At 37.8% G+C, this 239987-nt stretch overlaps 9 protein-coding genes and 1 long non-coding RNA gene across 29 annotated transcripts; 5 read left to right on the forward strand and 5 right to left on the reverse strand.

The window, feature by feature from the left end:
• Positions 1-45900: 45900 nt before the first annotated feature.
• plcl1 (phospholipase C like 1) lies at positions 45901-121377 on the reverse strand. Of its 3 annotated transcripts, XM_058786813.1 has the most exons (9): positions 120553-120659; positions 99110-99158; positions 64350-64973; positions 61524-63221; positions 56079-56441; positions 52701-52904; positions 51400-51475; positions 49711-49820; positions 45901-48773 (listed from the first exon to the last, which is right to left on the reverse strand). In XM_058786813.1, exons 2-9 carry the CDS (start codon positions 99110-99112, stop codon positions 48606-48608), a joined length of 3246 nt encoding a protein of 1081 aa, XP_058642796.1. In that variant the 5' UTR covers positions 99113-99158; positions 120553-120659; the 3' UTR covers positions 45901-48605. The 3 variants fall into 3 exon arrangements, with proteins under 3 accessions (XP_058642796.1, XP_058642794.1, XP_058642795.1); XM_058786811.1 differs by lacking the exon at positions 99110-99158 and having other exon boundaries at positions 120553-121377; XM_058786812.1 differs by lacking the exons at positions 99110-99158; positions 120553-120659 and adding an exon at positions 99058-99093.
• Positions 121378-128897: 7520 nt separating this feature from the next.
• On the forward strand, positions 128898-143173 carry rftn2 (raftlin family member 2). The gene is made up of 9 exons (XM_058787273.1): positions 128898-129367; positions 135562-135742; positions 136654-136762; positions 137897-138074; positions 138710-138928; positions 140407-140513; positions 140620-140723; positions 140812-140890; positions 141710-143173. Exons 1-9 carry the CDS (start codon positions 129229-129231, stop codon positions 141905-141907), a joined length of 1314 nt encoding a protein of 437 aa, XP_058643256.1. The 5' UTR covers positions 128898-129228; the 3' UTR covers positions 141908-143173.
• Positions 143174-143307: 134 nt separating this feature from the next.
• LOC131547033 (MOB-like protein phocein) lies at positions 143308-151592 on the reverse strand. Of its 4 annotated transcripts, XM_058787278.1 has the most exons (9): positions 151434-151592; positions 149795-149953; positions 146019-146081; positions 145775-145875; positions 145336-145378; positions 145166-145252; positions 144884-144963; positions 144319-144430; positions 143308-143835 (listed from the first exon to the last, which is right to left on the reverse strand). In XM_058787278.1, the coding sequence occupies exons 1-9, from the start codon at positions 151434-151436 to the stop codon at positions 143704-143706; spliced, it is 780 nt and encodes a 259-aa protein (XP_058643261.1). In that variant the 5' UTR covers positions 151437-151592; the 3' UTR covers positions 143308-143703. The 4 variants fall into 4 exon arrangements, with proteins under 4 accessions (XP_058643261.1, XP_058643258.1, XP_058643259.1 ...); XM_058787275.1 differs by lacking the exons at positions 149795-149953; positions 151434-151592 and adding an exon at positions 146770-146902; XM_058787276.1 differs by lacking the exons at positions 143308-143835; positions 144319-144430; positions 144884-144963; ... (2 more) ...; positions 145775-145875; positions 146019-146081 and adding exons at positions 148649-149153; positions 149591-149680.
• Positions 151593-152116: 524 nt separating this feature from the next.
• Positions 152117-158645, forward strand: hspd1 (heat shock 60 protein 1). The gene is made up of 11 exons (XM_058787272.1): positions 152117-152274; positions 154022-154197; positions 154716-155051; positions 155148-155243; positions 155327-155420; positions 155770-155938; positions 156199-156298; positions 156481-156726; positions 156809-156983; positions 157087-157265; positions 157922-158645. The coding sequence occupies exons 2-11, from the start codon at positions 154024-154026 to the stop codon at positions 158087-158089; spliced, it is 1737 nt and encodes a 578-aa protein (XP_058643255.1). The 5' UTR covers positions 152117-152274; positions 154022-154023; the 3' UTR covers positions 158090-158645.
• Positions 158646-159272: 627 nt separating this feature from the next.
• coq10b (coenzyme Q10B) lies at positions 159273-168021 on the reverse strand. The gene is made up of 5 exons (XM_058787274.1): positions 167863-168021; positions 165049-165201; positions 162884-163076; positions 162655-162756; positions 159273-161894 (listed from the first exon to the last, which is right to left on the reverse strand). The coding sequence occupies exons 1-5, from the start codon at positions 167961-167963 to the stop codon at positions 161727-161729; spliced, it is 717 nt and encodes a 238-aa protein (XP_058643257.1). The 5' UTR covers positions 167964-168021; the 3' UTR covers positions 159273-161726.
• An 858-nt stretch (positions 168022-168879) lies between these two features.
• Positions 168880-180057, forward strand: sf3b1 (splicing factor 3b, subunit 1). Of its 2 annotated transcripts, XM_058787269.1 has the most exons (25): positions 168880-169035; positions 169787-169959; positions 171053-171154; positions 171275-171389; positions 173354-173433; positions 173551-173739; positions 173872-174109; positions 174201-174413; positions 174514-174635; positions 174737-174934; positions 175613-175714; positions 175794-175973; positions 176074-176160; positions 176259-176529; positions 176637-176782; positions 176924-177070; positions 177174-177299; positions 177383-177604; positions 177687-177869; positions 177961-178072; positions 178335-178455; positions 178548-178679; positions 178764-179036; positions 179145-179361; positions 179479-180057. In XM_058787269.1, the coding sequence occupies exons 1-25, from the start codon at positions 169008-169010 to the stop codon at positions 179635-179637; spliced, it is 3936 nt and encodes a 1311-aa protein (XP_058643252.1). In that variant the 5' UTR covers positions 168880-169007; the 3' UTR covers positions 179638-180057. The 2 variants fall into 2 exon arrangements, with proteins under 2 accessions (XP_058643252.1, XP_058643253.1); XM_058787270.1 differs by lacking the exons at positions 168880-169035; positions 169787-169959; positions 171053-171154; positions 171275-171389 and adding an exon at positions 171510-173051.
• Positions 180058-181916: 1859 nt separating this feature from the next.
• Positions 181917-210491, forward strand: ankrd44 (ankyrin repeat domain 44). 3 transcript variants are annotated; one of them, XM_058787055.1, is made up of 28 exons: positions 181917-182401; positions 189187-189270; positions 190854-190932; positions 191226-191296; positions 191517-191717; positions 192569-192656; positions 193694-193836; positions 193931-194143; positions 194229-194307; positions 194400-194514; positions 194591-194673; positions 195958-196075; positions 196744-196812; positions 197289-197429; positions 199072-199137; positions 202826-202937; positions 203248-203319; positions 203942-204143; positions 204223-204310; positions 204843-204960; positions 205056-205275; positions 205363-205450; positions 205541-205624; positions 206084-206229; positions 206336-206418; positions 206975-207054; positions 207285-207376; positions 207691-210491. In XM_058787055.1, the coding sequence occupies exons 1-28, from the start codon at positions 182375-182377 to the stop codon at positions 207933-207935; spliced, it is 3207 nt and encodes a 1068-aa protein (XP_058643038.1). In that variant the 5' UTR covers positions 181917-182374; the 3' UTR covers positions 207936-210491. The 3 variants fall into 3 exon arrangements, with proteins under 3 accessions (XP_058643038.1, XP_058643040.1, XP_058643039.1); XM_058787057.1 differs by having other exon boundaries at positions 207788-210491; XM_058787056.1 differs by having other exon boundaries at positions 196012-196075.
• Positions 210492-211745: 1254 nt separating this feature from the next.
• On the reverse strand, positions 211746-231667 carry pikfyve (phosphoinositide kinase, FYVE finger containing). 11 transcript variants are annotated; one of them, XM_058787255.1, is made up of 44 exons: positions 231530-231667; positions 230036-230226; positions 228529-228576; positions 228179-228337; positions 227545-227556; positions 226679-226788; positions 226346-226496; positions 225569-225776; positions 224313-224339; positions 224052-224135; positions 223829-223967; positions 223591-223748; positions 223356-223467; positions 222529-222676; positions 222223-222441; positions 221128-221190; positions 220360-220489; positions 219917-220097; positions 219766-219840; positions 219581-219688; positions 219321-219461; positions 219059-219185; positions 217513-218726; positions 216922-217022; positions 216712-216783; positions 216345-216516; positions 216067-216245; positions 215837-215950; positions 215640-215748; positions 215400-215554; positions 215221-215317; positions 215043-215103; positions 214820-214960; positions 214601-214721; positions 214410-214505; positions 214012-214095; positions 213823-213917; positions 213659-213718; positions 213245-213421; positions 213019-213122; positions 212794-212922; positions 212434-212695; positions 212278-212352; positions 211746-212172 (listed from the first exon to the last, which is right to left on the reverse strand). In XM_058787255.1, the coding sequence occupies exons 2-44, from the start codon at positions 230214-230216 to the stop codon at positions 212057-212059; spliced, it is 6315 nt and encodes a 2104-aa protein (XP_058643238.1). In that variant the 5' UTR covers positions 230217-230226; positions 231530-231667; the 3' UTR covers positions 211746-212056. The 11 variants fall into 11 exon arrangements, with proteins under 11 accessions (XP_058643238.1, XP_058643240.1, XP_058643236.1 ...); XM_058787257.1 differs by having other exon boundaries at positions 222274-222441; positions 226325-226496; XM_058787253.1 differs by having other exon boundaries at positions 226325-226496.
• LOC131547026 (uncharacterized) lies at positions 230744-239722 on the forward strand. Its single transcript, XR_009272828.1, has 4 exons — positions 230744-230799; positions 234090-234163; positions 238521-238656; positions 239143-239722. It is a non-coding gene; the product is annotated as an uncharacterized LOC131547026 (long non-coding RNA).
• On the reverse strand, positions 231897-233566 carry cfap97d2 (CFAP97 domain containing 2). 2 transcript variants are annotated; one of them, XM_058787265.1, is made up of 5 exons: positions 233442-233566; positions 233151-233231; positions 232909-233027; positions 232645-232825; positions 231897-232443 (listed from the first exon to the last, which is right to left on the reverse strand). In XM_058787265.1, exons 1-5 carry the CDS (start codon positions 233535-233537, stop codon positions 232276-232278), a joined length of 645 nt encoding a protein of 214 aa, XP_058643248.1. In that variant the 5' UTR covers positions 233538-233566; the 3' UTR covers positions 231897-232275. The 2 variants fall into 2 exon arrangements, with proteins under 2 accessions (XP_058643248.1, XP_058643249.1); XM_058787266.1 differs by having other exon boundaries at positions 232307-232443; positions 232579-232825.
• Positions 239723-239987: the final 265 nt, after the last annotated feature.

The raw sequence follows: 239987 nt of genomic DNA on the forward strand, positions 1-239987 counted from the left end.
TGGCTATTAAGATGAACAAAAAGATCTCTGAAGCTGGAATAAGTGTCAGAGAAGCTCAGTGGAGTTCCTGCTCATCATTTGAGTGAGAGATTGAGGATGGGAGGAAATGTGAGCTGTCATGATGACGTCCCGAGGGAGATCGGGCTAAAGCAGGGCATCTGTCACTGGCCCGTATCAGAGTGTCATACGACGACACTAATGCACCAAACAACAACATTCACATGAGCACAACCCAATCAGCTCTCATGAACAAACATTCAATTACCTCAACCGAGCATGAAAATCAAAACTGTCTCTGTTTGATTGGTGCCCCTAATTAGCTTGGCAGCAAAAATAGAAATGGCTTCTGACAAACACAAGAATACTTTTATTCTGTGTTTCGCAAAGTTAGATATTGAAACTGACCTTAAAAGCAGGGATCTGATGGAATAGCTTGTTTACTAAGTAGGATATTAAGATTTGGTGGGTTTATGGAGTCCGCACAGAGGATCAGGTATACCTGTGGCAAAAAAAGCTATTTGTGTGAAAAAAAAAAAAAATAACAACAAGGGTTGCAGTGGGTTTGATTTGTCTGATTTAATCAGTATCCCCGTCAAGCACAATATTCAATATAAGAGGCCAAACAGCTGCTGCAATTAAAAATGTATAATGCGCCACATTTCTCTAAATCCCAGAATAACTAATCTCCTCTGTAACATGAAAAAAACATGAGAGGAAATGTAATGATTTCATCCATCAAAAACCTGAACAAACACACCAACTCACACATTAGACGGTCACATACTATCTGTGAGTTATCCTGCGCTGCCCACTTTCCACTCAGTTTTACAGGTGATGGGGTCTTTTAACTTTTCAGAATATGCAGTTTTCCTGTAATTCAAAAAGATACAGTATTAAAAATCATTCAATCAGTAAAAAAAAAAAAAAATGCAATATTTTGATTAGTTTATAAAGTCAACATATTAAATGGGGGTGACTTAAATCAAATCTTTAAAAAAAGACAACTTAATAGCAATGTTAGTCAGTTAAAAGCATCGTAAAACAAGGCTTTATGATTTTAGATTTAGCAAAACAAGTTGCTATTAAAACTACAGAATTAAATAAAAATTAACCACTTTTAAAATGCATAACATCAGTGAAAATACAATAAATTGACCCTTTATTAGTCACATTTATGACAAATGTATGCTCGGTGTAATCGTAAAGATGCAAAGAGATGATTGATTGATTGATTGATTGATTGATTGATAAAATATTTTAAAATACTTTTCCAATAGTGTACAAAAAGTGGATTTACCCAAAGGGATGTTTTGTTAAACTGACCTAAATTCTGGAGTTATTTTTATAATAACTATAACCCCTATCTATACAGTTACTAAGTAAACTATTCCAGAGTACAGAGCAGAAGAAGAAGAAGAAGAAGAAAAAAAAAAAGAGGACAGTATGTCTGGCTAGATCTTAGATATTAGCAAACTGGTTACTGATTAGATAGTTCAGACAGCAGACAGTGTTCGGAAAACTGTTTGGAAAAACTATTTTTACAACTCTGTTTGGTGCCATCAGTGGCATAGAATTTAAGCCAACATTTTTCAGCTTTAAGAAAAATCTGAAAATTAAATGCCTACCCACATAAAACATATAACCCCTTTGTTAACCATTCATGTCTTTTTTTATCAGATTAGTTTATGAACCTGTCCCAAGTTAAAATCAATAGGAATACTGTATATGTGAATGGCACTGATAAAGGAATGCATTTCACAGGATTCTTCTAAGATGCCATCACAGCAGCCTCTCATGCCCAAAGGCGGCCAGGGCATGATGGCAGGTGTGCGGAGCAGGCCTGCCCGAGGGGGTCCCGGAGTGAAGTGCCTCCGCCCCATCTATAGCTGATGCATTCTGACAGTCTTATGGAGACAGAGCTGCAAAATTTATCACAGTTCAAAACATAGTACTTTGTCGCCATTTTGTTTTGACATTTGTGTTATTGACAAAAAAATAAACATCGAAATGTCAAAAATATCAAATTCCTAAAACAAAAATTAGAATGAAAAAAAAAGATTAAATATTGTATCTAAATATTATTAAAAACTATAAAAGTATCTTAATGATACTAAAATTAATACTGTTCAGTTTGAGAAAACATGAAAGATCAACATACTTCCCGCAAACAAGCAAAGCTACAATATGTACATAGTATCAAAACAATGGGCTGTCCATTAACATGTAATTCTCTCAATGGATTTCCATACGCCCCTTCTAATATCCTCCTTATGCAGTGACACATCATCCATGAATGATTGACCCACTCAGACGTGACATTGGCAAGTGCTGGACTCACTTCAGATATTAACCACAGTACCAGACGTGACTGCACAGCCCATCTCCCCGTCACTGATTGTCCCTTTACTGTTTACCTTATTAAAGCATGACTGATGGCTGTCATTCTTTTATCTATCAGAGTGTTTCTTCCACAGGCTGATATTAAACTTAATATGTTCAAAGTAAGCAGAAACTTGTAAAGATTTACTATGCAAAAATAACTGTACCAAGAAATAAAGTGTGACACCTTGCATGAACACAAATTAGGGCAGCACTGGGGTTACTTGAAATCTGTTAATGGTTACTATTAACACATTTGTGGCAAAGGAATATGATGAGGGACAAAATAGAACTTGCCAAACACCAAATCAGAGTAAAAGATAATAATTCATTTTGATCAGTGAAATAATAGCGTTCCTGGTGCAAGTGTGATATTGCTTAATTTAACATCTCATTAAACAAGAAGTTAACATTAAGTAACGTACATTTTACACATAATATTGGCAATTACTTTGTCTTTTTATGCTCCGTGTTTTAGAATGAAACACTTGAATGAATGATTCACTCTGAAAAAATTCCTCTGTTTTATTACTGATTGAATTAGTGTTTCAGAAACAATCGGTTGAGTAAAAGATTCAATGAGTCACTCATAAAATTATTTGTTTTGTTCCTAAATGAATCAGAGTTTTTGAACCGCTGAGTAAAAATCAATGGTTGAGTAAAAATAATGAAATGATTTTCTTAAGACAGTCACTTGATTTGTTTCTGAATGAGTTTGTGTTTTTGAACAAATCTGTTGAGTGAATGATAATGATTCACTCATAATTGCAGTAACTTGTTTCATTCCTGAATGCATCAGTGTTCTGTAGAAATTGGTTGAGTGAATAATTCAATGACTCACTCATAAAGACTCATAAAAGTCACTCATAAAGTCACTTGTTGCCACCTACTAGCAATGTAACTTGCAGAAAAAGTCATAAAATCACTCAAAAAGTCACTTGTTGCTACGTACTGTCGTGGCAATGTAACTTGCTGAAAGAGCCATATTTGCATATAATGTTGTTTGTTAAGCATTTGAATAGTCTAAGATTCTAGCCATCAAGCACCAGGCCATGTGGTCAACTTGTCTTTACACTACATGCACAGATCCACACACAATATTTGAACCCTCTTTTGTATATGTGTGCTGCACATGCTTGTCACATTACCACACAATCCCACGCTAATGTAACTTTGCACACATTATTCAATATTCATCAGCAAGCTGTCACATAATACACTTCTTCCGCCAACTCAATCACCCTACGCTGGTTAACATCTGACAGAGCAGACCAACCCCAAGAGCCCGCCATGTCTCCGATCTCCCCCTCCCGCTAACCCAGCCTCTGTGGAATGGAGGTTTTTTGGAGGGGCTCTATGTATAGCTGTCTCAAACATCGCCCGTGAGGCCACATTCTGTGGACACTTGTGGCGGATGGTGCCGTTTACAATCTGTGGGCTCCAGTGATTGTTGGTCAGGAACATCTGTGTAAAAAATAGGAAATAATGATGGGCTTGGTGCTTATTGTGCCTGTTCATGGTATTAAAGGTCAGCACTGAATGCCGAGCAAAAGACACAGAGCTCGTAAACAGGGCTCAGAATAGCCCGAGTCCAGTAAGCGGAGAGAAGGGCGGCCCTCCCTGATACAAAGCTCTGTTAAAAAAAAAGAGGGATGAAAAATGAAGGTTTTGCATGGATGCTGCTTAAGTCACTTTCACTGAATTATTTTAAGTTACTGTTTTAAAATTTAAAGTTTCACCATCATATAACAATAACCAACTGAAACATTAAATTATATCAGATTAAAAGAGTATGTGTGTACATACTTTTCAAGTGTTTGATATAATGAACTTTATATTTCTTTGAGTGATGTGCGAAGAACCTGTTTTCTAAAAATCATCACATCACATTAACACAAAACAACTTGAGATGCCACACAGAACTCAACATTTTGTTTGTGAAACATGACAAAGGTTGAGTAAACTCAGTTATAGGTAAACAAATATTATTCAGACAAAGAAACCACATAAATGGCCGATGCCCCAGTGCATGCTGGGAAGAGGGTGAATGAGACTGAACCACAAAATATGCCACAGTATATGCCTATTTGGGGAAGATAAAATCCAGTAGTGATTAATGAGTTCCCAGGCTGGTATGTATGAGCTGATTTCTGACCCCTCAGTAGTTAATGGCTAAATGTCAGTCATTAAGACAGTCAGTGCAGTTGGTATTGACTTTCCACTCTCTGTATAGGTTACATAAAGATGCCCAAAGGAATCACGAAGATCTTCCATCATGGAAAAAAAGAGAATGATAACCACAGAAGACGGCTAGAAGATACGGACCTTACTCACACTCTATTCATTTATTCATATTCACGCTATGATTCAGTGTGAGATATTTTGAATTGTACACTATTTTAAGTCTTGAGTACATGCCATGTGTGTGTGTGCAATCGTGCGTGTGGGCATTGTCTTTGCATTACCCTGTGTGGGCGGCTGTATTAGCTCACCTGTGCAGCACAATGCCTCATGTCTCCGCGGTCACACTCAATTAGCCGCCACTGAGCGCGTGCAGGGCTGCCTCTCTTGTTTGCTGCCATTGGCTGATGGCCCCGGTGATAGCATTGAGCTGCTGTCTCCTCTCCAGCCCCAGCATGCAGCGTTCTGTCTGCAGATGGCTGCGATGATAGCATTCACAGCTGCACCAGGACACTTTCATCTGCTGCACATCTCCTGGCCTGATGCCAGGCACAAGCAAGTAAGGGCACGAACTGTATCCGGCCACCCACTGCCTTACAATGGCCTGTCCAAAGCAGAGGTCACACAGGTTAGGGTTGCATGAAATAGTCACAATAGGGGAAAGACAAACTTTGGTCACAATGTAAACAGTGCTAACTAGGGCTAATCAACAGAAGAGTGACAGGGAAGAATCCTCTTCTAATCCACTGTAAAGTCCCAGGATCATGATTTGCTTCCAGTACTTATGGATGCCTCGTCCAAAGTTGGAAGGGTATCACTTATCCACTGTGAAATTTAAATTGTTTTGTATGTTGCTTTTTGGATATTTTAAGTCTGACCATAACTAAACTTTACCATATTTTTAACTTGATACTTAATCAGACCAGACAATTTAACTGGTATAAGGTATCTTAAGAATACATTGCTAAGAGAAAAGGCTGAAAAGAGTGTTTTTTCCCCAAATAAAAACTTCATGCTTTTAAATGCAAATGCTTCCTCTCATATGTTATTCATTTATTGTGTCTTAACGGCTTATAATGTGAAATGCAATGTATTATTAAATGTTCTATATGAATATTGTTGGCACTGAAACCTAGTCAGTGCATTAGTGTTTAGATACAGTACATTGAGCCGTAATGCTCATTTTGGAGACACAGGTTTAAATTCAGGATGTGATTTTTCTTGCCTTTTCTGGTATAGTGAATAAAAATAGTTTGGGATTTACATTGAATCAATTTAAATAAAACGTTTCTATTAAATATCATACATAATCAGAAAGAAACAGCATGTTGTTACATTGTATCAAACATGAAATTTTGAAGTAGACACACTGAAATAGTAAAACATACTCCACTGATCTTTGCTTTATTTACAACTTACACAAAACATTTTACAGTGTAGTAAATAGGCCAGAAAAGTAACTTGCATTATCAACAGTTCAAGGTAATGATCCTTCTCACTTACAGCTCATGTGTGTGTGTGTGCTATTGATGAATCTGACTCCACACTTGAGTGGCACTGGATGGCTTTTAAGAGCAACGACCTTCTCCCTAATAGATGACCACTCAAACAGTCATCACTCACCCAACACACATCATTATCTGTGAATGAATCATTGGTTTATTCATTAAGGACACTTTCACCAGGGAAGAGGTGACAAATTCAGCCAAAGGTCACCGCTGTCTCTCATGATTGACTTCTGTTCTGCATCATCTGGTCAAGTTGACACCTTACGCTTGCATCTTTAATTGTTAGGTGGTGTGGCACAGTAGACAAAGCTTAAGGCTGGTAACTGGAAGGTTGCTGGTTTAGACAATGCAAAAAAAAAAAAAAGCTATATGAGCTACTTTGACCAACAAGACATTTAACTACAAGAAAATTGTAGGAGTGCTTACTAGTGGGACTAAATAATTGTAAATAGCATATATATGTTTAATAAATTGAATTGTTCATCTCTATTTTATGGCAACATATAGTACATATGTTCAAGCAAAGTTTATATTTGTGTTGTACCTTTTTTTCCCTTTTACCATCAATCTGCTCACTAGTTTTCTCTAAACCTGTTTTAGAATGACATTTACTGTGAAAAAGTTCTGTTACAAACTGAAAACATTTCTCTTATATTCTAATACTGGGTAGAAACAAGATACAGTGTGAACTTCACACAAAGCAAATATTTTCCAGATAATATTTCAATCATTTATTTTGGATTTAGTACAATGACAAATAGAAGTTAATCATTTAATTTTGCAAACATGGTGTCTTTACAATAACACTATTTTCCCCACACTGTATACATGAAAATATGTTGCATATTTAGTTGTTCTATGACTTAAAAATTAGTATATGTGTATTTTTATATAGTGCTTTATACAATACAGATTGTGTCAACAGTGTTAAACAGTTAAATAGTGTTGTTGTTTTTTTCAAAATCCACTTGACTCAAAATCAGAGCACACTTAAGGTCTCAGAGCCAGTCCTTCAGAACGTTTCAGTTCTGTCATTCGACTCTTTCGCCTGTTCAAGCAGCTGATAAATTCTTATCAGCACTTTACTGGAGGTGCTTATCTGGATGGCTCTTTTAGTCCCATGGGTCTGTGATGCCCACCCTCCAGGGCCACATCCTCACTCCACTGCCTCCCCAGAGCCCCTCTTGCGTTGTCCAAATCTGTAATTGTGGTCTAATGGCCGTGTTTGAAGCCGATCTAGCACATAAACAGGCGAAGGAAGTCTTTAGAGCCTTAATCACTCAGTCCCTCCCTCTCTCGCTCTCTCTCTCTCTCTTTCGTCTCCCCTCCTCCTCCTTCTTCTCTCTCTCTCTTTCTCTCCTTCCTCAGCTCCCCTTCTCTGGTTCAGCCGATCAGGCCCCTGCTTCCCAGACAACTGCAAACAATTAGGCAAATTAGTGGCTCCGCCATCACCATCAAGAGGCCTGCTTGTTTATATCTTAATTGAAGCGAATGTCAAAACAGTCAAGGTTTGAAAGAAACAAGATGCGTCCATGAGATGAAATTCAAACTGCCAGCCAGCCCAAATATTAAGAGTGTTTGTTTAATAGCGTGCGACCAACTGGGAAAAAGAAGGATATAAGAGAAAAAAGAGAGGCAGAGAGAGAGAGAGGGTCGGTATAAAGAATACATATGGGGAAAATACATGCAGACATTTTCCACATCTGTATATAAGATTTCTTTTATCTGTTTAACCCCTCTGCCCTCTCTTTTCTGTATATGTGTGCATTCGTTCTCTGTCTGAGGACATGGGGAATTTCAGACCTTGGATCTGTACGGATGCACACAGTCATTGTAAAAGCTTTTTGCTAAATAGAGAGAAAAAGTATGCACTATTCATCGGGCTCGTCCCCTCCCCCTCCTCCTGTACAATACATAAATAAACAGGAATGACCTGATTGAGATGTAAAAGGCAGGGACTCGGCTCTGGGAGCCATTCGTTAGAATGATGCATTAACCATAGTGCATAGTGTTCTCAGCAGGGCCAATGGCATTATGCACACTAAACAGGGATCGCTTAAACTAATAGGCCTTTCCCATTACTACATATTCATTCTGGGGGAACGAAAGCGCTTGTGCTGGTTCTTGTTTACTTGTGGATTGTTGTGCTGATAAGTGACTTTGCCACCTACTAGTGATGTGCCATAAGCAGCACCTTTGCAGCTACACTCGGCCTCCTCAACTGCAGAACTTCTCTGTGAGTAACTCAATACAGCAGTTTCCTCGTATACATGAAACACATGCAATGGCACAATTCAGAGTCACTATAAACATAACCAAAAATCTAAAAAATTATAAGCAGATGTGATGGCAAAAGCAAGTACCTTCAACGTTGAGCTTCTTAAAAAAATAAGACTGACATGTTGTAGCAATGCTGATAGAATAATATTATAATAACAGCATCTATCTGTTTTTACAGCAGTGTATACAATACACAATAAAGTAGGAATCTAAAACTCAAATGCCAAACTCATAAACTGTACATAAAAAATAAATGTATTACCTCAATTATGTACAAGAGGCTTGTTATATTATATATAAAAGTATAAAAACAATATATATTATAAAAATTGTGTATACACTTTTGTTCAAAAGTTTGGGCTCATTAAGATGTTTAGGAGCATTTATTTGATAAAAAAATACAAAAAAAAAATGTATGTGCCATTTTTGTGAAAAATTATTAATGTGAAAATTCATTCAAATATTAGAAAATATAAGAAATATATATTTTAAAATGCAATTTATTCTGGTGAGCAATTACTCCAGTCTTTAGTGTCACATGATCCCTCAGAAATCCTTCCAATATACTGATTTTATGCTCAAGAAACATTTCTTATTATTATCAATAATATGTATTATCAAGTTTTTTTTAGAAACATTTTCCAGATTCTTTGATGAAAAGAAAGTTTAAAAGAACAGCCTTTATGTGAAATGTATTTGTTGTTTTTCTTTTGTTGTTTTTTTATCTGCAACAATATAAAGGTACTGTCAGCTATTAATTTATTTTTTATATCATATATCATTGTTTAAAATTTGTTATTTGTTATTACTTTTTTATAATTATTTCAATAATATAAAATTGTTTTGTGGGCCAGATTTAAGAATAAATTATTATCACTTGAAAGGTCTGATATTTTCACAGGGATTTTTAAAGTGGTAATAATTTATTCTCAGAATTTGGCCTGCTAGCTAGTAAAGCGACATTCTAATCAAAATAACAAGAACAAGCTAACAAACAAAAACAAAAAAACGCTTAATTTTTATGTTTGCCTTTCATAAAAAACAGCCTTGGAGGGAATATAGTCCAGATACAACTGGCGATGCTGATTGTTGTGTTCAGTAGGTAGATGGATGTTTATGGAGCAGGTGAGCTCAGAAGTTTGGCTCCAGCATTAGGGGCCCAGACAGACATATAGACTCTACCTATCAGGCACCGGTCTGCACAGAACCCACGAGTATCAGCGCTCTAATTGGATCAGTGGCACGAATGTGATTACCGCTGGCGTATTTATTTACATAATAATTATTATTGCCAGCCCTGTGGTGCCAGAGGATGTGGAGGGGGGAGGGCCAGAAATACGGCTGATCTCTGTGTGTGTGTGTGCGCGAGAGGTCGTCGTACGTGCCTCCCCCTTCAGAGCAGAGCTGATATGATGGCATTATTCTATTAGTGCTCCAGTGTGAAGTTTGAAATGAGCTCTGATTGGATTAGTTAACGGCGAGGACTAGATAGTGCGGAATGAGGTTAGCGGCTGCACACGCTCCGGCGGCCGTAATTAGGAGTCTGTCCAGGGAGAACGTTTGGAAGTGTGCCAACATGCATCAATGACTCCTCCTACCGCAAATACAAATATTAGATTATAGTCGAATGTATTTAAAGTGTGTTATTTACTATTGTTATTTATTGCTTATCTGTTCCAGTCAGTACATACCAACATATCTATCCATTCATTCACTTTCCTAGCCAGCTGTCTGTATACCAGTCGATTGATCCATCCATCCATCCATTCCTCGTTGTGTCTTGAAGCGTCATTGTTTGCTAACTCAGTTCTGTTGAGTGTAGTTAAAGAGTTTAGTAAGCGTGTAATGGTGTTTAATCACAGTGTTCCTCAAACAGCCCATTACAGCAGTGTTGAGTGGCAGCATTACATGGCGCCTGCGGGGTCTGAACAAACCACCTTTTGTTAATAAGGCTCCATTAATCAGAGCCATTACAGAAGCCACTGGACCACAAGGCCATGCCGTGCATGATAAATATCCTCTAAACAGAAACAATTTACCCACCCCGTCTAAACAAACCTCTATTGTGTGTGTGTGTGTGTGTGTGTGTGCAACAATACATGTGGCAATTGTTCCCGTGTTGTCCCATGATTTGTTCCTATGAATATACTAAATACATTCCCCTAAAAACACACCGACTGTCCGTTTATGTGCCTGTGAGGCAGAACAATGCTTCGCTGGCATGTGTGTGTTTGTGTATGTGTGAACAGTGATCGGCACAGGGCGGAACAGGAACTACGCACTCTGGCTAAAGTGACCCTAAGGAGCAGTTGAGGTTGAATGTTGGAGGGCTGCCTGTGGGCCGACGTGTCTGCAGACGCGGCCGTGTCTCATTCAGAGCCGAGCGTGTGCTGTTCCCTGTCATTACCGCAACTCCTCCAGGACCAAACACTGTCCACCCAAACCAGGACTAATAGATTATGTGAAAAATGCAACCTGCCCTTAATGGTTTGGTCCCTGTATTCATGTAAATCTGAATTTTTGACAAATAGATTAATTGATTTACAATGCAGATTTCATAATGTAGAACAAAATGGTAACTTTTTACACTAAGGTTCAATTTGTTAACCTCATGTAGGTTAATGATCATTTAAATATACGAACATACATTTGTATTATTTTAAATCGTAAAATAAATTTTAGTTAATTTATCATACACAAACATGAGTTAACAATGAACAATAGACAACGTAGATTAATAAATGCTATAATTATTCCTTAATAACTAATGCATTAACTAAAGTTAACAACTAACCCTAACCTTATTGTTATGTGTTACCAACAAATTTGAATTATTTGTAAAATAATAATAAAAATAATACTATAGAAAACTATAAAGACTTTTTCAACTTGACCTAAAGCGGTACTTTTCAATTCTTAACATTGATATAGACTAGTAAAACAGTAGCTCTGATTTGAAGAACCATCTACTGTATATATTACTCTGTGATGATATATAATATAATATGATATATGAAATTCTATATTCAAATGATTGAAGTTTCAGAACAGCACAAAGTCATTTATTTCACCTCCAAAAGATTTCCATTGAAAGATCAACTGCTGAATAATCATGCAACCTTGTCGTTCAGTGAAACTAACAGATACTTTTCTAAACCAAATAAAATAATTTTGGAGCTATTCAAAGCCCATACACATTTTTAAGCTGTTCCATAATTAATGGTCAATGTGGTCTGGAATGTACAAAAATATACAGGGAAATTTCTGGAGCATCTAAAAGATGTGAGAGGGTGGTTGAGTTTTTGACCATTGTGTTAACATACATAATGCATATATAAGTTTCAAATATGATCTAAAACATTTCTCCTCTGCTCAAGATGGCTTTGTCCTCCTGCTCGTCCCCATTGCCTTGTTTTTGTCCTTCTTGCTATGATGGAGAATCATTTGTTGTGTCAACTCCACTTTTCCTCTATTCCTTTTCCTCATTAGTGACATTCTGTTCATTTTGGTATCCCACATTCTCGACCACCATCCCTTCTCCTCCTTCCCCTGCCTTTTCTCCCTCTCTCTTTCTGCAGAGTGTCTAATTCCAGAGCTGGGATCTTCACAACAGATAACAGCGCTAATTTCATTAATTATAAACCAATATGTTACTGGAAGCCTCCGGAGACTCCTGGCCAACACTGGCATCTGGTCCGCAGTGCGGGGGGGAACTGAAGAGGTTAGACAAGAGAGTAGACAAGGAGTGAGAAAAGAAAGAGAAAGATAGAGGGATTAGAAAGCACTGTCCTTGTCATTGGTGGATGAGAGAGGCCGACTATGAGATCACGTCCCGTTTTTTGTCTAGAGTGGCGTAAAAACCAACTCAGAACAGCTCATTGTCTGAGAGTATCCTCAGACTAAAGATCAGGATTCAAACCAAAAAACGGTTGCTAAGTTTCTAAAATGTTGAAGGCACTTATTCTTAAAACCCATTAACCATGGTTAAACTGCACTGTCTAGACAAATGGATGGATGGATGGATGGATGGGTGGATGGATAGATAGATAGATAGATAGATAGATAGATAGATAGATAGATAGATAGATAGATAGATAGATAGATAGATAGATAGATAGATAGATAGATAGATAGATAGATAGATAGATAGATAGATAGATAGATACAGGAATGGACGTGAAGTAGCTCTTGATGAGATGTGTACACTAACAGGTGTGTCCCTCACGGTTTGCTGCCTCCTGCTGCACACAACAGCACCCAATCAGTCGCGCTTCACGTCCACACAACAGCATTGTGGGAGATAAATAAATAAAGCAGCCCCTCGAGTCTTGGACATTAATAGCAATTGTGTGTGTGTAAACTGCTTCACATCGTCCTCTCCACTCACAGCTGCCCCGTAATCACTGTTGGGCCATGCAGCTGATGAGATGTGTGTGAAACAGAGTGAGAGAGAGAAAGACAGCATATGGGACGGAGCCATGTCAGTTGGTGAAGTTTGAATAACGCTGAGAAAAATTATTTCAAATCTGACAACATCTTGGGAGCAGCACATCTGGCCCACTCACCGTCAAATGATTTTCCCACCTGCTTTCAGTTAGGCAAATTATGATACAGCACAATGAGGGTGCGAGGAAAGCAGGCAAGATGGATACTGGAGAGAGAGAGAGAGAGAGAGAGAGAGAGGAGGGAACATCAGAGGGGGAAAAATGTGGCCATTGATGGTGAGAACTGAGACGCTGTGACCTTGGAGGTTGAAGATGATGACATGACATGATGACACCAAGCCACTAACAAGCAGTCTGTACAGAGCAAGCGCCAGAGTGACTATAATCTGTAGTTTCAACATTCATTAACTACCTCTCAATCTACCACCATCTTGCCAGGAGCAGGGATAATTGTAACACTCAATAAATGTAACATTGGTATTAACTTAATTAACAATGCACTCACAGTGACACAGTTTTAAGGTCATAATTTTACTTACAGTAGATCAAGTCATAGATCTTTTTAAACAGCGCATTTACAAATACAAATGTGCATTATTTTTGTCAGTATGAATGTATGAATAAATGTCTCAAGCAACTATGACAACACCATCATGTGAATTAAGTGTTAATATTAAAGTATGGACGAGAAACTACAGTTGTATTTCACTGAAGATTGTTGGGCATTTAAGAGATGGTTTACATTTTATGTAAAAAAATAAAATAAAATAAATAAAAGGTCAAATTTTAAAGCTTTAAGCTAATATTAAATTAGTTAATATATTAAATATATTAATCTTTTTTAAAAAGTTTGGGATCAGTAAGATTCTTTAATGCTTTTGAAAAAAGTCTCTTGGTCATAAGGCTGCATTTATTTGATTAAAAATACAGAAAAAAAACAGTAATATTGTGAAATATTATTAAACTGTTTTCTAAATTTAACAATGTAATTTATTCCTGTGATAAGCAGATATGAAGTATGAATAAGATTTTACAAAGGGACAAGATCCATGGGAACCATCAGAGTTTCATCACAGGTGTTCAATGCTTGTTGGTTCTAATTAAAGGGATACTCCACCCCAAAATGAAAATTTTGTTATTAATCACTTACCCCCATGTCGTTCCAAACCTGTAAAAGCTTAGTTCGGCCTCGGAACACAATTTAAAATATTTTGGATGAAAACTTGGTTACGACTGTCCCATTGACTGCCAAGTAAATTACACTGTCAAGGCACAGAAAAGTATAAAAAACATAGTAAAAATAATCCATCTGCCATCAGTGGTTCAATCTGAATTTTATGAAGCGACGAGAATACTTTTTGTACGCAAAGAAAATAAAAATAACGACATTTATTCAACAATTCGTCTCCTCTCTGTCTCTCTGTGTCACCATAGCACCATTTTGGAGAGCATCCGATGGACGCAAAGTGTGTACGCTATTCTCTGTCATCAGTAACGCATGGATACGTATTGTATGTTTATTTACGCTTTGATTTGAATGGAAACAGCGTATCCATGCGTTACCAGTGTTGGGCAAAGTTACTTTTAAAAGTAATGCATTACAATATTGCGTTACTCCCTAAAAAAGTAACTAATTATGTTACTTAGTTACTTTTTATGGAAAGTAATGTGTTAAGTTACTTTTGCGTTACTCATGAGCAGGGCTTGATTGTTTTTAATATAAGAAGTTCTGTTTATAGCAAATGTAAAAGCCCTTTCACACCAAAAAGTGTAATGAATAAACCTCAGGCTGAAGGAAAAGTAAATTCACGTCTGTACAGTAGAACGCAGGAGAAGAAGTTTAACACTCTTCAGCAATTTAAAAAACAAAACAATGAAGCACAATTGTTAGTTTATCTAAAGTAATTTTTGCTTATTAGTATGGTTGAACTGGATCATCAAAGGTCAGCAGCAAAGACATAGGTTAATAAAATGGGATTAGATATAGTTGTGTTGTTTAACATATTTAATTATTGCAGGTTTGCATCATATTCTGATTTTGGATTTCACTGTTTTAATTCATTTTGATGAATACTAAATCTGTTTTTTTTTTTTTTTTTCTTTTGTGAGTGGGATAAATTAATGTACATTCACATTTAGTCTAGAACTACAGTAACATCATGTTCACACAGCACACGCAACTCCTCTGCACTTCCGATTTCTCCCAACATGGGGACAGGAGACTTGTCAGTCAATAAAAGGGAAAACAAAGTAACTGGCGTTACTTTTTTGAAAAAGTAACTCAGATATTTTCTTGTAAATTAAAAAGTAATGCGTTACTTTACTAGTTACTTGAAAAAAGTAATCTGATTATGTAACTCGCGTTACTTGTAACACTGTGCGTTACTGATGACAGAGAATAGCGTACGCACTTTGCATCCATCGGATGCTCTTCAAAATGGCGCTATGCTGACGCAGAGAGAGACACAAAGGAGACGAATTGTTGAATAAATGTCGTTATTTTTATTTTCTTTGTGTACAAAAAGTATTCTTGTCGCTTCATAAAATTCAGATTGAACCACTGATGGCAGATGGACTATTTTGACAATTTTTAAACTTTTCTGTGCCTTGACAGTGTAATTTACTTGGCAGTCAATGGGACAGTCACAAGCCTTCCGGTTTTCATCCAAAATATCTTAAATTGTGTTCCGAAGACGAACGAAGCTTTTACGGGTTTGGAACGACACGGGGGTAAGTGATTAATGACAAAATTTTCATTTTGGAGTGGAGTATCCCTTTAAGAGCAAAATGACTCCTTTGTAATGTTTACAAAAATCATACTATTATTTATATCAATTTTCATCCACTAAGCCTTATTTTATTAGACTGAAACAAACAATAAGTCTCTTAATTTTGTTCATACCATAATGCCAAATTCTGTCAGGACCATTTCATTTACAAAATATTAAAGAGATTTACAAGCATAAAAGCAAAGAGAGCATTAAAAATTATGAGTTGAGGGAATGTCACCCAATGAACACAAAGCCTCTAATGGTAATAAAACAGACATGGCAGTTGTGTGTGTACTGCCCCTAGAGTTTATGAGGAAAATTGCAGAAGAACCCTTTTTAAATCCAAAACAGAACCTTTCTGGTTTCATGTCATAATAATTGTGCTGGTTGTTTCATGATTGACAGTTTTGCTTTAGTTGCTAAAACACTACATATGTCTTTACATCAAATGAGATAAAAGTTTTGTATTTGCATCGTTCTTTCAAATTAATATTGTTTATATTGTGAATTACTTGATGCATGTGCCAGTTCCATTTATGACCATTTCAGCTAAGATTAAAACAAGTAGGGCCTTACATATTTACATTCACGCATTACCTGCGTCACTATAGATTTGAGTGAGTGTATAATGCCCTGTCTCAATGATAGTAAATTATCTTCTGCAATCATAGAGACAGGACACTATTGCACATCATTTTTCATGCTTTACTTTTTTTTTTATTCCACTGAGAAAACACACATGTATATTTCTGATGATCGTAAAGGTATGCTATATTACTGCTATAGAAACAGACCTACTAAACAACTATTGAGTGTTGTTCTAACTGACGACCCCTGCTGATCATCTTATGAAAGGTTTTAGTTTGGCTTTGCAGGGTGATGAACCAGTGAGGATGAAACTCAATGACAGCACTCATGCGCCCTTTGGACTGCTGGATAATCCCTCGTCATAAACATCTCCATCTAACCCACACCCACCGACACACATGCATACACACACACACACACAGATAGATTGCAAGATAGATAACATTTTTAAAGGGATCAATAAACAGCAGCTTATCACACCTTAACTGATAAAAAAATACTGATTGCTGAATAAATGCAACCTAAGCTTCATATTTGAATAAATACAAGATATTTTAGGACAATCACATGCAAACCACACAAAAACAAGGGGATATCATAATTTATTGACAGATATTCACCCATGAGCTTGCTGTTTGCGGTAATGAGTCAAAGGGAGTTGCATAGAGCGGGTCTGACGTGCCGGTATAGTGTTTCATGGGACACCAGGGTTCTCTGAATATGTTTGTGTGTGCCACGCTCTGTTTGTCAGAAGGTACCGCATGTTATTTGGTTGTTGTGAAGGGTGTGTGTTTGTGTGTAATAGTTACCCCTAGATTGACTCCGTAACCTAAACATCTAAAATTTTTGATGACAACATTATGTTTTTCATCTCATGCACATAGTTCTATTCCAACATTCAAATGCGCATACAGAAATATCCACTCACATAAGTAGTACACTACTGTCTAAAATTTGAGGTCAGTAAAAAATTTTTAATGCTTTTAAAAGAAGTCTCTTATAGTCAAAAAACTGCATTTTTAAAATCAAAAATACAAAAACAAAAAACAGTCATAAAATATTAAATTACTGTTTTCTATATTTTTAAATGTAATTAATTCATGTGATGGCAAAGCTCGGTTTTCAGCAGCAGTCTTCACTGCCACATGATCCTTTTCAAATCTGTTGGTCTTCAAGAAACATTTTATAATTATGCTAATAATGCTTGTGCTGCTTAATGTTTTTGTTCAGACCATTGATACATTTTTTTCAGGATTTTTTGATGAAAATCCAAAAGAACAGCATTTATTTGAAATAGAAATCTTTTGTAATGTTATAAATATCATTGCTGTCACTTATGATCAACTTAATGCATTATTGCTGAATAAAAGCATTAATTTCTTTCAAAAAGAAAGAAACTGAACATTTTCATTTTTCAAAGTTTTTCATTTTTATTCCATTTTTTTAATTTAAAGAAATATGGGGAAAACTGATTTTACACAGATTTATTTAGGCTAATTCCTAGGTTATTATTGCTAATAAAAACTATTTTAAAGACTAAAATATTATTTTTGTTAACTAAAAACTACCTGCTTAACTAACTGAAAATGTGCAGGGGGGAAAAAAACACTTTACCTAAACAAAAACTATACAAACAAAAACTAAATAAAATTAAAATGAAAATAACTTTTTTTTTTCAAATTTTTCATTTTCAGTCAATTCTGATTGATCTGATTAAATAAGTCTACCGAGCCCGACTTCTGATTATCAGTGTATCCTGTCCGAGTAGACCTCTAACATAAGGTGGGCCAGACAGTTGAGGTTGTGGGAGGTTTGGTGGTTTCCAGGGTGGGCCAAGTTCATGATTAGGTGGGCCAGGCCCTGTGGAGCCAGACCTAGTGTAGCGTGTGTCAACGTGGGCAGATGGAACAAATTGTGATGTGATGCAATGTTGAAATCTAATACTATAAAACTAAATAATAACCAAATTTAGTCATTTCAACAAAAAAGTAAACAAAATAAAAACTAAGCACTTTTAAAACAAACTAATACTAAAGTAAAATTGAAACTCAAAATTCTAAAAATAAAAATAATAACCTTCACACACACCCAACCCAATGATGGTTGATCATGTCCGTCTTTTTCGCTCTCTCCTATATTTTGTGTTTATGCTTTGTTTGTGTGTCTCAGTGCAGAAATATTTCCCTGGAATCGACAGTGTTTATAATGTAGGGCAGCAACACCCAATTATTACCCCAAGAGGAGCCTTCTATTTAGGTTTATTCTATGGCTGCTAAATTTATCCAGGCATGCCTTGATGCCGGCCGAGCCAAAAGCCTGACTTTACAGTTCAAAGATCCTGCACCCTTACACATTCCTCTCTGCCCATAATGGAGGACTCGAGCTTGCCAAAAGATGCACTGACTCCAACAATCAGCGCGGCGCAGATGACTGTACGAACTGAGCTAAAACAACTGATTTGTATCACAACAATACTGTTTGATCAGCTGCTGCTCATTTTAAATGGTTGCAGCTGAAATTTAAATAAATATTGCAGATGAAAGGTATTCTGACTACAACTTGGGTCGTGGCAGAATGTCCGTCACTGTAAAGAACACCAGTGTGACCCAAACCAAGTTTGCTCTTTATTGTTAAATGCTTGAGAGGAAACATACTTGCTGTCAAAGCGCTTGACAAAGCAGAACCAAATAAACCCTTGTTTAGTGTTGTTGGCGGTCGCCATATCCTAAATAATGCAAAACACCTTGATGAGTGAGGCGTTATCGCTGGAAATAGAGGACAGGACATTAGCACACACACGGAAAGAAGCGGAGAGGGATGAGTCAAGAAATTTATCATTTGGGCTTAAAATGCACTCATTCCTGGCTCATGAATAATTTGGCAACACAACACTAATTTTGCATTAGACGACCGATTCACAGCTCAGAAACACTCTCGCCAACTCTCCAGGGCTGTTTACCCATGTGTCGGTATTTTTCCCGCCTTTTTCCCAGTTAGTAATGCGTTTTCCACTGGATGCACCTCAAAGTGACCTATATATTCACTTCGAGGACCGTTTGGTGTAAAAGCATTACTAACTGAAAAAAGGCCAAAAATACCTACGCACAGCTAAACAGCTCAGCGGCAGGGAATGGCGACGATGCTCTGCGGGTCTCCGAGCGACCGTACGGGGAGTCCCGGTTGCATCGGTTGGCGCGCAGACAGTACGGCTTCTTGCTGTGCCACTATTAGTGCAGCCTCCACCGGTTTAATATTTAATTGCGCTGATGGACTGCATCTGTGCTGCTCTGTGATGCAAACATTATTATACATACTAAGTGGCTTAATTGTAATTACAGCTGAAAATTTAATTAAAGCCAACAATAAAAGGGACCGTAGCTAGTGTTTCATTCGCTTTTCCCCACTCAGTCCCTAATGGCTTGATTTAGTTAACTCTTACCCCATCTCCGTAGGGAATCTATATTTCTCTTTTATACGACATGCAGTAATTTTTTATTTGCCACGTCTTTAACATGTAAGAAACTGTTTTAAAACATGCTAGCTGATTTAGTTTGAGCATGAATGGCAATGCTGAATGTATTTTAGCTCTGTGCAGGTGCTGATTATTATGGACCACTGGTGCAGTAATGTGCATTAGGAATATGACACTTAGTCAGTGACAAACATGTTTGAAGACTCTTAACAAAGAAACAGTGAAAGATATTAAGCAAAGAAAAAATAGCTGTCAATTAATTTATACTTTAAATAAATAATAATTTAAATAATTTTTAAAAGTAGCCTAACTACTTGAATTTTTCCAATTGAATTGTTTTTTTAAAACAATCATATTGCACTACATTGTTTCTTAAACACTATCATGGCAATTCATAATGTTTAAATGCTAAAAAAAAAAAAGAGAAAAAAAAAGTGATAATGACAGGTACAATCTTTATCGTTTTCCAGTGTTGTATTTATTTATTCATTCATTTATTTCAGATCACAATCATGGTAAGGTTTAGGGTTTGGCCTTTATGGTAGTATTTAGGTTAATAAACTAAGTATTTTTCTTAAGATATGCTATGACTCAAGAAACCTTTTTATTTATTTTTCATAAAAACAGACATTTATTTATATTACCGCACAGGCATACTCTTTTAGTTGTATCATTACAAACAAACAAATAAACAAATAAATAAATACCATTTAATAAATCAATACATTTTACACTCATTACATACATTATTATTTTTCCTTAAAAATGAACAGAGAAAAAATGATGAGTTTAATCACAATATTTTTTTCTGTTTCACAGGTTTAACAAAGCAAAGTCTTTCCAAGTACACCAGAGTGAATCATTGTGTTAGAAGATGTTCTTAGTTTCCAGTAGAGCAGGATCTTACTCACTGACCAGGCAACATATTTGCTTATTTAGTCATAAATTCAAAATGACAGCCATGCACGTGAACACTATTAGGGTTGCATTTTGCATCTTCGCAAATAAATAGACACTCTTCTCTACCAAACCCATTCCTACTTCTTTATTTACTCACAAACACTGGTGGCCTCCCCCTCCCGTCTGTTGCGCTGTATTATTTATTAGATGTTCGGCGTGTTAGCAGGGCTGCTGGTGGGCCGGGCAGTAAACAGCACGGTGTTAGGCAACATGATTTTGCACTCTGCTTGCAGACCCTGAGAGACTGATCAGGGCCAAGCAAGGCGACAAGCTGCCAAACGTCAAGTCTGTCCCTCGTAGCTGGCCTGACAGCCACAAATAAAGGCTGTTCCATTAAAAAGTGGCTGCCAAATGAGACTCAACAGCACAGATCTCTTAAGGTTAGATAAAAATGTGTCAAAGGCTCTTGCGGTATTTGGATCGGTATCAATGAGCGGTTACTTCAATCTACCCATGGGCTTTTGTGAAAGGATACATGTGTATGTATGTGCCTCTTGCCTGCCATATGTTTGTTTGTCTCTCTGTAAGTCTGTGTCTCATCAATCAGGAAGCCTTCAGTCACTCAACACGAGAATCAAAGTTACACATTTCAGCCCTACTAGGATAAACATGCAGCATTACACTGTGGATACAAAGGACACACGCATGTCATCGATTATCTGTGAGACTACACTCCATTTCTTGCTGTATAAAAAAGGATTAGGCTACAGTACATTTTTTCTGACTAAATAAGAGAAAATCAGAGGCAAACAATGTATTTATATGGGGAGAACAAAAACACGTTCCAGATTTTCCGTTGTCCAGTTGGTTACAGGTCATCAGCACTGCACAGATACAGTACTATATTCACTTGCTTTATTCTTTACAAGCAGTGAAGCTTCAAACTATATATCCAAAAACACTTTGAGGTTTTTAATATAATGTAAAATAAAAAATTTTTTTTTACACTCACGGAAGCACCTACTACTTTTTTTTTCCAAATGGAACTTAAAGGGATAGTTCACCCAAAAATGAAAATTTTGTCATTAATTACTCACCCTCATGTCGTTCCAAACCTGTAAGACCTTCGTTCATCTTCAGAACACAAATTAAGATATTTTTGATGAAATCCGAGAGCTCTCTGATCCTCTGTAGACAGCAACACAACTGCAATGTTCCCAGACCCAGAAAAGTAGCAAAGACATCAGTAAAATATTCCATGTGACATCAGGGTTCAACTGTAATTTTACGAAGCTACAAGAACACTTTTTGTGCGCAAAGAAAACAAAAATAACGACTTTATTCAACAATTCTTCTCATCTGCGCCTTCATTGTGGAAATGATGCATGCTTGTATTCTCGTAGCTTCGTAAAATTAAGGTTGAACCCCTGATGTCACATGGACTGTTTTACTGATGTCCTTGCTACGATACTGGACCTGGGAACATTGCAGTTTTGTTGCTGTCTATGGAGGGTCTGAGGCTTCGAATTCATCAAAAATATCTTAATTTGTGTTCTGAAGATCGACATGAGGGTGAGTAATTAATGACAACATTTTCATTTTTGGGTGAACTATCCCTTTAAAAGGTGTGCAGCTTTCTCAAACACACCCTGAACCTTGTTCAGACAACCCGGTAGCCTCGCCCCCAAAGTCACCTCATTGGTTGAGGCAGAAGTTGACATGTCAAGTCATTTAAACAAACTGGGCAATTTTCGGAAAGTGCTATAGACTTTACGCTCTTTGGGAAGTAAACCTACAAATGTTTAGACTTGTTTATGCATATTATCCTAAGACTGAAGAAAGTATTTTAACTGAGAAAATTACAGACATCAGATTTAACTCTATCAGCCTACTATTGTGTAGTATTTCAAAAAGTACTGTTGTACTGTTACTGTGTTTGAGTGACTCGGGCAGCCCTGCTCTAGTCTGCCCATACATTGTTTTAATAGTTTTATGCCCATCATAAAACATATTATTATTGCCACATGATAGTATCTCAAATTGTGTTTAAGGTCAAATAGCCAAACCCATATTTGTGTGTATTGGATACCGAAGGCCTGCACACAGGTCAATGCAACAGAGATCCAGCAATTCAGGAAGCCGTTTCAAAATATAAATTGATGAGTTTCCCAAAGACTTCTCCAATCTGCCATTGCTCACCAACAAGTAGCCTAATCCTACCCAAAATTGGTTGAGACTATGTCGCTATATGTGAGATTTTACTACCTTATTTTCTGAAAGACTCAAACAGAGAGCTTAATAGGAAACAAGCACAGAGGTTGTGTCCAAAATAACAGATAAAGCTGGATCATTTGGTTTGAATGTGCCATGAGTTAGGAATGGTGGGAGAGGCACTTATGACTGGCACAGGGCATCAGGGCACAGGGTAGCACATCTGTTTGCAAGCTGTGGCATCATGAACCGCTCCTGACTGTGTTTGCACCGCATTAACCTGGACCAAGAGAGAACAACAAGGTAATAGAAACTCAAAGAGGTTAGTTCACCTCAACTATTCAAAGAGATCCATCATTGAAGCCCTCATCATCTCTCCCTTCCTCCATCCTCAAAACATATATTTCCTCTGCTTTGTATTTTCCTATGGTGAACCAGAGTTCCACAGAGGTTTGCAGTTTAGATACAAGGGACGGGATTGTTCCTGTCTCTACCATAAATGTGCATTCAACCCGTCATCCCAGTCACCATCCTCCCCACCATTATAAACCATCAGCAGATAGAAGAACAGACTTACACACACAGAAACTTAAAGTTGTGTGGGGTCTGGCCCACAGACAGTTTGAGAAGGCGGTAGGATGCGGTTGGGTGTCACCAGGTTGTCATTAGTTCAGCATCTGTTCCCATCACACATTCCACCACGTGACTCAATGGTGTGGGGGCGCCACATTTACTGGGCTCTTAAATAAAACCGTGCAGGCAATCAGCATGGACACCCCCCACCACCGGGACCCTAGGGGCCGCACCTAACGCACCTAAGGTGATGACCGTGTCGTTATATCTGCTTATGGCTTCTTAATTGTTCCCATTTCCTCTTGCTTGGTTGACTTTTGATACTAGTTTAAAGCTCATTCAATTAGCAATGGTACGTGCACTTGCTAAACAACTGCATGAGTATGTACACAGCAGATGAGAATTAGGGCTCAAATTCCCAGAAGACCCTTTTTTCCCTTTGGGAAAAGTGCCTTTTGTATAAAGTAGGGCTGAATTATCTTGATTTATCTATGGACATAATATATTCCAGGTTTAAACGACATAAAACCAGGATCAATTGAGGTTAATCTTCATTTTACATCTTTAAGTTGATGAAGGTCTTGTGTGGGGCAACTAGCATGCACTTTTGAGTAGCAAGGCTATTTTCTACACATTTGGTGCGGCTTTATGTTTAATATTCTCTGATTTACTGTGATATTTGCTGGATCAAACATACCATAGGCATGGTTTGCCACAGAGCAAAGTTAAAATAGCATGCTTTAAATGTGATTTCCCATCATGCAAAAGGGTGTGATTGGTTTTGTTAATTTTAATATATTTGGACTCATAGTCTCTGTGGTTTTAATGTTGTTTTTTATTGTACTCCATGTGGAAAGCCTACTGATTGTACCCCATTAATTTAGAGTGCCTGTAATGAGTAGCTGTATTGTAGCTGGTCGCTCTTGCTGTGGTCACTAATTACCAAACATTTTAATGAGGGTGTGCTGTTTCAGAGTGGTGTCAATTATATATTTAGGATTTTAGATACACTATATGGAAGCATGCAACAGATGTCGATACGTTTAAAATTAGACACGTCAAAAGCACTAATCTTGTCAGTTGGTCAGAAAGACAGTTTAATGTAATGCCTTCAGAATCTTGTCTGAACATAACCTTGTGTGCAGATGACCACAATACTGGCAGGGCAATATAGTGATTTGTTATGTATTTTTGTGTGTGCATGTCTGCCTATACTTAAATACCAGCTACTTATGAAGGGTGAACTCAGTCATTGTGTGCTTTTTTGTCTAAAACAAACCTCCAAACCACACAAGGGTTCCATAAAGGGATATTTATCTTACTGGTCACACTGGGTTCAACCCACTACACAAGAGTACAAAATGTTTTGAAGATATAGTATATTAAATGACCTCTAATGCCTTTGAGATCTGCCCTCCTTGGTCACTGCTGACAAGCCATACAAAAAGTTTAATAGGAATGAGTTTAAATAGGAACTGTGACTTTTTAATCCCAAAAACGTAATTATTTATTTATTTTGCAATTATGAGAAGAAAGACATTTTTAATTTTTAATTTTGTGGCAGAAAAAAAAACTAAAATAAATTGAATTGCAATGATGAGATGATGATGAGATGATGATGATGAGATAGAAAGTCTCAAATACCTTTTTATTTTATTTTTTGATACCATGGTGGAAACAAACTTCCATAGAAACATTTATCACAGTAAACTGAAAAGCAAAAGGCACAATGAGAATATTACAAATGATAACATTAAGAGATCAGTGAGTGACAGTAACATGATCTGAATCAATATGTAAATGATAAGTTAGTCACTTTAAAATTACACTGGAACAAATATAAATCTTTTATATAGAATAAGGATGACAGTTTAATCTATAGCATGCACTTCTCAACATTTATATAAAGATCTGGAATGTGGAAAAGTAGTACTTGTATCCTCTCAAACAATGTTAGATCAAAAATTGTCTGTAAAATTGTGTTTAAAACCATTCAAACACACAGATCAGCTTTGAAATATAAAACACCTTTCAGAAAATTTCGGACGACAACAGTGATGGAGGTGGGATTGGTCAGTAACGGTTTAAGGATTTAAGTGGTCACTAAACTAAGAATTTCTTGTCATTGATTGGATGTTGCCATAGTAACACAGTTCAGCTGGCAAAGGTTGAATGAAAACATCCATTGGCTTTCCACTTTGGGTGAATGAGGGAAGCCAGAGACACCCAGTACCACATGCCACTGGGATACATGTACAGTTTAGCCACAGTCCTCACCACTGGTGGAAATGGTTTTCCCATCAGTAATATAGTGAGCAATAATATAGTGCCTGAACACCCTGTGGTTTGACTGCGAACCTGTTGCACCATATAACCACAGAAACATTCAATTAGAATTGATTCAGAAGGGCAAAAGCAGTGCCATTCGTCTAAATAATAAATGCAGCAGCTATGTATTAATTTAACTCGATCTACTATGCAAAAAATCAATTAATGGGATTCAAACCGCATAATACACAGAAATGCATAATGTCAGTTTATTTTAATGGGACTGTGATGGACAATGTCTTAACTGTCCCGAAGTGCAATCAAAGGTCAGCCTGTTAAAAGGTGCACTAACAGTCCCACCTAGCTTAAGTTAATGAGAACAAAGTATGACTTTGGAAAAGGATTTTTATTAGACATACTGGGTGTAAAATCGTGTTTAAAAAATGCTGATAGCATTTGTAGCTCCTCAATGTTTATTGGGTGTTCAAAGTTTACCTGTATGTAATAAGTGGCCGGTTAGTGCATGTTTGGTTTTATTACCGTATGGAACAACGTAATGAAGTACGTCTCACTTAATAAACATCCTGTTTTATTGGCAGTGTCGGTGACTGGCATTTTGACCTCTGTCATTCAACGATAACAGCATCAAGACGATTCCAGCAAATACTTTATGATGTCATCATCCATTAAAATGATTTTGTCAAATGCCTGATGATCTTCAATCAATAAACAAATACACTTTGTCAAATCGATATAACAAATATACTGTTCTCATCGATGTTTTTTAGGTGCCCGGCTGCCTAGATTTAATGCACCATCATTAAATCACTTCCTTGTGCACGTAGACAACATAAAAAATGTATTTTATGTATTTTTACAACACTGATTCCACATCTTGTGTGTACTTCATATGTCTACTGCAAACATTTGTCGAGTCTCCATTACAGTGTGGGATCATGGAATGCTATGATTGATAAATGATTACTGGGATATCGTATTTTTAGGGCCTGCAATTTCATAAAGTGTAAATTATTATGGTCAGGCCGTAAAAACCGTCTTTTGGATGTCCGTCTTCATCAGGTGCAACCATAATGATCAAGTTGAGGTCAGGCGCTGTGTCTTTGGAATAGGCAAATCAATATACAAGTCTACTTCCGCAAACGTCTTTCGCATTAAATTAAACATGTTTCTACGTAATGTAACTGCTCCAGTCCCCATATAGAAGCGGGGCAATGAGGTATCATAATCGTTAAGCACATTATTAAGACAAACCGCATCACCTGTTATTATACAAGTCATGTGTAATTGAATAAACAATGACCAGACCTCCCTCATAGTCTTCAATTAGCCATTTGTTTTAGCATGGAAGTCAATGAGGAAACGAGGCAATGAAAATCGATGGCTTCGCAGTGCGGTGCCTGTTGGCCTGTTGCGCTACCTGCCTGTTGTTTAATTCTCTATTAAAGCTGTAATGTGTAGGAGAGCATCATGTACGTTATCCGCCCCATCTATTGATGACAGTCATACGTCTCATCACAATAAAACAATGCTCTCATTAAGACGGAGAGCCAGCCCAGTCTTTTACCGCTGCTTTTTTACGGCGACTGTAAACCTAACGAGCGCTTTACGGCATTATTGTTTTTAAACAGACCCTGAAAAGAGGTAATGCTAAAGGTGAACTGAATATTTTATGGATGTCATTTTTGAGATGATGGGGTAAGAAAGCTCATTCTCACGCTAGGGCTGTCAAAAAGTGCTGATGAGTTGTGCTTTTAATGATTTTAACGACCTCTTAAAGCGATCAAGGACATGCTATGCTGCCTGATGAGGAACAGCGTTTAATCCACCCCCACCGTATACAGGGCTTAACAAACATTAACGCCCAACCTCTGTCCTCACCTGCCATGGCCTTGGGTCTGATGGTCATAAAACAGTGGGACTGATGACAGAGCTCAAACGGGGACATCACAAATAAAGTTACTGCGATATGTGGCCGAAATAACCTTCACGATTAATGCCTCTCAAATAAACCCACTATCAAATGCCATTTTGCAACTGACCTGATCTTCAAAGCGAGGATGGAAATTAAATATCAATTAAGGACTGGATTTATTGGCCTGCGGGTCTGTCTTGAAGACACAGAATTATTTATCAATGTTTACTGTCAAATATGATAACTGCATTTATTAATTGGTCACTTACGTCCACGATTTAGTGATTGATTGGTCTCATACTCAAGAGGAATAAATTAGCTAACGCGAATAGCCACATAAATAAATCACCAGCATCAGTGATCAAAAGCTGAATTCATAAGGAATGTATTAATTGCTATTAAGTTATTCATAACCATTTCAATTATAAAAAGGCAAATTAAAAGCAACCAATATTCATGCGAGAATGAGTGGAACAACAGCCAAAGACAGGCGAGCAGGTGAGCCGATGAATGGATGAGCAGAGAGATAAAGTGAAATAGCGAGCAGATAGGAGAGATAGAGGTTGGTCATCAGACCGCATAAAACCAGAAGCATTCATCCATTTAACAGCTGCTCACAGCTTTACACATTTGCTGTTTTCTTAGAGACCTAGTGCAAAGGCCATCATTAATGGCTGTGGTTATCTTCATCGCTCTGTTCCTCATCATCCTCCTACAATAGCTTATCTGCAAGGATCAGAACAAGTATTTATGACATCATAAAACTCCCATAAGACCTCCCCCTCTTCACCAGCATTTTACACGCACACACACTTTCCATTTGTTGAGTTTACTTGAATTGTTTATGGAAACCACTTTACCTTGGCTCGTTCAAGTCGCAAGAGTTAATTTATTTTTGCCTTGTTTACTCGAAACACAAGGCCCATAGTATAAGATACACAACTAAATTAAGTTAAGCATCGAGTCGAGGCAATCATTTTTCATAAACTTTTGCAGCGCATGAGATTTTCCTGTACCACACATGCATTTTCCTCTCTTTCTCTCTTAGACACAACAACGAGCTTGCTCAAGCTTACAAACATTGATCTCAAAACTTCTCTAATGCAAAATTTACATTCAAGTTTCTTCTTGTGGCACTAGGGTGGAGTCGTCGTAACCATGAAAACATGCCGGATCACCTGATTCGCTCACCTTTTACACTATGATTGTACAGACAGGTGCCTTAGACGGTCTTGAAAAAAGTGGCACATTTGGATTATAACACAATACATGCATCCTCTCTCAAACACGAATTTTGCAGCTGGGAGTGAACTGTGACTGCTTAAAAAGATTTAGAGCCACACAAGCATCTCTGTCACGCTTGCATTAATTAAGGAATGATATAGTGCTGTCGCTCTCGCCCTCCACCAAACTCAGCACTCACACTTCACTATGAAACAGTACATTTAGACTTAAACTACAGTTTACCCAAAAATTTTAATTCTGTCATCATTTACTCATCCGTAGGTCATTCCAAACCTGTATGGTTTTTAATGTTTTTTTTTCCTTTTTTAATAATGAAAGTCAGTGAGGTCCAAAACAACATGGGACTAAATTTCATTGTATGGACATTGAGACATTTTTCTAAATGAGTAAACTATTTGAGAATTTTTGGAATTGTGAATCTCTTTAAAATATGGTGTCCAGCAAAATACATCTCAAAAATGCTAAAATATACATATACACTACCAATTGGATTTAAAAAAAAAAAAAAAAAATAAGTGTTATGCTGTTAATACTATTTTCTATTTTAATATATTTCAAAATCTAATTCTTCTTGTGATGGCAGAGCTGGATTTCATATGATCCTTAAGAAATCATTCTTATATACTGATTTGTTGCTCAAGGAACATTTCTCATTATTATCAATGTTGAAAAACTGCTGAAATATATTTTGCTGTTTAATAATTTTGTGGAAACAAACAAAAAAAGATTCAAAAAAATAATAACAACAATACTTTTATTCAAAATCAAAGTCAACAGTAAAGGCATTTATAATGTTGCAAATAATTTTTGCACTTCCAAAAAATACTGTACATTGAACTTTTTATTCATCAAAGAATCTTAAAAAATGTAAAGCACCAATGTTAAGCAGCAAAAACTGTTTTCAACATTGATCATAGTATTTATAATAATTATTATTAGTAATATAATGATAATACATTATTAATAACTGAACATCAATTGAGCATTTTAGAATGATTTACAAAGGGTCATGTGCCACTGAAAACTGGAGTAATGTTAGCTAAAAATTCAGCTTTGTGATCACAGGAATAAAGTTTTATATTATTTATATTATATTATTTTACACTATTATATTTTATACAATTTATTCAAATATATATTCATTTCCCAATATTACTGTTTTTACTGTATTTTTAATCAAATAAATGCAGCCCTGGTGAGCATAGAAGACTTCTTTCAAAAATATTATTATTAATATACTGACTATCAATAAGCCACATATGAAGTTTTTCCAAACATGATAAGCAAACGCGAGCGTCCGTGGGAATGTGTTTTCCCTGTGGGCACCGAGCGAATCGTGCCTACTCTTTATGTGGTCAGAAAGATCCATTCTGTGTCTTGTGTCCTTCGTGAGCCCTGCTCTGTCCACTGTTTATGACCTCTGCTGGCCCAGAGAGCAGGCGCCTGTGTGGGGCCAGCGTGAACTCGGCGTGGTCACTATGGCCCACAGCGCCTGCCCTGCCCCTCTGAGACCAGACAATCAGGGGCCACTGGTCATTGTCACCAGGGCGTGTAGACCGCACAGGCCAGGGAGGCACATGCCTGAGGAAAAACAGCTCACCGCCATCATTTCTTCACAACTTCTCTTGATCCCAACCTATTTCTAGTCGAACAAAAGGTAATGATTTTTTGTCAAAGTTGCGTGAAATGGTCGGCCTGCCCAATTATGTGCGGCCACTGATTTGATTTTTTTCACTGTCTTCTCTTCCCTTCTCCTCAACCCTGCTGTAATCATGGGGATTGTGTTGTTTATATGGAGGCAGAAGCTCTTGGATGAGCGTTCGGGATGTTCGCTCAACTCTGTAATGGAGTGGAACTGGAAAAGCTAGGCTGGATTTTGAGAGGCTGGAGGTTTTTTTAGAGGAAGTGCATCATTACGGCGACTGCACACTCCCTGCGCCTAACCGCAGACTCCAGATCAGCTCTCTGTGCGACATTTTCGTTCATGGTTGTTGTAACCAGGGTGACCAAACTGGCCTAGGGTCAGCGTAACAGGTTTGGGTTTGCTTTAGTGTGGAGCATCCGTGGTTTTTGTGGCGTTCTGATTATGGTCGCAAAGTGTCACCTTCAATGCCTTTCCCACTTTCTCTCACGAGCCACACATGCAGACCGACCCAAACACACACACACTGCTGAAACACTTTCACAACACATTTGTGTACTCATAAAAATGCATTCCAAAAGGTTCCCCTATACTTAAGATGGCAATTACTGCTGCTATTTTACATGGATACAGAGTGTATTTTGATTAGTCTATAATTTGACGGGTTGCTGTTCTTGCGTGGCTGTGACAGGGCTGAGAGATAGTAGAAAACAACAGGACCCACACTGAGTTTCTCTCATTGTAACTTTACTTAAATATGAACCCCTCTGTAGAAAATTGCATTTATCGAAACGTGTGATTTCCTGTTCATCACACTGAAATAAAACTAACAAATTCACACCAATGAAGGCTACCATTCAAAAGCTTTTATCTGTAATATTTTGTAATAGCACTTTTGAATGATGAAGTCAGCAGAAACAAGCTTTTATCTTCCATTTTTAAGAAAGCAGCAGACACTCAAAGCAGGTGGCAGAGAGTAATTTCAGACTCAGTTTCACCTCTTTTCTTTCTCTGTATTAAACACACACACATATGCAGCTCCGTCAGTGGTGTGTGTCTGTCAAGGCTGGTTTCCTGAGCGGTGCTCGGCACTGCTGATGGATCCTTCACAGTACAACACCTCACACTCTGCCAGTAAAAATAGCCGCAGACTCATACACACGAACACACACACACAGTCTGTAACCCACACAAATTTGCATGCACCTCTACATCTTCATGTCCATGTTGGGTCAGTGTCCAAACCAGGGACAAATTCATAAACACTCAACTCAAACCCAAGCTGCTTGAATATATACAGTGGGGAACAAAATGCTAGACCACTGTCTTTGTTTTCCTTTCACAAATTATATGATCAACATATGAGAATAATCCAAATGTAAAATGTACATAAAACATAAAAATTGTACATTAGTAAAAAAAAAAACTATATATATTGATAATTAATAATTATAATAAAATTCAATCTTATATAAAAATCACTTATTAATAATTAAATATACATTCTACTGTATACACACTCATACAAACAGAGTCATTTGAAAATGTATATAAAAAGTGATCTAATTTACCCAAACATTTCATATAGCAACTATTTTATAACCCAATTTAAACGAGTATATTTTAATCTATAAATTGGTGCCTCTTAGTTTTAAATACTCCACCACGCAGTACTGGAGTTTTTAATAATTGTGTTAAGGACCCTTTGGGTAAGTCTCTAGCTCCCTCTAGAGGTTATAAACAAAACAGCCATAATACAGAGCACTGACTGATCCAGACCACATAACTTATACCTCTAAGACTTGGATGTGAGGCTTTGATAAACCAAACGAGATCTCATCTGTTTGCTGTTTATGCTGTTGTGTACTCAGTTTGCTAAGATTACAGCGCTCCCCATCCACCCACCAACGGCCCAATACAAACACACAATTCACTTCACACATATAATTACTATTGTCTTTCTTGGTTAAGATAAACTAGAGCCTTGAACTTGTAAACAGGCGAGCCTTCTCTGAAGTGTGCAGCGCATAAATGAAAGACTTCCAACAGGGTGGCAAAGACGAGGATCAAAAGAAGACAGGATCTAGTGGTGATATTAATCACTTCAAGACATTCTGCTATACAAAGGTAATAGCAAAGTGCTGTTATACAAATATTTGAGTGTGTAGTCATACATAAGCAGAGAACATGGTGTAGCCATGCATTCAACAAAAAAACAGGAGGTCCTCGTACAGAGCTTTGTGGAATCCCATGATGGCTTAAGCAATAAGCACTAACAACGGAACATACACAGTAACCAAACTGTATACACATAAACACACTATTTGTGTTTGTATTATGACAGATCTCGACAGTGCCTGATGCAGGTTTTTTTTTTTTTTTTTTTTTGGTCTTGCTGTCCACTCCCTTTCTCCAATGTCAGTCTGATTCCAATCAAGAAAAGCTTTATTAGCATGACGGCACTGCCAGCCCAGTGAGGTCACTCTAAATAGCTCCAAATAATGGTCAAAGGCAGAACAAACATAAGCTGCTCTCAGTCAGCCACTCACATAGCCTTTTCATTAGAGGCCTGTGTCAGTCTTTCGGAGAAGCACTCTGAGGCTGAGCGGACAGTAAGGGTTAATGCGCTTCCTAACTGAGAATCTGTGAGGATCAGATCTAAGAAAGATGCCTTGCAATCAGAAGGTGGTTGAATTATGTCCCTTTATTGCAGCTCCCAGTACATCATTGTAGTCTAAATTCAGGCCTGGAAAATTCTGCTGTGGCACACAAAGGGTTAACTCGGAACGCTTGATTAAGGCACATGGGATTGGGTAGCTCTGAGTAGGTTAATGCAGTCTTTCTGAATGAGACACTGGTGTGAGCAGTGTGGCGTGCAGCGCTACACAAACATATGAACATGAACTGCTTCCTTATCTGCGTCTCTATCTGTGTGATCAGGGAATGGGGAGAGAGAGGGATGGAACGAATGACACATCCATAGGCCTTCACCCCTCTAACACAGGGTTCTGTTACCAATGAGAGGAGGCACAGCAAAGCAGACTGAGTGGTAACGGGTATGTGTGTGCGTCTGTTTAAAAGCATACATGAATACAGCAATACAAGTGCATTAAAGGCAATGTGAGTTAGCCTATGCTTGTTTGTGATCTATGTATTCTCTCCCCAGTGGTGACATTTTCTCCATGTCTACCTTGATTGCAGTGCAACTGGGTCAAAGTATGGGTAAAGTATACAGTATATGCTTATGTGACAAGAAAGGAAGACAAGGTTTAATACAATTTAAGCTAAGTCGACAGTATATAAAGTACGTTTAGTACAAAAATGAATTTAGACTCTTCCCTCATTTCCATTTTTATTTTTTTTTTTAAAGCAAAACTGAAGGTTGCTAAGAAGAATTAACGATGAAAGTGAACGGGGCAAATTGCTCGGATTTAAAATCAGAAATGTAAAGCTTTTTAATAAAAAGCACTCACATTAATTATTCTGTTAAAACATGTTTAATTTAGTTTAATTTAGACATAAAGCTGTATAAATAATTTTACAGTTAATTTAGTGTTTATGGCTTTGTGTTGTCAAAGCAAAAAACTGGATATAACTTTACCGAGAAAAGGTTATTAATCAAAGGTAAGAAAGAAAGAAAGACATAATTTGTATTTATTTAAAAAAATATATATATACTTCTATTCAGCAATAAATTGATCAAAAGTGACAGTAAAAGACATTTAAAATTTAATAAAATATTCAATTGAAAATAAATACCATACAAATAAATTTGATCTTTCTGTTTACTCAAAGAATCCCAAAAGAAAATGTGTCATGGTTTCCAAAAAAACATTAAGCACAACAATGTTTCGTCAGCAAATCTGCATATTAGAATGATTTCTGTAGGATCATGTAACACCGAATCCTAGAGTAATGACTTCAGAAAATTCAGCTTTGCCATTACAGGAATAAATTACTGTAAAACATTACTGCATTTTTAATGAATTATAATGCTGCCTTGGTGAGTATAAAAGACATTCAAATCTTACCGACCCCAAACTTTTGAACAGTAGTGTAATTTTTACCGTTATGCCACAAATGCTGTTGATTAATCTTCACTTACTGAACCCAAAATATTCCTTTAAGATTCAGAATTTTGTTGGCCTTGTGTAAAACATAATGACTCACAAACTGTCCTCTAACCGCAATTCAAATCAAAAAAGGATACAAGAATTTAAAAGATGACCACTGAATAAATAGAATCATTGTTAGAAGAGAAAGAACAAAAAAAAAAAAAAAATGGAGCACAAAAGCTTGGGGTAGATGAAGAGGACAAAATATGGGGAAGGTTGAGACAAATAATATAAGAAAACATTGGTAAAGGGAGAAAGATAGAGAGAGAGAGGAAGAGACACATGTGTTATTTATTTCCCGGGTAAACAGAATTCAAGGCAGACATAATCAATAGGAAACTCCAGATTGTAAATAGGCAGCTCTAATAGCCTAAACACTGGGTGCTATGGTTACACAGGCACATCAGCAGCGGTTAACATCGGGAGAGACCAGCCGGGCAGCCTACCCTTATTTACCAATAAAGAGCTCTGATGATAAGATAAACATATAGGAGACAGAAGCGAGGGAGGAGAGGGAGGGGGCAAAGGAGAAAGGGCAGAGCTTTCATCCTCTATTTGGGGCTGCAGAAGGGAGCTATAGGAGCGAGGAGGCCCGTGTCAGAAGCCATCAGGGTGATGGTGTGCGATGACCCGGCGACCCCACAAGCAGTGGCTCACATCTGGATACATGCAGTGCACACACGCTGCTCGTAGACCCCTGTATGGCTGCTGACTGGCTTTGCATTAAGACCAGAGCCCAGCACTGTTGGTGGTCAAACTGTTGTCAGGAATCTGCTAGGAAAGGTGTCTGTCTCAGCCAAACAACACACATGGTGATTAAATGGAAAATCTAAACAGATAAACAACATGATTTATAATCAAAACAGCCTGGACTGGGAATCCATGCACTATTATGCCATATTTCAGGTTAAATACATGTTGAGTGCTATCGACGGCTATGCATTTACAATGGAAGCCTATGTTGCAAACATTGGTTGACTTTCTTGCATTTTATTCGCATTTCATGCATCATTCCTGCTATGCAGAACCTTCAGAACTTGTAAACAATGAATATACATGTGTTGTATTTTAATTAAGTATTCATAATTTAAATTGGACATTTTTATGTATTAATTATAAGTGGATTATTTAGACAACAGGACATAACAATTAATAGTTAATAAAGAGTTAAAGGTTGTTCATGTTTGGTGAGGGATGGAGAGATGGCTTACATATTTGTCAATTTAAAGTTCATGTGATGTTTTTTATTTATTCTGTAATTTCAATTTTATTTTATTCTATTAATTTGACTTATTTTAGAGGATGGAATGTTTTAGAGTGAGTCAAACCAGTTAATAGCTCAAAACCAAAATTCATCAAATTAATTGATGAATTTATACAATTAATGCTTACTGAGGAGTATGCTGTTGATAGATAGATTAATAAAATTCATACAAATCAATTGCATGATCACTTAGTCTTCTACCACAATATGCCAGTTAACTGTAATTTTTTAATTACTTTAATAGTTTATTCAATATATTTGAAAAGATGAATATGAAAATATTCTGCACAGTAGGAAAGGAATGTGTTTTTTTTTCAAAGCTGAAAATTATTTTTTGTGGCAATCCACACTGTATTTAACCCGGACTATTCCTTTTAAGAGACAAGAATGAGTAAATTAATGGATTCCGACTGAAAGACGAGAAAACACTAGATGTTGGGAGCAGGTCAAAGGGACACTGACTGGGTCTGGCCCAGTCATTTGTCTCTGTACAGACTGTTGACTGCAACCATTAATTGCTGGTGTTGTGTTTGTTCAACCCGCCACTTATTTTGCCCTTCGTGCCATGGAATGCAGGGCCGTGCTGCAGTGAGAGAGATGGAGAATGCAGCCACGTCTGAGGGGATGAAGATGGAGAGAGGAACGGTGGTGGAGAGGTAATGACAGGGCCATGAAAAGCCAGTGTTTAGCAGGCTAACCACACGAGGCAGTGCTCCTTAACACCAGACACTCCGTCTGCTTGCAACCCAAACCAGTCGGTCCGAGGTTACACTCGCACCTGAGTGTGTATGTTTGTCTGTGTTCCGACAACAAGTTGCATTACTAATAACCTTACAGCTGCTTTCAAAACGAATGCGATTTTTGAGTTCCTAGTTCATTTAAGGCAAATGAGAGAATTATTAACACACATTAAGAACCATAAAATTATTCTGGAATATTCAATGACTAATATTTCTTCTGTAACTCTTGAGGAGACATATGTAAAGTGTGCTAAGTAGGATACTTAAGACTCAATTTGTTCTTACTTTAATATAATTTCTGTCTGAGAGAAACAGTCGAGGAAAACAATTCTTTCCTATGCGAGTCCTTGGAAATGATTTACAGACAATTTGTAATGAATATGTAGTTGCCAATTTAAAGATTGCGAAACATGCCGAGAGGAAAACAGCTGAGAAGTGTGCAGCTTTCCAATTTTTTTTAAAGCACTAGTTTGTCCTCCCATTTTTCAAATCACTTTCATTTTACCTTAAGAACACATAAGCGGGCCTATTTCCATATTTTTTCTCTCTCTCTCAGTCTTTGTAAGGTGAAATGGAGACATGGAGCTAAAAGCTCCAGTAGGAGAGTGATCTACTAAACAATTCAACACAGTGCGGGCGCAGCAGGAGGCCTCTGTCATTCACTCCGCTGTGCCTGTGTCTATGTTCAGCCGTGTATGTGTTGTATGGTTTCAAATGCCTCTGTACACCTCAATAAATAGGCCTTTGAAAAGTAATAATGAGCAAATGACCTCCATTTATATAAATATACAGAATTAAACTAAAACACTATTCCTGGCCTAGTGTTGAATTTTGTCACACTACTTCAAAAAAACAAAATTACAAAATTTACCATTAATTGTAACTGCAGTTGTATGAAGGACTATATGTAGAAATATTTACATCACTATGGTACGTTCAGTATAGCATACTAGCATACCAGTATTATATCTGCATTTTGCAGTATGTACAGTGTGCAACAATTTTCTGTATGCACAGAATAGCCGAAAATGTGCAGTATACATTGCAGAATGCTCAAATTACTGTATCCCACAATGCAAAGCATCTGATTTGGCCATTCAGTTCCCTTGTGATAGATAAACCAGATGTAACAATGGTTTTTTTAATAATAAATTTAGAATCTTTTTTTTTTAATATCATTTAATTACACATTTAGAATGATAGATAATGAATTAAAATTTTAAATAATTATACATTTATAACTTATAAACAATCTCTTTTGCAACTCATTAAATCGGTCTCCCGAAAGTTAACATTTATTTACACAAATGCAGATTTAAAAAATATAAAATGGCCTCATTTATGTAAAAAAATTTCTGTCTGCATTGTAGAAACAAGTCAAAGTGCTTATACCTACATACAGATCTGCGGTTCTATTGCATTGTACAGAGAAATGCCATAGCAATGTAGTAAGCCCTGCCAATTAGCCAAACCTCTCCATGCGTCTCTCAAAACGTCCTGTGTTTAGAATGAAAAGCGCTGGCTGGCCCCTCTCCCACATATTCGCTGACTGCTCCGATACAACATCATGTACACATAAACATTCATATTTCCCCCCGAACACATACACACACACATAAACACAGTATGGCAGTTATATTTGGGTGCTTCACATTGTCCAGACGGCACACTGTCAGAGAGTGAAATGAATGGTTGTTTATATTAGAGCCTTGGTTTAATGAATTAACCAGCTGCCTGGCCGTGTCAAACCAGGGGCTCATACAGAACAGACACCCTGAGCCGAGCCCCTTTACCTCTCCTTGCTCTCCCTGCAGACAGTAGCGCACCGTGATTGCGTCCTCGGGGACCGGCGAAAACAAGATGCCCGACGCCCCTTCGAGGATTTGCCTTCATTTAGAAGCAGGCATCTGGCAAAGTGTCGCCCCACTCTTAGCCCCATCACTACCGCAGTTTTCTGACTCACCCTCTCTCTGTTTGCCTGTGCGCGTGCCTCCATTTTTCAGAAATTGGCACATTTAAACAAATGTATACAAGCAGTGGGAGTCCCAAAACTGGCTCTGTTATTTGCACAAATTTTAAGGTGTTCTCCATTGCCCACCCTCTTCCTCTCTCCTCTCTCTTCTTTCTTAGTGGCCTTTGCCACACTAATGTGATCTCTACCCCTTCCTTCAGTAACTCACTTGTCTTCTCTCCATAAAAGTCCATAATAAATATCCCTGCTTGGGTGGGGGGTGTGCACAATGGATGTTGTGGTTATGACAGACGGCCATAGGGAGCAGAACTGCACCCATTGCCTGAAGACAGACAGGAGCAAACAGATGGAGAGAGAACGGAAGGGACTCACCGGATTGGAGAGATGTTTCAGAGAAGAGAGTGTGAAGTTTTTATTTTTTAAGCAGTTGCACAAACTTTTGAAATCATTTAGGTCATTCTTTAGTCTAGATTTTAAATTCTCTGAAGAAAATGTGAGTGACGCTGGGACAGGCACGTGCAGAGGTGGGTGCGGTGGGTGCTTGAGCACCTGCCCCTTTACCCTTTGATGCCCAAAGTGCCCTTTTGTCAAGGCAATTTATTTATTTATTTTATTTATTTATTTTTAATTAAACGCACTTTTTTGAAGGCCTGCCCAATCTAACTATTAGTCAAATTAATTAATAATAATTTAGCCGTGAAAAAATTATCCACATGATGACCTTTCACCTGATGATCTGATCCGGGACTATCCCTCAAGTTCAGACACCTTTAGAAATTTAGGGCACTACCAGGATACCTTCAATAACATCCGCGGCTGCCGGTAAGTGGAGTTCTCAGTGGAGCGGTGTGCTTGTAAACTTATATTATTGAATTATTATTATTTTACGAGAACGGCGTGAAGAGATCATGCACAGCTGTTGATTATATTGCTGTGTGTAGCCTGTGGAAGCAAGGTTAGCTGCAGCAAGGGGCTACAATATTGTGTTTATGTTTTCGTAATGACAATTTTATGATTGGTTTATAAAGCCTACTATGAACACCTTTTTCCCATTTTTATCACAGAATAATTCAGGAAATATATTTTATAGCCTACTAAATGATATGTCAATCAGTAGGCCTACTGCATTTTTCATATAGTTTATTTATTAATTACCTGGAGATAACACACATAAACTATATATTTTCGCAATCTTGTATTTGTCGTTTCATCAGTAAAAACGTTTCTGCTTTTTATTCAGCTCAGCTACAGGAATAGCCGCTAGCATTTGTCCATATTAGGGATTTCCTGCACGCCATAAGTTTCTGCGCGAGAGCGCCCTCTGGCTTCGAGTATGAATGAAACATGCACTGCACGAGTGTTCAGCTCTCCTGATATTCATATCTTCATTTTGGATACGAATAAAACGTCAGGTCATGTTTCTTTTAATTTAAATCTAGATTTAAATCTAGAAACCTCTATGTGAAAACACCTGCTCCAGCTCGAATAAAGTGCGAGGGACATTTTACATTATATTAAAATTAATATTAAATATAAAAAATGCAGCTAACGTAGTTCGACATAGCAATATAAACAAAGGTGCTTGTTCTCTTTCGCTCTTGTTGTTTAATTGGGAAAAGTTTAAAGCACGTCGAGGTGTCTTGTCTTTTTTATGTTATCTGACTAAAAACTATTCATACTTTGAACTATTATTATTACAGTATTTATTTAAAAAACGTGGAGTGCCTTAAAAATAATTATCACAACACTGGTAAAACAGGCTTATACTGATTTTCTCGTCCTCCGAATTATACTTATCAATCCTGTTTTTATAATCATTGTCATTCAAAATGATAATGAATAAATTCAGAACAGGAATAGAATCCTATTTTAAATAAGACAGGAATATTTTTTTTTCTACAACAACAACAGTGTTTACAACAGCAAAACCATACCCTGTAAACTCAATAACAACAACAACAATAATAATAATATAATTCCAGAGTAATTAAGAGGTGCAAAAAATGTCTTTAACATATAAACTTAAAATGGTCTTTTCTGTTCTGTGTTTCTCTTTCAAACCTGTGTCATGGTGTTTGCTGCTGTATCAATACAGAAGCATTAATTTCGATACACATATCAGCAAGGAGCACAGCCCTATTAAAAGTCGTGTTCCATGTGCCCCTTTTATACTTTGAGCACCTGCCCCTCCAGAGGTCTCTGCACGGCCCTGCGCTGGGATATTCAAAAATCACCGCCATGATGCTAGACTAGGTTGATACGGCTTTGCTAGGTGGTTGTTAGTTCGTCCAAGTCAAAAAATCCCACCGTCTGCTATTCTCATCTCTCTATATGGCTCAAATCACTCCTGTAATGCAAGCAGGCAAAAATCACCTCTCCTCAATAAGCCACGTAAAATTGTACTAAGCAAGTTTTTTTTTTTTTTTCTGGCAAAAACATATACAAAAAGTTTTATCTGAAAAAAAATATTACATTTAAAGTGCTCAGGATCTGTAGAATTCAAACATTTTAGTGAAGCGTCCATGTTTTTTCTCTAGCATCAACACACTTGTGTACCAAATGCATCTCCAGCATTTACGCTCTCCAGCGTCTCGAGCATTTATCTAAATGACCGATAATAGCCAGTTACTACATTTAAATCTCTCTGTTCAGTCTCCTTTGTTTTCCTATTCAGTTTCTCTTTATATGCCTGCCCTTTCTTTCCGCCTCTGCAGACTCCTGCAGGGCCTGGTTTCCTCAGTCCTGTTGGGCTTTGTGTGGTCCAGGCTAACATGTGTGTGTGTTTGGGAGGGGGCTGAGATTGCTGTAATTACCCAGTCATACCTGTTCATTAAGCGCACAGTTGGACCCTCGCTCATAAGCATTTAGAAACCAATTGAAGCAACGCGGGCCATTAACAACTCCTGCACTATAAGAGACGGAGAGCGGGGAAGAAAGAACGAAGAGGAGTCACCATAATGATGAAAGATAAATGGCAGAAAGACATTGTGTGCTAATCACACAGGCCTCTTCTTTATCCCAGCAAGTGATGCTGAGATGCAAAAGAGAAAAAAAAGATGGTACTACACAGAGGAAAGAAGAAGGATAAGGAACAGTATGGAGAAAAAGAGAATAAGAAACAAGACGAGAACAGTGGAGAAGAGAAGAGAAGAGAAGAGAAGAGAAGAGAAGAGAAGAGAAGAGAAGAGAAGAGAAGAGAAGAGAAGAGAAGAGAAGAGAAGAGAAGAGAAGAGAAGAGAAGAGAAGAGAAGAGAAGAGAAGAGAAGAGAAGAGAAGAGAAGAGAAGAGAAGAGAAGAGAAGAGAAGAGAAGAGAAGAGAAGCAATAACAGAGTAACTGAGACTCATGAGAAGTAACAGAAGTGAAGGGCCAGAAGAGAAGAAAAGGTAAATGACTTTGACAGAAGGATAATGAATCATGAGGATGAAAGCTGAAGTGTGTGAATGAGAGTGATTATGATACAATGGCTCTCGGTGTGTCGTCTGATTGCACAGGTATCCTCTCATCAGTGGGGGGTGGTGCTCAGTCCACAGGGCTCACTCTCACACATACAGTATGATACTGAGAGACAATTACACATACCAAACAACTCAACTCTGCCTTACACTTAAACAATAGGCAATGATTTCAGATCATCAGGCATCGTCTCTCTGCTTCAAAAGATGGAGGAGGAAATATCTCTTTAAGCTCTTTAAGTCTGACTGCTGTTTTATAGAGGTCAAAACTGGACCCATCAGTCAGCTCTCAACTTCACAAAGTAATACAGGATGTTGCTAGATGCCTGGGTTAGAACTAAATTATCTATATATTACATAATTTCTTATATTTTTCATAATATATAAATAATGTTTCTGTTTGAAATATAATTTTTTACAGTGTAAAGGCAGTGTGAATTTAATTAAAAAATAAACATATCTATTAAAGGTGTAAAATTCTGTCATTGTTTACCTTTATGACTACTGTGAATCACAAAATAAGAAATTCTGAAGCTTTCAAGGCTTAAAAAAAAAAAACATGTAAAAGCTAAAATTAGCCATATGAATTGTACACGGTTTTGCAAGTTTCTAAACACACACTGTACAATGACTGTGCAACCATTATTAATGGAAATGGATCCTGATGTACGCCTTATTCAAGGCATGGCAATGTCAGATTTGTGAAAAAATCATTCTTTTGAGACCAATCTTTTCAATGATTCGGTTACAAAACTGGTCTGAAAGATTTGTTCATCAGTCAGTTCTTAAGTTCAACTCACTGATTCAATCTTGTCGCAAGGTAAAGATTATCAGTGTATTACTTATAACATCGGTTATTTTTAGTTATTACATTATTTCCTAACATACATCCCTGAAATAGATTTTAATGGGCCTTTTCTACCTTTATGAGGAACATCGGTCTTATTTCTAACATATATTTGTGTTGTGTGTATATTTGATTTATATCAATTCAATTCAAAGCAAATAACTGAATGTCTTTAAAGTGTCGAAATTTAAATAGGCCAAGAATAAAATATAATGTTCGATGTTAGACACCATAATTTATATTTTGCATTTTCATCCTGATCCCTGGTTAATTTCTGAGATTCTAATTAAGATCCTGTCACATGTCAGATCATTCATATTTCCTAGTGTAATTCTGCCAAACCCAGAACACAGTGTGTGTTGAATGTGTCACAATTGAATGTTACTCATGGTGAAGTCCAGGACATTTCCAAACCTGAAACACATCATGAAGTCAAGAGTGTATTTTTACATTCAAAACAGTCATACTTGACACAGCTTAAAGCATATTGAAAGGAATCAGATTTATATGGAGTAAAGCTAGGCAGCTAATAATGTGCTGTTGCTCAGAGAGGAAGTGCAACATGCTGCAAAGAAACTTCATATGACAAACTTTTCAATCACGCCTCATCAGTCCTCCTGTGCCATCTTTAATACAGCTCAGATAATGGTGTTGGTAATTGGTCACAGCGCGCTAGATTGGGAGGAAACATGCCGCGCTATTGTGCCCGTCCCTTTTGTTGTGGTTAAAAAGAGGGGAAAAATAAGATGCAATTTAGACACTTTTAAGAGGTGATCATTTCTCGCGCTTTTTTTCCTCTTCTCCGCCAAAATCATAGTGAAATTGCTGCCTCAGGAAGACTGTAATTAAACTCAAAGTGGCTCTCCTCTGAGGCGCACGCCAGGCTAAAATTAACAGGGCCCTATTAGCGTTGGGAAGCACAGCGTCATCGTTGGTGAGCGCCTTTGGCAAAAGAAACGTCCTGGCGATGTGACTTGCTGTGAGAATCCTGACAAAAACACGAAGAGCTCCAGCTGCTAATGGCGAGCTGTTTTAACACTAGCTGTGTCAAGGATTTGATTGCTCTCACCGCTGTTAAGTAAAAGTCACACCGAAGAAATCAAGTGTTACTTAAACTTTTCTTCGAGGTTTAAATTAACTGTGCTGCTTAAGATACTGTACTTCAGTACAAACACGTCTATACCGCTGAAAAATAGTTCTGAGACATTAGAAAGCACAAATGAACTTCTCTGAAGATCTAAGGTTTATGGTAAACCTCTAAAATGGAGGTTTCAAAAAAATATTCTGACCGCACTCTGGCCATTATAGAACGTCAGAGAATGTCTTAAGTGTTTTAAAAGTGAAAAATGTCTTTGTAGCTGCACTCTGACTCTCATGGCCTCGGGCGGGATCGGAGGGCAGATCTGCGCATGCTCTTGACACAAACCAAAACAGGCAGATGTTCGCTGCATTAGAGGCTGTCAGCCTGTCATTTCACCTGTCCGCTTGGCACAGTGTCACATCTTCTTACATCTGTTCCTGTGGGGCGCGTCTATAAAAACCCAGTGCTGTGTGTAATGGGCAGAGACTCCACAGCCATGCTTTGGGTCACAATCAGAGCACTTAGGGTTTGATTTTTTTTTTTTTTGCAACAACTTGCAAAAAAAAAAAAAAGGGAAAAAATACCTTTTTAATTGTGACAAATAAATAAAAACATCACTGATTGGATAAACTTAAGAAAAATAGTAAATATAATAAATAAATTAACAATAATAATAAAACAAATATTTTTATTAATATATTTGACTCATAATTATGAATTGGTTTTCTGCCTTTTCAAATGAGTAGCCTACCAGAGAGTGGTGTGGACATTCATTTCTCACTGTAATTCTACGTCACTGTCTCCACCAAGAGGTAATTTTGCTAACAACAGGATACAGTTGGTCATATAGAACAAAAGGTGTTTCCCTGTTGATAGCAGCCAACCTATATGAGAAAGAATATATCAGTGATGATGATGATGATGATAACAATAATAATATTAAATATAGTGGTGGGGAAATAGTTGAAGTGCACTGCATTTAGGCAAAACTAGACTGTATCTGTTCATCATAGTTTACTTTAATCTTAGTTCATGCATCATAACTGCAACGGTAAAGTTCAAGTGTCCACATTTCACAGTTAAAATTATCTAATATTGAGAAAAAGTATAGAAGAAAAAAACGTGTAAAATGCATTTCTACTTTCACTAAGCTAAAGTAAGCTTTCCTTCTTACTTTTTGACTGATTAACTGATTAGTTTTAGAGGTAGAATCCTGTAAGAGTCAAAACATTACATTCAGAAGCAGCAGATTTTATAGTTGTTTTACATTAGTTGTTTATAGAAGTAACATAAAACATATTCACACTACTCTAAGTAGTCGAATTGGATATGCATATTACCAGTTAGTAAAAAGCATAAGGCCTTAGGTTAAATAGCATGTTGCAGTGACTAATGAGAAATCTGAGGTCAGTTACACTTTACACCGAAATGGATTTCATTAGATACACGCATAAATTTGTCGAAGTTTTTTCAGTATGACAAGACAAAAAAAAGAGATTACATTTAAGCCATGAAGACCTGAGAAATATATAATTTGATCTTGGGAGATCAAAATTAAACTGCAATAATTAAAAAGTTAAGTGTTTGTTTCTTTAAAATGTAATTGAATGCAAGTTTTGAAATTTGAGTTAAGTGCTTGCATATATTAATAAAGCACAAATACTTAAAATACTTTAAATTCTTGATTAGATGCTATACTGCAATTAAGTCAAAATAAGCCTGTGGTTCACAGAAGAAATATTTGAATAAATAATTACAATAGGTTTAACAGGCATGAGATAACTTTTGTAGTAGCAACAGGCCTGCAATAGTCCTCTGATTTTAAAGACTGGAAACAACTCCACCTGCTGGTTACTTTGAATATTTTCCCATAGTCATTATTGATAGCTACCGTTTCCCCACAAAATAATGTTAAGTAGACTGGATAAGGGTCCTATTAACAAACATACCCAAACACAAGCCATTAAATGGCTAAAGAGCTCCAGCAGTATTGATAAGACACAACAGTTACAGTTAACAGAAGAGACTGCAGTCAGTAAAAGATAGCTTTATTTAGTCTGGGGCACATCTGTGTTACATCAACTTGTTAATGTTATAAAATACAAACCATCATTTCAAAATAAAAGCAACGTAGCTTTGAAGTTTATTTTGTTTAATGCACGCTTGTCACCTTTAATAAATACTCTCCATTTATACAAGGACAACAACTGCTAACAAGAATGCAACAAAACAATATTTTAAACAATATATTTCATTTTTAAGAGTCAGAGGAAAGGCAGACACAACAAACGCACGGTAACCACGCATGGGAAAAAAAAGGCAGAAATGACAAATTGGGACAGCTGGATTAATGCTCCTCATTAAACTAGTGATTATGTTTAACATCAAACAGCAGAGTAATATTGCACCGTCTGAGATGTTGACCACTACCTAATACTGCAGGAATCAATAGACTGGTCCAAATGATTGCTCCGTTTAGTTTAAAGTGCACCTCAATGGGGTTCATTTTGCTCGTCATCGACCCTTATGGACAGTGACACATTGTATTTGTATCCGATTGCTCATAAGAGTAATTGTACCCGTCTAAAGTGAGAAAACTCACTTCACATGTCTGACTGGTCTCAAGAGCCATTTCAACTGGAACGGAAAGCTAATACTGTGAATGAGTATTCATTATTTAGATTTTGGCCCCTATACAGGTACACAGATCCTCTGGGTTACAGGTCCAGGGGCCGTAGGAACAAGGGTTACGTGTTACAAAATGCACAGATGCATTATAAAGGGGACAATTAAAGATATAATATCTACAATTCTCTTATATAATTCACAAAACATTTTTGTTCACTCTTTAGCAAACAACTTGTTTTTAAGGAACACTTTAGGAATCAGCACACATTCAGTTCAGACGTGAACAAGCACACAGAACAGGCATGAATCGCTCGCCCTTCAGTCAAAAACAGAGACAAGGAAAAGAACAATGGCACAGACAAAGGAAGAGAAAAGTAAATACATAAAAAGTAGTAAAGAACAGTACAAAGACTAAAAGTGTTAAAAAGGAGAGTAAAAGACAGAAAATAGGACGTTTGCTCATGTGGTGATGTTAAGCCTTTTCTCATCCTATTCATTATCGATTTCTACACATTCACTATTGTGAATATGCTCATAAAATAAAATATCTGACCTCAACCAACAGTAAGGGTTTCGTTTAAAAACAACTGCCCAAATCGATCAGGCATCAGACTGGTCACATTCAGAACATGTACCATTGAAACATCTCACACACATTTACATTAGCACCCTTGCACACGTACGTTCACATACGCACACAACGTACCAACACTTCTACTTGTCTACCATAAGAAAAATAATAGATTTCCCATCTCACATATCTAATTTCTGTTACTCTGTTAACATGAAAAGAAAAGGTGCAAACTTCAAAAACTAGTCTATTGTAAGTGTCTTTGAAGGCAGTAGACAAAATACTGCCAATGTTTTCCTTGTCTACCACAACACTGTCAAATGTTACACAATGAAAGTTGTAAAACAGTTTTTACTTTAGATTTTCATATACTTTAGTCTTCTCAGTGCTTAAAGCGGTTTATAATTGGTAATTTTTTTTTTTTTTTTTTTTTTTTAAATCAAACAGCCGGCAGGAATTCTAGCCATGTTTAATAGCATTTTTGTCTTTGTTATGCAAAAAACAACAACAAAAAAAAAAAAAAAAGTGACGATGACCATGCCAGCAGACTCATTGGAAGCCTTCATCCAATCAAGCCAAGGAATGTGTGTTAGAAATAAAGTCACTTTTCACCCAAACAGTAGTTCATTATTTTGTAACATTGTTCCAATCCCAGGTGTTGAACTCCATTCGCATTACATGGTTGTGGGGTACTTGTCGTCCCATTGAGTAACTGGCTCAGTTAACACAGTTAGGGAGCACTGAGTAGTATTTTAACAAAGCCTTATTGAATTCATTCTGCATTGTTAATGAGCCGAAGACGATCCGTGTCACTGGAAGATGAGGATATGGTTGCCTTCAACGGAGAGGCACCAGCTATATCCCATAGACTTTGGACTGGATGGGGCTTAGGGGCAGAAACGGTGCTGTCCTGCTGGTGGGCATCACCTGTCAGTCAATTTGAATGACAGCACAGATGAAAATACAACCCTGAAGATGATGCAGACTAATGTCAGACCTTCTAAAAGCATTTCTGAGATGTGCTAACCTGAGTAAACAAACCTTACACTTTGGTGGTTTTGTCATGAACTAGGGGAAAGACTAATGAGTCTTCTGTATTCAACATTAGTTGCAGATTTAGATCTATACATTTTTTTTTTCCCGCTTGAAAGAACTAGTCTGTGAACTGCAAGGAGTTCAACACTAAAGTCCTCTTAAATATTGCAGGAACGTTTTTCATTCCAGCGAAATCTACATTGTTGACATCAGTCATTTAATATCGCTGAGGAATTCGCTTTAATTCCTTGTACGTCCTTCATTCAGTATGTCTTGATAAGAACATTCCTTATTTTGTCCTCAAATAACATCTGGTCAATGCTGAGCAAGCACCCACCACGTCAATGCTGAACAAGCACCCACGTCAATGAAGGACAAATGTCCCGACTAGCATCTGTCCATCTGAGACACCTATACCTCTGTCTTTCTGTCTGTTCAACATTCAACCATTCATTCACCTATGAATAAATGCTCTCTCAATGCCTGTGCGTGTCTCTGGGGCTCAAATGCGACCATTGCCATGGCTACTGCCACGTCTGGAGGACAGGCCGTGAGGGGTGTAGTGACCGTCAGAGGTCAAGGTCAGGCCAGACACCTCACAGGCCAAAGCCAGCTGCCTCAACGTATCCAAAGCATCTAGCTTGGCACTCCGCAGGAGGTCACACTGACCCTAAAAAGAGAGAGACATAAATTACATGAACCGGGTTGGTTATGAAGTTATATTATACATCAGTTAGCTCTGGTGCATGAATTTGATTAGGCTCTCAGTCTGTGCATTAGCAGTGGGATTTTTCAGTGACTTATGCAGGTTACATATTTACGCCAGTAGGTATCTTTTTGAGTGAATCATTGCATCACTGAATCATTCATTCAAACCGATTTGTTTCATGACAAGTCAGTTACTGAATCATTCACTATGTCAAACCACCCTATTGCATAAATCTTATTTTCATAGATTTTACTGCGAACAATTCATCTGTGTATACAAAAAGTAAGATTTTTAATCAAAATGTTAGAACTCTAATCCCTGCCATAACTATTTTCTTTTCCAATATTTTGTTACACTTGGATGTACTTCATTGCAAAGTATTTCATATACAAGTCACAGCAGCAAACATTTGCCTTTTGGGAAATGATCATGAAAACTTTTTTTTTTTAAACAAAAACATTTTATAAGTGGACCTCAAAGGGAAAAACAAATTCATTAAAAACATATGTCCTCTTTAAAGGACATAGAAGATTTATTGACTAAAGCTCTAAAAAAATACAGCAACTGTTAATAATAGCCAAACAAGAGACTTGGTTTTTCATAGCTTTTATGGCAATGTCTCTTGTTTATAGTCCCAAGTGTAAGGTAAATGCTGTTGCATAATCTTTTAACCCATAAACATCAAATGGAACTGAAACATGAATTTCCAATCGACTAAAACCTGCTCATTTCAAAAGTCCACCGCACACACGCTGTATTTATAAGGTCAAACAACTTACGTTTGCAAGATAGAATTTCAAAACAACCGAAGCCTTTCTCCCTTTCGTCTAAAAGCAGAGTGAAAACAAAAAAATTCAAGGCTATTTGAGGGAGGGAAAGAGAAGCTCACGCTATTTACCTTCAGCACAGTGATGTTCCAAGCGAAACTTTCCACAGCTTTACTTTGTTTACGGCCTTTTAGATTTTCCTTTTCTCCCAACCTGGGCAGGTCTTCATGAAACACCATTCCTAAGAGGACACATAACAGAAAAGAAACATACATAACGTGTATCATTTTCTTTCTTTTTTTTCCTCTGGCTTGAGGTTTTCAAAATGCCATTTATGGTGCAAACACGCTTCTGCAGGAACTGAGCTGCCAAATAATGGATGATATGTACTCATTCATCCTCTGGTTAGATAATATTGTGCTTCCCTTGATGAATCTTGGCATGGCCTCTGTAAGCTGCCCTTTCATTCCTAATCTGCTGTGTTGTCTGTACTCGCTCGCTCTTATTTCATCAATATAACCTCATAAGGACATAAGAACACAATATTTTGACCTAAGTGCCTCGGATATATGTAACTGGGGGTAAAAAAAAAAAATATGTGAGAGATAATGAGGCTAGAAACAGACAGTGATGTTGTCATATCCATTTAATGATCTTGTCATATCCATTTCTTAAGATTTTAGAGTAGTAACTGTATAACTGCAGTATTTTGGTAGTTACCATGGTAAAACTAATTTGTTGAGCTATCATAATTTAAAATATTCAACAACAGTCAAGCTACTCTTTTGAAAAAGTTACTAAAAAAGCCACTAAAAAATAGTAACAAAATACAATTTCCAAATAAACTGTTTTATATATTCTTACTACTATTCTAATAATATTTTAATAAAATTTTAATATACTAATAGTTAATTGATCATTTTTTGCATAAAAACATTGAGGGGTTTTTAATTAAAGAATGTCAATTAGGGTGACAGATCATACTTGAACAATTACGCACTTTTAAAAACACCCACATTTAAAAAACTGGGTCGCAAACACAGTGATAAAAAGCACAATTTTCTACATTAAATATAAAAAGGAAGACGGAAAGCTCCATGCAGGGACTGTGAATGATTTATTTAAATGGTGATTTGTTTATTTACATGACACCACCAAAATGAAAAGAATCAGACTTCCCAAAGCTACATTCTTTGAATATTGCGTCGACTAACTTGGTTATAAAGCTGTGCGTCCAATACAATATCACATAACAGTGGTGGTATGGTTTGTCATGCTATAAAAACAAATATGCTTTGGAAAAAAGTTTGTAGCTTGTTACTGGAAAAGCTACACAAACAGAGCCATTGATAGTGGGGTGAAAAGTGTGTGACTTTTCAAGGGACCCCCAGTGGTGGGGAACCCACTGCGATTTTGCCAAAGGGGGGCCCCACAAGATAAACAGTACCAGTGATCCCGATTAATTAACAACAGCTCTGCTGTCACACTACTAGAAAATGTAATTAAGAGCATCACTAGTATAAGTACCTCATCAACACTGGATACTGTGTAGACTTATATAATTTCAAAACAACTCTGTGAAGGTATTTTCAGCAGCTTTCAGGATAAAAGGCAATGTTTCAAAGTGTTGATAGGGGACTGTGTGTGTTGTGAATAACAGGATCTACTTGGAAAAGTATTTTTCAAATTTGAAAAATCTGTGAATTGTTTCTCAAGATTTTCTCACATCCTCTGGGACCTGACTAAAATATCATTCAGTGGAAAGAAAATACAAAGATGATTCATCCCCACTCATTTTCTCCCCCCACACCTCTACTCACCTTCCTTCTGCACTTGTGCAATTCTCTCATGCACTCCGTCTGAATTTTCTATCAGCTGTTTGTTGGCACAGATAATCTGAAGGAGGATACAAACAGGAGCTATATTATGATCTGCTCATATATTTTAATAAGATTTTTTTCAGCCAAGACACACTTCTTTGATCAAATGGCATAGCTAAAAAGAATCCAAAAAAAAAAACTAAAGCATAAGCAGCACAACTGTTTTCAAAACTGATAACAATAAATTTCTTGAGCACCAAATCAGCATATTATAATGATTTCTGAAGGATCATGTGACTGGAGTACTGGCTGCTGAGAATTCAGCTTTGCCATTAAAGGAATAAATTAAATTTAAATTAAAATACATTTGAAGAATAAGCAGTTATTTTAAAATGTAATGATACTTCATAATATTACTGCATTAAAACATAAATTCAGCCTTGATGAGCGTTAAGAGACTTCTTTAAAAAACCTATTCAACAGTATTATACGCTTACACAAATTTTATGAATATGGCTTAATACGTGAACCCAAAGGACTACTTTCCTCAAAATATAACCCTGCTGATCTCACATGTCTCCCAAAAGAATGAGAAACTGCGCTACGACTTATCCAAGCTAATTTATACATTATTCATTCATTCATTTCATAAGTCAATACTTTTACTTTATGTAAACTACTCTCTCGTTTCTGACATAACAAAAAATACTCAAACATTATACACATCTGAGAACTCTATTATGAACTATGAAAAAGAGATCTTTAAGCAATAAAATTCTGAGAAGACCCTTGCTGCCCTCTCTCACAGTGCAGATATTTATAAAATGTAGTCCTGCCAGTCAGCGCTGTCTGACTCTCTGGGTCTCAAACACACAACAGGACCCAGAGTCAACCCACAGAGAGAGACAGAGAATGAGGGAACCTACGAAAGGAGAGGAGGAGGATGTGACTAAAGCCTGAAATGTCTTACTCACGCCGATGTGCCTGTCCTTACTCCCACACACATACACGTGGGATGGATAAAAAGACAAATGCCATTGTAATGGCAGGTAATGCAGAGTTAGCTTATATTTGCAGCAGTGAAATGCCATGTTTTAAGAATTACATAGAGAGAGAGGTCTCTCTAGCCTAACATTTAGGAAATGGTTTTATCTGCACATTAGTGACGCCTGGGAAATTTAGCATAAGCATGAAGTTGGCCTACTGTAGTCTATGAAACAGAACCACCAACAGCCCGACAGAAAAACAAATGGTAATGATGCATGACATTAAAATAGCCTACATAAATGGGCGTCTCTTACCGTGTCATAACCATTTAGCAGTTTACGAGTGGCATCAGTCAAGTTGCCCACAGGTTCCAGGTATGGGTAACCTTCCTTCAGAGTGAGTGTGGCACTTGGGGGCCCATCTGGACTCTGCAGCCTCGTGGCTAAGCTCTGGATGCACTGCTTCAGTGTGGCCATTGGGGGGAGCCCACACTGCTCTTTAAAAGTCGCTGTGGCGCTCTACAGAAAGAGAAAAACATGAACACACAGGCACACACTTGGATAACACAAATATTTCAATAAGCCCAAGAGACAGAGATAAAAGTAACAAGACAATACGATAAGCACAAAAAAATGTCATGTTAATAAACAAAATAAACTTTTTTTTAGATGTCTCTTGTGCTCATAGTATTTATTTGATAATTTTTTTTTTTTTTTTAAACACAGTAAAACAAATATTGTGAAATATTATTACAATTTAAAATAATCGTTTTTCAATTTATTTTAAAATATAACTTATTCCCGTGATGGAAAAGCTGAATTTCTAGCAGCCATTACTCCAATCTTCAGTGTCCTTCTATTATGCTGATTTAATGCACAAGAAATATTTCTTATTAAGCAGCACAACTGCTTTCAACATTAATATTTTTGTGGAATACTTCTTTTTTTTTTTTTCTTTAAAAGACAGAAAGTTTAAAAGAACAGCATTTATTTGAAATAGAAATCTAACATTATACAGTACATTATACACTTTTGATCAATTTTATGTATCCTTGCTAAATGTCTTAATTTCTTATAATATTTTTTAAAAGAAAATAAAAAAAATGGACCCCAAACTTTTAAATAGTATAGTACAGTGTACTCTGAAAGTATACAATCACAACTGCAAGATCTATTTAAAAAAAAAAAAAAAAAAAAACAGGAGCCAAGAGTCTGAAAACTTGAAAAATGGTGACATTTATATTGTTTGACACTGACTGAATTATGTAAAGCTAATCTCACGAGGCAGAGCCAAAATAATGACTTCTTTCCTTTATACAGACAGATAAACCTGTGCAATTTAACAGCTTTCTGTGTCTGCATGACTGTCAAAGGCCTCAGCTAATCACATTTCAGCTTTTTATCATACATTTCCCTTCATTACATTGTGGCAGATAGCGAGCGCGTTTCTATTTTCCACCTGACAGAATCACACACCCACAACCGTGATTAACAAAGCCATTTGGAGATGTACGTGTGTGTTAAGGGGGCTTCATGTGGGTGATTAATCTGTATATCTGTGTTTATTTGTATGAGAAAGAAGTCCATAGGGTATATGCTGTGAATAAAGTGGACATTGTGGCTCAGATATATTATACTGGAAAATGGAATAGATATGAAAGAAAAAGGGACCAGTGCGTACAGTGACCCCCATTAAGTATTCGGACACTGAAAATGTATGAATGTCATTGCATTAGATAAAAAAGATGATTCTTTCAATTCAAAGAAAGATAAGAATGCATTTGGGCTAAATTTATCAAACAAACAAGTCTGCTACCTGTGGTGTGTGAGGTAACGGATTCGTAATTCTACTAAAAAGGCCCACTGGATCAGATGGTTAACGGTAATTGAAAAGATAAGACTAAAGCCATGTTTCAAATAGCTTTTGGGGCTGCTGTCTGGTTGGGTGTTTATCTCGGAGATCAGCAGGTTTTGTGAACACAGTAATTATGGATGTGGAGTAACTCCTCTTCCTCAACACACTGCGGTAGCAACTAATCCTGGCACTGTCACCTGACCCCACAGATACTCTACCCTCCATCCCTCTTCCTCTTACCGTCACCCATAAATCATACCTTAACTTCACAGAGTCTAGGTCAGCAGAACTGTTGCGTTTCATTTCTAGGGCTTGCTTGAAAATTCAGATCAACACATTGAAATGCTAAAAATGTGCGTGTTTACATCAGTTTAGTTAAACCCCAGAAATGGCAAGTGAACTGAGGTTTGCTTTTACTCCAGTGAGGAGGTGTCTAGTTTTTACATGTTCAGAACTGAGACTTGCAATTTCATGTCAGCTGATTATTAAAAGTCTGTCAGTGACTCTAAGCATTGCTATTGCTAGTGAGGTCGAATCTTCAGGTGAGTGGATTTAGGATGTGAAGCTATTACTTGTGTACACTGCAAGCAAATGTTTAATGAAAAGAAAACAAATATATTCATCCACCTAATGTCTCACTTTTATATCTGTGTCTGACATGGCCGTGTTATTGGTGAGCGACACATATTTACAAACGGCACCAATTATCTGCACGACCCACTGAACAGCACTAATAGCACTGACAAAAAGCTACTTAATTGTTTTGTTCACTATTTCCAAACCATTATTTAGACAGCTCTGACTGGGAGAGCCAGCCGTCAATCTCTGACACTAATGTGGCCTCATCCAATCACAAATACATCCATTTGAAATGAAGTACATTAGTAAAAGCTGCACCCGTAGAATATGATAGTATTTACTATTTATTTAGCTTTTAGATTATAGGTTTCTATGCAGTGCACTGATAACTTTTGAAAACTTATCAGAATGCTAGTCCCCAGCACAGCCCCAAGCATAAAGCGATAAACCTTACATTTTTGACAGGAATGAAAATAAGGCTGTGATGGATAGAAGTGCAGTGGGTCCAATGGGCTTTATTGTTTTTAAACAGCATACCGATAGTTCAGCTGATGAAACGTCTTTCTAAATAACTTTCAACAGAATAATAACTTCATAAAATTGTTTTGAAAGTTGTGAGGACCTTTACACAGTGTGTGATTTTGCAAGGACCGTAAGTCTATCCCTCACGGTGTTGTTTTCATCTGCGTTAAATTCAACAGTCTAACCTGATTAAGGTCTATAGTAAAAAAAAAAAAAAAAAGAAACTAATCATTCAACCTCGTGTCATTCCAAACCCATAAGACACAAATTAAAATATTTTTTATGAAACATGAGAGGTTTCTGTCTCTCCTTTGAAAGTACAGGCATGCAAGCCTAATCTGAATCTGTTCATTTTAACGAAGCAATCATATTTCTTCACAAAACTTGGATTAAACCACTTGAATCTTATGGATTCGTTTTACAATGTCTTTATGTCTTTGAAGAATAACCAAAGTCTTATGGGTTTGGAACAACGTGAGGGTGAGTAAATTTTCATTTTTTGGGTGAGCTATCCCCCTATTACCAGCAAGATTGCCTTGATCATCCAGCATGACATGGGAAAAAAAACACGCTGGCTGACCAGCACCAAACCGCACTAATCTACATAAACCAACCTGAACCAGAATTGAAATTCCTACATGTGTAACCTGGTCTTTTCAGCAGGGTGTGGCTGCCAAGTAGTGAAGAAGTCAAATTGCTAGTATTACTGTTGTCTGAACATGCACAACCTCCCTTACCAGTGCATCCTCTCGCAGGTCTGTAGCTTCTCGCAGAGGTCCGCTGGCTGGGCGGAAAGTGTCATCCAGCACTTTGATTCCCGTGTTACGCAGAGTGACATACTCTCGTCCACGCCGTGCTCCTCTCCTGACGGACAGACCCCGTCTCTGGGCCTTTCCCCCACCTCTGCGGTTAGTGATGGCAATGTGAACAAACAGGCTGGCATGGGGCAAAGGGTCTCCAGCGAGGCCCAGCAGGGGCACATTGCGGTAACCAGGCTGTAGACAGTCAAAAGCGATGGTGTACTGGCCAATGAAGTCATCGCCTATATAATCATCATCCAGAACTACGAAACGTAGCAGGGCTAGTTCAGGCATGTTCACCTGAAAAGAGAAAACAGTGAATGTCATTTTTGGCCTCTTCAGGTGTGCAACATTCTACAGATGCAGCTGTAAGGAGAATTGAATATCTAAGGTGTGTAAACAGACACTTAACACACGAGCAGACATTCTGAAATATGAAGCATTCAAAATTTAGTGCAGACCACTGAGCCAAACGTGCCACTGTAACACCACAGAATATGGTAGTTAAAAGATAATTTGCATAAAGCGCATTCCCACCGTCTCATCTATTTAAATATGGAAATGTTTAGCATGCACACACAATATCACCTGGACATCTGGCTATGTAGGACAAACACACACATTAATAAATAAGGATTTAACAAAATCATCATCTTGCACACCATGAATAACTGTGGGACTGTTACAGTCTGGAACAACTTACAAAAATGATTTTGTAACTATTGTTAGATATTCACATAACCAATAAGCATACTCACGCAGTAACAAATACATTGAAAATAACAGGAAGTCCATTTCACTGCTTCCTTTGTGTAAGAAAAACAGGAACAATGGTACCTCAGAGTAATATCACTTAAATTACTCATTTGCGCATCTCCAAAAGAAAACGTATCATTATCGAGAGGTGTGTGTGTGTAAGCATATTCATGATATGTAGATGTATGTGTGCTAACACAAACACACACAAAACAAGTGAGACACAAAAGAGTTATGGTCACACTGAATATGCATATTCACACTAAGAAAAAGGAAAAACTGAAAATCTGGCAGGAAAACAGACAACAAAGATAAAACGCCTCAGCTGGCAGCAGACACCCACGCAGACGCCTGGACACAACTCATGCAAGAGAAAATAGTTCAAGACAGGTAATGCAGCATCTCAGAGAACCTGCTTCATGCTTCTGTACATGGACAAATTTAAATGAACTCTACAGACAAAACTGTTCTATGGTATTACCATGTTTTTGGACATGGTAATACCATGTTAAGACCATGGCTGTATGTTGCTGTAATAACATAAGGGTACCAAATAAATACTGTAAATACAATGGTACATAAATAATTACAGTACAGAAAGGACCATACACACATCTAGGTATGACAAATACATACTCTACAGAGACATTAAATAAAGACCATTATATAAAGAGTTATATAGCAAATCTCAACTGCTGAATTGCTAGCATCATTGCAAAATGCAAGAATATTAATACATTATCAACCAACTCTAATCTGTTAAATGCGACTATTGGGCATGAAGTTATTAAAATGTTATCAAACAACATCGTGATTTTCTGTAAAGCTGCTTTGAAGCAATGTGAATTGTGAAAAGTGATACACAGTTAAGTATGATTTGACTTGACTTGACATTGAGACTGGCATCATTAGGGGTACAGAGCTCTCTGTTACTTATCATTTTAGTGAAAAAGGCCACAGGAAGAGATGCGCATTTGCTCCTCTTTCCTCCTCTGTGTGTGTGTGTGTGTGTGTGTGTGTGTGTGTGTGTGTGTGTGTGCGCGTTTGTTAGCAGGACTCTGATAGGTGTACCACTCCCATGACTTATAATTGTATGACGTCCTTGAGCTCCAAGCAACAAGAGACAAACAAATGCAAACAACAAGAGGCACAATCCCCCAGGACAGAATAAGTGTGTACGTGTGTGAGAGATATATTTGTGATTTCATTGGATCCTTCTCAAAACCTCCTCTTCAAATAACCATATGGCACAGTCTTTGGTTTAAATCACAATAGCAGGGATTTAAATTTATAAGCGATAAGGACAAGTCTCACCCACAATTTTTTATTACTGTCTACTTGCAATACAATGTGTATGATGTAGAAACCCATCCAAAAGGCATATATCTACCTTTATGCTAAACATGGATGTACAGTGATTCATATCGGAAGACTGTTGTTTTCTAGTCAGTGGTGCAGAGCATTTATCAGGTCTAAACATGACAAATGCAAAAACTGTGTAGGGTAAACAGGCAATAAATACAGAAGTATTTATTTACTGCATATTCCTGTCAAAGTCTTCACTGTCATATTCTAATAAAGGATATTTTTTATTTTAAAGCCTCCAAATTCCTCTTGTTTCAGCATGAAATGCAAGGTGTATGGAGCTTTGTTATAATCTATACTTGTGGCAAACAATATTAGCTGGTTTATATTTAACTCGGTCTTACAATACGAACAGTTCTGGCATGTAGTGTGACAATAGTGTGTTTATTGAGTGCTTGAACATCTCTCTGCTTGTTGATAGAAACTAGTATTCTTGACAAAAACATTTTTTAGCCTTCAAAAATTGCTACTAACACAATTTCCTCAAACATACACTAACTCTCCTCAGATGAACCTAGTAAAAATGTACTGATTGGTTTAAGCAGTCTTGCATGTTTGTGTCCACTTCATTGCACTGGAAATCACAGGTAAAACAAACCCTCACCTGCACCGAGACACTCTTAATTTGCATCTCGTAAATTAAAGCTGTCTAAATTTGGCACGCAACTGTAATTAGGCCCTGCTAAAAGAAAGGTCACATCACTGAAAAAATAAATAAATAAATGCTGGAAGAAACTGCCACCCACTTATAGAGCAATGTAATGAGGTATCTAGACTGTAGGTTTGAACTACAATCCAGGGCAAGAGCATTAGTGTTAGCAGGCCATTAAGTTTTGATGTAAACCTTCCCTAATTACAGATCTAAGAAGAGTTGTGTTGAGTTGCACACTCTTGCGTCATCCCAGTGCATCCACGAGGACAGACTGCATCCATTAACCTCATTCTGGTTGTGGATCACAGGTCAGTACTCTATACATTCATGTTATGTATGCAACATTTCTGTTATAGTTTCCAGCTCAGGTTAATGCATGCTAAGAAATGAAAGCAGATGGAGCAACCAGAGAGCTAACCTTTTATAAACTCACTGCATTCTATCAGGATGTGTTTATGTCCAACTACATAGAAAGAAAATCAGCATGTCTTCAAAAAAAAAAAAAACATTCAAACTTTCACAACAAATCTCAGATTGTCATGAATCAGCGCTAAGAGCAGAATTAGCTTTCAGCCATTTTGTTGTCCTCTCAAATTGATCAGGCAGAGCCAATTATATTTTTGTTACGGAAACACAATCCTGTCAGTCGTGTTTTCACCTAATGGTAACAAAATATAACATGTTAGTTTGGAATCACCTTGTCATCATTACAATCTTCTAAGGGAGGTCAATGAGTATGTGCTTTAGGATGATGGGGCATAGCCGAGCTCAGTTGGAACTGTTAATATTGCATGCAGCAGGTAATCAGTGTGAGACATGGCTCAGTTGCTGCTTCATGGACTGCAGCATTCTGATTAAGACACATGAGAATGGACACTGCCCTCAAGACTGATACTCACAGAGAAGCTCAGAATAACTTTGCACGTCACTGGCTACCGCTACACCACAGAACAGAGGGTCAAAAACCCACAGGCAAGGTGTCATGTAAAACGTCTCATGTCTCAAAGTTTTATACCATCTTTTTCTATCACAGAAAAACATCAAACTACAGACCAGAAGTCAATAATTTCCCGTTTGGGAGCTGTGTTCTATTCATATTCTTATGCAGAACTGACCATTCGCAAAGAGCTTGATTGACAGGCTATCTGACCAATCATAATGCCGAATCCATCATCTTGTCTGACAGCTACTGCCGGAAACTAATAATAAATTAAATTTTCTATTAATTAGATTGTGTTTTATTAAAGGTGCAATAGGTGATTGTCTTCAGAAACATTTTTTTGTTATGCTGGTTGAAAGTCTCTTCACATCCTGATAGCAATCATTAAGTTAAGTGGTCTAAATATATTCATATATTCTGTGGACGGCGTAGGACCAAGAAATGTTCATCCAATCAAAACGCTCATTCCGAGCATTTTTACTGACTTTCCTACCTGCCTGTCAACGTGTCTTTGCATACCTCTGCGCACCCGGTTTGCTCAGACAGGATACGTCATCAGCGTGTTCACATCCGCTATGCAAACTAAGCGAGAATAGCAGGCAAACATCAAAAACCTGATCTTCCTTCCTTGTATTGTAGTACTTTAACTAACTGTACTATAAAAGTTCTTACCGGTGAATGACATATGATGTACTGTAGTAATGTTGTCTCTGGTCGTCTGATCTGTTCGCGTTCATGCATTCAGGAGGCATGGCTTTGGACGGCGATTTGCAAGGAGGGTGGGACGTTCACTTTCAGTACTATCAGGCTAAAGTTAGCATTTTAGCATTTCAAGATCTCCTACTGCACCTCATCTACACCTACCCCAACCCTAAACAATAAATGCAAAAAAACAGTCATTTTTGTTGTCAGTGTGAGAAAATTTATGCTATACTGATGTGTGCATGCCCATTTAGCCACAGCTGTATGCCTTAAAAATAAGACAGGAGGGTAGATTAACTTTGGTGGACTTCGGTGAATAATGTTGTGTTCCGTGGTTGAAATAAAATACTTTCTGATCTTCATTCATGTTCATTTTGTGCTTTAAGTACAGATGAAAAGATGAAGGGTCACGTGGCGCTTTAACTGAGGCAATACAGTGATCTGTCATTAAAGAGCCACAAAATGGTATTTATTGTTAAAATTTCCTTAAAAATCACAAAATTTCAGAGCTGAGAATCCTGAGACCTTGTACCAGAAGTAACCTGCTCTGTCTTGTCTGTCGGTGCATTGTCAGTTTCCTCTTGCAATAGCAACAGTAACTAAGGAGGGCGGGTCTTTGCGAAGGGTCAGTTGTCATATACAATGGGCAGTTATGAATAATTATATCCAAAACAGTGATTTTATAATTATTAAACGTATACAATGACTGCTGGTCATTGGTTTTGTGTGTGTGCATTCATTGTTCACTCATTTTACCATGGTAAAAATGTAGAAATTAATGGCTACAATACTGGCTACTTCACAGCCAATTTGAAAGTTACATGCAACTGCCACTAGGGGGCAAAATGCAAAAACCATATGCAAATATCATAGATGGTGGAAAGGCTGGCTTTAGTTTCAATAAAGTGTTCCAACATCACATATGAAATAAGTTAGATTTATATTCATGATGTTCTCGCTCTCTCACCTGGAACTCAAATGTCTCGTCAAAGAGTGGGTCATCCTGGTTCTGGGCAGCAGTGCGAGTTCTCTGCTCTGTGCAGTCTGCAGGCACTCCGTGCAGCTCCAGCACCACATATGGGTCAATGACCTCACCTTTGGCACCAGAGCCTTGTGGCTTGGGTAGACTATGAGCACTAATGACCTTCACCCTGAGTGTTTGTGGTGGTACACCGGGCACGCAGCCTTGTGACTGGGCACTGAAGTAGGAAACCTCCTCTCGCATGACTGCTGGACGAAGAACATACCCACACCCACCGTTCTGCATAAAACGGCCACGGGTCAGGTCTAGCATGGCACCTGGCGTCTGCTGGTTGAGTGCCACCAGTTGCACACCTCCTTTCCAGTAGCCTTGTGGGTTTGGGTTGCTAGAGTCAAGCCTAACAGAGCTGGGCCGCACACGAGTTAGATTGCGCTTAGTAAAGTTCACCAGATCCTCTGGGCTCTCACTGGCCAGCCGTCCTGCCTCTCCTTCCCCAAGAGAGCACAGGGTCCAGTAAGGGGGGTCAAGGTTCATAGGTGTACCTGGTGTAGATGGAGTGGAAGGGGGGGAATGCTGTTGGGATGGTTGTGCACTCGTCCGGTGAGCATAAAAGTTGCGACTTCCAGTACGAGCAACTGCGACGAGATCAGACAATTCACGCCGCAAGCGGAGGCGCCTTGGCTGTGGGGGCGGCGGAACAACAAGGACTACCCCCAGTTCCTCTTCCCCAGGGATAGTCATCCTTCTGCCAGCCAGAGGACCACCACCACCAATCTCCTCATCCTCCTCAGATACCTCTCCTTCAGAACCTTCCTCTTCGGGGGGCAGCTTTTTTCCGACAAGAAGCACCTTTCCCTTCAGCTGCTCTGGAGAGGGCAAAGTGGTTGCACGACCTCCCAGACTGACAGGCAGAGATTCAGGGGTATAGAGCTTGGGTCCAAAAACCTTTTTTAGGTGTTGTGCAAGAGTACGTTGCTGGGAAGTTGAGCAACGCTGGCATAGATACAGCAGCAGAGGATACTGGGAGGTGAGAAACGCATACTTGTTGATTACTTCCAGTGCACTGCGTAGAGTAACAGAACCATGATGGTGATGGTGGTGGTGATGGTGGTGGTGGTGGTGATGCTTTCCATCTGTACCATGGTCTACACCCAATAGTGGCTCCCCTTCTGGCCCATCGGTAACCCCAAGCTCTAGACACCGACAGCCAGCCTGCAGGGCTCGAATGAGACCCCCAAGATCAGCTCGGCCATGCACTTGGTCATCCAGCAGGTAGGAGCGGTAGGAGGCACTGATGAAATAATGAGATAGGGGCATCTTCATGTCCTGGCACACATTCTGGTGCTCAGGGTCTAATAACTGGCACTCAGCTGACTGTAGGTAGCGGGTAAAGCCATCCAAGCCCAGTAGACCTCGTTCACGCCCAGCTGCAGAGGGCTCAAAGCGGCGAAGAAGCTCCATGCAGCCCTCTGTGGTGGCCAATGATAGGCCTTGCTCACTCTCCAGGAAAAGACGCAGGTCTTGGGCGTCAAGGCACTCTCTGTCTTTTGAGAGTTGCACTAGCAAGAAATAGACATCAGGTCGCGTACACAACTCACAGTAGGCCTCCTGGAATTCTTCCAGCGTAACATGAGAGGTTAGCTTCTCTTTGCTCCTCTGAATCTCCTTAAAGCGCAATCGCACCTGATAAAAAGAAAAAAGAAAGTTGTATTAACATTTTTAGTACACATATTTGTGTTGGCAGCACTTTTATGGATAACAGTTTGAGCTAGAAACCCAAACCTTGTTTTTTCAAAGCGTGATTAGAAGAGGATTAATCTACAAACTATTATCATTGTGGGGAATGCCTTGCTTTGGATATTAAAGTATTTACTAAATGATAAACAAAAGAACATAAGGACTACTGTCAGGTGATGGTTGGTTATTGATGACCAAGGCCTTGAGAGTTCTGCAGTCTACTGTAATTATCATCTGTTTATAATGTAAGCCTGTCTCATCAGTTTTTAAGGTTTGAGTTCTTGAATAAGAAATGCTGGGGGGTGATATTCTTCCTTGAAAAGAACTTTGAAACTTAATGAGCAATCGCAGTACAAAACTATTACACAAACCAGAGGCAAATCAAATAATCAGCTTGCAGCAGATAGTGATTTGAATCTTGAGAGACAAAATGTCATAAAGAAAACAAATTTAGGGACATCAGCGCTTCACAGGGCCTACTGTAGATCGTGTCCTGCATTTTTCAAGATTAGTATACAGCCAGGAGCAAAGTGAGTCCTGCCTATACAGTCAGCTCCTCAATGCTTGCCCTTTTTGCCTTTACATGTCTCTCTAGACACATGAAGCAGATGCCTCACACCCGCTGTCACAAAGACTTGGAGACTTGGCCCTGTGACTTCTGCCTGTCCTCCTCCTGTCCCCAGCTGTCCAGTCCACACACAAACACACATGCATGAAACTACTGTCACAGCTGCCAAATTGAAAACCAAACAATTGCTGTGCGCCTCAGCAGGGCTGGTTATCAATTCAAGCCAAGTAATGATACAGAGAGACTAGCTTTGGAACAACAATCATATTGCCTGTTCATATTTATGGCTCTTTAAGTGTTTGTTTTTCATCTCTTACTGCTCTAGGACAGTAGTATGATTCTTATTTTATGCATCCTACATAAAAACCGCTGCAGTATATGCATTCCTGATTGCTTTCAATTTGGGGAGCCAGACATTCAGTATTGCTAGGCTTTTTCTAAACCCATTTACTCATGAAATGCAAGATTTTGTGGTCAATAAATTGAATTATAAAAGAATGTCCTACCTTTGCTTCCCTAATGCCAGGGCAGAGTTTACAGATGGTGGCCACTGCTGTGTCCTCAGACACAATTCCGTGTCCATCTTCATCAACGAGAGCAAATTCTGCCACCAACCAGTTGTGCCTCATCTTGCTTCCAATACTGCCTTCTCCCACCCCTCCATCCCCTCCACTCCCTCCACCAATGGAACCAGGGTGAGACAACAGGTACCGCAACCCTGTCACCCAGATGTTGGCCACATCGGCAGAGAGAGCAACCAGGTCAAGGGACTGATACTCATCACCGTGAATGATGGAGAAGGCTGCTTCTTCAGCAAGGTGATCCGATGGGCCATTGTGGAGAAAGGTCTCTGTGCTTTTCCCTGTACGGACCTCGCGAATAGCAGAGATGTCAAGTCGAGCTCGGTCACCATCTTTCTTGGAGGGTTCCCAACGGAGGCAGGCCAGCTCAGGATCCAGAGTGTAGAATCGCGAGTAGATGCGCGAGTTGGGTCGCACCTTCTTTAGCTCGCAGCCACCCTGCATGAAGGCAAGGCAATCTGCAGCACTGCTCACCTTCTTTTCTGATGGCATACTGCTGAAGGAAACAGTTTTCTTTCTCCCACCACTGACCTTGGCCACTGAAGGATCCTTGGAGAAAACAAAAGAAGAAGAAAAAAATCAAACACTATGTGAACCACAAAGGAAGAAAACGTCTATGTCATTCTACACAGTGCTGTTCTAGTAAAGCATCTTAGCAACAAAGCAAGATGGAAATAGTCTCATCCATTACAGAAAGTTCTTTGTGTTCAAGCATGTCTGTAGGTTTACGTCCAAACATGATGCATGTGTCAACCTGAAACGACTTTTTGCACATAACCATTCAGGTACTCAGGTATTCTTTGCTATTCTTAATTCTGTATTTGTAATTTTAAATTATTGGTGTCTAGTTAATTTTACCTAGCAAAACCTAAAATCTTGGGCTTCATAAAGAAAAAAGAATATCCTTTATAAATATTCAGATTTGACTGAATTCCCAAATAGGATGATTCAGTAACATGTTGCTGAAAAGATTATGTAGCAATTCAGCCATGCACATTAACATTTTAAAAACAGCCATTCATTTTCAAGCATTTCACTCCAGAGATGCAGAATGATGAAATGATAATGAAATTCATTTTGGAGTAACAGAAAAAGGCAAAAGCTAAATGATGGCAGAACTAACTGTCACCTTGTCCGACCCACTGAAAGGAAGAGTGATAAAAGGTTTATGTTTGCTGGGGCTGGTGGTCTTGCTGGTTTAAAAATGTGTGCTTGCAGCACTGGCCTAAAGTATCTATGTCCTAATACCTAAAAATGTATCAACAACAAAGCCTCCTAAAGGAAACACATTATGCCATTGCAGTAGTTAGAATGTGTAATCTGGGATTTCCACCCCAAGCCATTTGGCACTAATCAGACTGACTCTCATAACAGATATGCAGAGAGCATGCACGCAGAAGCTAATGAATGTCAGACATACCAAATATCAAATATGGGCTTTATACAATCAAGACATGAATAATCCCATTGGAAAGTCTTCAGCTTCTCTGCATGTGCCATAACTACCCTAGTGAAAAAAATAGTATACTTAAGTACAATTTATTGGTATGTACTTTAGTGTAACTAAATATATTTGTGGCACACTATAAATTGGTATACTTAAAGTCTGCTCAATTGGAACAACTAATTTTGTACTAAATGCATTTTAGTTGTGAAAAAGCAGTGCTGAAGTTCAACTAAAGTTGTAATAAATATACTTGTTTGTGCTAAAGTGGAACTATTCCAAGTATACTTAAGTACACTTTAAATATCCACTCTTTTATATAATTTTTGAAATGCAGAATTCATTCAGCATAAACTTCAAATGTATTTTGGTGACATTACAATTGCAATTCAAATACACTGTAAGAGTGTTGAACATACATTAATATTATCCTAATAACAAACTGAGGTCATACTATCCCTTACTTTTAGTGACTTTAAAATGCATTGCAATGGCATTCCAAGTAAACTTGAAGTGTGCTAATGGCACAATTATTGAGTGCTTCAAATGCAATAAATTAACCTTCATAAATAATGGCACAGCTTAAGAAATTGCCTTTTACTAACACCCCCAGCATACCAGGCAACTCAATCATTCAGAGAACATCAGTGGAACATTGAATACAAACAATTGAACATTGGCTGGAGGAAACACTGCAGACTGGATTCGAACCCAGGTCACTGCCACACACACGCACTTGCTTTACCAGATGCGCCACCAAAGCAGACATGCGCTGTGATAAACTGCGGTTACTTTGTAGTCTTTCTATACTGTTACAAACACTACTATAAGTAAACTTTTTTTTTCTCCATCAATGACAGCACAAATTATATGGACTTAAAGACTGCAAATCGCCGAAAAGTCTTAATATAGGCGGTGCATGGAAATAAACGTGAAATGGCCTGTATAGAACATGAAAGTGCGTTAAACTTAAAGCTGTTAAAGTCAGCGGACAAAACATTAAATATCATCTGCAGAATGTTTTGCTTCCCTTTTACATTACATGATCTGTCATTAACGCTGCAGGAAACAATTGGATAAAACGGAATAACATTAGGTTTTTTTTGTACATGCAATAAAACACAGACAGCTCCGTTATGCCGAGTTCACACTGCACGATTTTCAAACTCGTCGGATCGCTGTTGTTTTCACACTGCGTGACTATCTGGGGTAGCATTCAGTCGCTGTTCTGTTCACATTGCACGATGGATCGGCGACAGGGGCTTTCACATTGCACGATTTCACAATAGGAAGAATCGCCGACAACTCTGTCTGATCCGCAAACTACGTTTCACAACAAAACACACGCGAGAAGTGATAAGGAAATAACGCGAGAATCCGCATGCGCCAGCCCGTTGTTCTCGAGCTAGACTGGAAGTATTTAAAAAAATATAGCCTGCAAATTGTCTATGTGCTGATTTCCAGCTACAAAAAGAAAAACAGATTATGCAGGAGGGAGATGCAGGGATTGTGTTCTGCAAAGAGTGGTAAATAATAATTTGCAGTAACTGTTATGCTGATGTTGCGGCTGGTCAAGCCTTTGTGCTCGTTTCTGTATGATATAATTGTACATATTAAAATACTGATATGGTCTATAACTCCTCACCGAACTTCCCTCTGCTCTGTATCTTTGTCTCTCATTGGCTGAAGGTCATCGTGATGTAGTTTTCAGTCAGAAATCATTGCACACAGCGTGATTGTGAATCGCCGACAGCTCCAGATATTTAGCATGTCAAATATTTCACAGGCGTCGGCGACGTGTCGGCAATTCTCTCAGATCGCGTCTGTGATAATTCACACTGCGCGATTCTCACTCTCGTGTACGAGCTCCGATTTGCCTCCAATGTCGGGCATTTGTCGGCGATTTATCAAAACCTGTCGGCGAGTGAAAAATCGGGCTAAAATCGTGCAGTGTGAACTCGGCATTAGTTGGTGGAAGAATGTGAACGTACTGCTAATGTTTCAGTGCTTGCGGAAGAAATAAAACCATCCGTAACATCTCTACCCATTGTCTGTGCACGCTTCAACTCTCAATGCACTGCACAAATATTCATGTAAAATGCAATGAAAGGTTTCGCAATAACCTGGTATGAATTTAAATTATTTTAATACATTTTGTTACTTTTCATGTAGTTAATGTCTCTGAATTTATTTGACATTTTAACTTTTGTGTAGTTTCGAGGGCTGGTCAGGATAATTTTAATAATTCGCTTAATAATTCATAATATTTTGACAGCCCAAAGAGCTGCAGTCCACATTTCCAAGTGCAACGTTGTCGTTGTTCGTACAGGACATTAAAGAACCATTAATGGAAAAAAGTGTTGGTGCAGGTGCATTGGAGTGTACTGGGAATATACTAAATATACTAAAGTAATAAACCTTCTGATCAAGTTTGTGAATTTCAAATCCATGACTATATGTTGTTTACATACTTTTGTAACTACTTTTTATATGTGACTATGGACCACAAAACCAGTCATAAGGGTAAAATTTTATATATATATATATATATACACATAAATATACACAACTGAAAGTTGAATAAATAAGCTTTCCATTGATGTATGGTTTGTTAGGATAGGACAATATTTGGCTGAGATACAACTATTTGAATATCTGGAATCTGAGAAAAAGGCCTTTAAAGTTGTCCAAATGAAGTCCTTAGAAATGCATATTACTAATCAAAATTAATTTATATACTGTGTGTATTTTATTATTATTTATTTTATTTTAAAAAATTTTCCTTTTCACGGTAGGAAATTTACAAAATATCTTCATGGAACATGATCTTTACTAGAAAAATCGTTAATTTTGACCAATACAATGTATTTTTGGCTATTCTAAATGTACCCTTGCTACTTAAGACTGCTTTTTTTTTGCTTTTTTCTTTTGCTCCAGGGTCACATGTGTGTGTAAAGCTGCTTTGCAACTATGCAAACTTATGAAAAGCACAATTTAAAGTGTGGTTAAATTATTGAAAAGGTAAAGTTCATAACTACAAAGTACTGCATCATTATGAATTATTATAATACTTTTTTGCAACTCAAAAACATTTATTTTTATCTATACTATTTTTATACTCAAGTAGAACTCAAATACAGTGTATTGCATTGTACATTTAATCATAACAGGTCAACAGAGGATTCAACTAAAATAAATTACTGAAGGATTATTTCAATATTTAACAAATTAGTTTTATTTGCAAATCCCCCATTGTTACATTTGCGCTGTAGGCAAAAGTTGTGTTTGGAAACTCTGCCCTTACAGCACCTGTTAGCAGAAACACACTGTATGTTTCAATTCAAACCTCACATTTTCTTTGGTTTTCCCAAAAAGAAAGTCTCATCTTAAAAAATAAATAAATAAATAAATACACAGCATCATCTTAAAATAATTTCATTATTCTCATATTTGAAATACATGGTGAGACTTGCGTCTTTAGCTGCAATGAGTTTCTAGACTCTAAAGGTTTCTTCTGAAAAAATGTGCTAAATCTGCAACACAGATTCCCGCTGCGTGGCTGAAGAACGATCTTACAGTCGTTGGGTCCGAACTCAAGACAGGAAGCACTGACAGACAGGGCTTGCAAGTCACCCACTCACTTGATGGACGCTAGGGCCAAAAGCAGAGCGGTTTTGAGCGCCATGACCCTTAAGCCAGCTTTTTGAAGCATCTCAAAGGGAGGGCCCTTGAGGGCCCCGAGGACTATAGATAAGTCCCAGGTCGGTACAGTCTTAGGGCAAGGAGGATTTAACCACCGAGCGCCTCTAAGGAACTTAACAACCAACTAATTTCTGCCAACAGTCCGGCCAGCCTCGGGAGAGTGATTCGCTGTGATGGCTGCCATGTAGACCTTGAGTGTGGAAGGGGTGCGCCCCTTGTCCAGCAACTCCTGCAGAAAAATTTGCACGTGGGACACGTCACATCAAATCAGATCCTGATTACGTGCTGAACACCAGTCACTGAAGACTGACCACTTAAGGGCATAGAGGCGCCGTGTGGATGGAGCTCTAGCCTCTAAAATGGTATTAGTGACTCCCATTGGGACATGAAGACTCCACAGTTCCAGCTGGGGATGCCAAATCTTGCCCTGCGCTTCTCTCCTCAGTGGTATTGACCACGGTGCTGCAGACAGCAACTGGATGATCTCTGGGAACCAAACTTGGTTCCTCCAGAGGGGGGCCACGAGGAAGAGAGAGCATTTTGTTTCTCTGATTCGCCTGATAACCTGGGGTAGCAGGGCGATCGGAGGGAATCCATACAGACGGGTGTTGGGCCAGTCGTGGGCCAGAGCATCCCGCTGCTTTGAGAAGTAAGTTAGGCAGTTATAGTTGTCTTCGGAGGCGAAGAGGTCGACCTCTGCATTGTCGAAAACTGACCAAATCATCTGAACTGTCTGGGGATGTAGTCTCCATTCCCCCGGAGCTACATTGTCTCTTGACAACATATCCGCTCCTTGGTTCAATCTGCCCGGCACATGAACCGCTCGTAGTGAGAGGAATTCTTTCTGTGCCCAAAGTAGGAGACGTCGAGTCATCCTGTGAAGTGGACGTGACTGGAGACCGCCTTGGTGGTTGATGTAGGCCACCACCGTTGTGTTGTCTGACCAGACTAGGACGTGATGTCCCTTTAAGGCTGGCAGGAAGGTCTTCAGGGCCAGACAAACAGCCATCATTTCGAGGCCGTTGATATGCATGGGTCGCATGTGGGTCATCCAGGAGGCGTACGCCGGATTACCATCGTGCAGAGTGCCCGAGCCTGAGCTGGAAGCGTCTGTCGTGACTACCTTCCTCCTGGAGGTCGTACCCAGCTGTGGATGTGAAAGTAAGCATCCTTCAGATCCACAGACAGGAACCAGTCCTTGGGCCGAATCTGCGCGAAGGATCTGCTTCAGTGTTAACATTCTGAACGGCCGTCGCACGAGGGCTCGATTCAGAAGTCTGAGATCAAGAATCTGTCTGAGCCCACCGTCTTTTTTGACTCGCCGTCCGCTAAGGGGACTGTTTCCATGGCACCGTTTCCATGGCACCCTTTGCAAGCAGTGTGTGCACTTCGGCTCGGAGAACGTGAGATTCGTTGTCCTGCACGAAGGTCTGCACCACGCCTCTGAATGCAGGCGGCCTGCGAGCGAACTGGAGCACTTAACCTCATTCTATGGTTTTTAGAACCCAACTCGACACGCCTGGGATGGCTTTCCAAGCCGGCAGCCGGGAGGCGTGAGGTTCTATTTTTATCAATGACTTTTCGCGGCCGCAGGGGGAGAACTGACATTTGTGGACATCTTCGTCGAGGGCAGCTCGCTGTGTGGGGAGCTGGCCTTCGTGAATGTTTTTGCCTTTAGTAATGACTGCTTGCTGCCCGAAGGGGGAGAGCAGACATGTACGAGAGGTTTTACTGATGACAGTTCGCCGCCAACCGGGGGAGAACTGACATGTGTGAGTGTAGGGAGAGGAAATTTGCTCTTTATTAAATGTGGGTCCGCCGTCACAGCGGTAGTTTGGGGCACACACTAAAGTGACAGGACGTGCCCTGTTACAACACCTCCACCACTCAGAGGCATTCGAAGGGGTGGGGAATAACTGCAAGCTGTCTTTGAGGGGATTCCGGTGTCCGCGAGAATCATCCCTCTTCTCTTCCTCGCCGCACACAGATCAGGACAGCTTCTGAGGCCCAGGATTAGTGTTGTCATGGTACCAAAATTTCAGTATTCTTAGTATAAATTTCGATATCAAAGCAAAACACAAAAGCATGCTAAATAAAATAAAAAAATCTATTTTTAATAAAGTCAAACAAAAATAAAATGTAAAAAAATAAATAAATATTATTATTAATAATAATAATAATGATAATATATATACATATACATATATATATATATATATATATATATATATATATATATATATATATATATATATATATATATATACATACATATATATATATATATATATATATATATATATATATATATATATATATATATATATATATATATATACACACTTTATACTTCTTTAAAATTGTGTTTCAAGGTTTTCCGCAAGTAATAAAAGTATGAAAATCACCCAAGTTTCACCCAAATTTAATGTGTCTTTTAATTACATTTTTTGGTAAATAAAAGGGATTTACTATTAAAATTAAAATATGGAAGAAACATTGTGTGATTATTTCTTTAAAAATAAAGATTTATTAATTTTTTCAACAGTAGTAATAGTATCACATACATTCTACTAAACAATAATAATATATTTCTGGCACAATGTCTGTAAAATAAACTTATTTTGACGGGTTGCCGTGAATACCTTTACCTTTCTGTGTGTGTGTGTGTGTGTATCTATATGATATGACGCTGGTTTTACTCAAATGAAACGGTAAAATGCTCGTGAAGGGACTCTCAGAGCAGTTCTGGAGATGTTGTTTATGTCCTCATTGAGACGGCAGATGCTGGAATCACTGAGAGCGTCAGAACATGCAGGATTCATATTTGAATCGACTTTTGCGGCTTAATATTTACAGATACTATCCCATGTCGCGATTTGATTTAAATGTAATGACCTACTTTTCATTCATCCATCCAAACTTTGACAAATTCTGTGACATTCCATGCTAAACTGTAAATTCTGTTGTTATAACTGTATTCCGAGATTCTGTCCATGCATCGCAGAAATCATAGGGCCGTACGAGTCAAGAACTGGGTTGACCGGGTACTCGGTACCACCGGTAATTAAAAAAACCTGGTACCGTGATGTTTTAATTTTTTTGGTACCGACTTTGTGCCAAAGTACCGGGTCTTTTGACAACACTACCCAGGATCCAGCGTTACGCGAGGGCGGGGGCCCTGACGCTTGGGGAAGGGGTACCTCTTCGTGAGAGCTGAGGCTGTGCCAGTTTTGCAGGCTGCCAAGTAGACGCTGGCTTGAGGCGGCTTGAAACAGTCGCCGGGCTGGAACGCTTAGGCAGGAAATGACGCAGCGCTTGCGACGTCTTCTGTGCCTTGGTGAAGCGCTCCATAAAGCCGTCCACAGCTGGACCGAAGAGTCCTTTGGGCGAAACCGGGGAATCGAGGAAGGCCATTTTCTCGGCGTCCCTATTGTCTGTTAGGTTCAGCCACAGGTGGAACTCCGGCACCACCAGATTGGCCATGGCCTTGCCCACCGCCTGCGTTGTCACCTTGGTAGCGCCCAGAGCCAAATCCGTGGCTGTTCAGAGCTGTTCAGCGAACGCGCCATGATCTCGGCCAGACTCATCCATGTCACGGAGAAGTTTGGCCTGAAACACTTGGAGCACGGACATAGTATGCAGGGCTGAACCGGCCGTCTTCAGTCCACGGCTCGTCGGCGGAAGCAGGTGTGCCACCACCGCCTTCTCGAGAGGGGGGAGCTTGCAGTACCCCTTTTCCTCAGCGCCGTCAACAGTGGTGAGAGCTGCTGCAGTAGAGGGGTTCACACGTGCCAAGTAAGGAGCTCGTCAGGTTTTAGTGAGCTCCTCGTTGACCTCTGGCATGAACGGAGCTGGTCGCTGTCGTGAGGAAGGCTGACGATGACCTTTGAGGAACCACTCGTCGAGGAGGCCGGGGGCGGGCTCTTCCGGGGCCATCCACGCCAGGCCTAGTTCCTCCACAGCATGCGTGAGAACGCGGATCAGCTCCGAGTCCACACTGGGCCGCACAGACTGAGATGGAGGGGGAGCGATGGGCTCTTTGCCAGAACAGGATCACCTTCATGGGAAAAAGGCGATTCACGAGCAAAGGCGAGCAAGGTTCATGTCCTCGCAGTGAGGACACGAAGTCTCTGCGAGTGCAGCCTCTGCGTGGGTGACGCCCAGACATGCGACGCACTCGTCGTCCCCGTCTGAGCTACTCAGTAACCGAGTAAACAGGAGTTTCCTCAAAGCAGTCGTCAATGACGACGCAACGGGAGTTACCTTTCGATAGGGAACCACTGATGTTTTGTTTAGAACATGTAAAAACCTAAACATGGCCCAATTTACCATGTCAAGGAATTTTCCGTATTGATTTTTCAGATGTTTTCCCAGAATTTTGAAATACACATTGCATTGTGTTATGTTTTAGGGTTGAAGGAAATGTCCATGAAAAAAACATACTGGTACAGTAATTTTGTCAGGATATAATTTGCTTATCTTGTTTTGTTTAGTTTTTTTAACAGTGTAGTTGCACATTCACATTCTGCTTCTTTATTATCACAATTCACATCCTTTTTGAGTGAAGGAAGAAATAAGCACAACTTGGAGCTTTCACAAAACACCACAATTCTGGAATTCCTCAGCCAAGCAAGACCCAGTTGACATTCAGACCAGAGAAGCAGTGGATGAGGTCAGGTCAGAGATTACAGTGTGCAGCCACTGAGCACTCTGACATGTTCATTTGTCTTCGTTTGTCTGTTTTTATGCAGCTGGCAGACTCCATTTCTCAAAGCTGCCGTGCTTCTGGATCAGAACCTGCCTGACGAGTCGACAGCCTGCCACTGTGAATCCAGGTCAGCAGGTGTTTGAGCAGACTGGGTGATAGCGTAGCTGAAGCAATCACAGTGAGCCATGCAGCACAGTGCGCAGTTTAACAGGCATGACCACGCAAAGCTAAAATGCAGCTTTAGTGGTTAGACACCCAAGGGCACCAGAAAAAAAGAGGCAAAAAAGCAGGCTACTCATCCATCCATCCATCCATCCATCCATGCCACCTACCAATCAGGGCTCGTCATACCATGATGACCAGTCTGCAAAGCTTTTAATGTATCGTTCTAGCCTAAAAGTGCATCTATCAGACTTAATCCCCCTAAGCACACTTCATTTTGCTTTGTTTTTTGAAACATAGATTGTTTTTTTTTGTGTGTGTGTGTGTTTTCCAACAAAGAATGGAGAGTCCACCAGTGAGGAAAGGAAAGGATTGTAAGAGTCTTAGCTAAATAATGTGAAAAAAGGGTGTGAAATACAGCAAGGGTTGCAGAAAAACAGAGTTAATGAGATAGAGTGATGAGTGTAAAAACACACACGCACAGCTGGAAAACCTAGAATGTAGGTAAAACACACATCTTTCTTCCATAATATAAAATTACACAGACATTATAAGCAATTTTCCACCATCAGTCTGGGAGGGATAACAGAAGTATCAAACACAGCAAGGGGGAAGCTGGGAGATGAAGTGTGGTTAAATTTAGATGTGCTCCCATCTCCACTTAATCAAGGGAAATAGGAGGAGAATGGAAGGGGAGCACAGGCACTAGAAAAGAGGAGATAATAATTGGAGGTTGGTTGGATGGAGAAAGTGAGGACAAGGAGGAGAAAATGAAGAGTGACAAGGGAAAATACAAAAAGAACTAAAATGCGTCAGTATGGGCACTGGTGACGGCTCAGACTGAGGGAATAACCCTTGGTCTATTCCTACCAGAGCTGACTGGTTTTAATAACAGTCGAGTCCCTGCCCTTTAAGGGGCATTTTCAAGCTCATCAGTGATTTGGCAGCTAAAACCCACAATGACATCAGCCTGCTCTACTACTGAGTCTTTCCAATGCTGCCTGAGGCTAAACTCATTCACACAGCAGAGTGTTTACTACGGTCATCCGCTTACAGCCAATACAAACACTCTGGACTGAAAGGAAGACAACAAAGCAAATTCACAAATCGAAGGCTGTGCAAGAATATTTTATTCACAGATATTGACAAATGCAAGAACATGCGTCTTAGTTAAGGATGAGCAACAACCAGTCAACTAGCAAGATCTAGATTTTGTGTAAAAAGTTTAGAAATTAATAGGCCTACTTTAGCAAAGATGTAATCAATTGATTAAAAATGAAAGCAAAGACTTTTATAATATTTTTCTAAAGATCCATGCGAAATTAAGCTTTGCCATAACATGAATAAATCACATTTTAAAATGTATTATAAAATAGTTTTACATTGCAAAATATGCACAATATTAGGGTGAGCATAAAAGACTTTCAAAACATAAAAAAAAAATTCTAACCAACACCAAATATTTGAATGGTTGCATATACAGTAATATTTTGCTTTAATTAGCATGTTAACAGTTGCTGTTAGACTGTTTAGTAAAAGCTTTATGGAAATGCAGCACATTTACAGTCACCATCTTCAAAAAAAAAAAAACATCTTTAAAGCCAAACAAAATCAGAAGGGTGTATTTGGCTGTCAATTTTAAGAAAATGTTGTTTTGCATATTCCTAGTTTTAGTAGGCTAAACAAACTAAAATGGGCATGTTAAACTGGTATAGAATAACAGAGCCTGCAAATACAGTATTCATGTGGAAGGAGACATTAGCTTTGAGCAATACTGGGCAAGCATACAAAGAGCTAATCACATGGCAGTCTGTTGAGGAAATTCTGCTGAGACTTGCATGGAGGTGTGGCAAATTAGCTTAAAAGGGAATTGTATATAAATAATTACAATTAATTATGATTAATTACAATTATTTATATCGGCTGACAGTAATAACTGTAGCAGAATTAAATTGCCATCAACTGATCTGTCCGTCCAGCGAACATTCAGTGTAAATTCATATTAACTCTATGAAAGGATATTTTCGTGGCCACAGAAAATACTTTCCTAAGTATTAATGCATTAGAGCATGTAGTAAGGATCAAAAATAGTAAAGGGACATTAATTTGCAAGGCAGAACCAGAAACTCATGTAATTTGTGCACACAACTTTTATTAACTAAACGCTAACACACATAACTAACCTAAAAAAAACAAACAAACAAACATACATACACTCACGCGTATATACAAAAGGGGAGCTAAAGTGGATTAATGAAGCCATTAGAGAAAACAGAATGCAGTTATGGAAAGAGTCAGTTAACCACCTGAGTAAAACCATCAGCGTCATTTATAACGGGGTCTATAACTTATACTAAACCTCTGTTTAGTTTAGTTAGATGTACCATACTTGCACTTCCTTGGCTGTTGGCGAGTGTCTGGAATGCAGTCTCGGATGAAAAGTCTTGATGGTTTCAAGGTTTTGGACTCACGATCACGTTCTTCCGGGTTGAAAAGTGATGAATTCCAAAAGATGTTATTCTGGCTCTGAGGTCCGAGGAGCTTTGGTTGAATGGAAAGTCAAGGCCACAAGGCCTGGCGCAAAACTTAAGGGTCTAGAAGAGTTCTAGCTCACATCCTTCTAGGATCTAACAGAACGGCAGACTGTTGGAGCCCACCGGGCACGCTGGTACCGGCTCAGGCTCTCCACACGGGCAGCAATCCGGAGATTTAGCAGAAGAGCTTTTGCAGGAACTGTGCGTGAGCCCTTTAAGGTCTGCGAAGAGTCACGCCTCTCAGGTTGGGCTTGACCAATGAGAAAGGCTGAATTTCCAAGCGGGAGTTTGGAAATACTGGGGGATTTTATGACCATTTGTCTGACAGCATGGTAATTTGCAAAGGGGTTAGATTGGAAGTTGATATACAAACTATTAAAGATTCTTAGGACACTAATATGTTGCATAGGTATCAACATATAATATTCACTCTCAATTAGATCATCCGAAGACGAACTGATAGAGACCAAACATGGTATGAGTTAAAGTGATATTAACAAGTGATCTATCATAAGCATGCATAAAAAAGTACACAATACACAAAAACATATACAAGAACAGTAATAATATACACAATGACCTGAATGATATGTGTGTTCGTTCAAAGAAAGGTTTTTCTATGAATTAATTAGAGAAGAGTCCATTTTTATGGAATAATGTCTTTCCTATATGAAAAAGGTAGTAAGAGTTGCTCTGCTTGCATTCCTTTGATCAATAAAACTAGTGTTATCTGATGGGTTGCCATGGAACCAGGGGCCTGAAGTCATTGACAGACATACTGGCACCCAGTATGTGTATTGGGTGAGGGGTCTGTGACTATTTGTTAATCTAATAACTAATTGATTTGTTAAATCAAATGCAAAATTATGTATCTGATTGGTCCAAATGCTACAGAGGAAAAAAAGTTTCTATGAGATCACCAAGTAACAGTATTAGTGTAACGTAATTGTACACGGACAAATTAATGGCTGATCACTATTTTTTCAAAAACAAACAAACCAAGCCATCCTGCACTGCAGAAAGTAAAACTGCCATTATAATGATGTTCTTCATAACAGTGTGACAGACAGAGTGGATTGGTTAAAGGGATAATTCACCAAAAAATGGAAATTCTGTGATCATTTACTCTCCCTCCTGTCAAACATATGACATTATTTATTCAGCAGAATACAAAATAATATATTTTGGAGTAAAAAAAAAAAAAGTCTCTGACCTTTTTTTTGTCCATGCAATAAAAGTAACTTGGGTCCAAAGTAGTTCTTCAGCAATGTTTTTTTGTGTTTACCAGAACAAAGAAAGAAAATCATACGGGTTTGGAATGACGTGAGGATGAGTAAATGTTTTTTAGGTGAACTCTCTGTTTAAAGGGTTAGTTCACCCAAAAATGAAAATTCTGTCATTAATTACTCACCCTCATATCACACCAAACCCGTAAGTCCTTCGTTCATCTTCGGAACACAAATTAAGATATTTTTGATGAAATCTGAGAGCTCTCTGACCTTCCGTAGACAGCAAGGATGCTACCACGATCAAGGCACAGAAACGTAGCAAGGACAAAATAAGTCCATGTGACATCAGGGGTTCAACTGTAATTTTACGAAGCTACGAGAATACTTTTTGAACGCAAAGAAAACAATAATAACAATTTATTCAACAATTCTTCTCACCGAGTTACCATCTTCCGCCATTTTAGAGAGTTCCCCAAAACGTAATCAACATAATCAGCGTTGTTTACGTTCAGTAGAAAGCGCGCACATGCTGAACGTAAACAACGCTGATTATCTTGATTACGTTCTGGGGTACTCTCCAAAATGGCGGAAGACTGTAATTCATGGAGAAGAATTGTTGAATAAATTATGTTATTATTGTTGTCTTTGCACACAAAAAGTATTCTCGCTGCTTTGTAAAATTACGGTTGAACCCCCGATGTCACATATGGACTACTTCACCAATGTCCTTGCTAAGTTTCTGTGTCTTGATCGTGGTAGTATCCTTGCTGTCAATGGAGGGTCAGAAAGTTCTATCTTAATTTGTGTTCTGAAGATGAACGAAGGTCTTATGGGTTTGGAACGACGTGAGGGTGAGTATTTTTGGGATGAACTAACCCTTTAAGCGCACAGCATTTCTGTCCATCAGCTCATTAACTCACTCACAACAGAGTCCACTAACCCCACCCCAAAATACTGCCCCGTACCACTGACTTCATCATCTGGGACAACACCTGGTGCCGCCTGTAATCTACTCCTTCTCCAAGCAAGATATGGAACAGAATTGCAATCCAGCTAATGATCCCAGCTCTGAGAAAGCAGTAGATTAGTGCCACCACGCCGTTCCCACCCCATGAGACCTGCGGGGTAATCCGTGCCGGATGGAGAGCCAGTGACTTAGCAGGGTTAGAGGGGAACGCTCATGGATTAACTGACAATGAGTTTAGCCGGCCGTCAATCCTACTGCCCAACTAATTGAAAATACTGATGTGTGGGTCAAAATAGAATTATGTCAAGCAGAAATGTGAGGCAGAGCTGATCTCCTGACATTGAGCTTGTCTATAAACAGCTTGAAGGATGAAATGTGTTGTTAAAGCAAATATGAGTACAGCAAAAGAGAGATTATCAAACACCTGTTCTTCCCAGGAGCAAAAAACAGACAAATATAGAGGAGAATAGAGAAGGCTGTGTATAAAGACTGGTGGTGGTGCATTAAGGATCAAATTAAATTAATCTAGTAGTTACCCTTCACATTTCAAAGCGATACTGAGAAATAAATTTAATAAAGGACAGCAGAGTGTGAAAAATGTTCAAGTACAATCTGAATAACTCCTGCCTAATAACAGCTGGCAGCTATGGAGATTTCAATGCTCCAACTCATCACTCGGAAATTGCTTTATAATTAAATGCACGTTGTAAAACTTAAACAGGACTTTAATATGATTACACTCACTAAACCTTCTGTTATACCTGTCTGTCCTGGAATTAAGAAACAGGTTTATTACAGTACTTCCTACACAGATGCATCATTACCTTAATCTAATCTATCTAATGTGTTTGTGTGAAAGTACTATAACTATTTGTAAAAGTTTGTAGAAACATTAAACCATTTTCACAATTTGACAATTTATAATTTGACTTATGAACTGTTTTACTCTGACTTCAATACTTTGATGATCTCCACTGGCCTTGTGATATCTACTTAAAGACTTTTAGTTTCAATAGAGTTATTTTCAGGTTTTATTATCCAAATTGCTTTCTTCTAGCAGATGAGTTTTCTGCTAGCCAATCAGAAACTGTGGAAGTAGAGAAAAGCAGCTCACGACGATGGGCATGATTGCAAAGCACGGCTGGTCTCACATGATCAAGAGTAAAGCACTTGAAATAATTGCCGGCCATTTCCACAATCAAGCTCCTCTTATGACAGTTTTTCACGGCCTACATAGCCTACACAGTCATCAGCCTACACTGCTTTACAGGTTCCATTCTGAAAACAATCAGTCCTCAGGCAGTCTTCAAAGCTGCCCTGAATGAGAAGAGAAAACCTCAGACACCACTTACTCAAACATCTGCCAAGAGTGATTTTCAGGTTATTTGTTTCCTAAAAAGCCTCCTCAGCACTCACACTTTCTTAGACTGAAGCAAAAAAGACATACAACTGTTTAGTTATGCCAAAGGCTCTCAACTCAGAGGTTGTGCATCCAATCAAACTACAGTATATTAGTGCAGTCATCTGTAGTAAAATGGCTAATACTAATACAATATTTGACCCAGTGTCTTTTCCATCTGCTCAGCTGGTAAACCACACTTCTGCTGTTGTTTATGCATTTACAAAATTGTCAATTACAAAAATGATAATTCTGCATATAAATCCTAATTTATATTCAAAAGGCACCTATTAAGGCCCATCTGCTGCTTAGCAACATTAAACAGTTTTCAAATGGTGTAATTAATATATTACTTGGTAGATAATTTTTTAGGGTTATCAATATTTATGCCATGGTCTGTCTGAATACTCGATTCTGATTGGCTGGCAGGTGTTGATTAAATTCGTTTAACTGCACAGGTAGTTCCAGGTCAGTTTAATCACGTTCTATATTAATGCGCTTCCTTTAAACATTGGTAACCATAGTAACATACAGTTACAGTTGAATAGTAATACAGACGAAAATAACCGTCATTTTTATCGTTCCGGTCAAATACTGCAGTGCAAATATTATTAACATCTTTAATATGTGAATGCTGGCAAATGACCATGGCATAAACGGGATAATCAACGGCTAGCTGTACATTAAACGATTTGAATACACTTCGCGGAGGCAACCACCAAAACGTTTAATGCACAGCTAGCTGTTGATTATCCCTTAAGTATTGGACACTGTGGTCATGTTTTTCCAAGTCTGCATAGCAAACTTACTTCTGAAAAACATGAACGAATGAATGAACGAACGAATCCCGCTGACTTTTATTGTATAGCCAAAAATATATATTTTGTAAATATTTCTTCTGCTCCACTGAAAAAAGAAAGTCACAGAGGTTGGGAACAACATGAGGGGAGTAAATGATGAAAGAATTTTCTTTTTTTGGGCCAACTATCAAAAAAAAAAAAAAAGCACAGTGTTTCTATTGTATGCCCAGTACGTCCAGTTCATGTAACTTTGATAGAATTTGTTCACCCTTCACGACATTGAACTTGCTGTGTCCCCTTGCTACCCTGCTTCAAAGAGCCTCAAAGACACGTCTAGACCCTCTTGAGAGTCTTTACTCAGAGCAAGTGCAGGCTGAAAGCAGACTTATAAAAGGATAAAAGTGCTGTCATTCCTTATTAACAACTGCTGCTCCATTCCAAGCTGGCAAAGGAGTCTTCCACAACATCCATGCTCTGTGAATTCCTGAACATCTGAATGGCTTTCCATGCAATAAAACAAGAGAGGGAAACCGTCGGATGCACAAAACACAGTAGGAGTGACGGAACGGTACAAACAAGTTGCTGCATCTTTTAGTATTCACCCCCGTGGATTTAGACAGAGAAACTAGGAAATTTTTAATAATTGACTGTATAGCAAACATTAAAGTCCCCATCAGAGAAAGACTCTTCAGCCACAAGACAGTTAAACAATTAAAAGCAAGACCGTTAAAGTGACATAAAATGTTTAGCGGTACAAAAAGAATAGCTATTAGACTATCTCTGCTGCCTAAGCAACTCAAGGTGAAGGACATGCAACTGGATAATACATAAGTAATGACTTCATTTTCCACTGCATAACCTTGGTAGAAAATACCTTCCAGGATAAAGTCACAATCACCTGGGCTGACATTGTTTATTCAAGTTTAAGTGCAAAAACCTGTCTTAGGAAGCAGCTGCAGTTTTAGCGGCCCGAATGGCCCAAGGACTGTTAGATTTCTTGTTGGGATGTGGTTCAGTGGCTAAGAAGCATTGCTTGGAGCGTCTCAAACCCTGAGGAGCTGTTCCCGGCTGTTAATTAGCAAAGCTTGTCCCAATCCCTTGTGTTAATTACAGCAGACATGCTGGAAGAGGTTAGGCCATGCCTGGAGAACAGATCAACCCATGGATTTACACTTGTTGTTTAGCTATTCACCTTATTTTTAACATAAGAGCGTGTACGGCCATTCTTAACTCGAACACGAGAGGCTTCTGGTGTCATTCGGTTCCAGTTATGTTTAGCTGAAAAAACATTTGTTACGCTTCATACTGCAAACTGGTATTCATCATATTTTACTATTGTAATCATATACACATTGGTTTGTAGTGAAAATAGTTTTACCATGTACTTCACTTTGTTATTCTTCTAGTTATTATATACCTATAGCGGATCGATCAATGAATCGATAGTCTTGAAAATAGAAAAAAGCTTATGTCCGCATTGCAAAATAAGGTGGATAGAAATGGAAATGACAATATCAAGTGTAGGGTTATTTATTTATTTACTGTTTGTTTGTATGTTTGTATCTCTTCCAAATCAATCTTCAATTCTCAAATTCTATTTACATTTCATTTTTTCCATTTCTGTATTTTGTGTCCCATCACCCATACTTTATAAAAAAGTGTGAACTAAAAAACAAATTCCTAAAAAAAAAAAAAAAAAAAGAGTGAACTAAAAAAAATGCATATACATAAATTCAATAAATGCACACATACACTTTTTAATACACATACATGTGTTATTTTACATCATTCTAAGTTAAACATTCTTGTATATTCTTATATACAGACACAAAATCTATACTTCTGCAATAAATAAACATCCCATGTAATTAATTTCAAAATTACTTATTTCTTGACTGGCAGCGCTAATGAAAATAAGTCCTAAAGTGGATGAAATTATACCGTTTTACCATACTTATAAAAGAGGGAAAGTGTACTTTTAAATATGAATTATCCACAATACTGTGAGATCCGTTTGACTGTGTGACTGTTTTTAATCAACTTACAACCAAATGTGGTAACACCTATTTCCTGTTTGATTTGTTTTTCTTCCCCCCCAAATGCGCACAAAATGAAACGCTTGGCTGGAAGCATTCTTATGTCTGCTGAAAGTGAAGTGAGCGGATCCGGGCCATCGCAGCATGCCAAACAAGGCAGCAAAGCAAGTGCAAAAGAGAAGCCAGGGGCTGGGAATGAGAGAGGAGAGAGGGGAGAATTAACTGTCTGGCTGGCACTTACTCATGCATAAGTAACACGCTTGGATCTATGAATTCAGCTGCGCATCATGACTATGAGTGTGACGTATAGTGAAAGCTACAGAAGGGAGTGTGAGAGAGGCAGAAGAGGAGATGAAGTATGGAGGAAGACATATTTGTTCGTGAAAATCTAAATGTGACACTTCAGGTTCCATCCATAACTACCAGCAATGTAAAAAAGCACTTGTATGGAAAACAAAGTTAATTTACTGCTAATAATTTCCTAGTCAATACAAAGATAAAATCTTATTACTTCACTTTATCATCATTTAATTTTTTTCACCATGGTGCTCTTACATTGTAACTTATTACTGCTTTGACAACTTAATTTTGTTTGTTTTTTAAACTGTGTTTAGCGTATAACCTCTTACTCCATGACTGGACCTAAACTTCATCCTTTTTAAAACCCTTGAATTTTTCGCTCTCTAATTTCTCTGCTCTTGCCAAATTTCTCCAAAACTCAACTGATTTTCCCACTTCTTGAGGATCTTTATTTTGGGTCATAATCCATTTATTTTCAAAGGGTCTGTTCTTTTTCTTTTTTTGAAAGCCACCCACACTGCTGGAGAGAAAACAACATTACACAAAACAAATGGAAGCAGCGATCTATAAACTGGCCTGTATGAACTTGTGGAGGTGTAAAGCAATTTAACAAGGTACACTAGTGTTTTCCCTCATGGCTGTACCTTCTTTTGTTTGTTGCAGTACATATCTTTACCTCTGACCTTTTAATACAGTTCAGTCAAACCACTGGACACCTCAAAAAAAATCAGCCCTGAATGTATGTGAACATCTTGAGTGGAGTAATACGCTACTCAAAATACAACTTCCATAATCCATGAAAACCACAAGACCATCAAACCCAGATGTCTCAAAAACATCTGAAATATCACCCATGAGCAAAGCCCTATCATTTGTAAGAAATGCTTATGCAAACAGTGAGGACTGAATGCCAGTATTAAAAAAAAGTTCTTACACATGTAAGAGTTTGTCTATTCAATTTTACAGATTTAATCATTGAAGTATAGTGATTTTTAATGTCAACGTATACATTTCATTTGTTTAGTTTCAGTCTGCATTTCATGTTTTCAGCTCAGGTTTGCAATTTGAGAAATTCAAATATAATACAAATACACACACATAGCAAAAACAGTAATTTTGTGAAATAATATTACATTTTAAAATTATTTCATCTTGACGTATTTTGTAGACCAGTCTACAGTGTGATAAGATTCTTTTAGAAATCATTCTAATATCCAAATTTCATTCTCAAACAACATTTATTATTAATATTAATGTCGATAAATGTTGTGCTTCTTCATATTTTTGTAAAAAAATCCATGATATATTTCTTAGCATTTCTGGTTGACTTGAAAAGTTAAAAAGAACAGCATTTATTGAAAAAAAATTTTTTGCTAACAATGTAAAATGTAATTTATTTTTGGGCTGTCAATCAAATACAATTATATATATATATATATATATATATATATATATATATATATATATATATATATATATATATATATATATATATATATATATACATACATACATACATACATACATGTACAAAAAATAAATAAATAAAATAAAAATAACATTACATATTAATTTTTCCTGATGATAGAGAGACCAGCCCTAAACTGCCAAAAAACATACAAATAAATGCATTATCAAGCTAAACATATGCAATACTGCATGATCAGGTACTTTTCTTCATATTTTTTGGGATTGTCCTGTCGTCATTAATCTATGGACACATGTAAACCTGGTTTTATCCTCCTTACTACAAATTGATTGCTTTGCTAACCCAAGTTTGTGTCTTTTTAATGATGATTCTGGTCTCTGTATAAGCTTAATACAAAAGAGAATGTTGTTTGTTGTTTGCTGGTTTGACGGCTGCGAAGAAGACAATAATACAGAACTGGTTTACACCGCACATGTGTGGAAAAACATATTGGATCCCTAGCCTCCTGAAAATAGTGACTTGTGAATGTACAACAGCACGAATTAATGGGGCCAAGCCCTCTACTATTGATGCTTGGCAGTTTTTTTCCGCTAACATACTTGATTATATAAAGGAATGATTTCCCCCCCCTCTCCCTCTCTCTCTTCCTTTTGATTGGACTCTTTAAAGTATTGATTATGTCTGTTGTTTTTGTTGTTGTTGTTTTGAATGGATGTTGTGATGTGTGTAAAACAAACAAACAAAAAAAAAACAACAATAAAAAGTTAATAAAAAAATAAAAAGTTAAGTGAACTTGACAATTCACTTATTATTATTTACTTAAAAATTGAGGAAACCCGTTGCCTTAAAGTTATTAAGTCAACTTATCACTTTTTACAGTGTAGGCCCAGAAATTTAGCAAGGACATCAGTAAAATAATCCATGTGACTCCAGAGGTACATCTGTAATTTTATGAAGCTACAAGAATACTTTTTGTGTGCAAATAAAACAAAAATAATGACTTTATTCAACAATTCTTCTCTTCCATGTCACCGTCCTCTGCCATTATCGAGAGTACCACAACGCATGTGCGGAAAAGAATTGTTGAATAAAGTCGTTATTTTTATTTTATTTGTGCACAAAAAGTATTCTCGTAGCTTCGTAAAATTACGGTTGAACCCCTGATGTCACATGGAGTATTTTAACGATGTCCTTACTGTTTCTGTGCCTGGGAACATGTCCGAAAGTCTTACATGTTTGGAATGACATGAGGGTGAGTGAGTAATTACAGAATTTTTGTTTTTGGGTGAACTGTCCCTTTAATTCCATTTTCTTCCAGTGTTCCTGGGCCTTTTTAGTCAAACTTGGCTCCACTGGAAGCACAGTTTACCATCCTGGCTCTCTCCATGAGTCATCTTGTTAGCATTTAACCCTTTCAGACGTCAACCCCCTTAGTGGCCCAGCTCAGCTGAGGCCCACGGTGGTCTTTAGGTGCCCTCCCTCTGGGCTACCCCAATTCACGCTGGCACCCAGCCATTCACACACAGCTGCCAGTGGCCAGACGTTTCCAAACACACAGGCAGAAAGAAATACACAGTGTGTGCCCAGCTAAAGTACACATTGACTTTCACACACACAGAGCTGCGATAGCACAATGTTTTAATGCACAGTATGTATATAGCTGTATTAACACGATGCATCTGTTCGCCATTTACATAATACTTTTAATACACTTCTGTCTGTAGCCATGACCTCCCACTGGGCTTCATGTCTTGCTCCTTTTCCAAGGCCAACTTCTCTTTTTCTTTTGGCAAGGTTTGCTCTCCAGACCTCTTGCTTTTCCTCTCTGCATCTCTTTCATGTTACTTGAGTCCTTTCTTTGTGATTGCCCTCTTCCCCCTGGACTATTTATTGCTCAGTGTTATTTTTTCCCATTTATTTACGAATAAGCAAAAGATCAATTATGATGCCTGAGAGCTCTTTGTCCCACAGGAGATACTGTGCTCATTGGGGACCAGCCTCCCTTATTGAATGACCTTTCTGTGTGGCTTTCAAGTTGCATTTTAAGTGACCTTGTTGTACGTCGAATTCTCTCTCTTTTATCTGCTTGTCTCTGGTGGTCTTTGCTTTCTTCACTTTAGCTTATTGTTGGCTTAAGGATTAATATGAGGTTTATAAGCTTTGGCATCATGACTTCATGCAAATTTAACAAATAGATGAAAGATTCCTTAATAGGGATAAATGAGGGAATAGAAGAATTCACTTTAACATTGTTAATTGGCATTAAAGCAGATTTGCTCCAATTTATTTTGCATCCTGATAAGCTACTAAAATGATCAAATTCCTTAATTATACTAGAGACTGAAACATCAAAGTGGTCTAAATATAGAATAATATCATCAGCGTACAATGAAATACTACGATTATGAATCTTAATCAATACTTCAGATTTCCCGATGGCTTGTGCTAAGGGTTTAAGAGATAAACAAAACAATAAGGGGGAAAGCAGACATCCCTGCCTCGTTCCCCGCTGTAAAGGGAATGGGGGGGGAAATAATATTACCAGTCAAGACTGATGCTGCAGGTGAGTGGTATAATGTCTTAATCATAGAAATGAAATGTTCACAGAAGCCGAAACATTGCAGAACTGCCCACATATAGTTCCAATCTAGCCTGTCAAAGGCCTTTTCTGCATCAAGTGAAAAAAAACGCACAAGGGCTCGGATGAGAGTCTGCAAAGTCAAGAATATGAAAGAGTCGACGCATATTGTCAGATACATTGCACCCCTTGATAAAACCAGTTTGGTCCTCCTTGATCAAAGTATGAATTACCTTCTCCATACGAGAAGCAAAAACTTTAGCATAGACTTTTAGATCACATGGGATAAGTGATATCTGTCTGTAGCTGGAACAATCTAATGGATCTTTCCCTTTTTTAAGAAGTAATGATATCAATGATGTTTTTTGATTTCTATGAAATACACCATGTTCAATTGCAAAATTAAATGAATTAAGCATAAGCGTTCCTACCAAATCCCAAATTTTGAAGGCTTTTTAGAGAGATGTGGAGCTCCTCCAAACTTAATTGGGCCTCCAAAGATTCTTTATCCATCTGTGAGATCAGAGGCAATTCCAATTTATCTAAATACCGCTTACAAATTGGTTCATCAAAATCTGTTTCGGCTTTATACAGATTTGTGTAAAAACCTTTGAATATGTTGCTAATTGCCTCAGGGTTCGTGGTAACCTGACCACCCGCTAATTTATGCCTTAGACTCACATTCTTTCAGCCTAAGGGCCAATAGGTGGCTAGGTCTCTCTGATTCGAAATAATATTTTTGCCTAGTCCCATGTAAGATAAATTCCACCTTTGAGTGAGAAAGTAAATCACATTCTTCTTTTAAAGAGGACAGCTGTGTAGCCTGTTGCACAGTAAAATGTTGTTTTTGTAGGTTTTGTAATGATTGGATTTTATTTTCTAAGTGTGTAAACTGGTGAGTTTTCGCATTGGCAAGAGTAGAAGAGAAAGATATACAGAATCCTTGTATATCATACTTAGTCGTTTCCCACAGTATTTGAGGATCCACATCAGAGGGCATATTAATTTCGAGAAATTCCTTTATATAGTCTTTTAGAGAAGTAATGAAAATCTGATTACTTAATGACATGTTAAAGCGCCATCTAGGGGATTTGGCTTTAATATCGGAAAAAGGAATATTGCGCAACACAGCAGAATGATCAGATAATACAATTGGTAATATAGAGATGGAGGAATTAGACGAAAATAAAGATGGGCTGAGAAATATGTAGTCTATCCAAGAGAAAGTCTTATGTCTATTAGAAAAAAAAGTGAAGTCCTTAGATTTAGTATTCTGAATTCTCCAAAGATCGATTAAGTTGAGATCAGTGATAAATTTATTCAGTAATTTAGAAGATGGATTGACTGTTTTCAGATTTATCCAAAGCAGGATTTACAACAGCATTAAAATCACCACCCACCACTAATGGGCAATCAGTCCAAGTAGTGTTTTGGAAATATTGTAAAGAATGCACTGTCTGTCTCATTCAGACCGTAAATAGAGACCAATGCTAACCTATTATGTATTTTACAAAACATAAAAACAAATCTACCCTCCTCATCACTTCCGGTATGTTCAATTGTTAAATGTAACTTCCTGTTAACAAGGATAAGCACCCCCTTAGTTTTATTAAGAGTGCAGGAGAAGGCTGCCAATTTATAATATTTATTCTGGAAACGTTTTAAATGTGTCTCTTGTATCAGCGCACAGGAAATCGATTTACAGTGTTAATATTCTAAATTCACGAGTACGTTTCACAGCAGAATTTAGGTGATTCACATTCAATGATAAAATATTTAGAGTATGCATTGAATATTCATAATTGATTGTATTCAGTAAATGAAGAAAAGCAAAAGCACTCCCATTCTGTAAGTAACATGTAAACGCTGGTGTGCATTCTAGATACCAAAACACCTAGATGAAAAATCCTTTTAGAAATAAGGTAAAATAAAAGTATGAATGTCTGTTGTAAAAAATAAAAACCAACACAGAAACAGGAATAACAAACAACTATAAACAAGAAACAACTCAGACCACACATTACCGAGAAGGTAGGTCTGATTGAGCAACAAAAAATGGTGATGATAAGTGACCGGTCCACTTCAACGCAAGACATGTCCCCAAAAGGCCCACATAGTCAAAAATTATTGTACCTACTCTCCATTAGACCCCTCCAAAAAACATTTTAAAAAAAGGTTAGTCTTACCAGTAAAGAGACAGTTGTGCCAGATAAATAGGAACAATATCCCAGGAGGAGAGACAGAGAGAGAGGGGGAAAAAAAAAAGGGGATTCAGCAAGTGTCCATGTCCACCTTGTTATTATCCTCTCTTGGGCAGCTGGAATCGCCTCCATCATGGTCATTAAGTTTTGACCACCGAAGAGATGGAGATGGTGGCCGCTGTTTTCCCGTTGCTTTGCAGAGCTGCAGCATATGTCTTCTTCTGTGACAGTGAGCTGATAAAATCCTCTGCTTTCTGAGGAGAGTCGAACATCATCTGCTCACCTTTGTGCCGTAGTTTAATTACCACTGGATAGGTGAGAAAGGGCTGGAGACCAGGTGCTGTCATCTTCTTCAAGACTGGATTAAAGCTCTTTCTCTTGGTAGTTGCGGCTGGACTAAAGTCAGGAAAAAACAGCAGCGTGACATTGTTCTGTGCACATCTCACCGGATATGCCTGCAGAGCACCCTTCAGGATCGCCGATCTGTTGTGCCATCTTCGTACACGGAAGATGAGAGTACGAGGCCGATTGGAGTTTTTCCTTCCGTCATACACGCGTTGCGCCCGGTCAATCTCGATGTCACCGTCTTTTAGGCAAGGGATCCACTTGGAAAGATTAGCTCTGAGGAAGCCAGCTGCATCGGAGCCCTCCGACCCCTCCAGCAACCCCACCAGTCATACGTTATTTCTCCTGCTCCTATCCTCAATGTCCGTCATCTTCTCAGTGAGTTGCTCCAGCTGATTTCTTAAGTCCGTGACTGTCCTCCTATCCTCACGTGCAGCTGCTTGAACAGAATCGACCCGGTCACGCGTCTGCTTCGCCGCGCTAGCTAGTGCCTCAAGCTCCGCTCTTAGCTCTTTAACAGAATTGTTGGTCACTAGTTTGTCCACACGCAGGTCACGCAGTGCTAGCTTGATACCGTTAGCGATAGCACCGTCGAGATCCTCACTGGAGATGGTGGAATCTTTGAATTTTTAATTTTTTGGCGATTGCTCAATCTCTCTTTTCTGACTGTCTTTGACTGTTGAAGTACTCATGATGGGTCAAATGCAGAGTGGTTCGAAATTTACTGACAGGATTATATAATATTTGACAGAGTGAGCAAAGCGAAGGACTACGCGTGCAACACTGTCGAAGGGTCACATGATCTTAAAATTATTAATTAAATAATAATTTTAAAAAAAAGTTAAGGCAACAGGTTTCCTCAATTGTTTTTTTAAGTTAAGTCAACTTATCACAATGTAGGAACATTTCAGTTGTACTGCTGTCTATGCAGGGTCAGAAAGCTCTCGGATTTCATCAAGAATATCTTAATTTGTGTTCTGAAGATGAATGAAAGTCTTATGGGTTTGGAACGACATGAGGGTGAGTAATTAATGACAATTTAATAACTATCCCTTTAATTTCTTCAGTGGAACACAAAACAAGATGTGTTGTAGAACATTTTAACTTGGGGGTTCAAAATAGCATTGTACAGACACAAAATATCTTCTTTCATGAAGGTTAGCTAAAAAGTTGATGATAATAACTGATGAGTTGTCATGGGTTATTGAAATGCGAGGTTTTGGTTATATTTTGGTCGATAACTTTACTCGCATAACTGGAAACCATCGCCTGGGGGAGTTACCAAGATGGCCGTTGAGTGAACTGACTCTTTATAAAAAGGACTTTGGGTATAAAAGATCAAGAGAAAGGGACAAAAGAGAGAAAGGGGAGTTGCCCTGATTGATAAGCAGATATACAAAGGCATAAACACAACAAAAAAAGAAATGGAGCAGGGAGGGGAAGGGCAGAGATTATGACTGATGTCATTATTTTCCAGCTTTGGCAAACATCAAGATGAAAATTGAGGGCAGAAAGATTGCCAAAGGGAAGAGGTCAGCGGAGCATGCATGGTTCAGAGAAACAATCATCATCAGGGCAATGCAAAAGGACAGGGGAGCGTGTTGAAATATGAACTATACGCTCAAACATACCAGTGATTTCATCAGATGGATTCTAATTCAGAACATACGTGCAATTCACTGCTGGGTGTTTATGCGACTATATGGGCACTTTCGGTCCTATAAAGGTTTATAAAACAAACTCAGAAACACTAGTTTCGCATTCTTACTAGATTAATTTGTCTACTAACAGCTGATATATATACTACTGTTCAAAAGTTTGTGGTCAAAAGTGACAGTAAAGAAAAAAATCCAAACAAATGCTGATATATTCTATTCATCACGACACAAGATCAACAAGAACAAGATCGTGTTTTCTACAAAAACATCAACTGTTTTCAACATTGATAATAATAAAAATGTTTCTTGAACACCAAATCAGCATATAAGAATGATTTCTGAAGGATCATATGACACAGAAGACAGGAGTAATGGCAAAGCTGAATTTTTAGCAGCCATTAAAAGGAATAAATTACATTTAAAATCTATTAAAATAGAAAATAGTCATTTTAAATTGCAATAATATTTCACAATGCTAGTATTTTACTGTACTTTTGAATAAATGCAGCATTGTTGAGCGCAAATTTAAATTTAAAAAAACTTACCAACCCCAAACTTGGGACACAAAAGTGGCCAAAGTTAAAAGAGACTGCCAATTTTCATCTTGATTAATTGAGTTGCTTAGACTTATTGATCTAAAACAAATGAGCTTCAATGCAAAAACAAGTTAATCAACTGTGTAACTGAGCAATCGATCTAATCTTCTACAGAGGACAAAACAGAGGAAGAGCTTTGAGAATGCTGAAATGGCACAGTGCACTATTTACATGATATTAAGTTACTAGACAACACATGCATTTAAAAAAATATCATAAAAAGACACAGTGCAGCTTCGAGTGTGCAACTCTGTGGTGTGAAGCCTACTGAAGAGTTAATCTAAAAGTGTACCATACTTCACTGCATATTCATCTAATTGCAACTCTTGAAACAGTCTGTACTAAAATGGATTATGTTGTTGAGGCTTTATGAAGCACACTGCATGTATTTTATCGATCAGTGGGAACAAAGCAAGTGAAAGGTGAGGGAAACTCTGTGGATGAGTACTGAAGAACATGAGGGTGGAATATCCATGCCTATGTATAGAGGAGTGTGTGAGTGGGACGGAAGCAGATATCTCTGCTGCTCAATATAGCACACGAATGCAGGTCCACAGTGGATGTTGAATAGCATTGCTGCAAGGAAGGATTGAAGAGATGAGGAGCGGCAGCGAGCAGTGGTACCCTGCTGTGAAACTCAAACCTATGCTTTCTGACAGAGCATACAGATATAACCTCACACACACAGACAGCACAAACACCAACGTTGGCAAGGCTACTGAAATAATAGCCTTGAATCACCAGTCACAAAGTAGTGATAAAGTCGCTATATATACACACACGCATACATACGGCACAGCGCAAAGGTTTGGGGAAAGGGTTTTTCATGTTTGTTCAAAAGCCATAAAGGAGAAATTAAGAAATTGAAAATTGGAAATAAAAGCAGTTGAATGCAAGAGTATGTTTCTTTTATTCCCCCTCAGTTTATTTCCAATAAATGCTGATCTTCTATACTATTCAAAGAATCCTGAAAAAATATCATATGTTTCAAACAAATATTAAGCAGCACAATAATAATAAAGGTTTCTTGAGCACCAAATCAGCATACTAGAATGATTTCTGAAGGATCATGTGACAATCATGTGTATAAAATACATTTTATATAATATTTCACAACATTACTGTTTTTACTGTATTTCTAGTCAAATAAATTGAGCCTGTGTGAGCATTTTTTTTTTTTTTTTATCAACTGCATTGTATTTAGGCTACATGGTAAAATAATTATTTAATTATGGTCAAAAAGGTGTGTAGTAACTAACTAACCAATTAAATAATGAAATAAAACAAACAAATGCCTAAAAACAAGGTGAACAACAGCATAAATACCTTTCATTGAATTTTTATTGATTTTTGTTAATTGGTAAATGACAAAAGGAACAGATTCAAAACAAATGAATTAGACTTCCCAAAGTTACATTTAGGAGAGAACATTTCAGGACATTCAATTACTGACTCGGTTCAGTCAGCTGAAATAATTTAACAGTGATGTAGCATTTTGTCACGCCACAATGCTACTTTTTGTCAAAAGTAGCTCGTTATTGTAAAAGCTCAACTATTTTTAGCAGCTGAGCTACTGACAAGCTACTGAAAAATGTAGTTAAGTTAGCATCATTGCTACTTTTAGTTAGCAACTCCCCAACACTATACAGATGTATTCTGGGCACTGGGGCAGAAAGTCAGGATGGTGGAAGGAGCCAACACACAAACGAAAGCAAAAGCATTTGTCTGTCCCCCTTTGGGAAAAAAAGCTCTTACATAATATAATCTGCTTATGCAACATACGAGAGCCACAGCATCCTTCCCCGCCCTGCGCTCCTGTTCTCTCTGCCTCACGCTCCTCTGAGAGATGACCTCCTCTGCACATGTCATTCACACAACCTCACAAATACACATAAACAAATGAACGACAGAACAGCTCTGGGGGGCCGTCAGAGACAAACATATACAGATGCTGATGAACTATTCTATTCTCAACCACCAGCCATCACGTAGTCAAACTCGCATGTAAACAAAGTGGTTTAATACACAATCATGTAAAAATGTTTTATTCAGGTCCCCCATAGAACCATAACGAATCTTGTAAACGAATATATTTATTAAAAAAACGATTGGCTAATTTGAGTCCCGGAAGCTTGATTCATTCAAGTCAATCGGTTCATCCCAATTGGTTCTCTCTGTAGCACTGAAAAGTCCATTTCATTCTAGTGAATCAGATTGGATGATTCGTGTAATGCATTAAAAAGCAATTCACTGTATATGTACTGTATTTTTTCCCATTATTTATTAACATAGTATTCCAGGGTTCTTTGATGAAAAATACCATAGTGGTTTTTTTTTTTTAATGTATTGTGAAAGGTGAGTTCACAAACAAACCTCCACAGTAAACGCACATACACATACAGTAAGCCCATGTTGAGTAATTAAACACTGTGCTATTTGCTAAAATGGCCTATTTTAACAGATCAGGGGTAATGCTACCAAAACATGAACACGCCTTTTCACGCCTACATGCTGTGCACGCGCTGAAATCCTCTAACTCTTTTTCACACACACATATAAAGCCCAATGTTTAGCTGAAGTCCAAAGCCAGATGTGTATCTACAGTATGAGTGTGTGTGTATGTGTGTGTGTTTATGGAAGCAGTGCTCAGAGATCGACGTGGGAACAGGGCAGAGGGAGACACAATGCATCGAGTTCCCACACTGTGTCATCTAAACTACGGTAACCCGGACGGCTCTACAAACCCGCACAGACCATGTGCTTCAGGGCAGACTGCACAAGCCCCATACAAGTCAACATCATGTCAAAAACCATGGGTCACAGACAGGGGTTAAACTGGGCATGACGTCCTGGCACCTTCGATTCAAAGAAAAAATTGTCAGCTTCAGTATCTGACAGCATTTTAATGGGGGGGAAAAAGGATTTTGAGAATAATGTTGTTGCATAATTAAAAGATTAAATTCATAATCATGAAAATAATGCTTACTAATTAGTGATGTCAAACGATTAACTGTGATTAATCACACCCAAAATAAAGGTTTTTGCTTACATAACGCATGTATGTATACTGTGCATTTGTATAAACACACACACACACACAGTATATATTTTGAAAATATTTACATACATACATACACACACACATACATACACATATACATATATATATATATTTTTTTTTTTTTTTTTTTTTTTTCTTTTAATATATAAACATGTATTAATATTAATCCTTGACAGCACTATTTCTATACATACACACACACACACACACACACACACACATATATATATGCACACAAATATATAGGCACACATTCAGAAATTGATAGTAAGGGTACAACAATGTACTAAAAAGGGAACCTTTTCATTTTTGAAAAGTTTCGCACACAGACGAATGTTGTCAAAACGATGCCCTTTCCTATGGATCTGTGAAAAGGACTAAAAATACTGCATTATGCATGCATCATCTTGTAAATGAACGGCCAAAAAATAATCAAAAAAGTTTTCAGTTTGTTTTTGTTTTTTTTGCTGTTGTTGAAAATTGTGTCATGTGAATGCCCCCTAGATTTCACAAAAAATTACAAAGAAATGGCAAGTAAAACATTGCATTAATTAGGGGATTCTGAAGTAGAAATACTATTTATTTATTATTTTTAATTATTTAATTTTTATTTATTTATTTTTTTGGTAAAATCTACTCAAATGATATTTGTTTTATTTACAAATTTGAAACATTTTTACACTGTAATTGCTTTTTTAAAGTCTTCAATGGTGGTTTTGTGCCATTTTAAATTTAAACTTTGAGAAAAATTAAACAAGATTAAATTAATTTTTGATTCCTCTTCTTTTTTTTTCCTTCTCTTGAAAATAGGTTTCAACACTGTTAATCATGCTTTTTTTTGGTGAAACTTAGAATCCCTACAAGATTTTAGAGTTCTTCAAAATCCCTATTTAACCCGCAGCGCACTAAGCCACATCTTGAGCACAGGCATCTATGCGTCTGCAATTCCCTCTCTTATGTTCTTTCACATGATCTCACTGCTCCAACCAAGCATGATTTCAACGAATCTAGTTCACACAGCTGGCATGGAGTTTTCCTGCGCCGTTTCCTGCTAGTACACCCACAGGACCAATCAGCCAGATCAGCGAAACCATTCAAGAAACAGACACACACATGCAGACATATAAACTCGCCTGTCCTCAGAGACCAGTGCAATCACATCCAATCGGACGGGTTCATAATAACCGTTCAAGTCTGAAGGGCTTCTTGTTCAGTGAGTTTATAATAATGTCCAATCGTCTCTTGTTTGTCCTGTTGATTACGGTCACAGCGTGAGGTCATCACTGTAACCATATCGACCCGAGATGACAACTGTCGCTGTGGGATGTATGATTGGCTAACGAGCCATTGTCTCTGCAGTATCAAAAACAAAGTACTGAGCACAAAGGCCAATGGATGAGCTGAGAGGAGGTAGGATTGAGTTTATTTTGTTGGGTTTTAGGGGTTAGCTGAAGAGATCGATTGTCACTGTAATGAATTTTAAAGTGCCAAATAACATCAGTGACCTACTGATGCTTTTGCTTTGCAACAGTTTCCTATGCAGATGCCTTCACAGCTATACAAGAGGTGTTGGGCCAGCACACACCAAACACACATAGAGATGTTAATATGTTATTAACTCTTGTCTCTCTGCCTCACACCTCAAACTGTAGCACATGAAACCACATGAGGCTAGAGCAGTCATAAACATCCCACAATAATCCTCTGTAAAAGCTTTCTGATGATAATTCGGTTTTCTTGCTTGCATACAAACCACAGTGTTAATACTAAGAGTTAGATTTATTTGTGTGAACTATTGCTAAAAAGTCTTATGTAGTGAAAAATGTCAGGTCGGGCAACACTGAAAACACTTATTTAAGTATTATTTATATACCATTATAGCATTTATTAATATTTTGCATTATCTTTTTTACATATTGTCAATCTTGATTTTCATTTTGATTTAAATTTGAGTAATTTAAATCACCGTTATTTTTTAAATATATCTATTTAGTTCAGTTTTAGTCATTTTAGTACTTAAACTTACTTCAGTTAGCTGCAACCCAACATTACTAATTTTTATTTAAAAGGAACACTCCACTTTTTTTGGAAATAGGCTCATTCTCCAACTCCTCCAGAGTTCATAAGTTGAGTTTTACCGTTTCGAATCCATTCAGCTGATCTCTGGATCTGGCGATAGCACTTTTAGCATAGCTTAGCATAGATCATTGAATCCGATTAGACTAGTAGCATCGCGTTCAAAAATGACCAAAGAGTTTCGATATTTGTCCTATTTAAAACATGACTCTTCTGTAGTTATATCGTGTACTAAGACCGGCGATGCTTTATGCCAAGCTATGCTAAAAGTGCTATCGCCAGATCCAGAGATCAGCTGATTAGATTCCAAAACAGTAAAACTCAACTTATGAACTCTGGGGGAGTTGGAGAATGAGCCTATTTCCAAAAAAAGTGGAATGTTCCTTTAAGTTTGTTAAATGCAAGTTTTTCATCTACTATTTATATTTTATTTCAACCTTATTTAAATTAATGGAAACTATTTTTAACCGTTTTATTGTTAGTCAACATTAACACCCTTAGGGTGTAAGGTTTTGGGAACTGGGACAAATTAGTTAATTAAAAAAAAAAATTATAATTTAATTAAATTTAAATTAAATTTAAAAAATGACAGCGGTCAATCAGATTTGATCAGATCTAACTCTGAGAATAAAGAAAAAAACTCTTAGCAAAAAACAAACAAACAAACTGGTATACTTGCTTCTTTGTCTCAAACTAAATTGTTAAACCATCAGATTCAATGCCACAAACCAAACAAACCAATAACCTGGAACTTGTAAACATGACTTTGCACATTGATGAAAACCCTTGAACCCTGAATCTCACAAACTGCATTTAGTCATTCAATCAGATTGGAGCTTTCCATTACGAAAAAGCTTGTGCTATCTTGCAGTGCAATATGCAACAGACGCTACATGAGCTTTCCATGGGTGGTCTGTCAGTGTGACGTCCGAGGCAATTAAAGAGGTCATTTGAGAGAAATGATTAAAGACAAACCGGGAGAGAGGAAAGGAATGCTTTGCGTCCTCCTCATTCCTGCTCCTGTCCATTTTTGTTCAAGTTCAAACATACTTCCCTAGCAAGAACAATTTTATAAAGATCATGAGAACACTATCAGCTTAGCTAAATAAGATCAAATGATTGACAGCTGAGTAATTACATCGGTACACAAATATACACACAGTTTAAAGAGAAATAATAAGCAAGACAGAAAAGGGGGAAAAAATATGCCTGCACTCAGGTTAAGGAGGCACAATGCTCCATAATCAAGTCCCTCTTTCCCCTTCTGCTCTTCTAAATGCAATAAATATTCCTGATCTTTTTCTCTCTCTCTCTTTTCACCTCGTTCTCTCTCTTACGCACATAGACATGCTCACTCACACTCTCTCTGTCGGTGGCAGACACACATGGTGAGGTAATGAGGACCTACAGAGGCGTCTGCAGGAGACATGCTTTCATCAGTGCTGCTGGGTAATGGTTACCATGGCAATGGGGGCCACAGCACATGGGTGCACAGATGCTCCGGTCGGCCTAAATGAAACACAAAGCGCAAATTTATTCCTTTTCAAATGCTTATCATCTTATAAAAAAGTCCCTCCCGGTGAACAGATGACCTACCGTGGCCTACAAGGATGGCATGTGCTATAAAAATCAATACGCAACTGATGTAATTCTTACATCCAGCCAAATATTGCATTCGAATTATTGCGTACACCAGCTGTCAGTGATCATTTTTGTATGATGGCAGAAGACAGTGGTGGAGGCAGTGGAACAAAAAGCTCCTCTTAAAAATAGTCCCATAATGCCTCTTTCTCTAGAAGTCCGTAAGCAGCCAGCCATGACCCGCTGCTCAGGTGTGAAGGTCAGCTCACTGTCTGACATACAGAGAAAATAAGGTTCTCAGTCAGGGTGCGAAATTGGCGAGAAAGTGCTAGATCATCTCAGGAAACAAGCTCAACAGGACGATTAAAAATCAAAGCTCTGTTCCAAACCCCAAGAGAAGCATATTTACATTCCAAATATGCAGCTACCGTTCAAACAGGGGATGTTCTTGCATTTAAAAAAGGGAATGGAACATAATGGAACAATGAGCTGCTGAAAAAAACTGTAAGATACACTGCAACGATCAAAGCTATCAATCTAGTGCATGTTTGAAACAATTAAAAACAAAAAGCAAATGCAAGAACACCCATGTGAACAGCCCCTTAAAAATAAAGAAGGGACAGTTTAATACTTTTATTTATCAAGGACAAATTAAATAAATTATGTTAAATAAATGATGGTAAAGACATTTATAATGTGGCAAAATATTTCTATTTTAAAAAAACGCTGTTCTTTCCATTTATCAAAAAAAAAAAATCTTGAAACAGATTTTTACAAAAATATTAAGCAGCACAACTGTTTTCAATGTTGATAAGAAAGTTTCTTGAGAAACTCAACACATTACAAATATGTATATGATGGGAGCAATGGCTGCTTTGCCATCACAAGAATAAATTACATCCAAAAATAAATTGAAATAGAAATATTGCAAAGTTTTAAATTAAAATAATATTTCACATTATTAATGTTTTTTTTACTGTATTTTTGATCAGATAAATGCAGCTTTAGTGAGCATAAAAGACTTCTTTTAAAAACATTTTTAAAAATCTAATCGACCCCAAACATTTTAATTGTATTTGCAAAACATTCAGACCCTTTGTCAGTCTGGTATTAGCATTTTGTAAGCAACTTGATACTCATGAAGCCCTTTCACACATACAGACTTTTCCGGAAAATTACCAGTAAATTGCCGTAAAGAGATCATGTGTGAACAGGACCTTTTCAAAAATACCAGTAAATTCGTTCCGGCAATTTACCGGTATGAGAAGTTGTAACATTACCAGTAAATTGCCGGAATTCTGCTGTGTGTGAACGCAGAAGGAAAATTACCGGTATGAGCACGTACGAGTTCAGAACGCGGTGACGTAAGACGTCTACTCCGGGACAATCCAGAGCCGTTGAAATTCAAAATTCAACGGCTCTGGGCCAATCATAACATTCTGATGCAGATGACGCATTTACTCCGCGCTGTGTTTGAAGTCGTGCGATATCTTTGGGCCAAAAGAAGCAGCATGAACGTGAACATTTGGCACACAAATGAAAACATCAACAAAAACACTGATCGCGTTTACCCCTCCATGTTTACAAACACAACACCGTGAGGCGCAGCCGTTTAGAGGTCATTTCCGTTTTATAATGTCACAGAATTTACCGGTAATTTAAAACCGATGTGTGAATGGTGCTTTACCGGAAAAAAGACGGAATGCTGTTGCCTGTGTGAACAGCGCAGTTTTGAATTTACCGGTAAAGTCGTTCTGGTAATTTTACGGCAATTTACTGGTATTACTATGTGAAAGGGGCTGAACATGCATGCGAGTTCACTTGTAATTAGACTGTAAAAGCAATTTAATTTGTTCTTCTCACCACCTTGGATGAAATTTCCCTGAGCTCATCATGCTCAATGCATTCTGGGATTGCCTTATCTTTGAAAAATGATGCTACTATCATTTTTGGCAGAAATGGGGAGCATCATTTTGCTGCCTATAGTGTTTGGAAGAGCTTGACACTTAAAATCCTGTCTAGGTAGGCAGCTCCCCAGGGTTCGGAAGAGAGCCAATGAGGCACTTCCATGGCTGAAAAAGGTTTTTTTAGATTATTGAAAAAGGATGGAAGAGAACAAGAAGAACAGAAAAAAAATGGAAGAAAAGGAATGATTGCTTCAGGACATGCTGACATGATAGGACCCTTATTGAGAAAAAAAGAATGACATCTGAAATAGAAAAGATGATGATCAGGAGGGAAATAGAAAGGGAAAATAACAGGGTCTTTTTTTGCCCCTTATTTTGTGGATCATGTAAATCTGAACATTACAAGTAGGATGATCTCCTCTCTCGCCATTGTGCTTATGGGAAAGGCTCCCAACTGAAGGTCGAAGCTCAAGGAAGGCTGACCCTTCAATAAGTGAACCAAAGCTATTGCATATAAAACAATCTTCTCAGAAATGTAAACAAGCATACGTGAGTGGAAAAACAGAGCATCATAGGGGTTCAGATGGCAAACTACAGTGAAATTTAAGTGCTGACAGGGCACAGTTCAATCTGCATGTGATGTGTTACTCTAACACTGACTTTGCATTCATACAATACTTTCAAATAGAAATAAACAAATGAGCATCTGCATGTAAAGTCATGGTTTTAGCTGACTGCATTCAGGACGAACTAACCTGAACTTACATGAATGTACACTTAAGCTTAGTGTGCATGTGTACACAACGTACTTATAAAGAACCTCCAAGAACAAATGACGACCTACTCTTGGCTGATGCTCCAGGCTCATTTTAGTACAGTGGGCTGCACAGTCCAGTTGACATTAATAAGAAGTCTAGACACAGTCAGAGCATGAGAGACAAGGGCAAAGCTAGGACAAAAGATAGGAGGAGAAAGAGATTATATTCATTTTTCATTCCTTTGAATAATTACTAATTTTTGTCTTGCGTCCCAACAAAGCCACATCAATAAGTACCTCTTCATCAACACCAAATGTGACCAGATATATAGAGGTTATCATGTAGCATTATGAATAATATTATTGTTAAAGGGGATATATGAATCTAATATCAACTGATAATGTGGATGAAAACTGGCTCAGAAAGTAACTTTTAATGAGGCACCAGAGATTTTTGACAATTCTGATGGTAACTGTATCTATCTGTCTGTCTGTCTGTATATATAATGTTATGTTCTGGGTTTATTTATATAATATTGTTCTCTCTCTTTCTGTGTCTCTCCGTGTGTTACTGCTGCTCAACCAGGTGCGGAGGAGAGGAAGGTGATCACTCGCACCCGCCGCTCGTTACTGCGCAGAGGCTGCAAGCTTAAAAGTTGTTCAACATGCCTACCACACTGAAGCGACTTCCAGAGTGCTGTAGTTTAGTCAGAGACTGATACTGTGTAAAACTTACTCAAGTTACGGCTTATTGTAGCCTTACGAATAATTAATTAGCGTTGGTGTTGCGCTACGTGTCTCTTTGTGTTGAAAGCCGTAGGGAGGTGGGTGCCATGTTATTTCTGTGAACCTTTTTTTCTTGTTTTTGCTTAGTTAGGGAGTTAGTGTACATTTCTGTTGTTAATTTTCTTTTGTTTTGTCAGTTTAGACAGTTTTATTCCCTAACTAGTCAGAGGGTCATTTTGTTCGTTGTTTTGGCCTTTCCCCCTCCTGAAGTCTATTTTGCTTTGTCATTTGGAAATTTTGGAAATAAAACACTTGATTTTGGAACTTAACGTGTCTGTTGTGCTGGGCAGGGGACAGGTACTCACTCACCCCAAACAATTTTATGTTTACTTTTCTCTGTTACTCCCTTACCCTAGACCCTTCCATCTGGGACGTAACAATAAAATGTATAAATATAAAAGCAGTCTAAACAACCAGAACTATATTTAACAGTAAATATATATAAACAAATAAATACATTTATATTGTGTTGTGTTAAATACAATTATAATATAGCTCACAAGTTATCTAGACTATATTAAAAAAAATGTAATTTTTTTTATATATATCAAAGAATATATATACACACACAAATGTAGCAGTAGTCTAAAAAAAATGATATTTAACAGCAAGTAAATAAATGCATATGGTGCTATACATAATAAAGAACAACTTGTGCACTATATTTTTAATTATCTATAAATACATTTACATATTTTGTGTAATTTATTTACTTAATGTATGATGTTAAATATGTATACACGCAACACACAAAATATGCAAATACAAAAGTTGTCTAAACAATTAACATTTAACATCAGAGATAAGTAAATAAAATACATTTGGTGTTCAATATTTACAATATAGAGAAGTTGTTTAGACTACTTTTATGGTGCATTTATTGTACTTTTATGGAGACCTTCATGAAGCTTGAAAGCATCGATCAACATTCATTGTAATTGTATGGGCAGGAGTCTAGACAAAAGAGTCTTGATTTTGTCCTTTTGTGCTTCACAGAAAAAAAAAAAAAGGTTTCATAGGTTTGAAATGACATGAGGGTGAGTAAATGATGACAGAAATATTATTTTTAATGCCACAAAAATGGCACAATTCACCTTTATGTTTTATTCTATTGTGTAACTATAAGATAAGATTGAAAAAGCTTGTGAGGAGAATTTCTCAGACTTCGCTAATAGAGGGGCCAGCAGGATTAATGACTGAGTGATGAAACTGTGAAAAGAAATGAGGCCAAGGAGGGAAGGAATGGTGGGAGTGGGTGAGAAAGAGAGAGAAAGCGAGAGAAAATGAGAGCGAGAGTGAAAGAGGGAGACGGATGGACAGGTGGGAGACAGCTCAATGAAATGAAGCAAGCAGGAAGAGGAGGAGGAAGGACACATCAAAGAGGACACAGAAAAATAGAGGAGTGGGAATGGCAGATGGGACGCGGTGACAAGAGAAAGTGTAAGAGAAAGAGAGATGGATGACAGGAGAACACACAGACTCACTCGAGGATCGAAGACACACAAGTTAAATGTGACAAAACGTTTTCAATGGAAGCGAAGGGCGGATCTGGAAGAAGGAGGGGACACATGGACACAGGCACAAAGATGATGAATCAAGAGCGGTAAACACAACAGCCAGGCAGTAAGACGAGGCAAGGAGGCGGACGGACGGACAGACAGGGGGAAGGAGAGAGACAGGGAGTGTGCAGACACATTAAATAAGATAGTGACAGGCAGAGACTAAGATGGAGCGGGACGATTAGAGAGCAGGCAGACACACAGAAATATGTAATAAATCAGCCTGCACTGTGACTAAGCATGACTGAAATGTTTATGATATGCCGACATCATGGAAGACAGAGAGATAGAGAGAAAGAGAGAAAGAGAGCGTGAGCCAGTGATAAAGTCATCTAACTATGGCAGAAGGGATAAAAATGCAATTTTATACAATGTCAATATTCAGGATCTATAGAATATAATTCAGGGAGAAACTGTGTAAAACAAGCACAAAATAACAGGTACAAAGAAGTTAAAATAATAATACACTAGTGATAAATTTTAAGGGATATCTGAGTAAATAATTTCTATTAAAAAAAAAATTATTTTATATACACACACTACTACCATTCAGAAAGTTGGTAAGATGTTTTTAAAAGAACTCCCTTGTGCACAAATTATCAAGCCTATCTATTTGATTAAAAAATACAGTAAATATATATATATATATATATATATATATATATATATAATTACAATTTTAAATAACAATTTCCTATTATATCATTTAAAATGTAATTAATTTCTGTGATTGCAAAACTGAATTTTCAGCAGCCATTACACGTCTTCAGTGTCACATAAATCAATGAATAAAATAATAATTAAAAAAAGTATCCTAGATACTTCTTGGCTGCTTTGCTTTTACCATAAACTTCAACTCATCCATTTAACATAAAAAGAAATTAAAAGCTACAGTAAAGTAACTACAGATACATGAAATTACAAACACTATTTTCTTGTGCAAATGTACCAGTTTGCAATATTCTTGAACTTTGCGTTGAATTACTGTAAATGAATATCATGAGAACATTTGTTATAACAATCAAATGAATGGCGTTTTAATTATACCAAGCACACAGAGTCAAATAATAGACTCGGCTGCAGGTACTTTATAATTATAACAGGAGCAACATATGGTTGATTACGCTTTCCAGAAGGCTCCTGTCTGAACCTGAAACTCCACACCAGATCCATCAGGAAGAGCCAATATCATGCCCTACTTTTTATCCTGAGCTCTTCCGGAAATTCTACCCCTGTGTGGAGACTCATAGTGAGAGTGTGATTGACAGCTGGGGTAACCATAGATACAGAGAGGATACTCTTTCAGCGACAGTGTACCAGACTTTGACTGACACACTGGGTAACTATAGAAACACTAAAATGTGTGGGTAGGGGGTCCTATGCAAATACATACTTACATTGAAGAAGGAATCAGAGTTATATCTAAAGACCTGTATATCATAGAGACATGGTGAGTAGCTCTTAAAACTTGTGCCAGTAAGAGACCACTCAGAATACCTTATTAACCACATAGCAACACTCAAAACACCATATATCATGGCTAGAGATTTGCACAGGCAAGCCACACTTTGAAAATGTTCATAAAATGTGAGTGAAAGTTTTGTTTCTGCTGTTATTTATTTTCTCTGGGAGGCCTTCTCATTTGCACAACTTGGCATCTGAACTAGGCCGAAAGATTACTGCAGTGGATGTGTTAGGAAGTTATCAATACAAGACTTTAACGTTAATCTGATTTGAGGTCAGTGGAGGGCAGGTGAAAGGTGAAGCATGCTGTGTTTATTTACAGGTCAGCTGATTGGCTTGGACTCAAAGCCACTTCCAGCACAAGATTTTCCATCTACTGTGACATGACTGAAAAATGGGAAAGAAAACATGCTGATGATGATGGTTACAAACATCTTTCTTGCTTGCTTTCAAGATTGCTTTCAAGATTTATGGTTATTTATGGCTTTCAAGTTATTATGGAAAAATTGGGATGCAAATGATGCACGTTTATGAATAAATGTAAAATAAAAAAGCTGTAGCAACTATTTAAGATTACGAGAAACAAATTCCATCAAGTCACCTTTATTTCTAAAGCGCTTTAATACAGACTGTCAAAGCATCTTCAAAATAATAAACAGGAAATAGCAGAATCAATCATGGAAACTCAGCTTGGATTCCACAGTATAGTAGCTCTAAGAAGACAATAGCATAATTATTTAGCACAAGTCAGTTCAATGTTGGTTTAGTTCAGATCAATAAGAGTGTGACAGTCATCAATCAGCAATAAGCAGTTCTACAAAAGATAGCAATGTCATTATTCAGCTTCAGTCAGTTCAACATCAGTTTAATTCAGTGTTGATGTGGCAATAGCTGGGTAATAATTAGGTACTAACCCTGAATCTACCCCAAAACCTAACCCTAACACATGTAGTAACCTTATATTATCCAGTACTTTCTAAAGTAAGTGAACTGTAGGTACAAGTAAGTGCACATACTGTAAAATAAAGTGCAACCACAAATTCAGTCAAGTGTGACCAAACAGTCGGTGTGTAATGTGCAATATAAATATAAACAAATGTAAATTAAATATAACACTCAAAACAACTCAAACAAATCATTTAATTAATATGTACGTATACTTACACTTTATAACTGTGTATATTTACACACACAGCAATTTTCAAACTATAACTCCGCTCTGTTCTGCATTTTCCGCTAATGCTGGAGTTAATCTCTCTTTGTTGTAGTGCTTCGTTGGATTATGAATAATGAGATTAGAATTTTGTCATTAGCTCAGGATTAATCTACAGTGCTACGCTACATTAATGGGGTGTTCCTTTTCTCTTCTGGCCAAATTTGTTATTTATTAACTTTGTACATTTTTGCGTTAGAATCACTTGTGCATTCCTAATCTGCAAGTCATTTTGGTTAAAAGCATCTGCTGAATTATTCAATGCAAAATGTTTTGTTTAGTGGAAATACATGATTCATGGAAATCCTGATTTCACTTGAGAAAAAAAAGCAAGCATTTACATTCCACTGATGGAGGTAAATTGCAGACAGCAGCAAGAATCTACACTAAAAGGCCATTTTGAAATAAATATTTATTTTATGTTAAAGTATGAATTTATACTTAATCATCCAGTACACAATTTATCCAAAGCAATTTACAGTGTATTCAAGGTACAGTGAACATTTTATCAGTTTGAATGGTTCCTGAGAAACTACCTTGCCGTCGCTATAGCTTCATGATCAAAAGTCGAGCTACAGGAAATATGAACAGTATACCACAACTTCATATGTATGGTGTATGTTTTGGTAAAGCACAACATTTGCACAGATTAAAGCAGAAAAATGAGGGGTTTCACAAAACAAGAAATCTGATGGAGGAAAAAAAAAAAAAAGCTTTTGCTTATTTTACAGAGAAGTGAAGAGGTATGAAAGCAAGCCGGAAGTGAATCTCTATCCCCATGATCATAATAGTTTGCACACTCCAACAAAGCTATGAAGCCTGAGGGCAAAGGAAAAAAGCCACAGCAGCAAAACCACAGCACCAAATTGACTTCTCTTCAGAGATCTCTTTATACTACTAAAACACTAATTAGTTTAATTAGTCCCTGTTTGTATTTGCAGGGCGTGAGTTGTTTTGTTTCGCTGCATGTTTGTGGTGTATAGGCATGTGTATGCTGCTGTTTTAGTATATTATATTATATATATATATATATATATATATATATATATATATATATATATATATATATATAGTGTGTGTGTTTTGGCCTGCAGCTCAGAGTCTGTTACAGTCATTTATATACTGTACAAAAAGCTGAAGCAGCAGCTGTAGGTTTATGTACTGATCCTGTGACAATGCACCCATTCATAGTCTTTCATACTTTCGCATTGTTCATAATTACCCTGAGTAAATAATTCACACTCTGTCTCGGGGTCAGAAGTTAAAATGATAATTCTGATTTCAGCTAGTCGGTCACCATTTTGAATGACATTTGTCCTTCACTAATGTTAAATGGTCCTGCTGAGAAAAATGGTTTTGAAATGACAAACATCCTAAGTAGTCACTCAATTAATATGAGGTCATAAAAGCTGCATGCATGATAAATATAGAAATTTTGCTAAATGCAATTTAAAAGATTTTTTTTTAAATGGAGCATACCGCGTTACACCACATATGCAATGTCACTTTCCAAAAATATTTCAGGTTAACTACTATATTATAATTGTTATTATTATTATTATTAACTTTATAATGAACAGCCACTCAGATTGCTGATCTATGGTACGTTTTTCTAGGTGGAAATATAGGGCATTTTTTTTAGCTTAATATAAAAATTAATTAATATCTGACAATGCTCTACACCTTTGGCAACATTGAGATGGGCTTCATACTCCAAGGTCAAAAGCTGTTATAACAAAATTACAAGTGTGAAACATAATTTAACCCAGAATTAGTGGCTCTTACCCAACATTAAACCAAGGTTATGGATGTAGTCTGGATTTGAACCTGAAATTTTGTCAAGTTCAATTAAATTATCAAGATCCAAAGGCCCCCAAAGGAAATGTTATGGCTATATATCGTAAGCAAACATTTATGGATATAAAATATACAAACATTTGACTCTCTTCAAGATAGTTTGTGCATTAGTTTTGTTTTTGTGGAGCAGAGACTTTTTTCCCCATCAGTTTCATTTATAACACACATATCATATCCTTTGAAAACCACAAAAAACAAAATAATATCATCAATCACTCAGAATGCAAAGTCGTCAATGTGCCAGACAGACAGAGAGGTAGATGGATATCTGAATAAAATAAACTTATCTAAATCCAATAGCCTGTAGTTATTTGTAAAAGGTTTAAAAATTTGATTTTGAATGGTTACATTTTTTAATGATGTCCTTCCTGGCAAAACTGATCTGAACTTTATTTGATCTCTGTTTATCTATCTCTGCCTGTCTGCAGACCTGATCCTCTCTGCCATGTCTGTTTTGGTCCTGTTTGTCCGTTTGTCTACGTCCCCCTGAAAAAAAAAAAAAGAAAAAAAAAAAAAAACCTATAGGGATCAGATAAAAGACAAGACAGAAAATCAGAGTGAGAGATGGAGAAATGGAGGCCAAAAGAGAGAGATGAAGAGAGATAAGCCTGTGTTCTTGGCAGCGGCGATTTGTAACGTGTCGAACTGCAGTTCTCATAAGAGTGTTCTTGGACAGCAGGGAGTGTGCAAAGATGGAGATAAGGCAACAGAGACTAAAAGACTTGAAGGGTGAGACGGATAAAGCTGAAAAGCCGATATTTCCCATTTATTACTATGGAAACTGCCCAACCTGCCTCTTTTGAGAGTCAAAGATCACGGGGTCACAGGCACTGTAATTCCTGGTGCGGCACAAGAAGTGCCTCCTCTGTGACTGCCAAGCATCAGTGATTGAGATGGAGAAATGTGAAAGTGAACAAATGAATTTCAGCCAAAACAACAAAAGAACAAATAATGGAAAAATGAGGGGAGAACAATTGCCTCAAGACTAAAAACTGCCAATTAAAAAGTTTATGCCAAAATCAGACATGCATGTGGATAGTGGCATTATGGGTAATCAGATATAATAGTCAACAAAGTTTTGTTTTGGATACAAGGACTGATTTGTAACAGGGTTCGGTTTGAGGTTTCGAGCTGAAGGAGTCTGGAAAGACATGGGTAAAAAAAAATTAGAGACCAAAAAATACTTGTAATAAGTGTGATTACAACACACTTTCAGAATTCAAACATAAGTGGTTGTACTTTTGTCTACCCAATTTTTCCATCTGTTTTACTGTCATTTAATTATTTTGTCAGTTCCCCTGGCTATAAAGACAATGGCTAGTTTTAAATTCACAAAGTGAAAATAATTTCACATTTAACAACAACCTGTTCCCTCCATCTGCTCACCTTAAAAGGAATATTCCAGCATAAATGCAACTATTCTGTTGCCTGCTGTTGATTACCACAGAAAATAATTTCAACTCACCCTTCATGCGTTTATATAAACAGAAAATTGGTTTACAGTAATGCACTTATCATGGAAAATGGGCAAACAGGCCAGGTGGGTTCAGAAGAGAAATGCGCAGCTCATGCTTTTGCTAAAGCACTTAAATTAACATTTCCAGTAAAATAATGCTTATTTAAGCATTTTTTTTTAGCTTTGGCAACATTGAGACGGGCTTCATACTCAAAGATTAAAAGCACTTATAACTAAATTGTAAGTGTGAAACAAAATTTAACCCAAAATTAGTGGCCTTAACCCAACATCAAACTAAGGTAGTGAATGTTGAATTTAATGGTCGAGATCCAAAGGCCGTCAAGGGAAGGGTTATGCTTAAAACAACATTGTCACAGATTCATTCAGAATATTTAAGAAAAATGTATAAACAACTTGTGCAGGTAGATAAAAACAAGGAAAACACCGTTTTGTGGGGGGAAATCCATCACAATAGTGTGCATTTTGATTCATTACAATTCCAGAAAATCTATCTCAGCCTAAGTACATACACTCAAACTTTTATTTGAGTTTTTGTGCTTTTCTGTTCACTTTGAAATGTTATGTGAAACAAAATGAGCTTAAAACACTTTGTTCACTAAAAGAAATAAAAACAGGGTCTTAGGATATTTGACTGATAGTTTCATATTTTCTACATTTCCATACATCGCAATAATATCAATAATTATTTTCTTCATGGTAATCATATAGTGAAATACTGATATCACATCATTATCAAGGTCAAAGGGGGTAATCAGGAATTTTTTTTCTATGCCTCGTGTAATACATTGCAAGTTCATTACTGTACACATAATGTTTGCATATTTTTACAAGTCCACAGCATGCCAAAGATCCTGTCAATAAGATTTCAACTGTATTTAACCTGGAATATTATTTTTCCAAAAATAATAGGACCAAAAGCTGTTTTTATCTGCGGATGGAGGAATGAAAATAAGAATTTACAGTAGGAAATTAGTGCATGGAGATTCTCTCTCTCTGTCTGTTCTTATTCACAGGACAGCTCTTTTGATGGAGTGCAGATGGGTGAAACTCGGCGGAACCCTTAAGTGTTTCTTGTAATTCTTCCAAAGTGAAATATCACATTGCCACAGATATTCGCGAGAGACGTACGCCAGGCCGTGCTTAAAAGAGGGGAACAGGAACATGAGTGCATGTTGGGTAGACCTCAGCTGATATAGTTGTGACCACACCCCAGACTACAAAACCGCTTTCTGCATGTCAATGAACACTGAGGTGGATTGTGTCAGGCCCATCGGTTGCCATGGTAGCCCAACTGCGCGCCAGCGATTTCCATGGCGAGCTGGAGTGAAATCATCGCAATTCAGAATCCAAGATCGCATTTTTTCTGTCCTGCCCTTTTTTTCTTGGACTCGCACTCCTAGCTTAACTGGCTGAAAGACTGTACAACGCCTGTTCTAGACACAGCAATCAGTTTAAATCAGTAAATGAAACAACAGCATCAACTTCATACATTGTCTTGTTAAAATACAACATATGAAAATGAAATAACAATAAGAAACACCAAATCACCATATTAGAATGATTTATGAAGGACACTGAAGACTGGAGTAATGGTAAATGGTAAATGGAGTAATTCAGCTGTGTCATCATAGGAATAAATTACATAAATTACAAACAGGAAACAGTTCCTTTAAATTGTAATGATATTTCACAATATTACTGTTTTTACTGTATTTTAGGGCTGTCACGATTCATCGATTTTATTCGACTATTGGATTTTTAAAATTCCTCGACTTGATTAACCAGCAAAATACCGGAAGTGGCGCATTTCACGGACGAGAATCCATAAACACATTAGACTGTTTTCCAAGGCTGCATGATATATTAAACCCATTTAAAAATCATAATTAAGCAAACACTACTATTTAATTAAATAATTATATGCGATGCAGTTTTAATACAGTATATGCGCTTTAATTATTTACATGCGTGTAGGTTAAGTACGTGCGTCACACAGCGGCTCCGTTCAGTAGTTCCACAGAAACTGTTATCATTTACATGTGTGGAGCGTCTCAAACTCCATCTCTGCATGTTGTTGTGAGTTTGGGTTTATTATAACGTTCATCTAGGAACGCAACGAGCGCCATTTCATCAGATTTGTAAGGTAAATCACTTATAAATCTACGCAAACACAGGAGAATACATCGCGGTTTCAAAATAAAAGCTCAAACCCTCACTGAGTTTACACGTATTGATGTCCACATATTCATTTAATTACAGTGGCTATATCATTTCTGTCCTAAAGAAATGACCAAATATTAAAGATTAAAGATATTAAACAAGGATTAGATCGCACTACAGTAATGTGTAAAAACAATCGCCAGGCCGTTGGCGCCCCCTGCAGGCCTTTGTTGTAATGCGTAATGTACATTAGCTCTATTGTTTTTAATGCATTATGTATTTTAACAGTTTTGTTCAATAAAACCATATGATTTCTTGCTTTTGATACTTCATTTGAACTAATTATTATTGCATCATTGCTATTATATATGTATTTTTAAAGTCATTTTAAAGGTGCCATAGAATGCATTGATACAATATTTTAAATTGTTCTCTGATATCTACATAGAAGGTATGCGGCTTAGGTAAGAGCAAAAAAATCTCCAGAAATGGTTTTACATGTCCATTTAAAACCCTAGGATTTGTCCCTAGAATGAAATGGTCTGTTATTACCTTATTTGGAAGGGTCATGATTAATAATGTTGAGCTCTGCTCTGATTGGCTGTTTCACATCGTGGCTCAATGTTGAGCTCTGCTCTGATTGGCTGTTTCACAGTGCGGCTCATTTCAGTAGCTCACACAGCAGGAAGGAAACACAGGAAAATATATATATATATATATATATATATATATATATATATATATATATATATATATATATATATATATATATATATATATATATACACACACACACACACACACACACACACACACACACACACACTTTCTCACGCAGTTATATTGTTGGGTAATTATACTGTAAATAAAATGCGGGCATCAGGGATTAATATGCGGGGCAACTGAATGAAACTGCTTTCGAATGCACGATCGCTTTTTAGTTTCACTTTCACCTTCGAGATTCGCGATTGCACGTACTCTGTTTATACTATGGAGCGGGAGTACTTACCACACATTTTACAAGATCAGATGCTTGTCAGTGGTGCTCAGGATCTGTAAATCATTCGCCATCATCTCTCCTTACTCTGTTTATGTGGTAAGTGAAATCTTATGTACTGTAATGTAACAGGCTACAGCTATGGCTATGTCCCTTTAGTGGCTCGCGTTATTTTATTATGCGTTTTTTGCTTTCCATGCCTTTCTGAATACAGACACCAACCCATCCCTGCAATTCACATCCCTTGCACAGCCTGGAACATAACATTTATTTCCATGATCTGCCATTTTCGCTGTTGTCCTCGCTTGTTTCTTCACAATACCTGCAGAACTTCTGATGATTCGCTGGCGGCTGGCCTGGAACATGGGTGGGTATATGCAAATGTTGGGGGCGTAACTATTAGCGATCCCGACTGTAAGGTCACAGTCGGTGTTATGTTCTGATTCGCCTATTTTTCAATGGTCTTTTGCATTCACGAGATTTACATAAGGAGGAGGAAACAATTGTGTTTGAGGCTCACTGTATGTCATTTCCAAGTACAGAACTGTTATTATTCAGCTATGCCAAGGTAAATAGAGTTTTCCATTCTATGGCACCTATAAAGGCTATTGTTCACTTGCATCTATTTTTATTACCACAAAAAAAAAAATTATAATTATAGGGCCCTATGAAATCTGTTTTATTTCCAAATTCCGTTTTTTCCATTTACATTTTTCTATACTCCGTTTTAATGGTTAAATTAAATTTTATTTATCAAAAAGCCTGTCAGATTAATAGAGTTTTACAGTTTTATCTTTACCAAATTCAGTTTTCCATTATTTTCTGGATTCCATTTTAATGGTTCCATTAAATTTTAATAATCAAAAGCATCTCCAATAAATTGATTTTTTTTTTTTTTTTTTCAGAAATACTTCACATTTACATTTTTCTCCTAAATAAATTCTGGTAAATAATATTTCTGGTAAAATTTAAAAAGTGTTTGATTATATTTTATTATTAGTAGCCCCAGAGACATATCCCCAGTGAAGACCTCAATTAAAATACAATAAAACTAAGAAATATAACAAAATAACTAAAAATATAATAAAATACCTAACTACATAATACTACTATTGTTAGAAATTGCAACAAAATTAAAATAGAAATATAAACTTTTGAACTGCGGGTTTCGTCTGGTCAGAGGAGAACTGGCCCCCGACTGAGCCTGGTTTCTCCCAAGGTTTTTTTCTCCATTCTGTCACAGAGGGAGTTTTGGTTCCTTGCCGCTGTCGCCTCTGGCTTGCTCAGTTGAGGACACTTAATTTCTAGCGATTATCGCCGATTTGATTGCACAGATACTAATGACAATGACATCTATGAATTCAATAATGAAATGCCTTTAACTGAAAATTGAGTGTTTAATCTTATCATTATACATTACTGACACTCTATCCTCCAATTTGATACTGTTAAGTGCTTTGACACAATCTGTATTGTTAAAAGCGCTATATAAATAAAGGTGACTTGACTTGACTAGAACACATGGATATGTTGTCATTCTTACACTATAATACTGAACTTTGATTTCAGTGATTTGGACTATGAGATGGACACTTGCTTCTTGCACTCTATGTTACACTTTACTTTTGCTTTAAAAAAAGTATTTCATAGAAATTTGGATTTCATTTGGTTTAATCAAATAGATTTTAATAAAATATTATTAAGTAAAATTGTTGTTGTTTTTTTTGTGGGAAATTAATTGTTTAGATTAATCGATAAATTAGTCGATAGATTAATCGAAATAAAAATAGTCATTAGTGGCAGCCATACTGTATTTTAATCAAATAAACACAAATATACACCTTTATACTTTACACCTTTAAACTCTAGCCTTAATAAGAACAGTGGTTATCATTACAGAAAAAGCAACAGTAATTTTTGCTGAATTTTAGTTTGTCAAATCTCTTTCATGCTTCAAAGACCACAAACACTTGAAACGTTTGAAGAGCATGTCATCTAGTATTTGTCTCTAGGGTCTCAGTCTTCTGAGACTCTTGCCTGTGCCTTGTGTGCCAGGCCCGGGGAGGGCTGAGAAACCTCTATGACAAACTGCAGACTGGAATAACAGAGTAAATTTCACCCCGACAGGGTGAGAACTTCACCCAAGATGAGCATACACAACAATACAAAGAACCTGAGCAGATACTTATCCTTTTCGAGTCATATCATCTCTCATTTGTTTACAACATCACCGAAGATGGCGTGTTTGTGAGCATGTCAAACATCTAATACTATCCCCCCACAACCAGAGATCACTTCCCTCTGGGCTGTGGTCTACCAAGGGAGCAGTTCTAATTTGGCTCCTCTCAGTTGAGCGGCCACATGCTGAGCTCCACCCTGAAATAAAAAGTGCTCTAGTGATGAAATTTACCAACCAGTTCAACATTGTTCCCTCTCATTCAACTTGCTTATATTTTCATGCTATCATATGATCTTTTGTACTGTACTTCCTGTCTACGCCTAAGCACGCATGGCTTTCCCTTGTCACTGCTGTTCAGAGTCACACTCTAACATCTGTAGTACCTCTCTCTGCCTTTCCTCCATCCCCTAAAGTCCCTTTTTTGAATACTGTTGTCACCGTAATGGGCACATACACTACAGTGCCAATATCAGATGTTCCTCTGATGTAGATTATCACAAGTAAAAGCGTGCAAGAACAACAACAACAGTGGGTTGGGTGTTACTAAACAGGAAGCTATACACAGACAGTTCCTACAGCTATCACACTCCTTTACCTCATAAATTCTCTCACTTACACTTTCTGTATCTCTCCTGACTTCTTTGCATTCCAGCTGTCGCCACACCAACGGGTGATGATAACTGTAAAATGCTATTTGAAGGCTGACACAACAACCAAGGGGCAGCTAGATTAAAAGTTTAGGAAATGATGTTTGAAACTTATAAAAGTCTTTCAGCCAGCTTTTGGCAATTTGTCTAAAAAGAAAGTTTGGCATTAGTTTGCCCTTTCTTCACAAGCTTTGACTCACACAGAGTGGCCAAACGAGGCACAATTGCTGTCCAGTTTTCACCTGGCACTGAAAAGCAAGAAATTGTTAAGAAAAAACAATGTTAATGAGGCAAACAGCTTCAAGATGCAGTCACCTGAGGTACTGCTAGGAAACAGAGTCAAATTCTACGAAATATGCACCGGAAAAGGGCTATGAAAATGTCAAAATTTGCATCCTCTGATAAAATAATGTGTATACTTCCCCACTGACAGTCATAAAACACCTTTAGTGGTCGCTGTACCCGTCTAGTTTCCCCAAGCAGATTTGTATCATAAACAAACTTTATACAGACACACACTAGGCCTCTGATCACAAGTGAAGCCCCAGAGGCTTCGATGAGCGCTTGTGTCAGATAGGAAGGATAACGGCAATCAGAGGATTGTGGCACCAGTAGCTGAGTGACACTAGAGGACAGAGGTCCCAGTCTGCCTTCAGGACACCGACAAACACTCGTACACAGGCCCACTTAACCACAAAGTCAGTCACACAGTGTCATAGCAGCTACATTGTTATTGCTTTTGACCAGCAGCCAGTGACGCATTCTAAACAATCACTGTCCAGAACAGAGTGCAACGCTGCAGAACAAAGTTTGCTGTGATCAAAAAGATTAAAAAAAGCATGTCATATTACCAAACTGATAAACAAAAAGAATAATGGATCCTGGAAAAGGACCTGGGGGTTTCTTCGGAGCAAGTGTTTAATATCATAATAGAATTTGGATTTTGGTTCAGTTTTGCTTTGAAAAAATAACATTCTGAAGTCTGAAAAAAAAAAAAAGTCTGAAATTACTCACCCTGAAATTTGAAGGCTTCAATCATCTCCTCATTCATATTAATTACATTGAAAAGAATGACTAGTACATTCTTCAAAAACTCTCCTTTTGTGTTCTAGAAGGTCATACAGGTTTGGAACAACATGAGGGGAAGTGATGACCGTTTTCATTTTTGAATGAACTAATATTCAATGAGCAAGATTAGATATTGTTTTTGTTTGCATGAGAACACTGAGGGGAGAGGGACAGCTAAAGAAACATGAGTGAGAAAGGAAGTAAAATGTGGGACAGAGACAGGCAGAGAATGGCAAAGTAGAAAGAAAAGGAAGGGTATCTTGAATTACAGCAAATATGGCGAAATGTGAGGTAGAGATTGTGTGGAACATTGTAATGGATACACTATGCTAAGCTGTAGTCAGACAGCACTGATTAAATGGAAAGTGCTCATGAGGCTGAAAAAACAAGCAAGGTGTTCCCCAGGGCTCTGTGCACGGGCTTCCCCAAGTTTGTTTTTCTGCTCAACCTAAAGCTCACTGTCAAAGCTCACTAAATTTGAGTGGTTTCCTATTTCCTCATTAAAATTATGTCAAAACACAGCATACATATAAACTACTTGAGTAACTGTACTTCTTTACTATATCTAAGATATATTTCTGCGATTTTTAAAAAAAATACAGAATCTGATTATTTGTACTCTTCAATTTTTTTTTCATAATGTCATTTACATCTTCAGAGTACAAGTAACATAATTCACAGGTCTTCATGATTTACATCAAACCCCCATAATTTTTAACACTAAAAATGTCTCAATGTAAATTTTGGTGAGCTTAATAGGTAGGTTTACCCTATAATTTATTTTATTCAACCATGAGAGTACAAGTACCTTCCAAACAAGCAAGTCAACAAGTGGCTATTATCCAGACTGCCAACAATCACAAATGCTTAACCATGTTAGCAGTTCTAGAACGCATGTATAGCAAATTAATCTGGGAAACTTTAGGTCACTCCCTCACCAAGGACAGCCAGAACATAAATCAATTATTTTTACTATTATCTCAGTCAAGATGATACAGGCATAGGCGGACAGGTTAGGTCATTGCCTGCTCAGGGATGCTGCAGGTTCAAATCCATTTGCTTATTACGCTGATGTGCAGTGCTCTTGTGCATGCACTTCTGCACAGAGGGAGTTCTGTAGATATCAGGCAAGCAACAAGTTCTTACGTCTGTATTAAATAAGAATAAGGTACAAGTTCTGCATCCATTTAAAAACAATGATGGCTCTGAACATTGTCTTGGAGGGCTGCACGCTTTGGCTGAGGACAGGAAACATTACTCACATTCTGGATCTCAAACAAACAGAACCAAGAACCCGGGCTGGGATGAGTCACATGAACACTGCCTCCTCTCTCCGCTCTATCGACAGTGCCTGTCACTGACATCATCAGCTTCTTTGCCATCTGTCAATTACCCTATGCCACTTCCTGCTCACTGAACTAAGACAGCCTATTCGAGCACTGAAAGTACTGAACTTGGTTATGGGCAGCACCCAAATACGGATTACAGTCTTGTGAGGAGTAGCAGCTCCAGCTTCTCCGGAGGCCCCTACTTTCGCAAATGCAAAATCTAATGTCTAAACAAGCAGAAATTTAACTGTAAATAAGAGAACATCACAAAGGACTCAAAAGTTTCAATTATGGCCATGCAAACACAATGAGTACAATTAATATTTTACATCACATTGCAACAACAGCCACTAGCAAGTGCTGTGCTTTATAGAAACTCTACATGTGTGGTGTCTAATAGCTATACACCCCTCGTAGTTGCTGGCTTGCTCCTCAATCCTTCTACCTAATAAAGCTGAAGCTAATTGGCTGACCTTCACTGCAGACCACTGATGTAGAGTCATTGCTGCATTACTCTGTAACACTAAATCAATGATTATCTAAAGCATTAGTAAACCCAAGACCCTAAGGGCATGTGTGTTTCGAAAACATGTCTGGCTATTAAACTGACCTCTTAACATGTCCTTTTCTTCAGTAATCCTTATAAGTGCTGAGAAAGTTCTTACTTGGTAAATATGGGTATTTCATTCTTCTCTTTGAAGTCATTGTCTATGCTTTATTCTTGCAAAAAGGAAATGTTTCAGGTCAACCTTTAGGTCACAATGGCCTTGCTGTTTACATACTCTAACAACCATTCTGTGGAAAACGGCCTCTGGCTCTTTTCATGTCACTGAATTTTCTGTTAAAGTGGACTAAAATGCTTCAATCCTAGAAAAGCAGGCCAAAAGTCTATGGTTATGTTACTTAATGACTAGTTTAGTGACATACAAAATCATACCTGAACTGAAAAACCCCTATGTTTTTGACCCTATGTGGATGACAGACAAGAAAACACCTTTAATAATTATGAAGGTCTATAAGAACATCATCTTACGGCAAGATCACAATTCCACTAAAGGCACAAAAGTTTTTCTCTTGTGATTAAATATCTACTGTCAGGTGATTTCACAGGTGCGGATGTGTGAATCCAGCAAGTAATCTCAAGGATTCAAGGTACAACAAACAGATCTGTAATGCTGACCATAGGCTCAGAGTTGTACTTATTTATGTATATGATGTACTGAACATAATTTCAACTAATAAGGAATGTGAATAACAGAATCCTGAAGTGATGGTTACATCAAGGGTTCCAAACCAGGCTGCGAAAGTTCTAAACCCTAAATGGGACACAGGTCTGAAAACAATGCAAAAAGCAAAAAAATAAAATGTGAATAATCATAGAATTCACAGTACTTCTAAAAAGAGACGAGAAAATGTTGATGAGCTATCAAATTCTGTATTGTTAAATCTAACTTTTGCTTTGTGTTTACCAGAATCTGTCCAGATGTCTATATGGACAGCTACCCTCAATCTCTAAAGACAATATTAAAATGATTCAATGTTTGATTTTAAGAAAATTTGTTGTTGAAAATGTGGGTGGCCACATATGGGTCCTGAAGCGAAACCAGTGGACGCCCTGATGCATCCTGTAATCTAGGCTGGTAAATAAAAAGGTAGTAGGTAAAACGTTACAAGGATCCATAAAGTACCACAACTGTGTCCTTGATCACGTCACAAACCCTCAGGCATGTCCTAGAGAACTGAACGTGTTATAACCTGTATGAACTGCAAGGACACAGGCTGTTGTTTACTTGGTGAGGGGTCTATCGCACTCTATTCCACGATCTGAATTACTGTTATACTTTCGTTTGAAAAGACAAGATCGAGTACGATTTACACTACCACCAAACTCTTAACAACTCACAGGTGTGTTTCTGCTATTACCTTAATGATGCTGCTCCTCCTCGGCGCTGCTTTCACCGACTCTAGGAGAGCCGCCTCATCGCGCTCCACCAGCGTCACGCTGAGTCCACTCCGCCGGCCTGATCGAATCGCTCTCGGTGGGATGAAGTCCGGAGCTCCATCCCCGCACACCCCGTCCTCGTAAGACTCCGACATCTCCAGGATTAGTTGGTTAGGAAATCAGTATTATTTTACTCTGTATTTGGACCCAAGAACATCCGCATCCAACTCTTGATATGGGTCTGTGGGTAGCTCCGGTAGTCCAATTTAACTTAATTGCGCAGGTTGTACGGCAGATTGAGAATGGATCTCGTTCCTTGAGCCCATCCTAAAGCAACTTTTGCCAGTCACACAGCTCGAAGAACAAATGATATGTATAATAACTGGCTCATGAATCATTCACTTGCGCAAGAGGACACTTGCATCACCGCGCAACAAGTTAAAAAGCTCCGCCGGTTCCTAACTTCTTTCATTGATCCAGTGCGCGTCAAACAATCTGTATCTAACACGTGCAAAAATGCACATTTGTTCACAGATATGCAGGAGAACGGAGGGATTGCGGGTCACCAAATTATATCAAGCATCAAAACAACCCCAAATGTGCGCGTTCTGTGTCAGCGTGATGGAAAAGAAACGCCGGAGTACTGGTTGTGGATGTTGCTCGCCTCATCTCACTGTGTGTTGTTTGGTTAGTCAAGAATGAGGAACGCCACTGACACTGGCACAACCTCTTAGATCCGCTAAACCCGCCTCTCGCGTCCGTAAGCTCGTGATTGACGGGTATTGTGGCCAATCAGACATTCCCAATGTTCATAAACTCTAATCGCTCATCTTTCAAAGAGGAGGAGCCAGTGCGTATGAGCCTCAGGAATGTTACTCATTTGAGTTTACCAGATGTTTGGGAGGAAAGAAGGTTGGGGTATCACTTTTCCGAAGTAGCTATTTTTGGGATGAAATATTGACGATTCGGTGTTGTGTATCAAATGATAGGCTATATCTTGCTATTTTTGTAGGCAGCTTTCAAAATGTAATTATCTTCACTTAACAGTCATTGAATTAACACATGCTCTGTTGTTTATGGCATTTGATTTAAAAGTGCAACATTGTCTGGTTCAATTCAAAATAGAGCAAGACATGTTAAAGTTCAACAAACCTCCTGAGTTGTTTTTATGAGACAAACAAGAATATTTTTTTTTCCAAAAAACTGGAAATGTAGCCTACAACAAACAATGCATCAAGATATAAATTAGATTAAACAGCAGGGTTATTATATTTAACTTAAACCATAACAACGTCCATTACTAAATAAAATAAATGTCCCGGAGTCTGTAAAGGTTAGATTTTATTATTTGTCAGTGATAGTACCTGACAAAATAAGTGTCTTTCAAAGGCCTTCATAGCAGCTATAGCAGGTTTTACTATGAATATTCTCCACTATTAGATGTTGCCTATTTGTTGAAGGCAGACAGCAGGACCACACTGACATGAGGCCTTTAACACTTCAATGATGAATGTAATCCTAAATTATATCTGGACCGTCCTCTGTGTGCCTGATATGTTTGTAGAACACATGACAAAGGCATGAGAATATGGTTCATAAAACTCACACAGAAATGCAGAGTAAAAAACACTTGGAGCACCTTGCGATGAGCCAACCGACGAGGGCTTGCTCGAGATCCAAGTCCTATGTGAAAAGTAGACAGAACCCGAGGATCATTAGCATAGGGCTAAGAACTCTAACACCTTTCTGCAGATTTTCCCCTTGCGTAGTTGTCATGGTTAAACTAAACCCTCTCTATGAGAAGAGTGTCATTAAAACGAGCTCTAATATGCACTTCAAGACTGATTAGTGTTTTAACATCATACTTTAGTTTGCCACACCTTAAATGTTTAGCACACTGCGTAGCAAAGGAGGGTTATGAAATGGAAACTTTGGTCAAGAAATACAGGAGTGCAAAAATGGGCTTGTTTTAGTCAGCCCATTCAGCCAAAAGTAGACAGTTGGTGTAAGATGTTGAATGTGTGTGAATCTGAGTTAACAGGTTTATGAGGCAAAGAGGTTTGTAAACTAAATCTTCTCATAGCAAAGCAAGTTAACATCCAACTCCACAGCATTTTCCACATTCTATGTAGCCTCTTAGAAAATGTGTTAGTGTCCACTAATATTAATTATTGAACAAAATGTGGAGTATTCCTGTTAAGAAAAAAATCATATAAAATAATATTTAGTTTAATGTTCTCTCACTATCAGCAACAAAGATAATGTTCAGTGTCTGTTTTTCTGTAATTTGTTTACATTTTAGAACCAGGTTAACACGAAACACAACAAAATTATATGATTAAGGTTAGATTTGAGTCCACTATAATAACGAAAATGTATGTGCACGTGTATCTTGAAATATTCCAAAACATACAGCAGTATTCACGGAAGTGTGTGATCATAAATAGTTTTTCACTAAGAACTAGCCCTTTTGTGTATAACGCCCTCAAGTGTATAACGTGAATTACTACAACAAATACAGAGTTTACTTTGAAAATATGAACATCTATGCTTTAGTGTTTTAGGATCCCTATATAAATCGTTTACCTGGTAGTCTTGTAAACTTCGTTTAAATATTTCAGTGTTTGTACTTGAATTGTGGGTGATACACTCCGTCCAAAACAAGAGCTTGTTATCGCTGGAGAGCGCAAGCGAGTGTGAGAGGTGACAGATGTGTGTCAGGGTCGTGTTGCTCATATCTCTGTGTCCTTCACTCCTCATCTCTGCTTCTTTGCTCCCTGTTCGGTGTAGAACGAGATAACAGCAGGTGCAGCCGCAGCATATCTCAAGTCCTTGTTACTTCAGTTGTATTTCAAAACAAAGTCAAAATCAAAATGTTCACTATGTGTTTACGAGCGGTTTTGGACTAAAGTTGTCTATGCATTACACAAAAAGCTTTTGAAAGATTGAAAAGTATTTTGAAGGCAATATTATCTGAAACAATCTTTATTGCATTATTGCTTCTTATCATTTAAAATATTTCCACACAGAATCTTAGTTTCTATCAGTGCTGTTTATTTCCTATCTCTGCTGTTTCAGGTAGGTTGCTCTGTCATTTCTATCTGCACTCCAAACTGAATTGCTTTTCTCGTGTTGGATCAAACGCTCTCAAGTGCTTCACGGAAAATAATGAAAAGAGCAGGAGCAGCTGGTTACAAACTCTCACATTTTGACTAGAGGGAAGATGCTGCAGACCTTGAAGAAACAAAAATCTGCATTATATTTTAGCAGTCACAATATTCAGTCATAAAAGTTATGTTTAACTTATACATTTTCTGTAGTTCTGTATGGTGAACAAATTTAGCTTAGGCCTACCACTTCAATCGAACAGATGTTTCTAGTGCTACAGTCTTCATTTAAACCGGTTTCAAGACACATTATAGAATTTCCATCCCTGCTTTACATTGTCAAAGAGAAATAATAAAATTATTCATATAAATGATGGTTTAGGAAGGAAAAATGACTATTACATCACATTCTTTAATAAAGCAATTATTAAATATGACTCATTTAATTTTTAATAATTATAGAATAAAAATGAAATAAAACAGTAAGTTATGAAAACATTTTAACAAGAGGGAATATGCTACAACTCATAAAGAAAACAGAATTTGCATAATATTTTAGCTGTACTATTCAGTCCTACAGACAGACAACATGTTGAAATTTGAAGAAAAACATTGAAATAAATAAATCTTTAAAAAAAAGATTGGTGAGGTCCAACAGCAAATCACAATATATCACAATATAGTTTAATTCTTTATCACAGTCAGAAACCCACTCTGATAAAGTTGGCATCGGAGCGGCAAAAGATTCACAACAAATTCTATACAAAATTAGAAGAGTGAAAATTCTAACAGACATGATTGTTACTTTTTTCCATCGATTCTACATAATGATATGAAATTAAATTGGAATTTTAATTTATAATGCTAAACATTTTTTAAATCACCGTTCAATACAGGATTATTACATGTGTTGAACGCTAGATGGCGATGTGTCACATGTATTGGAGAAGAGATTTGTAGCAATAATTTGCGAAACTGAATTCACTCATTCATGACGCAGTTTAATGGCCTTTAAGTGTCCTTAAGAAGTCCAGTTTAAATTGTATTTTCTGAATGATAATTCAGAGCTAAGCAATCTTAACAGTTACTTGTATTATTTCTTGGCAGATTGTTTCTCAATAGAATTCTTAATAGTTAAGAGAGAATGTGGGTGTGGGTGGGGGTGGGGGGGTAACATTTAGTCTTTTTCAAAAAGTATTTCTACAACTTCTACTGTCATGTCCGATATAATGATTTTACTCCTGTATCTCATTTCTGATTGGTTACAACTTGCATCTTGTAACAACACTACTCAGTCTCCCCTATACAGGTGCTGGTCATATAATTAGAATATCATCAAAAAGTTGATTTATTTCACTAATTCCATTCAAAAAGTGAAACTTTTATATTCATTTATTACACACAGACTGATATATTTCAAATGTTTATTTCTTTTAATTTTGATGATTAGAGCTTACAGCTCATGAAAGTCAAAAATCAGTATCTCAAAATATTAGAATATTACTTAAGACCAATACAAAGAAAGGATTTTTAATTTTCAATACTTAGTTGGGCCTCTTTTTGCCTGAATTACTGCAGCAATGCGGCGTGGCGTGGAGTCGATCAGTCTGTGGCACTGCTCAGGTGTTATGAGAGCCCAGGTTGCTCTGATAGTGGCCTTCAGCTCATCTGCATTGTTGGGTCTGGTGTCTCTCATCTTCCTCTTGAGATTCTCTATGGGGTTCAGGTCAGGCGAGTTTGGTGGCCAATCAAGCACAGTAACACTATGGTCATTGAACCAGCTTTTGGTACCTTTGGTAGTGTGGGCAGGTGCCAAGTCCTGCTGGAAAATGAAATCAGCATCTCCATAAAGCTTGTCAACAGAAGGAAGCATGAATTGCTCTAAAATTTCCTGGTAGATGGCTGCGTTGACTGTGGACATCAGAAAACACAGTGGACCAACACCAGCAGATGACATGGCAGCCCAAATCATCACTGACTGTGGAAACTTCACACTGGACTTCAAGCAACATGGATTCTGTGCCTCTCCACTCTTCCTTCAGACACTGGGACCTTGATTTCCAAATGAAATGTAAAATTTACTTTCATCTGAAAAGAGGACTTTGGACCACTGAGCAACAGTCCAGTTCTTTTCTCCACAGCCCAGGTAAGATGCTTCTGGCGTTGTCTCTGGTTCAGAAGTGGCTTGGTAGCCCTTTTCCTGAAGACGCCTGAGCGTGGTGACTCTTGATGCACTGACTCCAGCTTCAGTTCTCTCCTTGTGAAGCTCTCACAAGTGTTTGAATCGGCTTTGCTTGACTGTATTCTCAAGCTTGCGGTCATCTCTGTTGCTTGTGCACCTTTTCCTACCCAAATTCTTCCTTCCAGTCAACTTTGCATTTAATATGCTTTGATACAGCACTCTGTAAACAGCCACACCTTTCAGTAATTACCTTCTGTGACTTACCCTCTTTGTGGAGGGTGTCAATGTTCGTCTTCTGGATCATTGCCAAGTCAGCAGTCTTCCCCATTATTGTGGTTTCAAAGAACAAGAGATACCCAGAATTTACACTGTAAGGATGGTCATTTATTCAAGCTCAAATGTAAATATTCTAATATTTTGAGATACTGATTTTTGACTTTCATGAGCTGTAAGCTCTAATCATCAAAATTAAAATAAATAAACATTTGAAATATATCAGTCTGTGTGTAATGAATTAATATAATATACAAGTTTCACTTTTTGAATGGAATTAGTGAAATAAATCAACTTTTTGATGATATTCTAATTATATGAGCAGCACCTGTATTATGTAGTTCAATGCCTTTTAATTTCCTCACAAGATGGAATAAGATACCATTCAATCACTAAATCAAGTAAAGAAATGCCAGTTTAAAATAAATGTTGAAATCAATCCATCCATTCATAGTTTCCAAACCACTTGTCCTATGCCTTCTGTGGTGGTCTTCTTGCTGAGAGGTGACATTGCTTCTAACATTGAAGATGATTGTAAAAAGTTACATTTGATTCTCACCAGAAATGATCTCACTGGAGCTCAGGAATAGATGACTAGGTTGCGTAGAGTCAGGATTATGTGTCAGAGTGACTGATGTAGGCCAGTTTAATCTCACAGGAACAGAGGTGGGATTATAATGTGGAGTGATGTGTATCAGTCTATATTTTGGGATGAAAATGTGGAGACAGATGAGAAATGAATAGTTAGTGTGATTTTCAGAAATACTAGTTTGAAAATAAATAATTAGTGTTTTACATTTGCATACGGTTTTGTGTCAGTTTAACGGTTTGTTTCCTTCCTACGCTGTCTGTTTAAAGAAGGCATGGGTTTCCTTTCCAGTGTCCTTTGGGTGTGGTCTCAGAATGACAGTGGTTTCCGGTCTAGGACCCAGACTTGGTTTTCAGTGTTATTTCTGAGCACTGACTATGAGGCACACGGGCACACAGATGTGTGACATACTGTTGAGATTGAAACTGATATTTCTGAGTCTGGCACGATATATATACAACTAGATAAAAAAGTTTGTCAAGACAAACTTTGACGTTAACTTGAGAAAGCTAGATAGATAGATAGATAGATAGATAGATAGATAGTCAGTCAGATATTCTTTAATTTCTATGAAAGGTTATCAGATATTATCCATATTATTCCAATTTTGCATTTGGCTCTTATAATCTATGAATGCATCAGATGTTTGTTGTTTTACAGGGAAACCCGAGGCCACATAATCTAAAAAGAATGACAGGAAAAAGGAATCAATTTTGAAAACTATGGAAACTAATCCTTAATCATAACTATTGTGTTCTGAACGGTAAGAGCCAAAACAATAAAGTGACACAAAGCCACTAAAATGAGCTGCTTTCAAAAATATGCCGCTTTGTGGCCTGTTAATGAGACTGTTGTTCAGCATGGTGCTCACAGCCAGCAGGTGGGCATTGTTTTCAGCTGTAAGTTTGACAGGTGGTACAGTAGCAAGCTACTTTGGTAGTTTCATGTTTTGTTTTTTTTGTTCCGCTTTAGCCTGGCTGAAGTCTGACTCACACACAACTGTGTAAAAATAGAGCCACATAATACACACACTGAATGATTTGCGTTGTGTCTCTTAGCTTTCCTCTGCTCCCCCCATTTCGAGGCCTCCTTCCTTCCTTCTCTCTCTTTTGTTATGTTTTATAACCAAAATGCTCTTATTTTCTTTTGTAAGAGAAAAGGTAGCCGACTATCTTTGATTGTCAGCAACAGTGGCGCATGTCTGTTTGCACTTTAGCCGTGTGCTACTTCTAAAATGCACAAACAAGATCCAGATGCCCTGTAAATGCCTCCCTCAACATTAGGCCAATATTACAAGTGCCTACTTACAGTAAGGCCCACATGTGATACAATACGTCACTCCCACAAGTCTTCAAATAGGTAACTGAAATTATGAAAGTCATAATCATATAATAACTCTTCAAAGAAACACATCTGATCACTGGCTGTGTTGCAGGTGTAAGGAAGGTATAGCATAACAGCTCTCAAAAGGAATCTTTAAAAAAGTACACTCTTGCTCATATATAATTTTCTACTCAGCTCCTCAAGTTTTATATGGCCAACAAATTTAGCTTACCGCTTATTTGAACAGATGCTACAGTCTTCAGTTAAAGCGGTTTTAAGTCACTTCATAGAATTTCCATCCCTGCTTTACACTGTGCCAGAAAGTGACCTAAATGTTATTTGCTTCATTGGTTGCTGGTTTTGGTAGGAATTTTTCGCCATGAATTATTGTTGAGGGAGGAAAAATCTTTACAAAATAATTTTTAATAAAACATTTTTGTTCGTTTTTACAATAATTATACAATAAATAATGGCATCATAATGCCAAGAAAACAATTTAGGACAAATACTGAGAGTTCATTTAACTGTTATCAAGTGTAATGAGAAGGCGTTTTAATAGATGTTATCAGAATCTTTTTTCTTTCTTTCTTAATCTCCATGTCTCAAAATGTTAATTTGTTATCACAATTCGAAATATGTTTTAAAAACGTTGGGAGTCGGTTAACAAAATAACTAAACGGAACAATAACATTAGTACGTTTTCTGTTTGCCTTGTAAACATTTGAGTATTTATACACGCCCCGCCTCCTGTTTAATATGCAGCCCCGCCCTGGTTAATCATTCAGCAATCCCGTTCTTCCTTCGCCACGCCCCCTCATTAATTTCAACACAATTCCAGCCCACTACAACTTTTGTTTTATTATTTCGCGGCCATTTAGGGAGACTGAATGTGATGTGGGTTTCTGGTCGAGATTTTAATGAAAACAGTCTGGATTTCTTCACTGCACAACTTCAGAAAGTATTTTACTCTTTTAGTCTCATAAAGACCTTGCAGCAGGACTTGATCTTTGCTTGACTTAAGCCGTTTTCTTAAAGGCGATCGGACACACGGCACGTCATCCTCGGTTCAGTGCCACTCCCAAAGGATTAAGTTGTTGGAATATGAAGCAAACCCACTAAAGCACGGGAGCGGGAGTCCTCTGAGTGCGTGGCCGGCCGTACGTGTGCTGGAGATCCCGCTAATATGGGATGTGGACTACGGAAATTGGAGGACCCGGAGGACAGCAGCCCGGGGAAAATCTACTCCACATTAAAGAGACCACAGGTCGAGACTAAAACAGACTCCGTGTACGAGTATGTGCTGCTGGACTTCAGTCTGGAAGGTACAGATCAGTGCAGTAAACAAAGATTTTTTTAAGTGATGTTGTTCGCTTACAAAAAAGAATTGCCCTGGTAACAGTTAACCATAGCTCCCTAGAAGTTGATTCAGTATTAGTTAACTCTCAAAAGAGAAAGGCGGTAAACAAACTGACAACTGTTCTGAAAGCTTTTTATAGTATTCACAATAACTAGAACTATATATTATTTATTTGCAGAAACTTACTTGGCATGCTACGTTTTCATTTTGCAAGGGTGTAATTAATAAGAGCTCCAGTTCATTTGGCTGTCTCAAAACTTAGCAAGCTGCTTTGCTAAACATCAGTGGCATGTGCCAATGATGGACAAAAATGCTGCCTGGTTAGGTAGCTCACTATGATTTGAGTCAGTGCCATGTCTTCACTTTCTAACTTGCGGCATGATGAATCTTGGCGTGTGAGTCCTGAAGTGTGTGAGAGATTACACCGTTTTACCCAGCAACAGCGCCGAAGCTTCATCGTATGTGGAAATAGGTCAGGAGGTTTTTCCCTCTGTTAACGGCGTCTGAGGCGCACAGACTGCAGCACACTCGCGTCTGTTCCACAAGATGACATTCATACTCGCTCCCTCTGTGCAACAGTTTCCACTCTCTGAATTTGTCATCGGCGCCTCATTCTTGGTTTGAATGGACCATGCGCAGTCTACTTTGTACTGCCCACATTAATAGTATTTAGAGTTAATGTAGTATGTATAGTATAAATCATAGTGATGTGTAATTTTGCCTGGAGGAGAAGGGGAATGTTTCAAAGTTGGTGCGGGTTTCTGTCGCTACTCGCGAACCAGCCTTGAGAAGGAAAAGGGGAAAAACCCGTAGTGGAAACAGAAAATCTGGAGTGATCACAAAACGCTGTTAGCATGAGAGGAAGCATCAGTCGCTCCATACTCCACTCCACTCATGTACGATCCAGACAGATTTCAGTCTGTGCGTTGAAACTGGAAAAATATACGAATTTAACTGGCCAATATTTGTTTTAACAAACACAAATTTTTCTAAGGTATCAACAGAGTGAACAAAGTAAATGCAAGTCTCAAGTGTCGTATTCTGCATAGTGTGAAAATGATCCGTTTCCAACACTTATTAAAAGAAAAGATACTTGTTATCCCAACAGCAGGGTTGCTTTCATGAAATTTAGCAGTCTTTTACTCATTCCGTTCCAATCCACTTGTTTTAGACATGCATTTAGAGTAGTCCCCCCCCCCCTGTTTTGTTATGTAGTATATGTTGAGTATCCAGGTAGTGCTTGGAATGTGAAGCGTTTTCACAGGGTCACGTGTCTCCACCTGCCCAAGCCTCAAATCCAACACTTTGGAATATTTAAGAGGAAAACTAAGTGCTACCCAAAAACTGACCTAAATCTCATTCCCCTGGAAGTGTTGTCACCTGGTCTCAAAAATCAACATGGATCAAAAGTGTCAATAATATTAGAACAATAAATCGTATAGTAAGGCAACACATCTTCAGATATTATACCTTTGTGTCTGAACATAAACATGTCTGCGGCTGTGGGAGTGAGTCAACTGGCATGTCAGTTCATCCTTCGTTCCAGCCTTTCATTCCTGAGAACACCTGGTGTACAGATGCCTGAAGCGATGGTGTTTGACACTGCTCACCAGAGCGCTCACATTATTTAGACAGTTTCCAGGTTCCTTTGTGTCGCTCTGATTGCTTATTGAGTGTAACCTGTGGAAACACCACCTCTGCTGTGTTTGTCTGTGAGTTTTGTGTTTTTGAGTTAAGGTGTTGTACTTCAGTTCTTCTTTGCAGCCATGTGCGAGAACCTCAGCTTGGCATGTACCTAAAATCATGGTAGTGTTGATCATGAAGTTGATACAGACTTTGTATCGCTTGTAAAAATACCACAGTTGTTGTATTTTACATACTTCATGCATATACTCTTCAACGTGTCTTGACATGAGTTGCAGGTCAAGACAGGATCCAAAAGGTTCCAAAAGGGTTGCCAATGATGCCATAGAAAAACAGTTTGGTTGTTCTTAAAACAACCTCAAAAGAACCTTTTAACCCCCGTTTTTAAGTGTGAAGAACAGTGTACTATTGTTTTGTGCAATGGAAAGTTTCCATTGATGTTAACTGTTCTTCATGAACCCAAAGATGGCATTAAAGAACCTTTATTTTTAAGAGTGCTGTAATGTGTTTCCAGTAAGATTTACGGCTGGGCTGTTTTGTCTTTGTCTTTGTTTTGATTGTTGTACAAGTGGATTTGCATAGCTACATGTAAAGATCTTTTTCAAAACTGTAAAAGGGGTTCATGACTTGGGTTCTGGGAATGTCTAAAGTTTGGTGTGTGTGCTCCATATGTGTGGCTCTCTTGGGTAGTCTGTATGTGTATTGATTAGAGAATGTTAACTGTTGATCATGTATTAAAGTCATATCAACACTTTTTTTTTTTTTTTTTTCTCATCACTTTTAGAAATACAAGAATTTGATATGTAAAATACTGTAGTTCCCCAAAACCCCAATTTATTGAAATTAAAATGCAAAATTTCTTTATGCTAAATTTTAGTAATGCCTTTTTTTGTTTACAGGAACTTGCTTAGTGCTTAATTTGGGCATGTGGTTGCAGAAAGCCAGCTGTTCTTGTTGCAGAGGCAGACAGAATTACAACTAGTGGCCTTAATCTCTACCTTCTATCAGTTTCACTGCTGTCGGCTTAAAAAAATAAGGATTAGCTTCAGTAACATCTCAGTTTGGCCTTAAATTACCACATGACATACCTTCATCAATTGTCCTGTCCAATAAAGTAACGTTGTTCATCAAAAAATAAAATTCATCGTATTCTCACTCTCATCAAATGAAATGAAAATGAGTGTAAAATGACAATTCAAATTTTTGGGTAAACTATTTTAAATGTTAGAATTCAACATTATAGTTGGAGCATTGAATTATCAAATTGAACTGAATCAAATGTTTATAAGTCATCTACTGAAAAAATCCACTTGCTCCATGCGGTGGTATATTGGTGTAATCTCCTTTTTGGTTAATCTCATTCTGGCGTGCTAGGGGATTTGAGTATAAAAATGATTTTCCTGATATATGTAGCATATTAAATTTTAAGAAACAAATACAACTGGGCTCTGAAAGTTCAGTTGATGCAGTTTAATTTAGTAAAACCAATCAGGTTGTCTTATTGCTTGTGACTGAAATGAGCTGCTATGACCTTGCAGTATTTTGCAGCGTGAAAACATTCCTGTTTCACAGAAACGCACACACACAAAAAAGAAAAGGAACAATATTTTGCATAATGAAAATAAATCCTGTTTTTAGGACCATAAATAATCTATTTCATTGAATTATTTTTTTGATGGAAGTTAAGCACTTAACTTAACAAAAAAAGGGATAGTTCACCCAAAAATGTAAATTCTGTCAATAATTACTCACCCTCATGTTGTTTGAAACCCGTAAGACCTTCGTTCATCTTCGGAACACAAATTAAGATATTTTTGATGAAATCTGAGAGCTTTCTGACCTACATAGACAGCAAGGGTCCTACTACTTTTTATGTACAAAGAAAACAAAAATAACGACTTTATTCAACGATTTCTGGGACAATCCTCCACCATTATTAACGCATTATCGTTCCCTTTAAAACTGGCACAATTCTGTACAGTAGATGCTAGCAAGATGTATTCTTTTATAAGAATACCACAGAGCAAAAAATATATGTTTTCCTTAATGCAATGCAAAACAAACATCTATCTGTCTATCTACCTATCGCTCTCTGTATATGTGTGTGTGTGTGTATATATATTTATATTTGTTTGGAAATTTTGCTCACTTTGTCATTTGCCACCTTTCCTTCTGTGAACTGAAATGGTCCATACACAAGACTTATTTATTTTTTTTTTCACCCCTAAACCCTTTCTGGGTCATAAAATATCCCATAAATTCCTTCACTCTACTTCCTTTTTCTCCCTCTCTTATATCTCAGTCTGTCTGTTTCTCATTTTCCAAATGAAGCCTTCACACCTTCAGACTCTTCTTTTCTTTCTGAGTTTTTTCCTTCACATGTTCTCACGCCTTTTTCTTTTTATTCATCTATTCTTGATTCTCCTCTTATAAACACACACACACACACACACACAGACAGTCTCTTTCTCTCTGGAAAACAGAGGCCTCTGTATGTGAGTTGACAGGAGGGGGGCTCAAGGGTTTGGGACAAATTGCTGGCCTTTCCAGGGTCCGAAAGATCCACCGCTCTTCTCAGCCCCTGAGGACCATCGTGTCTTTGACACTTCTCTGAAGCTCATGTGTGAGGGACGGGCATGCAGACGTGCCTGTCAAAGCCACAGACACTGCTGCGATGGTGAAACTTTCAGGTAGCTGCCAAATCAGGCTGGGATGAGAGTAGAAAACTCATTTTCCTTCATAGCTGTTTACCATCTGAGAATGAGTTTACAGGGAGAAGATATTTGGTCTGAGTTTTCTCAGACTAAAATTCTGTTTGCTGGTCTGCCCCAGTGTGGGAACCGGACTGAATGTTTGTGTGAGTATGTTTGTGTTGTGTGTGTGTGGTGGAATGTTGTGTTTGTGAGGCTGGGTGTTTGTGAGTGTGTGTGGCATGGGGCCAGCCCTCCCTGTGAACAGCAGCTCTTTGTGGACACAGGAAGTGTGTTGGGGGTGGGGGAGAGGAGGGAGATGTAAGGGTGATCTTCTGTCAGAGGCTGCAGACAGGAGAAAGAGAAGCCAAACGGTAGCACGCTATCGAAGAGCCGCTTAGAGAAACCTTAACATACCCTGCGTCCCAATGTGCATACTATCCACCCTGTCTGCCCTAAATAGTATTGAAAATGACTAATATCACAAAGAATTTAGGATGGCTAGTATACACATTGAGACGCAGGCATAGGCTCTGTTCCAACACCTAGTGGGCGGTTTTGCTGTTTGCTGCCTACATAGACAGCATCCTAAGTGGAATGGAATCTGGAAATGTAATGTTGTACATCGGTGGCAGTCAATAGCCTTTTTTTTTTAATAGTAATGCAAAAAAAGTGCATATTAGGTAAACAAAATTTTGATTACAGATTATGTTAATATATTTTATCATTTTGATTCAATAAATCTGACAGTTTTCACATTGTTAGTGCAACAATTTTGAATCAAAGCTGAATACACTACCGTTCTTTTATATATGTATAATGTTTTTAAAAGACATTCATATTTTTATTCAGCAAGGATGCTTTAAATTTATCAAAAGTCACAGTCAGTGTTACAAATAAGTATTTTTAAATAAATACTGTCCTTTTGAACTTTCTATTGATATAAGAATCCTGGAAAATGTATCATAGATTCCACAAAAATATTATAACTGTTCTCATCATTCATCATATTTGAATGGTTTCTAAAGGATCATGTGACAGTGAAAACTGGAGTAATGGCTGCTGAAAACACTAGCTGCCTATTACATCTACATAATTACAAACTGTAATTACAGGCTGTTCCATAACTTAGTTACATGGTAAGCACATTTTAATTCATGTAAGTACAACAGCTACTACTAAGTCCTTAATTAATTAGGTAATTACTCTGTATTATGACACCTTAAAATAAAGTGTTACCCAATTTTTTAGTTTTTTTTAGTTTTTTTTTAAACAGTACTTTTGGTCAATTAAATGCAGCCTTGTTGAGCAAAAGTGACGTCTTTCAAAAACATTTAAAAGTCTTACTGACTTCAAACTTTGAACTATAGTGTACATGTTATGATTAGAACAAAATATAGTATAATCTGTGATGAACCGTCAGGCTCGTATGGGCTTCTTTTGAATGATATATGATGAATATTGCAAATTAAAATGGGTGCTTTATAAAGAGTATGTCATCAATCCGATTGGTTGTCTTTACAAAATTTTCAAGAGTCTTCCAATTTCCAAAATCCAGTTTCATGTTTACCCACCCCTAAAAGTCACATGAAGGTAACAGTGATTGGTTGCTTTACAATTCAATCAGATAACCCTGTGTTGTCTAAATAGGTCATTCTTGTCCAAAATAAGCTACGAAAATACACTGCACATAATCAAAATGCCAGTTTTATGAGACAACCTGTAGCTTCATAATATTTTCATAAGGTATTAAGAATATTATCTTAGATTATATGGTGGTTTCCACTGAGTGTATTGTGAGTTTTATTTGTGCTGTGTTCCACAGGCAGTCGGCCTACGGTGCAGTATCTGTCCTCGCTGTGCGAGCTGCCCCATGCCCTGCAGTCCTACTACACCCAGGGCTATGTACTGGCTGCCCTGCATCCTATCATCCTCTCGGTGGGCCGTACCCGCTTCCTGCCCTGCAGCCTGCTCTACCGGGCCATTCTGGTCCGCCCACGATCCAGGTAATGTTCACCATGCCAAGCACTTCGTATCTCACCATTGCACCCCCTATTCTGTACCCCAAAAACCCCACACCAGCTCCTTCCAAGTAAATAATTAACTTTTAATGAGTCAGCATGAATATTTAATGAGCTCATAGTGAGAGGTCAGACAGTCTAGCTGGAGTGGGCAGGGCTTGTGTGAAGTCATACTGGGGTACAGATGTGGGTTAAATTTAAGTTAAAAGAAGCCCCTGACAACAGTGTGGTTTTCCAGCATCCAATGAGAACCTGCAAAGAAGGAGTGGAGGAACGGGACAGGCTAGACTATGATGATGTAAATTATTCAAAAGTAAAGTCTGGGACAGTTGTAGTATGTTAATAGTGTTGTAGTGTGAAAAACACTGAGCTGTGTAATGCCAACTCCTATGAATACTCTATGATTGATGTCTGAATCCAGTGAGCATTAGCTTGAATGCTCTTTTAAGCAATGGCAGCAATGGCAATGGCAGTGAAACCTGCAAAAAATTGCTTTCTCAGGCAGTAGCATCCAGGCATATCCACATCCATTGTTTGCTTGACTTCCTGTCTACTAAGATGCCTCCATCTGGTAATTTCTTGAAGGAAAGCAGCATAGAAGTATATTTGTGTCCTGTGATATCTGAAGCTCACTTGAATGAGTTGTAAATCATTAAATGTGTTGTTTGAAACTAGTTTCCTTTGATGCTGGGTTCTTATTAAACCGTTGACCGATGTGGTCAGTTGGGGTCAAAAGGGTTAAACGTGTCAGCATTTTTATACTGTGCTAATGGAGGACATGTTAAGAACAGAAAATGTCAGCAATAATAAAATATGCATAATGTTTTCATGCAGCGAGTTTAAAATGCATTTCCTTAATTGATGTGTATTTGTTTGTTTGTGTTGTGTGGTTGCAGCAATCATGCAGTGCCAATGATTGACAGCTTGCCAGTGTTGCGAGTGGAGGAGTGGCCACTGCCTGGAGAATCTCTGACCAGTGACACAGTGAGACTGCTCATAGACAGGGTCTGTGTCTTTGTTTCAAAGGCTTTTGTCTGTTTTCCATGTTCTTTTTTTATATATAATTTACAGTGTTCAACAGGTTTTCATTTATGCATTTATTTATTTTTGCCAGACCTCTTGGGTTGTTAGTAGTGTTCGACCAATATTTTTTTGACAGCCGATGCTGATATCTTAGAGAGCAGGATGGCTGATATGAAGCCAATATAAAATATAATTATTTATTTTAATATTTAAGAAATTTGAAGTGATTTGAATGTAAAAAAAAAAGAAAGTGAAATAAATATGCCATCATCTTGAATCTGTAATCCTATTACAATATTTTTCACAAATAAAGAAATATTTAAAATATATTATAAATATTAATAAAAAGTAAGTAAACACTATAACCTGAATCCTATGGGTTTTTTTTTAAAATCAAGCCTAGGTAACACTCATTTTACATTCAGAGTGCTGATGGTAAACGCGAAAGTATTATAATGTTTGCCTTTCTATTACTATTACTACTTGTATGCCTTTTAATTCTTTTGTTTAACAGTTCTGATTATTAGACAGACTTCTATCCGTATTAGTCAGAACTGTTAAATGGCAAGTGGAGAATGCGAGCGCTATGCGTGCAGGTGCTGCCATTCTCAGCACCATCAAAATAAATGCCCCGATGGTGAAATTTAAAAAAATGCCAAATATCGGCCGATATATCGGTCGACCACTAGTCATTAGAAGAGGTTTTTAGTAGTCTTGCCCAAATTTTGCCGCCACAACACATGGATTTTTAAGAGTCATGCATTTTGAAATGATATTTAGATTTTTAATTAAATGTTTAAGTTCATTTTGCTTTACAAAAAGAAAATTGGGTAAAGCTCGGAATACGCTACACGATTTTCCCCCCGATTTTCCACCAATTTATAGTCTAGAGAAGTTGACACTAGTTGCTAAAGGTCAGCGCCAGTCTGCAGATCTGAGTTGACAGATTTAACTGAAAATCATGTAGTGTGTGTGTGATTCTCAGTCGTTTAGTGTATAATGCCCAGATTTCATGCTGAGGTCTTTCTCTTCAAAAAGTCCACATAAATTTCTGTTTCTTGTGATGGAATGTTTAAATATGGTTTCATATCACTAACCGTGTGTATTTGTCCTCAGGTGAACAGCTATGCCAGGGGTGGCGTGCAGTTCGTGGGGTCAGTGCTCCAGCAGGCTGGAGGAGGGGGGTGTAATGGTAGAGTGCCCAGTCCCAGGAGGGGCTGCCGTTCCCCACCCCGCACCCCACCGCGCACACCGCCCGGAGATGCAGATCTAGAAGGCCGTGGCTACAGCCCAGGTGAGATGTTCCTCTAATCTCATTATGAACCATCTGAAGTCTATGAAACAATTTTAATAGTTTTGAATCAGGTGCACAGCTGGACTATAAATATTATTTGAATCATGCATGATTGGGTGAAACTCACAAAGAACATGTCATATCTCATCCCAGAATCAAACAGGAAAATTGTATAATATTGGTAAAATAATTATACTGCATGATATTTAATAACCTTATTCAGACTTATGAAGATGCTTTGCTTTTATTTTTCCTGTTCAGTTTGTCTTGAGTGGTGTCAGTTTGATTTGGTTTAACCCTGTAATATCTTTGTCCTCTGTGGAGCTGTGGTGTCTCCTCACCCTCTGGGCATCATACCAACCTCTCCACTCTCCATGGCAACCGTTTCAGGGCCACATGTGAGATTAAGATCAGTCAGAGGCTGTTAGCGTCTTAACATGAGTACTGTACCTCATTTATTTGCCCTGTTACACTTAGTAGTTATGGTAGATGAACTGATAGTTTGACCTGTTAAAAATGGTGTCTAAAGCAATGACCATTGCATGACTTATTTTACTCCAATATGTCAAAAATTTTGAGGTTGCATTGGCCTGCATTGGTCATACAAAACGTGTGAGACTCACTATCATTTTCAGACCTGAGGTTGCTGGTGCTGTTTCACTCCTGGGCTCCAGGATGTGCCCCGCTGGACTCTCTGGCCTGCTGTTACCACCAGGGGGCGCTGTCCATGCGTGTGTCCAGGAAGGGTCAAGTTGTCAGTGCCCTGGAAGCTGATTGGCTGGAATTGACCGCAGCTTACTACCGCAAGGGCTGGTCATTGGTCGACTCCTTTGTATACTGGGACACACCAAAAGGTAGTTCTTGGACTTATTTTTGACTGTCATGATTTGATTCTCTGCGCTGCTTGTTTTTTCCGACTGAAATGTTTGTTTGTGTTTTTGAAAGGAAGATGTCAACATCCTCTTTAGCTCTTCCTAAGAAAGATTTAAAATTATGATATAAGGAATTAACTGATAGTTTTTAGCAAATCAGAGCCCCTATCATCTTGGGGTTTTTTCTCCAAGTATATCTTTTCATTCTCAGAAGTCATCTTTATAATCCTCGTCTTTATTCATCCTTCACATCTCTCTATCTTTAACCAAAGCCATGTTTCCCTTCTCCTGTCTCCCACCAGAACTAAATTTAGAGCTCACGTCCCTAACCTCACGACCGTGCTTCCTGTTTCGCACCAGACTAATAGGAGCTAAATCAGATGTGCGTGTGTGTGTGTGTGTTTGAGACATCTGGAGCTAGTAAATTTTGACCATGAAAAGCAGTTTACAAAGTAGCAGTAGCTCTATAATCTCACTCACTTTCTTCCCATGTAATATGTTTCCATATGCATATATATTTAATGTGTATACCGTATATACTCTGTGTGTGTGTGTGTGTGGCGGTCATCTGGAATACATTTGGATTTTTAATAAAAATAAATCTCGTCCTCGCCAAAGATAAACTAGAATACAATAGAAAAAGTAACACTGGGAAATATTAGTTAAAATAACTCTATTTTAAAATGTCATTCATTCTTGTGATGACAAAGCTGAGTTTTCAGCAGTCATTACTCCAGTCTTCAGAAATCATGAAAATATGCTGATTTGGTGATTTCTTCTTGTTACCAATGTTGAAAACAGTTAAATATTTTTTGTGGAAACATGCCTTTTCAGGATTGTTTGATTAATAGAAAGTAAAAAAAAAACAGCAATTTTTTGAAATAGAAATCTTTACTGTTACTTTTGATCAATTTGATGCATCCTTGCTGAATAAATTATTATTATTGTTATTTTAAAATCTTACTAACCCCAAACTTTTGAGCAATAGTATGTGTGTATGTTGTCTACCTGTAAATATTATAAAGGATGTATAAATTAATTGCAAAAAAAAGAGACCTCTGTAATGTTCCAAGTGTTTGCTCTATAATCTTATTCGCTCTTCTTTTATCCTCTCACTTGTTGGTGTACATGGATTTATCTTGCTGTCATACAAGTAGTTCAGTTTCATTATCTTTTGTAGGTCATTGACACACTTCCAGCACTGACTAAATGAGACCTACAAATTATGTCTCTGTGGTTCAGTGGGCGAAAATATAGAATAATCATAATAAAATGGTCTCCTGTATTATAAACAGTCACTTTTAACATTCAGATATGAGGAATAATGATAAAAGGATACATTTGAATGATTAAATTAACATTTAGACACATCTAGACATAACAATGTAAAAATCTAGCTGTGAATTGTCATTAACTAGCTTCTACAGTATAATGTAGATTTTTAATGGTTGTTTTTCCAGGTGAGCCAGTGCCCAGGTCTCTAGAGGGGCTGTTTGTCTATGAGGAGAAGAGCACAGCGCCACCTGCCAATGACACGATTGTAGTGGAACAGTGGACTGTTATAGAGGTGTGACTGCATGTATGAAATGTCTAAAATGTGTCAAATTATCACATGAAGGATGTTAAGTGTGTAATTTTATGTTGTCTTTAATGATTTCCTGTTTGTGTCACAGGGTTCAAATGTAAAGACAGACTATGGTCCTCTGCTCCACACGTTAGCAGAATTCGGCTGGCTGCTCACCTGTGTACTGCCCACCCCAATTATTCGCCATGACAGGTGGGACCCTCATAGTACAAGCCATATAATCATGTTTAATTACATCCCATCACCGTATCCCAAGCTGACTGCTTTTCTTTTCCTGCAGTGAAGGGAATCTCGCCACCAAGCAAGTTGTTTTCCTACAAAGACCCGTCAAGGGCCAAACGGTACCACAGCACAGTCAGGTACCTATTTGTTAATGGCATTTTAAACGATTACATTTGTAAATCTGTTGCTTTTCTTGTTCTAAGACATATTTAAAGGACACAATTGTCTATTTACAGTCCATTTTTGTGAGGAAGACAAACTTTTAAAGTGATAGTTCAGCCAAAATTAACTTAAGATAACACAAATGATTTTGAACAACCACTCACAAACCATTTTTATTTTAGTAGTAATATATATAATTATTGTATTTATTAGTACTTTGAATTGGCTTTTATTTGTATATTTCCTTATTAGTTTTTTTTTTTTTTGCTTTTTAAGGTTGAATTTTAGTGCTTTTAGTAACTTATATCAGTTAGTTACCAGAAGGGTTATTATCATCAGCTAAAACAAAAAATATTGTTACTTGAAACAAATTAAATATTAACTAAAACTAATAAATAAAAATGGATAATTTTATAGGCATTTTCAAAAATCTAATAAAAATGACAAAAATCTATAAATTTACTATAACTAAAATTAAAGTGAAAACAGAAAATATAAAAATGTAATTCAAACATTAACAAAACTATATTAGTTTATAAACCATATTACAAATTTTTGTTTTAGATTGTTTCTAATATTTATATTTTATTTTAGCTTTATTAAATATGAATAGTTTGTTTTTTTTAAATATAATTTCAGTTAACGATAAGTCACAAACCATTTTTTATGAATAAAAATACAAAACCATAAAGGACCATTTCTTTTGTTCTCTAAAATTTCCCAAAAATTGCAATATTGACAGATTTCATGACACGTTATTTTGTATCTCAACCCTCTTGTTTTTGTTCCTGAAGGGATCGACACGACGAGAGGTGTGCAGTCACTCTGTGAGTCGAGGCGTGGATGAACCGCACACAGAGCTGTCGTCTCCATGTTCAGGGGGAATCGGTGGTTTCCCCGTGTTTGGAGGGGGGTATCCCAGTGCGCTGTCCCATTTAGATGAGGGAGGATTTGAGCCAGACGATGGGGCTGCAGAAGTCACCTGTATGTGATGGACCAACTCAATTTCTTTTTCAAGTTCTGTCAGAAATCTTTGACGGTTGAGAGCGGCAGCTGGCGTAGAATTTACCACATCACCAGACCACAAGAGATTTGCGTTCCTGTATTAGAAACGGACTCATAGCACTTTTAACGTTTTGTAAATTATTTTTAACAAGCCATAATGTCGTCATAGAGGTCGGTTTTATTTACTCTTGAAAACAAAGTTTATGTGCAATGATACTTTGATACAAAGTATCAGAAATAGCACTGAAATTCAGTTATTTGCATCAACAGTGTTTCACAGCACTCGCACAATACCACGTGTTCACTTCACATCATATTTGTCTTAAGATCAAGCTCAAACACTATTTTTTTGTCCCACATCACTATGAGTGTCCTTCCTCACTGTTCATTTTTTGCTGTTCTTTTTCCTGTTCCTTTTATACTCCGAACCAGCTGACAATTCAGTTGTTTGTTCTAACACCTGCAACGGTTCAACGTGACGAACTCAGGAACCGAGTATCCAAACAGTCCCTCTGCAGGACGTTTGCTTGGTGTGCAGATTTGTGACATGCTTACATTTTCTTGCAGAATTTTCCAGGACTTGGAGTCAAAACATCAGAAATGCTTCATTTAATGTTTAAGGGAAATGCATATGCACTGTAAGCCTACAAATGCTTCAGAATGGAATCCAAGAACCAGCCTGTACTAAACGCTGAACTTGATGCTGTAGTCTGGTTTATCAGGTCTGTGCCATGTGTTCAAGTGGTGCTAGAGCTGAATTTGTATGTTAATCTTCTGGGAATTTCTTCACACAATCTAAAAGGGAGAGATAATACACTGATTTGCATGTTAAGTGGCAGCATTTCAGTTCATTAACTGCTATGGGACTATGAGCAGGGTACTTTCTTTTGTTTGTCAGTGTATAAACTGACTAGTTCTCCTCAGCTCAGTGGTCAAATTCCATTCATCGGGCTGGATTTTTTCAAACTGAGCTGCATTGGTGCTGCTTGTGCCACCTTCGAATTTTTGTAGAATTTTAACCACGTTAAGGGTTGTACTGTTTTCACGTCTTACGTTGCCTTGACAATGTTTATCCCTCTTTGAGGAATGGCAGAATAGAGTAAGCACATTTTAGTTCGCAAAACAGACTATCAAGCTGCTGTAAATGTTAAAGCCATGGTGCACCGAGATGTTTCTTCAATTCCAGAAGCTGAGCTCAAGATATTTAACATTATATTCTAATATACCAGAACTGATCAGTATTATTTACCAACTGTAGTATTTGAACGTGTTTCAGACAGTTTTTGTAATGTTTTATTAAATGGGTATTTACCTCATATTAAAGTGGATGTTTGTGTTGTCATTTAGCAGTCGAACACGGCATAAAAAGCTAATGCATAAGCGTCGACTAGGTACAAGTCTTTTATTAACAATTGACATAATGAAAATACCATACATTTTAGTTTATTAAAAAAAAAAAAAAGGACAAAGTGGGCCGGATAAGAGCCCTCCACCCATGTAATAACTTAACAACGAGGGAAAAGACAGGGTGAATATCACCAGACTCGTTTATAGTCGAGAGAGGGAGAAAAAAAGAAAGGAAATTCTTATTGGTTAAGCAGGATTTACAATGGAGATGGAGTGAGATATGTACAAGGATGTAACATTTTGATTGTTACAGCTGAATGATGAAATTTGGATCAAATGAAGCATTAGTGAGTGGAAAAGTAACATATGTCAAATGACTAAAGTTGTACACCTCTGCTGTCTGGATTCTAGAGGCTCAAAATGCACAAGATGCAGCTCAGGCGTCACTCTCCCCAGCAGTGGCACTCTGGACTTCCTCTTCCAGGATGGGCACGATGAGGTTGTCCTTAGACATGAGGTTGTACTTCATCACGAAACGAGTGAAGCGGTGACACAAGAAAGTCTCGTTCTGTGGGAAAGAGATGATCTTTTGATAAAATGTTTCTATCTGATGATGTTTTGATTGTGCTTTTTAGCAAACTGTCCAAAGATGCCTCCTACTGACCACTGCAGGAAATGCTGTTTGAATGAACAGTAGTTGCTTTGTCATGACCACTGACATTATCATGCTTAACATTCACTTTAAATTAAGTAATGACTCCAAAAACTCTGTGAGCTGCTCAGATATGAACCTCACAGAAATCTCATTAGTGACCAATTGGAACCATTCTTAATGGGCAGCAATTCCTGATTGCAAATGCTCTAAGCAGAAAAATACAGCACACAAATATTTGGTAAAATAGTAAGCTTTATGATTGAATCATTTTTATGACTGACGTTCAGGATTGTAAAATGATGCATAAATAGGAAGTGCAGTAGGCTTCGGAGCAGAGCCGATATACTGTTTTATGAAATGTATGTGCTTATGAATTACATAAGCGATCTTGCTTACCTCATACTTGTCAAAAATCTGGCGGTGGTGAAAGTAAGCATGGGAGAAGATCCTATAGATGCGACGGCAAACCGAGCCCAGTTTGGCCACAGATGATTCCTTAATGCTGACGCTATACCGAAAGCAGTGAGAGGATCAGCGGTTACTCAAAACATCAATAGCCTGTTTACAGCTAGAAAATCCTAGAAATGAACACAGTAATGCAAGGGTGCACAAATCTGTTCATGAAGTTCTTCCTTCCTAGTATGTACTTGAGATCCAACTTCAATTTTGAAGCGCTTTTTACAAAACAGCTTACAAATTCATGATGTACTGCATATGTAGATAAAGCTGTATTTATTTATAGTAGTTGGAATAAGTAAATCATCATGGATTGAAAGGTATGAGCTGCATAAGATTTTATTATGAACAAAAAATTAAAAGTCGAATTACTTTTCATTCCGGTTATAATCGCAACTCAAATTTGGTTGTGTTCAAGCAGTGCTGGAACTAAATTCTGCAGGAAAACAGATCTCCAGAAGGAGCACTGAACAACCCCTGCTTTAATAGATGTTCAACAACTCACCGGCTGGGAAAATACTTGTTGCTGTTGAGAAGACACGCAGCTCCATCGAGAGTGTGCCTTGTGTAGTCAATGGCAGGGCACTGTGAGCCACAGTAAACAAACAAATCAACACAGGACACAATTATCCATATTTTAGCTTCTGCAATTCAGTCTGTTAAGAAATTCATTAGGGCTGCAACAACTGATCGATAACAATCCCAGCCCTAAAATTCATACATGGGCACTAAGCTAATTTCAAGTGCAAACTTTTAACTTCGATCAAAAGGTCACAGAGACACTCACCTCTTTGGGAGTCTTATGGGCAGCACACAGAAAGATCCACTGCTCAGTGGCAGTCATCTGGGTACACGTGTCAGGATGACACTCATTCTGTGGAGCAAAGACATCGCACATTATTGTACTGTCTTCATAAATATCTGAAGACGACTGTAAAGTGTATGAAAGAGAATTACCTGCAGTTTAACTGCTAAGCCATTGAGCTCCAAACAGAACTGTCTGTATGTATATACAAAACATGATATTTACAATTTACAAAATTCAATAACTCCCAAGATACAGTAAAAAAAAAAAAATCTTTGTCTTTAACTACTGTGTATTAACATTTAAATAAATAATGCCCTAATTCATACATGCTTTTAAGTTGTATGTATATTTAAAAAACCAGCATGTAATTACATCTACTATAATTCAATTCAGTAATTAGATCTATAATTAGATTGTTGACCCCTACTTCAACAGACTCATAAACCTAACCATGCTACAAAATTGTAGTACATAGTAGTTAAAGACAATATATAATATAATATAACGTGGGACCTATTTTGTCACCAAAAATTATATATGTCATTACAACACTAGATGATGTGAAGGATGTTCAGACTAGTAATATACCTGAGATGTTCATATTTCCACACCCCCTCATCCTGTCCCTCTGGAGGCTCCATAATCTTCTCTATGTTGGAACAATCTGAACGTATGTTCTGCTGAATATACTGAAAAGCAAAAAAACAACAACTATCAATAGCATTTATTCACAATATAAAAACACAGAACAGAAATGCACAAAATGACTTTGAAATATAATGATCTTCAGCAATCATTTTTAGTGATTCAATGAAGTAAGAAAAGCTCTCACCTGTTGCACTGCCAGTGTGCTGTCCATCTCTTCAAAAGACTCATCAGACCAGTTATAGAAGTCCTAATAATGAATAACACAACCACAGTTTTAAAAACAACACTAGAATATTTGCTACAGTTCAACCACTGTTAAGCAATTGTTGACAGTACACGTTTGATATATACATACTTCAAAGCTTTTAGACAATTTACTACTGTTTCTACGTTGTTACCATAGTTTGTACCAACCTATAGGTACAAATAACATGGTAAAATGTCCCAATGGTTATGCCGATTTCTTTATATATTAGTGACTGAAAACAGCAGTGTATAATACCTGAGAGCTGCATGGCTCTGACATACAATCGTATATTGTGTTAACTGTGTTTTAAATATAATAATTTAATGCATTTCAGGGTACTTCCAGACGGCTGCTAACGTTAGCTGACTGCTGTTTGCCAAAAAACTAGATCATGAAAGCCTGGCATTTCGGACGCCTCCTGCCTCATACTTCACTACACATACAAGTACTTTCAAAAAGGACATACATCCTATCATGAATTAAACTGAACAGGATATTCAGCTAAAACCTTCCATTTGGAAATCATTAGTTTTCTCGGCTAACTGCTAGCTTAGCTCCTTAGCATATCTGCGGCTTCCGCTCGCAGGAGAACAAATCGTTTTTTACGTAAATATGACATTACAATATACACTACGAACAGATTTGCGTTTGTAAAACGCTTTCAAATGTTATTCGCTGTTCATTTTACCTTCGCCTTGGTGCCTGGCCTATTCCTCCTCAGAACAGCTGTGCCCTCCGCCATGACCATCTCGACAGATTTAGAGTTTGATTGACAGCGCGCCCCCAATGGACGAGTAGAGCTACTACAGGAGGAGCTCAGATACAGTGAACCCAACAAATACTGGACAAAAATTAATTAATTAATTAATGTCTTAAAAGTACTTACTTTATGCATCCTCCTGAGTATAAAATATATAACAAAATGATTTGATATACCATTTTGTTTTATGCAATATGTGTGTAAAAATTTCCATAAACTGGTTTTCCCATTAAACACAGTAAATCTATACACTGTATCTAATTTGCATATTAATGTGATGCTATTGGGAAAAAAGAATTGTCATAATGGGAGTAATAATTGGCCAGATTTTCATAATAATATCTAATATTTCATAAGAAAATTGTATGTATAATTTATTTTCCTATTCAATTGTTATGTCTCCCAAAATGCACAATAAACATGCTTTTAGTTCTGGTGTCCTCTACACACTGTACAAAAAAAGAAAAAAAAGTTGAGCAACTTAAAATTTTAAGGCAACCAGCTTCAGCAGATTTTTGAGTTTTCTCAACTTGTTTTAAGTTTATACAACAAAAAGTTGAGACAATTCAAAAATCTCCTACAAAAATAAGTTGAGAAACTCAAAAATCTGCAGTGCAGTGGTACATATATGAAATGATGTCCTGTTTCATAACAGGAAGTCATATTTGGATTTGGAAACCCATTACTTTTTCCTGAGATGTTGCTTTATGACAAACAATTTGAAAATTATTCAGATTTAAATGACAATTACAAAATATAATGGTATTTCCATAAGGATGTAAAATGTTTCACTAAATTAAATTTAGCCATCTTTAAAGACCTAGGAGAGGGAGCGGTCATGGTCAAACTTCCAAACATTTAGTATCTCTAAACAGCCCTGAAGGTGCTCTGTACAGGACATCCAGACTTCAAACTGTGACATGTGAGGTCTCAGAGAAATTCTCTAAAATAGAATGTCCACTACAGAGGCAAAAACTCCACAGCTGGGTCTCAGGAGGATATGTTTAGTATTTATTTTAAACTGATTTATTTGACCTGGGGCCTGTTGTATTAACACTGCCAATATGTAAATACTTAATACTGTGTCTTGACAACTAGTCTGACCAGCTAGCAGTTAGCCAAGTGATAATCAGTCTCAAACTTTTCTCAAATTTAAATCAAAGATTTTAAGCAACTGCATTAAAAATATGACCAAAAAAAAAAAAAAAGATGTCTGTAAAAAGCTGTTTATGCAACTGGCCCCCTGTGGAGAAACTCCAGGTGGCATCTCATATGAATTTCACTCCCTCCATCTAACCACTCCATAAAGACCTGACTATTGGAGTTCTGCAGGGATTATTAGCCATGAAATTAATTTTTTAAGGACTCAAGAGCTTTCTTGTACAAACACAAAGCCTTGAGTCCATTCATATTTATTTCTTGGCACTTTAAAAAAAATAAAATATATATATATATATATGAATAATAGCGTCAGTGAACCAAGCTTCCAAGAGTGCACTACCAAATTTTCATTTCTTTCTTTCTTACATCCATTCATTAATAATGTATGTGTACATACTGATTATTCTAAATCAAATTTAAAATAAGAAAAAGTCATTTTTTTAATATTTGAATAATTTTTAATGAATAAAAATGGCATGGCAGTTGAAAAACACTTTTTATATAGTTGTGATAAAAAGGTCTAGGAGTCTGGATAACTTTCAGAAGGCACTGTACTATTATTATTTTAGTTATTCCTTCTGATCACATCCTGTAGCACATATTCATAATTCAAAGGAAATTATTAATGGAATAAAAATTTGTCTGGTAAAACATGTATTTTCAAACCCTATAATCAGTTCACTACTTACTTTATAAATCACAACCAAAAACAATAATAATAAAAAAAAAACTCATCTGACTCCATTATAATCTTCTACAAAGTGTTAAAGAATTCACACCTGACCAAACACTAAAACAAACTGTTCATGAATATGAGAATATAAAGTAATTGCAATTCATTTTGTGTGTATCCTAATAATACACACAATTTAGACAGTCCATTTTCATGTTTCAACATTCACATGTTCATTTCCAAACTGTTCCATGAAGAAGCAAGATGAAACATCAAGATCACTTTATTTTAAACAAAACTTGATCATACTTATTTACAATTGAATGACAGAAACAATTGAATTGACATAGAAAAAAAGAAAACAAACATGGAACAACCATTCTCTCTATGGACTCCAGAATGACACAGATGGTTGAACAAGCATACTTCATTCTACATATTTGCCAAGAATATCTCCATCCCGGAACAGGAAATAGTCCTACAAAAGAAAAAAAAGGTCATTGTAAAATCAAGTCACTATTATACAAATTATAAATATAATTTGGTTACATATCTTCTATAGAACTTAGTCAGAATAACACCATATTTAATTTCTGACAGGAATGAAAACAAAGCTGTGAAGAATAGAAATACTATGTTCAAATCAATGAACTGAAAAAAAAAAAAAAAAAAAAAATAGAAATTTAATTAAGTTGAAAATTACGTAATCTAGCACCTTTATACAGTGCATACCATTTTAAAGACTATACCTCACAGGGATATAACCCAACTAAAGTCTATAATAACATGCCAAGAGCTTTAAAATAGTCTAAATAATGGATACGTATTAACTAATAATAACAGATACATAGGAATAAAAAAAATAAATAAAAAAAATCAATCATTTTATAATCCAATCATGGCCAATGATCTAACCTTATCATCAAGAACAACTTTTGTTCCTCCGTACTCCGGCAGCAGAACTTTATCCCCAACTTTGACGCAGACAGGTGTTACTTTCCCTTCCTGAAAGACAGACAGCATTTAAACTCTGAGGTACAGCCTGCACCTCACACACTGCAAAAAAAATGCTTAAATCAGATCATAAAATATGAGCTTATATAAAAAAAAAAAAGCTACCTTGGTGGTGGATCCTGGACCCACTGCCATTACTGTAGCATGCAGCACTTTGGCTTGAGACTTTTCTGGAATCATGATGCCTCCTTTTGTCACCGTCTCTGCAGCCAACCGCTCCACCAACACGCGGTCGAACATGGGAAGAAATTTCCGGAAAGCCTGCTTTGGGGGAAAGGCATGCTTAGTACAGTGTAGAAATAGTTGATGCATGTTTTACAACACTACAAACATTTACCACTAGGGGGCATTGCAGACTAGAAAAGAGAACATTTCCAAGTCTTCCTTTTCCTCTAGTTTTTGCTATATTGTAAATCTATTCCCAAAGCTGTTCAAATAATATTAATCAGTCAAAAACTATTATGGTTACATTCACTTTTAAAAGCAGGCCTTTAAGTAATGCTTTCCTAAAATGCACCACTCTAAGTTTTTGACTTCAGTTGACTTATTTAAATCTTTAGTTTAACTCCCATACAGATTGCAAATTGTAGGCTACTAAATTAGATGCATATTTAAAATGGATACCTTTAAGAAAAAAACAAAACAAAAAACACTGACCATTACTGTTCACAAAGTTTCAAAGACAAGAGCAGCTGCTTGTCTGAGAACAGATGTATGTGTATATGTATGTATGTGTGTGTGTGTGTGTGTGTGTGTGACCTTGAGAGAAGGTCATGTGTGAGGGAGGGTAGATGGGACAGGAGATGTTAAGGTTTGATGTGGGGGAGGAGAGGAGTTTGGAGGTTTTGTAAATGTTTACTATCCTGCTGAAGGACAAAAGGACAGGCAACATGATAAACCCGGTTTATCAAGGCTGAACGGTTTGGAATGTAGAAGATTCTAGAATGAATCAGTTGTGCGTTTCATTCAAAGGCAACTGAATGTCTTTCATTCATTTCTGGCAGTCAGTGAAGTATAAACATTTTTAATTAATATGCTATGGTAATTTATTACAAGGTTAATACAGACAAATAAACTGTCAACTCCTCTTGAGACAATATATAATCTCTATGCCTGAATCTAACTGAAAACAAAATAATCACAGTTACTGTACAGCACAATGCACATGTGTTCGCCTCCATTCAAAATGACCCGGAAGTTCATATCTTGCTTAAACGCTATTGGTTGTAATGATCTTGGAACCTAGCAGAGTGTGACAACCTGATTCAAGAAATTAAGATGATGGAAATATATTGAGTTTTCACATGTAAGATATGACAGTACCTGCAAGACAAATACTTTATACGCATGAAAAGAAATGATCATTCTATACTCTGTCATATGAAAGAAAATAGTATGTTGTAAAATAAGTATACCACCTTTTTAAACTACACTTGTCAGTAAACCAACGATTTGCTAAGATTGATAGCAAACCGGGTTAACGTTACCTGTGAAATCACCAACCCTGCTCACAGCGAACCACTCATTTTAAACCTCTCACAAACACTCCGTGTACTGAGTAACACGCTTAACATCGCATGTGTTATATTAACTCTGAGCTCGAATACATTCCTAACCGTGACCTTGCAGCTGTAATTGATGGAGGGTTATAAAACATTGCGCTATCTCAGTCACACAAATCAACTAACTAAAGAAACAAGTCATCCAGATGGTACAGTTAGATAAATTATCTTAAGCGTCTTACCATTTTTGCTGATCTTTATGAAAAGCGCGTCCGACAGAGCAGTAGACAGTCACACTGGACCACTTCACTACGGCGATCCACGTGAAGAAGAAATGTCTGGAAGGGCACTGCGCATGCGCCGAGAAAACTAATCCTTACCGACCCCCTTCCCGCGATCTAGAATGTTCCTCGATCGCCTACACGTTACACAGACATTTAAATATATATCAATATTTTTTACTTGTTTCAAAGGCATCGTTGATTATAAATAACAAAAAAGGTAGTAAAAAGCTACCTAAATTGGTACCTAAATTATAAAATAATTAATAATACTACTAACCCACTCTAAATACAAAATAAATAATTATACAACATAAATACGAATGTATTGATTTATATAAATCAACATATTATACAATATATATAAAACTTTTAACAAAATCAAAGAAATTTGTCAAATGCAATAGCATTTCTTGTTGCACAATCTTGACCTCTGACGTCTTTTTTTCTCCAATAGAATCTGCGAAAATTCTCGAATTTGACGCCCCGGATCGAGCATAACAACAATATAATGGGCTATTTTCATTTATTTTATTTATATGTTCCTTCCTTCATATGTTGAATGACGTTGAAACAAAAAGCAAATGAAGGCATCTATATATTTAAGAGCATAATACGTATCTATAGTTTGATAATAGTGGGTTATTCAGATGTCAGGGCGGCGGGAGGTTACCCGGATGAAGAACGCATGTGAGTTCAGTGTAACTGCAGCAGCTCTAAAGCGGCTCCTTTTCTTATATCATTCAGTCTTCTGTACTGACGGACACGCGCATCCCCTCGTTCACCTCCAGATCACTCTGCAGTAAGTCAATTATACTAATTTATAAAAGCCTATAAACAAACTACACTGCATAACGCTATTTAACGTTACTGGCCTGGGAATATAAAGATTAATGAGATCAAAGAGGAAGATATGTAACATAATTTTGTAATGCCAAAGCTGTCAGTTGGTTCTGTCGAGTTGTAAAATAACATTGTGCATGTTTACTGTGTAATTAGCTGTCATTTAATCCTATCGTATTCTAGAACATTTATACTTTTATGGCAGATGCTGATGGTGCTCATTTTGAATAATTGGCATGAATGTAACAAATATATTATGCATATCACATGCATTGCTTGGTAATTATAATGCATCAGTGTCATATCTGCTTTATTGACTACGTCTTTATTAGCAGAATAATAAAGCTCAGTCTTAACTGAAATATAGTGGTGATTTATAGCTTGCATGCTAACTATAGCAAATTCTATGATATTGAGGCCTAAGAATTTTACTCGTGTTATGTATTAAACATTTAATCGGTACAATGGTTAGTTTCGCTAAAACAAAAGGAATACCACGGGAACTTTGTAACTTGAACGCATGGGGATGAAAGGGATCATTTCCGTCTCTGTCGTGACGCGGAGTGATTTTGACCTTGTGACGCCCTGAACACACGTGGGGGAGATGAAAGACCACTACAGGCTCGTGTACGCTACGTGAACATTAACACATTTCAGTTACAGTGGAATTATAATTATTACCTGTTATCGTTGCTTTTTAAAACTTTTTACATTCCTCTTTTATGGTTGATGATATAGCTTTTAGAAACATTGAAGTAACTGTCCAGGTGAACCATGCCAGTGATGACTGTCTCCTCGTATTTTCTAAAGCAAGTTTTAAGGGAAAGCCTTGATATTTTGAACACGAAATATGAAGAGGATAAGTTCATGAATGAATGACACGGCCAAAGATTCATATAATGCTTTCAGGGACCAGTGGGGGCAAAGACTAGTTTTTGGTATCCGGATTTGTACTCATGTGACCTCAACACAAGATTTGAATTTTTTTTTTTTTCAGTGTCTTTGGTTGGCAAAGGGGTTGAGTGAATATCATGCATAAAATGTCTCTACTGCCTGACAGATATCAATAAAATTATGAGAAATCGCGCTCCTATGTGACTACATAAAAAGAAAGAAGCTCAGAGTTCTGTCAGCGACTGTCAGCCAATCATAAACGGCTCTCTGCCAACATCAGCCAATGCCATGGGTTTTGGGCGGGGCTATCTGTTTGTCTAAATTAGTTGTTCTCGATCAGGGAACCAGGAGAAAATTCCGACAAAACAATTACAAATAAATACATTTTATTTTATTTAATCATCCTTTGGCCTTGGAAAACATGAATACACAAGAGCATCATTCTAGATTTGAATAATCATGTAAATTAAAATCTTGTGGGAACGTAATTTTTTATTTTATTATAATTTATTTTATTTTTTTTTTCCCTCTCTAGTCATTTCAAGCTCTAAAATGTTTTATCAAGTATAAGTTTTGAAGAAAAACAAAAAATCCTTATTCCTAATCCTTATCCAGTAAATCACAAACAACTGGATAAAGGACCCATGCAAATTGTGGACAGTGGTGCCCCTGGTCTAAATGACTGGAGTGTTATCTTTATTTATTTATTTATTTATTTATTTTTATGCTGATGATGTAGAAATTACTTTCTAATTTCTAAATAATAATAATAATAATAATAATAAAAGTTCTGCATCAACTCTTTCTTATAGAAATGCTGCGTTTACCCAGTGTAATGAAACAGATGAGGCCAGTATGCAGGGCGCTGGCCCCACACCTGACCCGTGCATATGCCAAGGACGTCAAGTTTGGAGCAGATGCCCGCGCCCTCATGCTCCAGGGCGTTGACCTGCTGGCTGATGCTGTGGCCGTCACCATGGGACCAAAGGTATGCTCCGTTTAATCAGTCGCCAGGGGAACAGCAGATATGTGACCCTGGACATTGAGATTTGTACATCATCTGAAAGCTGAATAAATAAGTTTTCCATTGATGTATGGTTTGCTATGATAAGACAATATTTGGCCGAGATACAACTCTTTGAAAATCTGGAATCTGAGGGTGCAAAAAAAAATCTAAATATTGAGAAAATGGCCTTTAAAGTTGTCCAAATGAAGTTCTTAGCAATGCATATTACTAACCAAAAATTAAGTTGTAATATATTTACGGTAGGAAATTTACAAAATATCTTCATGGATCATGATCTTTACTTAATATCCTAATGATTTTTGGCATAAAAGAAAAATTTATAATTTTGACCCATACAATGTACCTTTGGCTATTGCTACAAATATACCCATGCTACTTATGACTGATTTTGTGGTCCAGGGTCACATATGTTACTCCTCTTAAAGTCACATTTGTAATCATTAATGGCAGGAACAACTAGATTTGTCTCTCTCCCTCAGGGTCGCACCGTTATTATTGAGCAGAGCTGGGGCAGCCCTAAAGTCACCAAAGATGGTGTCACAGTTGCCAAAAGTATCGATTTGAAGGATAGGTATAAGAACATTGGGGCCAGGCTAGTACAGGACGTGGCCAACAACACTAACGAGGAGGCTGGAGACGGCACCACAACGGCCACAGTTTTGGCCCGTGCTGTTGCCAAGGAGGGATTTGACACCATCAGCAAAGGAGCAAACCCTGTGGAGATCCGTAGAGGAGTCATGACGGCAGTGGAAGAAGTCATCAATGAACTCAAGAGACTCTCCAAGCCGGTCACAACACCAGAGGAAATTGCTCAGGTAAGAAGTGCCCTAAAAATGCACACTAAATAGGGTGTTTTTTTTTTTGTTTTGTTTTTTTCACTTTTTGTTTCTGTCAATCTTTCTTTGGTAAAGGTGGCCACTATTTCTGCCAATGGAGACACTGAAGTTGGTAACATCATCTCCAATGCTATGAAGAAAGTGGGCCGCAAGGGTGTTATTACAGTGAAGGTAGGCTGCTACAGTAGAAGTAGTATTTAGAACAGGTGGAATGATGGTTTGATCCTTAAAATACCTATAATTCTTGTTTAAAGGATGGTAAAACCCTACATGATGAGCTTGAGATCATTGAGGGCATGAAGTTCGACCGTGGCTACATTTCTCCTTATTTCATCAACACTGCTAAAGGTGTGTATTTTGTAATAGAAGCTCATGTGTTTGTACCAGTATGAATTGAATAGCTCACCCAAACATGATCATTTTGATATCATTTACAAACCTATATGAGTTTCTTTGTTATGTTGAACATAAAAGAAGGTATTTTGAAGAATTCTGGTAATCAAACAGTTGATGATCCCCGTGGATGTCTTTCCCTACTATAGAGGTCAATGGGGACCAATAACTGTTTGGTTCTTCAGAATATCATCTTTTGTGTTTGGAACGACATGAGGGTGAGTAAATGATGACAATTTTCATTTTTGGGTGAAACCATTACTTTAATGTTGGAATGACAACAGCATGTATTCTCTGTTTGCAGGCCAGAAGTGCGAGTTCCAGGATGCTTACCTGCTTCTGAGTGAGAAGAAGATCTCCAGCGTACAGAGCATCGTGCCAGCACTGGAACTTGCCAACCAGCATCGCAAGCCTCTGGTCATCATTGCTGAAGATGTGGACGGAGAGGCACTCAGCACTCTGGTCCTCAACAGGTTTGTCTCTAAAACCTTAGCACAACAAGAAGTTTGCAAGAAATGCATGGAATGGATAAACATGAAATAGAATAAGGTTTTTTGTTAAAACTGATTTTGTTAAAAATATATATTTATTTTCTTAATGACATTGGCTAACACTACAGTAAATTGCAAGAGATATATCAAAGTAACAACTGTAGTAAACCTTTTTTTGTAAGGTATGATCCTTTTTATTTAAAGATTCTGGGTTAAAGGTCAATGCTAAAACTCACCAACAGGTTGAAGGTTGGACTTCAGGTCGTTGCGGTCAAGGCTCCAGGATTCGGGGACAACAGGAAAAACCAGCTGCAGGATATGGCAATTTCCACTGGAGGCACGGTATGTGCCTAAGCTTTTGTCTTCATCTGTATTCATTACATTAATTAATAGCTCATTTAAAATATCTCATTTATGTAATGCTTTAACATTGTATTATGGCATGTATGGTCTCTTGAGGTACTTGCCATTGCCCATAATAACATGATAAAGTCTGTTAACACACCTGATCTGTGTGTTTTCAGGTGTTTGGTGATGACGCTGTGGGTCTGGCCATCGAGGATATCCAGTCACATGACTTTGGCAGAGTCGGCGAGGTCATTGTGACAAAGGATGACACAATGCTCCTCAAAGGCCGTGGTGATCCAGCAGTCATTGAGAAGCGTGTGAATGAGATCGCTGAACAGCTGGAGAGCACAAACAGTGACTACGAGAAGGAGAAACTCAACGAGCGTCTGGCCAAGCTCTCTGATGGAGTGGCTGTGATTAAGGTATGAAAGCCAGAAGAATGTATCGTCATTTGTTAGTATAATGTGTCCATCGTCATGGTAAAAAAGTCATTCTCTTTATTAGGTTGGAGGAACAAGTGACGTTGAAGTGAATGAGAAGAAAGACCGTGTCACTGATGCGCTGAATGCCACTCGAGCTGCTGTAGAGGAGGGAATCGTTCTTGGAGGAGGATGTGCCCTGCTGCGCTGCATCCCAGCCCTGGACAACATCAAGCCAGCCAATGATGATCAAAAGATTGGTAAGGACTGAAGTGTAGATCTCATCCTCCAGATGTCCTCTTCGGAATAACCCTCTGTTAACTTCCCCAAACTTGACTTTTTTTTTTTTTTTTGCTCTTAAAGGTATCGACATTATTCGCAGAGCGCTGCGTATTCCAGCAATGACTATTGCCAGGAATGCAGGAGTTGAGGGCTCTCTGGTGGTGGAGAAGATCTTGCAGAGCGCTCCAGAGATTGGATATGATGCTATGAATGGAGAATATGTCAGCATGGTCGAAAGAGGCATTATTGACCCCACAAAGGTGTGTATTTGTGATTCACAAACTTGTCAGTTTAAATCAGTAATGTGTCAGAGTGGTTTCTGTTTAATTAATATCTTGACATGTACGATATATCATTACAATACTGACCTACATTATATACAGTAATGTTTTTTTAATTTTTTTTTTTTTTTAATCCGTTTTGAAAACAGTTGTGCTGCTTATTATTTTTGTGGAAACCATGATACTATACTTTTTTCTTTTTTTTAAGGATTCTTTAAATAAAAAGTTCAAATGAACAGCATTTGTTTGAAACAGAAATTTATAAAAGTTTTTAATTTTATTTTGATCAGTTTAATGCCTTCTTGTTTAAAAGCATTTATTTCTTTTAAAAAAACTTGTCTTACTGACATGACATTTTAATATATATTTTTATATTTTGTTGTGATGCCTAATAGATGATAATGTACTGCCGATATTCTTTTGTAGCATTTAAATAATTTTTAGTTTAGTTTTTACTATTACTTTAATCAAATAGTTTGAATTTTAATATTTGCCTTTCATCAGTTATTGGGCGTGAAATTAAAAGAATTATTGAATTATCAGTATCAGCCAGAATTGTAATGTTGGTGCATCCCTATCAAAAACATAATGCTCCCTCTGTTTAATAAGTGCATTGTCTTTGTCTCCCCCTGCAGGTTGTGAGGACTGCGTTGCTAGATGCTGCAGGTGTTGCATCTCTGCTGTTTACTGCTGAAGCTGTTGTCACCGAGATACCAAAGGAGGAGAAGGACATGCCGGCTGGAGGAATGGGTGGAATGGGTGGAATGGGAGGCATGGGTGGTATGGGAGGCATGGGATTCTAAACCGATCTGCACTGACTTTAGTGAAAGGGTTGTGGGCAGGGGACATGATTTGCCTCTCCCTTTCGACTTGGAAAAACCTGCCGAAATTGAGTGCTGGTGGTCTGATCATGGAGCAAAAGAAACGGACCTTACAGTCTCCCATCCTTCCACCGCTATGTCCAATCTCATCTCTCTACTCATGGCTGAAGACATCACCCTACCGCTTTAAAGACAAGTTCTTAATGTGACCAGGGAGAGTCTGTCTGCCTTTGTTCTATAACATTGTGCTCACCAACGTCTAATGGGAAAGTCCATTTAACATATTGCATACTGTCATGCTGTTGTGTTGTACGAATGTCATTGTGCGTATAGCTGGTTTTGAATCAGACCATCTGTAGGGGCTTTAAAGGCCAGATGTTAAGGTTAAAGTTTGTCTTCATGAGCAAGAAAGTAGTAGGAGCTTTGACCAGTTGTATCTAAAAAAAATTCCACATCATTGATCAGTTGATTTTTTTTTTTTTGTACACTGTTCATTTGTTCATATATAAATAAACCCCTCATTTGAGGATTACACAACTGTGACGAAGCAAGTACCTGTTTTGCCTTCAATTGCTAATTTAACTTTTCTCACTGAATAGAAATATGTTGATATCAGCTTAAAGAATTGCCATAATGTTTTCCTGTGTTAGTTTCTTAAAGGGATAGTTCTCCCAAAAACAAAACTCATTTGCTCATTTACCCACCTTCTTGTTTTTCTAAACCTCTATGACTATATATTAAATTTTGAGAGTCGGAGAGGTCCAAAACAACATTAAACAGCATTGAACATCAAATTGGAGCCAATTTTTTATTTTTTTTTCCTTCAAAATCTCTTTTGATGACAATTTTCATTTTTGGGTTAACGGTCCTTTAAAATCTGAAGGTTGAACATCTTTTGGTCAAGCCTAGAGTTTGGTAGGAAGGTTGAGTGGAAGGATGGGTGAACTTGTTGCACAGCAATTTTTACAACAGCCATGCAAGTGAATGCCCAACGAAATATTGAATACAATTAGTGTGAAGTTATTCTAAAGATCTAACTTTTGAGTAGTGGTACAAAATTGTTTAAAAAAAACTTCTGTCCATTAAGAGAATTACTTGTTTGTTTTTAAAGCTACGTTCTCTGTGAATGTGCAACAATGATCATTCAACAATGTTTTGTACAATATAGTCATTAATTCTGTATTTTTTATTTAATAAAATTCAGTGTTCACAAAGATATGAGTTTTGTCCTGCTAATGCCAGTCAGTGGCTTCCTTTTCAGAAATATTTTACAATAAAAATATTTGTATAAATCAACTTAAAACAGTGATAAACTTATAGCCCACATTTTATCATTAATTCGGCATGAAATGGCACTCAAAACTAAGGCCAAGCCTCGATACCAGACTACGCCCCTCAAAACATCAGCAGCCTCGGTGACGTCTGAAGGCTATTATCTTAGAAGTGAAGCGAACTACATTTAGACTGTTACAAAGACAAACATTTGTTTCTTTATCATACGTACTGATAGGACCAGGAACATGTTAAGAAATAGGTTCATTCTGATTTCATGTTAAGTCTTCACTTGTTGACAATTACATGAATAATACAACAACACTATCTTTTAATAATAAGTAATTAGATGTTCACCTAAAAATGAAGCATGTTTGATGTTAAACCTACATTTGATAGCTGCATTCATATTTGAAATTTCCAGGGAATAACAAAGATTATTGACTTAATCACACACAAAGATACATGAAACTAACTAATTTTACAATACTTTTTTTTTTTTTTGGAACAAGACAGCACATAGTGACAGATCTGCTGCTGCTGATGATAAAATAATAAAAAAATAAATATATATATATATATATATATATATATATACACACACACACAGGTTAAATTATAGATATTTATGCTCATAAAAATACTATCTTAATGTACATTAACAATCCGTTAGCATTATAACGGAGCATTTAAAACAGTTTTAATAACTTTCAGTAATCAAGTTACCAATAATAATATTTTATGAATGAGTTCCTTTAGATTACAATAAAACTTCTATCTGCTTAATAAATTACTGTTCCAATGGCTATTTTATTATTTTTGCATAATGCTAATATTTAATTCCAACAGAGCCAAAGAGTTGTAATTAGATCTCAGGGCCATCACTGTCACTGGCCACTAGGGGTCATGACACAGGTTATTCAGAAGCCTTCTAATATTATCCCTCACATGATCACCCTATTTTAAGGGTGGAAACTTGTCAGAACCAGATGTTGATAAACAAACAGACACAAGGCAAGGTTTTACATATAAAAAAAATAGTTTATAAACCATGCAGGCAGGATATATATATATATTCACCCACAACACACTCATTAAAACACCTAAATTAAAACAAACAAAAAGAGATCCCTAAAAGACAGAAGGAAGGAAAAAAAGAAAAAAGATTATCCATTTGTTTTTTATACCTCAATTGTACACTAAAGTTTAGTCTTACACTGGATATGTACACGTGGTTAACCCATAACCAAAATAAATACAGGATACTCGTATACATGTTTTTAAGATAATGATAAATAATATGTAACCTTCTCTGTAAAAGGCAGTAAGCATGTGGAAGCTAGCAGGGTATGGACTGGAATCTTTAAAGGTCTGTGTTGATGGATACCTCACTACAATCTGATGAGAGCTCTGGGAAAAGTTTGCAACATTCCACTCCGTTTCCCAGAGTTTGGGCCCTTTTAGAAGCAGTGGATATCGTAGATGGGAGAGAGGTCTGTTAAAAACAACAAACATATTGCACACCTCTAGGAGAGAAAGGCAGTCTTTAATCTGGACACTTAAAATCATCCGAGGAGTGAACTGGAGCACCACTACCAGAACTTGACTGTGCAAAATGGTATAACGCAAGGCAGTTTGGTGAAAGGGGGCCTCTTAGCGTTTATTTTTCATGCCCTTTTTGTGCTGGTATGCAAGAATACAACAGACCTGAGTCCAGTGTGTAGCCTTGATACCCTGATAGTACTTTGTGCATTTGGCTACAGCAACAGTCAGTCTTCCGCACGTGACGCACGCACTCAAGTTGAGTCTCCTCATCTCTTTCTTGAAATCTTAAAGGATCACCTAAAAGCTTTTCAATAAATACATCACTCACCTGTCATATAAACTGTGTAACATGACAATCTTTCCATAAAATCTCAAAATAACGTCCTCTCAAAGAAACCCATGACCTTTGTCTATTGTGACATTCATGTAGCCGTTATGGTTTTTGGCAGCTGTTTTAAAAACCATCTCAAGGTCCTCATATTAAAAATATATTCGGCTCAAGATGCCATACTGATAGCGGGTTTTAAAAAGTTAACATGGAGGCAGTGGAGCAGGGCTCAGCTGGCACAATCAAGCCCTCCATGAAAAGATCCAGCCACATTTGTTTTTTTAGCATTAAAAAAAAAAAAAAAAAAAAATGAAATCAACTGGTTTGTTTGGACCAGGCACTGACGATATTCAGGCACACAGAGCTCCTGCTCTCTCAACTGTCTTTGTAATGCTCTAAATGTATGCTTTCAATAAAACCCCCAGTTCCCTGAACAACAACCCCCTCCCCATCCGTCTGAAGCTGTGGAATGAACTACGTGTGGTGGATCTCGTGAAACATCAGTTCGCGTGGGATCGCTGTCTCTGGGCCGTATAGCTTTGACGCTCGGCGCTCAAAGGCTGACACCATCTGCTTCACGACCTCGTCGAAGAAAACTGCGGCCAACTGAGAATGCAGGAGCGAGCGGAACTCAAAGGAAATCTAGGGACAGACAGAAGCAAGGAATCAACATTTGCTTTGAATCAAATGTCGTCATTCATAAACGTTATGGCTCATCTCAAAGGACTTTACTTTAAGACTTTTCAGAAATACAAGAGAAGGTGAATGGAATTCAAACCTCACTGGTTCTTAAGCTCAAATCTGCTTGCATGATATATGAGAAAAGCTTCTGTTTTCTGTTCTGCAAAAAGGACAGTTCACCCAAAAATGAAAATTTTGCCATTAATTATTTCTTTGCACACAAAAAATATTCTCGTAGCTTCGTAAAATTACGGTTGAATCCCTGATGTCACATGGATTATTTTAACTATGTCCTTGCTACATTTTTGGACCTTGATCATGTTAGGATCCTTGCTATCTATGGGAGGGTCAGAGAGCTCTCGGAATTCATCAAAAATCTCTTAATTTGTGTTCCGAAGATCTTACAGGTTTGGAACGACATGAGGGTGAGTAATTAATGACAAAATTTTCATTTTTGGGTGAACTATCCCTTTAATGGAGGGACAGAAATCTAAGGTTTCATTAAAAATAGCATTTGTATTTCAAAAATGAACAAAAGTCTTTTGGCTTGGGTGAGCAAATGACAAAACTTTCATTTTTAGGTGAACTACCTCTTTAAGCATAAGCAACGGTATCAGTCTTGGCAAGCACCCTTAAATATACTTAATATTAAAGTTTAAATATACATTGCATTCCAGCTTCACCTGAGGATTATAAACCAGACTGTGCTTGTAATACTCACAGCAAAGTCAAGGGTGCATGTACGGGGGTAGCCGGGAAGACCAGGGCTGAAGCGCCACACCGTCTCCAAGTGATTGAAAAGTTTTCCATCAGAGCAAGATGCCTGAAGATGCAAAAAAGCAATGGAGTTAAAAACAACTTTCAGCTCATAAACACAAGTATTATGAAGTATTGGTCTGCCATTAATCCATAAAATAGATCCACTTAAGAAAATAAAGTGCTGTACATACCTTGACCAAATGCGGGCGAACTGTAGTAACGAGCGAGGTGTAGTTTTCTACCACAGGAGGGAAGCCCACACTCAGCTTGGCCTTGCAAAATCCAGAGCGGCGGAATACAACTTCCGAGCGCTTGCACCAGGGCACGAACAGCAGGTAGTCTTCTACTTTGGCCACAACCTCATACATTTCTTGCATTGAGTACCTGTGTGCCACAGAAAAGACAGTTAGCCAAAACAATACAATGGTGTCTTGTGTGCAAATGACATTAACAACAAATTGTTTAATTTTTGTTTTGGGAGTGGACTTCTTAGGGGGGTAGGATCTTTCTATGGAAGCAAGTAGTCATTCAGCAGACACTTTAACTCAAAGTGACTTACAGTATACTGAATACATAGGAGTAATTCAGGGTTAAGTGCTCAAGGGCACAAGAGTGACCGCTCAAACTTTCTGATTACCAGCCCTAAGCTTTAGTCATTATGCCACAACACTGACTCTGCATTTATAATCTGAGGAGTTCAATGACCTTTTTTATTAATCTAACTTTGGAGTCATGTCAGCTCATAACCTCACTGGATGCACGGCACTCTATAGCAGTTTGGGATTGACTCACTGCTGGACGTCAATGCATGATGGTATCAAGACAGAAGAAAGGTCAAACACTGTTTGTTTACTGTCAGATTTGTGTACACAGGGTCCAACAGAGGTAAACACGGACATATCTTAAGTTTCAAGGTCTAATTTTTGAGCATTTTAAGACCTTCACGTTAGAGATAACAGATAAGATAAAATATTTATAGAAATGACTCAAGTCCCTCACTGCCTGCTTGTTAGCCACAATCCATCAAATATAATCTTTTTGAAAATGTCCTTACTATATAGGTGCTCAGTTCTGTTCCTGGATATGCAAGTTGTCATTCAGTAAACACTTACCCAAAGCTACTGACGGTAATTTTTCACAAGGACTTTCCCCTTAAGTAACGTAGGGTTCAGTCAACAAGGGCACAACGGGGATGGAGTTTACTCTTTACAACCTTCTGCTTACCAGCACTGTGCCTCTGGAGATCCACCTTCACGTAGGATCAATTTCCAACTTAGACTCAGCTTAAACAACATGACCCCCGACCACCTATAATCCACTCACTGACCGTCTCATGTGTACCACACACAAACATGGCCATCATAGTCCAAAAACCATTTGGATTAACTGGCGTTTATATAATTCTTGGCAGTCTGGACTCATTCACCTGGGGCCTGTTTCATAAAACAAGTTAACCAAATAAGCCAGATTTATTTCAGTTAGTCTGACGTATTGTCAATTGATTTGGTTCAAAAGCCTGGCTTATTTGGTAAACTTGTTTTATGAAACAGGCCCCTGAAAATGAAGGAATGTTTACAAGGACACTACAACAAGACTTTTGAGCAAGAACTAATCACTGGATTTGACCAAATCTCTAAACAATAACAATACGAGTTTTGCTTGAAGCACTAAATGTTAAGGATACAAAGGGAAATCAAGACTAGTTGCAATCCTGCTATTGAAGACCCAGTATGCAAAAAAAAACCTGTGCGAAGAGGACATTTTACATATGGCCAAGGAAACTATCAAATTTAATAAATAAATGAACCATCAAACTTTTAAATAAATGTAAAAAAACAAAAACAAATATAGTTCATTAAAAGGGGGGAGAACTGTGAGCTAGGTGGTGCATTTCAAGTAGTTGTTTAACAACACCCAAGTGATTCGTTTTGGCTGTTGTTAGTATGTCAAAGGTCAAATGAGTTTGTCCAGGAATGCATTTATGCTACACACCTGCATAACTATAGAACATACTTCACAGAGAGTAGACAAGTTCATCAAATTCAGTATGTGCACACGCACTGTATTAATGCTGGAACTAATTTCTGCAGGACAGCTGATCTGGACTGAGCCCTCTGCTCTAAAATGTCAGGCTTCAAAAGCGGTTCCCAAGTAACTTGTGTGACGTGTGTAACGGGTACAGATCCGTACTCCAATAACCCCAGATACCTAGAAAGCTGACACCAGATATTATTCCCATGCCCTGTTACATAAACAACATTTGCAGGGACACTGGGGCTAAAGTAATCATGGGCCTCAATAAAAATTAAAAATAGGAACAGATCATGCACCATATCCAACTTGGTTGGGAACATACCCAATGATACGTCTTTCAGAGTACTCCTTTCTCTTGTTAAAGGACTCAGAGAGGTTGAAGAAGCTCCTGGCTGGAGCCACCACAGCACGACCTGACACAGCCCTGAAGAGGGGCGGCGCCCGGGTCATCAGTATTCCACATGAAGACAGATATCTGTTGACAAAACAGGGTGAAAGTATGTCATTAAGCAACAGCATAGAAGCTGCATGAAACTTTGTGTACTTGTAATGATTTAGGCCCTATTTGTTTGTTGGATGGACGATAGCTTAAGATAGCTGACGTCTCCTAGGAGTCAGATAAGAGCAGAGAGAACCCATGAACCACACAGATAGATGTGTGCAATTTACAAGATTAGGACTCTTAATCAAAACAAAGCCTTTTATCCAGAAGATTAGTGAAAATTTACTCTTTGGCTCAATCTAATCTTAAATCACAAATATTTAGTGCAATCACTCAACTATTTTGAGACAGTTCAGTGAGACTCTTTCATTCAATAAACTCACTCACTGAACTGCAAGTTATCATGACTTTCAGTGATATTTGTCTCAACTTGAAGCAAGTTCAGTGCAATTTAGTTTGTGTTGGTGAAACTTAAAGCAGTATCTTAATGACTGGTTTCTCATATGTTATAAGAAACTGTAAAATCCAAATGTATATAAAATGGTATAATGTAAGAAACACTACAATATGCACATCCTCTACTAAACTTGAGGTATCCCTAACATACAACTGAACAATTGTTAATAAATGATATTATAATTCTTAATAGAAACTCAACTGAGGATTTGAGTCGGCTAACGATGGCTGTCAACAACAGCCGAGTTAACAGTTAACCTAAACTCTAAAATGCAAACAGCATGTGATAGCAAGTATGTGTTGCCTAGACGTGGTTGCATGGAATTTACATAGAATACTTTATATGACACCTTTGTGCAAATTGTATTCGCAAGTTAGTGTAAAAATGTAGGATTTAAGGGTTTTCTGTATTGTCTTCTTTGTTATGCACTGGCTAATTGAATTTACAAAGGCTCTGAATGACAAGCTTTTGAAATGCTAAAGAGGAGCTTAAAAAAAGCCAACTGTGATGCAACCGGCCATACAAATTAGACCACACAAGCAATCCACAATACCAGCTGTTGTGCATTGGGACGTGTACTTCTTCATTTACATAGTTCATCATTAACTACAAAACTTTATGAAGCAGTGCATTCATGCGGAAGGACCAGGGTTAAAGGAAACATAGGATAGGCATCCCATGACATGTTCACCTGCCCTCCATTTGTCAAGACACAAATCATATGGAGAGCGTAATCACTGACCACCACAACCAAGTCAAGGGCAGTAGTAACACCCCATCCTGTTAAAATGTGTCCGGTGCATGTCGGATCAATCACACACACATATCTGAAACTCAAGGGGATGAGGACTTGCTCTATAAATGGCACAATATCTCCTCAATGGAAAGTGTGGCAGCCAAATTCATTCATGTCGGCACAAGAGCTGCCAAGAATGGCGTAACTGTAACAGCCGACGGTGAGAGAACAGTCACCATCAGACACTTGTCATGGCCTTATGCCAAGAAGTTATAGCATTTGGCTGCCAAGCACTTGGTTGGGGTACACCACGTCCCTAGCCACAGGTGACAAACGTCACAGCTTGGCTTGTGACGTCACATATGCTGCAGACTCCTGTAAATGCATACCTGCAAAGGTGTTTGGAAAGCATTGCCAATGAAATCATTTGTACTATACACACTATATGTGATCCTGGACCACAAAACCAGTCTTAAATGTCAATTTTTCGAAATTGAGATTCATACTATCTAAAATCTGAATAAATAAGTTTCCCATTGATGTGTGGTTTGTTAGAATAGGACAATATGTGGCTGTGATACAACTATTTGAAAATCTGGAATCTGAGTGTGCAAAAAAAAAAAAAAAATCACCATTAAAGTTGTCCAAATTAAGTTCTTAGCAATGCATATTACTAATCAAAAATGTAGTTTTGATATATTTACAGTAGGAAATTTACAAAATACCTTCATGGAACATGATCTTTCCTTAATATTGTAATGATTTTTGGCATAAAAGAAAAATCGATAATTTTGACCCATACAATGTATTTTTGGCTATTGCTACAAATATACCCCAGCGACTTAAGACTGGTTTTGTGGTCCAGGGTCACATATATGTATGTACATGATGGTGCCAAGATTTTCTTTTGCATTTCCCTGATAAAAATCATTTGATTGCATTTAATCTGCAGCTATATTAATTAAATTATTAATTCTGAATAAACACCAGCTGTATGCAGTGGGGGACCAGCTTTTCAAAAAAACATTCCTACCATTTTGTTATTTCCCCTTAAAAAGCATTTGGTTGCATCTGAGTTTAAAGCGACTTTAAATAAATAAATAACATAAATCTGAACAAACCAGCATCAAAGTTATTCAAAAAGTAAGAAAAGCCTTTAACAGATACACCTGGTCAATTACATAATATCTTAACCTTGCCACTGTCACTTCTTAGGCTATCTGGCAACCAGTTATGTGACCCTCCTCCCACCCCCTCCTAAAGTTAGTTTTTTTTAACACATTTATTTGAGCACATCATACGTTTTAATACATCGTTGGACGATAAATAAAGGCTTTAATGACACAAAGTTGTCATGTCGGCCTTAAATTCGCTCCAGCTGTGAGAGCGAAACTAACCGTCCAACTAACGAAAATCAGCTCGCGAGTTTCTTCACTTAATCACTTCGATCTTCACATGAGCGCACATAGACAGTGCGAAACATTAAACCGTCGTTAATTACCTCACTCCATTCCTGCCCGGTGTTTCTCGACTGGCTGTGGACGGTAAGTTTCTGATACACTCCGCCACCGCTCTTCTCAAACACCGGGAGCCTCTCGCCATCTTCACTTCTCCTCTCTTTCGCCTCCCTCCGTCGAGAACTCTTTTCCCGTCTCGAAGACCAGCCTTCTAGGAGACCCGCCCTGAGATCTCATTGGCTGAGGTTGTTTTCCTTGGCCTCTGATTGGTTTCTTCTTCCATCCGTCACGTAGTTAGCCTACTGACGTAAGTGTTTTAATTGTGAAGAGGGTTTGCGTGCGCAGAATTGTCACGGGATGTGAGATTGGGTTGCCCAGGCTGCGCGACCTACAGTGCATAGTTAGTAAAGGTTACAGCTAAATTTGTTTGAGGACACAATGTAAAAGCATTAATAAGATTGAAAAATATAAAATACGTTGAAAAAAACCCCAAACTATTTAGTTTTAAATGCGTACGTCTGTCCCCCTTATGATATCAGGAAAAAAAAAAAAAGAGTTATGTTTTTCTTCAGGTCTAACAACAACATTACTCAGTAAATGCTGATTGTTGGCATTTGTTCTTTTATTCAGTTTTTCAAAAGTATTGCATTCCAATTACTCCACAGTTTTCTGTGGTAATGAATGCCGTTATTTATGTAGCATAGACTGTAAAAAATTATGTAGCCATAACGTGTTTAAAAACTGTAGTTGCATCTCTGCTTCATTTAATTCCTGTAAACACATCTGTTTGAAACATGAGTATATGCTTTTATCTAATCATTCTGTGTGGAACAGCTCTTTTAGAAAGCGATAGAAAGGAGGAGACATTCCGTGAAAGAAAGTGTGGTCTTTGCCACATAAATATCCAATTATTTTAATTAATTAAGTTAACCTGTATCTTGAAGTCTCTTAATAAAAATCAACGCACAAAGACATCCAGTCTACTATATCTCCGCTTCTCAAGCAGAGCGGGGGTATATACTACAAAGTGTTGACATTTGCCAGCTGCGACGCCTAGTCTTAGTTTGTGCTCTGCGCATGCGCATTGTTTGTGCAGCAGGGAATGCGCATGCGCGTTCTCGTGAGCGCAGCGGAGTCGGATGTGCAGTCAAAGGCCTTCCGGTACTGAGGCTCACACAACAGCAGGAAAATGGCGCAGATCGCCAAAACACATGACGGTAAATTCGTTTTTCAAAGATTGTTGTCGATTTTATCGATTTTTGTCGTTTATGTCTACATTGCAGTTGGGGTGTTTGTTCTTTTCCAGTCCTAAAATGTGGAATTAGCGAGAAAAAACTGAATTAGGTCAGTTTGAGGTGGTGAATAGAATATGGCGTCTGATCGTTGAATCAAACCTGGCCGTGGCGCACATGAGAAATATTAACAAATATTCTATCCGGAGATTCGTCTTGTGGTTTATAGCAGAGTTAGTTGTAGCATTCATTGCAGAAATGCGTATTAGTCTATAGACAGCTTATCTGTTTTTATTGCATAGAGTTTGAATGTTAAAAATACGCTGGTTGAACGATTATGTATTGAAACCAAAATGGCGTTGCAAACATGCAATCAAACACAGACCAGATCTTTACCTGCATAGGTTTGTTTATCTTTATACGAATTCCAATCGAGTGGTGGTTTCTGTAGAATTCTGAAATGTTCATTGTCTGTTTGTTTACCGTGCTTATGTAAACTTACTTAATGGATAATTGTTCCGATTCTCTGACGAAGTGTTTGTATTTTTTTTTTTTATTAATGGATCATGCTATGCATTTAAAATTGTTTTCTAGAGCATGACTACGTGTAACTGCAGTGTGTGTGTAATTTATGAGGCGTACGTTAAATGAATTATTGTTCACCAGTTTATAGGTATTTTGGTGTCCTGATCTGATTTTTTTTTTTTCTAATTTTTTGTTGTCGTTTTTTTCTTAGACATTGAGGCTCAGATCCTGGAAATCCAGGGGATGAAAGCTGCCCTGGTGGAGGGAGCTGAGCAGGGGGTTGGGCTTGATTCCACTGGATATTATGACCAGGAAATCTACGGAGGCAGTGACAGCCGCTTTGCTGGATATGTGACATCAATTGCTGCTAACGAGCAGGAAGAAGTAAGTGATAGCATAATACTTTAAATTAGGGATGCAACGATACCATTTTTTTCAGAACCAATCCGATATAGAAAATTCTGAGTATCTGCTGATCCAATCCGATACAGCACAGTTTCTGTGTTGACCTGATTGTTACACTTTTGTGTGTTAAACACAGTTTACTACATATAGACAACTTAATTTTAATGAGGAAAAAAAATGTAATCATAATCTGACAAAAATACTATTATAAACTAGGTTAGTGAATAATTCAGCAGCAAAAGATACTCTAGAAAAATCACGGATGCACAATTTTATAAAATCTAGTGAAACATTTTTATTTACAAATAAAAGTGAATAAGTGTTGGACTAAATCTGGAAAAATGTTACACGTTGCTCTTTGTATTGTTGTTAAATACATTCATGAAAAGACAAGTAAATACTTTTTATATATAAATATTTATATATTTCTTTTAAATGTATAGTATAGTAATGAAGGCAGCAACATATGCTAGATAGGACAGAACAAGAAAGACTATTAATAATCTTTCATTGCGCAGAAAAGTATTATTACACAAAAAGCTCCAATACAGAGCGGCACAAAGCGCTTATCCGCATCCCGTGCATAGAATGATGCGCTTGAAGCAACACTGAGTCACAGCGTGCTGCTCCACATAGAGAAGTTCAAAGCACAAGAGATATTGATGCGTAGTTTATTAAATCTGTGCAATTAGTTTGAGCCTTTTCTTTTAACAGTTTTAAACCTCAGATACTGTGCGCTCTTGAAGAGAGTTTCATCGTTTTGACTAGAAACCGAATGCAACACGCCTTCATCTGTACCTCACATTGAACTATGGAACAGCTTCAGAACACTTGATATATAGTGCACAGAAACTTTATGGTGCTTTATAATGTTATTAGTGTAATGCGTGCAATTTCGGATTTGGATCGGATTTTGTCTGACCAATACCCGATCCGGCAGAAAATGCCAGTATCGGAGCCGATACAGAGTATTGGATCGGTGCATCCCTACTCTAAATGGTAATAGAAGGGCCCATGTCAGCATGTGTAAGTACTTTGAAGAAGTTTCTGAACCTAACTATTTTTATTTCAGGATGATGATGAAGATTCGTCCACAAGTCTGCTTGGACAGAAGAAACCTGGATATCATGCACCGGTTGCAATACTCAATTCCATTCCTCAGTCAGATGAGCAGGTAATTAACAGAAATTCCATCTTCAAATTCCAAACTTTTTTTAATGAATCTTCAGTTTGTTTTCCAAATGCATTTGTTGAAGGATATAAATGATAACATTCTTTTTTGCCCATCCTGCAGTATGATCCCTTTGCTGAACACAGACCACAGAAGATTTCAGACCGTGAGGACGAGTACAAGAAACGCAGACAAAAGATGATCATCTCCCCAGAGCGTCACGACCCATTTGCTGATGGTAAATTTTACACCACTATTTTCCTCTGTTTATTTGATCTGTCCATGCCGATCAGTATTTACTCTTCTCATGAAGTTCCGGTCCAGACCAGTTTTGTTTTTGGTTAACCCTTCGAACACCACCCAACAACTTGCTCCCTGGATTTGACTGACCTGTAAGACTGTCTCAGTAAGACATAAATCTTTTAATGAGATGTGCTGAGAAGCAGTTATTTTTGATTCGGAGATTTAAAAGAGTTGGGCAGCAAAGGTTTTGGGAGACAGTTGTTTGGGTGGTGTCATTTGTCCCATCAGGACATAGGTTGCAGGTAGGTGTGTTGTTCGAAGGGTTAATGTACGTTTTTGTGTGAAACAGGCAATACAATAGTCAGACACCTCAAATAGACACTTTTGAGTTTAATAATGCAAGAGGCTGCAGTGCACTTTGTTGTGCAGTTACTGTCAATTTTCCTTTCACTTTTCTCTTGTTCCATAATATACTCTATTTATTTGCCCAATGGCATGTTGGCTAGACACCCATGATGTGTCAAAGTTAGTAATGTTTCCAAAAAGAGTGGAACTCTAAATAATCTTGAGCCACTTCTGGACATACTTTACAATTTACTGTGCATATCGGTTGTAGTCTGTTACAAAACCTAGTGAAGCCAAATTGATCATCCAATAAAATGTTTTCCAGCCATTTTAGTTTCTTTAAACCTATGGCCTGTGGGTGCTCATATTGGTACAAATTAGCAAGGAGTTTAGGAACTTCAGAACATGTTGCAACAGGCTGCACACACTCAAACTGCACCAGATGGGGTCAGGTTATGGGAGGGAATTGATTCTGGATCAGGCAAAACATCTTGCATGTAGTCCCAGACAGAGGAAGCTTTTCACAAAACTGTTGTGTAAATATATTTCTATTTTATTATCATAAAATAGAGATATATCTATTGAAGAATCTGTGTACCAAGATTCCACAGGCCCATACTAACTGTCCTTAATTTCTCTCCTACAGCAGTACTGCTATGCCAGTCCTGTCTGCACTCTCTTAAGGGTGCAGCAACTCGTCCTGTGTAGGTTATGGTCAACAAAAAGCAGCGTGTTTAACAGATAAATCAAGACCGTAGTTGGTAGTTTTGCTCTGATGTGAGGCCAGAGGGTCTTTCAGGGGAATCCACCATGGTTTTACGAAACGATTTTTCTTTAAGTTGTATATTGTTTTTAAAGCCTCATCAAGGACAATTTTCTCTTTTCAACTTCATGTCCTCCCTTCTCATTTGAACTTTTCATACCAATCCATTGTAGATATATATATATATTTTTTTTTAATGAAATTAGATGCATAAGTATGCACAAGTGTGCGTTTTTCCTTAATTTGTTTGATTTAAAAAAAAATTAAGATTTTATTAGAATTCCCCAAAGTGTTCAGTGTCTCTGGCTGCAACACGTATAGTACAATAAATTATAGTACAATTTTGCAAAGTCGTTTTTTTTTTCTCCTTTTTTTTTTTTTTTTTGTGTGTGTTTTTAAATGAGTTACAAGAGCAGAACAGGTGGTATGCTATTGTGTGTGTGAGTTCAAACCCTTTTCCAAAGTGTTACTAATGGTAAAGAGAAATTTTCTAGGCTTCTTTTCTGCCGGTTGAAGTCTGACTGCAGAGGGACCCTTGGCACTGAAAGTGTACGTATTCTGGAGAGCGCAGCCCAGGACCCTGCATCAGTGATGGCTATATCCTCTCCTTATCTCCTCTTAAAAGCAACAGAAACCTCTTTGTACCTGCCTGTTCTTAATGTATGACTGTATACTAAGAGTGCTTAGCTTTTATTGTCTAGGGTTGTTTTGTGTTATGAGAGGATAGTAATTTAAACATTTAAGGCCATCTATTCAGGGACAGTTGACTGTAGTGCTTTGTGTGTGAAAATGCTGGTTTTGAGACTTACTTGGCTGACCGTCTCGCATTTTGTTGGTGCTCTTTCGCATAGGGGGCAAAACGCCGGATCCCAAGATGCAGGTCAGGACGTACATGGATGTTATGAAGGAGCAGCATCTGTCCAAAGAAGAGGTAAATAACATTGGTTTTTAGTGAAACTGTAAGATGTTGGTGATTAAAAAAAAAAAAAAAAAAGGTAAATTAAGAGATGTTCCTATCTGACCAAAGCATTCAATGTGTTTTCTCCAGAGAGAGATCAGGCTGCAGATGGTAGAGAAAGCAAAATCTGGAGAGCTGAAAGCAGTGAACGGCTCTGCTGCATCTCAGGCTGCTGGGGCCAAACGCAAACGACGCTGGGACCAGACAGCTGACCAAACCCCCAGCAATGCCACACCCAGAAAAGTGTCTAGCTGGGACCAGGCAGATGGAGGTTCCGATGTGAGTCAATTTTCTTTAACAGCTCTAGGGCTGCAACTAATGATTATTTCTTCAATTAATTTGGGAAAAAAAGGTCATATATAATATTGCTCATTATATAATATTGCTAATCCTGTTCTTCTCTTTACCCAGACACCAGGACACACACCTTCCAACAGTCGCTGGGATGAGACACCTGGCCGTCCCAAAGGTAGCGAGACCCCGGGAGCTACTCCGAGCACCCGTATGTGGGAACCCACACCAAGCCATACCCCAGCTGGAGCTGCCACGCCAGGTCGAGACACCCCTGGACATGCCACTCCTGGCCACGGAGGGGCCACTTCCAGTGTGCGCAAGAACCGCTGGGATGAGACACCAAAGACAGAGAGAGGTCTTATATTTTATCCAGTTTGTGGTGCATTCACTAACAGTAGATATTTAATGCACAGTGATTTTAAAGAATTTTATTTTGTGTGTTTCAGAGACACCTGGTCATGGTAGTGGCTGGGCTGAGACTCCACGTACAGACAGAGGAGATGAGTCAGTGGGTGAGACGCCCACCCCAGGTGCTAGCAAGAGGAAGTCAAGATGGGATGAAACACCAGCCAGTCAGATGGGCTCTTCAACTCCTCTGCTCACCCCTGGAAAAACCCCTCTGGGCACACCTGCTATGAATATGGCCACACCCACTCCAGGTACTGGACTGGTAGTGTTGGTTGTTACTATTGTAGTTAAAAGTGGAGATGTTTTTTGGGTGATTTGTAGAAGTTGCTGTAAAGTTTTCAATGTTTGCAGGTCACCTGATGAGCATGACTCCAGAACAGCTGCAGGCTTGGCGCTGGGAGCGAGAGATTGACGAGAGGAATCGCCCATTGACCGATGAGGAACTTGATGCCATGTTTCCAGAAGGATACAAAGTGCATAACTTTATTTTCTACAGAATACCATTACTTTCTGTCAGAAAATTAATTTGTTATTTTGCTGTTGCTAACTGTTTTTCATCTGCCATTTTCCCTAGGTACTGCCGCCACCAGCAGGCTATGTACCCATCCGCACCCCAGCACGTAAGTTAGCTGCCACCCCCACCCCCATCGGAGGCATGACTGGCTTCCACATGCAAACAGAGGACCGATCTATGAAACAAGTCAGCGATCAGCCCTCCGGAAACCTGCCCTTCCTCAAGCCAGATGACATACAGTACTTTGATAAACTGCTGGTAAGTCCCATGTACACCAGGAATCCCAGGGTTTTAAAAATAAATTTTAGTCTTTTAAAAAATTACTAGAATGTTATATGTATAATATTAATAATAATTAGAGGTGTGGCCCATTCAGTTTACCATACAGTTATTGAGAACCCATGTCACTATGGTTTTCTGTATTCGAGATATGATATTTTAATATACAGGTGCTAGGGTGCTCTCAGTGGTTGCTAGGACATTGCTAAACCGCTTCCATGGTAATAATTATTAAAGACTACTAGCCAGTCGAAGTCAATTGAGCCCACCCTCATGTCTCTGTTATTCTGGTTCAGTGGTCTGGCTCACTCAGTTTATGTTGCTAGGATGGCCTTAATGATTTCTAGGGCATGGCTAGATTGCCAGGGTGATATTTAAAGAATGCTTGGCAGTCTTGAGTTGAAAGAGCCCACCCCCATGTCTCTACAATGATCCAGAGATATCCTTCTCGTTTCATTTCATTCATGGATCTGTGACAAACAGTGGAGGAAATTTGTACAGAATGATGTTTTTGAGATAATAGTGATGCTTTGCTAGCACCACTAATTATCATTATTAGAAGTAACAGCATTAGTAGTATTATCTACAAATGTAACTAACAAATTTTTTATACAGGTATGCTTTTAATTTGACCGATCATTTAATCTTTGTTTGCAGGTCGAAGTTGACGAGTCCACCCTCAGTCCAGAAGAACAGAAGGAGCGCAAGATCATGAAGCTACTCTTAAAGATCAAGAATGGAACCCCTCCCATGAGAAAGGTTAGTATTCTCTCTCACACTTAATGGACTGTAATACAATCTTGCAAGGATGAACTCTTAACTAGCTCTCTCCTTTCAGGCTGCTCTTCGTCAAATCACAGACAAAGCCAGAGAGTTTGGTGCAGGACCCCTCTTTAACCAGATCCTGCCATTGCTGATGTCTCCTACACTGGAGGACCAGGAGCGTCATCTCTTGGTGAAAGTCATTGATCGTATCCTCTACAAACTTGATGACTTGGTTCGACCATATGTCCACAAGGTGAGTCTGCATTGCATTCGAGCATTAATTTTAATGCTTGGTTGGAAAAACGTATTAACCTTTCATGTGTCTTTTCTGACGTTCCTGTTTGTTCTTAAAGATTCTTGTGGTGATTGAGCCCTTGCTGATTGATGAAGATTACTATGCTAGAGTAGAGGGTAGAGAGATCATCTCCAATTTGGCAAAGGTAAGATGGTTGTCTATAAATAGTAAATGTTATCTTTTGTCGAGAACAGCATCCCAGCAGTTGTTTAATTAATCAAATCTGCATTTCTTCATTAACAGGCTGCTGGTCTGGCCACTATGATCTCCACCATGAGGCCTGATATTGACAACATGGACGAGTATGTGAGAAACACGACAGCTCGTGCTTTCGCCGTTGTTGCGTCTGCCCTGGGCATTCCATCTCTCCTGCCTTTCCTCAAGGCTGTTTGCAAGAGCAAGAAATCCTGGCAGGCTCGTCACACGGGTATCAAGATCGTACAGCAGATCGCTATTCTCATGGGCTGTGCTATCCTGCCCCATCTCCGCAGCTTGGTGGAGATTATCGAGCATGGTTAGTATGGCATTGTGGTCTCCATCTTTCTATATGTGGGTGTACCAAAAGTCTTTTAAATTGTCTCCAATATAGGACAGTTTCAAACTGTTGTATTTTTCCCTCAGGTCTCGTGGATGAGCAGCAGAAAGTGCGAACTATTAGTGCTTTGGCTATCGCTGCCCTGGCTGAAGCTGCTACACCATACGGTATCGAGTCTTTTGATTCTGTGCTAAAACCTCTTTGGAAAGGTATCAGGCAACACAGAGGCAAGGTGAGCGTGTGTTTGGTCAATGGAATATTGAAGTTGTTTTATTTGTACTGTTTGCTTTCAGACTTACTTTTTGGGCTGCAACCCAAAGATTGTCAGATTTTTAGTAAACAAGTTTTTAACACTATTTTTGTGTTGTCTTAGGGTCTTGCTGCCTTCTTGAAAGCCATTGGATACTTGATTCCTCTTATGGATGCTGAATATGCCAACTATTACACCAGAGAAGTGATGCTTATCCTTATTCGAGAGTTCCAGTCACCTGATGAGGAAATGAAGAAGATTGTCCTCAAGGTGCATTAAAAAACTATTTAGAAGAATTAAAAATGTAATCTTTCTAAAACATTTCAGGCTAAACTTTTTTTTCTTTTTTTTTTTTTTCCCTTGTACATTTCAGGTGGTGAAGCAGTGCTGTGGCACAGATGGTGTGGAAGCCAATTACATTAAAACAGAGATTTTGCCTCCCTTCTTCAAACATTTCTGGCAGCACCGAATGGCGTTGGATAGGCGCAACTACAGACAGGTATGTGAGATCATCACATAATTAGAAGTAACGTTAACCATGAGTAATATGCATTTAATCTCATTTGTCTTTTTACTTTACAGTTAGTGGACACTACAGTGGAGCTGGCCAACAAGGTCGGGGCAGCTGAGATTATTTCCCGTATCGTGGATGACTTGAAGGATGAAGCTGAGCAGTACAGAAAAATGGTCATGGAGACCATTGAGAAAATCATGGGCAACCTTGGAGCCGCTGACATCGATCACAAATTGGAGGAGCAGCTTATTGATGGAATCCTGTACGCCTTCCAGGAGCAGACCACTGAAGTGAGTTATGGACTTTGCTGCATATAAAATATCTTGTTGCTGTTATGATCATCTTACATCATAATCTTGCCTGTATCTCTAGGACTCTGTGATGCTTAATGGCTTCGGTACGGTGGTAAATGCTCTGGGTAAGAGAGTTAAACCGTACTTGCCTCAGATCTGCGGTACAGTGCTGTGGCGTCTCAACAACAAATCCGCCAAAGTCCGTCAACAGGCTGCTGACCTGATTTCTCGCACAGCGGTGGTCATGAAGACATGCCAAGAGGTGAGGGGCGCATTATGTACATTTATGGACTGGCTAAACAAAAATACTGATACTGCTTACTAATATATATCTTGCTCTTATTTCCGTGTAGGAAAAGCTGATGGGCCATTTGGGTGTGGTGTTGTATGAGTATCTGGGAGAAGAATACCCAGAAGTGCTTGGTAGCATTCTTGGAGCCCTTAAAGCTATTGTCAATGTTATTGGTGAGTGTTGGTCAAAGTGCTTCATTACTGTTGTTTGCTATTGCATCTAAGCCCTAACTCAAATTTTTTCCCTACGTTTGTTTGTAGTGATGCACTGACATTTCTACAACCAAAAATACTGAAAAAGTGATTTTTAATGTGTTTTTTTCTGTTTGACGTTTATTTTGGATTCTCATTTCCAAAAATCATTTGTGCATCACATAAATTATTTCTGCTACTTTGCTTTCTTTTATATTTAAGTGTGTAAATGTCCCGTTGGCAGGTATGCACAAGATGACACCACCCATCAAAGACTTGCTTCCACGTTTGACTCCAATCTTGAAGAACAGACATGAAAAAGTGCAGGAGAACTGCATTGATCTAGTGGGCAGAATCGCTGACAGGTCAGTTCTACAGTTCCCTGCAGAATTTGAGCTATTAACATTTGAAATATTTTGAGAATGCCTCCTTAAACACATCATCGTGTCCTTTGCAGGGGTGCGGAGTATGTGTCTGCCAGGGAATGGATGCGCATCTGTTTTGAATTGCTAGAGTTGTTAAAAGCCCACAAGAAGGCTATCCGCAGAGCTACTGTCAATACTTTCGGCTACATCGCCAAGGCCATTGGGTAAAACAGAAGTCTTCTCAGCATTACAGAATGTCTCAGAGGTTGGAAAATGTAGATTTTTAATTTCTGTTCTTAAATCTCTAGTCCTCACGATGTGCTGGCCACGCTGCTCAACAATCTGAAGGTGCAGGAGCGTCAGAACCGTGTGTGCACAACGGTAGCCATCGCTATCGTTGCCGAGACGTGTTCGCCGTTCACCGTGCTTCCTGCTTTGATGAACGAGTACCGTGTTCCTGAGCTTAACGTTCAGAACGGTGTCCTAAAGTCTCTGTCCTTCCTGTTCGAGTACATTGGTGAAATGGGCAAAGATTATATCTATGCCGTCACACCTTTGTTGGAGGATGCTCTGATGGACAGGTAAGCTGGGAAAAGAATTACTGCTTTTCACAATAGTTGCCACTTAGAACATGCAGATTGTTTTATAACAATGCCTCTATAACTTCCTGTATTTGCTCTCTATTGCAGGGATCTTGTACACAGGCAGACAGCCAGTGCTGTGGTGCAGCATATGTCGCTGGGAGTGTATGGCTTTGGCTGTGAAGATTCTCTCAATCATTTGCTCAACTATGTTTGGCCAAATGTCTTTGAAACGTCTCCTCATGTCATCCAAGCTGTCATGGGGGCCCTTGAGGGTCTGCGGGTGGCAATTGGACCCTGCCGCATGCTGCAGTATTGCTTGCAGGTACATTTTACTCTTCCAGCATAGAACCTGCACACTTTATAAAATGGTTTTTCATTGACTTGTAAAGATCTAAAGGCCCAATGTTTTTTTTTTTTGGTTTTTTTTCTCCCTCAATAGGGTTTGTTCCATCCTGCTCGCAAAGTGCGTGATGTTTACTGGAAGATCTACAACTCCATCTACATCGGCTCCCAGGATGCACTGATCGCACATTATCCTCTTGTCTACAATGATGAGAAGAACTCATACGTTCGTTTTGAGCTGGAGTACTTCCTGTGAATATAACTACCCTTACATGTGCACTCTCTCTTTTCTCCTATATCTGTGTCTAATTCATGGTTTATAGGACTTGGTCCATTTTTTATGTTCTCTGGTAGGTTACAACCAGTACCACAAATTCTGTGGTCTAAAATTTATTTCTTATTAAAGAACAGAAAAATGTTGAAAAAAAGAATCTGTTAAACGTGACGCTTTTAGGTCTTTGGATTAGACTTTTCTGTTTTTACAGCGTGGCACCATGCACAGTGACAGTAAAGATAGTAGCAGAGTTTCTGAGGAATGTGGTTTATCTTCAGTAATTCTTTTAACTAGAGACTTGTGTCCTGATCTGTCAAGCCCACTCTCTCGCTCAGTCACACATCTGTTCTTATTATAATGTTGCTTAGTTTGGCCGAATAAACATTTGTGTATTAAAAGTCATTGGTCTCCTCTGCCATTTGTTTGATGTTTGGTACGACCAAAAGTAGTCCTGATTTTATTCTATCTACACTTTCAGTATTAAAATCCTCTCAAATGTCGTCTGGAAAAAAAAAAAAAAATCAAGTTTCAAAATTTGCTAAATTGACTAGAAATTTGAAAATCAAATCAGATTGGGCTGCAGTGTGAACTAAGACCTTTTAGTCCAGGAATATTTCTAGCTTTTACCTACAGTACAATGCCATGTTAAACCTAAGGAAGTATCTTGGGTTAAATGCATTCATTGTGAGATTTTGTTTGCTTATTGCCCACATTCTGCTTAGACACAACAAAAATTATGTAAAGGGAAGATTGTCATTTGTGATTTTGCACAAACATGAGGGTCCTGGAGTTTCTCAGTGTGAAACAATGTGAGACCATACTTTAGAAATTTTCAGACATAATTTATAATTTTTACATACTCCCTTTCAGATAATATCTGTTCTTTTCCATGAAGTCAATAGGCTGCTTTATTGTGGACTGCAGTGCTTGTGCTGATCTTGTCTGAACATATTCTCTTGAACATTTGCTTTGTCAGTGGTCCTTGGCTGTTAAGTTTAAATAAAATACTTATTTGGATCAAGAGCTAAAGCCTTTTGCCTAGAAAACTACATTTTGGACTGTCCTGGAATGTGTTTGAACTGACATGAACCTCTGTTTTCATTAAATATTAAAATGTGTACATACTTTATAGTATATTCTCTTGTGTAAACAGTACATATGCAACAGCTACTTCCCGTGGTCTCCTTTTGCCCCATCAGCCCAAACTCTCATGTCTTGTTAAATATAGCTTCTGTATCAATCAGACACACACACATGGTCTGTTAGATGATGTCATCCAGCAAAGGACAAACAAACACACTGATATTTGCTTCCAGGGACATTGTGGGCAAGTTCTTGTTTTCCATTTCTTTAAGAATGTAGTGCTGTCATTTATTAACTGCACAGACAATGAGACGCATAGAACTGCAGCAAATAAACAAAAATTAAAGTTTTAAAAGTTTTTTTTTTTTTTTTACCAAATTTAACTTTAACAAATAACTTCGACAATTATAAACTGTACAATGCTTCCTGACCTTAACACTTATTTTATTTGATCTGGTTTTAATCCTTGACAGTAAATCGAATTTCAAATGAATCGAATCTTACTGTTCGAGTATTGTGTTAGGACATTGCTGTAATATACATTCTCTCTTTACCTTTGAACAAGCTACAAACAGAATAATTTTTGACATTGTTATACCTAATGAATTATTTAAATTGAAAAACAAATCTATATATACTCTGAAAAATGTGATATCTGTATTCTATGAGTAATCGGAGGATTAGCGTACTGAATCATTTTAGTGAGTCAGTTAGCTCCGACAGATCGGTTCACAAAACGATTCACGCATTGGAGTCATCGGTCACTATGACCGAGTCATTAAACAGAACAGATTCATTACAATGATTCATTCGTGAGTCAGACTAGCGAGGGCATCAGTGAGGCGATGATGATGGCTCTTCGGAAGAATTGACAATCCTGTGCATCAGATACAGAGGAGGAAACGAAATTACGAATCCTACTATGGTGATGCAATAGTTCATGAATATTAATTAGGTTGCGATGACGTTCCTTCCTAATCTCCTCGTAGCATCCAGCCACACATCCTAATTTATATTCATGAAACAGTAGTTAATTCATAAATCCGCAGTAGGAATCGTTCATTGGTCATCACAACAGCGCCCACTCTGACAGCGTCTGCCTTTCAGCCAATCTGTTGAAAAGTTGGGTACCGTATTAATATTCATAAACCACGCCTTCGCCATAGTAGGATCACGAAATTAGCGAGGGGGGAAGCATACAAACAACGCTGACTTCCTGTATTTTCTTATAACGAATGAATACATTACGCAGAACATAAGCGAGAGGGATATAATATCTGAAAACGGTATCGCTGTGGATGCCACTGCTGTAAATGCAGATTGTTTACAGCAGCCCTCGCATCCTTTCCTCCCTCCCCTTTTCCTCTTTTCCGGAGCGCCGGAGCGCTGGTGGCGAGGCAGCGGCTACAGCAGCTCCCAACGACCGAAGATAGCGCCTGCAGAGCCGGCCGCGGCCGTCACATCACCCCGGGCCCCTGGAGGGTGCGATCCAGAGCAAAGCAGGAAGCAAGCTTTTGATGCCACATCATTGTGCACCATCATTCTTCCGTGAAGAAAAGCGCACAGCCACTTCTGGATTTTATTAATCTTCACCTCCAGGTCTTTTCAGGAGTTTGGATGTGCAGTTTCACATGATATGGCTGTTCTTAAACTAGTCGACCAGGTAATTGCATACGGTTTTTTAAACGCATGTTTTTGTTTGCAAAATTATCAGTTTATTTGAAGGATGGCATGCTGCTTGGATGAATCTGAGGGATTTGCACACGATTAAATGTCATTTTCAGTGAATGCAAAAAATGCATAATGTGATGCTCCATATATGGTTGCAGCTGAAACTGCATGATGTAGGCTATGTGCAGCATATGTACCGCATATTAAAAATTCATGATAGCACATACAAATGTGTTTTATATGCTCATGCCTGTTTCTGCTGTCACGCTTTTTGCTTAAACGACATCATAGACCTTGTTGGAAGATTCTTGTTTTCCTGAAAGTCAGAAACAGCTGCTTGTGCAATTTGTGCAAGTCGTGAATCTGATTCTACTTCGCAAATGATTTATGAGTAGGTGTTTTTCAGTGTATGATTAATAATATAATGTTTTACCAACACCAGTGTAAGAATGTCTTTTATATTTAAGTGAGATAAAGTAGAGTATCAAAGTGAGCGTTGTTCTATTTTATTGCATAATTTGTGTAAGGAAAATGATCTGCTTTCATCTAGAGAGAACAAACTTCCTGCTCTCTGTTGGAGTGTGCATGATGCTAATGTTGATATGGCTCCTAAATCTAATCTGCACACCATTAAAAGCTTTGAGAAGAAAACATCTCAAATTCATATCATTATCAGCACACCTAGTCAAATTTCTGTTTTAACTGACTAGTATAAGTTGCATACCAACATAGAGTTGAGCTCCACCCAGTTAAAGCTCAGATAGTCAAGCTCCTTTTCTCACAAACATCACTGTTGTTCACTTACTTGAAACTTTTGTTGTGACTTTAACAATAACTTAGTTTCACACTAAGCTTTTGTGTTTGCTATGTACTAGTATTTCTAATTAGTAAAAGACTGAATTCATTGTAATCTGATTTTCATTGGTGATATTTTGAATGTTACTACTATTCTTCACAAACTTGAAATTATATGTTACATCTTTTGATACTAGTCACCTCCACTAATAATTCGTTTTTCGTGTGACATTTGGTAGGCACACAGTAAGAGTGTTTAGTTAGTTTCATTAGAGTAGACTTGTACTTCCCTAATGGTCATGTGATGCACTCATATCTAGACACTATTGCAAATGTTCTAGGAAGTCCTTGCAACAAGTAACTCGATGTCTATCAGGGCCAGGGGCCCCATGGACGTCATGTCAGGGTCGAGAAGATATTTCAGCTGTGAGACTGTAGAGACTAAAAAGTCTGTACTAAATCTTTACACACTACATGGTTGAAGCAATGTTTCTTATTCAAACAAGTGCAGCCATCGACAGCTTCATGTTGTTGATTGCCACAGAAAATGCCAACTCGTCCCTAAATTTGTAATAACAAACAACAAATGTGTGTACAGTAATGCATTTGCAAAAAGGGCAAGAGATTCCATAGGGCTCATATCTTTGATAGAGCATTTAAATGAATTTGTTCATAGAAAATGTGTGTATACAAATGAATTTAAGATAGAAATCATGCATATTTAATTAAAATAATTTTTTTACATATACTGAACTGAATAATATTTCTGAAGACTGCTCCAAAATGTCGTTAATTGCAGTAATTTTATATATTTAGTTTTTACTCATAATTTATTCTGTGTCCTAAAATGTTTCTAAAATAAAAAAATGTATGGGAAAAAGTTAATCTTAGATATGCTGATAAACTTAAAAAGTAAATATTTAACTGAAATATTTTTAACAATTTGTTTTAGTATAATGATGATGATATAAAGGCCAATTATTTAATTTTAATTAAATAATTAATTTATATTAATTTATTTTGCTGTTTTAATAATATTAAATGGTTTATTTTCCTTACACAGTAAAAATGTATTTTTACACATAAAAATATGCAGCTGCCTTCAGTGGCATCCCACACAAGGGGATCATCCCATTTGAGCGTCCTTAACATCAGAAAGTTTGTACCATTGATCAATATCAATCTTTTGTGCTGGGACTACTGTTCTAAGTACTGTTCTTTGTGCTTCAGGTATACCGAAATAATTTATTGAAGTGAGTGGATTTCTCCTCTGTCATGACAGGAGCTGAAAAATTGGATAGCACTTTAAGACATATTAAAGACATATTAAGACATATAAATTTTACATTCATTCATTTAGCAGACACTTTTATCCAAAGCAGCCTACAAATGAGGAACATCACAAGCATATACTGTTATAAACTCTTGTGGCAATATAAACAGTTTGTATTTTAACGTTTATCCTGAAGCAGTCTCTTGCCACTTAGACTTCCATTTAAAGTGCATTAATGTAAACGCATGTCTTGTTTGTTTTTACAGACCAAGGCACAAGTTGAAATAATTTTTTGTGTTATTTTTGTGTGTTATTTTTTTATTTGCCCCAAAAAGTTTTACTTGCATTAATCCTAGGACATTTATTTTGTAGAAGTTAATATGTGACACTAAGTGTTCTGAGTGCAGTAATGTTTACGGTCATTTTGGTGTTGTGTACAGTTTGATTTCCATACTTTGCCCCAAAGAGGAAAGGAACAGGAAGTTGTTGAATCTCAACATTCCCCTCTCATGCTTTTTCGTAGTCTCGGAGGGTTACATGACACAAGTTCAGAGCACACGAGAGGGAGGAAATAGAGGATAGTGTGTTTACGGCTTACACATCAGTCATCGTAAGACTTTAGATACTTATGCACTTCATGACAGTGTTAGTTTTTTACACTTTTCATATTTTATTTTTACCCCTCAGAAAACAAAGTTTAGATTTTACCCAGAAGAGTGTTTTAGGGTTTTCTGTGTTATTGAAGACATACATCTTCTTCACCAAACTCAACATAACCCCTGAATCAGATGATTTGCAGAATGTAAATCGTGTAAAGTTGCGATGTAATGGCAACAGATCTTTTCCTCAATACTGTGTTTTTTGAAAAAAAAAAATGTTTTGGTTCTATCCATTGGTTGTTGTTTGGATGAAAGCAGATCTGAATGTGAATTTGCAGTCAATTGTAAGAAAGGGGATGTTTGAGTGGACTAAATGTTTGGAGAAGTCTGTAGCTTCACCAGAAGGTCAAGTCTTGATTATATTTTACAAGGTCAAAAAACATTTAAAAAATAAAACCAATGCATGGGAAAATTTCCATTTCATGCTGTCTTTAAACATCAGGGGAAAAATGCTGTCACAAGGAACTAGATTTCAGTTTCGCAGTTCACTTATTGTGCGGCATCAGCAGTTCCTCATTTTAGACCCATGATTCTTAAGGAGTCAGTCTGCTTTGTTTTGAAGAAGAGCCTGCAGTGCTCCAGTTGTCAAAAGTGAAGAAACCCCAGCCCTCATTGGCTAAGAAGGAAGTTTGGCTCACTTCTATTGGCCGTAGTGATAGACAAGGGGACGGGGAGTTGAGGGAAGGAGGTCATGTAGCCTAATGCATGTCAACAATGGCTTCAGTGTTTGAGAGTTTGGCTTTGGCATGGAGCGGCGCTGGGAGGTCGGGGAATGTCCTCATTTGTGATGAGCTGCGTCCAGATCCCTGCTTGTGCCAGCACTCAGCAATCTCGTCCCCAGGCTTTGCGGTGCCATAACACAGACAGCACTGTTGTCACCAGCTGTTGTGTTCTCTTTCCAGTGAGAGAAGAGCTGTGTGGCTGTGTATGTGATCAAGACAGAGGCAATATCTCATAGTCGAGAGAATTCAACATTGTATCCTCATAGATTCAGTGTTCTCATAAAAGAGCTCAACTAGGATGGCCCAGTGGCCCAGTCCCAGTGTGAGTGTTTAGGGCCAGTTCTGTTATTTTACATTCCTGTTCTTGTGCATGTGATTTTTATTTGCCTTGCAAATGTAAACATTTGGCTTTCTTTTAATTTATTGAATGTTGTTGTTGTTGCGAATTCTGCTGATTTAAATACGTCACCAAGAGAAGGATTCCTGGGGGTTCACTGGTGAATTAATTATTGGTGAATTTTTTTTTTAACATGATATCCCCTAGGAAATTATAATAGCCTAGAATGTGCTCAGGAGACGTTTCACCTTGGACTTGTTTCTTCTCAAATGTCTTGAGAGAAATAAACTTTCTCCCGTTGACCAACAGAAAGCTGCTTTGTTTGAAAGTGTTTCATACAACACTACACCATTGACAATAGAGATTGTTTATGCAACAAGTCACCGAACTGTCGCTAATTGTTTGATCGCACCTGAAGCATACAGAGCAAAAAGATTTGTTTCACATTGCTAAAATAATTTGGTAAAATGTTTGAGGTCATAAATATCTGACAATTGTATCTTTATCTGACGAGTTTGTCTTGATCTTGAATCTCTAGACTGGACGATATAGCCAAATAATTATCACAATAATTTTTTTCATATCAGTCGGTATTGATAATGATCACGATAAATGTCAAGTCTTTATTTCTTTCAAGTTTAAAGTCATATTTTTGCTCCAAAGTGAAAGTTGTAGAGACCAGACCATATATTTTCCTTAACAAAATAAATATCTTAATAGAAAAATGAATTTCTTAGTTTCTGCATGTTCTAATGAGTGATATTAATTTGAGATAATAGTTTGAACTTTGAGCCGATCGGATAAACAGTCCGTGTGACACGGTTAAAATAACTAGCACTCTGCCATTGGTGCATAAACATTATATCAAAAATTGATCGACCTCTTGTTATTGTTTTATCAAGGAAAATTATATTGTGATAATTATTGTTATCGATTTATCGCCCAGCCCTAATTTCTAGTTGAAGCACTTGAGATTATTGGAACAAGCAGGAGACTTGAGCGAAAGTTGCCATTTGCTCTCCATTTAATTTCATTGCTGTACAATTGAGATGGTAAAGAGGTCTCGTTTATGATATGATATTATATGATATGGTGAGATGCATGAAAAGAAAAACTCATGAGATTGTTCAGCCATTGGTTCTTTTAGAGAGCGGAGTAATTTGAAATGACTAACAAAAGTGAATGATGGCTTGTGGCGAATTGGCACAGCAGAGATAGTTTTTTATGGATGATGAAATGAGTTTGAAGTGAGTGGGTGTGAGATGGCCTGTTTCTGCAGCTGAAAATAGAGCAGATCTCAACAACACATCTCCTGTTGTCTCTACACAGAGAGTTTGTTTGTATGTGTGCATATTAAAGAGATAGTCATAGCGAAAGAAGCTATTCTTAGAAACATATTTTGAAATGTCAGAAAAATGTATTCATATTTTTCATAAAACGTGAACTTTTCTTCACAAAAAAGCCATAATGTGACTCTATTACAGCTATAAATTCATATGGGGTTTACAAAGTATGCTGATATACCAGTAAGATGTTAAAAGTCCATCCCTGTCTTTACAATTTCTGTCCTTACCGTTGAACCCTGTGTGTTCATTTGCATGATGGCCTGCCTACATGTGTTCTGTTGTATAGCGGAAGTGAAAATGCTTTCCACGCTTCCTCTCTGTCGCTTCTGAGAAGGTGAAAAAGAGCAACAGGAAGTAAGATGTGGGGGTTATTGCAGATAGAGACACTGGAAGTTTAGATGCAGCCAAGTTTGGCTCAAACCACCTCTGTGTTGTTATGCTTCTCTAATCCCACGCATGTGTCGGATTATCATGGTTTTCAATGAGCTGCCATATAAATATACGAAGCTTGGCACTTGAATTTCAGAAAATAGCTGGCAAAATACAGTTTATAAATATATTTGGCATTAGTTAAGTCTTTAGTTGCTGCATAAACAAGGACTGAAGATGATAATTACATAGAGGAAACATGGCTTTAATGACCACAGTGTGTGGTGCAAACTGCAAAGCTTCCTTGGGGCTCTTTGGGCCTCGATTTGGCCTCCCTGTAATGACGCCATTTCATGGAAATGGTGAAGGCTGTGTGGTTTTGCAGCCTAGTTGTCTGGTTGTCTGATTTGTGCTGAGAAACTGATTCAAGAACCGATCATTTGAATGACAAAATTATTCCAAAGATATAAAACATAAAGTTTATGTAATCAGCACAACGGTAATCTTGGTTCTTGTAGCTCTGTGTACTTTCTGATGAAAATGTGGCACTTGCCTTTGCATAATTTGCCGCCACAGTGATATGGTGGTTGCCAGGACATTGTTGTATGGTTGCAAAAGTGTTCTCTGTGGGTTTTAGTGTGCGGTTGCTAGGGTGTTAATCGGTGGTTTCTTGGGTGTTCTGGGTGGGTGCTAGCATTTGGGATTTGTTCAAATCTGTTACCCTAAAGGTGCAGTCCCATTAGAGAAAGAAAGTTCCGTTATCTGTAGTTTAGCAATGTATGAAGCACAGCCCACACAGAAGTGACTTTACCAACCTGAACTTGTTGCAAAATCTGCACGGGTAAATCTTTTGCTCCCGATTGCAAGAATTTCTATAGAAATGACTGGATTTTGTCCATAAAGTTACGGTATGTAGTTTTGTGTGTTTTTGCAATTTTGGAGCCCCCTACAGTTAAGTGAATGGATTTCACTGTCGTAATTACAGTCGATTGCTGTACATTAGCATTTGTTGTTAATGTAAAGCAATCCACCCTTTTCGCATCATTTCGTACCTGCTCAATAAATTTACATAACTCTCAGAACAGACGTTTGAGGAAGAGTGTGGGAAAGAAACAGAAGCCATTCACCTTATCAGAACTTGTACTATCAGAATGATATTGAAACTGATATTTAAAGGTAAAAATCTTACATACAGTTGCTTTAAGTAGGAGCACCAGTGCACCTTCATGCTTTTATTCCTTAATACCATGTTTAAATAATCTCTTGTTTTTCACAGCCACCCCTCGTCCAAGCCATCTTTAATGGAGACCCCGATGAGATTCGTGTGCTCATATGTAAATCAGAAGATGTCAATGCACTGGTATGGAACAGTTTCTTTTATTCTTCTACTCACACGACTATATCTCATCTCTTTGTTTCTTGCAGCACAATAGTCGAGGAATCCCATGGACAACAGCCAGAGATTTATATACATTTGTCTCAGTAAAGGCAACAGGACACAAAACAGTTTTCAGGGCCATTCTTCTTCCAGAATATTTATTTATTCTACTTGTCTCACTGTGTCCGCCCTAATGGCTCCAGCAAGAATTAGCTTGCTGTCCAAATGTTTTATATAGAGCCACTGGTCATAGTCATGATTTCAGGCTGCATGTGCAAACAGGTTCAGACAATGGACACGTTGAGATGTCACCACCGCAAGTGTGTGAGCACATTAGTACACACTGACATCTCCATCAGTTATTGTAAAGAGCCACTCAATGCTCCTTTGTTGTGGATCGCTGACAATGACGGGCAATCAGCATATTGCATTCAGACCATGTCTATGACCAATTCTCTGCAAAAACTTTTTTTGGTTTTTGCAAAAAGGTTTTGGTGTTTAAAAATAATGGATTGTACTGTAAAGACCACATTAAATGGTTTGACAGACACAATTGCCTTTCTAGTGTTGATGTAGCCTATTTCCTATTGCAACAGGAAGTTGGTGTGAGACATATCGAAGGGCTCTTCCTTTCCTTTTTTTTTTTTTATTAGCCAATAGTCTTTTGTTTATGCCACAGCTGTCAAAATATGATTTGTTACTTGTTCTTGTTAGGTTGCTGTAGAACGTTTTGTCCATTTTTGGACAAATTTAGTTTTTACACCGCTAAGTCCAAGATAGCCCATTGTCATCTGTAAGAATTTATTTTAATGAAATGAATACTTTTATTTATTAAGGATGCATTAAAATGATCAAATGTTACAGAACAGACATTTATAACGTTACAAAATATATCCATTTCAAATAAATGCTGCTCTTTTAAACTTTCATCAAAGTATCCTTTGAAGATAATGTACTGTATCACAGTTTCCACAAAAAAAAATTAAGCATCACAGGTAACACTTTATTTTAGGGTCTCTTAACTAGTTGCTTATTAGCATGCATATTACTATAATATTAGCCATTTATTAGGTCTAATTAAGCACATATTAATGCCTTATTCTACATGACCTTATTCTACATCCCTAATCCTACCCAATACCTAAACTTAACAACTATCTTACTAACTATTAATAAACAGCAAATTAGGAATTTATTGAGGGAAAAGTCGTAGTTAATAGTGAATAAGTGTTCCCTATTCTAAAATCTAAAAATTTTCAACATCGCTTATAATAAGAAATGTTTCTTGAGCATGAAATCAGCATATTAGAATGATGTCCGAAGGATCATGTGATACTGAAGACACTGAAGAGGTGGCTGCTGAAAATTCAGCTTTTGCATCACAGGAATAAATTGCATTTTGAATGTGTATCAACTCTGCTTGCCAACTTTTAAGAGTATACTAGCATATAGATGGGTTGAAAGACATGAGTTCTAATAGTGATTTGATTTGATTTTTAACAATCTTTCCATCCTCTCTGTCCATGTGTCTGACTCTCCAGCTGTCTTTTTTCATTCTCTCTCAGGACGCTGATAAGCGAGCTCCCCTTCATGCAGCAGCCTTTCTCGGAGATGCTGAGATCACAGAGCTCCTCATTGTGTCAGGTAGAGCTGCTCTCTTTCTCTCTCCCTCCACTCCCTTCCATAGTACCTTTACAGCATCTTATATAAAATAAATGCATGTTCAAAACCCAGTCCATTAAAGGTATAATTAAACCAAAAAGAAATATTCTGTTATCATTTATGCATGTCATTCCAAATCCATGTGTTTTTTTTATTTGTCATGGAATGTAAAGGATGGTTTTATTACATGTTGACAGAATTTTCATTTTTGGGTGAATACAGCATATAGAGCCCTAAATTTATTAAGGTTATTATTTTTTGACGTTTCTTCGTAGGGGCACGGGTCAATGCCAAAGACAACATGTGGTTGACTCCACTCCACAGGGCAGTGGCATCACGTAGCGAGGTAGGATTAGTTGTTAAACACACACTCACTTTTGAATAAGACAGATGTTGTGTAATGTTGTCACACAGCAGGATGCCTTTAAAACAATGCTAATCATATGCAGCAGCTCCTGTGTGATTATAATAGGATTTTTCTGTCACTGGATCCTGATTGGTCAATTGTATCCCAGCTGGCCTGAAGTACACAATATAGTTGGTTGTTTTGCTTTGTACACATCTAGGAGGCCGTTCGCGTGTTGATCCGTCATTCTGCCGATGTTAATGCACGGGATAAGAACTGGCAGACTCCGTTGCATGTCGCTGCCGCCAACAAGGCCCTGCGCTGTGCTGAGGTCATCATCCCGCTCCTGAGCAGCGTCAATGTTTCAGATCGCGGGGGACGCACCGCCCTGCACCATGCTGCCCTTAATGGGCACACAGAGGTACTGCAAGTTGAAACCAAAATATATATATATATATTGTGGCCACAATTAAAAAATAATAATTTCTACTATTTATTAATGCGTTTCGTTAAATCATAAATTAAAGCCACAAATTAAATTAATTCTCTCGTTTTAGTAAATTGTTGCCTTGTTTTATTAATTTGCTTCTTCGTTTTAGTAAATTGTGGCCACATTGTCCTAATTCATTCTCTGGCTTTGATTTAATGAAAACAAGGGAACAAATTATTAAAAAAAAAAAAACCCCACAATTGATTAAAATGAGGGAACAAATTAATTATTTGTGAAAATGAATTTTTCATTTGTGTTCATGATTTAAATAAAATAGAGGGAGAATAGTAAATTGGGTCACAGTTAATAAATTAATAAAACAAGGGAACAAATTCTTGATTCTTTAGAGCAAATTATTAAATCATGGCTACAATATTTTTTCAATATTATTTACAATATTTTTGCCTCCATGTCATGTGCAGGGCTCCAATCATATTTTATTTCACTGCAGTTTAGTGCAATACGTGTTGCAAGTTTAAAGATAGAGACAGTGATGAATTTATATACAAATTCACATGCCTACTGATACAGACTTAATTTTGCTGCATTGCATTGTCAACATAGCTTGAAATTTGCAGAATGCTGAATGGTTTCGAAAGTCATTATATAAACTGTGACACAAATATGATGAAGCACACAATAAGAGCTTCAGGAGACCTATAATTACTGGCGCATTATTGACTCATGCCTTACTGCCTATTGAGAAGAATATAAGCATTCTCTCATTCATTTCTCCATCTCTTTCTTATCACTGTTTTTCACTTTCCACTTTCTCTCTTCAGATGGTTAGCCTTCTCCTGGCCAAGGGTGCCAATATCAATGCCTTTGACAAGAAAGACTGCCGTGCACTGCACTGGGCGGCATATATGGGTGAGGGAACAATCCTATAAAAGCTGTGGCCATATGTCTTTTCCAGTGAAACACAAAATAATTTGTTCACCCTGCTTCCATTTCAATACGAAAAAATAGTTGCTGGGGGCTGCCAAGCTCCAAAAAGGACATAAATCACCACTAAAGTATTCTATACTAATTTGGATGTACAATATGTATAGTCTGCTGAAATTTTGTAGTTGTTATTTTAATGATGTGCAAGTTGACATCAAGTATGGAACTAACTTTGCAAAAACACACCCTGAGAGTAAGAGAGATATTTAGTGTTTTTTTACTGAACGAATCTGGGTTTTTAAACGAATCATCTGAGTGCATAACCCATTCATAAAGACAGTCATATGCTTCATTTTTAAATCAATCAACCATTTTGAATGAATCATCTTTTTTTTTTTGAACAAATCATTTGAATGAATGATTCACTGATATCTAAATGCCAAATCAGATGCCATCTCTGCAGTGCAAAACATTTGTTTGGTAAAAGCCTATAGTATCTTATTATTCTAATTACATATGTTGATTAAATATAAGAATTTGACATGAAAGATGATGCATCAATTTAATAAGGTTTGAAATAAATGGCTCCTATAAAGATGCAAATGATCCTGGAAATAATTTCCATCACTTCTGCACAGAATATGAAAATCTTTGGGAGTCAGTTGTCCACAACAGGCCTAAACAAATTACCAGCAAAAAAATGTAATTTAGATATCAATATTTGGCAATATCGTACACCTTTAAGTGCAATATTCCAAGTCTTCTAAAGACATTTGCACTTTCATGTTGTTTTATGTTAAGTCATATGGAATAGTTCTATGAAGTTTTTATGGTGCTTGAAAGACAGTGGACACTTTCTAATTTTGTTTTATAGACAAGAGTTCTGGAAAACAGCACCTATAGTGTTGAAATGAGAAATGAGTCATATGGGTTTGAAACGACATGAGGGAGAGTAACTAATAACAGAATTTTCCTTTTGAGGTGAACTATGTGTTCATGAGCTTCTCTCTATACTCCTGCAGGTCACTTAGATGTAGTGTGTTTACTGGTGAGTCAAGGGGCCGAGATCAGCTGCAAGGACAAGAGAGGATACACACCTCTACACGCTGCTGCTTCCAACGGTCAGATTGCTGTGGTCAAACACCTGCTCAGTCTGGCCGTAGAGGTACCTAGGATGCAAATAGATGCATATAGAGAAGGGAGCATGGGGAAAAACATCTAGTTTGAGCTTGCTATTATATCATGTGCTTTACTCATAGATAGATGAAGCCAATGCCTTTGGGAACACAGCGCTGCATGTGGCCTGCTTTAATGGACAAGATGCAGTAGTCAGTGAGCTGATCGACTACGGTGCTAACGTCAGTCAGCCGAATAACAAGGGCTTCACACCTCTGCACTTTGCTGCTGCATCCACTCACGGTGCCCTGTGTCTGGAGTTCCTGGTCAACAGCGGAGCTGACGTCAACGTCCAGGTATGTCCATCTAGGACAAAACATTGACAGACAGTGCAAATCCTGTGTGCTTTATGCTGCTAAACATTTCCTGATCTTTCCTCAGAGTCGTGATGGGAAAAGCCCTCTTCATCTGACCGCAGTTCATGGACGATTCACACGCTCCCAGACGCTCATCCAAAATGGTAAAGCTGTTTTTAGACTGCTTAAAGCCTACTGTTAGCCTGTGACTGATTTGCATGTACATTGAGAGTACAAGTGTGTGTTTCTGATACAGGTGGAGAGATTGACTGTGTTGATAAGGATGGAAACACTCCGCTGCATGTCGCTGCTCGATACGGCCATGAACTTTTAATAAACACTCTAATCACAAGTGGAGCTGACTGCACCAGGTTTGACTCTTTATTAAAAATCTTGGTAAATCATCATTTTTTTGTTGTTTCTGACATGCTCTTTCTTTCTCTGCAGAAGAGGAGTACATGGCATGTTTCCTTTGCATCTGGCTGCTCTGAATGCTCATGCCGACTGCTGCCGGAAGCTTCTCTCCTCAGGTACAGACTGCACCACCGAATCAAGCTACAGTTGCACTACCTTAATTTAACAGTGGAGACCATTTTTGGTGAAATACAAAAACATGATGACATAGCGCTCATGCAGAATACACAAGAATATGTCTCTGGATGTTTCATGATCTCATTGTGTTTACTTCTCATTATTTCCAGTTCTTTCTATAGTACCTCATCAATAAAATAGTAAATTCTTGCTTAATCAAAGTATAAATGAGTAAAAGTATTAATTAAATACAAAAATCATGCTGAGCCCAAACTTTTGAATTGTAGTTTGTTTAAATAATTTTCTGACCTCCAGAGATGTGTCCTCAGCGTGTTTGTTGGAAAATGTTAGATTTAATTTCTTTGACCACAAATCACACCGGGTGTGGGGTACTTTTGAGCTCTCATTGCTCTCAAGTCCATTTCCCTTAGAAAGCTTTCACATCCACACTGGGTAATTTGACATGACATGTTGTGTAAATCAACAGATCCTGACCTTACTGATTCTCTTGTGTCTAAACGGGAGAAAATCCCTGCAGCCATGTTCCATCATCTTGTGAAAAACCTTCCCAGAAATCTGGAAGTTGCTACAACAACAAAAGAAAAACAAACTCCCTATTGATGCCTATGGTTTTGAAATGAAATATTCAGTAAGCACTTGGTATGATCCACATATTTTTGGTTGTTGTCTACGCTGATATGAGGAGGGGACAAAGTACTGAACAGTGAGATACCTCTCAAGTTGATGTGACTCAGACAACCTATCTCTTCATAAATGATTATTTCATAAATTGCTGTTTATGTTGAAGGCATGCTTTGCCACTCTTCCTTCTGTAATTAGGTTAACTTTTAGTTATAGATATTTTGTCTCTGAATTGATGGATTTTCCTAATGTCTCTTTGCTTAGGTCTGGCATGCCTTTATATCTGTGTGCTTTCTTAACTCTGACTCCTGATTGTTGGTTTGTTGTGTTAGAATATAGATGCTATATCTGTACTTTTGAATTGTTCTTCTTGGTTGCACACATTTGTGTTTTCACCTTTGTTAGAACGATGTGTGTTTGTCTTGTCTATCCTATGTGCACTGTCTTTGTTTATCCTGAACTAACATCCTTTCTCTCTGTCTCTCTTTCTCTCACACTGTCTCTTTTTTGGACACCTTCCCCCCCGTGTCATTCTTTCCCCTCCTGCGGTCTGATACTGTGGCTGTCTGCGTTTGGGTGTGGGGGCACTTTCCTCTTCCATGCACTGCATCCTTCCTCCCCATACTTCCATTCCTCTACAGGACGGAGGTATAGCATAATGTGCCCTCTCAGTAATGACTCGGTCCTGTCTGCAGGCTTCCAAATCGATACGCCAGACAACCTGGGGAGGACGTGTCTGCATGCCGCAGCTGCAGGCGGGTGAGTCAGTCTGTCTTGCAGATCTGGATTTTGCTTGTTGGATGGCATTCAAAAATGTATTTCAGAATTGCAAAAAATCTCCTATAAAATCAAACAAAAAATACTTAGCTTAGTTGAAATCACACTTAAAAACAGTACATTTCATGTGTGCATACAAAAATGTGATTCAAAATTTAGAAGTCAGTAAGCTATACATACCCAAATATAATACACATTTATGTATGAATTAGTGCTGTCAAACAATTAATGGTGATTTATTGCATCCAAAATAAAAGTTTTTGTTTACATAATATATGCATGTGTACTATGTATATTTATTATGTATATATAGATACACTCACATACAGCATATATTTTGGAAATATTTACATGCATATACATTTATATATTTATATTTTATATTATATATTTAATATATAAACATAACATGTTTTTCTTAAATATATTATATACATGCATGTGTTTGTATTTATATATACATAATAAATTTACAAAGCACACACACATATATTATGCAAACAAAAACTTTTATTTTGGATGCGATTAATCGTTTGATCTACGACTACCTTATCCATTGTTCAGACAAATACCGGTATTGTCAGACCTGTTGTCTGTCTGCATACCAGCTCATGGCAAGTTATTTTTTTATCTCTCAATCTCTCTGTCAGTAATGTGGAATGTGTGAAGCTATTACTCAGCAGTGGAGCCGATCATAACCGCAGGGACAAACATGGAAGGTGAGTTTTTGGTAAACGCAAGACATGCACATCAGGATAATTCTCTAAAACTTCTACATAGACAGTATACATATCTGTGCATTCAGGAGCAGTGAGCGAATTTGTCTAAAATCACACATTTTCTTTAAATTTTTTTGACATTTTTTGACCACATATATTCAGATTTCATTGTATTTTTATATTGATCATTTCTAAATAATTTATGAATATAAATAATATTAATTGTCATATATTATAAATTTCGTTATGTCTCTTTAAAAATTAAATACATTTTCATGAAAACTTGTATTTTGTGCTAAATTTAACTGAAATCTCAAGTTTTAGACATTTTCTCAGTTTTAGAATCACAGAGTTGTCATCACTGCACACATTAAATGAAGCGATTCCTACTGTACTAATTTGTTTGTACTCTGAAACTGAAAGTTTATAAAATTTTGTCAAATTCTCCCCCTCTCTTTTGTTGTGGTTGTTGACAGGACCCCTCTCCACTATGCAGCAGCTAGTCGACACTTTCAGTGCCTGGAGACTTTGGTGTCCTGCGGTACCTGCATTAATGCCACTGACCATTGGGGGCGCTCTGCTGTGCACTACGCTGCTGCTTCTGACCTAGACAGGAGGTATACAACATTTACACTAGGGCTGTCCCCTAATAGTCGATGAGAAGAGGCTTGGTCGACTAAAATTTTATTAGTTGCTTAGTCGCAGAAAACAAATCCACAGCAAGTGGCGAAGTCACGCAGTCTGTGACGGACAGATCTTTAACGCTCGCTGCATGACAGATGGAGGCGCCAGTGCGGTCACTTGCTCTTACAATACTCTGTCTTTTTGGTCATATAGATAAGAGTAATACATCCTTTGAATCCATAAAGACTCTAAGTTTATTTGTGTGCAACATAACAACAAAACATTGCACTTTTGCAAACTAATGAAAGTAAACAAGATGCGCTTTCTGCCATCTCAGTCTCTGTGAACTTGAGCGCATCAAAAAAAAAACTAACTGAAATTCTGGGTATACTTGCCTTACAAACATGAAAAGTATATCTATAGAGATGTCTACTTTCAAATGATCAATTCAAATGAAAAACAAATATTCTCCGATTATGTAATCCGTATGAAACATGGATACAGGCGCATCACTACTGCGGAGAGGAAGATTCAGTATCACTTCATCTCTTAAGCCAAAACACAAAGAAAGCACTAGTTTATTAATAAATTATTATAATGTTAATGCAGCCTTCTTACTGTTTTTGTGCTGTGGCAAGCTTTATGTGTGCGCTTGAGCGCTTATTAGGCTATATAGGCAATTACAGGCTCATTATTATGATTTAAATGGTTTATTAATAAACGTGTGATTAGTCAATAATCACTTAAAATGAACAACTACTAGTGGACCAGAAAAATCTTTAGTTGAGGGCAACCCTAATTTACACAAACAGCCATTCCTCCTCCATTCTTTATAAAGTTTTACAATTCAATACAAAAGTGGATTTGTCCCTCTGTTAGCAAAAATAAACATTACATCATTTAATAGACTAACAGACTTATATTGGAGCAGGACATTACAAGGGGTTTCATTGGAAAACTGCAGCTCATAAGTCTAAACCATCCTTCACCCTAATTGTAGAGTAAAAAATGGTGGAGTAAAAACTCCACTATCCCCACGTGAGTAGTTTACAGTGCAGAATTTGAGCTAGTTGTGGCCAAACAACATGTAATTGACCGTTGTAAATGCATGTCTAACCCAGTTAAATGATGTAGACACAGGCAGCTGTAGTCCTACAGCAGGTGAAATCGAGTGCAGTGCCAGTCCCCATCTCCAGAGACTGCTAGCAGCTACACTAACACATATATCTGTTACCATGGCAACCACAGGCTATTTTTAAGTCCCCTGTCATTGGGGTAGTTTATGTGCAAAGACAGGGGGTTGACGTCAACTTGATATAGCATACGGAAGCACCTTTGTGCTTAGTTTAATTAGATTAGCTGCCAGAATTCACCAGCAGAGAGAATTTTGTGAACGAGTAATGAGATGGTAAACGCAATATTTTTTTTTTTTTTTATAACAAGATACCCCAGACTTATTGCATAATACATATATTATTAATAAACTATTGATTTATATAAATATTTACTCATGTATAATTAGTATTTACAAAATATAATATTCATTCTGAAATGTTTTATTAATTGTTGAGAGTGATTGTTGAGTAAGAAGCCTCTGCTTATAAGATTTGTGAGGTGTGTGTGATTTCTCTGCAGGCGGCGTGTGGTCCTGGAACCAGAGAGTGACGGAGTTCAAGCTGAGAGGGAGAAGGAGGCAGCTCTGTGAGTTCTCTGGAGTTGAAGAGCAGAATGGCCCATGTCTGCTCAGCCTCAATTCTGTGTCCCCCTCCTTGTCTCACCGTCACTCGTGCTGTTTACATGTGTGCTGCTCTGATGCCAAAACATTGGGTGTTTGTGTCTGCGTGCGTCTGTAACCTCATCATTTCATGTCTGGAACAACCAAAGTGTATTTTCCCTCTCTCCACTTCCAAAGTAGTGCATATACATAATTTTTAGTGCTGCCAAACGATTAATCGCGAATAATCGCATCCAAAATAAAAGTTTTTGTTTACATAATATATGTGTGTACTTTTGTATATTTATTATGTATATATAAATATACACACACAGTATATATTTGGAAAATATGTACATTTATTTACATGTATTTATTTATATTCATATAATTTATATTATATATAAATATATTTAATATGTAAACATAACACATTTTTCTGAAATATATACATGCATGTGAGGGTATTATATATATATATATACACAGTACATACACATATACAGTGTCTTTGACCCTTCCTATTTTTTGCATATTTGTCACACTTAAAAGATTCAGATCATCAAACAAATTTTACATTTACATTACATTTACATTTAATCATTTAGCAGACGCTTTTATCCAAAGCGACGTACAAATGAGAACAATAGAAGCAATCAGACCATCGAGAGTGCAGCAGTATACAAGTGCCATGACAAGTCTCAGTTAGTCTAGCACAGTACCTGTAGCTAGTTTTTTTTATTTATTTATTTATTTTTTTAAATAAATAGAATTGGAAAGTGTTAATATTAGTTGGTCAGGTGCTGGTGAAAAAGATGTGTCTTTTTAGATGATTTTTGAAAACGGTTAAAGACTCAGCTGTTCGAATTGAGATTGGGAGCTCATTCCACCAGCTGGGCACAGTCCAGGAAAAGATATGCGAGAGACATTTGGTACCTCTTTGGGATGGCACCACAAGGCGTCGTTCACCTGCAGAACGCAAGCTTCTGGAGGGTGTATAAGTGAACTAGTGAGTTTAGATACACTGGTGCAGTGCTAGTTGTTGTCTTGTAGGCAAACATCAGTACCTTAAATTTGATGTGAGAGGCTATTGCTAGCCAGTGTAACCTCATGAAGAGAGGGGTAACGTGAGCTTTTTTTCGGTTCATTAAAGACCACTCTGGCTGCTGCATTCTGGATCAGTTGCAGAGGCTTGATAGTACTAGCGGGAAGGCCCGCCAAGAGAGCATTACAATAGTCCAGTCTGGAGAGAAGAAGAGCTTGGACAAGGAGTTGTGCGGCTTGCTCTGACAGGACGGGTCTAATCTTCCTAATGTTGTATAAGGCAAATCTGCAGGACTGGGCCGTTGTAGCAATATGGTCTGTGAAGCTTAACTGATCATTGGTCACAACTCCAAGGTTCCTGGCTGTCCTGGAAGGAGTTATGGTTTACGAACACAGCTGTATAGAGAAGTTGGGGTGAAGTGATGGGTTGGCTGAGACCACGGGTAGTTCTGTCTTAGAAAGGTTGAGCTGAAGGTGATGGTCCTTCATCCAGCTAGAAATGTCACTCAGACAGGCTGCAATGCTAGCAGCTACCGTCGGATCATCTGGTTGGAATGAGAAGTAGAGTTGAGTGTCATCAGCATAGCAGGGATAAGAAAAGCCATGCTTCTAAATGACCGATCCTAATGATGACATGTAGATGGAGAATAGAAGTGGTCCAAGCACTGAGCCTTGAGGAACTTCAGTAGCAAGAAGTTTTGACTTCGAAACCTCACCCCTCCAAGACACCCTGAAGGACCTATCTGAGAGGTAAGACTCGAACCACAGGAGTGCGGTTCCTGAGATGCCCATCTTTCTGAGGGTGGACAGGAGGATCTGGTAGTTAACTGTGTCAAAAGCAGCAGACAGGTCCAGAAAGATGAGTACAGAGGATTTGGAAGCCGCTCTTGCCAGTCTCAGGGCCTCTGTAACCGAGAGTAGGGCAGTCTCAGTAGAGTGGCCGCTTCTGAAGCCAGATTGGTTGTTGTCCAGAAGATTGTTCTGTGCAAGAAACAAAGAGAGTTGGTTGAACACAACTCGCTCAAGTGTCTTTGAAATGAATGGAAGAAGGGATCTGTAGTTTTCTAAAAGTGCTGGATTTAGAGAGGGTTTTTTAAGCAGTGGGGTTACCCGAGCCTGCTTAAATGCTGTGGGAAATGTACCAGTGTGAAGAGGTGTTGATGAAGCGCATGTCGCTTACTCACATTACAGGTAAATAAATTTTAATATTACACAAAGATAGTACAAGTAAATACAAAATGCAGTTTTTAAATGATGATTTCATTTATTAAGGGAAAAAAGCTGTCCAAACCTGCCTGGCCCTACGTGAAAAATTAATTTCCCCCTCCTGTTAAATCATGAAAGAACTTTGATTAACCACATTATTTTAGAAAGCTGAGTTAAATTTCACTAGCCAAACCCAGGCCTGATTACTGCCAGACCTGTTGAATCAAGAAATCACTTAAATCGAACCTGTCTGACAAAGTAATGCATGCTTAAAGAGCAACACATTCTGCCGCGATCTAAAAAAATTCAAGAACAGATGAGAAACAAAATAGTTGACATTGTATCAGTCTGGAAAGGGTTATAAAGCCATGTCTAAGGCTTTGGGACTCCAGCGAACCATGGTCAGAGTCATTACCCACAAATGGAGAAAACTTGGAGCAGTGGTGAACCTTCCCAGGAGTGGCTGACCTACCAAAATTACTCCAAGAGCGCAACGACGACTCATCCAGGAGGTCATAAAAGAACCCAGAACAACTTCTAAAGAACTGCTGGCCTCACTCGCCTCAATTAAGGTCAATGTTCATGATTCAACAATAAGAAAGAGACTGGGCAAAAACAGCATCCATGGGAGAGTTCCAAGGCAAAAGCCATTGCTGACCAAAAAGAACACAAAGGCTCATCTCACGTTTGCCAAAAAATATCTTGATTATCCCCAAGACTTTTGGGCAAATATTCTGTGGACTGATGCGACAAAAGTTTAACTTTTTGAAAGGTGTAAGTCCCGTTACATCTGGCATAAAACCAACACAGCATTGCATAAAAAGAAAACACCAGCAAGTCCACCTCTGAATGGCTCAAGAAAAACAAAATTAAGGTTTTGGAGTGGCCAAATCAAAGTCTGGACTTAAATCCGATTGAGATGCTGTGGCATGTCCTTAAACAGTCTGAATTAAAATAATTCTGCAAAGAAGAGTGGGACAAAATTCCTCTACAGCGATGTGAAAGACTCATTGCCAGTTATCGCAAACGCTTGATTGCAGTGGTTGCTGCAAAGGGTGGCACAATCAGTTATTAAATTTAGGGGGCAATTACTTTTTCATGTAGTGCCAGGCAGGTTTGGACAGCATTTTTCCCTTACTAAATGAAATCATCATTTAAAAACTGCATTTTGTATTTACTCGGGTTATCTTTGTGTAATTTTAAAATTTGTTTGATGATCTGAATCTTTTAAGTGACAAATATGCAAAAAAAAAAAACAGACACTTTTTCACACCACTGTATTATGTAAACAATTTTTTTTACTTTGGATGCAATTAATCGCGATTAATTGTTTGACAGCACTAAATTTACATGATTTCCTTTGCACTTATGGTTTCATTTTTTATTGTATGTGTGTTTCATTATTATTTATATTTGTGTGCGCAGGTGTCTTGAGTTCCTGTTGCAGAATGGTGCTGCCCCATCACTCAAAGATAAACAAGGCTACAGTGCTGTTCATTATGCCGCAGCGTACGGCCACAGACACTGTCTGAAATTGGTGAGGACACAAATATGTCCAGTGAGTGCCTCAGGGCACTTCCTCCATCTTCACTCTACTGTCACAACTCTATTAGATTTAAATGTGTAAACCAACATGCAAATTAATTTAGTCCAGTTTGTGGTTTCATTCATGTGTCATAAAATGATATGCTTGCTAAAGCCTCCAGTCTGTTGAACCTATTGTATGCCACCTGCTGGTGCAGTGCATATGTTTATAGTGCAAGAATGAATGTGTTTCAGTTTAATTCAGAATACCTTTTGATTGAGTTTAATGAGAACAGCTGTAATTCAGATAAATCTGATTTCAGCTTTTGGACAGAGATGAGAACCAACAAGATGAGATGGAGAACAGCCAAACCAGAAGCCCTTTGCATCTGGCTGTGAGTTCAAATTTACACCTTTTACCACACCCTAACAGCCACATAACAACATACTAAAAACAAGTTATAACACCTTATCAATAGAATATGTGACCCTGGACCACAAAACCAGTCGCAAGGCACGCAGGTATATTTGTAGCAATAGCCAACAATACACTGTATGGGTCAAAATTATCGATTTTTCTTTTATGCCAAAAAATCATTAGGATATTAAGTAAAGATCATGTTCCATGAAGGTATTTTGTAAATTTCCTACTGTAAATATATCAAAACTTAATTTTTGATTAGTAATATGCATTGCTAAGAACTTCATGTGGACAATTTTAAAGGAGATTTTCTCAATATTTAGATTTTTTTACACCCTCAGATTCTTATTTATTCTTCTTTCAGACGACGTATAAATCTCAGTTTCAAAAAGTTTACCCTTATGACCGGTTTTATAGTCCAGGGTCACATATATCAATACCTTGGATACCACCTTAGCATCCTGAAGCCAACTTTTGCATAGGAAAGCAGCTTGCATGTTTTTTTTAAACTCTTACAAGGTTTAATTACTACAGACAGGCCCTAACCTCAGTGATGTATGCGATACGACAGTTGGTCTATATATGTTTGTTTCCAGGCGTACCATGGTCATGCACAGGCTCTAGAAGTGCTCTTGGAAGGTCACTGCGAGGTGGATCAGGGGGATGAGGTGGGTCGGACACCACTGGCGCTTGCTGCCCTCAGGGGCCACACTGACTGCGCTCTCACGCTTCTGAACCATGGGGCCTCGCCGAGAAGCAAAGATACTATCCGAGGACGTACACCGATCCACCTTGCAGGTATTACACCTCTGTGTGGTGGAAATTACACAGCTGTGCATTTTTTATGCAGTATTTAATACACTCTGTTTGTTTCCAGTAATGAATGGTCATACATCGTGCGTGCGCCTCCTGCTGGAAGACTCTGATAATGCAGATCTGGTAGATACAGCGGACTCTCAGGGACAGTGAGTAATTAATTTAATAACTTTTTTAATCAATTTTCTTTCTTTATAATGCCACAAGAATTTTGAGGTGGAATGAGTGTGTCATGTCTTTTTACTTCTCAACAGTGTTGGTGCTGCAAATTATGGGTAGTGTAGCTTGGCAAGCTGAAACAATTAACTGTAGTCAAATAAAACTAAAAAAAAATTATAATTTGGCTAAAACTGTTACCCATAAAAAATTGCTGACTACCTTTAATTGTTTTTGAATTACTATGCAACTAATGAATTTTAAAATGTATATAAATTTGTATGTCATAATCAAACGTGATCACACTTCATATGAATACTAATAATAAAATAAATCAACTCCCTAATTTGTATAATATTATTTTTTCCCAAGCTACGAGAAAAAAATCAATCAATAATATTCCCATAAGTCCATGGGTACATTTAAGTAACAGCTTGAAATTAACCATGTAAACACAATTTAGGAGATTCTTGCACTTGAGAGTGCATTAATGGTTATTTGTTCTATGTGTGTTTGTGTTTGCAGGACCCCTCTAATGCTGGCAGTAATTGGGGGTCATGTGGATGCTGTGTCTCTTCTATTGGAGCGTGAGGCCAGCGTGGACTTGGCTGATCGTCACGGTCTGACTGCTCTGCACTTGGGAGTGAGTTTTTTTGATCTTGTCAAGTGTATTCAAGTGCAAGATGTACAAGGACTTTTTTATTTTTTTAAAGTTCTCTCTTTCTTTCTCTCTCTCAGCTCTTGTGTGGACAGGAGGAATGTGTTCAGTCCCTGTTGGAGCTAGAGGCATCCGTGCTGCTGGGGGACTCCAGGGGTCGGACAGCCATCCACCTGGCTGCGGCGAGGGGTCACGCGTCCTGGTTGAGCGAATTGCTCAATATTGCGTGTTCTGAACCCCCGATACCTCCATTACGAGACAACCAGGGATACACACCCTTACACTGGGCCTGTTACTATGGTTGGTTTTAACAATCTCCATTATGAGTTTAAAAAGATGCTTTTGTTTATCAATAAACTGAATGTAGCTTGTGTGTATGTCTCATAGGCCAAGAGGGTTGTGTGGAGGTCCTACTCGAACAAAGAGATTTTCGTCACTTTGATGGGAACCCTTTCACCCCGCTGCATTGTGCTGTGTATGTCTGCTGTGCGATTGTTTTCTGTCTTTTTTGCACCTTTTTTCTTTTCTTTCAACCTTGTCTTTCTCTGAATCCTCTGTCCTGCAGGGTCAATGACCATGAGACCTGTGTCAACCTTTTATTAGAGGCCATGGGATCAAAGATTGTAACATGCAAAGACTCCAAGGGCAGGTTAGTTTGGTATATGTGAAGAGAGAAAACAGTATTAGATGTAATAGAATAGAATAGAATAGAATAGATTCGTATCTACAGTGTTTCCCAAATTTGAAGAAAAAAAATAAACCACATTTTTTAACTGTGTGAATTGCATTAAATAACAAAAAAGGCAAATTTTTTGAAGAAGAATAACACAGATACATTTTTTAAACAATATATTTCTCAAAAAGTTTTAATATTTTTTTTAATATATTTATATACTGTTAAAAATTAAGATTTCTGTTTGTCAAGCTAAGACACATTTGAACACCTTGACCCCAGTTGTTTAAAGTCATTGCTAATTTGTCTAGGAAAAGTTAGGATAGTCCTGACAATTGAAATGTTTCTAATCAGTTATGTTAATGTATCATTAGCATTGTTTTCCGAGCTATCAGTGAAACAATTTATTAAAAAACTGCTGTCCCTATTTATCAGGACACCTCTCCATGCAGCTGCATTTGCTGGCCACATAGACTGTGTTCAGCTGCTACTTGCCCATAATGCATCTTTGGATGAGGTTGACCAATCAGGGCGCAGTGCCCTGATTATGGCAGCGGAGAAAGGAAGAGTCGAAGTTGTAGGTTTGTATTCCCCATTTTTTTTATTATGCCCCTGTTCATTTGTATAAGTATGAAAATGGGCTCAACTGAATGCACTTATGCAAAATGTGGCGTGTGTTTTAAACAGAAGCTCTACTTACTAGTGCCAATGTGAACCTCAATCTGACTGACCAGAAGGGTAATACAGCTCTCCATCTAGCCTGCAGTAATGTAAGTATAGCCCATTGCATGCCATGGCCATCAGTCCCTATAATTTCAGTTTCAGCAGTGGGGCAGTGATCTTTCATAATAATTTTTATAATTTGTTATAATCAAAATTTGTCATTTTGTCAAAATGCCACTAACTGGCGGCAATAGCCTTGTGGGTAGCACACTGACATATAGCGTCGTTGTGCTTCGGGCATCCCGAGTTTGAGTCCTGGCTTGTGGACCTTTCCAGATCCCCCAGAAATTATATATTCACATCAGTGACATATAATTCACTAAATCAAAGGTTTTCATTATATCCACTCACCCCAAAATCATATTTTATTGTTTTTTTATTATAATAATTTGGCCTTTTCAAAAACAGAAAAAATTCCACTTGTTAAGTAGTGCAGACACCTATGTGTGACTGTAGTCATGGGGTTTTAACACTTCATATAATTATCAAACAATAAAATTGTGCCAGATATAAAAACCCACATTGCAAACAGTATTTTTGAAAATGTATTACTTATTCTCCTAAAGATGATTTTCCTGTTCTGTCTGCTTGCTCTCTATCCAGGGAATGGAGGAATGTGCGTTGCTCATTCTTGGAAAACTTCCAGACTCTGCCCTCGTTGCTACAAATGCTGCACTGCAAACGTGAGTTCCCCTCCACATTACAGTATAGTACATATTATATTTACATTTATGCATTTGGCAGATGCTTTTATCCAAAGCAACATGCATTGCATTGCATTTAAGGAATAATTTTTCTCAGTTCATGCATTCCCTGGGATTCGAACCCATGCCCTTGACTTTGCTAGGGCCATGCTCTTATACATTATTTAAGAAGCAATTGATGCTCACTTGTTTCTCGTTCGCTTTCTCAGACCTCTTCATTTGGCTGCTCGCAGCGGGATGAAGCAGACAGTGCAAGAGCTGCTCTCTCGTGGGGCCAGTGTTCAAGTACTAGATGAGAATGGTGCGTCTTCCTGAAACTGAAATCTCAGTTTATTTGGTTTACGCATATATTGTCAGTGTATGTGCATCTCTCTATCTATCTGCCAAAAGCAGTGGCCGTGTTTCATAGCTTTGACGATGTCATGCGTGTCCCCTTTTGCCCCCTGACCATGTGTTTGGCTGCCTGTCTAGGGGGGCACTAATGGAATGCCGCTTTCGTCCATCGCCTCTCCACCATTGTCCCTTCGTTCCACTGCTCCATCCCTCCTTTTACCTCTTTCTGCTTTCCTGTCCCCTTTCCTGTCTCTCTCGCTCTTTGGCTGTCTTTCCCCGCAGGTCTCACCCCTGCTCTGGCTTGCGCTCCCAGCAGGGAAGTGGCTGACTGCCTGGCTCTCATTCTGGCTACCATGATGCCTTTCTGCTCCCCTTGCAGCTCTGGAGCTCCTTCGCCAGGCGCCCTGCTGAAATCTCTGCCCCGCCAGGCCAAGAGCCCCCAAGGCCCCCGCAGTCCAAGGGACCCCTCCGGTCCCTCCAGCGAGGGCACGACCACCGAAAACGACTCGGACTCGGAGACATTTTGACCCCGGCTCCTTCTAGATGCGCCGGTCATAGTTTTCAAAGCACATATTGTCATGAACCTTACAGAAGTTGTACAGATTTTTGATAATGGAGCACAGCCTCTGTGACAAGAGATTATGACATAAAGCACACATGGTACGCTTTTGTTCTGCCACACTTGTTTGCACAGATTTTTTCGAAAGCCATTTTAATCACTTTAACACAGGTTGATTATTGATGGATTGACAAATGTTGACTGACTTCTCACACTTGAAGGATGATGATGTAAAGTGCAGAGTAGTGTGTGTTACTTAATCTGTGGACTTTTGAAAGCACAAACCCTGTGGAAGCACAAGGTGAGGTCACCCTCATTTCACCCATGTTGTCACTGTGGGACCAATCAGGAAACAAGAAATCACATTTTTGGAACAACAGGGGAATTGGCACCACTGTTACCAAACTTACTTGATATTTATTTCTAATTAAAGGCTGGAATACACCACACAACTCTTTCCCAGATTTTTCCCCTGATTCACAGTCTGGACGAGTTGATGCAGTTGCAGTCAGAGCCGTATTGCAGATTTGAGTAGTCAGATTTCACATTATGCTTTTTGTTATGCATCTCCTACGTTTCTGTGTAAGTTTGTTGTGTTCAAAATGACTTGAAAGTCTAATGGTGTGTGATTTGACAGTCTAATAATGTGTAATTATCAGCCATTTCAAAATCTTTTCAGATTTGAAAAGTTGTGTAGTGTATTTCAGTCTGAAGACTAGTTAGACTGAAAGTCTAAAGTCATGACATCCAGTTTAATGTGACGAAAAATCCAATGCAAGTTCTCCATTTCTGGATCGTACACCAGTTGTTGTGAATAGAAGGCTCTTAAGATTTATATTGCAAAAAGAGCATTTTTATTCCACTGAGAAAACTAAATTTCTAGGCCTTGATGGTCTAAACTTACGTCTGACGCTTTTGGAGAGTGACACTTTGCCACTCGCTTCCTTCTCAGACATAGAGACAGTGTTCAAATAATACTTCTATTCAGGTTGAATTTTAGATTCTAGTGAGAGGGCATAGCATGTTTTGTGAACCAGGATGTTCTCAAGCCTGTACCGATATTTATTAACATTTAGATAACAATGGTACTACAGTTGTATGCACTTATGTATAGGAGTAAATGGGTGTTTAAAGGAATAGTTCACTTGTAGATTATAATTCTGCCACTGTTTACTCATGTCGTTGTTTTTGTGGAACACAAAAGTAAAATTATTAAAGAATCTTAATGTGGCTCTTTCCATACACCAATACTAAGTCTGTCAACCTCCAGAAATGACAAATAAATACCTCCAAAAGCGCTACGTACTGTATTCCAAGTCTTCTGAAATCATACAAAAGCTTTGTATTAGAAAGAGGCTAAATTTAAAGCTGTAATCCACTGATAATACTTCCCTTCAGTGAGCTGTTGGTTCTGGATCATTGTTAGTGAAATGAGCAGAATTGCGAACAAATCAACCAATTCATCGAAAAGAACCAATTCAAAAGAATGATTTGTTCACTAATTGGACTGATCAAGTGTCTCTGAACTCTGAGTCTTGTTCTGGTCCCAGCAGCCAACAGCTCACTGAAGTTTATCAGTGAATAATGACTTCAATTTTAGTCTTCCTCACACAAAACTATTATATTGCTTCAAAAGACTTTTCCTTTTGTGTCCCATGAACAGAAAAAAACAGCATAGGGGTTTGAAGTAATATGAGAGCAAGTAAATAATGACAGAGTTGTGAGTTTGGGGTGAACTATTAATTTTAAAATGAATCTAGGACTATAATTAAAGTTCCCGGTCTTCTTTTTCTTTCCTTCTGAAATTCTTTTAATAAATCGCACTGGTTGAATATAATTTTTTTTTTACAGATTTCTAAACATGCATGAGTGTTTCTTTGCTTTCAATTTTGATTCTTTGATTTTTACTTCAAAATATAAAGAGCTTTCAGTGAAGATGGTGTTTTAATATCTTTCCAAAAACAATTCAGAATGAAAATGTATACCACCATTTGTCTGTTTGCCTTTGTCCACAATGTGCCAGTTTCTCCACCGTGTCCAGTGCCTTGTTCTGCATTTTCAGAGTTAGATTACATCAGTATATGTTTGTATGTATGTATTGGAGTGTAATGAAAGTCTGAAGATGTGAAGATAAGTCTGGTTCACACCTACCAATCATAAGCCAATGTTTTGTTTTTTTTACCAAGTCCTGATGTTTGTGCCTATGAGTGTGTGATTTACAATAGAAAACAGTCTTTGTACATATCAGCTCATGGACATTATCATCACCAGAGCAAGAATTGCACACAGCTGTCTTATAACCGAAGCACATGGTTGATTTTCTTTTCATAGATTAGAGGGATTGTGAGTGAAAGGATTCAGAAGAATGAGTCAAACAGTATTATAATAGAAAAAAAAAAAGCTTTGAAATGTGTGACAATCTAGATTTTGGTTTCCTCCTTCATTCCAATGTTGAAGGTTCTTTGTCAGCTCAAGTTTCTTTTATAAAAATTGTATGACTATTATATAAAATGTTTTAACAGAGTTTTGTGTAGTCTGTTTTCTTATTTGAAAATCCATTTATTACAAAAATGAAAAGCACAGGCCTGTTTCCCACCTGACTTTATCAAAAGTTGTATGTTAAATGTAATTTTAATCATGTCATTTTAGAAAGTTGATTTCTCACAAGAAGAAAATAATAATAGGCCAAGTATTGTGTGAAAGTCATTTTGCATTTTAACTTTTAATAAATTGAATTAAAGTCCCCTGTCTTTCTGGGTCCAAAAGTTTTTAATAGATTCTTTGGATATTTTATTTTTGCCGATAAACAACACAAACGAGAACGAAATTTGACATAGGGTTTATGTAGTTTAAAGGGCAAATATATAAATATTTAAAATAATATTTAAAGTATCGCAATGCAGCAAATGACTACCAATCATAGGTCGATATGCTAATATGGCGAAAGCGTCTTCCCAGTTGCAAAGCGACGATCATTTGCATATATGTATTTATATACATAAAGAATATCAAATTTCATCTTAGAAGATGAAGATGAGGAGTGAACAAAACAGTGTCTTCAGAAAGAGGACCCTTTGGCTCATGTTCTGGCCTAAACACGTGAAGTTGGTCTAGGTGAGTTTGAAGAAGGGTCCTAAATAAAATATACCAATTTTCTTTAGAAAAAATTTACACATTTAGGGTTAGGGCTTAAATTTTACCTTTAACTTTACTCACTGCCTCCCTGATTTTTTACCTGCTCAGTCTAACATCTGTGTCCCACAATTTCAAATTGATATACCAACTATATTTTAATACTCTTTTAGAAGAACTGTTACATTAGAAAGCTGTGGTAACGTTATATGATTGACTGACCTATGCGCTGACCAAAACATATTATGCCACAGTCTTACTTATGGTTAACTATTTGTGAAAAGTGCTAAAAAGTTGTGTTCGTTTGTTGTAAGCTGTTGTTGTTAGCCAGTTGCGATTAACGCTTCCAAATTGTCTCTGTCATGATTTGTTGTTTATTAGGTATATCTCTCTTTTTCAAGTGTATATATTTCATTATACAATAGGGACCGTTACCATGAGTGTGGGTTGTAGTTATTCAGTCATGTTCTGCTAAAATCTGTGATTTCAACTCCCATAATGACTATCCGTGAGTGGAAAAAGTAGTATGCATTTTCACAAAAGCCCATAAAGAACAGGCCTTGACTATATGTACTTAGTATTCGTTTTGTGTTTGTTTTTTGCAACTAGGTAGAGGTCCTAAATTTAAATATCGTAAAACTGACACTTTTACCAGTATTAATGATCTTTAATTACATATCTCTGTACATTTATAAACTTTTACATCATCCACAGTTAATAGGTTACAAACAAACACTACTGCATAACAGGGTTCTAAAAGTTCAGTGGATTTTCTGGAAATGGGTCTTAGCACATCACTTTTGGTCAATTTGTGCACAAAACATCAAAAAACACCCAGCTTCAGACAGCACTGCAGATAATGGAGGGTTCGCTACAGTGGGTCTTCCATTAAATCACTGCAAAGTACATGAGAGAGCAGCATATCCCTTTCAAGCTGTGATGTTCCCTTGTTGTCCATCAGCAGTTGAGACCAAGACCTGTCCAGTGATCAGGGACCATGAGGAAATATTTGTCCATGGCCTCACAGAAACGTGATCGATACAGCTCTGGGGACACCACCGTGGGCATTTTACCTGTCAGGAAGAAAAGATGATGAGACATGGGTTTAAACAAGAGGTCAGAGTTTCAGCTTCTGAGAATATCATAGCTATGAATGTTTTAGGAAGGTATAACTGTACCTTGACCTCCAAGAATCCCAGTAGATTTGACCACCATCTCCAGCTTTTTATCCCATGTGAAAGTCCGGATATAATCTTCAAATATACAAGAGTTTCAACAATCACTATAAGAAAAGTCCAATATGGATTTTAAAATAACAGATAAGATTTTCTCACCTATGATGCCCACAACTAGTTCATCCGTGGCATCGTCACGGCCCACCAGCAGGGAATAATCAATGATGAGGTGGCTGGACAGGAAGTGGGCGTCACTGAGGATGGCGGCACGCAGAATGGCCTTGCAGTGTGAGCGAATATAAAGGGGATTGTCATGCACCAGTTTCAGGAGGTTCTCATCCAGAAGCACCACCTCACAGCTCTCCTTTCCATGATCCGTCTTCACATTCCTGTTTCTCAGAGATCCCTTCAGGTCAAACATCTGCACAAACACAGGAAACAGGACCACGTAACAGAATATGAAAATAAAAATTCCCAAACTGAACAGTATTTCTGAAACACCAACTTCAAGAAATGTACCTGTGCCATCTTTCGCCCATAGAAGAGGTTTTCCATCACCAACAGGTCCAGTTTCTTTTCTGTGTTGTTCTGGGAGTTCTTGTAGCCGATACGGAACACTCCCAGAATCTTAGCAAGTGCTGTGGGGCGCTGTTAAACAGATACAAGACCAGTTTAGAGAGGAAAAACCTGAAACAGACCAAAAATGCTGCCTCAGAGAGCCCTACAAGGTATGTATTTCCTTACTTTTTGCTGAACTGCTCCTGTGATATAAGTAAAGTAGTGGGGTGCAAAGTCTAAGAAGGACTGGACCTCTAATCTGGGCATCTGTTTCAGAATAAACCGATCATCTGAAGAGAAACAGCATGTTTAGCAAAATACATCCAACAACCTAGAAGTCTTCACTTAATAAAAACAACTACCTTAATGAAAAAAAAAAAAACATTTCGTAAAGGATCTTGCATGGTCGTACCTTCAGTAGCATAGAAAACGGCACCAGACTTCCCGCCACGAGCTTGCCAGTTGACACAGTGGGAGAGCGATCGCACAAAATCATCCTCCGAGCTCTCCATAATCTCTTCCCGCATTTTATGGAACTCTTCCGCGTAGTAGATTCGGCAGTAGAACTTGGCATTTGCGTCTGAGAACTCTGCATTGTAAGTATGATTTTCAGATTTATTATTTATGTTCTTATTTATATGTATACCTATTATTATTATTATTATTAAATAGCTAATTTAGTTCTAAAATATATTTGAAAACTTTGAAAAGATAAAAAACTGACAGTGGTTAATTTGTAACCCACAATTACTTGATGTCAGAGGGTCAATAATATTTACCTAAATATAATCAATGTTTCATTCTGCTATTTGAGGCTGATACTTACGAAGCTCGATGTGTGGGTTTCCTGTCTGCTTCTTCTGTTTGTCTCCACTTTCAGGCTCCTCTGCAAAAGATATCCCATAAACATTTAGTTTCATAAGAAATTCCATATCAGAACAAATTATAAATGCTATTTGTAAGTGGGTGGTATAGTGTGGTCAGGTTTACTGAGTGGGTCAGCATCAACGCTACTGCGGCTCAGCTGTGATGTGCTGCCGTCACTAGGTTTGGCTGGGCTGTTCTTTGCTCTGTTCTCTCCAGAACTATTATATGGCAGAAAAGATGAAATCAGCTTGCTGTTTTACCAGTATACACAGAGACAATATGGCCGATGAGGGAAATGAGTGCTTGATGTACCTAATGGCCTGAGATATGTCATCACCTCCCGTCTTTACTGTTGTCTTTGTAAGCTCTTCAAGGGCAGTTTTATACTCTTTACAGCTGAATGGTGGAAATTATAACAGTGTCTTTTTAAATTGCTGAGAAGTTTGATTCATATGCAGCAATCAGTTCTTTCAAACTGTCCGCTTAAATGAACTGGTTCATAAGACTGATTTACTGAATCTAATTTGAAAAAATTTATATATCGTTGAAATGATGGTTCTTCTGATTCAACAACAACACTATAAATAAACATATATAAAAAATAAATACTAAAATAAGCCTTTTAAGCCATTTCAGAATAAATACATAAATACTGAAAAAACAAAATTTCCAGATCAAATTTTTTGTTATACATGTACAAAAAACTGTACCTGAGCGCAAAGGCAATGATGGAGCTGGGCTCCCTCTCACACACGGCTATAGGAACTCTCTCGTGCTCATACATCAAATAGTGCTTGTCTGGGTCGCTAACATACCAAAAAAAAAAAAAAGACCTTTATCAGATTGAGAAAGAAAATCATTAGTTTGCTTTTTAGTATTCATAATATCATAACAGCCTTACAAAGGGAAAGGGATGGGATTGTAGCTATTGCCGGGTAACAGGTTGGCAAGGATGGTTTTCATGGTGGACTTTTCCTTTACTTGACTGTCATTGGAACCAAGTAAGTGTCCATCAAACATGTCTAAACGGTAAAAGAAGTAGAGAGATTAAGAGAGAGTAAGTCAGGTGGGATGATTATGTGTGATTCCAAACACAAGGAAGTGTCTAAAGTAAGTTTACCGTCTGGGATGCTGACAGAGTCCTGATCAGGAAAAGATGGTCCGCTCGTGATGATGTCTGAAGCTTGTTCAGCCGGAGACGGTAACTGTAGTAATGATGAGGATCCTGAACTTGATGGAAACGTGTTCAGATGACGGTCCTCTGTGAGAAAAGTCTGTGAGGCGACTGTGTGCAACAATCAAGAGCAACTTTTTCAAGATGAATAAAGGGCCAATAAACTCACCTTTCTCTCCATTTGGGACCACAGGGGATGGGTTACGAGGAGAGGACTCCAAAGCACTAGTCTATGAAACAAAAATCAAATAAAAATGATCAAAAGTATGTAGTAGATGCTTATTTAAAGTCCAGGAGGTGGCTTACTTGAACAAACTACTTGGTGATTTGCTAAATAAATGACTGACCTTGCTCTCATCTGATGCAGCTTGTCTGTGTCTGCCAGGGCTGGGAGGAACAGATAAGCGTTTCCTGCCTTTTTCTTGCTGGAACAAGTCCTGAAGTCTGGAGATAAAAGAAAAGTTCTGATATTCTGATGGCAGATGTTTAGTTTCATTCTCTATGGCTCTATGAATACAGTCCTCACCTGTTGTTCCAGGACTGCAGGGTCTCACACAAACCCTGCTTTTTGACCACCACTGACTCCAGAACAGCCTGTTGTTGTTGTGGCGAGTCCATTGCGCTGGTCTGCATACGCACTTGTAGCTTCTCTATCCAGCTGCGAAGCTCTGATTCCTCCATCTAAGAACAAAAAATATTCAATTAAAGTAGCTGGACATTGGTCAGTACTCTGAATGAAATTTATTTACACAAATAAGAAACCCACATCTTTTTGTGCAAACATGTCCTCCATTTTTTCTTCCCTGGTCTTGCTGAAGGTGTCAGTTTTTAGAGAGGTGAGACGGTCATCTATGGCCAGGTACACCTGAGCCACCCTACAAACGATGGAGAATGAATTAATTTAGCTGTTATCTGGAGGAGGTTTATGAGGCTGGGTAAGAGACGTCCAGAAGGGAATCTTACTTCTGGGAGAAGTCTTTGAGGTCCTGCTGCAAGTTGGCTTTAGATGGACCCTGGTTCCTGATGATGATTTTTTGAGGAGGCAGACAGATCTCGAATAGCCTCACTGGGATGTAGCTGCAGATGACAGAAGAGCATGAACCCATTTGAATTAAAAGTTTATAAAAATGTACTAAGGTACTCATATTCTGCATATTCGAATATAAAGGGATCTATATTGTGAAGATGCACACCTGAATGAAGCCACCATCTGGTTGTAGGAGAAGTACTGGTGATAATCTTTATGGATGGAGTGGCCACAAGGCTCTGCATTGGCCCGGCGGGTGTACTGGTGACCATAGAATCGGAGCTCTAGATACTTGGCGAAGGACATGGACCAGGAGTCATTAGACAAAGGGACTACAGGAGTCACCTGAAACAAAACAGTAATAATTCACATCAATCATACTACAGTACAATATACTCTACATTAGTTCTGTTATTTTTAAAATCCAAATGCTCCCTGTGTTACCTGTTTACAGATACGGCACCAAGAGTAGTTGAGGATTGTGTGCTGATATCCGGGTACAGGCGAGTCCAGTTCTTTCAGAACAATCTGGACACAGCCGTTACCGTGGACAAAGCGCCGGATGTGGTGAACCATGGGGGTCTCACAATACATGCTGGGGCACTGGTAAGAGGGTCTGAATCACACCCATATAAAACAACAAATATGACAAATTTAAATAAAGGTGTGTGTTAAAGAGCAAATACATTTTTTTGCTGTACTATTGGAACTGCTATCAGTAATCATGAAATTTCACTTGAATTGACTACTAAAATATTGGTACTATGACAAACATAAGAAACAAAAATAGATGACTGGTTTAATATATTACCTAAAACAGTATCTCTCCAGAAATACGCCAAGAGTCAAGTCATTCTTTCCATAAAACTCCATTGTTACAATCCTATAAACACATAGCAGATACAATAAAAACCTAGACCTCCCTGTTTGCATATTGAAAATATAGTCAGTAACATGCTTCGTCATACATCGTTAATACATCTTAAATTAGTAAGACAATGCAAGTGAGCTGAGAGTTTACCATGGACTGACGCAGGGGTTTGGGGCATTATTAGACTGTGCTGATGAGCTACTGAACAGCACACAGAGCCTCTGATGGTTGACAGGATTTAAACAGTCCAACTGAAACATAAAAACAATTAATTGTAGTAAAAAGTCTTTTTAATTATTATTTTAAAACAAATATGTTTTTCTGCAATTTATAGGAAATATTTTTGTTAGCCTCTAATGAGTAGCAGCTAAATGTTAGCTAAATTTCCAGCTCTGTTATTTGCAACCCATGTTTAATGCAAACAAATATAATAAATAAATAAAATCAATAACACAAATCAAGGTTCAGCATTTAATTTTTGGGGAAAAAGTTGCAAAAACAGCAACCTTCATAAATTGAAAAGATAATACACCTTATATAATAAAAATACACCTTATATGATAAATAGTTTGAGTATGACTTTTTATTAAGGTTAAGCACTCTATTTCACTGACTAAAAACAATAGATTTTTTAAAGCATTTCAGGCCCTATTGTGCAACCTAATCACTAAAAGTGGTTCACTATTCAGAATGTGGAATAAAGTAACAGAATAAACATACTAGCGGACAAGAAACCCTCACCTTATTAGCCCAGGTCATTTCGTTCAGTCCTGCCCCTTTATCTTCTTCACTGTCTGACTTTATTGGCGTCTTTGTGGGCGGGGTTTCACGAAATTGCATTCCTTCTCTTTGCCGAATGCGCCCCCCCTGGGCACGATAGTCAGCCAGCATGCGTGCCAGCTCCTGACTGCTGCCTAGAAGCTCTATTATACGAGCACCTGTGAGTTTGTGACAGGGCAAAATCTGGATGGTCCTTTGGTGCGACACAGTACCGTTGGTCAGGCTGCTAGAACTCGGGCCAGACTCTTTCAGCAGCTGCCTCTTGCGGCGTCCGTCCAGCTCTTTCGAGTCCTTATTCAAGAGAGGTGAGAGGTAAACCTGTTCTGGGAAATAATCCCGGCTAGGACAACGCAGTCCAGCAGCCGTGAGCAGGTACGGCTCTCGAAAGGTAATAAAGGGTGAAATGCAGAGGATAATGTCTTTTAGCTCCTGTTTAAACAAAGCTGAGATGGATTTGAGGCGGTCATCTGAAGAAGCTACATGTTCGGTCACAAACAGGCCTGTGTCATCCTGTAAGGGATCCCTAAAGAGCCGGGTTGGTGGAAGGGAGGTCTCAGAGCTTGTGCTGTCCTGATGGACCAGAGTCTCCTCCATCTCTTTGTTCTTCTCATACTCACTTGGCGCTTTAATTACTTCCTGTGACATCTCTTTTAAGTCTGAAATAAGGAAAGGTGGTGACAGCGGCTGGGGAAGGCTGGAAGTGACGGATGAAAGGGGTGTGGAGGTCTTTATAATCTCTTCCTCTCCTCCAGAGAAGGAAGCAACTGAACCATTTTTATTTATTCTGGGGCTTTCTCCATCTTTATGAGAAGATTCTGAGATGGAAGGCTGTCTACTGTGGGCTTTGATAAACTCCTGAAGCCCTGGCTCAAAGTCTCCTTCTGGAAGAAGCGTGAGGTTGTCATCCCCCAGTGTAGAACCATCATCTTCCTCTTCCTCCAAAGTGGTGCTTTCCAGGAGACATGGGAAAGAGGAACTCTCAGCCAGGCTAGGAGGCATAGCAAACTCATCCATGAGGAAAGAGATCTCCAGCTGTGAGTGGTATGCCACACACACCATAAAAATGATGATCTCTTTCACCCGTGCCAGCTCATACTCTGAAGCACCACGGAGCTTGATAGTGCAGCCCAGCTGAGGAGGACACCCATCAAAAAACATAAGGGACTTCATTTCATCTGGAAACAAAAAGGATCAAGTGAATCTTACAAATCTTTTTAAAATTACCAGTAAAAACAAATGACAAAAGAATATGCCAAATTTGTTAAAGATTGCACTGAACAATGCCATTAAATTATTTTTAACAATCAACATTCAGTTTAGAGCATTAGATGATGACAAAAGTAATCTAAAAGAAAAATGAGCATGCACAGTTAAACATCCAATATCAACAAATACTGAAAAATTAATAACCAATATAATATTGATTAATTGCATCTCTAAAAAGAACAACATTTTATCAAAATGAAAAGGGAGTTAAACCTGACATGCATAAGAAATAAAGACTCACTATTTGGCAGCTGGAAGGAATGCAGGTAAAACTTGTGGCAGGTACCCAGACGAGGTTTTGTAAGAAGCTGATCCATTGAAATGACTAAATCTCCCTGAGTCATTCGACTCACACGGTCCAGGACTTGCTGTGTTGATTAGAGAGAGATATTAACAGAAACATTCACATTCTGATTATGGCATTATCAATGGGCAGCTATGTGTGGAGTACATTTTTGAAGAGATTAATATTATATAAACGACATCTCGGAGAAGGTACTAACAGGTTTGACATTAATCACAAGGCTAATGCCGTGTTCCAGTAGCATGTCCTGAGCGATACGGGACACAGTCTTCTCCACCAGAACCAGGTTTGGTCGGACGTCTGCAATCCTCTGAACATAGTTCTTCAGAAACTCATGCTCCTGGAAAGCACAAATTGCAAATTAAATGATTTCTCAGATTTTTGTATTTTTGGCGTATTCTCTGAAGATAATTTGCAAATCACATTTACAGAGATCATGTAGGGGTTAGTGACCGTTACCTGTAACACAATTGGGTCAATGCAAGTGAACTTGGTCTCTTCTCTGTATAGATACTCAATGGAGCATTTGAGGAGAAGGATCTTGGGGTTTTTGATGTAAGGGTTCATCTGTTGAGAAAGTCCCAGCACTGTTAGCACCAAATATTACATGACCTTCTGTGGCATAATGTTCAATCAATACAAACCTTTTTGTGTGCAATATTCTTTGTGCAAACAAAGCCGTTCACTACAGCAGAGTCAAACTTCTTTCCACCTGGAATCTACGAAAAAGCAAATATTAGACATTTGTCTGGTAGAACTAGATTCATCGATTTTGCGTCCATTTGTGTTCCTCACCTTCTTGATGTGGACAAACTGACGAATATCCATGTCATCATCACAGCTGCGCACATCCGGTCGCACCGTCTGCACAACCTGCCTCACCACAGGCACAATAATGTCACGCCAGGAGAGAGACAGTGATTCGCTGTACAGCAGCTGCTGCAGCAGCGCCATCATGTGGCTGTGATTAGCAGACCTGAAGAGGAAGCATTAATCATGATGTGTGCTTCCAAAAGTCCCTAAAATCATTAAACATGTGATTTATATGTGATGCTCGTGTGACCATAAAGTAGACACTGAACTATATTTATAGTATTTTAATGATACCGTGTCATTATTACATTTTTCGCCCACACTTTCTTTTTAAAGTATTTTGCTCCTATTTGCACATTAATAGAAGTAACCAACCCAAAAATGACATCTTGTGCTTTAAAAATAGCAATCCTCTGATATCTTACAGTAAACGCTCCATCGCTTTCTTTTCCCCGTTCTCTTCCCGCAGCTGGTCCAGAGAGCTGTGATGCCAGCCGAGAGGTGTGAAGAGCATCTCTTTAGCTTTCTCCTCAACTCTCCGGTTAAACAGAGACTCTACAGAGGAAAAACCCATTAGCATTGGTGAGACAATAGGTCATGCACACGTACCATTTTTTAAAATAAATTATTATTTTTACTCACCAAGGACACATTAAATTGACAAAAAGTACATATACATGTATGCATTTAGCAGACACTTTTATCCAAAGCGACTTACAAAAGAGAAACAAAGTAAAGACATTTATTATAACAAATGACTAATCTACTTAATGCTGTTCTTCAAACTCTCTGTTCATTGAAAAATCCTCCACTTGCAGCAATGACTACTTTGCAGAACTTATGCCTAAGCAGTCAGTTTATGAAAATAATTTTCATCCCATGCTTTCTGTTGCACTTCCCATAGGTGTGATTTGCTTGTAGGGAATTTCTGACAGACCTTATGATCAAATGCTTTCCACAACAGATCAAATTTTGATTTATCTATTCATAATACTCTTTTATAATCGGTTACCATCTTTAGGTTCTTTTGATCATTCTGTCCTTTTGCTTTTACTCACCAGTTTTAGATTTATTTGAAATTTCAAATTAAACTTTAAGCTTCAACTTTCAAAACCATACATGTCTTAATGATTCCAAACTTTTGAATGGAAGTATTGTAACAAACTACAATAAAGGATGCGAGAAACAATTACCTTTAATGAAGGCATCACTGATGGATATATGCTGACCTCCATCTTCAGAAAGCAGCATTTCCACTGACGTAGAGAGAGAGAGTGCATGTGAGACAGAACAGCTAGGTCTAGACATCAGAGTACACTGATTTATATAGAAAATAAATATTAATTAGAGTAAATGCTGCTATAAAACCATGCCACAGTCTGGTACATGACAGTGAATTAGCTTCAACAGTAATTTTGAGGAAGTGGAAGTCAGTGTTACTGCTTTGCAACTGTGAGGCACGCATGACGTAGCAGCAAGCCATGCTTATGAGGTAGTATGACAAACTGGAAATGTATTAATATGAAATGTTGTACTGGGAAGGGAAACCATGTGAGATTGGGAAGGAAAAAATCAATCATGCTGGACTATATGCCATAGTTAGGGCTGTTACTTCAATTGTTAATTATAGTTTGGAGGGTCGGACTAGTATTGAATGGTGAGTCTGAGATCAGCAAGACATTGGTTCTGTTCCAAACCATAGTGAGCTGCCTACCTACAGCAGGTAAGATTTACAGACATCAACACCATGCCCTGACGCAAAGCCTGCTACAAATATAAAGCAGTAAAGTTAGGCTGTCTCATAAGATGCCTCATTTTAGCTTCAGTCTAAGGCAGTGGCACATGTATTCTTCAAGCATAAAGCAATCCCAGAATGCATACACCAGATTTTTTTTTTAAATCAGAGTTAGAATTTGTTTAAAAACAGTTAAAATTAATAATAAATACAATTAAGTTTGTGCTTATTAAAGAGGTTATGTTATACTTTTTTAATCATTTTATGTATTTTTATTTTTTTTTGCCCCCTATTGGGCAATTAAACAGTTCATAACTTAAATTGTAAATCAAGACTTTTTTGCACATTTTAAACCTACTCTTTGACCCTGAATATTAAATTGCTGCACCTCTAATAAGTCATCGTTGAGGTTTCTTTGCAGTTAACTAGGTACCTGCCTATGTAGAGTGATGCAGCTCACTAGGGTTTGGAACAGAGCCAGTGAGTTAGTGCTGCTTTTGAAGCAGACTGAGGCAAACCAGGATGGCCAATGGGCCTCTCCGCCTCTCCTCACTTGGTGCATGGATGTCGGTTTCTGGGGTGAAGGGGTCATGGGGCTCCATACTTTTTTGCTCGGCTGGGTAAGGAGGCACATGTGGGTACTTGGCCTGCTTCTTGATGTGGAAATTGACATTGTCCTGCTCCACGTTTATGTTGATGGAGGCGGCTGAGTCACTGTCCACTGCAGAGTGGAAACTGCTGACGGACGTTCTTTTGCTGGGGCTGGCCGAATCTGAAAAATTGTGAGAGGGGGCCAGCAAGTTGGTGAGGCAAAGACATACTGACTGCTATAGGGTGCTAACATTTTTGAGATACTTACTCGGTGTAACATAATCATTGTCATCAGCTAGTTGCTCAGTGTCACTGTCGTCAAACTTGATGTCTTTAAACCATGAAGGTTCAGAGTGTCCCTCCAAGGAATTCACACTTTCACTGTCTGGAGAAGGGGTTTCTGAGAACTCTGTGCTCTGAAATTCAAACACACACAATAGTAATGTGATGACTAAAAGATGATAAAATCAAAACCAGTTTGGTTTTGTATAGTTCTCTTCACAATACACAAGTCAAGTCAGAATCATTATTTTTTCCACTTTCACTCTTTTTCAGATCTTTTACCAACATCAGTCCTGTAACTACCAAAAATTCATTCATTTTCAGCATTTTAACCCTTTAAAACCCAGTTAATGTTTAGTAAAGAAGATTTTTTTTTCTGGATTATTACAAACAAACCACACTGACATCCATACCAATACATCCACACTATTACAATCAAATTACTGTATTTCAATTCAATTCAATTGGCCTTTTATCATTGCTTTAATGGGTTTCAATGGGAACAATTTTGTTCTCAAGGTCTTAAGTCTAACTCTTTTTTGAAGATGTTGCAATGTTAGAAAAAATGCTATGGAAGTCAATGACAACTGTCAACTGTTTGTTTACCAACATTCTTCAGAATATCTTCTTTTCTTGTCTCGTACAGGTTTGGAAAAACATGAGGGAGAGTAAATGATGACAGATTTTTTATTTTATTTTGGGGTGAACTATCCCAAACACAGCCAAAATGAAAAAGACAAAAATATCCCAACAAATGCACAAGAGTTAAACAACTGTCCAAATATAAACCTGCCACACAATACTTCTTCTCACCTGGAGGGGGCGATACAGGGCATACTCATCACGGAAGATTTGATCATGATGAGTGACACAGTCAAGCCAGCGGCCATCTACCAAAGCCTGTCCAATAGCTATGGCCTGAGCTCTGTGTTGGAAGAACCAAGAGGAAATAAAACAATTTAATAGCATACAATTAAGCATCTGACCATGCTTGAAGTTGTAATGAACCGGAAATACATCTGTCAAAACCAGTTTTATTGGTTCTTACCTAGTTGAAATAGTGCCATTTCGTAAGAGCCAGTTGACCAGCTCTTTACCCACAATGCAGTTGGGGTAAGTGCGCAGCCAGTACCGATGGTCCTGGAACTCCATTCCTGTACTGTTGTGGCAAATTTTCTTCCATAGATCTTTAAGTTGAGAAGAATCCTACAAGATAACCAGCTGTTATAATACCAACTCGAAAGTGAAGTAAAGTTGAGGAGGAACCTGTAAAAGACAGTTGTTACCAGAAGGATCTTTCTCTCCTCTTCACTGTGGTCAATCTTGGATTGGGCCCGGCTGCTCTGTGGGCTAACTGAACTCTCGTAAGCAGGAACCATGGATGAGCCGGAACGGTCCAAGGACAGGTTGGTCACACTAGCTGACCTTAACGCATTAAATAAAATATTGTATTAATAGTCTATAAAAATAAGTGTTGAAATGAACAAAAATATCACACAATATAAACACCTTTTTCTGGCTGGTGACTTGCCCATATCCTCCTGGACTGCTGTAAGTCTGGAACTGAGACCACTGTTCTGAGATTCCTGATGACTAGAGTAATCACACATATACACACAAATAAACCTCAGCAACAGCTTAACCATTTCCCTGTGAAATACTACATAAATAAATGACACTCAAGCTATGCATAAAACAGAGTCACACTTAAGAGCAGCAGCATGTCTTCACTAGGAGTTCATGCAAAACAAAAGTAACACTAAAACTCACTTCTTCCTCATCCCAATGGAATTTTTTCTATGCATGGAGAGAGAAAGGAGAAAAGATGAGCATTGAGACAGACTCACAACACAAGAGCAGAAGGAGCCAGCTGATTGAATATCGGCGAGCAGAGGGAATTAAAGTTCATTTGCATTACAGTAATCCTGTGACTGTTTTACGTAATTTGGTATGTCAAGGGGGAAATTCCGTCCTGAATGCAAAAACAAATTGGAATGATTTACTGTCGGATTAAAAAGCTTGGTGCAATAATAATTCATAAATGAGTAAACACTGACTACAGTACAATAAAAACATACACAGCATGGAGGTGTGACTACAACATATGAAAAAACAATATAGGTGTCCACCCTGTCTAAATACTGTCTGCCAGTACACAACTCTAGCAAGGTGAATCCCAAGAAAACATGTCCAGATCATATTTTACTCCAAAAATAAAAATAAATTACAGGTTACATTTTATTTTAAGCTGCCCTTGTTACAGTGTAATTATACATTTAAGTACTGTGTAATATTTATTAACTACATGTACTTACTATATAGTTAGGGTTAGGATTAGGGTTACTTGCATGTAATTTTGCATAATTAATTGTTATTATAATAGTAAGTACAAGTAAGGTGTAACAAGGACACCTTAAAATAAAGTGTTACCAAATTACATTTTGCATAAAGAAAATTTAACTTTTTAGGACAGTGAGTTTTTGTTTTGTAACATTACTTTCATGCGTTAAGCATTAAACAGTTTTCGTTAGTTTTTGCAATTCCAATTGTTTTCTCAAAATTTTACATTTTTAAAAATGTATGACTTTTTAGGGTGAAATATAACCCCAAAAATCTTTATGAGAGGATTCATGAGATTTACCCAGCAACACGCTTTACTCCATTTAAAACAATTTTAACAGCAAACTATTTTAATGGATATAAACATCAAAGAAACAACATCTAAATTGTACACTTTTCCTTGTACATCCCATGTTATTTGTTAACAACAAATTTTGTTTCTATGCTTTAGATGAGGAACAGAAGAAAAAGCCTAAATCCTCAGGCAGCTACTTGACTAGATGGAAATGTAAGGGCCAATCCTCAAGTGAAAGATAAACAGCGAGAGCAATGATCATGGTAAAGAAAGCAGAGTTAAAACAGAGCAGAGAAACACCAGAGGGATAAGGTAAAGTGAGTAGAAACAATGGAATAGATAGTCATATGTCTTATGCCCCTCCCCTTTTCTAATTCTCTCAGTGTTTCACCTTTGCCAGGCCAGGTCCTCTTCCAGGAAGATGTTCCGGCTGGCTTTGCGGCCCCCCACAGGTGTGCGTGGTTCGGTGGGCTCCAGAACACACACAGAGCAGGGCGAGTCTGACAGGGCGCTGAGATCTTCTCCGATGGAGCTCGAGTCAGCTGAGTGAGCGTAGCTCAATGCTATCTTACGACAGTATGTACAAGCCCGTAAATCACCTGCAAAATGGGGGAAAAATGCCGAAAGAGACAAGATTAGAGAAGTTGGACAACCAAGATCTCTGGCAGAGAGCAGTTTGAACTAGTGTACCCTGAAAAGGGGTCCAAAACCAACCTCAATATAAGAATAACCAAAGTAACAGTTTCTCAGATAATGTAGTCTAACTGAACGTCACAATCAGAATAGTTCAGATGAGTTTACAGCATACAATATCTGCAAAATTAATACTGAAGAAAAATGTTGCTTTTTAGGTAGGTACTGATTCCTCCTAAAAGGTCAAAGTGCACACACATAAATTCTTACCTTTTTCAAAATCAAACCAGTTAGTCCACAAAGTTCAAAAGTCACTCTACAACCCATTTAAATCATAACGCAAAAATGTCAAACCACCGCAAACACACGCTGCATGCTAGAGGTAGTCTTACTCTTTAATCTGAAATAGCTGCTCATCTTCTTGTCGAAAGCCTCTTCAAAGAGGCTATGTCCACAAACCAGCGGTCAGAATGAGACCCTCGCTCCCCACAGTGAACACCACAACAACACTCACCCGTATAGCCCATGAACTTGCCAGGAATTTCCTGGTTGCAGCATCGGCTGCAGAAGATTTGACCGCAGAGTCGACAATGGTGACGGCGTCGAAAGGTTGTGAATTTCTCGTTGCAGTCATAGCACTCCTTACACTGGCTGTCCGGCATCCAGTACTGTTTCAGATCACTGTCCTGGAACATAAAAACATGATTAATATCTGTTACAATCCACTGCAACCCACCACTTTTGTACTCTGTGATGTATTCTGGAGAATGTGGGTAGGCTCTTTTGTCTATAAGCTTAGGGTCATCTGTATAAACATGCAAAAAAAAATACTTTATACAGATACAGCTAGTTCACTGGAAATCAATACCTGACTTTTCCCTTCCATGATCTCCTTGAGTCTCTTGAGGGCTGTGCGTAGCTGGACAGCTGTTCGGGGATCGTGGCTGCCCAGAGGAGCTTCTGATTTCCGTCGACCCTCTATAAATGCAAAGAAACAAAAAAGCCCCAGTCAAATACAAAACAAAATGTTATACTTACTCTAAAGTACAACATACAGGTGAAAATGCATGACACACAAGCTCATTTAAAATCAAAGTCTGGAGTCAAATATCCACTAGCAGTCTTTATCCTGTCAATGACTGCTTATGTCAGCAGCCATAGGTCAGCGAGGATTTTCAGGAAATTTTGTGGGATTATGATTCTCATGAGCAGACTATGAATGAATAAAGCATGTGAAATTACTAAGACCAACAACTAAAGCTCATAACCAAAATGTTCAGCTCAAACCGTTGATGCATTCTTTCACATACAACAAATGTGATTAATTTAAAACTACATGCTGCAAAATTCATTTTCTTAATCAGTATTTCTGTATATCTTTCCAGTAAGCATGTCTAAACATGTTTACCTCAACAAATTTGCCAGTGGTTTTTTGGTTGGGGTTGTTTAAAATAAGACAAAGCTATTTGGCAGTGTGTTAAGAAAAAATAACCTACTGTAATTAAAGATATATTCTCTGAAAACAAATCTTAGTATATTTGTTTCTCAAGAAATTGTATCTTCTTATTTAAGGAATTTTATTTCTAAAACAAAACAAAATACTGATAAAGATTTTTTTTTTTTTTTTTTTGCAGTATACACACAAAATTCAACTTGGTGTTGATGAATTGAAGCAGATTTTAGGTCTATATGAAACTGACTTCATACATATGAAATAAAATAAAGAATTCTCACCTTCCCAGTCCACTGTGAACAAAAAGGAACATACAACAACTTTAGCCTAAAAGATTTCTGCATATGCAGTATTTTATCATAAAACTCAATCAGCACTCACAAGATATTCAGCTTCTAGTCATCTTGAAATCATCTTGCAATTTCCAAATAAAGAGTGATGGTTCACAATACTTGTTAACCACTTGAATTATAGTCATAACTCCAGAATGTAGTTTTCCAGGTTTACAGCCAATCAAAAACTGTTTCTTGGATTTACTAAACCGTTGCCTGTATTTTCAGTAATAGTAAATGTCCAGTGGCCCTCCTGAGAGTGGTATGGATCATATGAGGGCAGAGTCTAGCCTTCGAATCACTGTTATCTTCAATGATAAACCCTGTGAGAACCACGCTGCAGTGACTAGTCATCAGTCAAAGAGACCACTTATAGGATTGGCCTTTCTAACTCTAGCAAGAGCATGTTTTGAGGAATACAGAACAATGGTTTTGTCTACGGAAAAAACTAATGATTTTAGCATTCTCTTCTATAGAACAACAGATACAATGTAAAAAAAACAAAAAAGACAGTAAAAACCTAGATGATAACTGTGGACAGCTGAAAAAAGACAATTGTATATGCAATCTTGTGTTTTTGTACCTGAAGCAGTGGATGTTCTTCTGAGAAGTTCTGAATGTTTCCTGTGGGGTTCGGAGCCATGCATGGAATGGGAGGGACTTGCCCAGTTGCGCCGTGGCCCCTGCGGTGATGATGAAGCCGACTGACTTTTCTCGGTCACTGAAGGAGGCCGTCCTTCCTCTGAACAATTAAAACCAACAGAAAAGCTCGGTCTTCGTCAAAAGGTCGAACATTTCAAATTTTGTGCTGATTGGCTGATTTAAAGAAAGAATTTGCATTGTGTTGACATTTCTTCTTTTCCTGAAATAATTTTTTCCCCAATTATTATTTTTTTTTCTATACTTTTATTTCCGTACAAAATCTAGACTTACCAAGTTTAGCAAGCTTTTTTGCTGGTGCAATGTTTGCACCTGTTTTTTCTAAAAGGAATGAAAGGGAGAGATTAGAGAGTTGATCACTAAAAAAAAATTACTTAAAATGAATTTAAAATTTTATGGATTATCATACTGATTAACTGTAAATCAATACATCAATGATAATTTTCAAAGAAACTAAATGTGAATTCCTGACATTTCTCTGTTGTAGTATGTCAGAGTATTTCTTCAGCTCCAATGACCAGATCAAATATATTACCAAAACAAAATCATCAAATGTCCAACACAAATGCAAATGTTGAACTTTTGTTAAATGCACTAGAGTATCACCTATATCATAATTAGAGCACATGCAGTAGGAGTTTCACTCCTCTACAGTGTTCTTAGGGCACATCATTTCCTCACATTAAGCCATTTATTCCTTAATGTAAAGTGAACTATTACTTTAATAGAGATCATCTATTCCTTTTAGCCCTATGAACAGTTCTGAGTAAAACTCCTATGCGCTAAGTGGCCAGGATGCACCTAAATATTATTTCTTAAAGCTTTATGACTTATTATTATTTCATATTAATGGGTCCACTTTCACTCTTGTTCAGCAGCGCTTCCAGCAGGAATGTTCTGTTGATATTATACACAGGGACAAAAACAACAACAAAAAAACACATGAAAGCTTGCAGAATGGGCACTGTGTTCTTGGTACATTTTGAGCAAAATCACATGACTGTTTGTTTCCCTCCACTGACTGTTCAATACAATTCCTACCACTGGCTTTCTGGAGTTTTCAGTAAAGCACATTCTCTAAAACTACAATGGTTCACACTTTATATTAGGTGGCCTTAACTACTATATACTTGCATTAAAAAATAAGTACAATGTACTTATTGTGGTCATATTGTATTGCAAAACACTTTTGCTGCTATTGAGGTGGGATACGGGTAAGGTTAGGGACAGGTTTGGTGGTATGGGTACGTTTAAGGGTGGGTTAAGGGTCAACAGTGTAATTATAAATGTAATTACAGAAATTGATTACAGATGTAACTACATATAGGTATTTTTAAAAATATAAGTACAATGTAAAAACATGTATGTACACAATAAGTGCACTGTACCAAATGATTAATTTAAATGTAAGTACACAGTAGTTAAGGCCACCTAATATAAAGTGGGACCCTAGAATGGCTACTTCATGTAACCCTTGTACTTTTATTCCAGAAATAAAATTATTAAAGTTATTAAAATGCTACAAATTTTTATGCTTTAAATGTGCAACCAAACAGTCGATCAGGAATACAAAGTACTATGCATCCAATTTCCAAATAAGTGCTATCGACCCATTAAAAAGGACTACATTCACATAATTTCATAAAGCAGTTTAATGGAGGATGATATCCATGAATTGTTGTTTGATGAACCTTTGAAACCAAATTCATGATATACAAAAAAGGAAATCCAGGTGCAGATGTTGATTATGACACAATGGCGTGAAAAAAATCTGTTTCACCTTTGCTGAAGCGGAACAGACTGACGAAGGAGCTGTAGGCAGAGCGCAGGGGCGGCTCGTCCTGTTCGGGGGTCAGGGGTTTGAAGTGCGTTAGATGGGAGGGACTGGTGGGAGAGAGTGGCGGCTCGGAGCTCCAGTCCATCGCAGAGGACGAGGACGAAGCCTTGTCTTCAGCAGCCATGTCACTGCCCCTGAGGGACAATTTCCAAAATCCATTTCCAAATACAATAATGTATGTTTGATTATATGTGTATACTAAATAAACATTGGTTTGGTACTCTAAGAGTCTAATACTACTGGATACTATTGGGTCAGCAACTCAAGGCTAAAGCACTGAAGTTAATGCAGAAGTCAGTCATGTGAGCTATGTAATGTGAACCTAACTACAAAATACTACGTGATCATCATCAGACTACAAAAAAAAACAAAAAAACAGATCACAAAGCAGACTGTAAAAGAGAAGTTGCCTTTATAACAAAAGAACTTCTGGCCAATGTGATATCAGTTCACTTTGGCATTTAAGAAAAATTGATAAGTGATAACCAATCACTAACGTTACAGCATTTATTATCTATTATCCACTCATTTCAGAAACAGGATCAGCACTTGACTAACTAGCTGTAAGTGGCCAAGTGATATGGATAGAGGAATGGCACAAAAAGGCCGGAAAATGAAAACAACACAAATGTCATGTGATTCCTAGAGAACGGTACTATGGCGAAGGCCTGCTCATGAATAATAACTATTTTATACTGACGTTACAGGTAAGACCGTCCAATCAACTAACACACTTAATATTCCTGAGCCAAACCTTTGTCTTCGTAGGCTTCGTTAACATGCCAACCTCTGCCTTTCACCCACTCAAGTAAGCCTATTCGTGAACCCGCCTAATACATTCAGGAACAAAGCCTTCGCCGTAGTAATACACGTAAACTCGCATTACGCTGGCGGTTTATTATATTTATTTTACTCACATACACGTTCAGCTACTTTTACGACTGTTAACCATACATGTACATTATTATCACAAACACGGTAGAAAAGAGCTCCGCTGTGTTATTGTTTTAGCGAATTCATTACAGATCATGTGTGAAGTGGATGAGACACAACATTGATAATAATTTTAACGTAACGTTATTGCAAAATGCTCATTAGCGAATATATTAACACATAATAGAACGCAACAGAACAAATAAAAACAGATAAATACTGAGCTATGTCACATTTAAGCAGTGATGCTGCTGTAGACTGTTGTTATCTGAAAGTATCGCATCCATTTAATCTGTTAGGCTGATCATTTAGACACATTCAGTTTTGCTTGTGGTTATCTAATAATATATATTTATCTCATACGTTAGTTTTCGACAGCAATGTCAAATTTCCTGTTTCATCTATTAAAGGCCCCAGTAAAGTTAGCAAAGCTACGTTAGCTGTCTGATAAACTAATACCAACATACATATATTATCACGGCATAACATAAATGTTAGACGTACCTGTGTCGCCTTTTTTACACCATGTCTATGTTCGTTGTTTAGAGATGTCATTAATCTTTAATTCATTTAACCGAAAGACATTTTCAGTTAATTCCACCCTTGTGATGTTCGGTGACTTGATCAGACCTGGTAAGTCGATCACAGAGAGTTCGAGCAGCGTTATGGTCAGCGCTTCTCGTGAAATCAAAGTCAGTCATGGCTAATCGATAAAAATAAATAAATAAATAAATAAATAAAAACAGTGCACGTGGCATTTTAAAATACTCATTATAATATTTTAGACATTTAATTAAGCTCCTAATCTACAGTTTAAGAATTCACAAACCACCTTCATATATAAGCACACAGAATGTGTAGATACAGTGTCAAAATTTAATGTTTCATTTGTTTATTTAGACAAGTCATATAGTCATATCTGGTTATATGTCAGACATAATTGGTTTAATGCTTGTATTTAGATTTAAATTTGTACAGGGGATGTGTATATTGTACGAGGTTAATAATAAAAACGAAATTACAATACAACACGAAATTTAGAGTAAAAAAACATCAAACAGCAAATGAGAAATAAAAGAGAAAAAAACAGTAGCAAAAAGATTAAATTAGTTGTACATACTCAGAACATTGACTGTAAAGTGACCCCTAGCGGTTATGATTCACCATTGAATCGTTATGTACTTAACCACAGCAGTGGCATCACTTAGAATTCACTAAGAATATTTCTAGTCTTCCATATTTTGCATGAATTAGGCTTCTTCTTCTTCTGATGTAACTTTGTGTTCAGATTTTGTCTTCTCATCACATTCCTTTCTCTCATCCCTTATGTTAGTAGACCGTTCATGATCATTTCTTGCAGTTTTCTTGTTCTCTACCTTCCCATGTCTCTCTGCTGAAATTGGTGGCAAGGAGGATCCCTTTAATAACACATAATATGAAAAAAACTCAAGTCAAGAGTATGCATAATGTATAAGTATGCAGGAATACAGTATGTGTAAATAAGTAGTACAAGCATAGGCAAAAAGTATCAAATAAATATTACGTATGCTTACGTGAGTCTAACCGGACAAAATGGGAAATATCTGCTCTACTGTACATTTTAGTAATGATTTGCTCACGTGTGCTGCGTACAGACGCGGATATCTCCCGATGGTGTCCATGAGCTCAAGGTTTTTGAGCCACTGCTCGTGCCACACCTGAGCGCTGTAACGGGGCCTGCAGGTGGACAAACCCTGAAGGATACGCTGATTCTCTTTAGTGATGCGAAGCAGCTCCTGCTGTCTTTTTTCTGAGCCAAGACTAAAACAGAAACCGTAAAGTGCGATTTAAATGTTTAAATATCATAGAAGTTATTGAATATTATATTGCTGTATATATTATACCTTTTCTTTACATAGTCATTTCTACAGTCAACTCCCCCGCTGGTCTGCATTATATGGGACATTTTGTCGAGAAGCATGTGATTTTCTCTTTTGATTCTCGAAACCCGTTCTTCTTCAAGCTGGTTATGATAGACGAGAGAATGTTTTCTCATTTTTTTTTTTACTAAATATTAAGGAGCTTTCCGTTTTTGACAGTTAAACGGTGGAAATGTCGACATCTGGTGGTAGTTCAGCTTTCCTACCTGTCGTTTCTTCAGTTTGACAAGAAGATGGTTATAGGTTTTCGGTGGAGTTGTGTTGATAGTTGGTTTTGCGGATTTTACCTTGAAATATTATGCATATGATAACAGTTTATGCTGTAGTTTTTAATATAACGAAAACCCTACCAAATAATTTTATAACATTTTACAAAGAAGCACTTCATGGTAAGCATGGTAACAACATGAAACACCACGAAACCTCAGATAATACCACTGAATAATCCAAAACATATTTATATTGTACTGTCCTAAACCAGCCACATGCCATTTTACCTTGTTCTTGTGCATCTCATAGCAGTTTTTGTCCCATCTGTATTGCAGATATTTATTAACACAGGGCAAAACGGGTTGGTAAGCTTGATGTTGCATTACTTTGCTTCGCTATAGCCTGAATCCACCTGCACCAGAATCTACAATGAACAGAGATGGGAGTTCAGCTTGAGTTTTGAGCCAGTCATGTGGTTGTTGCCATGGCAGCCATTCAGAAAGAAAGTGCAGCTTTGCTGGTCTGCATTTATGAAATGATACTCTCAGAGACAGCCACTGTGAATGGGACCCATTCATTCAGTTTGATGAACATTTCTTTTCCTAAATGCTTCTGCCTGCCTCTTGCCTGCTATCAAAACTTTCCTAAGAAGTTAAAGCCAGCAGCTCCATTGAGAGGGCACCTTCACCCATTTAAAGGCTGGCCTATATAGTGTCCTTGTCCGATATGAATATTCTGTGTCCTGCAGGACTCTGTTGTTTTAGCAGAGCAGCATGCGTGGAAAAGCTGGAAACCGTCTAATATACTGTGTGATCCCAACAGTATTTAAGCAACCTTTTAATATTGTGTAACCTTTTAAGAGGTAGTGCAGATCTCATATGCAAGTATAGGCTAATGCTATGTGATTTTTTTTGTTTTGTTTTTTTTATCTCAAGGACAGTGAGAGTGGAGATTGTCCCAGCTTCCACTCCCTTTGTCATTTGACATTCATCTGAAGATGTGGGTGAATGTAAGTAGATTATTTCTGGTCAAAATCATAATATATAATTTTAACACACACACAAACATATATATATATATATATATATATATATATATATATATGCACCTTTCTTACACTCAAAGTGCTACAACATGGTAAAAACATAACAATAAAATAGTAAAAATAATGATAATTATAACTTAAAGACCTCACTAAAAAGATACTTTTTAAGTAATCTCTTAAAACAATCAAGAGATGGAGCATTCCTAATCAAAGAAGGCAGTGATTTCAACAGCCTTGGAGCAGTACAAGAAAAGGACCTCCCTCCCATAGTTTTAAGTTCATAACGGGGTTGAAAAAGCGTGAGAGAGTCAGCAGAGTGGAGAGACCGAGCAGGTGTGGATGGTGTAACCAAGTTACAAATACATTCTGGTGCCAGCCCATGTACTGCTTTATAAGTTAAAACAAGAACTTTAAAATCAATACACGATTGTACTGGAAGACAGTGTAGTTGAAAATGTACGGGGGTAATGTGTCCATGTGATGACATGTAGGTCAATACACAAGCTGCAGAGTTATGTATATGCTGCAGCCTCTTAATTAAATTTGCCGATAGACCTGCAAAAAGTGAGTTGCAAGAATCAAGCCTAGATGTTATAAAGGCGTGAATAAGCCTCTCAGCATCAGGCATAGAGAGAAAGGGTCTTGTGCGTGCAATGCTCCGCAGATGATAAAAAGCTAATTTTGTAATATTTCTAAAACGAGTATTAAAACTCAGCTGTGCATCAAAAGTAACAACCAAGCTCCACACCTGCTCAGAAGGGGAGATCAGGCTGTCATCCACTGTCAGTTTGACTGTATTACATTTAATAACAGAAGCTGGAGTGCCAATTAATAAAATCTCAGTTTTAGAATAGTTTAATTTAAGAAAGTTCTGTCTCATCCAAGCCTTTATTTCCAATAAACAAGCAGATAAAGTTTCAAGTGTGAGTGTAACATCAGGTTGAGTACTAATATAAATCTGGGTATCATCTGCATAGCAGTAATAGTCCATACCATACTTCCGAATAATCTGTCTAAGAGGCAACAAATAAATACTAAAAAGAATAGGACCCAACACTGATCCCCGAGGGACACCCTGTCATAATGGGACAGTCTGTGATCTATTTGCTCCAGAATAGACAAATTGGGTATGTTCTGAGAGATATGATTGAAACCACTTTATATGATTTTTATGTCATTTTTGTGATATCCATTTAACTAACAAAAATAAATTCTGTAGTGACTTCATCTCCAAGAAGTTACATAATTTTCCATTGAAAATAACTACATCTGTAAGTAGATTAGTTCATATATTAGTAGTCATAAAGTAGTCATGAATTACTTTTATTTATTAATTATTTTATTTTTTTGTTGGATTAGCTGGTTTGTTTACCTTATAGTTGTACAGTTGTTTAAAGAGCAAGAATATTAGCCATTGCTTAGAGAGGTTAATATGATGCCTTTATAGTAGTAGAGTTTAAAACCTGACAACAGTAGCTTAGTTACTTGCCTCTGTTGTATCGGCGTGGTTCATGTAAACATAACCTCTGCTGAACTGTACTCCGTTTGTCACTTAAAGCAGCAGTGATTGTTCATATAATGATTAAGGAAGTGCAAATAATTCTCTTGACTTTTGATTTAGATAGCAGTGAGTAATCTCTTGGCCTTTTCTTCAGAAATGTCATATTTGTGCAGGTTTATGAACTGTTACAATATTGAGAGTGGTTAACATATCAGGGTTTGATGGTCTACAGAACACAACATCACTTGCATTTGAACAGGAATCTAGATGCTTGAGGAAAAATTTAAATGTGCTGTAAAGTTTCATAGACTTATTTGTGTGTTTGATATTACAGCGTTTTTGTTTGATATCAAATTCACTGTTCAAACATTAGTTATCTGATTTGCATAGGGATACTTTAACTGTCACACTTCTTTGTGAAAATTAATGCCTGGCAGAGTTGCCTCACTACATGTTAGGCTGTTTTTTTACTGTATGACAACTTCCTTTAGTATTAGTCACTCATTCTCCACTGAGGACGGAGTTTATTGCCTTGAAAATGGCTTCATGATTTAATCACAGGCAATAAAATGTTACGTGTCTAATTTGTAGCTTAGGTGAGTAATGACTCTGTCCAGACTGCTGCGAGCAGGATTACAAGATGGTGAAACTCTCAGGAGACAGTCAGACTTCTGATAGTCCTCATTCTGTTTGACTTTTATTTATTTATTTATTAAAAGGAAGAGTTGATTCAGTACCAAAAATTCATACATTTGTGATGCTCTAAGATGATGCCTTGTGTGTATGATTGATAGTTATCAGATAGTAACAAACAGACTTTCTTTGTAATATGTTTGATCAAGATTTTGGTAAATATGAAAAAAAAAAAAAAAAATATATATATATATATATATATATATATATATATATATGATTGTTGCTTGCCAGTGCAAAACTCACCTCCACAAGATACTGTGGGAGGTTGCCAGGGCCTTTCTATGCCATTCTGTTTGCTAGTGTGTTCTGCGTTGTTGCTGTGCATTGCTAAGTTTTTGCTTGTTGGTGAAAAGAACCAAATTCTCTGATATTCTGCTTTCTAGATATGAGCAGTGTTTTGGGATTTTTTAGTTTAAATAAAATAAAAAAAAATAAAATGTTTTATTTTATTTTATTTATTTGTATTTTTTAATTTCTTGTCTGTCAGGTGAAATTAGCAAGCTTTTCTTGAGGATTCCGTATTGAAAAAAAAAAGAATGACTGAATGAATGTCCTGCCTGTCTCCTTGAGCTGAAAACATGGCTTACAAATAACTTTTTACATCTCAATAATGATAAAACACAGGTTGTTCTGTACGGATCAAATGGCCAAACTGACTTGAGCACTATCGGTTTGGGCTCTCTTACCCCATATAAAATCCATGATGCTAAAAATAGATTCTTCATAGGTTAGCGAAGGTTAAACCCTTCCTGAGCAGGAAGAGTTTTGACACTGTCGTACATGCTTTCATATCCTCGTGACTCGATTATTGTAACTCGCTTTATTATGGCTTGCCAGTCTCATCTACATATACATCGACTTCAGTTGGTTCAAAATGCGGCTGCCTGCTTGCTCACGGGCATTGCTCACCATTTGCTTTTACGCTCACTGCACTGGTTACCGCTGCAGTACCGTATTGAGTTTAAAATTTAGCTTTTTGTGTACAAGGCTGTAAATTGTCTTGCTCCTCAATATCTTTCAGAGTTGCTTACTGTCCACAATCCTGTCAGATCACTGAGCTCTCAGACTACACATATGATGTGGGTTCCCAGAACAAGACTAAAATGCAGGGGAGCATTCTCTGTTGCTGGTCCCAAATTATGGAACACTCTGCCTCTATCTATCAGAACTGCTTCTACAGTGTCTGAAATTAAATGTCTGTTAAAAACTAATCTTTTCTCCCATGCTTTTAATGATAGGTGATTGGGTGTTTTAAGGTTATATGGATTTTACTGTTATATTTAAGCCTATGCAATACTAATTGCAGCGATTAGGTCTGTGTATTTTTTAAATGTTGTAATTAGGTTTTTGTTTTATGTACAGCATTTTGGTAAATAACTAAAGTTATTTTAAATGTGCTTTATAAATAAATTGAAAATTGAACATTGAATGAATGAATAAATAAATAAATCACAAATGAGTTCTCGTCAGTTTCTCAGTTGCTTCTCTCAGAAAGCAGTGAGACTGAAAGACTTTCTCCTGACAAATAGGCTTTAGCAATCTCATGATTCAGATGTCAATAATATCTCAATTTCCCTCAAATTTGCCAAGATATCAAAATCATCAATCAAAAGCCAGAGATTTCAGTTTCCAAGACCAAATTATCTGAGCCATGTGATCTACATTATTTATCTCTCTACTCTTACTATATGTCAGCAATTGACTTATTTGTGTCTATTTTAGTTTCTTATATGGAATTTCAGAAGGAAAATCTGAAACAAAGTTAAGTTAATGCTTAAAAGATTTATGACTGAGAGCTTCTTTAAATCTCCAGAGCTATGACAGAGCAACATTTCAGGAATTGGATTTGCTCTGGGATGGTGTATGGCCTTTTTTAGCATAGGGCTGTTAAACTGGCAGACTTAAAAGCAAGCTTTCTCTGCATTCTGTCATTATCATTATGTTCCGATGTAATATTAATGATCAAGAACGTATTATGCTTGCCGTAATTATAAACTCCTAATTTGTGCCTGTTGTAGGATGAGTCAGATTATAGGATGAATCATCTTCTCTGATGATGTGACCTGGAAAGGTTGCATTTTTCTTTCTGCTTGACATACATAAGTTGCTTTCCTTCCTTATCAGTGTCTTGAGAATCTGTATGCAAAGGGACCGAAAGCCTGAAAAAGTCTCAACGGTGGCGATGTTCCAGTAAATTAGCTCCAGGGAAACTCAGAAGGGAGCGGGCAAAGCCAGGCATCATTAGCAGAAAGCGTGTTTGGTAAGCTCCTTTCCCCACAGATGATGCCCATGTGCAAAAATTCCCTCTTGCGCAATTGGACCTGTTGGTGTCTAATTATCAAGAGTGGTGTATGATCTATTCCTAGCCTTCTGCGAACTTCAAGAAGCAAATGAACATCGACTGCAGGAACATACGCCATTAACGATGGCCAATGTAGACGTTTGTTCAGTGCTGTGAAACAGAAAATTGTCCTGTACTGTTACACTAAACACTGCCAGCACTGAAGAGACATATACATGAATGCTAGAAGGATTTATCCAGTAATTATTTCCACTCCTGCCAACATATGTGAGGAAGAAAAGCAGTCAATGCTCATTATTTGATTTTTAATGCCTAATTTCGTATTAATATTGTCGTCTGTTTTCTACTAATGTCATGGAAGCTGGAAGCGTGGCACACTCTCAAGACATTTCAACTGGCAACGTTGCCTAATACAAATACCCATTGTTCCCTGTTGTTTTGCAGGGGAGCACTGGTCTCTACTGAGAATGAAGAGCCAGACGTGCTCCTTTAGGAGCCTGTGAGATCTGTGTTTTTCTCTCACTGTGATGGAAAGTGATCAAGGCAACAGGTCCCAGGAGAGGTAACGTCTAGTGATGGTCACATCCTCGACAGGATCACTCGCTGCTGAGGAGACATGTTTAGGACGTGTGCTCTTATTAAAAGTGTAACTGAAAACTGTGTTGTCTGATGCCCAGTATTTCTGGGTGTTTGAGCCAATAGAGCCTGCGCCAGCTGTTTACATATGCATATCAATAATGCAGCAGAGGACACTATGAATAATAACTTAATTTTGAAATTTTTGCTCTCTTTTTTTCTAGATCTCTAGAGCAAGCATCCATATGCAATTTGAAAAAAAACTGCTAACCTTAAGTATTAAATTTGGCATCTCATGTTCTTGGCACAAACATACTTTTTTGTAATTGTTTTATTTTATTTTGTTTTGTTTTGTTTTAATTTGTTAGTAGAGACCTTTTTTTTTTAATCTATGTATGTATGTATTTAAGTTATGGATTTTCATTTATGGTGAACAAATTTAGAGTGAAGTGACGTTATTGCTTGTATGACAAATTTTTGTAAAAATTGAAAAAGTATTATGTGAAACAACTAATGAGCAATTCTTTCCAAGGTACGGTGTTAATTAGATATTGTACAAAATACTATACAAAATAATACATGTTCAATATTATACAAAAATACTGATTATGTTGAAACTATACTGAACAACTCACAATTGAGCATTTTAGATAGCCTTGTAATTTTATTTTAGTACTTCAATAACCCAAAATGATGTAAGGATATTGCATGTT

The sequence above is a fragment of the Onychostoma macrolepis genome, chromosome 09 (genome assembly GCF_012432095.1).
Source record: "Onychostoma macrolepis isolate SWU-2019 chromosome 09, ASM1243209v1, whole genome shotgun sequence".
In the NCBI taxonomy this organism is placed as follows: Eukaryota; Metazoa; Chordata; class Actinopteri; order Cypriniformes; family Cyprinidae; genus Onychostoma; species Onychostoma macrolepis.

Excerpts from the sequence above, each read along its gene's own strand:
- plcl1 (XM_058786811.1), bottom strand. The coding sequence starts at position 120,726 with ATGTCGGAGTCTTACGAGGACGGGGTGTGCGGGGATGGAGCTCCGGAC. Across the intron at positions 56,442-61,523 it reads ACGAGACATTTGAGTTCCAG|GTGAACATGCCTGAACTAGC; the intron begins GTGAGAGAGCGA and ends TTCTCTTTTCAG. Across the intron at positions 52,905-56,078 it reads ACCTGCGAGAGGATGCACTG|AGCGCCACAGCGACTTTTAA; the intron begins GTAAGGGAGGTT and ends CTCTTTCTGTAG.
- rftn2 (XM_058787273.1), top strand. The coding sequence starts at position 129,229 with ATGGGATGTGGACTACGGAAATTGGAGGACCCGGAGGACAGCAGCCCG. Across the intron at positions 138,075-138,709 it reads AGGCCGTGGCTACAGCCCAG|ACCTGAGGTTGCTGGTGCTG; the intron begins GTGAGATGTTCC and ends TATCATTTTCAG. Across the intron at positions 140,724-140,811 it reads CCAATTATTCGCCATGACAG|TGAAGGGAATCTCGCCACCA; the intron begins GTGGGACCCTCA and ends CTTTTCCTGCAG.
- LOC131547033 (XM_058787278.1), bottom strand. Across the intron at positions 146,082-149,794 it reads GTCCAGGATCCACCACCAAG|GACTTCTATAACTGGTCTGA; the intron begins GTAGCTTTTTTT and ends ATTCATTATTAG. Across the intron at positions 145,876-146,018 it reads GCACACTGGCAGTGCAACAG|TATATTCAGCAGAACATACG; the intron begins GTGAGAGCTTTT and ends TTTGCTTTTCAG.
- hspd1 (XM_058787272.1), top strand. The coding sequence starts at position 154,024 with ATGCTGCGTTTACCCAGTGTAATGAAACAGATGAGGCCAGTATGCAGG. Across the intron at positions 155,939-156,198 it reads AGCACTCTGGTCCTCAACAG|GTTGAAGGTTGGACTTCAGG; the intron begins GTTTGTCTCTAA and ends ACTCACCAACAG. Across the intron at positions 156,299-156,480 it reads CAATTTCCACTGGAGGCACG|GTGTTTGGTGATGACGCTGT; the intron begins GTATGTGCCTAA and ends GTGTGTTTTCAG.
- coq10b (XM_058787274.1), bottom strand. The coding sequence starts at position 167,963 with ATGGCGAGAGGCTCCCGGTGTTTGAGAAGAGCGGTGGCGGAGTGTATC. Across the intron at positions 165,202-167,862 it reads CCGGGCAGGAATGGAGTGAG|ATATCTGTCTTCATGTGGAA; the intron begins GTAATTAACGAC and ends TTTTGTCAACAG. Across the intron at positions 163,077-165,048 it reads TCTGAAAGACGTATCATTGG|GTACTCAATGCAAGAAATGT; the intron begins GTATGTTCCCAA and ends TGTGGCACACAG.
- sf3b1 (XM_058787269.1), top strand. The coding sequence starts at position 169,008 with ATGGCGCAGATCGCCAAAACACATGACG. Across the intron at positions 173,740-173,871 it reads AGGCAGATGGAGGTTCCGAT|ACACCAGGACACACACCTTC; the intron begins GTGAGTCAATTT and ends CTCTTTACCCAG. Across the intron at positions 179,037-179,144 it reads GAGGATGCTCTGATGGACAG|GGATCTTGTACACAGGCAGA; the intron begins GTAAGCTGGGAA and ends TCTCTATTGCAG.
- ankrd44 (XM_058787055.1), top strand. The coding sequence starts at position 182,375 with ATGGCTGTTCTTAAACTAGTCGACCAG. Across the intron at positions 190,933-191,225 it reads AGAGCTCCTCATTGTGTCAG|GGGCACGGGTCAATGCCAAA; the intron begins GTAGAGCTGCTC and ends GTTTCTTCGTAG. Across the intron at positions 191,297-191,516 it reads CAGTGGCATCACGTAGCGAG|GAGGCCGTTCGCGTGTTGAT; the intron begins GTAGGATTAGTT and ends GTACACATCTAG.
- pikfyve (XM_058787253.1), bottom strand. The coding sequence starts at position 230,216 with ATGGCTGCTGAAGACAAGGCTTCGTCCTCGTCCTCTGCGATGGACTGG. Across the intron at positions 228,338-228,528 it reads AAAAAAGCTTGCTAAACTTG|AGGAAGGACGGCCTCCTTCA; the intron begins GTAAGTCTAGAT and ends TTAATTGTTCAG. Across the intron at positions 218,727-219,058 it reads TTCCTTCCAGCTGCCAAATA|ATGAAATGAAGTCCCTTATG; the intron begins GTGAGTCTTTAT and ends TTTTGTTTCCAG.
- cfap97d2 (XM_058787265.1), bottom strand. The coding sequence starts at position 233,537 with ATGCAACATCAAGCTTACCAACCCGTTTTGCCCTGTGTTAATAAATAT. Across the intron at positions 233,232-233,441 it reads ATGAGATGCACAAGAACAAG|GTAAAATCCGCAAAACCAAC; the intron begins GTAAAATGGCAT and ends TAATATTTCAAG. Across the intron at positions 233,028-233,150 it reads TCAAACTGAAGAAACGACAG|CTTGAAGAAGAACGGGTTTC; the intron begins GTAGGAAAGCTG and ends TATCATAACCAG.